General features: G+C 42.4%; 4 protein-coding genes and 2 long non-coding RNA genes across 17 annotated transcripts; 3 read left to right on the top strand and 3 right to left on the bottom strand.

Moving 5' to 3' along the window:
• Window positions 1-5,476: 5,476 nt before the first annotated feature.
• LOC142362307 (uncharacterized) lies at window positions 5,477-148,448 on the bottom strand. Of its 3 annotated transcripts, XR_012764940.1 has the most exons (11): window positions 148,418-148,448; window positions 145,279-145,323; window positions 114,429-114,513; window positions 97,080-97,324; window positions 43,827-43,951; window positions 40,864-40,989; window positions 34,048-34,185; window positions 14,334-14,483; window positions 13,909-14,088; window positions 12,977-13,355; window positions 5,477-8,533 (listed from the first exon to the last, which is right to left on the bottom strand). It is a non-coding gene; the product is annotated as an uncharacterized LOC142362307 (long non-coding RNA). The 3 variants fall into 3 exon arrangements; XR_012764942.1 differs by lacking the exon at window positions 43,827-43,951; XR_012764941.1 differs by lacking the exon at window positions 114,429-114,513 and having other exon boundaries at window positions 148,418-148,444.
• Window positions 148,449-150,679: 2,231 nt separating this feature from the next.
• On the top strand, window positions 150,680-180,717 carry NUDT4 (nudix hydrolase 4). Of its 2 annotated transcripts, none has more exons than XM_075429344.1 (5): window positions 150,680-151,025; window positions 165,137-165,247; window positions 172,990-173,034; window positions 175,417-175,501; window positions 177,063-180,717. In XM_075429344.1, exons 1-5 carry the CDS (start codon window positions 150,927-150,929, stop codon window positions 177,263-177,265), a joined length of 543 nt encoding a protein of 180 aa, XP_075285459.1. In that variant the 5' UTR covers window positions 150,680-150,926; the 3' UTR covers window positions 177,266-180,717. The 2 variants fall into 2 exon arrangements, with proteins under 2 accessions (XP_075285459.1, XP_075285460.1); XM_075429345.1 differs by having other exon boundaries at window positions 150,713-151,025; window positions 175,414-175,501.
• A 4,600-nt stretch (window positions 180,718-185,317) lies between these two features.
• Window positions 185,318-204,481, bottom strand: UBE2N (ubiquitin conjugating enzyme E2 N). Its single transcript, XM_075428739.1, has 4 exons — window positions 204,375-204,481; window positions 186,953-187,199; window positions 186,626-186,766; window positions 185,318-186,002 (listed from the first exon to the last, which is right to left on the bottom strand). Exons 1-4 carry the CDS (start codon window positions 204,402-204,404, stop codon window positions 185,962-185,964), a joined length of 459 nt encoding a protein of 152 aa, XP_075284854.1. The 5' UTR covers window positions 204,405-204,481; the 3' UTR covers window positions 185,318-185,961.
• An 11,048-nt stretch (window positions 204,482-215,529) lies between these two features.
• On the top strand, window positions 215,530-223,635 carry MRPL42 (mitochondrial ribosomal protein L42). Of its 4 annotated transcripts, none has more exons than XM_075428917.1 (6): window positions 215,530-215,575; window positions 217,019-217,181; window positions 219,553-219,616; window positions 220,710-220,794; window positions 222,059-222,222; window positions 223,520-223,635. In XM_075428917.1, exons 2-6 carry the CDS (start codon window positions 217,100-217,102, stop codon window positions 223,563-223,565), a joined length of 441 nt encoding a protein of 146 aa, XP_075285032.1. In that variant the 5' UTR covers window positions 215,530-215,575; window positions 217,019-217,099; the 3' UTR covers window positions 223,566-223,635. The 4 variants fall into 4 exon arrangements, with proteins under 4 accessions (XP_075285032.1, XP_075285034.1, XP_075285033.1 ...); XM_075428919.1 differs by having other exon boundaries at window positions 215,558-215,575; window positions 217,075-217,181; XM_075428918.1 differs by lacking the exon at window positions 215,530-215,575 and adding an exon at window positions 215,805-216,079 and having other exon boundaries at window positions 217,075-217,181.
• Window positions 223,636-227,595: 3,960 nt separating this feature from the next.
• On the bottom strand, window positions 227,596-242,433 carry LOC142362259 (uncharacterized). Of its 6 annotated transcripts, none has more exons than XR_012764877.1 (5): window positions 242,318-242,433; window positions 232,114-232,204; window positions 230,541-230,621; window positions 230,157-230,223; window positions 227,596-228,457 (listed from the first exon to the last, which is right to left on the bottom strand). It is a non-coding gene; the product is annotated as an uncharacterized LOC142362259 (long non-coding RNA). The 6 variants fall into 6 exon arrangements; XR_012764880.1 differs by lacking the exon at window positions 242,318-242,433 and adding an exon at window positions 242,200-242,239; XR_012764881.1 differs by lacking the exon at window positions 242,318-242,433 and adding an exon at window positions 240,648-240,706.
• On the top strand, window positions 241,696-244,204 carry SOCS2 (suppressor of cytokine signaling 2). Its single transcript, XM_075429019.1, has 2 exons — window positions 241,696-241,840; window positions 242,783-244,204. The coding sequence occupies exons 1-2, from the start codon at window positions 241,696-241,698 to the stop codon at window positions 243,229-243,231; spliced, it is 594 nt and encodes a 197-aa protein (XP_075285134.1). The 3' UTR covers window positions 243,232-244,204.
• Window positions 244,205-247,641: the final 3,437 nt, after the last annotated feature.

Here is a 247,641-nt window from a genome sequence, read left to right as displayed (position 1 = left end):
TACATCAACCTCTTGCATACCTACAGAAGCCAGCATGCCGTTATTTCGGTAGACAACTGAAATAGGTCTATTGACTGTACAAGCAGTATACAGGCTAGCCCAGCATGCACCAACATCTCTCAGACCTTCTGACAGATAACTGCTTTTTTTTTTTTAATGGCTATGCATATAGGCAAATAACAGCAATGTTTCCTGAACCATGGCTCACAGGAATCAATACCCATGCAATTTTCTGCGATGACTGAGGGCCACAAAGAAACACCATCACTTGATACAAAATGGTAGGGAAAATGACGTGTGGTATGTCCACAGCACATATGTGCGCTTAGACTTGTGGTCTATAAATCTGCAAAGATTCTGGGCTACTGTCCTACATGTTATCAGTGTTTATAAGGATGATTATTTTCAGTCATATTAAGTTTCTGACCTCAGAAACTCTTGGTCACAAGCTCCTTGGGTTCATGATGTGCTTCAGTGGAAAAGCATCCCATTCTTTCATGGTGTTGCTATTAAGTATGCCATTTATAAAAGGCATCAGCCTCTGGTGTTTTTGGTTTTTCCTAGCTCTTTAACTGTACATTTCTGACCGTCACTATACGCTGCTCATATGCTTTCAGCAAGTAGCTTTCAAACTCACCAACATCTTTTTCTGAGGCTCTCTATGAAACCCAGTTGAATGCAGTTTGTTTGAAGGATTTGTATGTTAAAAACCATAACAACTAGCAGGTAAAAGTAATATCATGTTAAAAATCCACATCACAAACCATGGAACAGACAAAGAGAAATAATAAGATTATAGAGTATTAAAAAGCTGCCAACCATCTGCCTTCAAAGATTAAAACTTTCCATAAACTCCTCTATGTTCTCAGCCAAGTTCCTCCAACAAACCCGGGTTTGAAGTATTGGAGAAAACTGCCTTCTACATGCAATTTAAATATGAACCCACCCCACCCCCCAAATCACAAGACAGGATATAACTTATCATATGGAAATCATTGATCAAAAGAAGTATTTGATCTTAAAATGCTTCATACAAGCACAGCAAATTTGTTAGACCTTTGAAATTGTTTATAATATTCATACAACGACTACTGTGCGTATTTATGAAATGGCAGCCGAGGAGTCAATATAGAGATAAAGATTATGGCCAGCATCTCCTGTTCAGTCCTCAGTGATTTAGAAAACCTGCCACCTGGAGTTTGGATTCTAAAATCATGGTAAAGTACATAACATTTCACAAACAGATTAAGTTAGTAAATTTATGACTAGAAAAAGAAGCAAGCTATTGTAATTGCAAGACTGTAATTTGTAAGTAAGTAAGTAGTACAGCATAAATTACAACATTGCTGTAACCAAGAGAAAATCCGCATCTGGGATTTTCAAATTCCTCTGAGTGGCTTATGAGCATGTATTTCACAGAAAATTGGGGATTTAGGTGTTCCTAAATCAAAGCAGCGTTTCATCAAAATGCCTACTAGGATTTGTCATTTAAGAAGAACATGGCTGGATGAATGAAAAGTTGTGAAGGAAAAACTGCCTTGAAGAAGAACGTGTGATATTGTTGTCCCTCAAAAATATTTGCAAACAAAATATGCAGAGTGCACTTTGAATTCATGTTTTCTTCATTTTGCTGAGAAACTACAACTGAAGCTTGTCATTCTTGCAGGCAGCATGAATCAGCTTGAAGAGGCCAACAGCAGAAAACGCTTGATAAAAGAGAAGTTCGTGGTGAAACTAGTCATATGGAGAAATAAGTGATAGGTGGTTGGGATGAGACATCAGTGAGATTCACAGTGCATCAAGAAAAAATAATTTTAAAAGTGACAGATAAAGATGAAAAGTCAAAAAGGTGGAAAACACAAAACTACAGAAATTCCACATTTTGTTTCAATTTTTGTAGACCTATGGAGACTCAAAGTCATAAAAGCATATGACAAAATTTGGAAGCTTTATGAAGTACAGATTTGGGCAGAAATGCATTTTCAAGGGTAGGCAGGGCTGCTTAGCAGCACAGATGGGCCACTGCCATATAATGGGGGTCCATGGACCTTGCCAGACAGTGCTAAGGCAGGCAGCTGCCAGTCCCTCCCTGCCTGCCACCTGTATATATAGGGCACATCTGCTCCACAATAGCCATAGGAGAACTAAGATATCCAATTAGAAACAGCTAAAAGGCTTCTCGGAGTTCTCAAAATATGAAAATCTGTATTTGTTACTGATATCCCTATTTATGTAGGGACATACTTTAAAGTGGGCAATGGCTAAGTATTAAAATAGCAGCATCTGTCTTGCCTTCAGAAGAGTCTGACAGTTCATACTGAACTCTCAGTATTCCATAATTTACCATTTGGCTCCCCCTCAGCTTTACTAGGGGAAACAATTGCGTTTAGCCTGGAAAAGTATTTAGGGTGGTTTTAAATTGATGTTAGCAAATCAAGATTATCCAGTGGCTTAGGCACTAGTCTGAGACTTGGGAGACTGCGTATAATTCTGTACTCAGCCCAAAACTAGTCCTCTGAGTAACACTCCGAACCTATAAAAAAGAAAATACTGATACCTCTCTATTGTGAAAATAAATGGGAATCTTGTGATGAAAAGCATTACAGAAGCGTCAAATATGCTGGGTTAACCCACAACAGCCATCTACGCCTCTTTCCATTTAGACTTAAACTGCCCCATGAGTTCAATGTAAATTTATTGGTAATCAATTAGGTGGTGATAACCAAATGATTTATGAGCAGTGAAAGAAATGAAGTCTAGTTTCCCATGAAGAACATGTCCCACAGCTTCACCTTTACAGAAACTCTGTCCTCTGTCTCTCAGGGCCACACCACACAGGAGATAGGACATGCCGTGGTCAGTCCAGAGCTGCACAGGAGCTCCTGTACATTGGCTTGGCTCGTTGATCTTTCCAGCAGCATAAATGTGGATCTTTTACCTCCACCCAGTCATCAGGTTTGTCAGAAACCCCAAGAAATGTAATTACCTTTGAGACATTGTCCTGGTTTCAGCTGGGATAGAGTTAGTTTTCCTCTCAGTAGCTGCTGCGTTTTGGATTTAGTACCAGAAGAAAGTTGATAAGACTGATGTTTTCAGTTGTTGCTACGAAATGACGGACTTTTTCCTGTTTCTCGTGTTCAGCTAATGAGCAGGTGTGCAGGTGCTGGGAGAGAGCACAGCCAGACAAGCTGGCAATGGAAATATTCCATATCATAGACGTCATGTTCAGCTTATGAATGGGGGCTTGCCAGGGGGGCAGGAAGATATCTGCTCTTCTTCTGTCTGTGAGTTCGAACCTGCTCTTGTCCAGGAGTTTGTTTTTTTTCCTGGATTTTTGCAAAACTATCAAGAATTTGCAAGTTTGGGGTTCCACAATTGCTGCTTGGGGACTGGCTGTGAATTGGTCATCAGATGGTGAGAAAATATGTATTGTAGATAGTTTTGCATATTCTTTATTATCATCATTATTATAATTAGTATTGCTAGTATTATTGGTAGTATTAGTATTTCCCTTGTTGCCTGATTAAACTGTCTTTATCTCAACCCACAAGTTTCCCCTTTTGTCCATTTCTCCTCCCCATCCCACTGGGGGTGAAGGGGAGGGCCAAGCGAGTGGCTGTCGCGTACTAGTTGCTGGCTGCTGGTTAACCCACAACAGCCATCTACGCCTCTTTCTGTTTAGACTTAAACTGCCCCACGAGTTCAAAAGGTGTGTGATGGGGAGCAGAGGGGAAGGGTGTTGAGCGACACAAGAGGTCACCTCTGCTTCTCTAAGGAGCTAGGCAAACCCCGTCAGGTGGCTTTAGTCTATGTGTGAACTAGTCACCAATCATTCCTGACCCATTCCTTTCTCACTACAAAGAAAGCCAACAGCTCTTCAGTTGTTCACTCGAGGTACTGAAGAGGCTGGCCCGAGCATCCATCAGTACTTCACCCTGCACGCGTTAGGGCAAGTGTGTTTGTTTTAGCTACTTTGGAAGCAGGCTGACTCTGTGCTGACGTCTGTAACAAAGGGCTGACAACTGGAGGCCAGCTCCTGTGCTACAGAAAAGCCTCTTTCAAGTCAGTGCGATTGCTTGCACGAGTAACGAGCATGTGTACTAATAAAGGTTGCGCGGCTAGCATTAATACCAAATCCAAGAGCTTGAAGTCATGACATCTATCTAGCGTTACAGAAGGTGAACGTTGTACGATTTGCACAGCTCCCCCCAGGCAACCCCAATCAAAGACAGAAATAATAGAATTTTCTCTAGTGACAACAAAAAATTGCTCCAGTGACTGATTTTCTTTCCACCCACCCCAAGACTGAATCACTGTGTGGAGTATGCTGTGTAGCTTTGCTGGAGTAGCTGGAGAGACAGGCACTGGAACTAGAGAAAGCCCAGCAGCATGCAAGAGAAGTCATAAATATGTGTGAGTTCATGTAAAAAATAAACCTGATATTAATATAACCAAATTCTGAGATGGAGAAGATCTGCCGCTGAGTCATGCAGAGCACTCTTTGCCAAATGCCTCAGCTAAGAAACTATTCTGCATAAAGTTGAAAGCCTGCCACAAAAAACCCACTTTCAAATTCCACCCTAAAAATCTGTGGTGATACCATGGCCCTTCTGATCCTGTTACTTCAGAGACGTTAGCTCTTGCTGGCAAGTTTCGTAGGCACTTTCCAGTAAATGGCACAAAAAATGGGTAAACAGGAACAAAAAAGGGAATTGGTGGAATTCCACTGCAGAGTACAATTCAAATATTTTTAAGAAAACATTCTTTGAGGTTACTTATCTGCTCACTTTGGTATGTGCTACTATACATATGTAGCTTCTCTTTCTTTGGGTCTTAGACACAAACTTACTCATCTCCATGAGTCTAGGCAAGTCTGATGCTATTTCAAAGATTTTTCAGCAAAATGCTTAAAATGCCAAATGAAATAAGCAAGGGAGCCCTTAGTTATGCAGGTTCTAGGGGACGCCAGTAGCACTGATCATTTAAATCAATCTTATTAGGACTCTCTTAGTTACAGCAGAAACATCAAATGGATTTTCAACATCATGTATGAAGATTTAGTGATAACAGAGTTATGGGCATTGTTTTGATCATCCTTCTGCATAATTGCAAAAAAACTGAAGGTCTGTGGGGTTTTTTTTTCAAACACAAATCTAACCAAACGTAATAACAAGCTGTGGGTTTTTTTATATACGAAGGTACATACAGCTCTGATTCAAACACTGTCCTCTCCTTCTGAAAATTAGTATGTGCTGTTTGTTCATGGCTTTGTATATAAGCAGATGCAATAAATGTTGGCTTTGTTGGGAGTCACAGTGTACATGCGTTGCATCAGCAATTGAGTTAAATACTTTTAAATGGTCAGAACAGAGGCTGCTAAATAAAGAGGACAAATTTTAATTATAAAAGGAGGATGACAGACTTTCTTAAAACAGTAAACAAATACACCTGTAGCTTTACAGTAATCACACTATGCTTAATGGCATTTGCTATTATAAACTTCACCTCTCAAAGTCTTCCAGATTTGTATTTTAATGTTAGAATTTTACTGAATCTAGGAATCAAAATGCTATTTTTAAGCTCTACCATATTACACTGCTAAATCCCCAGCTGGCCAGCCCTTGATTTTCTTGCAGTACTAGACAAACCTGTCTATGTAGCAATTATAGTAATGATTTAGACATGAGGAAGAATCTTGGCTATAAGAAAAGGAAGATTAAAAATCTCTCTCAGTTAAGCATTTTTTTAAAGTTAAAATGTTCACACTAAAAGACTAATGAGTGGGACCTTTCATTCAGCATCTTCCTTTCCTAGTGTAGTACAGGTAAGACAAAAAAAAATGCTAATTTATAAATGGAAAATAAAACGTCTACACTAAAGCCTAGGGCAAACAGGCATTGGGAATCAGTGAAGGAAAAAGTAATAAATGCATTTCCTGTGGGATGATGAAATGTTACATGGTTCTCAAGAATCAGCCCTTCAACAGCTGAGGCTTCCCTTGCATTAATGCCAGCTACATGCATTACTGGGTCAACTGACAATACAATTTCAGTCTGGACCAAATACGCGTACACCATTGTATTTCTGTATCTTCTGAACTAACAAGAGTGTGGGATATAGTGTTAAAGCAGTTTTATACTTTCTGCTGACTGTACGTTGATTGCAGGCAAAAAAAACCCCACCAAATCCATCATACAGCTGGCCAGAAGAAATTGATTGCTTCAAAACAATGTTAACGCGTTTTGCTAGGTAAGATAAGTTTGCATCAGACCTGCAATTTTACTGTTTGTGCTGGTAACTTTTCTAATCCACCATTAAGTACTCTGAAGCCAGATTTACAAAGCCACATAACCACAGCCTGGCCTCCACACCTGTCTTTTCTTAGATGGTCGTTAGCTGTAATGGAAAGAGCAATGCCAGTGATACGTACGCTCAGAAAATAAGTGTTCACTCCTTACTTCGAGCTTGGCATTATAATGATACTGAAATGGCTCCTCCAAAACTGGATATTATGTATTGTACAAGCCTATAGCATGGGCCATCTCTGTCTGAAAAAAATTTTGAACCAAATAATCAAGAAAAATCTTCTAAAGAAAAGATCTTTTTAAGATTAAAGATTACAAAACCAGTTAAAACCATCCAACCTGCAAAATGTCTCAGTGGTTAAGTACTTGGCTAGAATATGTGTTTAGTCCACCAACAACCTCTTGATGAGTTTGCCAGATGATTTGGGTGAGCGAGAAATGGATAATCAGGTGTACTCTTTGAAGTTGGCATATTTTATTCATATTGGACATTTCTAATCAAATATAGAGATTTCTCACAGTGAATAATAAAGCTTTTCTTGGTAGGCAATTGGACAACTCCAATTCGTATAAAAATCCTTTCTTTTTAAGCCTTTGTAGCATAATCACAGACCCTGACTGTAACTGCAAAAATACAAGGTTAAAAATGTCTTTAGGAAGGAGGCAAGGGTCGTCTGCTGCTACATCATTTCTCAGCTGCCCGGCAACACGACGTCCACAGCCAATTTGCACAGGACATTCTATTAACAGCCTGGCCCAAGGCAGAAAAAGAAACGAGCAGGCAGTCAGTGTTTCAGTTCAAGGCATTCAGAGAAATCCCCCAATAGGTGTCAGGTGTTGACGGCTGGACTCCTGGCTCCCTCGCAGACAGTGGAAGTTTTACTGCTCACCTCAGTGAGGCATTGAAATCAATATTCCAGTCTGCACTAAGGGAAGCGAAGAACCATTACACACAGTTCATGACTGGGCAGACCTTTTCTAGTCGTCCTCATTTTTGATTCCCATTAAGGACTGGGGTCCCTGTTATGCAGACGCGCAGATTGGGACTCTGTTGGCATGGAAAGGCGGATAACGTGTACCTGTACCTGTCAGAGAGGTGTGTGAGGCCACGGCGGCAGACCTGGCTGAGGGTGGGAAGCAGAGTGAATCCCCTGGCTGCACAATGCAAGAGTCCCACTCTGAGGTCTCACAGAGGGACCTGTGCCTGCCTACAGACATCGATGGGCTCTAAGAGAAAAAAAATGCATTGAGAGTCACAATCTAATGCTTTAAATATCAGGATACTAGACATGGAGCTGTCTCGGTCTCACTGGGAGTTTGCAAGGAAGGGCCCTGAAACAGAAAGGTGTTTAGTGAAGTGGTGGGCAATTAGTTGTAATAAGTGATTTACTGAAGTGATCTTAGAGTCTTATGTTTATAAAGGACCCAGGGATGTTTCGGTACTATTTTTATGAATGTAACAAACAGCCAATATCGAAAGGTACTCTCAGATCTGAGCAGAAATTGATCATGAATGAGATTACTAGCCTGAAATATATTTTAAGAGTATTAAAGAGATTTTAAACTGAAGTTGCAGTCAGGAATTCAAATCGCAGCTTGTTATTAAAGATGTTGGTTTCCTGATGTCTGCTACCCTACTTACAGAGAACAAGAGCTGGCTACTCTTAACCATCTCTGAATCGCAAAAACATTTAGAGATGATTATAACAGGTCTGTCCATTTTAGTTGCCAAGGGCCAGGCTATTTCCTACTGAGACAAAGCTATGTAAAGGCTAGAACTCTGTGCAGTTACTATTTGGTATTTCTCCCTGTCGCTGTAGTGCAGAGGATGGCTGGGATTTGCAGCTCTGTGAGTTATACTCCTCTGCATCCGTAGGGTCATCACACAAAACCTGAACCCCCCTGACAGCCCGTGGTGGCTGGGGAGGCCTCCGGGGCTTCTCTGCTTTGCTCCAGAGCTGTCCCCCATTAAGGGTCCCTCTTCACCTCTGCTCTCACCAAGTCCTCCCGTGAGCCCATCAAATGCAGATTTTCTAGGATCTTTAGCACACCCTTCTTCCCAAATGTGCTCTTCCCTGTTCTTTCTTTGTGATACCACTGGCAACATCTGCTTCCTCTGCAGCGGTTTATGTCCTTCTCCAAGAGCTGAGCCAACACAGGGGCAGATCCCAGGGGCTGTCCCTCCACAGCAGCATGCCTCCGTCAAGTGACCACGTCCATCAAGTGACCTGCCAGGGGAAGAGACTCTGTCACAAAATAAATCCCATTTCCTTTCCACATACCAAAGGACATTTCCAAGACCTACGGCTGACCCTAATCCTTTTTGCAGCAATGGCAGCCCGAGAAACAGCAATCCAGTGCAGGCAAAGATGCTGAAAGAAAACCATCATCTGATGGAGCAAAGGTGTCCCAGCCATCCCTGCTAAAGCAGAGGATCTCTGGGCCATCCCATACTTCCACCTCTACCAGCACAGCCCAAAGGGCAAATCCCATGATGATTACTAGTGCCTTTTTGAAGCATGTTCTAGTATATCATTTATCTGGAGATTATTTTGTTGTTGTTGTTTATCCCCACTGTCCTTAGCAATTTGCATTTAATGAGTAGACTACATGTATTTTTATGGCTGATGTTTCACAGCAGCAAATAAAAAATACTGAGCTACATCTGTGCAGCACACAAGTGGATCTCCTAATCCTACATTGACTCAGTCCTGGGAGGAGCGTTTTCTGTCCTTTGCCCTCAAGAATGGAGCTCGAGCTGCCAGGAAGGTCTGCTGAGGAAAGTAAAGGTCATTAGCCACTGTGAATGAACTTGGTCTCTTTGAAGAGACCAGTTTGCTGCGGGCTGCAGGAGACTGAGGATGTCATGCCTTCTGTTACAAAAAGCTGTGATGGTGGAACAGCACCCAACAAATCACTGAGATGTCATGTCACCAACCTAAGCTTAGCAGACAGCGTAGGCGAGGACTCGTTACGTTCAGCATTCAGGCACCTCCTGGCAAACAATTTTCCTCTCTCCACCCTGACCGCTCAGCACGTCAGCATTGCTTTACATCATCTTCGCTCCCAGCTACATTCAAACGTGATGAAGTCTTGTAATGCATGTGTTTTCAGCATCGTTACACAATCATTACACCGGCAATCGCTAGTTCTTTGGGTACTTTTTTTCCCCTTCCCCCTGCCTCCTAAGCATCTGCTCGCAGCAGAAGCCAAGTCCATTTTCCAGCAGCTAAGGAAGGCTGTGGTGGGACCGCAGAGGACCTGCTGACCAGCAACATTTCACGTGCTGTCAGAATGGGAGAGGCACGTGGGGAAGTCTCTGCACAGGGTGAACGAGAAGGGCTATTCAGGGGAACTAACAGAAAGCATTGATAACAACAAACATGCTTCAGTCACTCACTAACAGAACTGCCCTTACATGCCCTCCTCCATGGAGGCCTTGTAGCTTCTTTTGCATTTGTGGAGAAATTAACAAGTTGAGAGCCTGATCCAATTAAATAAGTTGGATGTAGTAACAAAATTCAGCCATATTATACTCTTATAATACACATACATACACAGAAGGACTGATTTAAAGGGGTATAGGCTGCCTTAACTTTGGCATTCTCCACCAGTTGAAAACTTGACAATTCAGCATTGGTAACAATCTTTCAGCCTACTATTTTTTATGCAATTAATACACAAGTACATCTATCAGTACATCTGTTTCATTTGAAACAACAACAGTTACATTTTTTTCCCATGTCATGTTGAAAACTTTTTATCTGTCCACTTTGCTCTGCCTTTGGCAATTCCTAGTCAACAACAGAATTTATTTCTCACCTCAGACCCATTCACCCTCTTTCCAGGAAGCTGCCAAAACCCTCCAAATTTACTCTTATTACTTCTTTTTCCTTATTCCACTGTCCTGTTGACACACAGTCCTATGCTCATAAACCAGGGTTAACCACTGTATGTGTGACTTGTCCAACACCGCTACAGAGCTAAAGGCAAAATGGAGGGTGGGCTTCCTCCAGCCCATGAGTTCTTTTGCCCTATCCCCTGCTAGAAGCCAGCTGCCTACCAAAAATGCTTCTCTTCTTTGAACTTTGGTGTAAAGTTCAGGCCAAATCCAACTGCAGAATATTGATTCCTACAAAGGTACAAAACCAAGAAATCTATCATTCTTCCAGATTACAGCCATACCAGGAAGATGCGAGGAATAAGATGCATGGGGCTCCTATAACTAGCTAAAAATCTGCTGAAGTCTTTCTGGGCTTGCCGCAGCACACAGGCTGTGAGTCACAACTCCCAAGGCTTCCAGTTAACAACTAAAAGGGAGAAATGATCAATATCATTTTTCTCAGTGAGTGATTAAGACTGCTTTTAACAATGCAGTCATGCATGCTATGTACTAAAAGGGGTGATTCATTAGTTACTCGGATGAGAAGCATCTTCTTCTCTCAGTTCAGAAGCCAGAGGGATTAGCCAGTGCCCCACGAGCACGGCTGAGCAGCATGTAGAAAGAGAGGAGAGGAAATACTGGCTACTTTTGTCCCTGTCCCCACATCTGCAGTGCTCTTCTCATTAAAGCAAGAAAGAAACGATGGAATTTTGTATTCAGCAGTGACATTGTTTTAGTCATAGTGTGCACAAGCATGACACCAGAGCTGGCTGTTGGCAGCTGCTGGCAGCTCCCTCCTCTGCCCTGCAGTCACAGGCGCCTGCATCCAGCCCGGAGCATGATCGCCATGGCCCTGCCGAGCTCCCTGAATAGCCACACCAGCTGCTCTGCACATCACTTTCTCATGTTGCCCTGGCACATACGTGGGAAATTTGTTCATCCTGATTTTTGTAGTGATTGTCTTTTCTGAAATAAAAATGAACAGTTATAGGTAGAACCAAAAAAGAGGATTATGAAAATAATGTATTTTTTCTTATTTGAATCATATTGTTGCTGAAATGAAATTTATAACAACTCCTCCCAACTTTCCACCTTCTTAAGTTTACTAACGATAATCTTCCTTTCTGTGATGAAGTCATGCATACAGTAAAGAACATGCCACTCCCAAGCCTTTTTATGTTTGGGTAGCTCCACGTTTTAAGGCTTTCTTTGCAACGCCCTGGTGGTGTAATACAGTAGCATGATGGCATAACTATCTGACAGGTAATGCTGGGATTTCTTACACTCTTCATCCTGTGAGGAGAAATGATGTTGCCAAAGCCTGCATGCAAAACATTTCCAACAAGTGGAAATTGATGTTGCTGTCTTTTCATCATGACGCGAGTTTAATTTACAGGCAAGTAGAAAGCAGTTTTTATTCTAAAGAGACTGATCAAAACTGTCACATGCAAGACATACATCTCTTTCCCCTTTTCTTAGAGCCCAAATATCAGACACAAGTATAACTTACGTGCAACTCATTTTTCACGCTTCTAACTGCAGTTTCATTTAATAACCATTCGGACTCGCTGTACTCAGAAAACTGGCAGCAATTCCAAGATTGACGTATGTGACAGACCTCTGGCACCAGCTTAAAGATACTCAGTATCTGCAGTGGTAGTATACACACAAAGCCCTTGCATCCAAACATAACCACCACACTATTCCTAAGCATGGTTGTATCCTGGATTCTACCAAGTTCATAGAAACTCTGCATCACTCATCCCTGGGCTAAGCCTTTCTCTCAGTGTTTCTCCCTCTTCTTTTGCTTAGTCTTTCTTTTGACCTAATCCTGGCTACCCCTTTTTGTCTGTTGCCTCTCTTCTCCTCTGTCACAGGTTGCCTGCTTGGCTGCGACAGCACCAGCTATTCAGGCAAAATGATTCATCTTCTCCCTTGCTCGTGCCTCTTTTTTCTTGAAGAGGTCTGAGTGGGATGAAAGGCGATGCAGCCTCCACATCCCAGGAGAACCCTGACCCACATGAAGCAGCTCTAAAGGGTGGGTAAGCAACCCCTTGTCAGTCCTTCCCTCCCCAAACACATTTGAGCAACATCTTGCCCTGAATGTGGCCTACCCTCAACTCTCCTGTGCTGGCTGGTATTTATCACCAGCCTTTTGTTACCTGAATCGCATCTTATTTCAGCTTGTGGAGTGCAGAGTATGCTTCCCATAATGATGGAGTCAGAAAGAGTCTCTGTAAGTACCTGTCTAGCTGAGTTCCTGATAGAAAGACCACAGAGATTTAGGTTTATATTATTAATTATGCAAAGTTGCTTAAAACCTTGGCTACATAAATTCTATACAATAAAATTCCAAACATATAATTTTTGAAGCCAATATATTACTACTGAAGTAAGAAGTTATTTGAAAAAAAAAATTGAGATTTTTTTTTTTTTTTTTGCAATTCAAAAAGATGATAATTTGGTCTAAAGAAAGGATAATTTTTGTGGTTTTGAAGGTCAAAAACAATGTCTCTTGAAAACCAAACAATTGAATTGAAACATGGCCAGGGTTTCTTCTTATTTAAATAGTGGAATATATTGACCAAAGGAAGGTTCTTCTGTGAAAATCTCATCTTCAGGCAAAAAGTTTAAATCTTCTGAATCTCCTGAATATATGCATGGCACACACTGAACACCAAATGAAATCATCCTCATTATTTCTATGTATATAAGCATTGAAGAGCAATTTATTCCATATAAAAACAGAGCATTAGCAATTCCATATGTGAGGTGTTACGTAACTTACATTATCTTCTCTTTAACCACTGTGCTTCAGCTTTCACCAGAAGCTTCAAAGACAAATCAATCATTCGTCATTTAACTGGTGATATATAGTACTCGTATTTGTCATCTCTGGTAGGGTTTTGCTTAAGATGAAGTTAAAGCAATTCATTTGTATCCTAAGTGACACGAGTACATAAACTTCATTGCAGCAGATCTCTGATGACACTGAACACACAGCAAGGTCAGACCTTGGGAACGAAAAGTGAGCACGGTGCTGAATGACTGCTAAGATGATTTTTTTCTGTATCTCCAGCAAACTTGTACGTTGCTCTTCTGACGCTTCCTTGGAAATGGCTGCATCACTTTGGTTAAAACACTTCCTGCCTTCTCCCCTCAGCTCCCTGCAAGAAACAGTCAGAGACATTTATTTAGCATTTAAAATATCTGAACAATGTATTCACATTTAAGAAAGCAGGAAGAATGGAAAACAGTATAATTTAGTGGAAAGAGCTGGGCTGTCTCTTCCTAGGAGTTAATACCTGTGCTCTGCATAATGGAAAATTTGCCATTTTTCTTTATCAGTAATTCAGTGAGATTGTGACCCTGTTACTTTCTCTGAAAGGTCATCTATAACGGTTAATATATAACTCACTGACGTGTCAGTCCTTCCCTAAAGCGTTATTTCAGGCACTGCAGGGGAATTCCCTCTGACATCTGTGCCAGAGCAAAGGTTCGCTGGCAGCTGCAGTGTCACAGGGGGGAACTTCAGCTGCAAGGCCAGCTTGGGAACATCTGCCTCCCATCCCTGCCTCGCCACCGGCGGCTTCTTCACCCTCACGCTGCTCTGCGACTGCTGTTGGGGCTCTGCTGTAAATCAGGTCACTAAGCTGATCCAAGTTATAAATAATGTTTTTCTATTTACAGGGTTTTCTTAATACAGGTTGCTTTTCTTACCAGAATGACGCGAGAACTCCCAGTGCTGGTACAACTGAGGAGGCAGGACCCTGGGACAGAGTGGAGAAGAAAGCAGTTGGGATAGAGGGCACTGGGGAGGGAGCGTGCTGGGGTTCACGGAGCTGCCGGCTCTGAGGGCGTCTCTTCCACCAGTAAGGGTCGAATGCAGTCAGGAGGGTGCTGTCATAAACCATGGACAAGCAGAGAGTTCACGCACAGGAGGCTCATGCATTGGTTTAAAAAAGACTAAGACTAAACAGTAAAACTTGCTCGATACGTGACTTCTGCAGAAAAAGTAGCTCTAAACATATAGGTGTTAGAGAATGCGCATATATACGCGCGCACATGCATACACACGCATAGACACATTCACACACACACAAAAATTATCACTAAATTTAAAAGAAATGCAGAATATGTCTCACTTGAGAGTCTTTGCCAGCCTCCGCAGCCTGCGTGCGGCTCTGCTTCCCGGGATGGCCGGGTCAGGGAAGCGGCAGCCGGGGAAGCCTATAGAGGGAGCAGGTCGCCTGCTTTTCCCCAATGCCCGGAGTTTTCAACCTGAAGTGGCGACCCTGGAAGAAAGAAGAGACAAAGGTATGAAAGGGGTGAAAATGTCTTAGGGTGCAGTCCCAAGGGCTAGAGGGGCTACCCTCCGAACAGGGGGAGCAGCAGCAGCACCGGCCGCACAGGGTGTGGGCTGCGGATCCACACCGACCGTCTTTCCCTCCTTCCCTCTCCTTCCGGGTCGCGCTTCGAGCCCTACAAGGAGTCAAGAATCTCTCAGCATTTTCCCCTTTCCGCGGTCGCTGGGGCATCCCGGTGCTTCAGCCCCTTCCCTGTGCATTGCAGGACGGAGATTTGCTTGGTGGGAAACTGAGCAGGACTTCGCCCTCCAACACCCACAGCAGAAGTAATACAGCACTGCCTAGAAGCCAGGGGGGAAGAATGCAGCAAGAAAAGCCTGGCATTTCCAGTGAACGAAAAGAATGACTAGAAACTGCATAACTGTATGCCACAGACAGCATAAGAGAAGCAGCGTTAAGCAGAACCAATACTAACCCTGCATTCAGATGATGGAATATACAGAAGTGTCAAAGACTTAGTTATTGTCAGTATTGCCAGCTATGTGCCTGCGTTGAACATGATGTTTATTCTAATTTACATGTGCACACACAAAAATTTCCAAAAATCTTTAACTCACTTATATCTGCGTTGTAGGTCCAGAAAGCCAGTAGTTATCTGTACGGCTGTAAAGGCCAGAGGGCCTGGTCTTGTCAGAATTGCATTTGCTGAGCATGGCACAGATCTGTACCAAGAGCCTTTGCCTCACCATGTTTATTATAGTCCAACAAAAGAGAGGATAAGATTTTTTTCTTTTTCTAATTTTTTTTCTTTTTGAAACAGATAGGGAGCTGTGACCAAAGAAGTTTAACAGTAAGTGGATCTTATCAGACAAAGCCAGATTCAGCCTTTGAGATCAAAAGACTAGCAACTGAAAAATACCTATTTGGGAGCAATGACTTTCCTAAGATGCTTGACTGAGTAGTATATGTGTTCTCAACTCAAAAATAACAATTACAAGTGAAAAAATGGTGCACAATACATGGCAAATACACATGCGCTATTGATCGGGTTGTGTTTGTGAGTTCTCTTTGTAGGCAGACTGGCCACCAGAGTGTGCACCAGCTAACTTACGTTTCTGTAAAAATTTAAGAACTAGCATAAAGTATACAATATTTATACATTAAAATTACACTAAGAGCTCTTCACCCCACGCACTAAGGTCTACTAATACTTTAGCATTTGTCTCCTGGGGAGCGAGAGCAGGTCTTAGGATTGCTACATAAATACTTAAGCACAGGTCATGCAGGAGTAAAAGAGAAAAGCAACACTCTATGCCCTTCAATTCACAGGCACTGCAGCATTAGGGATCAAAAAAAGATAGTATTACTTTTCCTCAGTTAACCCACAAAACATGTTGCATCTTTTGATACAGGTTTGCCTTTTTTTTTCTTGCATCACTAGAGAGAGGCCATTTGAGGAATGTATTCTGCACAGTGGTGTGATTCAGCAACTTTCTGGAAAACAAAAATGCAGCCCTTTTTTTGGTGCACTAATGAAACACAACTGGCAATAATTTTCATTGAATTGAGCCTAACTGAAAGCAGGTGATGTACATATAAGGCGAAGCTCAGTGGTCTTGGGTCACAATGTCATGTTTCATGTTCTTTTATATGACTGAATATGAACTGAACATACCCTGCTGCCGAAACCAGGCCAATGACAACAAATACACTGCTGTACAAGCTGTTGCGTTACCAAGAATGGCTCAGCAAATACATTTTCCTTTTTATCCAAATTCTAGGTAGCTTTTGTCCATGCCAACATACGAGACCGTAGTTTCTGAGTATCTCCCAAGGGCACATCTGCAGAAAGGTTATCCTGCAGTTCCACAAGGGCAAAGCCCCCTGTCATGAGCTTGCCTTGTCACAACCTTCTTTGCACAAGGGCATTGAATGGTACTGAGGACTTTAGATTGGTTATTAGGAAAAATTTCTTTACTGAAAGAGTGGTCAGGCATTGGAACAGGCTGCCCAGGAAAGTGGTGGAGTCACCATCCCTGGAGGTGTTCAAAAAACATGTAGATGTGGCACTTTGGGACATGGTTTAGCAGGCACGGTGGTGTTGGGTTGACAGTTGGACTTGATGATCTTAGAGGTCTTCTCCAACCTTAATGATTCTATGATTCTATTCAATGAGTAATACCACTGTAGAAACACTATATAATTTTGCATATTTGGTATTCCTTACCCAGGAGTGCTCCAAGTCTGGCAAATGAGATCAGGATCAAAAAGTGTTTGCCTTAAGAGGAACAAAATCCCCCACAATGACATGCAGGGTAGCGAGAAGAGCTTCAGAAGCCACAGTGCCCTGGTGCTTCATGGGCATATTTCCCATCAAAAACATCCTAATAAAGAAATCCTTGTCTATTTAGCCTCATAGAGGAGCCCTGTCTCCAGGCAGGCACAACGTGGTAGCCCTGGCAAGCACCCAGTGCCTGCGCTGGGATTTGCTCTGTGCCCTGGCTTCGGGCACACACTGCTGTTGCTCCGAGCAGCATGTGGGAGTGCTGGGCAGCCCGTGTCCCACGTACGGCTGTGACTTGTGCTGCCCAGAGCCGCAGGAGAGCTGCCATCACCGCTCTGCAGCCAGCCGCAACCACAGCCTGTGAGGAGCAGGTCCTGTCCCCGCTGCCAACCAGCCTGAAAATGAAAAGTGCTGCGTCAGCGCCCGCTGTTGTTGTCACTGGCAGGGCTGCCTGGGGAGGTCTGCACACAGCGCCTGTGGGCTTGGCTAGCCACTAACCATCCCGGAGCCTGTACTCATAGAAGCACCAAGCAATATTCCCTGAACATACTCCCATTTGCAATAGGAAGAGCCATTTTGACAACAAAGTCTTCCAGTGGCCAAGTGGCCAGTGTCAGAATTTCTGTCATAAATATTGCTATCAGGCCATTGCATCTCAGCTGTAAAAACTTGCTCCAGGTTGATATTTGGCAAACAAGACCCAGCAAAATAATCCTTTTTCAAACACAGTATCCTATTTGGGTAATTTACAGACATGAAAATCATGAAGTGTGCAAGAGTGGGCCCCACTGACACCTTTGCGGATTCATCTCTGCTGATACTGTGGCCATCAGGGGAAGTGAGTACCCGGCCACCCCAAAGCGCTGGCTCCGGGGCTCTCCTTGGACCTCCAGACACCCTGAAAGGTTCAGATAAAAATGCTGCGAAGGCACAGGGCAGAGCAGACAAGCTGCAGTCAGTGACGAGACCCAGAGAAGAGCCTCCCCAGGAGAAAAGCCCATCTCCTGGAAACGCACACATAGCAAGACACAGGTCTTTTCACACAGGTGAAGAGCAGCTGCTGGAAACCCCCAGAGTCCTACCTAGCCATATATGTGCCTCCTTCTAGATCTGGAGTAGCCAACTTTTCCATGTAAGTGAAAAAAATTGCATCCAGTTCTATCTCAGAGATAGTGTCTGATGTTGCTCCAAAGCTCAGACAGCTTCTTGGTCATAATGCCATAACGCTGCACTGGCTTCACACTCCTCTTCTGTTTTGAAAGGTTTCCTGTGGACTGTACCACATCTGACAAATGCTTTGGTGGAAAACATGTCATCCACTGGCTCCTCTAAATGGAGATTTCCAGGTCTGCACAGAATATTCCCAGGAAAAATAAGAGGTTAAATGCAACAGAGCTGGAAAACTCAGCATTGAATAAATGTTAGCAACTCTTTATGTATCTATGTTAAAGTATTCAGGATTTACAGTCAGAAATACTCTTTTCACTGATTTCATTATTAAAATCCTGTTACAGGTAAGCGTTTTTTTTAAATGCTGACTCTCATTTCTAAATGCCCTGAGGGAACAACAGCTACAACAGCAAAATTAGGAACCCATTACTGAAGATAAAATTAGAATAACTAAGCTTGACACTATACAGGGAAAATGCAGTGTTAAAATGTATGAGGTAAAATGTTTTCTAACTATCTCAATGTTAAACTTCATTTTGTCCTTGGAAGGAGCAAGGGCAGGAATTTCTGACAAGCTACTGCATTATGAAACACAACTGTGTTTTGTGCAAGTTACATGCCAAATCCGTATATTTTCTCAATATAGTTAAGGCCAAAGAGGCTTAATATGATATTTTTAATTAATTTTTAATTAACAAGATGGTTTTTAAAATGCTTTTAACCCTCCCTTCCTTTAGGATTGTGATTCAGGGAAGTACGCAGAAAATAGATTACTTTTAATAATAGTTTACTTTTCAGTCCTGCTTATACAGGACATATGGAGGGATCTCTCATGTGATAGAGATTCTTTGGCAAGCATGAAGAAGCCACTGCTATCATATCTACCATCTCCATGGCAAAAGCAGCAGAAGGTGGCAGGTATCTACCTATCTGGACTACGGCAACCACTCAGATGATAGATACTTCATGGCAAAATTTCTTAGCATAGTATCATGGTTTAACCCCAGCCAGCAGCTCAGCCCCACACAGCCGCTCACTCACCCCCCACCAGTGGGATGGGGGAGAGCATCGGAAGAGTAGAAGTGAGAAAACTCATGGGTTGAGATAAAGACAGTTTAATAGCTAAGGCAAAAGCTGCACGCACAAGCAAAGCAAACCGAGGAATTCATTCACTGCTTCCCATCAGCAGGCAGGTGTTCAGCCATCTCCAGGAAAGCAGGACTCCATCGCACCTAACAATTATCTGGGAAGACAAATGCCATCACTCCGAACATCCCCCTCTTCCTTCTTCTTCCCCCAGCTTTATATGCTGAGAATGACACTGTATGGTACGGGATATCCCTTTGGTCAGCTGGGCTCAGCTGTCCCGGCTGCATCCCCTCCCAGCTTCTTGTGCACTGGTGGGGTGGTGTGAGAAGCAGAAAAGGCCCTGACTCTGTGTGAGCACTGCTCAGCAATAACTAAAACAACCCTGTATTATCAACGCTGTTTTCAGCACAAATCCAAAACACAGGCCCATACCAGCTACTACACAGAAAATCAACTCTATCCCAGCCAGAACCAGCAGACATAGGTAGGACTCATGTTGCAGAGCATATAGGTTTCCCTTCTCATTCCTGAACAAGTATCTTCACAAGACAGACATTCTCACATTGCCTGCGTGCAGTGCACACACAGGTTGTGCAGGCTGGAGAATGCCAGTTCCTCCTCACAATCATGTTGAAAAATGCATTCCCCTTTTATTTTTTTCCAGGAGCAAAAAAAGAAACTGCGTATTTCCAAACCCAGAACTGTGCCGTAATATCCAAAACAGGATAAGAGGGGCAGGGGATTGTTGTGGTCTTCTCTTTCTTCTCACATTAAGTAACTCCACCCTTCCTCCTCCTCCTCCAGCCTCTAACACATGACTGTCATAAACTTACTAAGGGAATATTGTTAAATACATTCAGCAAACATTCTGCCACTGATGAAAAAGAATCACTCAAATGAAAAAAATACAGTAATGAAAATACACTGTTTCGAGCATTGCTTCACATTAGTGAGCAGCTCATTTGCTATTCCTGGGTATCAGAGTCGAGCTCCATGCTTTTGTAATAGATATTTTCAAATAAAGGTTAAAGAACATGTTTGTCTTATGTTACATGCTCAAAATGCATGCAGAAACAAACAAGCAACCTCTTCTTACAGTAGTATCTGTAGGTCTTGAAACAAGCAGACAGACCAAACGCACACGGGTTTCACAAAACTGTTCTCCAGAAAAATCTACACATATGAGCTTACCTTTATCTCCACTTCAATCAAACGAGCTTATTGTTAAAGTTTTACAAAGCAACCCAGCAGCAAGGTGAAAGATGAAGAGATTATTGAATAATAGATAAGAATATTTTTAGTCAGCTCAGACGTATTCATGTATCTGAGAAAGCACCAGGAAAACGCCCTCAGAAAGGCGCTGGCTGAATTCCAGCACAAGCAATCCAACCGTCAGCGCTCCGCGAGGGCCCGGGGCTCCCTGGGGCTGGGGTGCTGGGTGGTCCCTGTGGGAGGTGGCCGGGCAGAGCCCAGAACAGGGCTGCTGGGGGGCACCCAAGGCAGCCCCAGCCCCGGGGGTACAGGGCACCTCCCTGGGGATGGGGACATGGACCCACGGGTGGGCCTGGCTCCGGGGCCCCATGGCCAGGCAGGGCTGTGGGGAGCTGGAGACCGGCCCTGCTGCAGCATCGCTGGGGCAGGGACCAACAGCCCCAGGGGGCTGAAATGGGGTCCTGGGCTGTGGGCAGGTGAGGGGAGTCCCAGAGAGCTGGGCAGGGGCAGTCAGGTCTGGGGGTGCCCTCAAGGCCCTGATGCTGTCTTGCAAAGGTGCAAAATTACTAAGAAAAAAAGTTCCCGGTCTTTCTGCTCCTCGAATTGACTAAGATAATATTTTTGCTTACTTTTCACTCATAGTTTTATAAGCCCAGCAATCTTGTCCTTAAATTTGCAGCAGCTGGAACTATAAACCCATTCCAAAGGTCGTTCCTTCCCATCAGGTTTCCTACGATGTTGTTAAATGCAGGGGCGTTGTAATGCTCTAGAAAGGACCTTCCCCATGCGCAAAAGAAAGAAACTACCGAATTGTCTGATTCCAGCACTGCTCTGCTTCTCGCCCTGCATCCTGTAACCGAGCAAGAATCATTGCTCCGTTATTATGGTCTGAAGAGACAAATTTTTAAAAGATCTTTTCACTGCCTGAGCCAGCCCTCTCCCTGCTGTCTTTCCCTTTTAATGAAGATCACAGAGTGGTTGACATCTTTGATCTCACCACAGATCCTGAGAGTCTCTGAAGGAGTAGAGGTATAATAACATCATTCACTTAAAAGCTAGGGAGATCCTGACTGAAACTGCATCTACTGAAACAAAGTACCAGTGAATAATGAAGAGTCACTTGGATATTCAGGACTTCATTCATTAAAAAACATTTCTGAAAGGAACTGGTTCATGTGTCCCTGCGAATGCTAATACAAGAAGTGCCATGCTAAATCAGACTTGGCATTTAGTCTAGAATCAAAGTACTTGCACATAGTCCATCCACCCGCAACACTGACTACAGAGCAGAAAAGCCCTTATGTTACCTCATGTACAACTATGAGACTATATACAATAGTGGGGTAGAAAATCTTTCAAAAGGCAGGTGTAAGCAGGGGATACTTATCTCCGTAGTATGCGACAAGCACAATCCATCACAATGTAATGGTATGATAGCCCCAGAAATACCGTACCATGTGAAAAGACCCAAACTATGGTCTTTTGGGGCAGGGAAAGCCATAAACCTGAAGCACCATGGAGCTCAGTGCTGCCTAATTTACCTTGATTTTCTGACATGAAATTTTTGGTGAACCCCTTGCCCCCCTAGCTAGAGTGCTGTAGGCAGCTGAGCTAACAAGTTCAAAATTTGGTCAATGTGTCTAAATTAATTATACCTCGGGTCCTGGAGAAAAAGAGCAGATACAAACTGGTGCTTGAGGCTGCAGCAGAGACATAGCCCAGCATTTTTGGACCTCTATCCTGAAAAGCCTTTCAGCACACATGTAGCTGTAAGGCTCTGAACAGACTTGGCAACTGCACTAGCTTAATAATGCTGAAGCATGTTGTGAGCTCGTTCTGGACTGGGAATTCTCTCTGAAGGGTTTTATAAAATGCAGTAGAGCCTCACAAAGCAGAAAACAATGGTTATTCAGTTCCTCTCCTCTCCACCTGGATGCATTAGAAATAGGATGCTTTGGCATAAAACCCAGACATATTAAAACAAATGCCAGAGCCCATCAATGGCCCTGCAAAGTCTACTTTGGGGAGTATGGGCAGGTACAGACAGGGCACTTGTTCCAAGGCCAGGCAAGCCCAAGTGCCAGTTGACAGAAGTCAGGGTGAACACTGGCAGCGTGGGACAGGGAACTGTGAGGATTTGGTCAGGCTATTGTGCCACTGCAGAGTGCAGGGCCCAGAAGGCTGCTGCAAGCAGCATAGCTCAGTAAGAAAACAGTGGTAAATAGATCCATGTGTTATATTCTCCTTCTGGTGACAACTCTTTCCAAAAGAAACCCATGGCAAGCACCTTTAGGAGAAGAAAACCACGTAAGAACCCCTCACAGCATCCTACCCTGTACACACGCAGCCCACAAACACAGAGAGACCAGCGTATTTATCCCAAACAATCTCACATCGGATCTCACTTCAGATCTTGCAGATCATAGAATCATAGAATCATAGAAAGTTTTGGGTCAGAAGGGACCACTAGAGGTCATCTAGTCGAACCCCCCCCGCAGCGAGCAGGGACACCGCTAACTAGATCAGGTTGCTCAGAGCCCTGTCCAAACTGGTCTTGAATGTTTCCAGGGATGGGGCCTCCACTACCTCTCTGGGCAACCCGTTCCAGTGTTTCACAATCCTCATTGTAAAGAATTTCTTCTTTATATCTAGCCTAAACCTACCCTGTTTTAGTTTAAAACCATTACCCCTCGTCCTGTCACTGTTGTCTCTACTAAAAAGATTGTCCCCATCTTTCCTATAGGCTCCCTTTAAGTACTGAAAGGCTGCAATCAGGTCTCCCCGCAGCCTTCTCTTCTCCAGGCTGAACAAGCCCAACTCTCTCAGCCTGTCCTCATAGGAGAGGTGCTCCAGCCCTCGGATCATTTTTGTAGCCCTCCTTTGGACCCGCTCCAACAGTTCCATGTCCTTCTTGTGCTGAGGGCTCCAGAGCTGAACGCATACTCCAGGTGAGGTCTCACCAGAGCAGAGTAGAGGGGCAGAATCACCTCTCTCGACCTGCTGGCCACGCTTCTCCTGATGCAGCCCAGGACACGGTTGGCCCTCTGGGCTGCCAGCGCACATTGCCGGCTCATGTCCAGCCTTTCGTCTATCAGTACCCCCAAGTCCCTCTCAGCAGAGCTGCTCTCGATCCTTTCATCCCACAGCCTGTATTGATAGCGGGGATTACCCCGACCCAGGTGCAGGACCTTGCACTTGGCCTTGTTGAACTTCATGAGGTTCCCACAGGCTCACCTCTCCAGCTTGTCCATGTCCCTCTGGATGGCATCCCGTCCTTCTGGTGTATCAACCGTACCACTCAGCTTGGTGTCATCTGCAAACTTGCTGAGGGTACACTCGATGTCGCTGTCCATGTCATTGATAAATATATTGAACAGCACCGGTCCCAGTATGGACCCCTGAGGGACTCCACTCGTCACTGGTCTCCATCCGGACACTGAGCCGTTGACCACTACTCTTTGGCTGCGACCATCCAACCAATTCCTTATCCACTGAACGGTCCACCCATCAAATCCATGGCTCTCCAATTTGGAGAGAAGGATGTTGTGGGGGACCGTGTCAAAGGCTTTACAAAAATCCAGATAGATGACGTCCATAGGTTTTCCCTTGTCCACCCTTGTTGTTACACCATCATAGAAAGCCACTAGGTTGGTGAGGCAGGACTTGCCCTTGGTGAAGCCATGCTGGCTGTCTCGAATCACCTCCCTGGCCTCCATGTGCCTTAGCATATCTTCTAGGAGGATCTGTTCCATGATCTTCCCAGGCACAGAGGTGAGGCTGGCACGTCGGTAGTTCCCAGGGTCTTCCTTTCTACCCTTTTTGAAAAGGGGCACAATGTTTCCCTTTTTCTAGTCACTGGGGACTTTGCCTGACTGCCATGACTTTTCAAATATCATGGAGAGTGGCTTGGCAACTACATCAGCCAGTTCCCTCAGGACCCTGGGATGCATCTCATCAGGTCCCATGGACTTCTGTATGTTTAGGTTCCTCAGGAGGTCCCGAACCTGGTCTTCACTTACAGCTGGAGGGATTTTACCCTCCTGGTCTCCTTCTTGCCATCCATCGACTCGGGAGGAGTGAGGAGAGAGGTTGTCAGTGAAGACTGAGGCAAAAGAGTTGCTGAGTACCTCAGCTTTCTCCTCATCTGCTGTTACCAGTTTGCCAATCTCGCTCATGAGCGGGGGTACGCTTTCTTTGACCATCTTTTTCCGGCTGACATACCTGTAGAAGCCCTTCTTGTTATTTTTTGCATCCCTTGCCAAGTTCAGCTCCAGCTGTGCCTTGGCCTTCCTGACCCCATCCCTATACAACTGGGCAGCTTCCCTATACTCTTCCCAGGAAGCCAGTCCCTGCTTCCACTGCCTGTGCAGTTCCCTCTTCTTCCTTAGTTTGACCAGCATCTCTTGTCTCAGCCATGCCGGTCTCTTCCCTTCTCTGCCCAGCTTCTTACACTTGGGGATCGAGAGCTCTTGCGCTCTCTGGAATACGTCCTTAAAGACCTGCCAGCTCTGTTCTGTTCCCCTGTTCCTGAGGACCATTTCCCAGTGAGTCCTTCTGACTATCTCCTTGAAGAGCTGGAAATTTGCCCTCCTAAAATTTAGGGTCCTGAGTATGCTCTTCGTTATTCCCATTTCCCTCAGTAGCGTTAGTTCCACCAGCGCGTGGTCACTGCAGCCCAGGCTACCTCCGATCTTGACATCCCCAACGAGCTCACTTGCACTGGTGACCACCAGGTCTAGTATCGCATCCCCTCGGGTGGGGGATCACATGGAGGTGGAGGATCATCCACATGCAGATCTGCTGCTTTTGTCTGGATCCACCATCTGCATCTTCCGCTTCCCAGCTCCCTCAAAGGGAAGTTTCAGAGTGGCTCAAATACTGAAAAATCTCCCTGCCTACAGACTGCATCATTTGGAAATGGCTGTGTTAGCTGATATTCACCCCTGTAACTGCACCATTTGACATCTGAAGCTGTGTTTTCATTTCTGGGGAATAATTCACATGCCTCAACTCCCTTCTCTCAGATGTGTTATCCCACTGCTATTCCTTTCTTCTTTAAGCTACAGCTTGGTATTCTTTTAAGTGAACATGACTGCCAATAAAGCAGTCCCCGCTTTCTCCCACTCCCACATCTTCTCCTAGATCATCTGTTGTATTGTGCCATAATAAATATTTGTGTGGTTACATGGTGAACCAGATCAGGAACTGATCCAGCTGAAAAACAGCCCCTGGGGAAAAAAATATGCAGTTTTTCCAATATAGTTCCCCACAAGGTCATACAAACGCTTGTGCTGAAATTGTAAAGAGGTTTCTGTAAGCACAGGAATAACTGACTGAGAGTCGGAACAGGCAACAGTCTGTTTTTTTAAGCTGCTTTACTGGCCTTAAGTGGTGCTATGGTTTGGCATTTGCTTTCACCAGCATTGGTCCCCAGAAAGCACAAATAAACCCCTGTTTTGGGGAGTAAACAGGCACAGAGATACTGAAGGTTCCTCCTGAATGCCCAGGGAAAAGTTCGTTGCACAGCGATATCTAATTATTGCCTGCATTTGAGGCGAAGACCATAACCACCAAGACAGTGTCCTTACACCTGAAGAAAAGCTTTCTCCTGTCAACAACAAACTCAGGGATCCTTTGCAGTCAACTGCTAGCACTTCAGCATCAAAGTGCCTATTCCTCCCTCTCTCATCTTCTCTGGATCTGAGGACTGATGAGACAGAATACTCCCTAGTTACCTATTCCACAGCCCTATGTTGTAAATGGGAGGAGAAAGTCTGGAAGCATTACTGTTTGACTGCATTTCATCAAAAATCCTTTTGAAAACAGCTCACCTCTCCATTTAACAGTTTCTAATAAACTAAGCTTAAAACTAGACCCAGAAAGTCCTGACACTAATTCCCTCAATTTCACTTCTTTTTGTCTCATTTTCTTTCTTCACAATAAAGCGACAGTTTCGCTGCTGATATTTCTCAGGATAGGTGTGATAGTCACTTTTAGTGAGACACATGAAAATTGCGGCCAAATGCAAGCTTGCTGCCATATAAAGCTGTACAGAATACAAAAATGTCCTTCCCTTGCCTCCTCCACTTCAAAAAAAGAGAGTTAAGAATTACTGTTTTCTCCCCGCTGGTTTGTGGTGTGAGACAGTGAGGGCACAAAACTAGCTGATCCCATGAGTGGGAGGACTGACTACAAAGAGAACTCTTTTCTTCTTTTATTGTTTCCAGCAACTGTACAATTTACTTAAATTGTGGCTATCTTTTCACCAGTGGGCTTAATGTATTCAGACTAAGGATAGTGTCTAAAGGAACATTACAATTTACTGAAGAGATTGCAAATCAGCAGTCTTCCCTAAAATCATACACCATCGCTTACCCTTCACTAAACTAGAAACACAGAGGCAGTAAGTTATCATACGCTAGCGACTTCCTCCACGCGGTGTCTGTGCTGTGGCAAGCCTGGGGATAGAGCTCTGACACATACGTTGACGGACATATTTAGCTTGAGGCTGTTTATCTAGTAAAGATCAGGGGAAATTGTGCACCAAGATGACAGGAAGGGACTGATCCTTGTCATCTCTACTATTTGCGTAGCTCTGCTCATTTTGGAGAAAGACGAGCAGGACTTGGCTATGTACCAAACAGGCAAGCATTTTTAGACTTTAAATGGGTTTGAACTCTAGGGATCCTAGAGAATGTAAAATCTACTACTGGCCAGAGACTGAGGAAGTTGGAGGCTTGTATGTAACATATCCTTGGCAAAGCCAGCAAGAAGTCCTGCCTTTGAATTTTTCCTCCAATTCATTCTGTCTCTACTTCTGGCTGTAATAGTGTGGCTCTTTGAGCTGTGATGGTCTCAGGACATAACCAAGGCAATGTTTGTAAGGACAGGTCCTAGTTTTTGCTAAATTAAGTTGTGTATTTGGGTAGAAAAAACAGACAGATTTTCAGGCACACAAGCCCATCTCCATGTCACTGAAAAGTCGGTGTGCTTAGAAGCGTGTCTGAGCTTTTACTAGCCATATCCGTCTAGTCAGAGATGTGACAACTCCCCTCAACATCCCTCTCCTCGATTTGACGCTCAGCTCTCCCCCTGCCCAGTGAAGGCTCCTCTAGCCCCATCTCCATTCTGACAGCACTCCCAGTCTTGTCTGGACCCACTGAGTTTTCATACCTTCATTTCCACCTTTCTTCCCGTTCTTCTCACCCTGCCCCACCACCTCCTTGAGGTCTCCCTGGGCAGATCCTCTGGATCCCCCACTCTTCTTACCCTGAAGCCCCTTTGACAGACTCCTGCCAGGCAGCAGCAGTGCCACAAAACTTTGCCTTCTGCAAGGCAAAGCCACCAGCGAGATTCCTGTCTGGCCAGAGCCACTTTCTCTGCCAGACACTGCCTGCTAACTGCAGAACTATACTGCTGCAGCCATCAGGAGTGAAAATAACCCTTGGAAATAAAGTTCCTTTCAGCTTTGATCATTTCAGTGATAGGGTTCAATCCGCTGCCTGGCACGCGGTCGCAGAGGCAGAGCTGCGAGGATGAAGCGGGGATGGGAACGAAAGGCTGAGCGTAGGGTGAAGGAGGAAAGTGGTGGGCTGAGGCTGAGAGCCGCTCAGGGTATCTGTGCCCTGCAGGGAACGCCAGCGGGTCAGAAGGGAACTTTCTTGCTAGCAGGGAAGCAGCCAGCATACAACAGGCAGTACTTTTCCCTGCGGTACATAATAACATGGCATTTTGTGAGCTTTGTTCACAGCTGCTGTGTAGAAAATGCAGGAACATTTTGCAATATTTTTAACAGTGTTGTGTCATAGCGTTCTCCAGTTCTGCATGAGTAGTTAAAAGGGACAAGAACAGGTTAGGACCCCATCGAGAGAGGGGAAAAAAAAAAGGCAAGGGAAGGAAAATGCCCAAGTATTTGCCTCAATGGGCTATCAAGAACTGAAGGAGGCAGCACCCTGCAGACACCTACAGGCTGGCAGCATGGCAAGGACCCATCACACACCGTTTCTTCAACTGAAGCGAAGACCAAAGAGAGCCCATTGAAAGAAGGGTGATGAGGGGAGAAGAAAGAATTTCTAGCAATGCTCTGCAGAACAGTGAATCTCCCCATATTCAAGCTTGGCTAAGGGCTGCAGTGCAGAGTAAAAATGCCTTAGATAGATAGGATGAAAGGAGAAAAATAATGCCCCGGCCTTCTGCCTAGTGCAGACTGTATGGACATTTGAGCTGCTGATGAATCAACATGAATCAGCCCTATTATACCACAGACCGTGACCATGATGTACACCGAGGTGATGCAGCAGCTGACTCAGAGGCACCTTGCACGTCCAGGGTGAGGCACAGAGCTGGGGACAGCATGCTGTCAGTCATCCCCAAATAAACTCATAAAGCCTGGGCAACAGGCCCAAGGGATTTTGCCCTCTCTGGTTCAAATATCCAACACGTATCATGCCAACTTGTAATGCGCAAAGGCTCACTGACTTCCTTTGAAAGAGCAAGTCCTCCTTCGGGATTGATTTGTCTCACTGGCAAGGTCACTGACAACAAGCAGAGGTGCTGTGACTACAGCCTGGCTCACCATGCTTGGAGGAGACAGGGGCTGGTCACTACACAGAATTTTCTCTGAGGACTGGCCGAAAGGTAGCCAGGGACATGTGTAAAGACCCGTGTGCCTAGCAAGAGCCGCTTGACAGGACATGAACAGAAATCTAAGAGACTACGCAATAGACTACACTGAGCCTTTAAAAAGCAAGGATTGCTGTGTGAACGTCACCATAGACATCTGGCAGCAGAGCCACATAAAGCAGCAAACCACACTGCAAAATAATGAAGAACACATTATGTTTCAGTGGCAAATATGGTTTCTCTAAAATATCCCTCACATGCTGCAGATAATAATTTGATGTCGGCTTGTAAGGAATGCAACTACGTTCCTCTTCCTGGGTCATATGCAATGCTTGCTGGCATGCAAGAAATGCAGGCCAAGCTGTCACAAGCAGATTTGGGAGCATCCCTCTCCAAGGCTATCCCACTGTGGTGCTTCTTCTGTGTTTCACATTCTTACTGGTTGCCACCAGGGATGTGCAGGCCCTGTGTCTGGGCAGCAACAGCTACTGGCATGCCCTCAGCCCTCACTCATCACCCTGGCTGTATGCTCCCCAAGTTGTGACACCCTCCCTGAAGCCACTGCGTGGCTGATATCCCCCGTGGCCTCGTTCTGGCCACGACTCTGCATGTCGGTATGCTTCTGTCCTTCCTCACCACAAGCCCCTCTCTTCAGTACGGAGCAGATACAGACAGAGCTAAACATGTTCACATTAATAACAGGATGAGGCTCTCAGATTGCCATGTTAAGCCTGGACACAAGTGAGGCCTGTAGTAAACAAGGGATCAATGTAAACATGCAAAACTGAGCTAGTTGTCTAGACAACCTTTTTACTGTAGTGGAGAAGCAATTCTGGAGTACAACTCATCTGAATTAATTTATATTTTTACCTTAGAATAGGGTGACTCACATGTTGCAAAGTATTTATTCCTCACCATTGAATCCATCAGTGAATCCTATTCTAGATATCCAATAAGTGGAGCTGTATTTGCTTGCACCATTTCTTACAAATACCCACTCAGATACACTTATATCAGCTCGGAACAGATTTATTCTAGTTTCATTTGCATAGTTGGAGTTAATTCTCACTTAAACATGGCAAAACTTTAGAATTAGGCCTCACACCTGTACTTTCATGCACACTAAAAAGATTTTTTTTCTTTTTTTAGTTGAAATCATGCAGGCTGCTGAAAAAGTGAGCTACATCACACTGGGCGCTGGACACAGTGCTCCTCTTTGGCCTTTGATCTCTTTGTGCAGTATGCTGTGGTCTTTTTGAATATTATCTCACTTGAAAGTAGCAGGGGCTGACAGAGCTGGAATGCCAGGGGACACACCTCAGGCAGGTGGGAACTGTGGACTTCAAGCACTTTCTTTGATATCTGCATGACTGCAGCTAGAGTGAGGGCTACCTTGTCTTTCACTCCCTCTGCTTTTTGCACATGAGGCCAGGCACCTGGAAAGGAACATCACTTTCAACACCAGCATCACGGCAGGTAAGAAGGAAACAGAGATACGTATTCAACACAGCTATGCAATCTGCTACTACCACGTGGTGGCCCTGATCCTGGGAGATGATAGATGGCTTTCAGGGATGGTGCTGCACCAGAGAAAGCACTGCTTGCTTTGCCACTGGCTATGGAAGAACAGACTCAGTAGCATGGGTATCACAGAGAGTTTGACAGTGGTGCCGGTGCAGAGTTGTCTAGTGTTTCTACCTAAACATCATCCTTTCAGTTTTCACATAATTTACAGTTAAGATGTAACAAATCAAAATACAACAGTCTTTACACAGTACCACGTTTGTAATTCTTATTTAGGACAAAGCAGAAAAGAAGAAAGAGAAGTTTTAATAGCATTGTTAATAAATAAAAATTGGGTGGATGTGATCTGGCTTTTACTATATTCAGCACACCAGGTGGTCAGAGGGCCTCTACCTCTGTTGGACAGTACTGATCTTAGCTTTGTATCCGTGCTCTTGAAGATACGCATGCAACAGTGTGACAGAGTGAAAGGATGCCTGAAACAGGTTTTAAGCTTGAATCATAGAACCACAGAATAACTGAGGTTGGAAGGGACCGCTGGAGCTCACCTAGTCCAATCCCCTGCTCAGAGCAGGTCCATCGCCAACGCTGTATCAGGTCAATTGATCATGTTCGCCCTTGCTCTCAGAGCATTTCGCTGGGACTGAGGCTTTGGCAGCCACGATGCTTTTGCCAGCTGAAGCTATTCCTCCTTCACCTCCAATCCTGGTTCTCTCAGTGCCATCCCAGTACAAACATTTATGTAGTCTCCTAAGGAAGTGATTCAGCTGAAATGTAATCTGTACCTCCAACATAACAATCGGTTTTTTTAAGCTGGAACTGTTCCCCAGTCCAACTTATTCTGCAGTCCTACTCACAACTGTGCCAGCACGGTGGAGGGAGAGCCAGACAAGGACAAGCAGCCAAGAGGAGGAAGGGAAAGGAGGAGGAAAGATCAAGGAAAATGCCTGCCTGGGCCAGAGCTGCAGATTAATGAATTCTGTGCCAAGCCCAACCCTCAGAGAAGCAAGATTTAATTCCTGTTCAAGCCCCTTCACAACTACAGTTTCCTCTTCTGTACAAGGGGGAGGTGGCTGTCTTCAGAGAGTTTGCAGCTGAAAGATGAAAGGCACAATAGGTATTGCTTATTGACTATTTCCATACCCTTTGGGCTTATTGGGAAAACTCTACCAAATGTATGGTGAATCTGTACATCTGTTAGAAAGGAGAAGCAAGCACAAAGTTGGCCTGAACTATAAAAGAAATAACATTTTCCATCTGCAATAGCCAGACTGGCTGAGCTACAGAACCTGGGGTGTCTCCACCCAACATCTTGTGGAAAGGCACTTTCTTCAGAGTTAGATCAAGCCTGAAGAAAGCTGGAATGAACTCGCCTACCTTGGCTCCAGCTTTCCCATTTTCACAGTATTTCCATATTTGTCAAAAGGATTCAAAATGTTATTCAAAATATCTGACACAGAGAGCAACCATGGAGCAAAATACTCTGAGTAAATTCTAGAGTAGTACTAGATTGCTACTGATGTGCTGAAAATTCAGGCAATTGATCCTCGTTAGTGCTACTGCCAACATGCAAAAAAGACCTGATTCATCCCATCTAGCAGCAGGTATTTAATGTAGACATCTGAGTTAGGAGCCAGACCACACTAGTCTCTCTGCGTAGTCCATGAAGAGTAACAAGCACCCCCTGAAGAGAATTCATCCTGACATCTAACTTACCATTTCTATGTAAGCCCATCAGAAGTCAAGACTGCCCTGCAAGCACTACTCAAACGCTCATGCTCATCACTGAGCAGTGAGAGGCTAGACGCACTGCCCTGTCACTTTTGAGTCCAGTCTCAGTCTCTCACTTGTACTGGCCAGAGTTCAAAATGCAATCTGAAAGGCAAATACAAATTGAACTAAAACTTGAGTTGCCAGAGACTATGCTTAATAAAATCAACCCAATACCGAAGCTTGAGCTTATTTTTAAAACTACATGATTGACACGGATCTGCCCAGATTTAAGGATAATACTCCTAACCAGACGATAATATTCCCACACAGATTCAGCAGAAGCTGAGGTCTCCAACTGGTCCTAACTCTCATTGTTACCCTGACTCTAACATCGAATGTATACCTATAAAGGTTTCCAAATGAGGAAGTAGGAATAAGCTTCTAGCTCGTAACTGTCAAAATTCCTAATTCATTTCAGCAGATGTACCATGTAAGTAGTACAGAAAAGTTGCCTTAACAGCTAGGAGTGGCTTTAACCAGAGCCCTGTACCAAACCTTTAGCCTCTGCCTACAGCTATATCGCTGATTACAGGTTCAAACTGAAGGGTGACTAGGAGAGCCACTGCCCACAGAACAGAGATATCTAAGTACATAACAGGCACAATACACGCTGTATACAGACTGACATAAACCAAACTCCATACTGACAGCATTTCTCACAGTTAATATCAAGAGCACAGTTGCATTCCTTTTTAAATAGAATACAGTATTTAAAATTAATACATTCCCTTCCTAAAGTATTAAGAGTAACTTCATTTTCTAGGATTGATTCTATGGACAAGACTTGTACTATTAAGAAAATGGAAAATGTCCTAATTCTATTTCCCTGCTAAATCCAATCCCGCAAATTAGTGCCTTATTCAGAAGCTAAACTCACCCTGCTAATTATAAATGCTTCTCCCCCAATTAGGTAATGGAAATAATAACAAATGACTTAAGTAACTAATCACAGCTAAATAGCACAGCCTGTATTGTGGATACCAAGTATTCCATACTGCAAACATACTCATGGAATACGAACAAGCAAAGCGCAGTCTGTCTGTACAAACCCTACAAGCAGAAGAGGTTACGTTCACTGGGTGAAAAGCAGCCAATAAAAAAATTATTTGGGACTAATATGAAATGCAACTAATATGTCATCATTCAGAAGCTTTCAGGTCCAGTGTGTTACTTTATTTTCAAGATGCTATATGAGCTGTTTTCTGCCTTTGTATCATGCTACTAAAAGATTTTACAAGTGGGTAGTTAAAGAGAACTCAGCAAGACCTGCAAGTAGAATATTTCTGACTTACTCTAAATGCACGCAAAGTGAGAGACCAGACTGAAAGATGATCACACTGCTTTAAACATGTCCCTGAGTGTCATGTACAGTCTGCACAGTGACTTTTAAGCGTCACATGATTATCATGTAGAAACAAGCTAATCTTTGGTGCATGTTAGTTTGAGGCTTTCAAAAGGCATAATATATTTTCATGTTACCAATCCTGACTACAAAGAAAAAATTAATAAAAAATCCAGTTAGAAGCATTCCTGCATATGAATATGCTGAACACGGTTTTGCACTTTGAAATCCAAGCGCTAGCACATTTAGCTTAGAAATTAAAAGATTCTGGCAGCTAACTAGTCACACTACAACAGGGCAGCAACAAATGGAAGGCAACTTCCATTTTACTCCCTAGCTTGCAGATTATTTGCAATGGTTTATGGACAAAAAGACAGATGAAGCATACCAAACCTCTGCCTTTGCAGTGCAATATTAAAATACCCCTGTATGCTCGTAAGCAGAAGTACAGTTACCATACAAAGAATAAAGAGGGAGGAAGAAAGATTCGTTGCACCTTCTGGTAAGGAGCAATGGCCAGCTGTTCAGACACTCACCTCTGGTTTGCGACACCTGAATGCAGTTCCTTGCCATGCCTCAGCTAATCTGCGTAGCACCGGGAGACCCACTGATTGGCTCTGTGCCTTCTCCTGTAAAATGGCCACCGTTGCTCCACGGCCATGGCATAAGGAAGCCTGGAGAGAGAGAGAGGTGCTGAGATGCTGTGCGCAAGGCCAGATGTGGAGCGGTGATTTAACAGCTGGTTGCCTTAGGATGCAATGGTCCTGATCCTCCACTTTCCTTCTTCCTCTTCCTTGTCTGTATCCCCATTCCCAACCACACAGCCTCAACTCCTCTCTTGTGTAACTTCTGATACTCTGTACCACAAAGCCAATTCAACTCACTAAGCAGCAAAATCTATACTTTGTTTTTGTTTGGGGGTTATTTCACAGAATCATATAATCATAGCATGGTTTGAGTTGGATGGGACCTTAAAGATCATCTAGTTCCAGCACCCCTGGCATGGGCAGACACTGCTCAAAGCCGCATCCAAACTGGCCTTGGACAATTCCAGGGAGGGGGCAACTTCTCTGGGCAACCTGTTCTAGTGCCTCACCACCCTCACGGTGAAGAATTTCTTTCTTACATCTAGTCTAAACCTATCTCTTTCAGTCTAAAGCCATTACCCCTTGTCCTATCACTACATGCCCTTGTAAAAAGTCCCTCTCCAGCTCTCTTGTAGGCCCCTTCAGGTACTGCAAGGCCGCAACAAGGTCTCCTTGCTGCCTTCTCTTCTCCAGGCTGAACAACCCCATCCCTCTCAGCCTTTCCTCATAGCAGAGATGGTCCATCCCTCAGATCATTTTTGTGGCCCTCCTCTGGACCCGCTCGAACGGGTCCATGTCTTTCCCGTGCTGAGGGCTCCAGAGCTGGACGCAGGACTCCAGATGGGGTCTCACCAGAGTGGAGCACAGGGACAGAATCACCTCCCTCATGCTGCTGACCACACTTCTGTTGATGCAGCCCAGGATAAGGTTGGCCTTCTGGGCTGTGAGTTCACATTGCTGAATCATGTTGAGCTTCTCGTGAACCAGCACCCCCAAGTCCTTCTCAGCAGGGCTGCTTTCAATCCATTCCCCACCCAGCCTGTATTTGTGCTTGGGACTGCCCCGACCCATATGGACAACTTTGCACTTGGTCTTGTTGAACTTCACAAGGTTCGCACAGGCCCACCTCTCAAGCCTGTCAAGGTCCCTCTGGATGGCATCCCTTCCCTCCAGCGTGTCAATGGAACCACACTGCTTGGTGTCGTCAGCAAACTTGCTGATGTTGCACTCAATCTCACACTCTATGTTGCCAACAAAGATGTTTAACAATGCCAATAACGACCCCTGAGGATCAACACACATCACTGGTCTCCACTTGGACATTGAGCCATTGACCGCAACTTTTTGAGTGCGACCATCCAGCCAATTCCTTATCCACTGGGTCATCCATCCATCAAATCCATGTCTCTCCAATTCAGAGACAAGGATTTCATGAGGGACAGTGTCAAATATTTTGCACAGGTCCAGGTAGATGACATCAGTTGCTCCTCCCTTATCCACCAACGCTGTAACCCCATCATAGAAGGCCACCAAATTTGTCAAGCACAATTTGCCCTTAGTGAAGCCATGCTGTCTATTTTAGTGCTGCCAAGTTGAGTCAGCTCACTGTACCATTAGCTGAGTCCTAGAGACAGCGGAGAGGACAGCCCCAGAACTATACAGTCTGAAGAGAAAGGAACAGAGCAGAGGACAGCAGCAAGATCTCCTCTCTTTAGCGTAACTAACTCACTAGACTGGGAGCTATAGCATTTAACTGCCCCTGACTGATGGGCACCTTAGTAGCAGTGCACAGCTACAGAGAAAAGCAGCGGCTGTTTATCGCAAGGAGTGGAGATCAAAGCCTGATGCCAGATCCAGCACAGACACCAGAGCTCCAAGAGATGCTGAGAGATTGGGAAGAGGTACAAACAGCTTAATGGAGCTGGAGCTCGATATCACTTTTTTAAAAAAGAGACTGAAACTGCAGCAGGCCAAAACTATAAGCATGGAATTTTACTGCCAGATAAGAAGAATGCACTCTTGTCTCTCCCTTAACATAGAAGTTACTAAGTCTTGTTTTCACCTGACTGCTACCCCATCAGATTTGATACTGTTATTCAGTTTGCTTTGAAATAATACTATTTTCCTAACCTATTTTCTTTCATAACATACCTCAAGGACAGCCTGTGCATTTGAGTAACAGGCTACCAGGTTGCCATCTTCAGCAAGACAAAGCTTGGGTCTGTGCAGAAGAACATAATAAAGACATCACTTGTTGACTGGATGCCCTTGCCTCTAGTGGGGCCCAACAGAATATCCAGGGGCACATTAAGAATTGTTGTTAGCTTTGGACTACTATTCCGCCAAATTATTACCTCTGTGTTATAATAAATGTGCAGTGATTGTGTGATTTGGTGTGCTTGTCCCCCTTCCAGAACAGCAGAGGAACAGCACGTATTGCTCTTACCATCGTACTGCTGTGAAAGCTAAGGCTGCCACCATTTGATGCACAGACTTTCTCAATCTGAAGCATACCATGCACCTTGCTGTTGGGGACAGAGAATATATTCCCGATCACCGCTGACTCTGTCCATAAGAGGGCAGTGATATGCATTTAGCACACACCCACCATCCCCCGGAGTTTTGGGATGAGACCTGGGTAAATACAGTTAAAAGCATGCCCACTTCTGCAGAAAACAGCAAGGATGGGCATGAGTCTGTTGGCATCACCCCTGCCCGCCTTCCACTTGCCAGCCTGAGTGACTAAGCCTTCATTTAAAGCAGGTTCCCTTTGGAGCCACTGTCAGCACATATATGGGTCACAGCTCGTGCTCATGGCTCCAACACTGTGGCCAGGTGTCCTAACTGCTCTGCTACCAGGCCCCTACAGGCTGACATAAATTACATTATTAACGGCTGGCTACAGCTGTTGGAAGCTGTGAACCACGTTTATTAAACAGAAAAATGAACCACCTTGAAGAAGAATGCGTATTTTACCTTTCACAATACCCTCCCTGCAGTATTTATCCCCAGCCATGGTAGTGAATTGCATTGCATGAAGAAGGCAATCAGATCCTAAAAACTGTAAATATTCCTACCCAGTGTGAGTAACAGAGGAAGGGAATTGCAACTGCTCATGTCTACTATGCACATTTTTCCAGAAGCTCAGAAAGAATGGTGCTTACATTTTGTTTTCTCATTTTAAAAAGATAAATAAGAATATTGTCTGTCAAGCTTCAAGAGTAGATAAACCAGCCTTTCACTCTCAGGAGAATTCCAAAATATTAGTTTTCAAAGGGCAGAGAGCACACCTAGCAATATGAGCCGCAAAGCTCCCAGTACACTAGAAGTACAATAAATAAATGATCATAACAATAAAGCTGTCTTGCATGTAAATAACAGTTTACCTTGATGTTTAAATTTAGCAAGCACTGTTTCCCATTGTACATCAGTTTTGCTTTGCCTATGATAAGGCCAAATCATGAAGTGTTATTCTGATGATCATAACAAAATGGTGCAAGGAATGGGATGTGAAAACTACGTAAGGACAGTTTAGGAGAATGAAAGAAATAAAAATATACTCCTGGGAAATGAAACCAACAGAAAGTAAGTGTCTCCATGATATTTTGTAGAAGACTTGAGGCAATTTATTACTTGTTTAAAAATGTATATTGAAAGGATAATTGGCATCACCCAAATTTAGGTGCCTCCCAAGCAAGCAGTTCTCCCAATACCCAGGAAAGAGGGAGAGGTTCCTTCGCTGTCTGATCAGGACTCTCTTAACCCAGGTGTTTTCAGTTGCCTCTTGCAGGGGTCTCGCTCTCTGCTAGGTACAGAGGAAGCCTAGGCAGCCTGCCTGGCTGCTGTGGTGCCTGAGGCCGCAGCATTCAACAGCTGGGCTGGCTAAGACATCATGAATGCCTATCTTAAGTATCTAATGCTGGGGAAATGTGCCTTCCTTCCCCTATCCGATACTGCATTAATCTGACAGTCTTTATATTCTTCACCCACTATTTCTCAAATAAAAGGTTTTGAAATTAACTCCGCTGGTTTTCTTCGAGGTTGTTTGGGGTTTTTGTTTTCTGAAGATCAATGTAACTTACAAATACTCAGTGCAGAAAACAGCCTAGTAATAGGAGAGGCAGGATGAAATACATCTTTAAAGGTTGGTTACACTTTTCCCTGACATAGCAGCCTACAGGATCTTAGGCTTTCCCTGCCTCCCATCAGGCCACTTAAGAAACTTCAGACAGTTTCCAGAAAAAGGAAGGCAAAATGTGATGTAATTTTTTTAAGAGCTAAATAATCTCCAGAAATGTGTTTAACTCACTATTTTTCAGAAAGTTTTAGTTTGGTCATAGAACTTCTTACAGCAATTCCATATTCTGACCCCTGCCAAAACTTTGGTTTGGTTGTTTTATCTAGTACATCAAAAAACCCTGGTGGAGATAGGACAAGCTAGTTTTATTCTGTGGAAGTCGGCTGGTCTGGAGTGCCCTAGGCTTCGTGCTCCACTGGGGCTGAACACACAGTTCCAACCCATGTCTCCCAGCCCATGACAAATGTCACTAAAACCCAGAAGTACGTTCCTCTGATCTTTGGAAGTATATGGAACCAACTGCACAGAAAAATGTCCAGTTTTGTAGCTTGAACTACTACATACAGACAGCTAAAGAAACAAAATGTGCTGCCATGAGATAAATGCAGCCAGAGGGGAAAAAGAAGAAAATTGGAGAGGTTCTTGACCCTGAGGGCCAGGGTGGACAGCATGTTGCACAGGGGCAATAACAGCACAGCATCCCTCCTTCCCCTCCTGCTTTACAGCTTACTGTGGGTTAGCTTACTGTTTTAATTTATACAGATTGACTTTCTAGAGTTCTGTACTCGCCCTCGTTGGTGGGAATACTGAAATCCAGCAAAATGAAACAGATGCTCAGGTAATGGCCTAAGCAGGCAACCATGTAGAGGCACTAAGGGTTGCTATGCTCTTCAGAGCAGGGACAGATGGCAACACGGGACTGATCAGAAACACAAGCCTTTATATTCCCTTCTGAGCACTACTCAGTTTGGCTGGTTTGTCGTTCATTCCTGTCCAAACCAGCTACATTTTCTGGATGTCACCTTTTGCCAGTTGTCACCTGAAGCTGGAGAGCATTGCTCCTGTCCCTTTTACTCTTCATGTCCATTCCCTTACCGTTCATGCAGTTTTCAGTGATTATCTGTAACAATGTGGTCTGAAAAAACTTTTTTTTTTTTTTCCAACTCCATGCCTATTCTGCTAATAATTGCTCCAAGGAACAATATTCAACAGAGGATTTTATACAGAATGTAGCCAGCAGAAGCTGCCGTGTAATGTTGTTAAAGAGACAGTGTATGTCCCACTGCAGCTAAGACTGTTATGCCTGATGTCAGGTAACTAAAACAAGGGTTTTCAGCACCGGCTTACCATTCAGCTATTGCTATTGCAAGAAAGACTAATTTCTCCTTTAGGTTTTTCAACCAATACCTGTTTGATAAATACATTATCTTTTATTGCATATAAGCGTATGCAGTGTCAATGTTCTGGGGTTTTAAGCTATTTGCGAGGACATTCTTCTTTCTCTCTCTTCCAGCACATCCTATTTTTTAAGTCTTTTCGGACTGGATAACAAATGGGTTCCAATATTAGGAACGCTTTTTCTTAATTCTGTATTTTCTATATTGTGTCTAGATTTAAAAAAAAGGTCCCACAAGCCTGAAAATCCACATTGGCACCAAACTGAAACTGAAGCAGAAAACTTTTCAAAATGCTTCTCCAATGTTTTTTCAAGCTGGAAGCATAACTACAATGTTTTTCTTGGCATACCTTGTTGCCTTTGAAATACACAGACCACTATTCTTGATATGTTCTTGTTTTCCTTGTCTTTTATTTTAATATGTCCCTTTTCATAGGGTGGCCCTGTCATCTAACTGTGGCATCTCTCCACTGTCAAGTATGCAAGGTATATTTTTGTTTAGTGTTTATTTAAGTGAGGTTCAGAGATTTTCACAGACCTAAGCAGGTGTCACAGACTTTTACACTAGATCTAGTATCTAGTGGTAACTCCAGAAAATATTAAAAATCAAGTGTTTTGTTGCAGGGGTGACAGGAAAGCAAATCTTGGAGCTGTTCAAATAATGTGAAAACTTTCTTGAAGCAGCTTCACTGAATTCAATGCTTAACCTCTCCGTTATGAGTTGTTCAGAAATATTCCAAGACCCAACACTCTGTTCTAACAGAATTCTGCAAAAAGCAGTTTCATAAACTTGGTTGACAAGAGATATAGGAACATGGAGAGAAAGATGGAAGGGGAAAAATTTGTTTATGAAGATGGTTGTATTTGATCAGAAGTCAGTAACAATATCACTCATAAAATACAACTCAAAAATGCTGTCCCCTAAATTTCCCAGTCCCATGGTTTTTAAGTCAGCATCTGGATTCTTTGGAGGGTCAAACTGTTAACCTTACAGTGATTGGGCTGTCTGTACTGAAAAGATCTCATCACTTACAGATGGTGAGTAGTCCGTGCAATCCATTGGTCAGATACAGCTGTAATGATTACTTCAAGGCTTTCTAAAACTTAAATATATTAATGGATACTTGCCAAAAGGAGAAAAAAAATAGCTATGTAGGTTGTTTGAAACAAATAGTTACATTAGTCCTCACAGATTCTTTCAGTTGCTGATACAGCTTAGAGGCTAAAAATTTTCAGATGTCTCAAAAAAAAATCAAAATAAAATCAGTCTGCTCCAGCAGAAAATTAAGACCTTGTCAAGAAAGCTCCAGAGCATTCAGTGGATGTGACAGTCACACCATTCATCCAGCTTGCTGGCAGCTCATGTTCAAATCCACTGTTGAAACTCTTAGATTATTCCACGGTACTTGAGGATCTCCTGAACAAAAAAAAGAAAGGAAAACAATTATTTCAGGAATTATTATGATTTGGAGTTCACCTGTACTTTCTTGTAATTTAAAATAATTCAGTTTCTCTTTCGTTCCCTCTTTGCCTGACCCAAATATAGCACAGACCACTACAATGCAAAACTATATCCTCAGTTTCACTTTGATTCAGACTTCTTGGACATCCACACTATATGTAAATCTTCTGTGTTTTCTTGCATATTAGTCCCAAGTTCATATTATCTTGGAATTTTAAAATATTTATTAGAGAATTGTATCTTCCTATTGCACACCTTCCAAGCTTAGTCTTCATTTCCTTTGTTTTTTTTCCTTCTCCAAATAAACTGAAATTAATCGTTAATGATGCTATTATGAAAAGAACAGATTCCAGAGTTATATGATACATCAGGAAAACAGAAAAATTGTCCTTCTTCTTGCATAAGCCATATATACATTATGTTAAATTTGGTATAAAGAAAGCAAACCTTCCAGGTTCTTGGCAACCTAATTCCACCACTGCTTGCAGATGAAATGAAATGACTGGTGGTGATAGGTGGGCAGAGAAGAAGAGTGGGTTTTACATTACATACACTTGGTAATTCATTGCAGAAATTAAGCCTAATAGGTACAGCTGTTTCATGGACATGGAGACGTTTCACATGGCCAGCATTGCCCTTGACGGCAGGTGGTGTTTTCAATAAACAGCATCAGAAAGCAGCTAGCAAAAGGCAAAAGAAACACAGTTGGAAAAACTGTGTTGAAATTTGATCAAAATGTTTTCCAGACAGCTCAGCTCCTGAGAGACATGCAGATCATTTCAGTTCAAAAGCAATATACAGCTGGGGAAAAATCCCAAAGACAAAAAACCTACACAGCAGTAATACTTGGTCAAAAGGGCTTGCGCTACTCTAATAATCACTATGTGACATATACCAGCCACTGCTTCCGCTTTAACAACCAAATCTGAAGACTCGGTGTTAGACTTTGGCCTGAAAAAGCAGGAGACAATGAAAGAAAGGAGGGGAGGAATGTCCTACAGCAACTCTGCTTCCAATGTAGGGTTCTCCTGGGAGCACTCTGAGCTGGGTCCTGCCGTCTCCCTCATCACTATAAGTCACAGAGAATCAGCACTGCAAATGTGCGAGGACAAGATACAGCTTCTGTGAGAACCACTCCTGAATGGGTGCAGGTCTAAGACCTCTATTTAATCTGTGGTGTTACTTTCAGTGCTACATCCTTATTCCTACAGGATTCAGAAGTTTGGGATCTTGGACGCTTACGTGAAAGGTCGCCCACAGGGAGAGAGATAGGATGAGGAAAAAAAGACAGCAGCTTCATTGTGCAGGTGCAGTGGGATTATCCACCTACAAAGGAAAGCTCTGCAGAAAACAGAGCTTTCTCAGGCCACTCTCAGACTTTTGGATGAGTTCCCACTGGAATTATCCCCAGCACAAAGCTCACTATCTTCTACTCTGAATGCGAGTCACGTAAATACATACAGAACCTTGTACAGATAATGTAGTAACTATTTTAAAAGACACTGAAAATAAAAAGAGCACACAAGTCACCTCTGGAAAGAATAGGAGACAGAAAACCACATGTAGCAGATGACAATCCCACCACTTAATGCACTTCTGGAAGACATTCAACCCTGTGACACGCACCATATAAGAACCAAAACAAAACTTACATAACGTTGCATTACATTGACATAGTTTTCTAGGTAGAGGCACTGGCTGCAATTCATATAAACACATCCATGGAAAAATAATACCTCATCTACATGTACAAGATTTACCAAATAAGAAGAAGTATCACAGCGCTTGACAATTATCATAACATGCCCTTCATAAAGTGTGGCTATGAAAAACAATATCCAGTGTTTCCTACCAGGAAATAGCTAATGTGGGTTGATGTGGGTTTTATTAAATTGTTTTCTGCCTTGCAAGGTAACAATCTTACTCCATGGATACTACACAACACACTTCTGTTGTGCCCTATAAAAGTCTAGGTTTGGTAGCACTCCATATTTTCATTGTGATGGAACACCAGGACACATTTCACATTGTCCTAATTCTTACTTTGTTCCACGTAAAGTTGTAACAGCAGCATTTAAATCTGAACCTCCTCAACAGAAACTCTAATTAACATTTAAGCTATGAAGGCTATTTTAAAAAAAGTTATAGTGAGGCTTTCAGCCTGCTAAGCAAAAATTCAAAACACTGACACTGCATGTTAAACATTACAAAACAGAAAGCGGAGGTCACCAGCAGCCTGATCTGTAAACATATGTAAGCCTTTTTGTTCTTGACAAGTACGAAATCAGCATCCATTAGAAAGCTAACCATGATAACTGTCAGTAAACTTGTATACTTGCACCCCTTGGAAAAACGCATAAACAAGCCCAGCCTTTAGCTGAGAATTTAGAAGCATAGCTTCCACTATATTTCAGGGTCTATATACTTTAACAAAAAAAGAGTTCTGCATCAGATCCTAATGAGTTCAGCCTACACCCAGGGAGCAAGAGCTGAGCACAGCATTCGTCTCTTCATCTTTTTCCTCCTGTGATGCAACAAAAGACATGAAACGCTTCCAGACAGCTTGATCCAAGTGGATAAAAGGAAGGCAGTGGGGGAGTTTCTGCTATTACAATACACTCACGATTAAATAATTTTTGTTTCTCCAGCCCTTGGTTTCTCCTGTTCAGTCCAGATACATACGCTACTTCTGGCCCTCGTGCTAGCTCAGCAATCTGCTCAGAGAATTCTCTCAAGCTCTGCCTATACTGTGGGAACCACCAGTCTTTTGCAAATCTCAGGTGTATGCATACCTGGCATGTCTTGTCTTGACCTGGGGCGTATCAAGACTCAGGGCCACTTGTTGGCATCCAGCTTGCAAGGAAATAGAAGTGTACAGATTGCTCTCTCATCCTTTTTCCTCCATAAACTCTGTTTTCTATAAGAAGAAAATGTAGGCAAGCAGAGGGCATCACAATGCAGTCCAGTAGGTGCTTCCATTTAGACCTTTCAAGAAACCTTAAAAGAAATTCAATAAGATTCATCCTTCATAATGATGCTTATCCACAATTTTGCACATCTTTAAAGGAATAATCACAGAATGTTCGGGGTTGGAAGGGACCTCTGGGGGTCATCTAGTCCAACCCTCCTGCCGAAGCAGGGTCACCTACAGCAGGCTGCATAGGACCTTGTCCAGGCGGGTCTTGAATATCTCCAGAGAAGGAGACTCCACAACCTCCCCGGGCAGCCTGTTCCAGTGCTCCGTCACCCTCAGAGGGAAGAAGTTCTTCCTCATGTTCAGACGGAACTTCCTATGCTTCAGTTTGTGCCCATTGCCCCTTGTCCTGTCGCTGGGCACTACTGAAAAGAGCTTGGCCCCATCCTCCTGACACCCAAACTTAACATATTTATAAGCATTTATAAGGTCCCCTCTCAGCCTTCTCTTCTTCAGGCTGAACAAGCCCAGCTCCATCAGCCTCTCCTCGTAGGAGTTCCAGACCCCTCACCATCCTCGTAGCCCTCCACTGGACACTCTGCAGTAGCTCCTCATCTTTCTTGAACTGGTGAGCCCAGAACTGGACAGACTACTCCAGATGAGGCCTCACTAGGACAGTGTAGAGGGGAAGGAGAACCTCCCTCAACCTGCTGGCCACACTCCTCCTAATGCACCCCAGGATCCCATTGGCCTTCTTGGCAGCCAGGGCACACTGCTGGCTCATGGTCAACCTGTCGTCCACCAGGACACCCAGGTCCCTCTCCGCAGAGCTGCTCTCCAGCAGGTCCGCCCCAAGTCTGTACTGGTGCATGGGGTTGTTCCTCCCCAGGTGCAGGACCCTGCACTTGCCCTTGTTGAACCTCATCAGGTTCCTCTCTGTCCAAGTTTCCAGCCTGTCGAGGTCACGCTGAATGGCAGCACAGCCTTCTGGTGTATCTACCACACCTCCCAGTTTGGTGTCATCAGCAAACTTGCTGAGGGTACATTCTAACTCTACATAATAATCACTTCACAAAGTTACAGGCAACAACATAATCAATTTTTTGTCCACATGCCAACTTTCAGCCCACTCAGCCACAGCCAGGACTCCCTCCTGTTTTGCCTCAGTGCTCCCTGGGAAACTCTCCGTGTTGGCCAGGCTGAGAGCTGAGCTCCCTTAGGATGCAGTCACATGGACGTGCACAGGACAGTGTTTGCTGTGATGACCACATACACACGCCCGGAAACGAACAGCACCAGAAAAACTACAAATGCACATAGAAGGGATCTTCTCTGCCATTTCAAGCAAGCATATGCAGACCCTATCTCAAAGGCTACTGGGTGTCAATCCAGGCCTACGTCAGGCCAAACATTTTGGTCTCAGTCCTATGATTAAATTATGGCATTGTAACAAGTTATAGCCTGTCAGATTAACCATGCCAGCTATCTGCAGGCATGCTCTCAGACTACCCCAAACATGGCTCACTTCTTTCACAGAGGCTTAAGCTAAGTCACATCACCTTACAACTGTGGTGGGCTAAGTTTGCACACCTGGACAAGTACCAACAGTTAGTAAAGCTCTTCTGAGCTTCATTAGCTCAGGGGCATCTTTTGAAGCCCCTGTAACCCAACCATGTGCTGAGACCTTAATAACTGACTGCAGACACAAATAATATTCATACTGAGCCATGCAAGTAACCATTTGTAAAATTGGACTAAGTGTAGGAGGATGTAAAGGGTTGATATACAGGTACAAGGATGTTAATACTGCTACTTTTGGGATAATGTCATTCACCTCAGGGTTAAAACTGCACTTCTCAGTTTTCACCAAGCTGTAGAGCTCATTTTAAAATTTTAGATTACTGATAAAGAAATAATTTTGAGAACATATTCAGATATGTATCTCAAACAGTATTCTGTATTATTACCATCAAAGGTGAAGGGCCCATTCACTTCGATCGTCTTATAGAGTACAGGCACTCTGGGGTCTCTGCCTAGAGCACCAGCGCAGAACAGTACAGTCCATTCTCCATGCAGTGTGAAAGACTCTTCCTCCCAGCAAGCACCTTATGCTATAGGAGAAGGTTGCTGTGTATACCTGCCTCAACACACAGCTCTCCAACGGCCCCTGCACTGCCTTCACTGTGGAGAAAATCCATGAGATCCACACTGCTCTTTTTCCACCAAGTGAAGGTCACCTCCAAAGCCTGAGTGCACTACAAACAGGTTTCTATAAGAAAGCCCCTTCCAAACACAAGGAATGGAGATACCTGCCCAAAACCAAGCCTAGGCTTTTCCCAAAGCCATAGAAAGTTAATCCATGATGAATACTGTTCTTGTAAACCACCTCTTTACTATTTGGGGTGGTGAAGGTGGAGAGAGGTTCTCTTGGAAAGCCCATATTTTCACCTAAATTCACTACTCTGCATTCCATAAAAATCTGAACTATTTTCACTGAAGTCAAGAATCAACTGTACTTACACTGGGATGAAACGCACTGCTGCTTTTATAGAGGAACGTGTTTGGCAAGCTTAACTATCAGCAGCATTATCTCAGCAGCTTCTAATTCTATACCACTAGCTGAAAACATGTTATCAGCTGTTGTATTTGGATGTGCACTAAAAAGCAACCGGATACTTATCACAGTAATATTTCTACCACACAGTTAGCAAACCCACCTCCACAAGTATTCAGCCAGCTGTTCGTACAGTGTATCAAAGTCCCTACCTACAGCGTACAAAAGCTCTGTCATGTGCCTTAAAGGTAAGCTTTAGTTTACATTAGGAGGTAAAAAGTCATACCCACACAACTCTGCTGGTTGAATTCATGGTTTTGCATTGGTGTGGCTGCAATGATTCAAGTTCCAGTGTAGATACATGTGGCCAGACTGATGTCACTCTGATGCAGACATCTGAAAGTTACATGTCTAAATCTCATTTGTGTTAAGCATGCTGTACAGTCAATGGAGAGGGACTGACACCTGCAGGGTGATTTCTCTAATTTGTTTTAGATATTTTACATACGTATACTGAAGGTACTAGTTCTCCCATTCACTACGAGGAAGCCCCAGACACTTGACTAATTAATATTTGCCTAAATTTGTGAAGATGGATCCCATGTAGAGCATCATGGAGCTTTACACAGGTAGAGTTTATTTTTCTTCTCAGACCAGAATAAGGTATGTCAGTATAAGCACTCCTATTTAAGTATAACTGCATCCCACTGGGATTTGGGCTGGTCACAAGTACACTGCTCTGAAAAAAACATTCAGTGCAAAAAATTCTGTGGTATTTTAAAGTGCCTGTAGCCAGCCTCTGCCACTGGAGGAAGAGGCAAATACCATACCCAGGACTTTCCAAATCCCAATCTTGAATAATTTGTTATTTGAAAGAAAGACTTAATGTGACCTACACTAAGTCAGTCAACTGACGTAGCTTGTACATGTTAAATTTTCTCCTGCGTGTAACAAAAAACGAAGAGGAAAAAAAACCCCACAATCTTTCACTGTGAGAACTCCCTAGATCCAGCTCCTTTTCCTCACTTTCTCCACATGACTATATTTTTTCTTGAGATCCTTCAATCTTTTCTGCAAGCACTTTACCTCACCACAGTGTCTTTTACCTTTTTATCGAGGTCTGTAAAGTCAGGGGGTGTAGACAGCTTTCTTTACTAGATCAGAGGAAAGGGTGATGTAGCTAAAAAAGAGTAAGCTAATAGCTAGAGTCCACTGTTTACGTGTTATAGCTAGGCTGGTCATTATATCTGAGCTGGTCCCCTAGGAATTTACTTCTGTCTCCCCTGCAGTGATAGGATGTGTTCAGGGTCATCCCTCCTGCAATTGTGTGAGCCTCATGGCAGAGGCTCCCTAAGGCATCGCTACAGCCCAGCTCATGTTCGTGGAGCACACTCGCCCTCCCAGCCTGCACTGAAGCCCCTACCATCACCACGTTGCAGTGGCTGTACACAAGGCAGCTGGAGTGCAGCTACCCAGGTATGGCTACCTGACTCATCATCACACCTCTGGCCACAGTCTATACATATCCCCTTTTTCAGCACACCCTTCTGTAGTGCTCTCAACAGTTTCAAGTCCTTCTCTTTCCCCATGAAGAGCAATCAACTAGTGTTAACTACCTCTAAGCTGCGGAATTCCTCTGCAGGAAGGTCTAGCTCCTTTCTTCCCTGGCTGTGAAGGGGCTCCTTATTTTGTGGAGAGGTACCCTGTGTTCCTACATGAAGTTTTCTTGTTCTCCTCCTGTTTTTTTTCCACCAGGAGACCTTTGTTCTCCTCCCTTCACAGAGGCTGCTCATTCCCATTCCTGCCCTACGACAAGCATCTCTGAACCCTCTCCTCTTGGGCAGATTCCCTGCTGGCTTTCTCTTTTTTCATTATCCCAACACAGTGAGTGATCGCCACAAAAGCACAAACCAACCAGAGAATCAATAGCGCTTTAGCACTTCCAGTTTTCTCAAGGCCAGTGAGCTTCCAGCTGCCCCTTGATTTTTATTTCACTTGTCAGAAGCCTGGAGGAAAGCGGAACTGATGGTCTTCGGCTGCTAAACAGAAAAGCAGATTGTTTCCAGTGTGATAAAGGAGTCTGGAATGAGCTCTTTTTTCTTCGCTCTGCCAACTCCAGACCACTCCACAAAGGCTGCAATGACCAGCGTGGGAGCTAGGTGTTTGCCTCAGAGACCTACAGGTGTTTCAGTTCTCTAATCCTATGCCATCTGAAGTTAAGCACAGCTCAAAACATAAGCAGAAGTTGCATTTTTAAGGTGTTAAAACCAATTAACAAACAGCTGACAAAAGAAGAAAAATCCTACATTCCCATCAGCAAACAGATTGACTTCTGTTACATAGTTTATCACACTGTACTCTCTGTTCCGCTGCCTGCTTCAGAAACCAAATATCTCATTTTATTCACATTTCTGACATACTTTATCCACCATAACTTAATATTTTCTTAGCACATAACTTTGTGAAATATGATCTCTCTTTCTTTTCATCCCAGTTGAATGATTTTTCATGTTTTGATTAGTCTGAAGAGAATGATGGAGTACTCCAGTTACACAGATACACAGTTGCCATATATGTATTGAATTTAACCAAGACTGGAACTTCCACACAATCTATTTTTCTCACTGAAAAATAACAAATACCAGAAGCACCAAGATATTCACGTCACCACAAAAATACCCAAAAGATATTTGTGACAGGAAGGGTAGAATTCATCTATTCTAATCCAAAAGTTTAAAACTCGGATGCCAAAGTGTAGGGTGGTCATTCCTGACCCTATGTATAGCCAGTGAATATACTGAGTACCTCTTCAAGACAAGTCATCTTGCCCTATCTTTTGACTACTGTCAGATTCACTGCTCCCTAGAGGCAAAACTCTCTCTCTTTTGCCTGGTCTCTCTTTTAGGGTCTGGAGCAGCAACAGGGCTGCGTCAGAAGGAACCATGAGGAATGCAGACCCATTGATTTTGGAAATCACCGAGACTTAGCATAGCAACGTATTATTCAGAACTGCAAGATCCTAAATGAAGTTTTCTTCAGCATTTAGGAAATGCCATTCTAGCTAATTCATAAAATTGGTTAGATTACAGCCAAAGATACTGTCCTGTCCTTATTTCGAGACATGAAAGACGAGTGGTGAGTCTGCCACCAAGCACCTTTGTTCTTTGTTAAATCAGGAGCATGCTCCACAGAAAAGGCGTTAACTTTGCTTTCAGAGAAATGCCTTACGTGATGCATCTTAAGCTGTGAAGGAACCAATGCAAGCTCCTTACATGAGAGTCTGAAGTGGGAAAAAAAGTCAGAACTCCCTAAACATAGTAGACAATCTGTCCAAAACTCTGCAAAAATCAAATATTTCAGGAACAGAAGGCCCATCTCTTCAAAATGGCACTTAATTCATTTCAGTGAATCCACTGAGAGGAAACCTACAACACACTGTGGCAGAAAAATCATCAGTAAAGTTTACAGCGGAGATGCCTGAGATGCCTGAGATGAAAAGTTCCCAAGAAATTCCAGAAAGGACTGGCAAAGCCAGCTTTCCAAATTGGTAATGTAACGCTAGCAGCACTTCTATTGTTACATAATGGATTTTACAGGTATTCAAACATTATTTTTTCAGGAAGGCTCAGAACTATTTACTGTCTTATGATAGTTCCAAATGTGGGAGCATGTTAATTAAACAACAGGTTTCAGCTATATAGTTCCGATTTCTGTCATGACTGACTAATTACACAGCTTTATCTGTTGGAAGCCAACTGTTATCTTACAGAAAGTTGTTGAAGCCAGTTCAAAAATATCTCAATTTTCTGAGCCAATCTAAATATCAGATTTTTTTCCAGAATCATAAAAGTTGATTTAAATTATTTTCCTGGGACTGAAAAACAATGCTGTGAGGAAGCAGGGTATTAAATATGGTTTAACTTCGCAGCAGGAGAGTTACACCCCAACCAGCACAAGGCTTTTGTAACACTGCAGCCAAAACAATCGTGTATTGTTCCTCTCCAAGATTTCTAGTGTTCAGAACTTTTTCAGATTTGCAAGACATTCTTTTTTGACATATTTGAAAAACAGTTTTATAACGCATAGTTCTGCACTGTGATTAAATTTATCCTTTTCTAATGAAGTGAGAGATATAAGTTCTGTTCTAAACCATGTGTTTTCTCCAGTTACAAGCATAACTCCATCATGTTTGAGGCAGCTAAAGACTGTCAAAGGCCACCGGTGCCTGTGACCCTTAGCGGGTTCCCACACAGTCCCGCCTAACTTCTTTTCTGGTTCTGATGTGAATATGCACATTTTTAAAGAAACTTTTATGGTTTTTATATTGAAGAGAGTCGTGGTGATTTTCTGCCATGTGAAACATTATCTACTAAATTCAATGTAGCTTCTGAAGAGAATGTCACTATCATTACAATATATCCCTTTTTCTCCTTTTCACTTCCTCTCCCTTCCCTCTTCCTCTCTCCTCTGCTCTCCTCTTCTCAAACCACTCCAAATCATGCTGTTGCTTTACCTTGCTACTGGGATGAACTATGATAATATATCCCTTTCTTTTCCTTCTTGAGAGTGTTTTGAGACTGTCACACAACACATCCACACAAATTTTTGTCGTGCTATTCACTCCATCCAGATGTAATGCAATTTATTTTCACGGTATCTGGAAGTGGGTTGACATTAAAGTGAACGAACAGCTGTTAATGACAGTTGACAAAAAACTATGCCTGTCTTTATTGTTCATGCTAGTCAGTCTAATAATACTGCTCTCATTACAGGGCTATACTGAAAACAATGAAAACAATGAATTAAATTATTACCTGTTGCCACATCCTAAAACTTGCATAGTTAGGCATTTATGAGCTGCTACACAAAGCATCTTTGAGCTCTGAAGACTCTTCTCACCAAAAACCCTGCAGAACCTCATCACAGATTTCATATGCAGAAAGTAGAGGTAGGCAAGATGGGATGAGTAAAAGCACTGGGCACGATTCATGTACTTCTGGACCAAAAAGAGCTACAAAAATGCAAATTATTTTTCTTCTTCTTATATGAAGAGCATAGATTTCAGTCCAATACTCTGTGGACAGAGTTCCTCCACCTGCTTTTACTCAGAGAAAATACTAATTGTAATTCAAAAGTAGCAGCTGATCTTCTTTGCATAATTTCAGGGACAGATAGCAGCTTCTCTGAACAGGACTGGACCACCACGCATGTTTGTTGGTAGTTTTTATTTGTCTCATATCGTAGTTCTTATTTATTCTGTCTGACCCATTCTTGACATTTTTGCTCCTTCAAAGTTATCTTTTGCTTTCTCCTCCCTTCCTAGTACTCCTTACACTCCCTGATACTGATTTTATCCACACAATGACTCTGCTTCTCACTCACTGTAAATCTTTGGTCCTGCTTTTGTCTGTGCACCTATTGACTGCTGGCTCTGATGCTCTGGCACTCTGTCCTGCTCCACCTTCTCCCCCTGCATTTCCTTCCTCTCCTCCCTCTAATGATTGCTTTCCCTTAATTCCAGTCATTAGAGAGGTCTGGAACAGACAGCGTCACAACCACATGGAAAAGTGTTTCCTCTACTTCCCATTTTAAGATAATCTCTGTTCCAGATGGTTACAAGCATTACCTGGTTGTGAATTGCTAGTGTGCTTTTGCGCTAAAATTAGGCAACAGAGTGTAAGAGCATTAAATTGCAAAACAGAGAGAGAGAGAGACAGCAGAAATTGCTGTGTTGGTTGTTACAGCTGCTCGCCACACCTAGAATTAGCATTGTCTGACAATTCCCATTCCATGGTGGTTTTTTAGTTCTGAATGCTTTGCCAGATCTCCATAGCTTAAATTTTCCAGCTGGACATCTGCTTTGAGAAAGTATCAGTCAAAATGGTGCAAAAATGCGTAAGACTGAATCCAAAGAAAAGCCAGCTTTGCTCACATTTTACTCAAAAATGCAGGTAAACTTTTTCTTTGCAAACCTTTATATCCCCGTATTTGGGGGCAGAAGTTTGAAGCTTAGCAGGGAACAGCGTGGTGTAAGAGAAAACCTTCTTCTCATGCACACGGGAGGAGAGGAGATGGGGAGGAGGGTAGCCTGGGACAGGAATCTTAAGGACTGAATTTCAAAACAGAGAAAAAAAGGTTAGGGTGAGCAGGGAAAAGCTGTCTACACACGGCAGAAGAATCAAAGCCTGCTAGGACATGGTCCCCTTCAGAGAAGGCATCTCACCATTCTCCTGCTGTAACAAACATAACACGGGCAAACTATATACATATATTTTTATATATATAAATATACCAAATTAATCTAAAGGCTTCAAATGGCTTATGCAGGGCAACAATATCTTTGCCATGTTGGTGAAGTTGCTTCTTAGTGTTTAAAAATTTAATAAAGTAGGCTTTATACTGTGAAGCATTTTCTATTTGCCTTTTAAGCCCTGTGAAGTTGTACATCACAAACCTGTCACAGAAAACAAAACCAAAAAAAAACCCAAAAAAACAAACTGAGGCTGCAGAAAAGAATTAGGAAATCACGCAGTTGCTTGCATTACCTTATCTTCATCTCCCCTGCACTACAATATATTTGCTCTACAATACAATCTTTCACTGCAGGAATACACACTGTTGGTTTGCAAAGACCCTCTACCTCATTCAGTGCACAAAAGATCCTACTCAGAGATGTCTTCCAGAGAAGACTATTCACTCTTCAGCCTTGCTTCTTTTGCTGCAGAAGATGTAAAGTGTGTGGTAAAGCAGATTTATATCTTCCAGAAGAGAAATGATCATTCCACAGCTGAATACTTCCAAGAATAAACGGATTCTATATTTGTCTCTTCCACAGACTTCCACAAAAGGTACTTTATGGACCTGCATTGTTTCAGGGATATGTATAGCTCCCTAGTACAGGTAAAGAGCAAAGTGCCCGTGGTTAATAAATCCCTTGGCTGTGCGTGTTTTTCAGCCTGCCTGCCATCTTGTCCCCAAATACCTCAACTGGAAGCCTGAATCCCCACTACCCAGAACACGCACCAGCCAGAAGACTGGGAATCTGAGATGGCTGGACTGCCGTGCCCTGGCTCCCAAAAATGGGGGAAGGAGTCAGAGCCTGCAAATTGTTCAGCCTCAGAGCTAGAAACAGTAGCTACACTGAGATCCAGATACTTCTACTGAATAAAGGGTTTAATGACAGCAGAATAAGGAATGCATTGTTTCCTTTTACCTACCTAACTGCAAAGTCATAAGTAGAGACAAAGTACTCTTTGCATTTCCTGCAGCTGAAACCACCTCTGGTTTACCCCCTTCCAGTACAACAGGACAGCCACTGCACCTGAGTCATCCTGTAGCAGACACCCCTTTTTCTGTCAGAATGTCAGAGTCCCAAGTGACCAGGAGGCTTTACTGGTGTTGATGAACTTCACCTGGAGCGTCTCCCACCGCCTTGCATATGGCCTAGACCCCATTTCAGCTCAGCCCAGAGCCATCAGCCCCTGCACTAGTGATGCTGTAGGAGTGCCAGCCTCTTGCCCTGCCTCCTGCATGGATTTCAGATTCACACTGCAGCCTTGTCTCCAACCCTGTCTCTGGCTGTCTCCTTTTGTTCCCAGACAGACACCCTAGATGGGCCCTGGACCTGGGTCATCACTCGCCAGGCTGGGGCTGTCGATGGAGCCTGTTACCAGCACCCACCTCTGCCCACCATGTTTGGCCCTCATGGGAAAGCACCACATCGGTTAGGGCACAGCCTGCACTGGGATGATTGTCAGCCCCAAGGTCCCTGTCCTGCAGAGAAGAAAGGTTCTATGAAGCACTAGATGACAGCCTACATTTGGGTTCACTTATAACACACTTAGTCTCCAGGAAGAACTGGGTCAAGCTGTGAAAAGAAATCATTCTCCAGAATACCAGGTTAGATAGGGACTGCCCAAATCCTGCCTCCCCTGGACACAGGCTATATGCCCTTTAAATTCCTGTTTTCTTGTTCTTCCATTTCATGAATGCTGTTCACCTTCTACCAGAATAATCTGGTGACTCAAATCCATGAGAGTCAATGTTCCTCATTCATCTCCCACATACCTCCCCTTTTTGAAGAGTATGAAGCACCACTAAAGCAACTTTTACAAAACACTCTGGCAGCGTGTCAGATCCCTCCACCCCCAAACACCTTTTGCTTTCAGAAACTGTATCCGAGTTGGACACTGGCACCTATAAAAAGAATTCTCTTGAGTGCCATCTGTCAATGAGTCTTCAGCAAGGCTATAAAACAAGGGCACTGAAAAACACATGCCAAAACACAATGCACGTCAGTTCGAGCATTTACAAAAAATATTCCAGGTTATATAACCAGAGCACCAGTCCTACATGGTTCCTCAGCCTCTTCTACGTCAGCCTGCTATCAGAGCTGGCATTCGCTGTTGGCTTTGCACCTTTTTCCATCAGTCAGCCTTGACAAGGGGGATATCGTCTGCCCCTTTGCCAGTTTTAACACCAGAGTCAAGATGCTGAGCGGCCACAGCAAACACAAACCCTGTGGTGTGATGTAGTTTGAGGTAAGTAGAGACAACGTTTTCCAAGAAAAATGTACCCAAAGCAGATGTAAGCCTGCTGAACCTAAAGCACAAGTCTACAGATTAGGTAGCAGGAACATGGTCTGAGAATTAGGATGCTGGATGCTCACCCCAGCTCTGCTACTAACATGCTGTATGACCTTGAGCTATTTCTCTCTCTGCTCACCTCCACCCTTTTGTTCATCTTAGCTACTCCAGTTAGAAACTTAATGCTTTCTCCAGATACCTTATTTGACAAATCCTATTATCATTCCCTGCATTTTTTACATGGTATGATCACCTCCAGTGATTTGGCACATTCCTGCATGGCAAATTTACCTAAGACATGTCTGCACCATGCAAAAGTGCATAGCTTGCTGGTGGTGGCTGGCTCCTGGAAAGGGAGTTGTGCTCTTCCTTGGCAGCAGCGGTTCCTGACTCTGCGCTGGCCAGCAGGCAGGTGCAGGAGGAGGTATCTGCGTGTCTGACAGCTGCCAAAATATCTCCTTCCCATCCTCTTCAGGATAAAGACAGCAGGCTGGATTTCGTTGTGCGTACTGCTTCCAGATAGCTGTGGTACAGCTAGCAGCTTCCAGCCAGGGGACACCTGCTACAGCTGACTGAACCAGTACCTGTCTGTAAAACAATCCACTGCTGTGGAGGAAGACCTGCCACGTTTCTAACAGCAGTCGGTCCCTGTACCACCTCACTGGACTTGTAAGCCCAGAGCGAACTCATCTGGCACTGGCCCTGGAGCGCAGGCATCGCCTGGCACTGCACGGTGCGGCTATAGTCCCGAGTTCAGCTGTGAAACCCTGAAAAAGAAAATTCTCAAAGAGATCCAGCAAGTGTGGGGGAAAGAAGGGAAGGCACAGGGGAAGGCTATTGTAATCCCAGCAGCAGAGCAGTGTCAGGAGGGGTGGTACTGAAATGGCAGCTAGTGACATCAGGCAGTCAAGTGACTGTAATAATCGGCAAATTTGACTAATGATCTTGAGTGATGAATCCATTTCCAAAAATCCCACGGGAAGCTCTTAAAAATCTTGCTGAGCACACTGAGGAAGACAGGTGTGCAGTTCCCTGTTTTTTCTGACTGCAGAGAATTAATGGTTTCATTTTTATTCGTATTCTTAATACTGAATGGGCAAGGCAGGAGTCATGAAGCAGAACTGTGAAAACTGCCTCTACAGAAACATTTATTACCCATACCATTTTCTGCACTGGTTTCATAAGCAGCCATCACTGGGAAAAAGACAAGGCACTAGGTTTGCACTTGCAGGTCCCAAGACCTTTCCTCAGTGAAACTAATAATGTCAGTGAGAGGATATAATATGCAACGTCTCTGGCTGTCACTGCATCCAGTAGTTCAGGTCTAGGAGTAGAGAGAAGGGATGAAGACAACTCATAAGACCAAAGAAGACAGAGTTTTAATCTGAAATTTTAGGCCATATGGTACAAAATCAACTATTCCAAACAGAATGGGCAAGTAACTATAGTGCACTCTTCCACTGTATTATTTTGCTTTTATTTCAGAATTTCTCTTTCCTAAAATAGAACTTAAAAAAACCTGATACTTTAGATATTTGAAGATATACATCTTCTCTCATCTCTTGTTTTGTTTACTGCCTTTTCATAAAAGCATCAACAATACAGAGTCGAAAAGAGGAGATGAACTGGGAACTCAACCACTCATCCCAAAATAGAAAAGGAAGCAACAGCAGTCTTGTTCCCTGAGATGAAAGGTCCCAGGAGGGAAGTCAGCAGGCTTAAAAAAGAAAATAAACTCTTCCTCCCAGACTTTCCCCAATTTTTTTCAGACCAAAATATCCTCAACATCAAATCATTCTCCCCAACACTTTTGCATTAAAACAGCATTTTCTAGTGGAAAACTTCTGTCAAAATGTCATGACCAACTCTGCTCAGTAACTTCTGTTGCTGTCGAAATATTCTCAAGGTTACAAACAGAGCATTAGAAATAATATTTTCTCAGCCAAGCTGCTCCTTGCTTACCCAGCAAAGGAGCTGGTCAAATCACTGCTCCCAAGAGCATTCACCTACAAGGAGGGAGGGGCAGGCCAGCCTAAAGTGGAGATTGCAACATTTTCCAGGCAGGTTGAGTCATTTTGTGAGATACTTAACTTACTTACAAACAGTTATGACTTTTTTTTTTTAGTTTTCATTTATCTTCCTTTTCTAGATAAATGTATCTGGGAATCTCTAGGCCCTGAGTAAATGTTTAATAATGTTTTCCTCTAAATGTAATTTGCCGAACTCTCCACTCCTATGTTTGCATTTTAAGCTACACCTTTGTCTTTTTCCCCCTGAAAAATATCAATCCAGCCTTTTTATGGTTTATATGGTCTCTGTCTCTGTCTGTCTTTAGAGAGCAGGGAATGGTAAACAGCAGATAGTTGTTGATACCAGGCAGTGCTGGGTGAGAACCAAGCTCCAAGCGTAGTAATTAAATTCTTTTTGTTATTGCTGCTTCCAGTTTGAACCTTCACAGTCTAGATCATGCCTGTCTAGACTTAGATATTAAGTTTCTCTGACAATGACATGTTCTTGCCTGTGTTTGTACACACAGATGCACACATCTCTTATAAAAATAGCAGTAATGGGCTACCTTGCCCCTGACCTTATCAAACTAATGAAGTAGGGTGTTCCAAGCAGTTTCCCTTAGAGGAGTTACTCTGGGACATACCTGTCCAATAGCAGGGAAGAGCTCTCTTCACTCTGTAACACAAGACAGATCCACCTGCTGCTTTCATTCATTAATAAAAGGGCTTTCCACAGCTGCCTTTTTGAATCCAGAGATCTCTTGCTCTGTCTTTCCTGACAGCATAGCTTTCCTGAAGCTTCTTGATTATCAGCTCCAAAACCAGCTCCTCTTCACCTATCAGAGAAACATCCTCAGTACTCTTTGCCCTAAATGCACCCAGTCCCACTTTTTCTGGTCGACAGATCTTCAGCAGTATGGTAAACTCTCCTCTAAGGCAACAGGAAATGGACCCAGAAGTGCCACGGCCACGGGACATTAGGCGCTCATCCAGTATAAATTCACTCTGCTGGTTCAAATGCAATAAAGCACTTCTGATGGATTAATTTTGCACTGGCAGATTTTATCCCAGATCTTATGCCAGATCAAGCACTGCCCATCTTTGCATGACCACTGCAAAGCCTGAATAAAAATCAATATCCACACCAGAATGCATTCAATAGAAACATGATCCTGTGCCCACCCATCATCCGGCTCAGGTTTGTACGGCTCTGTGACCCAGGAAGGGGTGCATCGGGCAGGAACTGTCATGGTACCAAGGCCTCAGGGAATTCACAGTCCACACAGAAGTGGAGGATTCTCCCTTGGACCATGGGATTATGACTGGGTCTGTGGAAACCGCCGTTTGGTGGGGGAACTTCTGTTTTTCTAACCAGTACCATCTTTGGTTTGCTCTCCTCCCAAGGGTGAAGTGAAGGGCCCACACCCCAGCAATGCAGACTAACTGGTTGTACCTTCAAGGTTTGGCCTCAGCCCTCTGAAGTAGCACAGTTTCATCACCCTAATGAGCGGTGGACTGGACCACTCCTTGGTGACAGTATCTGAACTCTTCAGAGCAGACTATTCACAATGATTAACAGAGTCTGTCATTCCACTTGCAAAGCTATTGATGATAGGTTATCACTCCTCAAACATGTCTTTATGTTGGAGAATTTTTAGCTACCTGTGGTTTTATAGCTTCCCCAACCTTTGGCCACGCTATGCTTAAGCAATTCAATAAAAATTACTGCTTCAGCAACAACTGAAGATAGGAAGTAGGGAATAATCAGTGTGCTTTCAAGACCTATTTCAAGGTCAATAGTGGAATAAAATACTTCAATCTTCTCACAGAGTGAACCTAGAATGCTCTCACAGTGGCCTTACTGAAAAAAAAAAAAAGGTTAAATACTAGTTGTACATGTCTTAGGCCCCTTTTAAGTAAGGCCAAGGAGGCAGCAAGGAGGCAAGAAAAAGGCTTTGCTCTTTCAAGGGAAGATGGGAAATCTGAGACTATAGTTCCACAGTAACAAATTTTGGCAGAAACATCCTGTCCTGGAGCTCCACCCTCACCTCCCATTGACCAAGCAGGTCCTTCACAGCTGCACTGTGAAACACCACCCTGAGACCCTGACGTGAACTCCATGAAGGAGCCAGCCTGAGTTAAAACAGAACAAAGGTTATTTTTTAACACGTATTAGTTCCTTCATCTGGTTCATGACTTCTGTGTTTACTGGTTGAGGGCCTAGTTCCTTGCAGTCCAGGGAAAGGAAAGAGTATGTCGAGGTACTAGGAGCAGAAAGTGGAACTCCTTTATCTGGCACTGTCACCAGATGCCTCATACTTTGGAACCACAATCTGAGGTCCTAACCTCTAAAAGGTCTAACTTCTTGAAAAACAGTCTAACCAAACTCTCAGAAAAAATCAGGCCATCTTGTGGTGACTTGATAGGTTTGAGTGTGGCGCCTTGCTGAACTATTATTCTTTTGTAAAAAAAAAAAATGACCTCTCAGACCTCTCTCTTCTCTGTATTACAAACACTTCTGATGATGTGAGAAATACGAAGGAAATTGTGAGGAGAAATCAACAGATACTTAGGAGGAGCTTGGACACAATGGAAAAGGGGACCATAAAAGTACCTAAGTTCTTTTCAATAAGAAACAATAACAAAAAGTCATAAAGCAACTAGTTATTCTTCCAGAAAGCCAGCATAGTGACCAATATGCTCTCCAACCATAATATGATCTAGGAAAAACAAATAGGTAAACTGCATGTATAGTCCTTTCTTAAGTCACAAAACTACTGGGCAGAAGTTTATCATCATTCAACATAGCTACCTAAAGCTTTAAATTCAGCTGTATGATCATTATAAAAAAGCACTGTGAACTGTAACTGCTGTACTCAGCAGACGATAACCTCTGCTGTGGGATTTTCTAACCCTAATTTAGATCATGTGACTAAGGTCAAGGAAAAGAGCATATTTTTACCAGCCTCTCTCTGCCACATCTTCATTGGAGAAATAAATCTGCCTTTAGTTGTGTACACCTGTACTCAAAAAGGGAGCCAATAAATTCAGGAAATCAACCTTCAGTGTTTCCCAACAAAGAGCTTCTGCTTCTTCAGATATGTCAGGTTTTGTAGGCCATTAAAAAATAATCAGTGAGATGAAAGTGTAAAAGACAGAGCTTGGCCATTAACACATCCTGTGCATTAAACTCTTTTTGAATGTTCCTGCTTGAGCTCCATTCTCAAATAGCCTCATTAGTACGGTTTATGAGTCATTAATTCACCTTGTCAATATTATCAGAAGTTCGCTTCTACAGCTTGCCAACGATTCCCTGTTCAGAGAAAGGAGAAATATGGCACAGTTATAATAAACCAGTTCAGGGACGTGAGTTGGATTCACACCTATGCTGACAATTGCTCTGTGGCTTGCCCTGCAAACTCTTCTATCAGTTGCCCTTAACCTGTTTCTGAGATTTGGAAATTCTTCTGTCCACAGAGATGGACACATCCCTTCAGAGGGAGGACTGAGTCTTGTGAGCAGGGTAGTGTAAAATGCATGAACAGTCCTTGAATCAAGGATGAGAAATAGCCTCCCCAGCAGGGAGTTGTCCCAAGCCATCCACAGCCTATCCATGCTCTAACTTCTATGCACCAGTGGTCGTCTACCCCATTTTTAAAGGGCACGCTTAGGTACCTGAAAAGAGGATATAAGATTCTCATTTAGCCTAGGCACACTCCTATAGACTAGGAAGAGCCCGGAGAAAGAAGTGGGGTTCAAACCTGCTGTGCAATTCAGCATTTCATGTTTGATCTTCTAGGTAGCTGCGGACTGCTTTGCATCTTACTTGGAGACACCTGCCTTTCCACTTACTGCCTCAGAGCCACGGAGTCTAAGAGCAGGCTGTGAATTCCACCCGGGGAGCTGGGACCCTGGAAGGTAAGCACTTTGACGGTGCTTAAGCTCCCCTGTAGATTTAGCCATTGGTGTCTAACCAGTGCCAGAAATTAATAACTATTACTTTCAGCTGGCAGAGCTGCAGTAGTAAATCCACAACTTAATTTTCTGTTAATTGTATCAGGTAGTTTGCTGCTTACAACTACTCCCTGTGCTCCCTCCAGGCCAGATTTGTTATTTGTTCCCTCTTGATACCAAGGCATTTGCAAGTCATATTCTTCAGGGTCATAAACTTCCCTAATGATTAAATTAACGGCATGAAATTCCAACTTGTAGGACTGACAAAACTGGACTTTGGAAAACTATTGTCTCTTTTTTTTGTCCAGGGGGGAAAAAAAGTGCTATAGACATCCTCCCACGTGGAGTTCTTTTCTGTTTCAGTTTCTTGAGATTTTGTCCACCTTTGTGATTATTGCACAAAAACATTCGAAAAGCAAAATCTGCCGCTCAGATCAAACTCTGAAGTATATTGGTTAAGGATATGAATTTTCCTACTGTTTTACCTTCCACACTACTGCTAGACAAAAATAAAAGCCGATCTGTGCAGTCCAAAAATTAAATGACCTTGCAGAAACAAAATATTATGTGATTGTACATTTGACAAATAAAGAAAATATTTTAAGATCTACCTCTAAAGATGCATGAGAAAAATATTTAGTGTGTTTTATCCACGTTCAGTAAGCAAACAATTTCATTCTACACCAGAAGAGCACCCAGCAGTAAGATAAGGAGACCAACCACGCTTACAATACAAGCCTGTGTCAAGCTCTACACCTGCATATGATAAAGACAGCCATATGAAAGGATAAGGGCATCAACTGGCTGATGATAGAGACTTAAGCCTCCTAAATCACACAGCAAAGATAAACTAGAACTATCTGCCACCTACATCAGATGGTGAAGGAGGCAGGAACACAATGCTCTGGATACCAATTAGTGGCATAATGGAGCTCGTATCTCGTGTTCTAACGTGTCAAATTCCAGCAGTGCCAGCGAGATCAGAACAGAAGTCACACCAAGGTCACTGCGATCTGTCAGCAGGACAGCTTCAGCCAAGTACCGCATCTTAATCCCTGTCTGCTGAGAATCTAGTGGAGGAGAAAAGCCTGTAGTTAAAATGCACCTAAAGCAATATCCTCCAAGGGCATCAGGCTGGAAGCAGAATAATGCTACACAAGATAATAAAACGCAGTTGATTTTGACTGTTAAATGAGCACTTTTTGTTTTGATACGGGACTGTGCTGAAGTCTATCCGCAGAAACAGCAAGGACATCAGCAGTGTGGCAGGGACACATTACAATACAAACACCTCGAAACTGCACACCATCTCCCCCACTTCCAGCTCTGAAAAGCTATCTCTGTATGGAAAGGTGATTATAGCCATATTCACTCCTTTGGTAGCTCACCCTGACGGGTTACTCACTTCAAGATATAGTATCTGTAGCAACAAAGTGCTACACAAATGATTTACCCTCCCAGCATCACTCGTCAGGCAGAGGAATAATGTACCTGCTGTGCAACGCACAAGGCACAAAGCAAAAACCCTTGACTTAGCTTTTGCCAGTGCCAGAGGTAATTAATCAGAGCTTATCCACATGTGCTAGCCTGCCGTTCTACAGTATGGTCACACTCGCAACATTAGCATACTTCTGTCATGTTTCATGCCTGCCCTGAAGCTGTACGTAGCCACAGCAAGCAACACAGCTGCCAGGGCAAAGATGGTGAGGGATATCATTTCTCTAACACACTCAGAGTGCCTGGAAAGTAGGACAAAGTCATATGTTTGGGCTGCAGTGTGATGCACTGGGTTGTTGCTTTGTATGTAGATACAATCCTTATGTGCATGTTACAAAAATAAACATTGGGTTTTTTCCACATGCATTGAAAATCCTGGATGCTAAAAAAGTAGCTGCCCTAATCTGGTGAAAGTATGTGTAAATATAATAGAGAGAAGGACCCACTCCTAGGGATTAAAAAACAATCAGTCCCATCTTTGTTCTTTTTGAGGTCCACTGGCTCCTGTTGTTTGCTCATTCTGCCATTAATCTTCTGTCTGTCAAGAATTATTCTTAGAGGGACTTATGCCCAGGGAAGAAATCTGGTGTTAAATTTAACTTCTAACTATTCAAAACAGTTGTTGAAGTAAAGTAGGTGGGTAGGTCAGTTAGTAGAAGATACAATAGCAGTGATGGTTATGATGTGCCCTTTTCAGACTTCTGCAAGCTTCCACTCAGGTAAGGTTTCACATTGCAGCTGGCCAGATCTAAGAGCCAGATCTTGCTGCTACAAGGGGTGGGCTGCCTCCTCCGCCATTCCTTTCCCTGCGTTTCTGCTCCATCCCTTGCATGGCTTGGAAGCTCAGCTGAGCTGAGCTGGCTTACTAAATTCTCAGAAGAACACTCGCTTTCTTGTGTTGAGTTAGTTTTTTGTGGGTTCAGTGAGCTCAACTAGCCCACCAAGGGCAAGATAAGTGCCAGGAAAGGAAAAGGGGAGAGTTGTGCAGCTGGTGATGGGAAGAAGAGTTGCAAGAGGGGAACAGAGCAAGAAATGAGAGAAACAAGCTTGTTCATATGACAGTGACCTTTAGATCTGCTGTGCTATACTGTGACACCTCACCCTTACATACTACAATAGAAGAAAAAAAAAAACAGTTTATTTACAATGCACAAGGTGACACCTTCCATTTGTATCATGGAAATCTTTATCCTGCACTAAAGCAGATCAAGTAATCGTGTAACTGGACAGGAACTGCAAACTACAGAAGCAGACAAGAGATTTTTTATTATGAAAGAATTCTGATTGGAAGTCTAGCAAGTGAAAGATTCTGTTTTATTCCTCTCCACAGAGAAACTAAAATCAGCGAGGCAATAGTCTGGTATGTGACATTCTACAGGCTGTCTAAACAGGCGAGTGGTTTGAACACCTGGCAATTTAGATTTGATCAAGATGTAGACACAATGTTTAAAGTCTGTATATAAATGCCTCTCAGGTGAATTCTCAAATAATTCACCCGCTGAGAAGTGCTAGATTTCCTTTTTTCCTCCACTTGACAGCTATTTTGAAGCGCATGAATGAAAAAGGGATCTCAGAAATTAGTAGAGAAGAGTAACATTTACAACCCTAGCAGAGCCACTCTACCAACTTAGAGCTACAGCTGTGGCTGCATGGTAAAACCTACCCAGCAATAACATACCGCTTACTGTCTCTGCCCCCTCATACCTGAACTGAACGGTCTGCACAGAGGGATCAGGATGAAAGAAGAAGAAAGTGGGAAATCCACTGACAAATGAGCAAATTGGCAAATGGTGCTATCTCCAAACAGAAAGCTGAAGTTGAACTTTCAAGATGAAACACAGCCCTCATGTTTCACACTGTCCTTTGAAATAGGAATAAAGGCAAGGGCCTCCACCTTCCTGTCCTCAGATGCTGAGTCCTAATCTGCGCTGCTCATATTCTGTGTGTGATGTACATCTTGTAGATCAAAGCTGACCTTTTTTCCAGGGCAGGGTAAGGCCACTTACCTCCCCCTTTCTTTCCCCCCTGTCCCTTTGCTGGCTGCCTAGGTGGACTGGCCTTTGCAGATGCCATGTTCAACATGGATACCTTTGCCCTTGTCCCATCCTCCCAGGGGTGCCACCGTGTAGACCATTCCATCTCTGGAATTTTTACCACTGGATTTACAGCCACTACCCCTCAGCCCCTTTATCTCTTCTCTATGCTGACTGATTTTCAGATCCCTCAACCCTCTGGTCAAACAGCAGAAGCTTGATGTTCGGTGTTCCTCCCTCATTACTAAAGCAGCAGGTTTTGCTCCCTTCAGCTAAGGCTGACACCAGGCATCTGATGTGTCCCTGCAGTCAAGCAACTGGTATAAAGACCTTGGGGTTTCTGAGGGCCCACTCTCTGCTGCTTAAAATGTAGAGATGAATGAAAGTGAAGAGATTGTAGGCAGAATAGATGCTAAGAAAAGATTTTATGTCTCCCATTTCAGGCCAATGATGCCAAGAGAGAGTCAGCATCAGTAGTATATGGGAATGAGTGCCCAGCAGGGTTGTGGGTAGGTGTTCAAAGTCTGATTGCTTCTTTGTATGAGTACACGCACTCAGTGAATCCACCTGGCACTAACAGCTGATAAAAAAGACACCAAGGTAGCTTACAAAAGTGCTTTCATGTGTGGCTCTGACAGCTGCTTTAGATTCAACATGTTGAAGGAGAAAACACAGGTTAAATGCAGAATTAGTACATAATGAAGATAGGACCTGATACTAGAATCTTTCCCAGTAGCTGAGTCTTTCCTCATTAGCAAGGCAGAGAAGCAGAGCAGTAATATTCCTGTCACCATGCAAAGACTAATTGAAAAGTGAGGCAATCAATTGTTAATTTCATAGCTTCTCTAGTTGCTATAAAAGTACAACTTTGTTATAATCCATTCATAAGAGACTGTTCATTGCGGCAGCACGGACGAATTCTTATGCCATTGTACCTCCATATGGAATTAAAATCAGCAGCACAGGAAGTCTGAGTAAGTGAGCATGAAAAAACATCAATAACACCATAGCATAACAAACACCACCACGAATAGCTCCCACCAGAGGAAAGATGTAATTTATAACTCTGCTTCAGTCTTAATTATGAAGACTGACAAATGAAGTAAGACTTCCTTCTTTTCTGCTGGAATCTCGTTCTTGATGAAGCTATTGAATTCAAATACTGATCACTTGACAGGCTCTTCTTTAGATCTACTCAGCAATTCATTTACTACTTCAAAGCTAGCTGATACTGACAAAAACAAATAAGATTGGTGAATAATTTAAGACTAACAACCTCTCCTCCAAATTTAGTGACCACTCTGTCCTGTTGTGTATCATGGTGGACATTAATTGGATGGACAAAAATCCTGATATAGTAGAAAAGTATTTCAACATAAATTGCCTACCATAGAGTTATTAATACAAACCTATTTTTGAGAGGCTAGGCAGATGGGACAAACAAAGCCTTCTGAAAATAATAGATGACTTCAGAGTGTGACACCAGCTCTGTGCAGCTCACAACAGTATATGGTTACACCAGATGTCTGTTTTGCACAGATAGGTCTCATGACAGGTAAGAGTGTGTTACATGATGGACCCACATTGAATGGTGTCAATTTTGGCTTCTTCACCATTACAAGAAACTGCTCAGCTGACCAGAATTATGCAGTATGTGTAAATCAATCCCTCACATGGGATGTCAAAAGAAAAATTACTTTGTGGGTAGCAAGTGTATGTGCACTGATTAGGGTCCTAACTTGTATCCCAACAGACTGTAAACATGCCCCATGCTTCCAGCATTCACATTCCGTCATTTTAACCAGCTGCAATGATAGGCAGGCAAGATAACTCCAAGATAGAGCCTAGAAATATGCTTAAAGATGGAAAAGTTTAAATCAAGGGCTAGGGGCCAGGAATTCTCAGCCCTATTTCCTCTTCTACCACTGCAAGGCAGGAAGTTATATGGCAAGTCATTACCATGCCGTTACCATTACCACCATGCCTCATGAAAAGCAAAGACAATTCATCCTCCTGAAGAAGAAAACAGTTGCATTATCTACTACAGAGAAGTACTGCGAATAGTAATTAGTGAACTATTCTTTTATCTGATGTCAATTTCATTCTACTTCTTCCATCATATGATGTTGGGTCCATTACTAGCAAAGAGAATCTCACACATGTAAAAAGCCAAATACTAGAGCATAAACCTCACTTTCTGAAACATAGCCTTTTTCTTGTTCCTTTTCTTTTTTTACCCTGTAAAATTAACAGAATCCAGTCATTCTAGTGCAAGAATGAAACAGAACAGATCATCTGCTCCAGTGAATGAAACAAAGTAGAAAAAAATAGAAGTAGAAAAAAATAGACTCATATATGACTAAGTAGGGAGAGTCAGAAGAAACACAGCAGCTATAGAAGAAAAATAAAAATAGTAAAGACAAGTCCAATGACTGAAAATGTGAGTTATGAAACTCTCAGCACATATGAATGAATGCTTTGGCTTTCACACTGGAAAAAGAGGAATCTTTTCATTTCAAGACACATAATTTTAAGCCAATTGTTAAAAAAAAAAAAACCCAGAGTGTTTTTTATTTAACAACAATAACTGCCCTTCTCCTATGAACAAATACATGTCTCCTTCAGTTTGCTGATCCCTTTCTTTAGTGGCAATGCCAGCTTAAACAACTCCCACCTTCTTCCCACCACCAGCACTTCAATCCTTTTCGCTTCTTCAAAAGGGCAGATGTTTGGAATGTCCCAGGGTGAACAGGTTTCAAACTGATCGTACCCCTAATCCCCACCTAAACCCTGCTTTTTCTCAGCTGAGTCAGATCCCAACTGCACAAACAGCAGACTGGGAGACTTAGGAATCAGAATAAGCTGCCTGAAAAATGGGGCTGGTGCCCCATAGGTGCTTCGGTCAGCTTAAACAGACTTGCCATCACTTGCCTCAATTCATTGTTCAACAAACGTTTTGTTTTAGCATCAGCTGGCTCTGCCTCCGAGAAGAGTAGTCCCTTACCTCATGAGTTCATCCTCTATCTCCCATCCCATGTCTCCATTTCTTTTTGGTAGACACCCGATGTTTTTCGCAGCTTTACAATAAACAGGATTGGGGAACTTATTCAGCTGAAAAATATATTTCACCTTCGTTTTGCTCAAGTCCGTTCTCAAGGGATGTATCTTCCACCTATTTTACCCCACATGTACAAACCTGAGGGTGCAAGCCAGTGCCTGGGGACAGGGAACCACAGGACTCACTCCGCGTGAGACTGGCTTAGCTAGTCTACGTGTCCATAGAATTACAGTCCTGTGTGTCCTAAAGCTGTCCTCCTTAGCTGTAGACATGCAGCCACTTGTTTGTTGTAAGTGTACCCACAGCAAGAATGTAATGGATTGAAGTAGCAACCCACAAATAAATAAATTACTTCGCATGTTCACTCCAGTCACTTCCAGTTAATTTGATGATTTCTTAATGTGATTGCCCAGTCTGACAATAGACACCTGTGGAACCTTATCGCTCAGTCACTTGTAATTAACATGATTCCTGTGAGCAAAGGCAATCAGACAATCCAGTCAAGTCAGCCCTAGAAACATCCATAAGGAGACACAATTTGCGTGAAGCCAGAGATGATGACCCACCACCCTTGCCTTTTTTTAATGCTCTGATCTCTCTCTCTCTAAAAACTGGAAAGACCGAAAGCAAGCAAAAAAAATTCCTAGTATGCTGATAGAGAAGACCATTCAGGAGACCTCTTCGATCAACTTGGCATGTCACAGTACTGAGAATTAGCAAGGGCAAAGAGAATGCATTGCGGAAAAACAACATAATCCTTCAAGGCTTGACAGAGGATCCAATCCAAAAGGAAAGAGAAGAGAGACAGTAAAGCCATTCACCCACCTAGCCTAGGTAACAGGAATTTGAAAATATGAGGGGGACAAGTTCCCATGATCTTATAAAAGAAACGGTTCACAACATGTTGGGCAAAGGGAACAAACAGCACCACCAGCGCAAGGTAGGAACTGGACAAAGCACTTAGTGCTGGCACAGATCCTGCTGCCTGATCTAAGCCTGGTCCTGAGCCTGAAGCTTCACACACAGCTGCTGTGACAAACTGTGCACTGTCCCCTCCACCGGTGCCATTGGCCCTTCGCTCCCTGTCTGCTCCTGCCCCTACATCAGCTGTAGCACTCAGCCAGCCAGGAGCCAACTCAGAACAAATGGATGATCCACATGAAAACTCATCAACGTATTTGCAGGGCAGGACCACTATATTCAACAGCAGCAGTGTCTTAAGCTCACTGTGAAACCACACCTGAATCTATGGCAGATGTCTGAACACCAAAAATAGCCTACAAGATTTACAGTAGAATTGCAACTTACTTTTCTACTGCAAGGAAATTATTTGGGATTTTAAGAAAGGCTGACTGCTTCTTTCTGTAAATATATCTAATATTGGCAGGCTTCCCCTGTGCTAAAGCCTGTTGGTCTGAAACTCTGGCGTACTGCCAGACACCTAGCAAACGACTAATTGGTCAAAAGCCCTACTGGTTAAATACGTGGGCAACCTGATGGTGACTCCAGGTTTCAGAGTGGGTATACTTCGGAAACAGATTCTGGAAGGAAAAACAAAAATTGCTCAAGCTGTCTCAGGACACTCAAAATACCTTTTTCAAAATATTGGGTTTCAAAAATAAATAACTTTAAGTATATTATTGCGGCTATTTGGCAGCTGAACTCTGGGACTACTCAGGGTTAGCAAGGAGAAATGACAGTAGAGAGCCAAGGCGTAAGTCCTACAGGACTCTACAATTGACCTACTGTCTCAGAACTTTTCACCAGAATAAAACTGGCCTTGCTCCTGTGAGTGAGGGCCAGAAGGTTTCAGCAGAGGCTCTCCAGGCCTCTAGCTCCTGGAAACTGAGGAAAAATAAATATTAGAGGGTTCCCTCCAACAGGAAGGTTTACCTCACCTGTGCACAAGAGCAGAGCTTATCAGCCCCACTCTGCTGCATCATTCTTTATTTTAGCAATAAGGAAAAGATTACTACTGATCAGCTGTGCAAAACTTAGGCAGTTTTGCAACCTCTCCAGGCAGAAAGTCATCAAATGAGTTCTAGCACAAGCTGGTAACCATCAACTGCTCCTGAACCTACACCTTATGGGCACAGCCACGGTACTTTCCTACACTATTTTCTCCTCTCATTTTTCACTAGAAGTTAACTAGCTTTTGTGACCGAACAGCCCAAATTCTAGTGGGCAACTGACCATGAAATAAAAATCCTCAACTGTGGTTAACACTAGCTGGTTCCCAAAACACAGTGAGAGAAGAGACGTGAAAGGAAAAGATTAATCAAGTGTGATAGCAGAACCTGCTTTCAGCCGTCGAGCCAATCAGCAGGCTGAGGTTCCTGCACTCACTCGCTTACAAGACAACAGCTTTCAGATGATATTTCAGCTTTAGCCATCAAAAAAATAATTGCTCCACTAGCTCAGGGACTGACAACAGTACAAATAACTTCACAGCAGCGCTGGTAATAATATAAATCTTAGATCTAGTGACTTTGCTGGACTGGGTTCAAAAGCCAAGGTATGATACGAGCAAAGGCTCATCCCCTTCCTCTTTGCAGCGACCTTTCACAAATTTGAAGACTGTTATCATACTTTCCTTCAGTCTTCACTTCTCCAAGCTAAACAGGCCTGCTCCTCTCAGTCTTTCATCACAGATTGTGCTTTTGAGGCTTTTGATCATTTTTACTGCTTTCAACTTGAAAGAAAATGTTGCAGCTGATATATCACTATGCTGCACTAATACAGCAACAGCCTTAAGCTACCTCTAATTTTACTGCCAAACAAGCTTTGTAGAAATCAAAACTGTCCTGTGAAACAGACCTTCCTGACTTTTGTAAAAGCTGCTCCATGATCCTGCAGTGCTGTAGCACCAAACCTAGGCTTTCTGGCAAAGGACTTTCAGTGGAAGAGAAAGAGATACAATGATCTAATGCTTTAAATGTACTGCAAATGAAAATGTTAAAAATGTCTTTTAACCCATAAAAATGTGAAGTCAGGAAGAGCTGTGAGTCTATCACCATAAGAGACTGGAGAGGTGTTAAAAGAGAAAGTAAATTAAATAAGGTGGCAAAATCAATGTATTTGTGCTGAGGTAGGAACTGCTCAGGGACTTTGCTTGTTTACAATGGACAATTTCTCACCATGTTGTTTATTGGTGCCGCTAGATCAACCCTCTCATCCTAGGAGAGAGGCAGCAGACACGTCTCATATCACTGAGTAAAATGCGTTGCTACTGATATTTCACAGCTTAATCTGTGTTGCAGAATGTATTGAGCTCAATTAATAGGAATATACATTTGGGTTTGAAGTTGCATATACACTGAACTCCTCACATAGCTACCTGACAGTCAGACATACTGACTGTCTGCTTCTTCTACAAGCTGAAATGAAAAAAAGAAAAAAAACATGAAACAACAGGAGAAATACAATTCTGGCAGCTGCTGCAAACTGCATCTTTATTCAGAGATCTTCCAGAGAAACCTCAAAGTTCAAAGCATTTAATCACAGGAGAGATCGGTATTTTAAAGCACCACCAGCTCTGAGGGCAGGCTAGATTGTGCGGAAGAATTTTATTTAGCCAACTATTCCACTAGTTCCTAATTTTTAAGGGAATAAAAATATGCCTTTGAAGGATCCCCTATATTTTGTTCATTCTAGCAAAACCTGCCTGTGTCAATACTTCCATTTCCAATAAATAGCCTGCTGAATCAAACAACAAGCACATAGCAGATAGCCCTTTCTTAGGGTGGTTAGAAGGAAAAATACCCTGTGGATGCAGGAGATACCATGGAGATTGCTGTTGCTTCAGTAAGGCTTTTGATACTGTCTTACACAACATTCCCATAATCAAACATGGGAATATTGCCAAGTTACAGATTTTGTATGCTGACTGCATAAAATGTTGGAAAACCATATTCAAAAAGCATTTTTCATTATAAGATTACTATAAGTAATTTCACACTCTAAGAGTACTTTACCTAGAGTTTTATGTCAGCCAGGTGTATTGGTCTTATTCTGTGTTTTCATTACTGTCTTGGCTGATAAGGTAGCAAAGACAACTTTCAAATGATAACAAGCTTCAAAGCATTGCAAGCACCACAGTGGAAACAAACAGACTTCAAAACAGCCTTGAAAAAAATCAAGACAGGTAGGGTGTAAATCAGAAATTGTAAATTCAAAGTACTACATTCAGAGATAATTAATTGCACAAATACATAGTGGGCAGAAGTTCTAAAGAACAAAACCTGGGAGTACAGGAAACCACAAACAGAACATGAAGCAATCCATTGCCATGATATAAAGCACCGCAGAACTGTTGCAAGTTCACCCTCAACAGTGTGGATAATCTTAGGCAGTCACCATTTTTCTTAAAACTGCATGCTGACACAGGCTTCTAGATAGACCTACAATAGTTTGGGTAATTTAAAAGGGAACAGGAAACTGAAGTCCACCTATTCCTTAAAAAAAACAATTATAAACGTAAGATGTCACTTCAGGGTTAACAGCAACAAAATTACGTCTGCTAGCTTGTGCATGAACCACTTTTCTCCCTTTTCAGCTCGTCAGCTTATTTCTGAGAAGCCAACGCGTTGTAGTAAGAACTTCAGAGCACAGGACCCTCATAGTGCAAATACCAAACTCTTCCAAGAATATGAGACTCACATTCATGCAATAACAGTATAAACAGATGTAGCAGATGCAACTGTGAAGTTATCTAGTGTTAAGTGACATGTCCTTGTGAAGTCACTTAAAACCAGCTGTTTAAAAATTATGTACGACTGTCTCATTTAACTGACTACCAATACACAGAGGGCAATGTTACCTGAATAGATATTTTTTCTTAGTCAAATATAAAGGTGTCTAAAAACATTCAAGTGAAAAAAAAAATTCAAGAGGTTTTGTATGTCAAGCACAACATATGAAAAATAATGCTGTTCTGGTACTGACATAGTCTCTTACCCCTGGAAGCAACTGTACTTCAAGGATGACTGTTTTACTTATACCTGAAGCTTAAATTTCCCCAGAGATTAGGATGACAAGGGAGAAGAAGTTCTGCACATGAAATTTGTGCAGCTGGATATATTAGTTTCAGAAGTGTTCACTTAAGACAAAACTGAGAAAATATTATTTAATTCAAATACTTGTACCTTATTTGATGACCAATGAAGGGAATAAAATTTGAGACAATCTTCCATCTTTCCTATTCCATTTACTGTAAGTACTAAAATGCATCTTTTATTCTTTCCTCTTAGCATAACTCAATTTCTGTAGCTTCTAACAGTAATCACATCTTTAAGCTCCTTAATGCAGAACTGAATGATTAAATGTATTTCTGGCATTGGAAGATACCTTCTACCTACCACCTTCTTCAATACCAATCATGATTATGGGTAAGAGTGAAAGCAAGCCTGCAGCTTTAAATATCCTCCAGTCGCAAAAGGCTATTACTGAATTGCCTTCAGTTCTGCCTACTGTGAAAAAAAATAAACCAACCAGGACAAGAGAAACCAAGGAATAACAGAGGATATGGCCATTCAGCATGTTGTCACTTGCCACACAATTCAGAGACTGCATCCAAGCAGATTCACCAGTGTCATTCAGCAGCTCCTCTGCCAGTAACGCTGCTTCATCACTTGTGGTTGGATTCCACTGCTAATGAGTGCAGGAAGCTGGCTTGAATTTCTTGGACATGGCTTCACCTTTCATTTCAGGGGACTGTGAAAAAGTCCTCAAGGTTCTTTGGGGGAGCAGATGTTCTTAAAAACTCAAATCAGGATTTTTCTCCTCAGTCAACATTATCCAAGACTGAATGATCTAGGCAAAAGGACAGCAAGATATGTCTTTGGTCCATCAGATGTACAGAGCATAAAACAAGCAGTTCACAGCAGAGCAGTAAGAGATGGGTCTCGTGTCTGGCAATAGCACTATTTCAGCTGGTTTGAACAGAGGGCCAGCCGTGTCCTGGGCTGCATCAAGAGAAGCGTGGCCAGCAGGTCGAGAGGTGATTCTGCCCCTCTACTCTGCTCTGGTGAGACCTCACCTGGAGTACTGCGTTCAGCTCTGGAGCCCTCAGCACAAGAAGGACATGGAACTGTTGGAGCGGGTCCAAAGGAGGGCTACAAAAATGATCCGAGGGCTGGAGCACCTCTCCTATGAGGACAGGCTGAGAGAGTTGGGCTTGTTCAGCCTGGAGAACAGAAGGCTGCGTGGAGACTTGATTGCAGCCTTTCAGTACTTAAAGGGAGCCTATAGGAAAGATGGGGACAATCTTTTTAGTAGAGACAACAGTGACAGGACGAGGGGTAATGGTTTAAACTAAAACAGGGTAGGTTTAGGCTGGATATAAGGAAGAAATTCTTTACAATGAGGGTTGTGAAACACTGGAACAGGTTGCCCAGAGAGGTGGTGGAGGCCCCATCCCTGGAAACATTCAAGACCAGTTTGGACAGGGCTCTGAGCAACCTGATCTAGTTAGCGGTGTCCCTGCTCGCTGTGGGGGGGGTTGGACTAGATGACCTCTAGGGGTCCCTTCCAACCCAAAACTTTCTATGATTCTAACTTCTCGATCTTGGCTCCCTCTCCGCTCTGGCAGCCAAGCTGTTTGAGCAACTAAGCAATGAACTTGATCAGCGAGCTGATCCATCTGTAAAATGACCCAGAAAAATAAATGGTTATTTTCAGATGGATCCATTCCCAGTCCTATTAAGTGTGCAAGTGCCCAAACAGATCTGACAGCATGATGGAAGAAGCACTGCGCGGACATGAATGGGAAGCTGGGAGCAGTTGATTAAGTTGACAGTGGCACTTAAGAAACACGCAGAATGACACTTAAAATACCACAAGAAACCTGACACAGCCACACAAATACAGATACTGTGGTCTTGATCCCAGTCTTACAACACATCAAATCCAGCAGCAAAGCCGACTTAGGAAGTCCCTGTCCCTCCAGCGGCTACTTGCTGTCCCTCAGGTGTGCTGGTCAGACTGTTTCTATGTTGTACTGAAAATTGGTTTAACAAAAGCAACTGGAGTGAAAACAATGCTTGTAAGAAAAGGAAGCCAAAAAGGTATGCAAGACCTCAAGGAAAATCAGTGTGACAGTACTTCCTACAGAAGCCTATATCAAAATAGCTAAACTAGCTGTCATTCGTATTTTCTACCGCGCAGAGCAATTCTGTGCAATGGGATACGTTTTAGATGAAAATTTCCCAAACATTATGTAACTCAAATTCTCTTTTATCATTTTCCATCCACATAAGAGAAACTAAAGAGCATGGCCAAGCAAAATAAGGTGGCTATGATGTACTGTTTCATCGTGCCCAGGGAAAAAAAACCAAGCACTGGTACATACATCTCCAACACCCAGCCATCAAAACAAGTATTTTTCTTTTTCAATTCTGTTCATTTGGACAGGCTTAGAAGGCTGCCCATTTCATGAAATAGAGACGATAACAAGCAACCAACTTCAGAGCACTTACCCCTGGTTACCTCTGGAATACTGTACATGGTTTGAAGCAGATGACATGCACCGCTCGATTCACAACTCACCACCCTGCAGGGCCAGCCCATCTGAGAACAATAGTTCCGATTAACACCAGAAAGAGATCATACGAGCAAGGGGGAAAGAAAGCAAAACAACACGAACTCCACGCTTAGGTTTGTAAAGAAGCACAAAGGGAAGTTATGTTCACAACTTTTTTTCGGAAAGTCAATGAGATTTCGACATCTGGCTTCCTCCACTCTGTAAAATCACCCTTTTGTATAATCTAAATTACCACATGAATTGACACCCAAGCTGGCATAACTACATTTAAAACATGCTTTCTGACGGACACTAAGGTGGTCCCATAGCTCAGACATCACACTACCATTGTATACTTTGAAAACTTGGGTCTAGTCCCTGTGAGACAGCTTTGAGATCCCATGTATTGTAGACGACAATTACGTAGTTACTTAAAATAATGAGAAAACTGTGAATTTTGAGAAGAAATGAATCCACAAGAAGTTTCTGCTAAATACAGAATATTACTAGCCACTTGAATTCTGTCCTGAAGCACTAGAAAATGCATTACAGGACAAAGTACTGTTGTCAGATATAACTAATTGTTCGTTCTCATCTCTAATTTCAGTGAACGAGAAGACAGCTTCTTTAATACCTACAAGATGCTATTCTCATTGTATTAAGAAAGACAAATTACTTTTCTTAGATGCTGTCTCCTACCAGACACATAGGGTGTATGCATCACACAGGATGCCTGATACAGAAACCCACACACATTCAAAAACAGTGTATATAACACCATATTGACTGTGATGTCTAAAAAGTATTTTAAAGTGTTTACACATATGCCTAGGTACCGTCCTGAAGCCTCACTGCAATCAAGTACAGGACACACATACGAACTTAATAACTCTCACATAATGTAATCTGAGATTGATAGATACTATCAAGATTGTAATCACAATTGCAGGACTTGACCGCGAACAGTAGCACAGGCACTATATGAAAGTTCCACTCCAGAAAAGAAATATTGATTAAAACTGCTGAAATTAAGGACACATGATGCACAAGAAACTTCATCATGATCATTCTTTTTTTCAACATTTCAGCTGACTGAAATATATTTTCTATCTAGGGATCCAGCCTACATACGCATATCTAGTAGGTTTGATTTACATGACAAATACTTTTAAGTAAGATTCTCTAAGTCTTACGACTCCAGCTTCCGATAGAATTATTTTGTATAACTGCTAAGAACACTGATTCCTTCTGATGCTCTTAGATGCAGAAGACCTTTTTATTTAAGAAGTTTACCATATATTGAAAAAAAAGGCTGTATCCTGCAAATGACTAAAAAGCATCCTGTAAAATTCTGTGCACAAGGACACAGGTCCCTATAAGATCAGTAACCATATTAATGTTACAGCAACCTGTGCAGAAGATATGACTAATCCAAGCAACTCAACTTTGATAAATATATCAAGTTGAATTAACCACAGAAAATGCATATACTTCAGCTCTAACCAGCCAAAACACCAGTGTGATGTTATCAACATTGCAAAACAGCAGTATGAGCTAAAAGGCAAGCAGAAAACCTGAAATTAGAAATTCGTGTTTAGTTTTAGTTCTGCCACATGATCCACTGTGTAACCTTTAGCTCTGAGCCTGCCTGTGCCTCAGCTTCCCTACACAGAAAGACAGGGATTTGGACAATTTTCATGGTGTATTACATTTGATCCGGTTCCAAGCTTCTGTTAATAATAGTTCTGTGCAAGACAGAAAGAAGCCAGCTTTACTTTAAGAGCTGAGTGCAAGTAAAGAGCATCTGCCAGCTACCTGAAAAAAATCCAAAACATCTTCAGCAAGGAAAGCATGACTTAGTAGTCTGCTCAAAAACAGTTCTCTGCCTGTCTGTATACAAAGCTGCAACTTTTGGACATCATTTCTGATCAATCCTCACATTTTAGAGGAACATTTAATTTTTACGAGCTCAAAATTTGAAAAGAAAGCAAGAAAACAGCGGCTACACCTGCTGACCTGAGTTTGGTTTTTTTCAACCATTTCCATGTTACCACGCACTTCTAGGATTCTTCAAGGAAGCCATTAATACCCCCTACCCTTAATGCCATCTCCATTTCACCCTGTCTTGCTAGCTCAGCTTTGCAAGTCTTGCCCATCCTTGAAGAGACAACTTGTACTGCAGGTCAGGAGAAAAGAAAGGAGAGAACATTTAGGGAGAAGACAGCAAGCGAGATGCACAGCATCACTGCTGGAGAAGCCAAGGCGGCTGGAGGAGCTCACAGAGCCACCGGCTGTGGGAGAGGGAATGCAGGGCACTGACAGCAGTGGGGGGAAAGGGCAGCCAGCAGCATGGGAGACTGGCAGACGGGATGGGGGTGCATGGAAAACAAGGAGCACACACAATCCCTGGCTTGGAGTTGCATATCCCATCGGCTTTTTCCTCTGCAACTCGCACATGGCAAATACAGCCTGTAAGCAGACAATGCGCAAACTGGCAACCTGCACGGAGTCACGGAGCACCTGGCAGTGCTGGCTGAAATGGAGACACCAGCTGCAACAGCAAAGGGGTGTGAGGAGGGAGGGGACCGAGGGAGTCCCTGTCAGCAAGTAAGATGCTGGGCTCTACACACACTGTCCTGCCCTGCTTACCTGCCTTGCTCCAGGGCATGTTCTCCTTCAGTTTCCCACATACTAATGTTACTCTCCATTTAGCAAAACTTGCCTAATGCTGATCTGTCTCCACTCCTTCGGCTTCTGTCAGCAGTTAATAAGGAACATCTGATGATCTCTATCTGACTACCACCTCACCTGTGACTGCCAGACACATTGTTCCCAGGGCCACCACCGTGCTACACCCACCCCATGCATATTAGTAGTGTAAGTGTATTGCAATTTAGGGCATGCATGCTTTTTTTGCTCAGACTTCAAGATGCTCCAGTGTCACTACACGTCACGTACTTTTCACATGCTTTGTGGCAGATCTGCTCTTCATTTTCTTACTGACAGTCACAGCTGAAAGGTCCTATTTGGAATGATAAAGCTGAGGTTTTTCCTGTTAATTTTTAAACTTCTCTCTATTCCCCCTTGCACTGCCCTCATATCAATAAACATCTGCCTTCCTTCCTGAAGGCCACCCACGCTAGTGTATTCCAGAAAGATCCTGTTACAGGTCACTGCGCACAGCCCAAGCTATGCACTTGCTTTACCTCCACCCAAAGGGATTTAAAGAAATGTAACCTCCAGACAATCTGGAAACTCTAAGTTGATCATTTACTGTTATTAACCCCACAAAAGATTACACTGAGTTGATATGCGCAGGTAGTTACAGCATTTGCAAGCACAGACCTCATCAAATGCATATGCCACCTGAGCAGGACGTTTCCAACAATCTGAAGTCAGCACACACTGCTTAAACTGTTGTTTTGTCCCCTTCCCCCTCATTATTCCTCTCCCCTCACACATATACTGCTCTGCTTTGTCTCTCCCCCAAGAGAAATAAACAACAGGTTTCATTCCTCTCTCACCGCTATCAGTGAGCCTCAGCTCACTGTATTCAGAATGCCCAGACTGCACAAGGACAAATCTGCAGGCACTTTCTGCAACTGATTTGAAAACCAATGAAATTAAAAAAAAAAAAAGGCTAGAAACAGGAATCAAGCCCAATCCAATCATTACTGCACAAGGCCCAGGCCAGTGGCAACGGTCAGCAATATGCTGAGGAGGGCTGCCACACCATAAAAGGATCATCACCATTTAGTAGTAAAAATTTAGTGCAGATGAAGGAAGATCTTGGCTGTTAAGCGCTCTGCTAGATCATCCACGCAAACCCTATCAATATAGAGAAGATACTGAGATGACCTTAAGTTGAAAAGCAGTCGTAATATTAATACCTTATTCCCTGCTGACACTCAGCCAGTGTTACACTGTGGAAGATATGGCCCAGAAAAAAATTTGGACATCAGGACTCACTTTGAGAGTCACTGCCTTGGACAAGCACCCCTCACATTTTTTCTGCTGTTCCTCTTTCTCCTCCAGTTCATCCGTGGTGGGTGGGTACTTCCACCATCAACTTAACTGACACTTACTGCTCCACTCTTCCTAGATTATTTTGGTGCACTAGTCATTGTTGTTTCAGTCAGTCTCCCCACCTGATCTCCCTCTGAGCCCACAGACTTAGCAGCAATGCCCTACATGCTTTGTTACTTGGATTCAAGAACTATGCAAAGGCAGAGGATGAACAAAGGCATGGATGATATGCACGATGGCAAAAAAGGTTTTGTCCCCTAAAAGCAATTGAACTGCCTATTCTGAACAACACATGGAGCATTTCGGATAATGGCATTGCTCTCCTAGGCACCTCCAATAAAGGAAAGAAGCTGTGCAGACTTCTGCACACACAACAGTCAGGCCAAAACAGGTAAGTGAGGTACAGACAGGCAAGTGGCCACATCCTCCTTGCCTGCTTGCCTGTTCCGTGGCACCTTTTTCTTCCTGACTCTACCAAAGCGCAGAGGCTGTTTCCACTGTTAGCAATTCCACTGCAGCTAGCAGTGCCTCCTGTGTCAGATGGCCCTGCTTCTCTTTCCCTTCGAGCTCTCAGACTCACAGCTCTCGTTCCACTTCCTGCTGGACAGCTTTTCTAAGCCTCACCTGCATGTCCTGTCCTGCTGTTAGGTTCTTCCTGCTCCAGTCTTCTGATTTCATTGACAGACGGTAGTGCTTGCACTATAATACAGTAGCTTCATGGTCATTACAAGATCATAGTACTTCAGAGCATAATTAGAGGTAGAAAGGAGCTATTTAACAGAGCTGTTTCTTGCTATTTATAAAGAAAAGAAAACCAGGATGAACGAAGATAAAAGTTGGTGAGAGCAAAGGTGTAACAACAGCCTAGTCTGTTCAGCCAGTACCAACCAGTCTCATCTGGTAACTGGAACAAACTATGCAGTGCATCATCCTGCTTTACTCTCCTGTCAACACAAGCAAACTTAGTCACCTGGCGAGGCAAAGCTGTTGTGTTTTCAAACTATCTGCTCCTACAAACGCTTGACATTCTTGCTAAAGTTGTATCCTATTTCAGTTACTGGAGAGCTGTCATTAATGTCTATAGTATTTGGGAAAGGCTTATGTGCATCAGCTGCACATAGCATTGCATCTTCGCATGTGCAATGAACTTGAAAAATGTTTGATTCCTCTTCCCAAAGCTCTGAAAAAACAGGATTTCCAACTCCTAATGTAACAGTGGTTCCATCTGTTTCTAATCTCATTGTTCTGGGTACTTCTTCCTGGCCCGAAGACACAGAGGGGAAGTCAGTGATTCTTTCCAGAGGGTGGAAATTAATTTGCCAGTGCACAGCCAACTCCATTGCTTTCTGCTAAAACATTCCACAGCTCAGGCTTAGCGCCTCAGCCCTGCTTGGGCTCCCCAGCCCTACTTCCCACTTCCACAGAAAACACTGAAGAAGTATCCGTGCCAGAGAGGGGTTTATTATTGATAAAGTTCAACTTCTTAGATCTTTGCCATACTTGCGCGCTACTTTAAACAGGCAAAAATACAAACAAATCACTTAAATTATTATCGCCCATCTTGAGTTCAGACAGATTATCAGTTTTCTCTGCCACCTGATGTCCAGTGTTAGCCACTGATGACCATCATCCTGCAGAGGTAGGCAGCAGCATCTTTACAAGACACAACCTGCCTGCCAGGGCACACTGCCACAGCCTGCTCTGCTTCCACAGCAGTTCTTGTACCTGTTTCTCAGCAAGGGGAGAGTACTGAGCACCTAGCCTGTTGGGCCAGCCCTCTGTCCCCAGGTTCAGCCGATACACGGATTCCTCCCCTTTTATGACGGCAGTCCCTTGAAGCCATCACATAGCAATACCTGTCAAGCTCTTAAAATGGGCCTTTTAGGAAAGGAGGCCATGATTTTTAATCTCTAATGCTAGTGCTTACCTCTACTGAACAGATATCCAATCTCCTACCTCACTTCTGCAACATTCTAGAAGCCAAGTGATTTTCTGCAGAGCCAGAAATAAGCTATGTATTTATGGCTTTTAAATAAAAGAAGTTTTAAAATCCAAATCCTCCCTCTAATGTTTTCAAAATATATTTCACCTAAAGTCATTTTCTCTGTGAGTCAAACTCAGAGTGTTTAAGGTGAAGTAACTTCCAGCTCCTGGGAATATTACATCACCTTTGTCTGTCTAAAAAAGTTTGGGCTCTGATCAAAGCTAATGCTCTGGCTAAAAGGTTCCTGCCCTCACCTCTCTATTCCCTAGCTAAGGTTCCAATTCCTTCCTGTCTGCTTAGCTGTAGATGCTCTGCACTCAGATCTGTCAAAATAATCCTGTTCAACCCATACCCCCTTCTCCATCCACATATGTGGTATTGTAAGTATTCGTGCTAAGCTGGGTAGTCCTCACACAAGCAAGAGACTGAGGGAAAAGCTGCAGGTGCAGTTAGGCACATGGCGGTTTTCAGGAGAATCAGTAAGAACTACCTTCTTCACATCAACATACAAGGTATTTACACTCACACAGATCATACTTCGAGGTCAATTCCCAAGACAAAGCGACCTGAGTATACCTAACACCTTATGGCAACCTGAGGAGGGGGGTCCCAGCTTTGGGACCGACCATTCTTGGCCATCTGGTCTCCTTTGTGCCTTGTGCTGCTTTTCAATGAACCAGTTCATCTTACTAAAGAGGCAGAAAACTAATCTAAAAATAAAATAGACAACCAGATTTTTTTTCTGCTGCTTCAGTGAGTTGAATCAGCATAGAGGCAGTTAAGCACTAGAGTCCACATAAGGGAAGAAGCACCACCATGCAGCTATGAGTAGGAGGGAGAAAATCAGCAGACCCTTCTGGAAGCAGTATGCCTGCAGATCCCCACCACGAGGCATCCCATTCCAGTAGCGCTGGACAGCCTACAAAACACCTGGCCTTTCAGCCTTTCCTCCCAAGCAGAATTGGAAGTCCAGAGATGTACACTTTGTAATACAATAAAAAAGAGAACTGACTCATTTACAGAGTCTCTTGCTATTTTTATTTCATGCAAACTCCTCCACCAATTCCTAGAGCTAATCACATTTTAGCAGGCAGTTCCACAATTTCAAGCACTTTATTCTTACTTTAGTTACTGTCGCAGTAGACACGGTCCTAGAGCTGAACCAACCTCAGCTACTGAATAGACCCACAGCTTGGGGGAAGGGATAACAGTCTGAAGCTTTTCCAGGACTACGGGTCAGGCACTGTGCTAGTTCCTAGCCAGTGCCTGGCTCCAGGCGATACTCAGTTTCTCAGCTGAACCTGTCTGCTGGTGAGGTTTCATGCTAAAGTGTACCAAATAAGTGTATCTTTCCCAGTTTCTGATACATTATTTTCCAACGTGATTCAGACGAAATCAGGAGAGTCCAGCACCTAGACATCAGCACAAATTCTGTATGCTTTTCAAATTTTGATATACTCGTAGACTTTTTGCATAACAACAAAGTGAAATTTGAGATTTAGAACAGTAAAAAGCAGGCTACTTACATATTGAAGCAGAAGCCTGGGGAAAAGTATACGAGAAAGGCAAACTAGGAAAGTAACACATATATACTTTGGTTTTCCTACTCACAGTCAGTCCCCATTTCACAAAAAGCTGAACATTGTTCCCTTTGCTGGCGTGCTGTCCTTCCTCAGAAGACACAAGGCAAAAAAAGACAGGCATTCCCTTTCCAGTCTCCTGCTTACAAAACAAATGTATTACTCCTTCAAAACATCTGTTTGCACTCCTAACACAAGAGAAAATGTTGAGACTTTATGTGTTTGATAACAAGTTGTGACCTCTGCTTTGGAATTTGGTTAAGCCCAGCTTGTTATGATTACAAAACCTAGTCACTTTTGAAACTTCAATGAATTAAAGTCTAATTATTCTAAAATTAAATGATTCCTATGTTTCTGTTTTAGAGCTATACACTGAGATTATTAAAGAAGGCTCATTAGTTTTGCTTCATTTCTTTTTACTTTTTAATTACACTAATGGATGAAATACTGACTAGTGAATCAGAGTGCTTTTAGTGCAGGAGTGGTGAGCTCATGAGCTGCATACAGCACGCCAAGCAGTTCTTCCAGGCCACAGCCCAGTCTTAACACCATCTTCCAGAGCATCCCTGAAACGTGGACAGGCAGCAAGCCACAAACCAGGTGACTACTTGGGCAGCCTGCACCAACCATTTCTTCTAAGGGCCTCACAGTCCTTCCACTGCTTGCCTTCATCTCGTCTATAGCCTCAAGGCAGGCACCACCACCACAAGAAAGACGCCAGATGGGACTGTGTACGCATGTGTGCCAGGATGGATGTGCAGCCTCTGGCTGTATGACACGCTGTGCAGTGATCACAGGACAGAGTCAACCTGCATTAGTCACTAACAGGACATATACACAGCCTCCAGTGAGACAACTCATTTCACACACACTTGGGCGTGTGGCAGCTCAATGACAGGGCAGGTAGATCTTGAGAACATGACATATACACAGCCACTTATCTGACAAGGGAAGTGCCACACCTTTCCTTATCACATAGCTATCAGAAGCTATGTGGCTGCCCAGGCTGAAAGCACCAGCATCACTGCCTCAGAGCAGTTCTGGTTATGGCAAATAAACTGCTGGTCCTACAAGCACATAATTTTTCTCTTTCTCTGTTTTGCAGATGTTCTCTGTTACAGGGTAGAGTGGTCTGTATCTCCAAGATAACAAGCTAGACCATTTTATAACACATTAATGAGGTTCAGTACAAGGTTGCCTTTTATTTTCAGCCACTTGACTGATAGTGAACATTCTTCACATAGTCAGGCAGAATGCCTGTGGGACATCCTAAAGTCTCTGTTTATTTCTACAAGCTGCTTATAAAATGACAACGGAGTAGAATTGCCAACGAAGAAGAAAATACTAAAATAACAGCTACAAAAAGAAATATCATTGTCCTCCACTGAGTACTTGTTTATTTGTTTACCTGCTGTTCTAAAGCATGGTATTTGTTCACAGTCTTTGTAAAGGGAGAGGTCTTTCTTAAACCATGGAAGACACAGGAACAGCAAGGATCGCACATCAGTGACAGGAAGGGCAATGAAGCAGCAACCAGCTCTATTAAGGGTACAAGCGTTTGTCTTTTGCAAATGTAACGTGGCATCTGGCATAAACACACATTGATATGGTAAATTCCCACCCAAAAGTTCAATGGTTGGAAAACAATTACAGAGGAAGCACCTTCTAGGCAAACGATGAAATCCCTCCCAGTGCAGGAACGCCAGTGGAAGATAACTGACATAATTCTGTATTTGGTACTGATTTATTGAAGCAGCTCTGGCTCCAAGTTTTCTCATTATTATGATGAAAAGCTGTGTCTTAGGAATATATTTTGACCTATATGCTTCATGCATCCCAAAGTTGTATCCAGACACCGGCCTGAAATGCAGTACCTGCAGGTGAGGTAAAAGTGAAGGTCAGTTTCTTTCCTTCGGGACACAACATTGTTTTGATCCCTGGCTTAGGCTTCTCCACCCACAGCAAGGTGCTGCTGCTAACATCAAACACTTACTCTCTTTATGCAAGCCAGTAATTTTCAACAAGAGGACCACAGATCCCAGGAGGTTTACGGACCATTGCTGGAGAGTCTGAGGAAGGTAGCTGTAAAGACAAGCTATTAATAGTCTCAGAAACACCAACCAGGGGTCCACACCTTCAGGAGAGGAAAAAGGCAGACTGTCCATAAACCAGAAAACAGTAAAATCACCGAGTTCCACCCTTATTCCCTCTCCTGAGGTTTTTATACTCCATACTCACTCCTACTCCTCTCTTGGGACTTCTTACTCCTGTGGCTCGGTCCCCGCTCTCTGATCTGCCTCTTAAAAGTAATTCCCTTCTACATTCAGATCTCTCCCCTCTCCTTTAAAAACACAAAATTTTCACCAATTAACTCCTGAAAAAATTCTCTATACCTTCCTGCTCTGAGCAGACACAGTGTTGGCCATTCTAATACAGCAATTTAGCAGATCTTTGGTATGTGTTGCACTTTTACATTTAAAAATAAAGCATGACATTTATCTACATAACTGTAATCTCTTCATGACTTTCCCTCAGGTGTTTCTCTTCTAAAGCACAATTATAGGCACTGAAATAGCTCTATAAAATGGCATGCATACCTGATTACTTGCTTGTCTGCTTCCAGGGTGTTCAGGGGTTATTCTCTAATTGATGTTAGCAAAGTGTTGCTTTTGGTGGAATGGCAGACATGAATCAGCTGGAGGGGAGAAAACTTATTTCTAGTCTTCTTCCTACACTAACAAGCCAACTGTCACACTTCTGACCACAGGACTTACAGTTCCTGACAGTGGCTAGGCTGGACCTAACCTCCACAAGAACAGGCTGAGAGACGTGGCTGACCCTCCCACTGCATCGAGTTCCAGGACAAAGCCAACAGCTGATATTTTGCCACAGGCAGGAGTATATTGCCCGCTGGAGTGAGACTTAGGAATGTGCTGAGGAAAAACATGCTTTCTTCAGGTGTTGAGCAGAAGTACCACTCCTGCTCATGCACCAACCCAGCCACATGTGGCACATCAGGTCAAAAGAGCCACAGATAACAACAGCACATGGACAATCCAGATCCTCAAAGGAACACTGGAGCAAATACACAAGCTAACACTCCTCCTCTACCAGTCCATCCTTATAAAACCCATCTTGGAATGGTCCTATAAGAACACTGCTTAGTTTTGTATGGCCCAGGTTGAATTTGCTGAATTACAAGCAGATACAGAAGTCATTAGGCTGGGTAAATTGAACATATTTGACATCAGAGCAACAGCTATAAATATAGAAAACTCTGATGTCAGGTGCATTAATTTTTATATTTATATTTTAAAAAGCACTTGCAAAATAAAGGCAGAGACTCATGTCATCGTTTTTTGTTCCAACCCTCCACCAGCAGTAGCACACTTTATATGTCATGGCCTGGTTGTCACAAAACTCTGAAGCAAAAACTTTAAGCCTGTTTTTCTAAGTATTTGCCAAGTTCCAAAAGCACCTGAGTTTGTGTCATGATGCTGTGCTTCGGATTCTCTATGTACACTGAGTTAAGGTCTTAAAATATAATATCACATACCACTTTTTTGGGGTCCTTGCATTACTCTGTTTACTACCCAGATTTCCTCTGGGATGAAATCCAGACAATGTAGTGATGGTGGCTACCCTTTCTGGACACTCTTTTTTCCCCTCTATATCATTTGTTGCAAAAATTGGCAAGTGATTAAAGGTGAACTTCAAGAAAACAGAAAGTATCACAACAAAAGCAAATACATGTGGCTTTCTGACATGGAGTTCTTCTGCAGTGCCAGCCAAGCCATTTAAATCAAGCTTTTCACTGTTTGTTAGCACTAACAAATTCCTCATCTTCCCATATGTGGCTTGAGATCGTGGGTTCTAATTTGTAGCAGAGCTGAGTAATCAGCTTGCAGTTGATTTATGTGGATGCTTTACTTTGAATATCTGCAGTACTAAACACTGAGTACTCTGAAATATCAGCTCCTGGGCATGTCAGTCATAAATTAGTGCGGATAACAAGGAGAGGGTACAAAAGCCCCATCATCTTACAGGAGTATTATGGAATAAATTCAGTAGGGATGCACAAGAGAAAAAAGTGCATTCAGAGTGATTTCAGAGCAGACTCTTGTAGCTACTTACCAATTTTGAGGCATTTGATTCTGCATTCTTAAAAGTATCATTTTGTGCATAATTTCTTAGACTCTTCTCAAATCATAATCTGAAGAGAACAGAAATGCCACACTGAATCACTACACCAACTCTTGTGTGCCTGTCACAGGTGCCTACCATGCATCCATAAGCCAAGATGTCTGGACCCAAAGCACATGTCTCTGTCCCTGAGCCAGACAAGCTGCTTTCCAGCCAGTGAACCAGTAGAAGTTGCAAGGCATTTACTTTGTCAGGTAACATTTGCTATCATTATTGTCTGACAGGAAAGGTGGTAGAACTCCCACCCACTCTCCCTGGATTTTATTCACAATGCCCAGCCCTTCCTGTCTGTCCCTATCCATGCATAAGGGTTTCTGTAATAGCAGCTCCTGTTCGGAGGCCCATGCCTTTTGCCTATCCATCTGTGCCTTCCTCTGTCCCCAGCAAGCCTCTCATACCAGCCCCACTGTCCTGGCTAAGTGAAGTCTCAGCGCTCTCTCTTTGCCTTCCCTCCAATGTCACTGCTTGAACATCAGTCTCCCAACAACTCCCAACTCTTCAATGACCCTGCCTCTCCTTCAGTGTTTCTCCCAAGCAGCCTCCATCCTTGACCGTGACATGTGAACTCCCTTCTACATCCCCACGGCTGCCTGTCCTCCTTTTTGCCCACCTAAGTCCCAGCTTATAACCTTCTCAGCCGTTGTTTTTCTCTCCAGTCCCATCTTCCCTCCTCACTCCCTCCCTATTCTTGCACCATCTCCATCCCTCCCTCCTGTTCATCATCCAGCTGCCGTCCATTCCTTTCTCCATTCCCTTCAGCTCCCAGGCCAAACTAAACACTGCAGAGGCAAGTTTTCAAGAATATTTTTAAAGGAATAAAGTAACATATTCTTCCCTTAACATTCCTTTCAGAAATGGCTCAGTCTCTTGGCTGCTACTTGCCAAAACTGTTAAAGCTTCTCACATTTATGAGTAACTGAATGCAAGGGGTCATACTGGGACATGTTGTGTAGCCTTAACAACATACAGTACTATCTGCCTCTGCTGGGTTCTTACTTATATACAGGTGTAGTGATTTCATTTAGATTATTGGCTTGAGTAAATATCCATTAGCTCCATTAGTTTTAACTTTGCTTCAGTGAAAAATACTGGCCCTGGTTAAATAAAAAGGGTGGTCATCTTCAGCTTTTAACACACAGACTTTCCTAAAAATGCGTGCTAAAAATTCCACCTTTATGCATGTCATAGTTATGATCCAACTGCAAACAAGCAGCAGAGCTTGTTTGCCAGTGATGTCGTACAGACACTCTGCTATAAAATCCCTGTAAAATACATGTTAAAAATTACATATTTAAAGACAGACATTTGTCTCTAGTATGTCTAAACGTCATATGGTCTGACATTTCTGATAGGATAATAGTTTGTTTCTTGGGTTTGCATTTTGTCTGTATGCAATTTCTTTGTGTCTTACCAGGAACCTTCAATTAACTGTTGGTAGCTTTAGGAACCCTGAACCATGCAGGAACAGAAAGGCATGCATTCAGAGCTATATGTGAAATTCACAGGCTTTCACTAAACAAAGACCATATATGAAGTGCAAAGATCATTACAGACTGCATAGCCAAAATGTTTTAAGCATTTCCTTCCACTAACTTGGTTGAACAGTAAACAAACACATAAACCTACACACAGTATCCTTAAAAACATGAAAATTGAGTTAATTCTGCTTGTATTCTATTTTATCTTGAAAAAGTACATTACAGAGAATTTAAAAGAGTTTTGTTATATCTCTTTAATTTTGGTAGGTAAAACGTAAAAAAAAAAACATGCTAAGATGTGACATAGACAAAAACAACAACTTGTGAATAATTATTTTGGTTTCTTCCTGAAATAATAAAAAATTAAACTTCATGTGCCTTCACTAAATCAGTTAGGACAGGAAAACCCCTTAGGTTTCACTTAATTTTTACTTCTGCTAGCTCATCATGAAAGTTTAGAAGGTACTGGTGCTGCTTTCTTTCATTTCAGATTTCAACAGACAAGACAGAAACAGTGCAAATAAAATGCCAGGCACAGTGAACTCATTTTATAAATAAAAGCATGAGCGGTACAATACATAAAATACACAAGTTCATATTTGGTCAGATAATGTTCTTACACCTGTTCATTCAGGCTTTGGACCAAAGCACTTGCAGAGCTAGTGAGTGATATTGGAACAGAGCTGGGTAAAAATAGATCATAGATCTGTTCTTGTAACATTATCAAAAGGATCTGACCTGACCTAACAGGTGACAACATCTTATGGGGTAAATCATCTAAATTGGATGTTTCCTCATGTTTTAGGATTGGTTAGTATTACTCAGTATGCATAAAATAGCTGACCTCTGCTACAGGACTTATTGTATTTATAGACCCTTACCTACTTCTTCAGGCCTATGTCAAGTTTATACTACACTCCCAGTTTATATTACACACCAAAACTTTCATTGCAGTTGTTTTATTCGCAAACTAATCCAGAAGTAAAATCAACATAAGTTAAAATTTTACTGCAGATCTTTTGTAGATACCAGTCTTTAAGCTGTCTTCTCTTTTTTTGAAAATCTTATGTCTTATGCATGTGGCTATACAGTTAGTTAAGGATAGTAATCTTTTCTTTATAGTATTTTTTCTTCCTTCGATAAAAGGAAGACTTAATAAAAAATAATTGATACAATAGCCACTGAGTTTTAACTCTACCTGTCTGTTCTGTTACTAAGGTTGCTGTCTGTGAGCCCATTTAGGTTTCCCTGCATGACTTAGGACTCTGCCCCCTCCCCAGAAACACTCACCCGTAAGCGGTTCTGCCCAGAACCCTTGCTGAAGTGGTAATTCAGTGCAACAGAGAAGATTAAACCCACTCTCCACAGCCAGAGTCACCAAGGAAGACAGGTTTGGAAACAATTTAAAACCATCCCACTGGGAATAAAAGCTGTACATGTTTTTATCAAACAGGGAGGCAGGTGAGGAGCCTGTGAGAGTATGCTTATTTCCAATTAGCAGACAGTGAAAGTCTGTCCAGTTGCCCTGCTGAGCCGTTCTTTATTCATTTTTGACCAGTTTTTGTAGACTCTGGTGAAGTTTAGAGTGACATGCATTAATAAGGCAACTGTGGCAACATGCCTTATTTGCTCAAAACCCATAATGTTCCCTCTTGACTCAGAGTTTACATTTTGTTTCAGCTTGCTGCATGCGAGACTCAGCAACCTTGGCTTGAACCTTGGGGTTTGTCTACACAGAGAACACAGCATCAGTTCAGTGTGAACAGTTTGTCAAACCAGTAAAAAATCTGGTGGGCCACAGATGACACCAGAAGGACTTCTTTGTATTTGAATGATTCTAGATTTCAATCAGCATAAGGTTTAGCAAGCCCAGCGCCTTGGTTCTGGGGCATTCACTGAGCCACAGCACACTCCAGAATGAAGGGTTTATAATTAAAAATCAGTGTTTGGGGATTTCTTCTCCAGTTTCATGACACGCTTTCTATGTCATCATTTTTGTAGTCTGTACTGTCAGTGTGTTCCATTTGTTTCTGTAGGAAAGATGGGTTTCTGCTACATTTTTAAATTTTGGCTATTTATAAGTAGGGCAGTGAAACAAAGCATTGTTACAAAGCTAAATGTTAACAGCCCTCCTGCTCCTTTCCCTGCAGTTGGGCCTGAAATAAAGCAGTTAATGATTGTATGAGTAGCTTAGAAACACCCCTACCGAAATACAGCCTCCCTACTGTAGCCCTACCACAACACCCTAATTAACTAGCAAATTAGTTAACATGGTAGCCAACATACCAGCTGACTGTGAGAATGCCAGCACAGTATGGAATTTCTAATACTCAAAGAAGAAGAAAAATATTAATGTCTCTGCAGAGCAAGCATTCAGAAAGGGTTTCCCAGAAAAACCTAAGCAGCAAAACGTTAAACAAGGAAGAAGAAAAAACAAATCAGGCTTGCCAGAGCCATGTAATTAAAACATGACACACCTTCCAACATGGGAGGGATCATTCCTGTCAATTCATTATTAAAAGTATTGATGTCAAAAGAAATTTGACTCTGTTTTGTGTACTGTCAGGCAGGAGTGCTGCAAGAATATACCTAGGAGAATACGCCTGATAGAAGTAACTCAGTGCTGATCCAGCACAGATAGCCTTTGAGGTTGGCAACATCCTTGTCCATTTTCACGTCTGTAAAATGAAGATAGATCTCACTCTTCTTTGCCTTACATGGCTACAGAGATTAAGCCAATAGCCAATTACTTCATCTTCTGCCAGAGTAACACAGCAAACAGGGTCTTTGCTGGGGTTAGAAAAACCGCTATAGGAGGGCCTGAGGCAGAACAAGGTGGAGCACGTACAAAAGCCTTTCACCCTGCCCGTGTCACTGCAGGCTCCTCCAGCCAGGGAAGGAGGGCAGTTACACACTCTCAGTTGCCTCTGCTGCGGAGTTTAACTAAGTGCCATGTGCTGTCCTACCCTTCAAATAAAAGATAGGGGTGAAACCCATTTTCTTTCTTTAAGATTAGTATTTCTCACCAGAGGGATCCCAAAGGTTTGCTTAATATATCTTAAGTATAAATATATATAAAAATAATATATTATTAAAAATAATTAGGATAATAAAGACTCCTATCTGTATGATAAAGAGACAGGAGAGGAGAAATCTCTTGTACTGCTTTTGTATTTGCCAGGTTGGTGATGACAGTCACATTTTAGCTGTTCAGCTCATAGTAAGAAAGCACTCTGTACAGTAGCATATTCACCTTGCAGCTGCCTCACAGTAGTTTGCAACAGAAGGTAAATGCTAAATATAACAGCAACTTTACAAATATGGCAACAGGGGAATGGATAAGTTAAGGAACTCAGTTCTGTTTTTTCTCTAAGTTGCTGGCAGATAAGCACAATACAAAGTTTTCACAAATTCACTTCTAGCCCAAGGTTAAACCAGCAAGCTGCAGGCACCTGCCATGGTATGCATGGGTTCCTCGTGGAAGTTAGAGGACTTGCACATGGCCACTGAGCCACCTAGTAGCACTAGGACTTAAAACAAAACGCACATTTTCAGCTTCATACCCTAACAGACCAGGACTGGTCAACATATCAAGTGTCTACCATTTTGGGTTGGTAATCCATTTCTCTTTTGAAAGGAAATGTCGAGGAAAGGTTTAGCAGAAACAGATAGGTATACGTCTTTTGGGAAGCAAAAACTAAAGAAGAGATTGTCTTTTTGTTCCTTCATATGAAGTGTGGATTAAAGACTTTTTTTTATTCTTCTTGCAGCAACACCAAGTTCCATGCACAAAGTAAAAAGATGAGATTTCTGGATCATAGATACCAGCCAATGCCAACTAATTGAAACAACGATGAGATTCTGTGTGCATATCCATGTCTGGCTGACCATTTAGTAAAGTTTTGCTTACACAAGGGCCACCAACATTCTGACAGACAAGGAGCACTGCTCCCGGCTGGGAAACAGGGAGCAGTTCTACGTAGCAACGGAACCTTTGCTTATCTTTTAGTTCTGTGCACACAGTAGCATGATCCTCTCCACGCACTGACAGCTGCAACCTTTCACATAAAGAGCTTTTCGTAAGTTTGATTTGAACTTTCATGACTCTTTTTATTGGTAGGGCATTTAGGAGAAGAGTGGCTTGCTTTTTAGGAACTCAGGTGATCTTCTGTTTGGAGTTTATAACTTTAGAAGTTGTGCTACTATATTACAGGCAATCCGAATGTGTGTGATACTTACAGTACATGAAAGTGTTAGTCATACAACTGGACGGGCACCCTGCCAGCCAAACTCATCCGTCAGGCTGTCAACACCTTACTCTTTTTCTGCAGTGACCTATGTGGAAAATTTTCCTACAAACAGCTGTTCAGATCGTAGGCAGACAACAGGTTGTCATAAACCCGCTTTCAACTGTGCATAAAGGTTTATGAATTTCTAGTTTCATCTGCAAGATAAACAAGAACAGCACGTTCTTTTGATTTACATTTATGACTTGTTTTACATTTTCTATTTACAGAAATTCTTCTGGACCTCCTAGCTCCATCGCCAAAAAAAGACTTTTAGTTCACTGACCTTTTCCATCTGATGGAAAAAAAAAAAGAGATGTGAATTCTGCAGACAGAATTGAATTGTTTTCCCTTCTTATTCTTTTTTTTTCTGAAGGGTTCATAAGCAGATGTGAAGATGGCCCAGAATCATGTGACAAAAGTTCAGCAATGCGTCCTGTCCATGTGATGAAGACTTAATTTCACAAAACTGAAGTGCTGTTTTAATATGTAAAGCAGCATCTTTTCCAAGAGCACTGAAAACAAACATCCTGAAAGTGCCAGAGTGACTTAGGACCCTAATCCTTTGGACTTTCAAGGAGACTTAGGCCTTAGGCTACAGGCTAGATTATTTAAGTGTTCCCTAACTCTTTCGCACAAAATATCCTTCTGGACAAATCTAGGCTTTGAGAGGTGCCAAAAGAAATCACTGACTGACAGCTGTAGGTAGAACTTAGACCTTCTGAATAAAGCCCTAGATGGTCATGAGTAGAATTCATTATGCTGGATTAGATATCTGAAGAAAAGACCTGAGCTGGCCAGGAAGACACACTTGACCTGTTCTGGTTGTCACCTTTAGGATGAAACAAAACACTCTACAAAGTACCCACTTCTCTTCCCTGAATTCAGAGGTAGCTCATTTCCAGATATCAGTGCTTCATTAAATAAAACCTCCTTGCAATTCAACTTTGGAAATAGGATTTAGGTCCCTAAATATTGTTGAGAATTCATCCTGTGATTTTTTTGTAGTCTAGTATAGACTCTTAACACCATATATAGCTAAGCTGTTATACAGGCAATTTTAATAAAAGCAACATCTAGCTATCATACAGTAGTGTGCCCTTAGTTCTCAAAAAGCTTCACCAGAATTGTCATTCCTGCTTGTTAAAGGTGAAAGCAGAGAGGCAGATATGTTCTTTACGCTATCTGGCAGTAATATTCTGATATCTGGTTGATGAAAAAGAACTCTTCTGGGCGCAATTTAGAGCAGTGTCTTAACTTAGCCATATTTAATCTCATTTTGGAAGAAGGTATTGATTGTGGAATTAACTGTGTATGTAGAGAGCCTTGGGAGACTACTGCGTTCAGCTTAACAGAGCTCTAGCAGCCCTCAGGTTAGATTGCATCACATATGGATGTTTGACTGATGATCTTTATTAACTTTTTCCTTCACATGTAACATTTACTTTTCCTCCAAGAGACATCCTCTTCTTTTATTCATGTACAAATATCATACAACATTGTTAAAAAACAAAAAGTACATTCAGTAAGTCATACTGCTTACTCTTCCTTGCAGTTTCATGTGATTCCCATGACTGTACTTGATAACAGTAATCCAGCGCACAGAACGTTACTTCGCAAAACATGGGGGTTGGTTTTATTTGTTTATCCTTTCCTTTACACATTCCCAGAATGTCAACTCTGACATTCTGTATTTTCACTGCAGTTCTTCTTTGTGGTCTCAGAATTATGGATTGCAAGCTTAGTCAGAGCTATAATTGAGGGTGAAGTTAATCAAATACAAATGTTTATAAACTGGAGTTTTAAATGCTATGAACAAAAACATTTTTCCACTTTTCTTCAGAGCTCATTCTGTTCTGTATAAACACATTTCTATGGCTGATTCTTCAGCCACCTCAAGCTTTTCTAAGTCTTCTTGATGTAAAGGTGTAGGCTAATGCTAGCGGGAAGAAGGTTTAGTTCTGGGTGCCTTCAAGAAGTCACAGTCTGCCTAGGTTTCAGTTTTCCCGAGAACATGATGGTGATGATAATACTCTCCAGAGGGTCCCTTTCATCCTCGTCCATACCAATTCCACAGAAAACCACTATCAAAAGGATTGATCTCAACAGACACAATGGTGTGAAATCAATTAGAAAAGCTACTGTTTCAGCATGAACTGATGTTCCTATCATTAATCAAAACACAGCTCCATGAAGGGGGCGAGAATAGTGCAATCAGAAAGACCAAACCAGCTACTTGTCTTACATGTGGGCCATAGAGACGAAACTAGGGGAATATTAAAGGAAGACAACAAATACACTAGAATAACTGACACTGCTTGAATCAATTAATAGCGGTCCCCAGTTTTGTCACTATCCTATTCAAACAGTCCTACACAGCATAAATATCCCAAAGGTCCAGTCTAAGGAATAAAAACAATACATAATACCCCTATCACAAGAAATCTAGTGTTTAGATCAAAAGTAAAATTGTCATTTGCTGTTCAGACAAAAGACAACCGACTTCTGGCTACTTCTGCAACCGTTATGCCGCTCAAAATTGCTATGAGTGCAAAACATGGCTCTGCGTATGTATACGCTACATGTATTTAAAGGCTACGAAAACTTCAATACATGATATTTCATTATAAAGAATTGTAAATCACATGCACCTATGTGCAGTTTTGTATTTGTATACCTTGTGTTTATAGAATTGGTCAAGTTGTGGATACTACTAAATAAACAAAAAATTACTTTCATGTTCACCAAGAACATTTTAATTTGGCTAAAAAACAGTATTTAATTTCATCTTTAGGTTCACAGCCTTTCTATTAAAATAATTAAAAAGAGGACAATTTCCAAATGAAAAAGCTGTTTCAAAAACCAAATTTTAAATCTATAAAGACAGAAAATGAAATATGTTAACTTTCCATGTTTTTTTCTTTTTTTATGGAAAAATCTTTGCACACAGGACCTAAAAAATATTAGTTTCACTCCTCCTAAAACTGCATTTTTGGGCACTTTTGCTATTCACAAAAAACAGTCATCAGTCTGATGTTCATACTACCACTCAGATCATAGCAATTTTTTCTCAGAAGCATTCAAAACTCTGGAGTGTCATGACACTGCTTACCTAAGCATTCAAACTTGCTTAATATTCATGTTTCTCTAGGCAAACGAATCGGGGTATTGACATTTACAAAGATAACCTGGTTACAAAATTAAAGCACTTGTATTTAAAGACATTAGGTGTGCAACAAAGCTCCCCAATTAATACTGAGAGGTATAGATAAACGAGATGGAGCAGCTGCCTTAAGAAGTTCCCGTGCTTTCTCCCAGCTACCAAATGCTGCTCCTGCACTGCAGCTCACGTCCCATCAGTTGTACCGATACAGCTGTCGTGGGGCTGTTCTGTAAACTGGATCACTCAACTGATACAGGCTAAAAATAATTTTGCAACTATTTTCCTTATTTTCCCTCATCCAAAGCAAGCAAATTAAGGAAGATGTCATCTCTGCTAGGAAGGAAAACTGGTTGGGAGAGGCAAAGTCTTTCATTAGACTAAGTGCTTCTCTCAAGGAAAGCAGAGATGTTTTCAGGAACACAGATCTTTACACATGTCCAAACCAGAAGTTGCAAACTTATGCTAACTACATTTTAATTCCTGACAGTTCTTTTGGATTCTTTTGGAGACAGAATCTCTGAATTTTTCTCAGTTACATTAACCTATTTGATAATACCAGAAAGAAGAGTAATGGAAACAAGCAGATTAGATGGGGAATACAGCTAGAGGAGTAATGATAGGACAGAGTGGGGAGAGATGAAAGACAAGCGATGTTTCTTTTCAAAGAAGGGAGCATTTACTATGGTTGTTGTAGTGTAGAAATGTATTAGTTTTGCATTTGTTGTTCCAGCATAGTTTGGTTCCAGTAGTGATACATGGGGTTTGTGGGGACATTTTTTCGGATTATGAGCTTGGTGAGGCTGGGGTGAGATGGGAGTTATTTGGTGCCTTGCAGTGAGCAGGTTGGGGAGATTTTCCTTCAGATTGTGATCTTGTGATAAGCAATCCAGCATAATTGGCAAGAGAGTAATTAAGGCCCAAACACACCAGTCAACTTAAGAGTTTATCAGCTAAGCCACAAAACCAATACACTCTTAGCCTTTAGTAAAACAACATGATTCACTGCCTGCTAAAATTATTCGATTACCTTGCATTTGTTGACACAAATGGGCACATCTGTGATTACACCCTTGCAGCAGACGTGCAAAAGTTTGCACCTGGTCTCCTGTTTCTGACTCCTTACAATAACCAAACACCTGGCCCGAGACAGGCCCATAGACTAAAAGCAAGCGAGACTTAACGGTGAGGCCACTGTCACTCACCTGGGTGCTTCACTTTGGGATAGTAACTTCAATGCAGATTTTCACAGGGAAAAAAATCAAGTACAGATGCCTTCAGCAAGAGTCCAGGACAGTCCAGGCTCACTGGGTTGACAACACGTGGTTTCCAGTTCAGGCTGCCAAATTCATATCAGCTGATCTTTCAAATACACAGAGTATCTCTTGTATTGGGAAAAATTGTACAGTTCTAGTATGCTAGGCTAATGCAGGTAGGCTTTCGTGGAACGCTGTGGAAATAATTGAATAGTCCTTGTTAAGAACATTGCTTGTGCTTGTTTGCAGTACTAATTGCACAAATGTTTATGCACAACAGACAATATGTTCAGTGTTTTCAAGATCTAAGAACCATGTTAAGAATAAACACTAATGACATATTTTGCAAGATACATAATCTGTTTGTTTATGTGACTCAATACATCTAAAAAGGAGATTTTTATTATTTTAATACAGTCCTGTGGTGGCTATTGTTGACTTTCCAATAGGCAAATGGACAGTCTGACAACTAAACACTTGAAGAGGTTCCATATTTAAATAACTCCAAGAGCTGTAATTTTCCAAATCCATTAGATGCTACATTTGGGTTAAAGCACATAATAATGCAAGCGTTATGATGGTAAAAGAAATATCTTAGTTTGTTAACACGTAGGGGAGCAGCTGGAAAAATAATGATGTATTGTCAACATGAACTTGTACTTGGTCAACGCAAAATAAAACCCTTGCAAATGTTAACACAAACCCCAAGTACTTCTGCAGCTAAACTTCTTTCCTGTGAACCTCCCACCCCTCCACCAATGCGAACAAACAACAAAAGCACATGCAATATATTACTATTTTACAATATACTTTAAAAAAAAAAAATCACTTCTCATCAGAAGATGGAATATTTCAAATTAATGTTCACTTAAAAAACTTGGAGTTCTTACAGGCAGATAAAATTACTGCCCTGCTGTCTTATCTATCCACATCCAGTCTATAAGCCAACATCACATACATAAGATCATCACAGCCTACCTTAGCACCCAGAAAAATGAAAATAGCTACCCAACTTTTCACTCAAACATAATAATATCTGACATAGTAAGAAAAAAAATACCATGTGTGTATTATTTCTTCACATGTATCCCAAAAGAAGTACTTGTAAAGAATGCATATACTATTAGGAAATGTGAAAGCTGATAATGAGTTAGGGATTGTTCAGTGAAATTTAAGCAAAGTTTTACTAACCAGGCTTTACATAGCTTCACTTAAATAAAAATATAACACAACCACACCAATCAATGAAATTATAGCATGAAATACTGCAGGAGTACCCATAACCTTGAAGTTGTTTGTCTTGTTGTTTGGGGAAAAAGTAGTTTATGGGAAAACCCTCCAGCTTTGTTGTCAAAGAGTTTGGATTGCTTTGCAGCATAATATCTATGATGCTGAGTTTTTTGGTGCAGTGGTACCATCCCTTGCAAACATGCAGCCCATGTGCTCAAGCTATGGGAAAGTAATGTCAGTATTATTTAAGACCTGCTCTTGTTCCTTGCTAAAGTTAACCCAGTGTGTTATTATTTAGGAGAAAAGTGTCTTCAGTGCCTAATAAACAACCGTGAGTTTTAAGAAAAATATTATAACTTTCAATTTGAGGCTGCATTTTCACCTTCTTTGTGAGAAAGAATTAATCTAGGTTATTTCCTCAGCTGCACTATGGATTTGTATTAAAATCATTATTCAGAAGAAAAAGATTTGAGTAATTATTAGGCAGAAAATGAGGCGGCGGCACCCATCCATACTCAGCAAACAAATTTCAAATCCTCTCAAAAAATGGGGTGTTTTTTTCCTCTCACACTACAGGAAGTTCAATAACTGGAGTGCTGTAGATACCAGCTGTCATGTTAACTGGGAGTTTTAAAATTAGACTAGATGGAAAAAAAAAACCTGAGATAAAGAAGATACCTTGAAATTGCAAGATGTGGACTCTGTGATCTATCTGATGTTAATGATTGAAAGGACCTATAATTAACAATGAGCGCAATGCAAAGGATTTGAATGTTCTATTGCTGCGAGACATGTCACAGACACCAAGTATTAATCATGACTTTTTTAATTCTTCTGTCCTCAGTGACCCATTCAAGTGTCACTGAGGAGGGCATCTCTGAGGGTGTCCTCACCCTCATCATGTGCTCAGTCTCTCACAGAATGCACTGGCATGATTTCCTTCCTACAGCAAAGTTCAATTTGTTTTTCCAAGCTGTCTCTTCTCAGTTTGCAGTAACTGACAGACCTTGCCCTGGGTAATTTTGTTCATGGGATATGCTCTCTCCAGGACACATTTCACTAGGAATCTTTCCAAGGATGTGTCATCCTGAGTTTGCCTTGTATTCAGATCTTAGGTAGCTATTAAAATCACAACACCACAGCTGCTTCTTCCCATATCTAATTACTGAAAGTTGTGCACTGTATCAGAGTCCTGCAATTCAGAAGGAAAGAGATCCTGATTAACAACAGGGTAATCATCAAGCAGCATTCTCTTCAGGGCTATAAAAGGGTAATTAGGAGCAAGATGGTTAACACTTTTAACTAAGCAAGGGGAAAAGAATATGAACAATCAATATGACTAGAGCACCAGTTTCAAACCCACACAGGCAAACTGGTACAAGTCCATGAATATCAGTGAGTGATTAAAGCCTGTCTCACAGAAGAGGTAAAATGCAGGATTGCCCCTCCCACAAAACTGTACTGTTTTAATAAACTAGGTCAGTTTTAAATTGCACCTTTCATTCAACGGGTAGTTCTGTTCACATTTGCACCCACAACCAAACCAATCAAAGAGTCTTCTGATGTCCTTTACCCTTGGCCAACTGTTTTTCTTCTTCTTTGTGCTGTGCAACTACCTGTGTAGGACTGTTGTTTAATGCAATATCAACTGAACTGTCAGAAATTAAAATTAGGAACAGGAACGGCTTTTCAACATGAATCATTTCACTGATAAAATTACAGTCAGCCTCACAAACTCCAACAGAACCACTGAAAAAAAAAAGCATGAATGGCAGCACAAGAACACATGGTTCATGAGAGCAGAAGGTAGATAAGTTGCTTTTCCAGTTCTCTGGCTGTAGGCTGATGACAAAAGAGCTTCACTGGCACAACTGAGCAAACACAGCTGTTCCCTCCTGCCCCTCTTCTGATGTGCCAGTGAACTGTTTGTGGGGTTACACTCAGCAGCAGATCAAAGAGCTGATCTGCATTAGGAGTAATATCTTCACTCTGGCAGGGTTTTTAGCATCACCAGGAAGGCTGGGCACTCCCACAAAGCTGTGTTTCCATCAACATTCCTGTCTCGTCAAATCATACCCTCATGGTGAATTTCTGTGCATCAATGTACTTATATGCAAACCATGCCTGGTCACATTCCAGCATTTGTCTTTAATGTGCATTGCAAATAATCAGAAATTAATACTACAGTAAACACAGCTACTGAGGAATGTCATCCTCTAGCCACAAAACAAGTTTAATGTCTCCTGTAGACACATCCAGTCTTTAGCTTCTTCATGAAATCACCAGTACAAATACGGATCATAAACGGGCTGTGATAACGTCAGAGGTGGTAGCGAGCTTATCTAGCCTCTGTTCTTGAGAACCAGATCAAAGCTACGTGTTCACTTTGAGCAGCATTGAGCAGACAGAAGCTAGCCATGGCATTTTAGCTATTAAACTAACGTTTTTGTTAACCTGAGTTTAATGCTTTCATCTTACTGACAATCTGCTATATCCTAGAATGATAGAATGCTTTGGGTTGGAAGGGACTTTTAGAGGTCTTCCAGCCAAACCCCCCTGCAGTGACCAGGGATATCTTCAACTAGACCAGGTTGCTCAGAGCGCTATCAAACCTAGCCTGGAATGTTTGCAAGGATGGGGCCTCCACTACCTCTCTGGGCAATCTGTTCCAGTGTTTCACAACCCTCACTGTAAAAAATTCCTTCCTTATATCTAGTCTAAATCTACCCTCCCTTAGTTTAAAGCCATTGCTCCTTGTCCTATCGTAACACACCCTGATGAAAATATTTTCCCCATCCTTCCTGTAGGCCTCCTTCAGGTACTGGAAGGCTGCTATAAGGTCTCCCCACAGCCTTCTCTTCTCCAGGCTGAACAGCCCCAACCCTCTCAGCCTTTCCTCATAGCAGAAGTGCTCCAGCCCTCTGATCATCTTTGCAGCCGTCCTCTGGACCCGCTCCAACACATCCATGTCCTTCTTGTGCTGGCAGCTCCAGAGCTGGACGCAGGACTCCAGGTGGGGTCTCACCAGAGCGGAGTAGAGGGGCAGAATCACCTCCCTCAAGCTGCTGGCCACACTTCTCTTGATGCAGCCCAGGATACGGTTGGCCTTCTGGGCTGCAAACGCACATTGGTGGCTCATGTCAAGCTTTTCATCCACAAGTACCTCCAAGTCCTTCTTGGCAGGGCTGCTCTCAATCCCTTCATCCCCCAGCCTGTCTTGATAGTGGGGGTTGCCCCGACCCAGATGCAGGACCTTACACTTGAGTTTGTTGTACCTCATGAGGTTTACACAGGCCCACTTCTCAAGGTTGTCCAAGTCCCTCTGGATGATATCCTATCCTTCTGGCGTGTCAACTGCACTGCTCAGCTTGGTGTCATCTGCAAACTTGCTGAGGTTGCACTCGATCTCACTAAGTCATTGATGATGTTAAACAGCACCAGTCCCAGTACGGACCCCTGAGGAACACCACTTGTCACCGGAGTCCATTTGGACATCGAGCCATCCATTTGGACACTACCCTCTGGCTGTGACCTTCCAACCAATTCCTTAGCCACCAAACAGCCCACCCATCAAATCCACATTTCTCCAGGACTGAAAAAGCCCCAGTTACATTCGCACACTCCTAATTCAGTTCAGTGTACTTCAAGTAGTTTGCTTCCCCTAATTAAACAGCTATCACTGTAATGGGAAAGAAATTAAGTTTGCTGAAGTACTACAAATTTAAATCACGCAGCTGGTCCATTGCTGATGGTCCCTAAGGGACAAAGACAGATCATCAGAGCTGGACAAGATCTACATACAGAATGTGCATAGCCGAAATCCAGCAAGAGCTGTCTGGCCACCAGTCTGTGATGTTATTTGGAATTTTCTATTGAAATCAGAAATTAATTATTTTCTAGGCAATGATAAGATAGACAATCACTCTATAAGCAAACCTAAATTTTATCTTCCCACTGATTACCTTTGGTTTTAAAGGGGAAAAATCTCCATTTACTTTACAATCTCCATTTGTTATTTCATACTGAGCTCTATGTTTCTTTAAAAGTACTACAGGTAGTTCCAAATACAGCACTTCAAGTTCTAAGCACAAAGTCTTCTCCAAACCCTTTACCTTCTGATTTTTACACTCTGATACAGAAAGACAAGGGTTACCCTTCTGTCTCATGCTGACACCTCAGTTTCATGATATGGAGGCATTTTGGCAACGGATTTCTTCTCTACCCTCTCTGCCAGTCATTTGTTTTGCTCAGCACTGGAGCTCTCTCCTTCCCCACATGCAGTGACACAATTACTTGCACAGAGTTGCCATAGGTGCACGAAGATAAACTATTAGCTCCCTGAAACTACAGGCAGGAGGTCATGCTTCTCCCGTTTATTTCCTACTAGCTCTGGTACTCACTAGACACTCCTTTGAGCTAATTCAATGTGCTAAAATGGTAGAATGAAAAACAGGGTTGGATAGTTTGCTGCTGCTCTATCTAGTGAGCTAAATCAGCTTGCAGAAGGGTCTGACAAATATTCAAGCTGTTGTCCAGGACAGCGAGAGAGCCAGTGCAAAGCACAGCTCAGCTCAGGGAAGAAGGACAAAACCTCCCCCCTTCCTCAAAAGTAAGCTGGTACCTTCTCCTGCCCCCTTTTTGTTTGCATTATTTTTAACCTTATCTGGTTCCCTGATCCAGTCCACAATCCCCAAACAGTTGTGTCAACAACTGAGTGAGTGACAGCCTGAGTGTAGAATTTCTTCAGTTAGTTTCTCTCTAAAGGCCACATGTTGTCTGAGCAGTATTTTGCTTCAGACATGTGTATTACATTCTACTAAATTAGACCATGAGTGAAGCTGTTACCAGGCATGAAAGATGAGAATCTGGTGCATTCAGCTTTTGTCAATGTTCTGTTAGCCCACTGCATTCTCTGCAAGAATGAACAGAACAGGCAAGATAACATTATGTATGATGGGCAGCTGTAGTATATTCCACAAACACCACTGTTCTCATGTCCATATTCTAACTTAACACGTTTAGTCTCTACATAGAGATAAGCTTGCATTCCTTATTATCACCAATAAAGTTTCACAACTACTCTCTACAGATATAAAAGATTTGCACTAAAGCTGCTATGACAATTCAGAGTTCATCTCGCAAATTATTCCAAAATAAGGCAAATCTGAACAGCAAGAAAGGACCCAATTTATCAATAAACTGGCTCCAATACTTGTTTAAGAGCTACTTAGCTCCAGTGATGTACTTCAGAAAAGTGCTTTCAACTATCAGAAAGTTATATAGTGATAGACTGCAATTCATAAGTAGCAAGATAAGTTTAACACTGTAATTTGGTTGATCGTCAAGGCTGCAGAAAAATAACAGGGCTGCATTTACCTGACTAGGATCTTCTTTGGCTATAACAGTTCAGCAGAGGAAGCTTCAGCCAAAATACAGTTGAGTTTGGGTGGCTACTCAACTGACATTCTGGAAAATGCCTCAAAGACCAGCCATTGGGACACCAGGTGTAAATTCTGCAAAACCTTTCTCTCCACTAGATTTATCCACCCTGTGGGGTGGCTAGACAAAGAAGATCATAACTTTACACTGACACGTAGTTAACTACTAGACTCTTGACATTTATTGATTCGTTTCCAAATGCAACAAAGAGTTTCTTTGGCACATTTTACCTCAGCAATAAAGCTTGCCCAATGTTAGGAGAAATTTCAGGTTAGTCTGGGAAACACTGGGCCCTTGCATTTCCCGGGGGTGAAACCAGTCATCCTGAGGATCATGGACCCAGTGGGTTCAGCAGAACCAAATGCCACCACTCAGCACTTCCTAAACTGCCCATCTTCCAACCAACCTGCAACACGCTGATGCAGTGGCAACAAGAATTTTCCTCATCAGCAGCAGGACAGCAGGCAAAAGACCTACAAGGTGGACTTCCCTACAGATCTCATTACACTGGGTTGCTTCATCTCCAATCTGTGAAAGCAGAGCACAACTAGATATACACAGAAGAAGCCATCTTCATTCAAAAATCTCAATACACTAAAAAATCACTAGATCTTTTTACTACAAAGCCAGTAATTTCATGTCTTTGAAATATTACCACTTAAATTTTTGTTGCCACAACTGTAAAGATCTATGTGACATTACTGTGGACAATAGTTTCTGAAAAGAAGAACTAATGTCCTGAGATTGGCAACTAGAGAGGCAAAGTGTCATCTAGGTTCTATTGCTATATTTCTCCCATTTGATTTTCTCTGACCTGTAAAACTTAAGTATGCTTGGATCCACAGCTAGTCTAAATCAGCTGACAAGTCTGGCCCAATACCTATCTAACAGTGACACTGTACATTCAAGTGATCCTTTGCAATGCAAGCTGAGGACTGGTAATATTGAGTGGTTTGGCTACACACGAATTCTCAAGCAAGTCTGATTGCTACAAAAATTTCAGAAAAAGGCTAGCAAAAAGTTTGAGAAATAAACTGAAAAATTTGAGAAGTAGAACTGCACACTGACACTGAGGAAGATCTCCAGTCATTCCCATCTGACTGCCCAGCTCAGAGGGCACAGTGGCAGTTGTCACTCAACACAGTGATCAAAATGCAGATTGACTATCAGACCTTATGTGACACTTACACTTTACCCCTTCAGTGTTTCACTGATTTTAGTGCTCGTGTATATGGGATTTCTGAGAAGCTGAGAAAATGATTGGATATTGATTCAAACTGGGATGTATACGGCTATATGCTTCCAAGACTGCTTTATCTTTCAAGAAGGCAGTGCTGATCCTCCCCACTTCTGTCTTTATCCCATCCCTCCTTTGCCACATTTAAGTAATAAAGCCGGTCCAATAAGCCTCCTTTCTGCTAAGCATTTCTGTGAACTTTTTAATCAGACTTGCAAACTTTGCTAAACATGATCCTTGGCTCTCAGAGGACTTCTCCTCACGAAATTACTGCCATTCAGCCAGCTGACTTGTTCCTCAGCAGAACTGTTATACAGCCACAGTAGCCAGTGACCTTGAGAAAACAGCAGCAAACCATTCCTCCAAGCAGTGCAAAATTCTCAGTCACAGCCACCCTGACAAGGCAGAGCATGACTACAAGGATATACGTAACAACCAGACCAACATCCACATAATAACTGTAAGACATGGTATCTAGAAGAAAGAAAAGAAGCATGCCTTAGGTCAGACATCTGTATGTCTAACAGATCAGGAAGCAAGAAAGCATTTTATACTATATTATTATATATGTTATTATTATATACTACAGACTAGAAAAGAGCATCCCTAAGAGCATGTTTGCTATTTTCCACTCTCATCCTACAAAAACCACCCAGTGGGATTGAAGAAGTTAAATGGGTGTGGCTGTTCTCCTCCTCTAATAACCCCTCTTACAATATTCTAGGGCCAACAAGCACGATGTACAGAGGGAAGAGCAGAGGCTGGATACCAAAAAAATTGAAGAGTTCACAGTTTTCCCCTTCCTGTGGTTTAAAAAGAAACACAGAAGAGTGGGGCTTTTTTTGTTGTTGTCTACCAACAAACCCCATTTACTCATCATATAATGCAATACCTCTGTGGTAACTGCAGAGAAAATACATAGTTGTTCTTCGCGTAAATATGTTTGGTTTCTTTGGTTCATGTAGCCACTGAAACGAACCAGGCATGTACTGGCTCTGTTTATCGAATTGCCATTGAAGGATTAGCAATCATACATGCAAAGATTGCCATACTTTTTTAGCATAGGCTTCAGTTTTGCTTTGTCAGAGATTTGCAAAACTCTTGTCAAAATCATCTTACTCCTGCTTTGACTGGATACAATGATGTTTTCACAAGGGCAAAGTTTAGATAGACAAAGAGATAAAAATACAAGGTCACTTCAGTGGGGCAATCTAAGATGGAATGTACATTTCGAATGAACAAATCTGTAGACTTTGTACAAGGCTTTCCTCTCAGCTCTGCGCAGCCCTTCCAACAGAGAATATCAGCCTGCTGACTGAAGCACAGACCATGGAGTCAGCTTTTATTCTTGGCTTGGACACAGATTTGTTGTGTGACCTTAATAAGTAGTTTAACCTCTGCATTTCCTTATTTGTAAACAAGAATAATCACCATGCCTTACCTCACAAGTTTAATTCATGAATACTCGTAAACATCCTTGAGATTCTTAGCTGAATATTGCTATAGAAACAAGAAGCATAACTACAATACACTCATGTAGCTATTTTCATGACCCCACTCACTGTAGTGCTCAAGTACTTCAGCCTTTCATTTTAATATGCAGTGGTACCGTCATTAAGAGCGAAATAGCAGCCATGTCCTACTTCATCCATTTTTGAAGATGGGGAATTGAATTACAGAACATTACGCCTACGCAATCTTTTGAGCTCAAAACTGTGCTTTGATTTAATTTTTAAACTCAGTCACACATATGAGGTAGATATGGGGAAGACTGAAGAAAAAAAGCCTCAGACCTACATTCCCCTTAACATGGGTCCAAGCGTACACACACACACAGACCACAGGGGCAGGGTGACCACGCTGCATTTAGGTGGCCATCAACATTTATCCCATCTGTCTTCTTGCAAGAAAGCTGCTAAGCGCTTCTTTACAGAGTTCAGACATCATACATTGCAAAAGCAGATGCTGGGATTTTTAGACAGCTTAGGAGACCCACACACACTCAGTAAAAGGGATCTAGTGGGTAAAAACGTCCTCACAGAAATAGGTGTAGGATCATACTAGCATTAGGTTTCTCAGTAGTCCAGCCCACTCAGGCACAGCATAGGCACAAACATGGAGACTTCCCACTCTGTTTAAGTCAGTGCCATAACGCACACTGACACCAGTCTGTGAATGTTCAGTGGCTAAATGACCAATTCAGAATCAAAGAAGGAAACCTGCAGCAGGTCTCCTACAGCTCATATTAGTTCTCTTGCCCAACCAGTCAATCCTTCTCCCGCATCTGTGGAACTGCCAGTGATGTCACTGGAAGTGCTGCACATTCAGAAGAGACTAGTAAAGCTGAGATCATCATGATCCAAGGAGGTGCTTCTGCATAGTACAGGTGCTTGTACAAGCTGTTCATGTACCAAAGTCAGTCTGTGCAGCAACCATGGAACTCATTTTGTTTCAGCAACATGTATGAAATAGTTGGATATGACAGTTAAACAGAGTTATTGCTTGGTGCTGTTCCTCAAAATTTGATACTGTTGGAACTACAAAAAGTTCTAATTAATCCTTCTGAATTAACACATGCATTTAAATGTTACAATTGCTTTTACATGTTGACATTTGTGATAAGATTTCTATTAATAAAGTTCGTTTACTGACAGGCTTTTTCTGCTCCTTCCCTGGACACCAGCATTGCAGGTAGCCAGTTTAATCATAACACTGCTAGTTGTGAAGTGGTGAAGTACCTATGCTCTAAGCTTGCCTTAGAATCCACTAATAGGGTATGGGGTTAAATGGTCATATGGCTTAACTTACCAACACAAAAGCCAGTATAGAATTTATCAGGTGAAAGAGTGTTTAATCATGAAAGAATTGATACAGTGAATTATTTCAATTGATGCAGATTCAGCCACTCGCTCTCTATCAAGATGTACGCAACTGCATCTGCTGCCACAGGAGTTAAGTTTGAAGGGACAGCCTCTGTCATTAGGTTGTACCACAGTGAGTAAAAGTTCCTTATGGCTGAGAAGCAGTTTCTGAATCAAGATCATCATAAAGTACAAGATGCTGAAATTAAACCTCGTCACATGCCTAGATATTCTCCTATCACTGCAAAGAAGTAATTTTTTTTTAATTACGTACTATATTTTCTTACAATATTTCCAGAAAAGTTTTGAAATATTTTAAAACCCATTTTTTTAAAAAAAAGCAACTGTGGATTAAACCTCCTACATAAAGTCTTCATAATTTTTTTTTTTCTACAGCGCTGTAACACAAGCATTTGACATAATGCTCCTTTTTCTTAAATAAAACCTTGGCAGCAGTTTCTGGACACTAATATAAACAGCTGGGTTCCCTGTGGGCCCAAAGATATACTAAAAAAAAAAAAAAAAACAAAAAAAAAGAGTCCATTGTAGACAATTTTCTTCCAGACCCTTATCAAAATGTTCATCCTGAATATCCCACAGATGACAGAGTCCATACACATTTGATGGGCCTTATAAACAGGCCTTTCTGGAGTCCCATCTTAGTTTGCTAAGGCAAGATCTTAGTATTATTTTGTCTGTCTGCCAACACTCAGGTTTGCACAAAATTATGACCTTCAGTACCTTTGCTAAGGAACAGTGCAGATGACATGCTAGCAGCCAACCCCAGCTGATTAGCACAGGACTTCAGCAGGCCTAGCTGGCAAGCTGCTGCTAGCTTGGTTAACACATTTGGGGTATTGTTTAAGATCTCTGTGCTGTGAAGTAGTATTTGTATGAATCAGCAAACACAGGGAAATACTTGTATAGATATTATATGTATAGAAGTCAATACTGGTAATTTTTTATCAGGCAGTATCTTTGGGTTTTTTTGTGGCTTGAGTTAGACTAATCCGCAAGCCTGGCCTAAAAAGAATAATAAAACACTGTTCCTTTAGATTGCTACTGTTGATTGCTTTCCTCCCAACATGGGTGAAGCAGGGCAGAATCAGAAGTTGCATCTTCCTCATTTGATACTACATAACAAAGTAGAAAAAGGATAAGTGAAAAAAGACTATGAACTCTCCCTGCTGGGATTTTGCCAGGTGTTTCTCACACATCACCAGTTAATGGAAAGACCAATGCCCCAAAATTTCGTGGGCTGGCTCCCACTACTTCCACTCATGCCTGAAAAATCTTCCCATTACCACCACACAGGCTGCCTGTAAGTGACTGACCCCACGCTTATAGCATGGGAGAGGACCGCCTCTTTTCTATTGCTTTTCAGGACATTTCTGACAAAAGCTGTGTCCTTGGTCGCTTTGGTTTGCTCTGTGTTTTTAAAGGACATTTTTCATACATTAATAAGGAGGCACCTGCCCTCTGCTAGGAAAGGAGGAGGAGAGTCCTGACCTGTCAGTGTTCAATTTTTGCTAACAAAACTCTGCAGGTCATTGTGATACTGCCAGGTCGGAAATCAACAATATGCCAATAAGAGCTTACTGGACTGAATCAAGGCACAAGGATGAACTCAAGGCATAAGAATATGAATACAGATTTTAAAAGTCAGTGTTTCTTGTACAAGTCTAGGGCGATGAGACTGCTACAAATCTAATGCATCGTTTCTTACACTTTGTTCATTACATAAACCAGCAAAATGTGCATATAGATTGCCGTGGTTCTAGGTAGGAAAAGCTCAGAGGCCGGATCAGACCTTTACAGTTTGTTAACTCAGTTAATAGAACAGTCTTGGAGACATTGCCCTAGTCATTTATGGCAGACTCAGCGTGTGAAGCGCAGAGTAAACATCACGAAAAAGGATGTAAATTATCTGCTGTGCAAAGACATTTAACTGCTAGATGCAGAATCAACCTCTTCCTTCTCTGCCTGGCTCTGCCTTCTTTCTCACTGCAGAAGTGCTAGTATTACAATTAGCTGTGTAAGGAAGCACCAGCCACTTTAAAAAGCACAAAGAGTATGTAAAACTTTGGTCCATGTTTCACATCAGCCTAACCTTAACCGACAAAGAAAACAGAGATGTAATCTAATGAAAGCATCTTATCTTGACCCATATAGAAAAGTTATCGTATAGAACATGGCACTACCTGTTCTACTCAAATGTTTCAACAATGCTACACTGCCAGCCCTGCAGAACCCCTAGTCACTGGAGAAAGAGTTTGACCCCACATCCAGACATTCTTTGGCCTCCGAGACTGCTAATTAGTCCATCAGTCCTGTTTTACAGTATGGCATCTGTAGACTAGTCTAAAAGCAACAAGTAATTATAAAAAGGCCCTATAAAAACAATTAAATGCTAATGGCCTCAGATTATCTCAGCTTTTAGATGTTCCAGAAGGTGGAAGTCTCCATCTCGCCCAGCCTGCCCTGCCCTATTGCCCTTTCTTCCTTCTTTAGGCTTTGTATATCCTAGCCTAAGTTCACATTTTTAAAGATTTTATGAAAGCTGCCATATTAACAAGTACCTCACTGGCAAAGGTGTAAAACCTAGCAAAGCTGTGGTTATTACCCTTCATATACCTAAGGTGGAATAGCAATGCAGGTAGCAAAGCAAGAGAACGTTTTAAAGAAAAATGTCCATTAAAATTTGACTTATAACAAGCCAGGCTTTGTATTACTTTAGGAACAGCTGCTGAGAACTGCAGTGCCTCCACATTTCCCAACATAGTGTGTCCATTGGGTAACTAAGGAAGAAAGAGGAGAGGACAATGGAGACAGGGCAGTGCACAGCAGCCCTCAGGGGGGAGGAAAGCTGAGTGGCACTCTAGTCCTCCCAGTGTGCAAACACCATTTCCCTTTGGGAAATCCAGAGAGAAAATGAGCTATTCCTGCTCCCTGCTCTAGAACTTAGAACTACCTTAGCTGACTGGCACAGCTCTCGTTTAGCTCTGGCAAGAGTCCAGTCATCACATAACCACTGCCGAATGTATTAATTACTGTGTTCACATGGTCACTGTGTCTTATTGCCCAATGATTTGATAATTGACGGCTATGTACTGTGCCAGATCCAAACACACAGCTCTCACTGACTCAAGGGCTCCCTGCACACGCAGGTCTGTTGGGATCTATGATTTTCATAACTTTATTTACCTGATCTGTAAATATTTTTGAGAACATAATGGTGCTTTTGAACATTTGTGTCTTTGCCTTATCTACTTATTAAAGTTGTACTTACACATGTATCTGTTGCAGAATTCATTCATGAGGAAAACCATACAAGTTTACAAGTTAATCATTCTCCTGAATGTCAAAAGCCAGGGCAGATCAGGATGTGCGTTGTGTTGGCAGAGCTGCCAACTAGGCTGCTTTAGTATTAATAGTAAACTTCCTAGTCTAAGTAAGACTTTTAATAGCTTTTGCAGCAGGTTAACAAGTAGCCATGGATATCTGCTATAAGCAATTGCAAAGCACAGGAAAAAAGCATAATTGTTAAGAAAAAAGTGGCTTGAATTTTCAGTTCAATAGAAAAAGAAAGCATCCAATGCCTTGTTTTAGCTTTCAGCTTCCAAGTAAAACAGATAGTCTGCCTTAGTGATAAAGAGCAGGGCTTTCAACAATCCACTGATCACCATGTTTCACATACCAAATGTTCCAAACCAACATCCAGTAAGATTTTGTTACGGCTGCTAGTTGTGTCCCATCACGTGATGAGGAGCACACACCACACTGGGAGGTGCTAATGGCAGGGAAGGGGAGTGGGATTGACAGCTCTTTTAACTCACCCAGTAAAGCCACCACCAGTCAGTTACGGTGGCAAATAAAATACTCTGACAGAAGCATGATTAAAGCTGATAATGGTCCTCCAAACTTCAGCCGAGTTTCAAACAGTGTTCACAGTTTTAGTGAATTAATGGCAAGCAAAACAGTATTTGCTCAAATAGTTCTGTAGTCTGGGAAGGCAAAAATAACAATTTTAATAGTTTGATGTCAAATCACCTGTCAGAATAACTGGCTGTTGCCTCTAGATTCCTGTCACGTGTGTGAAACATGGTACAGTAAATAAGAGTAGGCTTGTACTTTGTTAGACTGTATTATTACATATTACAGCAGTAACCTCAGGCAGTGCTTTAACTCTAGTCACAACAAAGCCCTATTCAGATTTATTGGCTTAAACAAAAGGGTAGCCACTTCCTCCTGTTCCCAAAAAACCCCCACAGTAGGGCAGAAGTGCAGAGAAAAGAAAGTTCAGAGTTGCCATAAACATACCAGAGGTGAAATCTTAATACCACTAAAATCCATGGCAGCTTTGCTACTGCATTTAGTGGGACCAAAACTTAACTTCGTATGCTTAGTTTTGAGTTGCTCAGTGAAACTAATAGAACAGATAGCGGTCATCACTCCTCCCATCCATATGGAAGCGCCTAAGTGGTGGCAGGCCAGTAAAAGGGAATATATTATTCAACTGGGATCAGAAGTGGGTAGAAGTCAAAGTATAAATTTCTCCAATAATCTGGCCCTTTCCCTTCCAAAAAAAGGGAATTGTTTTAACTGACAGAATACAGAGCAGCCTTTGAATTGGATGAAACTTACAGGGAACAGAAAATTGGACCCCTCCCCATCTATATTCCACACATTGCATCTAATGTAAAGGCTTACATTTCCAACTGCATATTTCCTGTAGATACATTCAGAACACCTATATTTGAACAAACTGTAAAATCTTGCCCTAATAAATTAGATCTCTCCCTTTTTTGAGAGAACACTGAAATTCCTACAGTGGCTATAACTTAGGATTCCTTACTGCAAAAAAAAATATTAACTACTAAATATTAACTACTTCAATGAGGTAATTCCTCCAATCCTAAAATAGGCATCTGAGAGCAACGACACCTCTGCAGGGCAATTTAGCTCAAATGCTTTACACTATTTTCTATAAAGGGAGCATTAACTTTTACCCTCTAATTGACCAAAATTATATGAGAAATATCTTATCCTAAACCTTTACCTTTAGGGCACAGATGATCCAGGGTCTTTTCCCTTAAACTTCTTTTAGAAAATATTTTCTAAGCAAATGTTGCTGTAGCTAATCTCATTAACTCTTGGATACAAGTAACTCATGGATCCATGTAAGGCCATGAAAATGAGTGCACTATTATCACATATAAGAAAAATTGTTCTAAGACTGTTAAGCTACACCTAGTTTCCTTTGCAACAGCAAGTTATAAATGTTCTGGCTGATAAACCCATGGCACAGTATAGCTTTTGCATCTTATGCTTTATCATGACACATGGATATTTCTAGTTCGTTGTATCTGCGTGAGTGTTCAGTGTGAAAGCCTCAGCCATGCTTGGGGGTGTTCTCAAAAATTCCTCAGTTATCTCACAGCACTCAGTTCAGAAAACAGGGTTAAGTGGAGAAGTCAGCAACAGGCTTTCCAATTTCATACGGTCATCCTAGCCAGTTAGTTTAGACTATTAGTCGTATGCCTTCAGCAGCTATTAAGCTTTTGGTTGATAATGTTTCAGTACTGCCCATTTAGTGCTTCCTTGCTGAACGCAAGTATTTTCACTGTCCCAAGGCAACAAATATTGTAGCCAGATCTCTTTAGAAAGTACATTGCTAATGGCAGGAAATTCAGTGAGTGCCACAGTCCTACAGTTAATAGCTTATTTATTTTGCAGCAGTCACCAGTTCTATACACGTACCTCAAAACTTCATCCCAACCTGCTGTTTCTAATCACTAATGTTAGTGGTATTGCTTTGCTGATACATTCAAAACTTAATTTCAATGTTCATCCAGTTTTATGCCACAGGAACTTGGACTTCCACAAAGTTCCAGACACAAATAATCACAATATATATCAGCTATACTAAATATTTCAAAGTTATAGTAAAAGACTGTAACCACGAGAGGCATCCATTCTGCCTGGTGCTACATTGTCTAACATGCCATGCCTACATTTTGAGCAAGGCGTGACTGTATCATATGAAGGTATACTTAAACGAGTAGACTGCAAGCAGCATAGCACTGAAGCTACAGAACTTGGCACAGACTGCAAAGCCTGCCTGAAAAGCAAATTCAGAAAGTTAATCTGTGCTGAATTCTTTGCTGCTGAACCTATACTGATAGCAGTATTTGACTGATGTTAATTAACTTAAGGTATTAACTTCTTATTAACTTTTAAGTATTTCTATGTAAGACAGAGTCATAATGTGACTGCTGTGTAAATATCTTTGTAGTAAGATATGGTACTTTCTTGTGGTTGCCAGAATTAAAGAAAGGTAATGTCAGGAAAGAACAGGGACACAGTGAAGCCAGGTGGTTTCCTTAATTTCCTGCTAAAAATGGCATCCACCTACTGATACAAACTGCCTGGCATGAATTACAGTGAATGGGTACCGAAACAGATAATATCTAAACTTCAGTCTCTACATATTTCAGAAGCAGCATCTGTGATTAAGACAGCCCAATATACCTTGCTTTCCTTTATCAGCAGTGTCAACGTCCTGTCAACTTCTTGCTAACTTTGCTTCCCAAACTCATCCTCCTATTTCCTCATCCTGAAAAACAACAATAATAGCAATGCAAAAGTTAGCAGAAGCAAGGGTGGCAACATTATTAATGATGGATATTTACCGTCTTATCAACTCACTTTAATGGCTGTGAAAGAGCATCAGTATGTAGAAGGGTTATTTTTCTAAAAGTTCCACTTACTAATCTTTTGTCTCTGCTGCCAGTTACGGCTCCCCTCACATTTCTGCACTGCTGATTGCATAAGTCACTTGGAAGATGACACAGAATCACAGAATGTTTGGGGTTTTAGGGCTATGAGGATGATGAGCGGACTGGAGCATCTCTCCTATGAGAGGCTGAGCGAGCTGGGCTTGTTCAGCCTGAAGAAGAGAAGGCTGAGAGGGGACCTAATAAATGTTTATAAATATCTCAATATCAGACGTCCCTTCCAACCCCTACCATTCTGTGATTCTGTGGAAGGGACCTCTGTGGGTCACCTAGTCCAACCCCCCCGACGAAGCACGGTCACCTACAATAGGTTGTAGAGGACCTTGTCCAGGCGGGTCTTGAATATCTCCAGAGAAGGAGACTCCACAACCTCCCTGGGCAGCCTGTTCCAGTGCTCCATCACCCTCAGAGGGAAGAAATTCTCCCTCATGTTCAGACGGAAATTCCTGTGCTTCAGTTTGTGCCCATTGCCCCTTGTCCTGTCACTGGGCACCACTGAAAAGAGTCCGGCCCCATCATCCTGACATCCACTCTTCAGATATTTATAAGCATTTATAAGCACATCAGACCTTCAGCATCAGAAAGGGGTGGCATTAAGCAACAGTTGACCACTAGGTTCAAATATAGACAAGAGGTCTCTGTTATACTGCCACTGTTATACAGTCTTCTGAATTTCTTACTACCAAACAGAATCTTCTGATACAGTTAACATCAATATACAGTGGTTACTTATTCAGCTCAATCTGCAGACCAAAAAAGAAAACAAAGATGAAAAACCTGTGAATACATGGTCAATTAAAAAATGCAACTTCTGAGGCTCTTTTGCTTCTTGATTTTTTTTGACAAGTTTTTCAACTGATTCAAAAAGTGACAAACACTGACACTGTCATCAGACTCTACAGCTGAAACACGAACACCCCATACATGAAAAAGGAACCATTGAAAAGTAAAACTGAAAACATTTTTAAAGACTGATTAAAAAGAACTATTTCAACAGGAATTTCATAAACAGAACTCAGAGTGAAAAACACGTTAAAAAGAACAGACAGGAAAAGCTCAGAAAGTCATGTTACGTAACGTTTTGATTTAACAGTAGGTTGGCTAAATCTAGCACATTCAAATCTGAATTTTCCAAGCTTTAATATTTGAAAAAGTCACACTCTTTCCTCGGTACTGTCATGAAATGTCCTTTTGAATTAGCCGCTTCTTCACAGAAATAAGTTGAAAATAGATTTTCATGTGTATATCCAACGCTATTCTGTTGATGGAGGAACTTGGGAAGAGAAAGCAGAAGTATATCAAATTCCTTTATCAGGCAGAATAGAGGAGTTCAAACAAGTATGTAAGTACTTGTACCCTAAGTACTAGTGAGACTTTGCGCTGGTTACTTGGTTCTGAAGGGTATGACAAACTCTTGGGCAAGTTCTATACAGTGAAAATGTGACACTTCATGTCTAAACATACAATTCAAATGTTTAGGTCTAGAAATTAGATGCAAGCTTCCCATAAAAGGGAGCTCAAATCTAGGAGCTCATACTCAGATACTGTTTTCAAAATGCACATAGAAAAGTCCTTGAAAGTCTATTATACAATCTGTTTGTAGAGACTTCCCTGTATTTACAACACAGTAACTCAGTAGAGTATTGGGGAAGAAAAGGCCTTACTTGGTCAATAAGGTTTCAAACTTGCTCCTAGTGCCATAGCGCTAATTCCCACTGACTTCTGCTTGGAAATTGAACAGGTTCAAAGCCCCTAAAAATCAGCTGTATAAGGCTCAGCTATGAATGAAGCAGCTGTATTCAACTCTTTCTCTGAAACTGCTGAAGTAATCGAACACCAGATGACCAAGTTACATAATCTCACAATAAATACTGGGTGCTTTTAAGTTATTTTGTGATTTGAAGTCCTCAGAGGCAGTGGAAAGGAAAGGAAGCAGGACAGAAGACTGTGATACTGTTAAGATTAACATTCCAAAACAATGAACTTACTCCCAAATACCAAGACTGCTAGAGAAGTTGAGAGCTTTTTAAAATATGTTTATGACTTTGTTGCCTTCTGGTTCAATCTTTCAGGTTTGCGTTTTTTGTAACTACAAGCGCTTGAAAGTTTCCATCTTAAATAGGGGAAGTTAGTATCTAACTCCAGGAGCCAAGATTTTAGAAATACACATAATAGTCTGAGATTTGGCATAATGCACATTATTGCAATTGTCATCACTCCATCTTCTTCCTGCAAGGAACTTCTGTGCCTCTACCACCATCCAACAGTGGGTTTCTTCCTGAGTCTACCCAGTCACTGCAACAGAAATGTGTAGGCAGAAGGATGTCTTCCACATACTACATAGCCAACGAAGCCACAAAAATGTATTCCACAGTATATAAATTAACTTTGACAGAGGAATATTTCAGTGTCTATTCTGCGATTTTAACTAGCCTGCTGAGTTAAGACTTTAAGAGTTCAATTACAAAATATCCTGCTGAGCACCACATAGCCTCATACCTTTCCACCAGCAGCTGGAAAACATCCCTTCCTCTCCTAAGCTCTGTGACACCAAGTCTCCACCCGACCCATACATCTTCTGCAGGAATACTTACTGATGCTCTTTGAATCTGCTGGAGAACCAACTAGAGAGGTAACTGAAAAAGTTACCCTACCCTTGGTACTTCATCTAAAGAGCTGAAAGCCGGCTCAGGTGTAGACACAAGCAGACTACACATGCAACAATCTTACAGACATTGTGGGTCCAACTGAAAACACGGATTCACTTTTCTGGGTACTGGACAAACTTTATCAAAGGCTTTATCTTCACGACTGAGGGCCGCAAAACAATTCTGGTTTGGACACAGTATCACAGTTTGTCATTTGTTTTTATACTGCGTGCAGATGGGACCCACTTCACAATAACTAATAGCAGCCTAAAGGCTAAGCAGAATATCCAATGATGTGGAAGAGACAGTGAGCAGATGAAGACAAGAGTCTAAAATCCTAGACAAGTTCCATAGCCACTACTCTATAATTGAAACACCATCCTGTACATGAAAATACTGAATTGGACACCTTCTGATTCAGTGGAAAACAGGTTTTTAAAAGGTAGTATTTGCCAGAGCATTCCTAAAACCATGTCTTCTGTATCCTTGCCTGGAGGTGACTTTGCTTATTACGTAGTAAAATTGATATAGTGGAGACAAGGTATTTTGCAGCAGGACAATTAACAAATAAGCTACTGAAGTGAAAACACACCTTTTCTTGGCAATCAAGACAAGGCTCCATTACTGGGTACGCTTTGGCCCAAACACACAAATTAAACTGTCTTAAGAAGGAGCACAGCATAAATTTGAGACATGAATTTATGCTTGTGATATAGTTCTTTGGTTTGTTTCACTCTGTTGCTGCTTACAAAGCACATTTGGAAGTAGTCTTGATCACTGTTGACTGAGTTTGCTTGCAACCATGTGCACCTTACAATGCCATTCTGCTGTGCACTTGAGAGAACAAGGAACAAATGTTTTTACCCACTGGATCAGAGGGCTTGTTCTGGTTTCTGGTTTGCTCTTCTGTTGTGGTTTAGCCTCAGTTTGCAACAAAGAACTACACAGTTGCTCTCTCACTCCCCCTCCCCAGTGGAGGAGAATCAGAAGGAAAATGCAAAACCTGTGGGTTGTGATAAAAACAGTTTAACAGAACAGCAAAGGCAGAAGAAAATAACAACAATTATACTGATAAAAGGAATATACAGCATGCAATGTTCTCACCGCCTGATGCTCACCTTGCTCCTGAGGAGCAAATCCCCTTCCTTCAGCCGGCTCCCCACTTTAATACTGAGCACGACATCACATGGGATAGAATATCCCATTTGATTGCCTGGTTTGGGTCAGCCCAACCAGCTTCTTGCGAAAATCAACCCTATCCCAGCTGAACCCTGGATGTCTTCTTTCCCCTTCCTTTATACATTGGAACTATGGCTAGAACAGAGCTGATTGGTCTTGTGAAAAGTTAAGACCAGGATGAAAGATTCTCAAGATCAATCCAGAAGATATTGTCAAGTTTCTGCGGAGGAGAACAATCCCATAACATAGGATGTAGTTTACATTTTAAAGTTATCTGGGAATTTTATCTTAAAAACTATTTGCTGTTGCAGGGACTTGGGACACTAACAATGGCCTTGATCTCTCCTACTTATTCAGCAGTATACTGTAGTCGTGGGGTTTCTTCCCTGTTTTCAAAACTACTATCACAGATGGCACTGACATTGCAGCAATATTGTGTTTAACGATCATTGCATTAACTATAATCTCAGTACCAACAGGGTATATCACCAGTCAGCAGTGTATGGCAGTAATGTTCCCTATGTATTTATTGACCAGGCCTCACTCAGGTCCTATTCTCAGCTCTTCCTTGGCCAGTACTTTATGTGACACTCTTCAACTTGGTGCCTCAACTACTGCATTTCACAATTAATGCTCACTTCTTGTAAAATGCTTATATTCACACACAACACAGGGTACTCTGTTGTGGGTGATCACACAGATGCAAAGAAAATAAATTCAGCAGGCACATCTTGTGCGGAAAAATATGGGGGATTTGTTCCTTTCTTTTCTGGTGATGTCCTCCTTCCTAGCTCCCTTTTTTCTCCTCCTGCATCCTGTTATTCCCATTTATCTGGTTTCCCATATCCCCACCCTGTACAACAAGGTAAATAGATCCCAAAAGTCTGATTCTCAGACATCTACTGTCACTCATCCAGCCCACTGTTTCCAAAACCTCAGAAGCTAAGAGCTATCAGCACTTCTCTAAGAAAACAGAAGAGGTGAAATCCAATGCTTCAGAAACTAACCATAGCACAGCGTAGCTGTTCAAACCCTGGAAACAGAGATGACCAGCCAGTAGCATCTTTTCCAAAAATACCCACTGTGCATCCAACAGTGTGATGTTTACGTTCCTAATAAGCTCAAAAAACTCAACCCAGGAAGGCAGGTTGGAACCGTGAAAATTTTAGGCATGGATGAATTCCACATTTTACTCTAGAACGGTCATTAGTCAATAAAGAACTCTTAACCAGGAAAAATAACTTTCAGCTAGCACAAGTCTGTGTGCATTCCTGCTCCACTTCCAGTCCCTCTCAAAATACCAGGGGCAAAAAGCTGGGAAAGTTAAACCAGTTCCCCCGAGCAATGTAAGTTCTCTCTGCTGCCATTACAATAAAGGCCAACCTATTATAACCAGCTTTAGTCGGCTATGGCACACACTTCTAGAGCTGAAAGAGTCACCTCGGGTATCCTTTAAAACCAATGTAGAAAACAGGCATTTAACAAGGGATTCATCTGGTTTATCTTAGACAGTGACACTGCGATGAGATAACTTGTGCTGCAAAATGAAAAAAACAAGCCCTAGAAATGCCTGTTTCTCTCCATACACAATAAATGAAAATTCCTCCAGGCGAGGAATTGTCTGTATTTGGTAAGATGAATTCCAGCCAGTAAGCCTGTGGCATACATTCACTCCTCTCAGAGACCTTTTATTATAGCTGTTACAGTTTCCATCATTTCCAGACTACTGGGCAACCAGGATCCCTCCACAACGAGCTCTAGATGGACAGTGGAATCACAGACATTCAAAGTTATTCCAGGATTTCTAAGCTATCACATCCTCCTGTATGGACTGACATGGATCTGGAGGGCATGCCTTACCATATAGAATACTCTATGTGTAGAATACTCTACATGGTAAATGGGAAAGACATAGATCAGAGAAGCTCTCTTTTCTAAATTGGGAACTTAAACTCCCTCCTGTTGCTGAGTCTTATAACAAAAACTGAAAGACTGAAAACTGCATGAATATATGCTACAATTTTCAAAGAAAAAAGGATACTAAGCTGCATTCTTGATCAGAAAATCAAAATAATAGCAACACAAATCCACAACATAGCGTGAAAAATAACCCCCTTTAGTCAAAGATCTACATCATCTTCCTCGCTCCGTTTTATAGCACTATTGAACACAAATGGAGCAGAATATCTGCTATGAATCTTCCTACACAGAAGCAGGTATAAATGCCAAGGACAGCACTTTACACTGCCCATATTGTAAGCTAAGCTTGATAAAGGTCTATTTTCTGAAAATCCAGCTTCATGCTATTTTGTATTAGATGGAAATTCCCCAAAATTAATTGCTAAAACAATTTCTGCATGTGTGATAACAAAAACAATTGCTGTCTGGTTGGTGCATGCCATCACAATGCTCTCTTTCTCGCTCCCTCAAACAATTGGCACATATGGCAGACAGAATTGGCATATCTCTGACTTCAATAGTTGGAACAAATATTTCATTTCTCCACCTGAACAAGCCCACAACGGACATGAGAGTTGCAGAAGCTATGTAGTATACAACACATGGCATTCACCTTCAGAACCATTTCACCTGTAGGAAACCAGACTTCTCACTAGACACTGCTGTTCTTTGGTGTTCACTCATTCTGGACATCTTGGGTCTGCTTATAGAGCAAAGTTTTTCCCATCCTACAAGAAACAGCATCACTTCACTTCTCAGTACAGCTTCGCTATTTTACAGATGCCTTTGAGTGTCATGTTCAGTTTGGGGCACCCCATCACAAGACACTGATGTACTGAAGTGAGTCCAGCAGAAGGCTACCAAGCTGATTGGGAGACAAAGCACACGATGTACATAGCAAGGATGGAAGAATTGGGTTTGTCCATTTAGAAGAGAAGACAGAGGAGACCTTATTACTGTCTACAACTACCTCATCAGAGGATGCAAGCAAGATGGAGCCAGACTCTTCTCAGAAATGCACAGCAATAGAACAAGAGGCAATAGACACAAGCTGAACAGGGGAAATTCTGAGTAGATATAAGAAAGTAGTCAAAAAAATGGTTGTCCAGAGAGGTTACAGAATCTATGTCCTTGAAAGTGGTCAAGACTCAAGCAGACAGGGCCCTGAGAAACCTGATCCTCTTGAACCTGCTTTGTGCAAGGCATTGGACTAGGTGACCTTCCAGAGGTCCCTTCCAACCTAAATAATTTTATGATTCTATGATGGGAATGGGAAAAGGTGTGAAGAATACTAAATACAGCCTTGAGGAAGCAGTTTCTGTGGTTTTAATGCACAGCTCCCTCAGTTGTTGAAGGATACTTGCTCAATATTCAATATTCAAAAGCAGCCTCACCTAGCTGCATGCCAAATAACAGCAGGTTAATATAGCCAGGTCTACACATAGATACCTCAGACTGCCTACAAACCCATCACACTTCACAGCAAGCGACAACACAGCTGTCCTAAGGACAAGGAACCATCTTCTCTGCACAGACAAATGAATTAGCCAGGCACACAGCCTATCCACATATCAGTAAGGACACTCTTGAACAAACTTTAAAACACCAGCACCACCCAATATCTTTCCTGCTGGAGAACCAGCTGTTTTCATGTGTCCCCAGATTCAGCAATAAGTACACCCTAATAAGTGCAGAGTGAATAGTTAGCACATTTGGCTTCAAGACGAGTACTGCACAGCATTACAGACACAGTTACCAAGATCCTCTTACATGCTACATATATTTAGCCAATACAATCTGAAGCCATGAAGAAATATATTGCCAACAGCAGCAGCCAAATGTGAATGCATTCTGCCAAAAGAACTTACTAGCTGCCCTACGCCAATAGACTGTTTGCCAGCTAAATCTCCTCATGCAGAAAAGGCCACGGATTTCCACTGTCTTTCAGACTCTCTGTCAGATTCCAGTATTAAATGGATGGATTAACATTTTGCAACCAACAAGGTGACACTGGTTATCTCCATAACTGGTTTTAGTCACTAGTCAATACTAGTCGACATGTCATTTTATACCATCATCCGTACAGAACCATGTAAATACAAGGCTGCAAATATCTGGGACTGCCTAATGAGGTTATGTTAAACTCCATAAATGTGGACTTACTTCAGAAGTCTGTGATGTTTCATATGCTGCTGTAGACATTACAGGCTTACTAGTCCAGCATGTACACCCAGCAGACACCGTGCTGAAGTGGCTTTACAGGCCGTGCATTAGTACAAAACAAAAGGACAGATACAACGTGCTACCAAAAATGGCAAGTCATTGTTTATGTTTCACAGTAGGATTTGCCTTTTGCAGTCCTATTAATAAAACTACCTTGCTGGAAAACTAAGCAGTGATTCACAGTATTTGAAAATTCTCCAAAAAGATGTTTTTGTTGATTTTTACTAATCCAATGAATAAGGAACTTTGTGGGAACGTACTGATTCCAATTTAACTTTTTTGGAGGGTTTGAAAGTCTATCCAAAGGAAAAGAAAGAGAATAACCTAAGCACAGTCTGGTGTTGAACCATGTAAAAGACTCAGATGAGGCATCTGATTTGCCATTTTCCAACAACATTTAATATTCAACATTTAATTTAGCAGAAATGTTTTGTGTCTTCAGCTTCTATCTTCAAGAGAAAAGCTAAACACTAGAAAGTACTTCAAATTTTTAGATTTTTAAGAGGTACTTTACTAATAAAAAGGTATGGGAGAGAAGAAGATGTAATTGCTGTCAAACCAAGAAGTTAGCACAAGGAAGCTATAGTTACCCTGGCATGCTCCCTACAGAAACTATAGTACATTGATGAACCTGTAACAATTTTGGCCACACCTTCTTTAACATATTTATAGCAAGATGTCCACAGCAAAACAAACCAAACACTCTAACAGATCATCTTCAGCCCTTCTAAAGAGCATGGGAGAGACCAAGTACATGACAGATGTATAGGCAGATTGCCCAAAGGACTACAGGACAGCACTTAAATACGGTGATGGTACAGATAGACTAAAATGTGAGCTCTAAATGTGAGCTCTGTTGACATAACAGAAGAGCCAATGCCTGCCTTAAGGTAGCAATGGGGTTTGTATGCAAAGACAAATAAGAAACTACTCAGTTATAGATCCCATTTCTTATGCCTATACTAAGATACAAGAAAAAATGCAAAAATTTCCTTGATGTCCACCAGAAATATTGCAACAATGTCATAGAAAATTTGACCTTGCAAGCCACATGAGCAAAGTTAATCATTTGTTCTCTGTGGTGAACACTATACAGTATTTACAATTAGCATTAATACAGAATTATGAGAACTACTGGTATCCTGTAAAATTGATACTGGACAGACATATTCAATTGAGAAATGGTTCCATCCAGCTGAGTTACAGCTAATGATCCCCACTGCAATCAACTCCACTTAGATTTAGATGTTCTCTGTTCAGGATCCTAAAGCCAGCAAAGCTCTTGCCTTCCCAAATCTGTTCTGATTTAGATCCCATTGGTAACTAAATCAAGTTGATCAAGACCATTAGGATTAAAAAGAGACATGAAAACAACTGCTGACTTAGAGAAACTACAGTCTACCACCTCTCAGGCAGCAAGATGTTTCAGGAATCCATTTTCATAATGTGGCAGAACAAAATCTGGTCACTTTAGGAGAAAATCTGAAAGAACATATTTCCAGGGTGCACTAGCTGAGGATAACAATGAGATGGATTTCCTAGGGCAGCAAGTTTGTCAAAAACTAGGGTGAACCTCATGACTGCCTCGAAGCCATTCAATAACCAGTGAGGAAACATGAGATGTCCATCACCGAACTGCCTAGAGAGACCATTTACACATATTAAATTTCTGAAGGTAACAATATACTCTGTAGTCCTGAAAGATTAAGTAATTCCTGGAAAATCTATTCTAATTTTAAAGGGATAATTCAAACTTAATAAGGAAGTTTACCACCATTTGCCTTCTGCAGGTCTTAGTTCTGAGAGGCATTTTGAAGAAAGCTTTCTATTCCTATTATTCAATATACTTTTTCTGGATGTTTGTACATATTATTAGGCAAACACTTGCAAAGGCCTTAGGTAATTGGTAAATACGTTTATGGAAATATTATATGTAAAATGTAAATTGAATCATGTTTATCATTTAAAGCCTTTCAGAAATCCTCTTTAACCACCTCATTTTACAAGTTTTGCTTTTGACTTTAATGGTTACAGGATTGGCTCATCCTGACATGAGTTTAGACATCCATCTTTTAAGAGATCTGTTAGAGATGCACACATACTCAATAATACTTGCACCTTCACTGAAATAATCTTCCCTTAAAAAGCAGTTACCAGACAGTCATGTGGAGCACATAAAAATACCATCAAATTAAGTACAATGAAAGCCAGCCCTCTGACTCTTCAACTCTTTGAGCTTTGGTGTAGTTCTGGTTGAAAAATGTAGCTATTCAAGTTTTGTGCTGTTTAGATCAATAGAGATGGATATTCCTCCCACCTACATATTTTTCCCACTTTAACTCTGTTGTGAGGAGGTATTTCTGATATCCACCTATGCCAGACAGAATCTGGTCTACAGCCCTTTTAAATCTTAGTACTCCAAAAGACATTTTCAGATACTTGTTCTAGACAAATCTTTTTTGCAATACCTGCTGTTCATGGTTTTAGCTATGCCCCACCAACAGCTCAGTTCTGAAAATCACCACTCTAATCAGTATTTCTAGGACATCTTCTCAGATTTTAGAATGAATGCCAAGACCACTTTCCAGTCAGGTCTAGCTATAGGCTTGCTGGGTAACACAGGAGTTCAGCTATTAATTCAATTAATAGCTGAACCTCAATTTTTTTGTTTATTGAGGTTATTGCTTTAAAATAGGTGGTTCAAACTAAAGAACTAATAGAATGACTCAGCAGAGTAGAATTAAATCAGAACCATTAAAAAAATAATATTACTGTGGTACAAAATACATCAAAAAAAATTTATTACTTATTTGTTAGCAATGACTAGTATATTAAACTGAAGGTAAACTATAACTGTTCTTTTGGCTGCAGGAAGTAGTTTTGCCATTATGACCTTATTGAACTCCAAACAGGAAATGTAGAATGGATGGGAGAAGGATATTTTGGAGGCTTCTTAGGGTTAATGTTACTTTAAGGATCCACCTCATCTGAAATACTATTTAGAGCACAAACCAAGCAGGTGCAGGTTAAGATGAGATTGAGACAACTAGTGTGGTATCCCTTCAGTGTGTTTTCTGGCCTGGGGGTGGGAGTATAGTGATGGTTTGGGTCAATCTCGATGGATGTTTCCTTGCTGAATAAACCATGCAGAAACTGTAAGCCCTATTAGGACTGTCTTGAGTAGACAGCTCTTGTTACGTGAGCTTTGATAATCAAAGCTAAGCTTATCCTTTGAGTAATTGTGTCCTTTTTTTTTTTCCCCTAATTAGTGGTATTTCTGGGATGGTGATGGTGTGCTATCCCTTCTCATGCCTCTGGTGACTGAGACAGACTAAGGGCTAACTCCGGCTTAATGAATGTTTTATGTGTTATTCTGAGTGCAGACTGCAAGCTTTCTCAGAGTCTACAGGCCTCCTCTCTTGTTTTAAGCTTTTCAGGGAACTGGCAAGTTATAATGCATATCTGCACTGCTGTCAACTAAAAGCCTGTTCGGGCCTCAAGACATCGAGCTCGGGATGACATAATCTGAGCATCTGAACAGCCTGAACTGGATGTGGAAGCATTTTTTTCCTCTTCTTAGAAGGAGCGTCTGAGACTGGCTTTTCTTCAGCATGAAGTACCTCAGTTGGAAGGACCTATTTTACTGAAGAATAGTCTTTATGTCTGAGAAATACTAACATTATTTTCTAGCTTTAAAAAGAGTACCTAGTTAAACTTCACTAAAACTGTATGTGTTAAAATAACACTTAGAAAGTCATTTGAGGAGCTGCTGTTCTTCAAATATAATGGAGCGAGCTTGAAACATTGTTCAAATTATACAGAAAGCCTGTTCTAAAATGGCATATTGCATACAGCTGTGCTTCCTTAATTTTGCTTTGGAAAGATGAACAGTGTTGTTAACACCTGTTCATGCCTTGTAGTATGGCATTTGAAACTGGCAGCACTAGGTTCTCTAAAAAGCCAAGCTCTATTTTGCTTTTTAATTAATATGCTTTGGTAAAACTTACAAAGTTTGGATCATCTGCTAACTTTGATCCACATAATTTCTGACAGAAAAGGATGTAATATGATTAATGTAGGATAATTACATTCTCTTTAATTAAAATACTGCTTTATTTGGTGTTCTCTTAGAATACCATCATCATTACTTCTTCGTACAGGCATAAATCTATGCTTAAACCTGAAAATCTGACTTCTGTGTCATCAGCAGACCACAGCTAATACAGGAGTACAGGACATTCATACCCTAAGGCTGTTTTTTAACTGCCTGCAGAATCAAATATAACTCTGCATTATCGGTCTACTCCCTTTGACCTCACTACAATCATCCCCTCTTATCATGAGATTTCTCTTACTGGAATTTAAATATCCAGGAATCCTGATTCCAAACGTCAGCTGTACCCACTAGACAGATAGAGCATTCTTTTATGGTGCAAACGGCAGCACTGACAGCATACAAAAATAGGAAGGAGAAATGGGCAGAGAAAAACCTCATGAAGTTCAACAAAGGGAAATGCCAGGTCCTGCACCTGGGTATGAATAATCCCAGGCTCCAGTACAGGCTGGGAGCCGACCGGCTGCAAAGTAGCTCTGCAGAGAAGGACCTTGAGGTCTTTCCAACGAACATGTTGACCATGAGCCAGCAATGTGCCCTTGCAGCACGGAAGGCCAAGAGCCTCCTGGGCTGCATTAGGAACAGCATTGTCAACAGGTCAAGGTAGGTGATCCTTCCCCTCTATTCAGCCCTAGTGATACACACCTGGAGTCCTGTGCCTACTGCTCGGTGCCCCGCGCAAAACAGAGACCTACTGGAGTGAGTCCAGGAAAGCGCAACTTAGATGATTAAGGGGCTGGAGCATCTGACATGAGAGGCGGAGAGCTGCAAGTGCTCAGCCCAGGGAAGAAAAGGCTCAGGGGGATCCTAGCCATGTGTATAAATACCGGGCAGGAGGGAACAAAGAAGAGGGAGCCAGACTCTTCTCAGCAGTGTCCAGTAACGGGGTAAGAGGCAAGAGGCACAAATTAAAACACGTGAAATGCCATCTGAACACAAAACCATTTTTTCACTCTGTGAGGGTGATCAAACTGTGGACCAGGTTGCCAAAAAGGTTGTGGAGTCTCCATCCTTGGACATATTCAAAACATAGCTGGACATGGCCCTAAGCAACCTGCTCTAGCTGACCCTGCTTGAGCAGGGGCTGGACTAGACGATCCTCAGAGGTTCCTTCCAACATCAACCATTCTGTGAATTCTAAACCAGAGATACCGCTAACATTTTTGTTAGTGTTTCTCCTTGTAAAAGCTACATGGGAATAGCATGGGAAAGAATCACCTCAATGTCCAGGTTGCCATCTTCTCAATGTTAAAGTGCTGCTTTCTCAAACTAATCAGTCCTAAATAAAGTTAGGACTCCCATTCTCACACCTACTTGAAGGTTAGGCGGTTTTAAAAACACTACTCTAATTTATTCTAGCCTAGTTCACACCCACATGTTCTTACCCCACATTGTTCTTCAGCCCAAGTATATTTTCCCCTCCCATGTATTTATAGAGATGTGGGCTTATTAGCGCATAAAAACAAAGCTTCCATGGTCTTTTATAATATGCTTTCCATTCCTGTGATCACTCTCATAGCCTTTCCCTGCACCTGTTCCAGTCTTAATTCATCCTTCATGAACACAGAAGAGCAGAATAACATACATTATTCCTCAAAAAATGATATTAATGCTTTCCTCTCTGTTCTGTCGATTGTAAACATTTTCCTCACGCTTTGCAGGTGACAGATCATTTGATTACTCCTGCCAGACTAGAGGGAGCAATTAATGCAGCAGCAGACTCAGGTGTTTACCTGCACTGTGCTTACTGTCCATACTACTGTGGGTAACAGATATGAGGCACCTTTCTGCACCCTCCTCGCAATCCTCATCACAATCACAGGGCCATGGCATGCTGGCTGCAGCCATTTCATTAAGATGAATTTTCGCTTCTGGGCAAAAAGTCAATTGAGGTCTTTTAATTATGTTTGTATTTCCACCCATGCGCATTCTCTGATGCTGCAGACTGCTTTTCTCAGGAAATCTTCAGCTGCCTCTGTAAGATGTCCTAAGAAGTAGAAAGATCTTAGCCATGGAGAGGACCTAAATTAGTACAGCTTACTGGACTATCCAGCAGTGAGTAGGTGAGTTTCGCTTTCTTTAAACAAACAGTAAACCTGCATTTTAAATCATGCCTATGAGAAAATTTTTCAAACATGTTCTCTGCTTGTACCTAAAAAAATGCCTGGGTTAAAATTTTCAAAAGTAGCAGAAGTGACTTAAGCTCATCAGTCACTTACGAAAATGGGACTTGGGGTCTCTGAAATTTCCATTCTAAATAAGTTTCTAAATTAGAGGAGACACTGAAACAGAGCTTCAGCAGCAGAGCAGGCCATTTGATAAGCCAAAAATAGCTATTAGCAAAGTAAATATAGCTCTAAAGAGATGTAATCTATTTAGAAGAACTTTGGAAGGTAGAAGGTGATGGAAGGAGGGAAAAAGCTAATGCAGAGATCACTTATAACTTATTATGTAAATGAAATATGATCCTATGGCATCTTGAACCTTGGGATATATTTGTTCATGAGATACAAGCTCATCATCTTCTATACAGAGTTAGGACAGCCTTGTAATATTACATTTTTCTGCCAACCCTCCCTAAAATATTGAAGGAGAGTGAGCTACGCGAGTAATAAAACAAAGTGGGAGAAATTACTCTCTTCTACTGAGCAATCCACTGTCCATTTTGTGCTCTTTACTCCTATTTGCAGTTATATTGTTTTCAGTAAGTCTTTCAGTCCTGACATTTATCATGTCACTACAGCCATTAATATGTGAAGGTCTATTTTCAAACCCCTATCACTATCATTCCTTCTATCTTCCATTTATTGGAGCAAATATACAATGTGAAGAGTGGTGGGAGGTGATACTTTTTTTTTTGAAAGTAACAAGTCTATAGAAGTAAAATAAGCTGAAAAAATAATTCACATTTTCTGTCTTGTAGCCACAATTCCACCCTCAAATATTTTGCTACTTAGAGTGATTATGTATGTTCATAGGAAGGAAGCAAACGGCAATCCAATTTGATAGACTTATTGTGGCTAAAATTACAGAGCAAATAACAGTTCACTGTTCCCCAATTTATTAGCAAATCTTATCTGCAGTATCTTGATGTATATATACTGCTACACATTCTGCTAGTTATCAGCAAAATGGATTTTCCTCCTTTCTCATGTATGATTTTTCATTGGTACTCCATAGGAATACAGCCACTCTAAAGAAAGGGATGCTTATCCTTTGCTTGAGATTATATTTTTAGAGTGTCAGTTATAAAGATATACTAAAGCAGTAGCTCCCTTTTACTTGATAATAAACATAGCCCAACAGCTGAAAAGATATATTTACAATCTTCCACCAGAATCCTCCCAAGCCCTTACTGCTAAGAAAAACAAGTGGGCCACTGCAGCATGTCCCAGAACTATTTTCGTATCGGGGGAAGTGCAAGTTCCAAAGCAGTGTGGAAAAATGCCCTGCCAGCTGCTATTCTCTCATACAAATGTAGGCTTAAGTGTCTTCCCTGATCATCTAGTAGACAAGAGAACTTTCAGATGAGCTGCTTCTACATCATTAGTGCCACATCCACAGAGATTTTTAGATGTCTGAAGGGTCAAAGGTTCAAATAAATTGATGGAAGCTAATCAAGTATCATACCTTAGCTGACCTACAGTAATCGGCTGTGCAAGTCAACAAAAAAAACGCAACAGAACTCACAGCAGCTCAGCTCCCTTCACTATGGAGTACACTCAATTATTTGTGCCTGCCATGTATCAAGAGCACAGAGCATACAGACCACCTATTGAGGGAGGCTCAGTAACTTGTTACCTCATACCAACTGGCTCTGCTCAGAGTAACATTTGTATTTATAAATATAAATCTGCTTTCAAAGCTCTGGCACCTGAAAAGTCATCAGTACTTTAACTCTTACCAGTGAAGTTAGCAGAGTGCCGGATGTTCTGCTACTCTGCATGGCAAGATCTTGGTTTACATGAGCATTTCCAGGGCCCATCTCACGCCTACTGATCCCAAGCTATCAGGCCCACGCTTTGTCTGCTGATCAACCCAACAGACAGGCTTGTAGTACAAGTACAGATTACAAGACTGGGTATAACACACACTTTCACTTAGAAGCACTACCAAAGCAGAAGGTGGCATCCCCCACGTTTTACATGGCTGTCTAGATGCTGGCATAGCTGGGGAGGAAGTAAGAGACTACTCAGCTGAGCGGATTCAAACCCAGATTCTTGCATTGCTCTTGGAAGCATGAGGGCTTTGGCCTTTCTAAAAGGGATTTATAACGGAGTTCATGATTCTAAAGAAAAGTTTAAAAATGTGAACCTCCAGTGAGTCAAAACCCTGGGAAGCAAACAGAAGTCAGGTGCATCTGGATTTTTTCTAAATCTCATGAGCTCCTGGAACCTGATTCGTATATGTGGCTTTAATGACAATAATATGTGCAATAATGACAATAATAACAGCTGACACAAAGCTTGCTGAAACTAGTTTAGTCTGGAGATGAAAAAGACAAAGAAAATAGTTGGATGATCTATATGAACTGCACATAAACACAGCTTCTTGGTCAAGCTGAGACCAAAAGCCAGACAGACATAGTCTGGCTGCTGATGCTGCAATGTTAGCATTTGCCTGTCAAGAAAGCAGTTGTAAGATCAAGCAAGTAGTCATAAGATGCAACATCACCTCTTTCATCTTGACTGTTTTGTTTCTTCAAATTAATTCTTTTAATTAGTATTAGTATCTTCTTTTTCTTCAGAATGAGTTTCAGGCTACTTGTAAGTTGCAGTTAAAAGCTGACGTACGTCAAAACTCATTAAGCAAAGTAGCACTGCAGAGTCTTCAGTTACCACATAGTACCAGGATACTGCCCAGATTCATACAGTTGAAACCAAACTCAATGCTCTTGTAACTGCAATGCCATGGCCTAGGCTAGCTAGGTCACTATTTGCAAAGCAGTATCTACACCTGTCACTGTTACACCTTTAACTGCAATGTAGATACAGTCACAGGCAGTTGTCACTAGTGCGCTGAACTCACAGACACCAAAATTGGCAATTCGCCTTCTCGACTATTTGAGACACTAAATTTTTGTGAGTAGGCTAGGTTTTATTAGAAACTATGGATCACGATTGACATTAGAGGGGTGTCATGACTAAGCAGAGAAGCAGATCAGCAACTAAATCTACCTCAGTGCAAACTGTGCCAAACTTCCAAGACACACTGAAGACTGCTATTTCGAAATGAAGAGATGCTAGACATTTGCTCTACCACATTTTGATTGCCTAACCTAATGATCTCATGAACTCAAATTATACTGAAATCTGAGGGGAAGAAGTTAAGCCATGAGAAACCTCTATTAGTCTGCCAGGACAAATTTTCCCTTTTGACGCACACAACAGTCTTGACCTTTTTCTGAAAGCAATATATTACATTACAGCAATGTGTAATTTTACTTTGTAGTGCAAGTATGTATTTAAGGTAAACTATAACACATTACACACACATGCAGCCCCACTGAGAAATTGTTTTTAAAAAAAAATAATTTGGTGATCTAAGCATCCAGGAGAGAACAAAGGCTAACAAAATGCTAAAACTTAAAAATGTCTTAGAATTTCTGGGATTTTCATTCTCTACTAGTTTTCAGCTCTGTTGCTTTCACAAGCAACAATCAAGAGGCCATGATGGAGGGGGAAGAGGCTACAAAATATCACCTAAGCCTCAGCACGCATCCCATGCAGAATGGCACTGTTGGAAAAGCTAGTGCCTCTACATCACCTTTCATACATCCACATCTGTTCTAATACAAATTTGTTCTATATATCTAGGCGGTTCCAGTGATTTTGATTTTTTATCTGCCAACAAGCAAATTCTATCTTCAGTTTCAACCTCAGGATAGAAGGCAAAGGCTGCGAGCTTGTGCTACAACTTCCATCTGCAAAGTCTCTTGTGTGGGCAGCATCACAAGAAATTCTTCAAGGCAGATGGCAGCTCAGAAGACATTGATAGCTATGTTTGCACAATGTAGTGACAGTAGATATAAACACTGTTTGAGCATGTTTTAAATTTAATTTCAGAGCATGTGAACTGTGGGCATCCAGAAGATGGGACACACATAGCAGAGTGGAAGACCTGGAATCAGTGCTGTCACCTCACCTTTGCAACAACTGTGGTTCTCAGTAGCCCTGCAATAAAATTGGTAGGAATTTTTACATCACAAAACTCCCAACCATATCACTAGTAGAGCTGACGCATTTCCCCACTCTGCTAACTAAGCTTAAATGATTAGACCAACATCACCCACTTCTAGTACAAAACTGATAAATGTTGTTATAACAACACTCACTTCCCTTTAAAAGTAAGATCACTGTGCCGTGTCTGGAAAAAATCAGTGAATAAAAATGGTCATGCACCTTTGCTACAGTTGGTTGAAAAGAATACAAAAGTATCTCATCACATAGCTACAAAACACGTTACCACAGAAATTCAGGATTAAAACCTTTTCTTTTTCTTTTTTTTTTTTTTTTTTTTTTTTGAACAGGGGAGAGGAGTACATTTACATTTAATTGCACACAAACATAAAACAAACAGCTTTCCAAAGTATGGAATCTTTCCCTTTCTCAAATACCAATGCAAACTGCACGCTACCAGTTGCAGAAAGGACTATCTTTTTAAGTTGAAAAGTGAGAGACAAAATACATCATACACTGAGACATCTGTGGCTGATGCAGGAATCAAAATAAGGAAAGCTGACACACAGAAACTAAGGAGTCTCTGCTGTGGGCTACTGTCAATGGAAAGCTCAACTTGACCGCCACAAAGAACAAGCTGTCGGCAAACTCATCGCTGATGGTGGTCCGAGTGCTGACTAGCGCTGTTTAAACAATGGGTGGGACCAACACAAGAATGGAAGTGGAAACCAAAACGTGCTGGTTGATTCCACCCCATCTGTGGTTCCTCCCAATAACATTGTTATGCAGCCTAGCCAGAAGTCAGACCCGCACTTGCAAGTGCCCTTATGCACCCAATTCCTACAGATTTCAATGGGAATCGGGCTCCTGAACGCATTTGTCAGTCTCAGCTTTACTGCCTTTGCCCTCCAACAGCAGTGAGAAGTTTTTGTACTACACTGTTTCTGACTCAACACCTAATTCAGGAGAAAAGGGGAAAAATACATGCATGTCTTATGCATGATTCATGTTTGTTTTGCAAGGAGATAACCACGCAGCCAGCGGAAAAAGATATATGAAGAGGTATATCATCATGTATGCCTTTTAATAGTAAGTGACAGCACTGCCTGATTACCACCATATTGTCATAACTCTTTCTGAAACTCTGACAGCATAGTCCAATATTAAGGAAATCCCTATTTTCCTTCTCTCTTTCTTTCAGACATCTTTGAAAACTAGCTTTAAGGCTCTGCATTTGTGTCATGTTTAACAGCTATTTTATACGCAAAATGCATTTGGGTATAGTTACCCTGGCTGTCAAGCAGTTTGATTGCATGAGTGTATAATAACACAATGGAATGTACTCAAGGTGACTCTCTTTACAGTTATGTTCTGTTAGTGTTCAACTCCCCTTATGAGAGTAGATGATTGAAGAAAAAAGAAAAATAGCATATGGCAGTTATTACCAGAATAAACACATACCAAATCTTGTTCTGAAACCCTGCATGCTACTCGTTATTTTAGGAGTAAAAAGAGTTAAAAAAAGCCCACATCAATTCCATTTATTGCCTCCTGGGATTTCTTTTGCCTGGTAACAGGACATCCTTGCTGGCATTATGAAGATCCGATATTCGTTAAAAAAAAGAAAAGAAAAAAAGCAACTGTGATAGAAATCATGAATGTCAAAGAAGATTGAGAATCCTAGCACATGCTGAGTCTTGTTCTCCAGCATACTAACAGAAATACATTCCAAAAACAGGTTTTATCGTCAGAAACCCTGATTCAGAGTAAAAATTCTTCTTGTTATGGTAACAGAGAGAAATGTGCAAAATGATAACCAGTACTTATATTACTTCTAATGCTTCAAGTCTTAAACGGTTCATGGACATACCACAATAGATACCACTTATTTTTGCATGCCACAGTGTCATCACAGATCTTCAGCAGTGACAGCTGACTGACAATTTATCTCCTTTTGTATAAATGACACATAGCTACTGGTCAGACTACCCTGCTCCCAAGGGCAAAGAATCAGAAAAAAACGCTTTCTTTCTAGGACAAGGATTTGAAAAAGTAGGACTTAAAATGTCATCTGGTCTGTTACTCTACTCCAAGGCAGGACGACTGTTAGGATTTAAACTATATTTTGGCATTTTTGAGTCTGTATTTAGAATAGCCTATATCTGATGACGAGAAGATACAAGCAAAACCAAGCCTCCCCCATCCCAGCAGAGGTTTCCATCCTGCAAACTAATTGTGGAAAAAAATATGAAGAGTGATACTCTAGGAGTTGCACTTGAATTACATGGTTTGATCTGCGGGAGGTTATTGTAAGCTGTAGCGTTGTGCCTTGGAAGTGATGTTTTTAGTACGAAAGTTCCTGAATACAAGAATGCCTAGGTCCACAGGCCTTGTCATCGGCTTACAACAGTTTGGTATACGGTAAGCACATCAGAACAGTTAACAACAATTGTCTGAAAAAACAATACAGAAAAATACCTGCTTTATTTTCTGCACCTATTAGAAATGTACCAAAGTACAGATATCATTAGATACATAAACTGACATGTCTAGCTTGCAGGTAAGCAACTATTCCCTTCTCAACAAAGAATGGGGGGAATTAATGTTGTTTAATCTACCACATGATAGAAGTGTCATCTAAGTAATCGGATGCTTTGTGTTCCTCCTGAAGACAATGTGATTTTAAGCCTGTGTATGTACAGCTTGTGGAATGAACTTGTTTCCCTTCTGAAGAGATTTATATTTTCTTACTGCAACTCTGCAGATGACTTCTCTATAACAAAACCCCCAGAGCATAATAAAATTAAAGTTAAGCACATTTTCAGAGGCATTCTCCTGTTTAGTCATCACTAGGAACAAAATGTTGGCTTCTTTGTCAAGGAGGAAATATCATGAATTTCATATGCAACAAGGTTCTCAAAATGGTAGCTGGCAGCAGCAGAAAACATGCTTTCACTGATGCAAAGACCAAAACCTTAATTCAGATGGGCAAATGAAATACCATTTTTACCAGCTGCAGCATAAAAGCATTTTTGTTGATTCTTTTTTTTTGCCATTCATACCTGCCTTTCCTTCCTGTTCCACTCTTTCTTGATGCTCACTCTCGTTACTTTAGTTTTCAGAAATTCTTTCTATAGTTCCACGTCACTTTACTTCCAGATCAGCCTAGAACCCACTGCCTATCTGTTCGCAAACAACAATCATTTTGTTCTAGAAAACAGCTGAGGAGCAAAAGAAAAAAGTTAACTTGCAATTATTTCAGTCCTGTTTTGCACAGCAGAGGCCAATTCGAGATGTGTCTACTGCTGGAAGAGCTGGTGGGTGGGTGGGGCACTTTTTAAAGGAAAGTTTAAAATTTTTGTATACTATTTCAAAATCAAGTAAAAATGGTTAGTTTTACTTCACCATTGCAAAGTAATTGTTTAGGGTTTATGCAGGCCAGTCTTGCCTGGCTTACTCTTTGAAAATATTCCTTACCAGTAAAATCAGTATCACGGCTAATATGAGTTTACACGATCTACTTCACTCACTTTGCAGCTCATTTCTGCACAAGATTACCATTAAAGTCATAGAAATAATGCTACTAGGTAAGACAGTGATCCTGCTGTTTCCATGAAACAGTGTAAAAAAAACCTTCAAAGGAGGTTATAAGAAGCGCTGAAGTGACAAGTTCTAGAACTGTCTGCCCATATGGGAATTTTCTTCTAAATTACAGAGAATGTTTTTATTTTTACATTGAATTCTCAGACTTGATTTCAATTATTCCAGGTTTCTTCATCTATATCCACACAGCAAGACATATTATCGAAGACAGATGTCAGAATGTTGAGAATGGAAAACTTAATTTTACTTGAACTTTGATAAGATACCTACATTTACTTCACTAAGAGCTCTTCCAAAATACAGACACAGAAACAACTTGGATAATATAAAATAGTACAAAAATGTTAGAAAACCACCATAGGCCTAATCCCCCAGATTTTCAATGACGAAAATGAAAAATACAGGAATAGGACTGAGTTATTTTGTAGTAGGAGGTGGGGAGGGGAAAAGTGTTACCAAATAAACACTTAGGTGCAGCAAGACACAAGTTATGCTTACACAAAATTTCTATCTACATACATCTAATTTTGTACTTTGAAGTCTTCTATTTCCTTAAAAAAAATGCATACAGACAATTCTACTACGCATATTAGCACAATACTATGAAATAAATATTTTATCCAGCACCAATAAAGGATAAGTGCAGCATAGTCATCAAATTATAAAGGTCATCAATACATATAATAAGAGATGAAGGCAGAAGGTAGATCCTACTTCCAACCTCTGGACTGCACACACAATCAATAATTAGCCTGGCTAAAATTTTTAAGAGGAGGATTCAGGCAACAGACACATACTAAGCTATACAGCACATCAAAATGAGCCACAGAAGAAAGAAAATAACCATCTGACCACTTCTGCCTTTTTCCATCTAGAATTCAACCTTCAGTTTTCCCTCCCAAGCTCTGCAACATCTTTACACCATCCACTAAAAACATCTGTCTTGAAAGATCTCCTAAAGGGGAATGGACAGCATTAACACTGATCACCCATCCTGGGGATAAGCTGTAGTTCTTAGTGTAAGATTGATGTGGCTTTCACAGATGACGCTGTACCATCCTGTGTGCTTTTCTACAGCAGAGTAACTGAGACTTAATATCATATTTCAAGAGAGTTGCTGTATATGTTCGAAGACTTAGAACCTATGTGAAGGGAAAAAAAAATGGCCTATCTTTTCCAACCTGTGCATTTTTACAGGAAGTGTTCAAAGATGCATGTATTTGATGTATACCATAAGAATGAACACTCATTCAGGCCGTTCAGAGAAGCTGTCTGGAACTGGAGGAAGAGCAACGAAGCATTAAAATAAATGAAATTTAAACAAAATGCAAACAAAACACTAAAAATACAAATCAATTAGCAGCTTCCTGGGGCTTTTTTTTGTTACTGTTGTCTGTTGGAGTACAATCAACTATGATAAAAGTTTAAGTAATCTTTGAACAGACCAGCCCTTCCACACAGTGAAACAGAGATAATTATTCTTCTATGAGCAATGGTTATGCCTCATATGACTTCCTTACTGTCAGGATAACCTGATTGCAGTAGAAAGAAGCAGGCATGAAGGCAAGAAAGGAAAAACAGGAAGGAAACTGAGAAATACAGAAATTCTTAAAAGCAAGGTGACTCAATGTATATTCCATATGTTTTCTCCTACTCCCAAACTTTTTACATATTTATGCCCTCTATGAAGTAGCATTTTGTCTTCCTTTTAAGAAATAAAGTTCCAAACTTCAACAGGAATCAGGCCACAACCAATGCCCAGCTCCCCAGGAACGCCTACTTGCTTGCAGACCTTGCTACACGTCTGCTCTGTTCTCCATTACTCTCTTCTGTCCAGTTTTTGTGCCTCATTTTAGATTTTGGTGGGTTAACTGTCCACCTCAGCAACCATTGCCTTCTTTGCACTCTTTGCTTTGATTCTGGTCCTTGGATGAGCCTTTTCTACCATCAGCTGCAGTTGTCTCTCATTCTTAGCACCTCAGTCTGTTAGCAATTTGTGGGGTAATCCGGCCACCTACTACTCTTTCCCAAATTAAGTTTTTAACTTTTTTGTGTGCTCTTACACAGTGACAATTCATTCACACAAATGCTAGTTACTTCTATGCTATAACATTCAACTGTGTCTCTCTCTGCCGTTAACAAACATACATTGTCCCTTCGCCATACCCAGGAAGACTAACTCCTTCCTGACACATCCCTATAACCTACACACCCAGGCTGACTCCACACATTGCCCTACACATGCTGTTTCTGAGGACATTTCCCCCCCCCCCCCAATCATTCAGTCACACGCTTTTCTTCCTCTAGTACTGTTCAACTTCTTTCAAAAGCACAAATATATTACTCTTAAGGCTGGAGTTTCAAAGTTTTGCTAGATGTGAGTGTTACCAAGTGAAAACACCGAAGTTCAATGTGTTAAGAAGCTATCTTGTGGCTGCAGAAAGAAAAGGTAAAGCGGAGTGTGCATTAGTGAGTAGTCTGTGAAGCAGAAGCATCCAATGGTTCACTTGAAAAGACAAGCATGAAAGAACATCCTGTCTGAGTTTGTTACATCTATATTTAGCAGGTGCTCCACAGTGTTGTTATAATAACATTATCCAAGTAGATGGATTCCCATCCAGCTTGCATCTTCAAGTGAAATGAGGTTAGGAGTTTATTTACTAGTTCATGTAAAAGAGAACTTCAAGGTATGTCAGCATTTTTTTTTTTTTTTTAGGACACACTACAAATTTAGTTTGGAGCACACTGTCTGTACCGTAGTGGAAGACTGCTAACCATGATGCTAATTTTTATTCCAGCTTAGTGAGTTGTCTTGATGTATGTCAAAATCTTCTATTGTCAGTTTATGCTGAACTTCAGCTGTTGAGTTGTATCTTTCCATTCACTTTTCTTCTAAATATTTATTTCATAAAGCATTACTCAAAAAGAAAACACATGAAAGGACAACTTCTTCATATCATTTCACATGTGAAATTGCCTTTAGTATTTTAAGTCTAGTCACTCAGAAATAAATGAGGTAACATACTGTACATCAAGTTAAAGCTCATAAGGTGGCAAATGCTCAATAGCAACAGACATGAAAGATCTCTTCAAATATCTGCCAAGAGAGCAATATCACGGTTTCATCTGTAGATGTATACAGTCCCTAATGTAAGCACAAATTTTATAGTACCTTTAGAAATGAGTCTATTGAAGCAGTTTCTCTCCAAGAATCAAAATCATTGTAACCGTGAACTTGGTAACATAACTATTCCTACCTTAAAATAAAATAACATCTCTGTATAATGTATGCTCACTGTATTTAAAAACTCCTTAGGATGGGTAGCGTCAGCATGAATTTAAAGTCTGTAAAGTACTTGTACTACATGTTCATTCTTTGTATTTTAGACTTTATTGTATGAGGCCTGTACATCAAGTTCAGCTGAGGACAAATCAAGTGGCACACATTACTTCATAGTCTAATGGGACTGCTCCACTGCTGTTGAACCAGGAAAGCGTAGGACTCCAGTGCACGTAACACAATTAGTATGGCATTTTGCAGTGTTCCAGAATGAAATGGCCTTATGATCGGTCTCTAATACCAGGGCAATGCTTACAGATCAAACTCACAGCACCCTTACAAAGCATAATCCCAGTTCCACAACTGGATCTATTCAGGTCACTTTCACATACATGAAGTCCCAAAAGACTTAGCAGACCTTTGTGAAAGTCCATCTGGCAGCAGCCTAGATACAAATATGACACAAAACTGATACAAAGGGGATAATGCTTCCCAAGGAAAAAAAGGTAAAAGATAAAAGGAAACATAATTGGGATAATTGGAGAAAATCAGAAAAGGAAGGAGGGCTAAAGGCTAAAAAGCACGTGCTCAGCATTTATATTACGGAATTTTAATTCATGTTTTCAGTGTTCATTTATTTTACTGGATTCTGGTGCCACTTATGATGCATCTCTAGAAATTATCTGCATTTATGTAAACAATTTTGGTCATACTATGGAGGAAAACTAGTATCCAATTGCAAAGTCTAAGAATCCAATTGCAAAATATGGTTCCAGCCATATTCCAAGGCAACTATCTTGACTGTAACAGATGATTTCAAAAGACATGTCACCACTTTGAATAGCGACAAATTTGCAGTTGCAAATATAACCGATCTTTCAGTGTTTCCATAATCAGGATATGAATTGTGAAGCCTATGCCTTTTAACCATCTAAACTTGAGTCATCCTCCTGCAAATTCTTAACCCTATTCCAAATTCAATTCAGGCCACAACATCTTCATTTCTTTTAAAACTCAAAATGACAAGATCTGCAGTAAAGCACTGCCCTTGGTGGGTCATAGTCACAAGTTTCCTGCTAATACTAGCAATTCACAGGATATGCTTAATCCATTGGAACTTTAGTCTCTACCTAAGATGAGTCTTCATTATTCAGGCAGAAGGGAGGTGTGACAAACCATGAACCACGGAAATCAGGTCCATAGTTGCCATTAAAAAAAAAAATAAATAAAGGTTGTTTGAGACACGTTTCATGTTTCCAGTAATGCACTGCTATTGTTAGAATTTTCTTTCCTATAGACATATAAAGATGCTTTATCTAAAGTCTAAAAATAGTAACGGTAAGGCTCAGGAAGTAATATAAAAATCAAAGAAGCCTCATCTTGTTACAGTTTTGGCCCTTTACATCCTATAAGAAATGTTAAAACTGGCAACAAAAATAAAATAAGAAATAATGTGTTCCCTAACTCTTGTCCCAGAGTTGTACTTTAGTATATAATTTACATAAATGTAGCTTAAGGACCAAGATACACTGTCCTTTAAGAGATTTTACAGGTTTTTTCACCTACGCTTTTGCCCACAGTAAAAATATTAAGCACTCTTTCAGAAGAATCAATTTTAACTTCATCAGAAACTACTCATTTATCCCAGTACAAGCAATATTAAAATCTATATTAAATGGAAAATGAAGCTTTTAAAACCAAATTTTTGTGTTGATAATACGCACAATACTGCCGAAACTTTTAAGTTCTTTACACCTTCACTTGATCTCTTGAGAATGAGACACTCAGCACCTTTCCTGAAAATTCGCATGCACACTCACACAAATAAGAAATCCTTGAGATAAAAGCCGAAAACAATATTTTAGGAAATCTTATGATAAATATACAGCTACAATGTCAACTAAGATTACATGAACAGTTGTATCTGATTTGGTCAGTGAGGTAAAGTTATAAAGCTTGCACAAGCATGGTGGAGGTTTGGAATTTGTTGAATTATTTGATTTAATAAGACAAAAAATGAAGTAATATAGCAGAAGTTAAAAAAAATGCAGCCTTCACATGACTGAAGAGACAATTATAATAGAATGCCATAGCCACAAGCTGAAGAGACATAGTTAGTCTATCAGTACTAGCAACAGATAGACCAGAAAAATCCTAAAATGATAACAAGACTTTCCTCTTCTTCCTGAGAAATGCTTAATCACCGCAGTGGAGAACGTTTCTTTTTCTGTGGAGGAGTCCAAAAGAGCTGGACTTGTTCCCAAATTCAGGAAACAGTGAAATTTAATAAAACGATGGACAAAGTAACTCTTACTTTGGTTCAACTTTACAAGCAGTAACAACGCAAAAGGTATTAATTTACAGCATACCTACACTAAACACCATTCCCATCAATATTTTAACAGTTGCCATCAAGAGAATAGTAAAACCAGACCCTCATTACACTGGAAGACATAAAGCTGTTAACATACATCTCAATAAGAAGTTGCATTTCAGAATCAAACACCACCAGGCTTGGATTTGAAATTGCCCACATTGTTGTCTCTCAGGACACAGCTCAATAACCATTTACTCAGCTTCTATCAGGAACCCACAGCGGTTACGATAATGTAGTAACTGACACTCGATTTACTAACTTTGGTAGAACTCCAAGAGGAAAACTTGGTTTTATGCTGTATAACTTCATTTTTCCATTTATCTTCCTAAAATTTGGAAGACATGTTTTAAATTACTGTTAAGAAAAACTATAGCACTAGTGAATGCATTCTCAAGACTACCTGCATACATATACTGGACTCCTCTCATACTAGTTGTATGAGGGGGGAAAAAACTCAAACCTTTACAAAAAGATAAAGAGACAAGTTTCAACAGGTACTTATCAAAACATGCAATTTAAATAATTTAAATCTAAATAAATTTAAATAATTAATGAATACAGATGGAGCCATACAGAAAAACACTCGCTCACAGCACTGGTCAGAGAAACAACTCGAAGTTCCCTTCTTGGCTGTTCCTCATTTGGAGTTTACTGGGTCTCAACACTCCAACCACCTCTCCATTCTGATGATCTTTGCCAAGTACAAATTCTATCCTACAGGACCTAGAAAGTTTTCCAGAGACAGTCTGTCAAAATAAATACAATTCCTCAGTCAAACTTCATTTTCTAGGGAAAAAAGTACTTCAAGGAGTCCCTAGTTAGCCCTAACAACATATTTTTGTCCGACTCCACCTCCCATATCAATGCCATTTTATTGTAACCATACACAGAAAACATACTCCAGCTGCTCAGAAGCTGAGCTACAGAACCCCAAGCATATGGAAATCACTAGGCTAAAATCTAGAGCCGCCATAGTGATTTCCTGCTGCTATCAACATGCAAATTTACATAAAAATCTTCTGATTGCCCACAAACTGTCCCTTGCATGATATTCTATGTACAAAAACAAAACAGGCACATGTGTGTGCCTTTGACCCCAGCAGAGCACTTATGTACAGCTTAAATGCTGTCTTCTGCTCGCCCTCTAAACACTAGGAGGTTCACCTGTTAAACTGCAGACTGCTCTGATGCATATATTTAGTAACAGTAGCTAAACCACAGTCTGAAACAAAATACTGAAATAACAGTGATAATACCAGGCCCCACTCTAACTTGGCTCCAAAGCTGGTAACATATTCAGTCATCATACACCCTCTTTAAAAACAGAGCCATCATCAGCTTGCATGTCTAGGTGTTAAGAAGCATATAATCTATCTCACACTCTTGTAATGGGTCACAAAGATGATAATGACTATGATTAAAAATTTGTGGGGTATCTTTTATGAGTCTACTCCACCCATAATGACCTGTAGATCTGATCTTTTTTAAAGGTTGCTCCATGTAAGAAAGGTTAAGCCTGACTAAACACATCTGGGTCAAAAGCCAACGTTTTGGAATGAAGCCTTCAGATGACAGCAGAGCAGAACATTCCGGGCTTTTTATTGCTTTCTCTGCCACCACACCTTTGCAGTAATCACTTTTTCCAGTAAGTTGGTTGATGCCTGCAACATAACAGCACTCAAAATATTGTTCAGATATTTAAGAAATCACTATGCTTGACTACCAAAATTTACATTTGAAATTCAACCAGACATAGGAGTAAAATTCAATCACTGTTTACTTGTCACACAGAATTACCTTTAGTAATATCTCAAGCATTTCTTGAACTCACAGCTACACAAAATAGCTTCCATTCCTATTTAGCACAGTTCCTCATAAAGTATAGCTTGGCCCAGCCTGCAATGTTTTTCTGCCACAAATTACTATGTTTTTCTACACAGTCAAAAAAGACGTGCATTATCAGACAAGCTCTTCTAGATTCACACACTGCCATATCAGAAATAGATAGGCTCAAATAGTCAGTAACCTGGCTACACAAACATACTAAAATAAACGTAATAAATAAATGACCTGTTCTGCAGGACTTCAGTGCCAAGCCCAACCAAACAGACTTCTGTTAGATTAGGAAAGAAGATTGCTTAAATGGCAGTCCATCCTTCCATTTTTGATGCCTCTTAATAATACAATGCAACTACCACTTGACTATTAACCTGGCATCTAAGAGATAAGCTCTGACAAAGAACTGCATGTTTTTGAGGTAATCCCACTATCAACTTGTTCCCTCATCCCATTGCTGGAAAACACACTTCACAGTAGATTTAGCCTAACAGAATGTGTGCCCATCTCTTGACAACACAGTTCACTGTCCTATTTCCTCTGTACCTTAAACTAGGACTCTGGAGCAGCTGGTATTTCGTATAGGCTGGCTGCTGCTGCTATGAGAGCGATAACATCTTAACCATAGGTAGATTTCCAAAACAATCCAGGTATTTTCTCAGCTTTGTGTCAGTAAAATCTTATTTTCTCAGGAGGCCCAGCTCCTCAAAACCTAGACATATTTGACCCTATTTTATTCAGGAAACTGAAAGAGGACCAACGAAGAGCCTACTCATACCAGTACAATCTTGATACAGCCACACTTAGAATTTAAAATGTTTGCAGGTAAAGCAGGATTTCACTGCAATCATTGGAAGGCAAAACGTTATCACTTAACAAGCCTAGTAACTCATACAGTCTCTCCAAACCACATTCACTTACACCAAATTAGTCTACTACCAGAATTAACTGAAACTTGAATAGCAAGAGTATTATGGCAATGAATCATAACTAAGGAGGAAAAAATACCAAGGACTCAATTGTGAAATGCATTGTTCACAGGAAGAATATTTATGAACATAAAACTAAACAACAGAACATCCCACTAACAAAGCCCTACAGGCTAAGGAGCTTAAACCGAAGTTTAAGATTACATAATCTCGCAGAGAATCTGAACTACGCAACAACAATCTTAATTCGTACTTACTTATTTCATGAAGTCTGGCCAAATCCTTGGGGTTTTGTGTTGTCTCTGTGATAAAGATCAAAGAATTTTGCATCAGTTACAAAAAAATCTTCAGGTACTTTTACTGAACTTGAGTATCATCAGTCTAGCTTTACTGTAGAAGCCCAACAAAATATGCTAAATAGTTCTGTAAAATACTACTTTTTCTATTTTGCTAAAAGCTCAATTTTAAGCAAATCCAAACTGATCATAATTCACTGAGCCCACAAAAGCACACAAAAGCGTACAATACTCAATATATAACAATAAACATAGTCAGATGTCTACATTCAAATAAACAGCCGTATTTAATTGATCTCCCCCTTTTCATTCATTGGTAACTATTGTTTATCCCCAATTGTAAGCATTTAATGCAAAACTATTTTTACTGGGCGGGTCACCCTTACCGGGTATCAAAGCAACACTAACTATATTTTTTCATAAAAGGCAAGATTATAAAGCTGGATTGGCAGACAGTAATAGTGTAATTGCATGTAGTTCAGACAAATTGTTCAACAATAACAAACCAAAGGAAAAGATACTTGTTGGCAGCTGTAGCAGTGCTCCAGATTCACCTGAAAACAAGGGAGCCCTACGGATGGGGAATGCAATGCTTACCACAGTGAGCATACGCATCTTCTGTTTAAAGCGCATTTTACGAATGAGTCCTGGTGGATGACAAGCTGACCATGAGACAGCAGTATGCCCTGGTTGCCAAGCAGGCCAATGGGATCCTGGGGTGCATTAAGAGGAGTGTGGCCAGCAGGTCAAGAGAGGTTCTCCTCCACCTCTACTCTGCCCTAATGAAGTCACAACTGGAGTACTGCGTCCAGTTCTGGGCTCCCTAGTTCAATAAAGATGAGGAGCTACTGGAAAGAGTCCAGAACTTCTTTACTTTGAGGGTAATGGAGCACTGGAACAGGCTGCCCAGGGAGGTTGTGGAGTCTCCTTCTCTGGGGATATTCAAAACCCGCCGGGACAACGTCCCATGCAACCTGCTCTAGGTGACCCTGCTTTGACAGGGGGGTTGGACTACATGATCCTCAGGCATCCCTTCCAACACCTACCATGCTGCAATTCTGTGATGAGATTCAGGTGAAGATCTGGCTCTAAGGGAAAAGACAATGTGGGACTTACTATACAAAAGTTGCTCATGCAGAAGCATGATTTAGAAATAAGTGTTCCATTTTTTAAAGTTCGTTCAGTGTTTACCAGAAGAGAGTACGTGTATAATTTGGCAAGCTTTTTGAATTTTTTTTTGGCACTTAAAAGTATTTTAAGACTAATGCTGGCATTTTCATAACTGCTAAATCATTAGAAATGTGACATTTTAAGTTTGCAGGGAAGTTAGCTTGGCACTGTTCTCATTTGCTTCCTCATAGCTAACCACAGAGTAGTATAAAATCTCAGAACCACCAGTGCTCCCTCCTATTGTATCTTGGGGGAGTAAATCACCTTAAATAAGAACTAACCTGATGAATGCTTACCCTTTCCATATACCAAACCTTCTTGTTGTCAGGTTAAGCATGCCAGCCTCAATGCTGCAGACACTGTAAGTTCTGCTGAAATGATGACTGGGCCTAGAGCTGCTGGCAGCCTTTCACCAGGCTACAACGCAGCTGAACGAGGATTTACTGTTCCAAAAGCCCACACAATGCAGCACTAGACAGATGCATTCTCAATACACTGTTTGCTGCTGAACTTTTGGATTTTTGTGCTGGTTTAACCGCTGAATTCCAAGGAAATGTTATAACCATGACAGAACAAATGATCATCTAGAATGATGATAACTAAAGACCCTGGTTTTCCTAATATAATTTGATGTGCTATTTGCAGAGATGAGAAAAAAACCTAAGTATCTATTTCTCTTCATAGCAAATGTTAAGCTGAGGACTGAAAGTACCTCCAAAGCAAATATTTCATTTTTATTAACCATAATAAACTAAGAGTGGAAAAGAAAGTTACATGAAACTTGCCAGAACATAGTTATTGAACACTGCAGTTTCTAATCTCAGCAATAACTGTAGGTCAAGGGAACTGGAAAATCTAATTACTCTGTAAATTTTTAAACCTGTTTCTTTCTTCTCAAGGAAAAGAAAATTCTTCCCCTGCATTTAAGCAGACTGCACTCAAAGTGTAACTACAGCAAGGTGGAAAGTTATTTTGTCTGAATGTAAAGGTGTTTGAACTTCCTTTAAGTGTCTTTGCACCCTGCATTGTTTACTCAGCTCTGGTTCACACTTGTACTCCAAGTATCATCAGTTACTTCACAATTACTATGGCTGTAGTGCAAAATCACCTTCACGAAAACAAACAAAAACCCCACCTTTGAATAAAATGGGCCTCTGGTACCACACTGTAGTAGTTCCTCTCAGTAACATATCCCATGAAATCAAAAATTGATTTATTTGATTTTACAAAGCAAATACATTGCCTTGTATTTTGTTAATGCAGTATACATTCACTGCATTAACAAAATACAAAGCAATGCATCATTACAGAACTACTACTAATATGAATGCGAACTAGGCAAATATGTGATAGCATTGTAATTGTTATTTATTGATAATCAGACTGTTTCACATACAGTTGTTGCTGACTTCTGTGTCTAGACATACCACATAACTTACAAGAAGATCAAATACTTTAAAAAAAAAGACCACTACAAAAACCTTGACAATTCTAAATACCAAGGGCCATTTAAGAATCACATCTTCAAACAAGCAAACAACAAAAATCGTTTTCGGCATTCAGGATTAAATGCTAGCACAATGACTCTCAACTTTTCTCAAAGAAGAAAAAAAAAACCAGCACCTCCCACAACAGAATCCCTCAAGGTCCAAAAACCAAAACATCCTACCACTTCACTTTTTAGGATTCACCTGTCATTAGCTGTAGATATTTTTCCATATTCACAAAGTCAGGTTTCTTCTAGCATGTAAAATAAAAGCCCAACTACATACAGGCAGAAGTTGGGGCTTTCACAAAAGCAGAGAGAGCCCCAATGAATTTACAGATTGTTGGAGCCAAGATGCGTATGAGGATAGGTGGGCTAGAAAATGTAGCTACAGGCAGCCTACTGACTGGCCCCTCTCACAGAGCTCTCCCTTCCGGCTCTTACCTCTGTGATACGTGACGAAGAAACCATTGCATTTCATAACAGAGATAGGATTTGTGTGTTGCATTCTGATTTGGCAGTCAAATGTTTTGTTTGTTTTTTGGGGGTGGGAGGAGTTGTACAAAAGTGGAAAACCTGGCCCAAGCTCATCTGATCTTTGGACACTGTTCTCGTTAAGTATAAATCCTACTTTTGAACTTCCTCCAATTGCATGAGAGGTGAAGCCTCCCAAACAAACAAAAGATAATTCAAAAAGAGCCATACTGAAGACTTAAAATGTGTTTGTCTTAAATCCTGAAACAGCAGCTCAGGGAACATCCCAAAGCAAAACGAGTTCTATCACAAGGGCCTATTATAAAAAGCAGACCAATGGCAAGATTTTTTTCACTATACGCATTACATGAATGCACATCTATGCTGTTTGTAAAGATGTACCTTTAAAAGTACATGGGAGTACAGCAAAGTTTGCAAGGTCAAACACATAAAATCTAAGAAATGTTGGTGCAATAACTAACTGCAATTTTAATTTGTAGCCCTTGAGTTTCATTACACCATACCACACTGCCTTTTCTGTATCATGGACAAGTTTATGAATACAAGCATCAAAAACATGCTATTATTCCTCAGCATTAACATGTTATTATTCCTCAGCATTCTCAAAGGTTTCAGATCTCAGCCCTTTAAACTTCCAACTAAAAATTTCAGGTACTAGTTGGGTCTTGGTCCTTTCCTTACAAAAAAAAATTTGTTCTGACTAGGGATCCATCAAATACCTACTAAAATTATATGTAGCCTGAGGTAACAGGTAGCAATAAATAAGACCTGTATCTGCACCTAAGGAAGAGGAAAAGAAAAAATCTAACCTGCCAGTCCATTTGTGAATTGGCAGAAGGGGCAGGGGTCTTCTTAAAGAAAAATATGCTTATATGAGTAATGTATGTGTAAAAACAAATTAAATTTGGAATGTCCTAATCTTTGGTTGTTTGACTTTACAGCTTATTATAGCTTTAACAAAATAACATAATTCAATACGATTGTGCTTTCCCTCCTTTAGCTTCCATGGTTTTCAAGTGCGATACCGCACTTAGTAGTTCACGCTCTGAAGAACAGAATGTCCAAATTTCACTACAAACCAGAGTAACCAGTGATGATGAACCCATCTCCTTTCTCTGCACGCCACAAAAAGCATATAAAAAGTCAGACTTGTTACAGATCAACAAAATTGTTAAAAAAAAAAAAACAGGATAAAAAAACAGGTGTTTCAGAACAAGAAACAAGTAGAAGTTTACAGCACACTGGTCTACTCTGAAAGCACAAATGAGCCTACAGAACATCACCAAGATTTGGATGAAGGAAGAAGTTTATGAAACAGTTTGGATGAGGGATTTCTACCAGCACGGAAGCGCACACTACAGTCCGTCTGCCAACGCGACTGAGCAACCTCTCACGCACAAGCAGCACGTGCTTCGATGGCTACCCGTGACTGACAGCAGTGCAGGGGCATTGCAAACAGCAGCATTTCCCTGTTTTCCTTTCGGGCTGGGTTTTGAGGGATTTTTCTTTTATGACACTGAAACCACCAGGGCTTTCAGCCCCCCGGGTGATAAGGTATGCAGATAGCAGACCTTTTCCCGGCCTGTTGGCAGCACTAGGAAGGCCTTCTGTCCATCTTTAGCTTCTAAATAACGTTATTATATAAACATACAAAAAGATAAAGCCAGCATGGGGTGCCTGCTTCCTCGGCCTGCATAAAGCGGCACTTTCTAAAAACAGGTTACTTACATGGGCAGAGCTACGTACACTCTCACTACGGCACCAGAGCCCCGCGCACCTACGCCGGGGTCTCCGGACACGGAGAGCCACGCCGGACGAAGGCCCGGCGCGCCCGGAACCGCCCCCGCCCCACGGGGACACGGGCGTCGCACCAGCCATGCCCCGCCACCGGGCAAGCGGGGCACCGGGGTCGGACCCCGAGCCGGTTCCTCTCAGCCCGCGGCGCCGTGAGAGGGAGACGACGCGCAGCACCCGCCCCGCCTCACAGCAGCGCCTTGCCGCCCCCCCCGCCAGTGCCCCGCCGGTGACTAAGCACACGCGCCGCCGCGCCGTGACCGCCCTTTTACCTCCCCGCCCGCTCCCCGGCCCCGCCCGACGCCGCGCCGCGCCCCGCCTCCTCCCCTCCCACCCGGCGCCTGCGCGGTGCGGCGCGGCGCGCGCGGGCGCAGGAATGTGCGTTACAGTTAAATAGTGGGCGCAGGGGCGGCCGCCGCGGCGCGCGGGGCGGCGGCTCGGGGCGAGCCAGGCGGCCAGGGAGCCTCCATGGCGCGGCGCGGCTCCTGGGGCGGCGGCGGCGCGGCGCTGGTGTGACGGGCGCTTGGCGGCTGGGACCGGCCTTCCTTCTGCCCCGCTTCCGAGCGGGGGGCCCGCGGCGGCGTCCCGGTGGGCGCGGCGGCGCTCGGAGAGCGGAGCCGTGGCGGCGGCGGCGGCCGGGGGCAGCCGGCGTGTCAGCGCCTCTATGATGAAATTCAAGCCGAACCAGACGCGGACGTACGACCGGGAGGGCTACAAGAAGCGAGCGGCGTGCCTCTGCTTCCGCAGCGAGCGGGAGGACGAGGTGAGCCCGCCGAGCCGCCGCGGGCGTGGGGCGCGGGGCGTCCCTTTGTCTGTCCGGGGGCACGCCCTCCCCTCCTCTCCCCGCGTACACGGAGTCGCTGCGGGGCTCTCCCCGCGCCCCGAGCTGGGGGAGCGGGGGGGGGGGGGGAGGGGGGGGAGCGGCGGCTCCGCGTCTCGCCTCTCGCCCACCATCTTGGGGCGCGGGCCCACGTGCGCGGCGCCCGCCTTTGTGCGCAGCGGCGGCGGCTCCCGGGCGGCCCCGGGGCGCGGCGGAGGGAGGCGGCGGGGTCACCCTGGGCGCCCCCGCGGCGCGCGGGGAGCCCGTTAGCGCGTGATGGCGCGCGGGGGTCAGGGCTGGCGCTGCCCTCACAGCCAACCTTGTGCCGTGCTGGGGAGGGGAGGCGGGCACCCCGAACCTTGCCTGGAAAACCGGCGACTTGGCGACAGACGTTTTGTGGAGGGGGGGGGGAGTGTTGCGGTTTTGATTGCGGAGGGGAGCGCTCTGCCGGGTCTTTGCGTTGCGGCAGGACCGGGAGGTGGCCCCCGAGCTGCCCGGTGTTCCCAGCCAAGGTCAGTTGCTCTGGCCGTTATCTGGAAACTTTGCCGATGGCTTTGTTGCACAATGCCTGTTGTAGCCGGTCTTAGGCTGGGGGCGTACCCCTTCCCCGTTTTCCTTTTCATTTTGTTGCTTAATAGCTATAAAATAGCTATAAAGGTTAGGGCTTGCTTGGGGTTTTTTCCCCCTTTATCTGTGTGCTGGAAGAAGCTAGTGCCCTGTCTAAACTGACAACATGACAAATTTCTTGATTATTTTTAAACCTCTAATAAGGAATATAAGGCAGTGGGGAGAGGCCTCATCTCGAAATACCAACTCCGGTTTAAGCAAAGATTTTGCGTGGTGTTCTGGTATATGCTATCCCCTGCCTGGTGTAAATACAGCCTTGGGATTGTACTGGTCAGTTTTTCCTAATATTACAAAGGAGAAAGGTGTCTGGCAGAATTCTCGCTAGGTCTTGCTATTGGTCTAGCTTTTCTTTAACTTCAGCAGCCCCTCTGATACTCCAGCATGCTTCCCCACTTATGTGCCTCCAGTATTTATTTTTACATTTAAAGGTATCAGGATGCTACTCCGCCTTTGGAATTCAAACACCTGAGCCACTGTTACGGCTTTCTTGCACCAATTGTAGTTGGAAATTCATGGTTGGTGTCACCTTCGTCAGTAGTTTCCATTCATTCTTCTTTTCCTGCTGCAACTTCTTACATCCTCTTTGAATCTTCATAGAATCATAGAGTGGTTTGGGTTGGAAGGGACCCTAAAGACCATCTAGTTCCAACCCCCCTGCCATGGGCAGGGACACCTTCCACTAGACCAGATTGCTCAAAGCCCCACCCAACCTGGCCTTGAACACTGCCAGGGAGGGGACATCCACGACTTCACTGAGCAACCTGTTCCAGGGCCTCACCACCCTCATAGTAAAGAATTTCTTCCTCATATCTAGTCCTAAATCTACCCTCTTTCAGTTTAAAGCCATTACCCCTTGTCCTGTCACTATGTGCCCTGGTAAAGTCTCTCTTCAGCTTTCTTGTAGGCCCCTTCAGGTACCGGAGTGCCACAGTAAGGTCTCACTGCAGCCTTCTCTGCTCCAGACTGAACAACCCCAACTCTCTCGGCCTTTCCTCACAGAAGAGGTGCTCCAGCTCTCTGATCATCTTCATGGCCCTCCTCTGGACTTGCTCTGACAGGTCTCATGTCCAAATGAGACCACTGGCTGCTTGAGAAATTGTTTATGCGTAAGAATACCCTCTGAGGCTAAGGGTGGTAGTAGCAGCTTTTCTGGGCTGTGTAAGAAGGTGGATGCTGGCACTTGTTGCACTGGAGTGTGTTAGGGTGTTGGAGATGGAGCCCCTGTACAGCTGGTACAAGGCTAGGCTTTGGCATGGTGCAAATAGACACAACTAAAGGATGAAATGAATAGGATAAGACCAAGTCAGATTTGGGACGTAAATGAAGTGTATGGAAATAGTTCAAACTGCTTTTCTAGAAGTAGCTTACCAGAAAATAATGACAACATCTTTAACTTGGTTAGCGGTTTCCCAAGTGCCAGCTCTATCTGTATCCACACAGAAGTTTAATGCCCGACTACTGTTTGTGACTAACTTGTATCACCAGCCACGTTACCTGGATTGGCTGGATGAGACTTGCTTCTCCTGTTCTTGAACGCAGTTGTCTTAATATGTTTATGTGTAAGTCTGCTTCAGACTCCACCTAAATGTCTGCAGTGTTTCCTTTCCAATTCTCCAGAGACTGTACCGTTGATTTTCAGCTGACCTACATCTCTAGGGATCTTTAAGTGGGGGAGTAACTTCTGCATTGAAGGAGCACAAAGGGGGTACCTTGGTGACTGGAGGGGGAAGAGAGGAACAGCAGACTCCTGTAGACGCTATTGAGGAAAACAAAATTAGTTTTCATAGTTATTTTAACCTGCAGGGTTACTGCCCTGTAAGCAAATAGTTGCTAGACATTGGAGGGGAAACAACAGAACAGACAACTGAAAGCAATCTTTAGCAATACGTTTCTTTTCAGGAGTCTTAAAGCAAGAAATCAAAATCTCAAGTAGTTTCTTTTTTTTTTTTTTTTTACTGGAGATACTGTCTGGAAGATTCGCTCAATAGATCACATTCTACTTTTTAGCTGGTTAGTTACTGCTTGGAGGAATGAGTATCTGCAGCAATCTTCTGATACAAATCTTAGAATTAACCTATCTTTCTACTTCTGACTTTCTTAAAGGCTAGTCGATATGCAGTTGTGCCTGTGCATTAGCTTTTTTCTTCCTGTCTTGCACTTAGCTTTCTGTCATAGGTGTAGACCGTGGTCATTCCTTTCTTAGCAATTTTTTGATGGACTTTTACAGCCTCATCTCCTAAAGCCAGTTTTCTCTTTTTTCTGATCATCATGGTAGCTCTTTCATCTCCTTCAGTTTGACAGCCATGTTTTTTGAATGTAGGCGACAAGTTTGAGTTGCTCTAGGTTGAATTTCTCTATGTTGTGTAAAAGGTTACTAATGCTTCTCAAGCTACACTAGAAAAAAAGGTCACAAGACCCTGCTTTATCACGATTGTAAAGCTGTCATGTAGTTATCTTGTGATTAGTGGTGGTCTCTAACTTGCTCCCACCTCATGAACTCTCAATTTGTACCAGAAATTCTTAGTTTCTTGCGCGTTTGGTTATATTCTTTTTAACCAAATGTAATCCCTCTTCTGCAACTTTAGCATGAGATTCCGTGTTGATACCATGACTTATGGACACTGCCTCTCAATCTGAAGACCTAAAAATTTCAGTAACAGCTTTTTGTGATTGTGACCAGTGAAAATCAGGCTAGTAACTAAAAGATTTAATATGTCTATTGTTAATCATCTTCTAGCAAAATCTGCATGTTATGGCTTCTTGGCCTGTTTCCTATCTGTATTGCACTTTTCATGCTGTCTTTGTAGCATTGTTGAAGCCCTTGTTACAGCTGAGTTTTATGGGCAGTGAAGCAAGATGTCTATTGAAAAAGACTGTGGTAACAAAGGATGTTTTCTGTAAAACCATACTGTATTTCTATTCATTTTCTGTTCACTTCTTTATTTCTTAATTTGAAACATAGGTGGCCTTTAGACTACCACTGAGGCAAAATTCTGTCCAGTGGTCCCTGCAAACAGTTTGAAATACGGCCACTGAACTCCTACTCTCCAGCTACAGCACCCTGTCCAATTAGACTTACCAATAGTCTTTGCCAGACTGAAAATTGTTGAGTCAGTCCTCTTGGGTGTTACGGGCTGGGAACGGGGCTTGCCTACAGTCTCGCAACCTGTCAAAAGCTTCTGCTTTGTCTTGAGAGCTGGTATTGCAGCTGAAAGCAAGTACTTGTGAGATGACTGGTGGTTGTCCAGATGCATCACTGCAAAAATCATCCCTTCCTGTTTCTTTCTTCATCCAGGTGACTTCATATATGCCGATTTACTGCTACATAGCCCAGTTTGGTTTAGGTTTTGTAGACTTCGTGCTCTGATACTGTATGATTGGGAAAAAAAAAAAAATCCTGGAGGAAACCCAAATAGAGAAGTAATATGACCAGTAGCTATGGATTTTTTCAGAGTGTTTTACAAGAAGATCTCTTAGACTACTGTCATTAAAGTGTTGCCTGTTTTGGTCTCTCAGTGCTGTCATTTGGCACTGAAGTGAGAGCAAGATGGCTGGATATGGGCTTAAGTGCTGGCTCCTTTGGCCGTTCTTAATGGGAATGAAGCAGTAATTGCAGGCACTGTCTGCCCTTTGAGCAAAAAAAAAAATTGCTGGAAATGAAGCAGGAGAAATCCCATGAAAAATGAAACAAGGCTATGTGGGCATGAAATGTGTGGGGGCTGCAGACTTTTTGCTTTGAACAAGCAAGAAGCTGTTAGGTGTGTGTAAAAAGCTGCTGACATTCAGCAGGCTGGGATGGGCTGGCAGATTTGTGTATGAGGAAATGCAAACCTCTCTTGAGCAACTGGGAGATGCGGATGGCAGCTTTAGGATAAGCCCACAGGAAAGCCTCTCTGTACTGTGAGGACCAGCCGCTTTCACAGGTTGGAATTGCTTATGCATTCAGTACTCTGCCAACCCTGATTTTACATAAAATGCTGCTGTCTTAGGGTCTGGGCGGAGGGTAGGCGAGAGAATTCTGACCTCCCAAAGCAGAGAATGAGGCAGGCCTTTAAAGCAGCAAGAGCAAATAGCACTAAACATATTTTTTCTAGTCATTTGGATAATGAAAACAATTCTAAAAGGTAGTTTTTCTTCTATCAACTACATATTATACAAATAAATGAACAGTTATTTTTAAATACCTTGAATATAAAACTTGAGTGCGTTGTAATAATTTTGGCATCTGTAACACTGCTTTGTGTAATTGAAAATAGTATTGAAAGCCCTACTTTAGTGCTGAGCCAGCAGTTGCTAGTGGCAGATCTGAAAAATAGTTTCATATGCAAAAAAAATTCAAGCTTTTCAGTTTCTAACTTTGCCATTTTTGTTGTTCAGCCTTGTACAAGAGATGAAAATAGATGGGAAGGGTTTCCTGTTACTGTTGAGACAGTACTGAGGAGAACTGTATTGTCACACACTTACGGGAAGTGTAGGGGGGTTTTTTCCTGTAGTAGGGCATATACTTGCATGTCAATTATTGACACTTGATTATGAGTTAAAAATGATAGGCTCCTAGTGTTGTATCTCATTTGTGATCTGATATAGAGAATTTTATTTCTTGGGCTGTAGAATGTAGAGATCTAAGAAACCCTTGGTTAATCTACCTGGTGGTCACTGTTTGTTTATTATTTAAAGAAATAGTAGTGTTCTTCAGTTTCTTATAGGTGTTGCTTCATATTAGCAATGGTTTTATTAAAGGGTAATAAAAGAAAAAAGTAAAATGTTATTTTTATTTGCATTGGTCTAAATCATCTGAAAACCAGAAGGACCTGTTGTAATGTAACCTGATTGTAAAACTAGGGCCCAGAAGTGTCACCTGGCTACCCTGGCAAAATGGGGTGTTCTAGGAAGTGGTGTAAACAAACTTGCACGGTGATGCAAGATCTTCCATACTTGACTTGGAATTTGTTGTTTGGATTCTTTATCCTTCAGTGTAAGCTCTCAGGTGTGAACATACAGGTAGCGCGTGCTTTAAAATAGAGCTTGGAGTATGACCGTGGCATCATGTTTAAGGCTGGCATGCTCTCCATAGCAACATGTGGACTGATACAGGTTACCTAGCTTGCTCAATTATTGCCAAATAGAATATAGGCATACTTTAAAATACCAGAGAATTCCTGTTTCAATATGCACTTCAGGCATACTGTGACTTTTACTTTTTCTGCCTCATGTCCCTGCCTTGGTGATATACAGGAGGAATAATTGACATAGGATGATGGCTGCCACAGTCTTTCCTCAGCACTTTCTTGATATTTGGACACCATCTGTGTGGTGTGGGAAGGGGTATAGCTCAAAAAATCAAGACCTATAAATAGCTTCCAAAATCTTTGTGATGTGTCTACAGAGACAGCGTCTGCTTATGGTGTATCCCTGCAGGCTCCTATGGGGCTCTGCACTGGCTTAAGCTTGTGTTAATGTTAAATAATAATAATTGAATGTTAGGTTGCTGTTGTAGGATTGATATCAGGTAACCAACTTATAAAACACAGGTGCCTTGTTATCCCTACTTCCGTGGAAAGCAGCTTTCTGCAGGCATTGTTTATGCACCTTGCCTTCATGTTGGGATCTTTTTTGACAAACTGTGACTGTTTTCCAGCAGTGGAAGCCTGCGGGTTTGGCGAAGCTGTAGGAATTCAGCTGTCCACCATGGCAGAAAGCTTCAGTCTTTACTTATGCCTCTTTGGATACTGAAATCGGTCAACTACAAGGCTGGTTTTTATTGTGAAACCTCGATTATTTTTTTTTTTTCTCAATACCTATGGTATTACTTGTCTGTGCTATATGAATGTGTTTCATGGGGTGGACACTTGCTCAAAAGGGGCTGAGGAGAGAAGGAAACACAGCTGTACCTGTCAAATATCAGGCTGAGGTGTCCTGCAACAAAACATGCTTTGTGTTTTGCCCTGTTTAGGAGATGCTGTCTAAGTGTTTAGATTAGCAAATATCCTTTATATCTTACTTGCACCATCCTAAGTTTACTTTGAGGATTTGAACTGGTGGCTGAGTTTGTTTGAATTGCCCTAGTTAACTCAGTGGTGCTCAAACAAAAAGGTTTTTTGTCAAAAGTTAACCGGTTTCTGTGAAATAGTGGCAGACTTCTTCAGAAATACATCTAAATCCTAGCTAGAAATATATATATATATCTAGCTAGGATTTGTAGCAATGTTTTCTTAAACATCTTTTGTAAATACAAAAGTTCGCGGACCACAGGTTGATGTGTACTTTTTTCCAGTCTTGTTTGTAGAACACTTAAAAAGCTTATTTTAATTAGGTGGCTATCATCAGCTATTCCAGCTTGAAGAAAGATATGTTTGTCTTTGGCCAGCCACTGATTTCATTAAACACTACAATCTGACTTAGTGCTTTAAGCACTTCAGTGGAACCAGTCCTATAAACGCAAACATTTTAAAACAAATTTTGTCTTCAGAGATGCATGTTGTTTTCCCCAAGTATCTCAAAGACAAAAAAGGCTAAAAGGTAACGGCTATTTGTCAAAAAGTAACCTTGTTGTATCTTTACCTGCAGCGGAATGGTTCTCAAAGACTTGGAGTCCTTGTTTCTGACAAGTGCTTGGAAGCTGACCCCTTAGTTGGACAGATCATGTTGCTGAGTAACCGGTAAAGCCCAGTTCTCCTGCTCCAGCTTAGGCTGTGGTTTCCAGTTACAAAGAAATGGGCAGCAATGTGAGTTTGAGTTCTTCCCCTAGTACCTTAGGTGTTTTCTGCCTGGGTCTTTATTGGCAAGAATAAGGGAAGAAGGATGTACTGTAAAGCGGAGTGGGGAACTGACCCAGCATGACAAGTAAAACTTCTTTAATAGGCACGTAGGGCTTTTTGCAGCCAGGAATCTGCTTTTGCCCTATGGCTGGGTGCAAAATCTGCACCCTTCATGACACCATGAAACCTGTCACATATGATTCTCCAAAGCATACCAAAGCTTAGGGGGAGATCTAATGTTACAGGTGACTTGAGCACTTGTTGACATGAGGAAATGTGTTCTGACTGACGTACCATAGTAATGTAGTGCTGTCTACTGGGGAGATGAACACTTTAGCTGAAGAATAAAACGAAGTATTTTAAATAGCCAGAGGAAGATACTCAAATTCTGCATCACTGTAACAGCACGTTAGCCAAACATGTGAATTTCATTATCAATTTCAAATTATAGAATAATATAATTTTAATTGCAAGTTAAAGAAAAACTTCTGGAAAAGGCTGATGGTTTTCTCCCTATTGCCAAATAGCCTTAAAATCAGAAGATATCAAAGGAAAAATCATTTGCATAACTGACTTGGAAGTATTATAAAAATATATGCATATATTTCTTAATCATTCATCTTCAGAACGCTGGTAAAGTTGCACTGGTTGATGTCCAGGCATTGTGCTGCTGCTTTGAAAGGAGGGAGCTGGGAGGATATGTCAGACTTTATTTAATATATTGTATAGACAGAACCCAGTTTTCTGGGTTGCTTTCAAGATGCTGTGCTCAAGTTCGTGAGTGTTAGGATTAATGTACTACTGGTTGTTATGCCATTTCTCTGCTGCTCTGCTGGTGCCTGTTCGCTGAGACTAAATCTTCTTTTTAACCTTCCTCATAGCTGGCGACTGCTTTTCTCTCTATTGTCTGTAAAGTACTTTGCCAGAGGCTCTTGAATTGGCTTAGGCTCATCTGAAATTGGGCAGCTGCAATCATGCCTTTTTGCCCGAGTTTGTGCAGTGCTGACCCTTGTATGGCCGTGTACTGATCAGAGCTGAGCGTGTGCAGGCTGGAAACTGAGCTTTAGTGTTAGAAAGTAGTTTTCTGACAGATCAGCTTCCTGAACCAATTGTGCCAGTGGAAGGGAGAAAGTAAAGATGTTGCAGTCTTGGCTTCAATTAGCTTTTTATATACTGTCAAGTCTGATCCTAAGTTTTTTTACTATTCCACAGTAACTTTGCGCACATTATGTATTGAGGTTAAAAAAAGCACTTTTGAAAATGATTGCAGTAAAGAATGAGGACTATAAGCAATCAGTCTACTGAGAATATTTTCAGGAAGGCGAAAGTATGTTCCTGACTAAATCTCTGTGGCATTGCTATGGCAAGTTGTAAAGCTCCATTGTGTTTTTCAACTTTTTGGAGTCCAGAAAGAGACAGTGGCATTCTAGGGCAAGGATACCACAGTAACCTATAGGGGAACTGAAACTGTTTCAGAACTGCTGAAATGAGGCAGTGATTCTTAAAATAGCAAAAAGTGTTAGGTAAAGGAAATCTCTAACTACAGGAGCAGGTTGATTTGTGCTCTCTAATTTGGGATGTGTCCTTTTGCCTAAGAACTCATACAGTGAATCCTGCAAATATGATCCAGAGTTTGTAAGAGATGCTTTTCCATGCTCCTTGATGATGTTCATGTTGTAGCATTCAAAGTAGTTTCCCAGTACTTTTAAGGAAGCTCCTGAGCTGAAAACAATTGGAAGTTGGAAGTGCTAGGGAATAGTGAAATACTTCCTGCCTGTTTTCTTCCCTGAGCACCTGCTTATGGCCATTTTCAAAGAAATCATAGGGCTTGACTGACTCCGGTTGTATTGGGATTAAACCATCTTTATGAGTCTTTCAGGTGCTTGTAACTTTGGCAGACCAGCCATGTAGGCTGAAGTTCTCCATGTTGAGTATGCTAAGTTAGATTATAGAAACTGCCATCAGAGTGGGTTCTGTTTTTCTCTCAGAATAGGGTTGGGGGGTTTTTTTGCCTCTTAATGTTTGACACGTGAGAACATACAGTTCATCTGTTCTCTCTAATAGCATTTTGACGCTTTGCTTAGTGCCTGAGAGGTACCTCTTGCTGCCCTTATGATTTTCCATATACTTTGACTAGTGTAAAGCTTCTGAAATTGTTCCCGTATACTCAGCTTCACAGAGCTTGGGAGCTAAATCCTTTGTCTTCCATGCACTTGCTGCCTTCTTTCCTACTCCATGTAGTGTTTAGGCGTACACCTGAGCAATGCAGTGTTCTTTGTAACTGAGCTGCACGTGCTCAGTGGTGTTTTGTGGGCAAGGAGTTGATATTCCCTTCCTCTTGGAAGTTTTCTTTTAACTGCCAGTTTTACTAGGAGATAGCCAAGTTTGCCTTTTTTTCATTAGGTAATTCAAACAGCAAGTTTGGACACAGCCAGTGGATTAGTGGGGGTGATGAGAGGGGAGAAAATGGGGTGTGCAGTGGGTAAGAGAGGAATGGACATGATTAGGATGGGAGGAAAGAGAGCTTACAAAGATATCTAATGACAAATGAATAATTTCTGTGGAACTTGTTCAACTGTAAGTACATTTTTCCTTGCAAGTAATAAATCTGCTGCAGAAAAATTCCCACCTTGCAGTTGCTTTATAGTGGCTTCTGCTGCTGTTGCTTCATTACTTCACGTTGTGGACAACTGTGTTCTGAAGTCAAAGAATTCAACTCTGGAGGGTTGCTCTTTCTAACAAGTTAAAACCTTAACCTTGCTTAACATAAGCTGAATTTTAATACAGTTATTTTTGTGAACTGTAATGCCTCACAGTTAAGGTATATATGAAGCAATAATATTTTGTGTAATCTTATATCATTTTCTACCTCTTTGAGTGCTTGATATGAAAAAATAGGAGGAAAAGCTTTTGGTTGTAATCTGTATTACTCTGAGCAGTGGCCATTTTAGTCTTCTGGAATATATGGTTGCTAACTGTTTCACAAGCTTCTTTTGACTTGAGAACACTAAACAGGCCAAAACTTTGACATCTGTCTCTAGAAATTTTCAGTTGTTTGTCTGCAGGCTTAGCATTTATAGTGAGCAAATCCCATGATGTCACATGCCCTGTAATTACCTTTTGGTTTTTGGTTAACCATATCTTGGTTAAGCATATTGATAGGTGCTTATTACAAGTAGGCTGGCTAGCGGTTTCTCTTCCTCACTGCACTCAAAGGTCATTGCTATTCCTGGACTTGAAAACAAGGTAAAAACTTGGCTAGTGAGACTTAGTGGAGGAATTTTTCTCCCCTTGGCTGAATTTTGCAGCTTTACTGGTTCACTTCACAGTATTATGGAAAATAGTAGCTTTATCTTAGTCTTTGAGTAAGATACTTAATATCATAACTAGGCAAGCAGATTTGATGCTGTTACTCTGTACTCTGGAAATCTTGTGAAGAAGCAAGTCAGTCATCCATAGTAAGGCTTTTTCAGAGACATCGGGAGGGCAGTGATCACTTGCAAGTAATACAATACAAGAAATCTCAGTCCTTGCTATTCAGAGAGCAGAGATGCAGATTTCGCCACATAGTTCTGTTGTTTTCTTCTGAACTTAATGAGGTTATGATGTAAAATTTAGTGCGTAGGGCAGGAAAAAATGTAGATGTGTGAGATTCTGCAGTCTTGATTTTCAGTAGATGACTATAATCTGCATCAACATGAACCCCCTCAAAAAAGACTGGATGTCCAGGCAACCTAGATCTGTATTCTCCTGGTTTGCTTACCTTCTATTAAGTGAAGATGAGTTGCTGGCTTTTTGCCACTGATTTTGTAGTTCTCTTGGCATGTGTGCATTGTCAACCAACCACAGGTTTTTGATGTCTTCGTTTTTAAGTGATCTGTAGATATACATACAGCCTAGTCATGCAGGTACAGTGGGACGTGTCTTCTGGCCACTTACAGATGGAAACACCTGAAAACTACATCCGCTACATGGATAACACATCAAAACAAAAAACATGCAAGTGAGTGCAAGATTGCTTGCTACCATAGCAGAAAGAGTCTGTGTGGAGTGCTTTTCACCCTTACTCCATGATGTTGTAATTGCTAGCTATCAGCTCTTGGCTTTTGTAGAAATTAATTGCCACTGACTACATTTTTGCTAGCATACACCAGGATGGATTCCTCGTGCCCTAGTGACTTCAAATGTTAATGTTACTGGCAGGAGAAAATTGTGCATCTGAAGGTCTCAGGAATACACCGTAGTGTGATCCCTTGGATTCAGACTGTAAAAGCCGTGGGATCACAGGAGAGTAAAGCATAGAGGGAAAGATGCTTCAGCAAATGCTTCAGTTCCCAGGTTAGTGGAGATTTGAATAGCTGCCAGATTGAGCTCCCAGGCTGTAACACTTGGAAGTTTATTGTATGTGTAGCTGTAAAGCCTACCTATCAGAGTTGGTATATTTTAATGTTGATTACTTGCTGGATATATTTGTTTCTACTTTTTAAAAGGGTAATTTAAAGCTAATACATATACAAACCCAGCTCAGTAGACTACTGATCAGGTTAGTGGTAGCCATTTTATATAAAAGGCATAAAAAATTCCTGGCTTTATGCTACGCTGCCAGAACCAGCAACCTGATTTATCCCTTAGTAATAATTAAGAATTTTATGTTTAGCCTTAACTAAACAATGAACACTGATTAAAACCATTCTACCAAGCTGGGAGTGATTTAATGTGATATAATCATCCTTTTGTTCATCATTGTTCCTAGCTTCCACATGACTGCAGTGAGTGCTAGTTTCATCAGCAGAAAGTAATGTGTAATGCTCATGTCTGGAATCCCACAAGTGAATTCATAACTTGACTTTTACAACTGCTTTTCAAGCATTGCTGATGTGACATGGTGATTCTTTGTAGTGATATAGATGCTCCACCTATGTGTTCAAAAACATTTTCTAAAACTACATTTAGTAGAGCTGTGTACCCTCTGGGAATCTTTTGTTAATATCAAAGGATCCTAGGAAACTAAAACCTGTGGTTGTAAGGATCAAGTTGAGATGCATTTGTCTAACCATGTTGCCTTTACTGGCTATTTGTAGGTTTTTAGATGGCTGAATAAAATATTTGAGTTGACTGAAAATGTGAACATTTAGATCAGATACTAAGAATGATCCTGTACTACAGGAGGTCTCTGCTGTATTCCTTATTTAGTGTAGGAAAAAATTTGGGAAAATAAGTACAGAGAAGAATCTTTCAGAGTAGGACAAATCTTGACTGCAAATAAAATAAACATTGCAACAAGAAAATATGTCAGTTAAGGCTCTTCTAGGTGCACCTCAGTATGCACACACATTGTTGCACTCACAAAGGTATGCAGTCGTCTTAGTTCCACTCCCCGGTTTCTGTGGGTGAACCTGCACTGTATTTCTACGAGTGCCAAGGGGATGCAATACAAGTGATAAGCATTTCCTTGTTGCCCTTATCAAGGAATCGTTTTCCTACTTAATCCAACAGGAGATGAGTTTAAAGACCATAAGGCTAGTTGGTGAGGACTGGACTGTCACTTTAGTCAGCTGGTACCGGTCAATACTTTAACCTTTGGACTGAGGTTCTTGTTGCTAGTCTTTTAATTGCTTTTAAAGATTTGAGCACTGACCCTGTCCCTTTGTTCCCCATGGTTGTCCTTTGACTTGAGGGTAGGGCTTATGTAAGTGTTGCCTAGAACATGAAGCGTGTTACTACGCAGGTGATTGAGTATGTCTTACTGATCGGGATGTGTCTCAAATACAGGTTAAACTGTTTGTTTTCATGTGGTCCTGAATCAAGGTCTTATTTTCATCATCTTCTCCTTCAAATTACTCTAGACATGAGGCATCCTAGTTTGTGGGGAAAAAGGTGTTATTTTAGGTGGCTAAAATCTTCTCAGATGTGAGTATCATGAAGGACAGGTCCTACAGACAGTGTTTTTTAAATTGGTATGTGTCAATGATATGAGCAGGTTAGAGTCAAATTAAGTGAAATTAAAGTGTCTTGGAAAAAAATTGTTATTTAGAAATCATTTGAAATTCATTGTGTTGCAGTTTTTCCTCTTATAGAAATGTCAGAAGAAACCAAATTGCGCAATGGCCAATGAAGTACTCTCCTTACAATTTAGTTATGCAATACTGTAAGCATGCTATGCTTAACAGAACACTCCAGTTACTGAAAAAAAGCTTGTCTAAGACTAAAATTTAAATATTTTCAGAAGTCTATTTTTTTTACCCAGAAGATACCATGTCAGAAGAATTAGTTTAACTTCTGTGTGACGAAAATATCTTAATTTTCACGCTTTGCTGTCTATGTGATCTTACTCAGCATTGGAGAATATTGTTAGTAGATTTTTGTTTCATATCTTCATTCCTGTGCATATTGTATGGTGCGTTTTTCACATTGTGTTTAAGCATCTGATGCAAGTGTATGTGCAAGGAGATTACAATGACATTGTCTTGACTTAGTTGTATTAAAAAGACTGGCTGTTAGTTATTTCACTTTTTTTACTTCTTACAACTCCTGGCTGCCTATTACATTTCATTTCTAAAGTCTATAATCCATCTGGCTAGGTGAATAAGTGCATTGCTGAAAAAGTAGATAGACCCAAGATTCCTGACTTGTGAGCTATATTTAACAGTCATTTGCAATTATTTATAGGTGCTGTTGGTAAGCAGTAGCCGATACCCAGATCAATGGATTGTACCAGGTGGAGGAATGGAACCAGAAGAAGAGCCAGGGGGAGCAGCTGTCAGAGAGGTGTATGAAGAGGTAACAAAACAAAAAAACCCAGCTTCTTTCTGCTGCTGTTGTCTTCTGATGGGAATCAAGAAGAAAGAAGGAACTCTTACCTCCTTTAATCCAGGATTTGACTGAGACTTCTGTGTTTGTGAAGTTTAAAGAACTGCAGTTCTGTGTGTTAGAATTGGGGTATAGTGTGGTGAGGTGAACTAATCAGCTTGCTTCCCAGCATGCTTTCATTTCACAGCTAAGTTTCTGTCTGCTCTTATAAACGCTTACTGGATGTGGAACTGTGACTTATGCCAAATGACATATTATAGTAGTGTAGCATTTCTGTGTGCAGAAAGTGTTTGACTCGCAGCTCTCCTAGAACAGACTGAAGGTGGATGAACCATTAATGTGTAGCTACACAAGAAATAAACAGACCTTTGAGGAGATTCCAAACGAAATGGATTAGAAACTGATGTATCTAAGCAGTTGAGGATTCAACAGTAAAAGGGCCTCATTAAGTACCTTTAGGGCTGGTTACCTCTAAAGAAAGCACCATAGGTAGAGTCTGCCTTTCTGTCTCTCCCCCTGTGCAAAACAGAGTTTTAAGTCTTGATGAATTAATGCAGTTTCCCACTCTAGTATGGTAGTTAAATTTAAAATTCAAAATTCTATTTTTTCAACTTGCTATTTATTTTTCCTGATCAAACTGTTAATCTTAAATGTTACTTGAATATCTAAGAGCCAACACTGTAAGCCAAATAAAATGTCGAGAAAAACTACATACTTGATTTAGCTAGAAATTATGTGGTGTGTAAGTGACTATAGATTTATTCTTAACACTTTGTATCATACCTCTTAAATAGAAGGTATAAGGTTTTGCAGAAAGTGGCTGCATGCTGGCAAGTCAGTGAATTACAGAATTTCTAGTAGCCTTAAACAGTTTTTTCTCGTACCAGTTTGTCTACTACTATTCACAAAACCTGCTGATGTTGCTGCTAATTAGTGTGTATAAGGAGCAAAGATTTAGGATTCTAGGAATGCAAGGCAGTAGTAGCACCTCTGGGGACTGTCCTGGCACTTCCTGCTGTGATGAGTTGATGGGTGGGATTAAAAAGCACAGGATCACTGGCTCAGTGTTCTGAACACTGGTAGTTTTAATTGTTCATCAGACCTAAGGCACAGTCCAAGATGAGGGATAGTAAAATCTCATCTCCATGTCAAACTAGAGCTGACGAACTGTAGTCATATGTTTGTTTTTTCTCTAGTGGTGAAGAATGGACCATCGGGAAGGCTCCTGTCTGCAGCTAGTATGTCATCACAGAAGCATAGAATCACTTCGGTTGGAAAAGACCCTTAAGATTTGAGTCCAACCGTAAAGCTAACACTGCCAAGTCCCACTAAACCATGTCCCTAAGCACCACATCTACATGTCTTTTAAATACCTCCAGGAATGATGACTCAACCACTTCCCTGGGCAGCCTCTTCCAATGCTTGATGACCCTTTCAGTGAATAAATTTTTCCTAATATCCCATCTAAACCTCCCCTGCTGCAACTTGAGGCCCTTTCCTCTTGTCCTATCACTTGCTATTTAGAAAGAGACAGACACCCATAAAGTTGCTGTGGGGTTTGACCAACTATTGAAAGCTGCCCAAGTGGTCTAGCTTCTCAGCTTGCAGGGAGTGCAGAACACCCACTTCTCAGGCTGACTTTTTGTAGCAAAGTAGTATAGGAGTGAGAGTTGTGACCTCGGGGCTGACAACTAGTTTTCACAGAATCACAGAATGTTCGGGGTTGGAAGGGACCTCTGTGGGTCATCTAGTCCAACCCTCCTGCCGAAGCAGGGTCACCTACAGCAAGCTGCACAGGACCTTGTCCAGGCGGGTCTTGAATATCTCCAGAGAAGGAGACTCCACAACCTCCCTGGAAGTTTTCTGCTACACGTGGTCCTGCCCTGAGAATATACTGCAGAACACTTCCAAGTCCTGGCTTTGCTGGAGCTCTGCTTGCAAATTTCTGCAGTGGTGCAGCGTATTGGCCATGAGTGTTGAGGAAGGTTAAGCTGGGATAGCTAAGGAATGGGTATAGAATATTACATGATATTGTATAAACTCAGTACTAATTTATCTGTTGATATAAAAGCCCAGTCAGAGTGCACATACTACCCAGACACTGTAAACTTCTCTGCTCCGTACAGATACCAAAATATTAGTTGCTTCTGAATGATCTTTTTCCCTTTGGGTGTGCTTTCACACCAGCAAGCAAAAAGAAAAAAAGAATAGAGCAAATCACAAAGTGAAAAATAGGAGTACCTGCTGTTATGATGTGAAGCAGTCCTTCTATAGTTCAGTGTTGTTTTGCCCTCACTTCTTTGTCAGGGCAAAGCAAAAGACTTTCCTGTGCATCGTGGTGGTTTTGGTCAAGAATTGCAGTACTCTGCAACCGAGAGTGTTTTGAATCCTGAAAGACAGATGTCGGCCTCCTTCCCTCTTACTCTTTTGACAGTGTTTTGTTCAAGTGCTATCACACTAGGGGCATGTAAATGTGGCTTAATCAAAGCATTTGCCTACTTTTTAGTGTACAGTACACTACGCTGTATTGTAGCTACTTAGAATATATGTGTTGCCATCAAACTTTCAGTAAGAGGTTTTGTGATAGAAAAGCTGCATGTAGTAAATGACTGGAAAAAGTCCAGCGACATCAGTGTTTATACATCACAAGAGAAAATGTTTCTAAAGAAAAGAACCTAGCAAATCTGAAGCTCTTGAGTGGTGGCATCAGGGTCATTTTGCTCAGAAGTTAAACTGGTTTTTACTCACTTTTCCTACAGTGACTACACTTTTTTCTTGGTGTTCTGGAGTAAGACACAAACTGCCAGCTGTGTTCAGCCCTGAGCTGTGCTTGCAAAGACCAAGATTTTTCCAAAGGCTAGGGGCTTTAATAAGCAAAAATCACTTGGTGTCACTGGTTCTACAGCTTCAGAGTTTCCAGGGTTTGATAGCTTATGTAGCTGACAAGTGTTAAAAGTTCATGCCCTGAAGTAAAATATTCGTCAGCTACAGGCTCAATCTTGTGTGCTGAGACTGCAAAGCACCATTTTTAAAGAAAAGCCAGAGTGGTGTTCAGGGTTTTGACTTGAGCCATGGAAATTCATGCTAACCTTTCTAGAGGTTTCTATTTTTATGCTAAGGTCAATGTCACCTGGCAAGCAGGTTACAGTACAGTGAACTGTTAAGAGTTTTTGTGAATGAATAAACGTCAAAGAAGGCACGCTGTGGCACTGGTTTGAACTGTGCTTCTTCAGTATTGGGTCATGCACAAACTAAGAATCGGTTTCCATTAATTTATTAAAATTAAGAACCTGATAGTGGGAGTTGTAATGGTATTTCTTGATGGTAGGAGTGCTAATGGCTTACAATATGATAGCCCACTGGCTTTAAGTATCCCTCACTTTCCCACCAACAGTTGTGTATTTAAAATCTTTGTTTTAAAACCCAAGCAGAGATCTTTGTAGTCAAATCTATATGCGCTGCAGTTGCTCTATAGTCTGCCTGTGTGCATGACTCCAGATTGTTTTTGTTTTTTATCCTTAAGTTCTATTCGTGTTAGTGATTTGGGTTTTTACCTCTACTAAATGTTCGGTATTAATTTAATTTAAGTTTGTCTGCCATTTCACAGGCTACAGTCATTGTGATAACCTGTGAAGTTCCTTAGGTACAATTAGTTTTTACAAACCTGAAAACAGAATACCAAAACGAAGTTACCATATAAAGCAATACCAGACAGGTATTAAACCTCATCTGAATGAAGAGCTACTCTGTTAATGAATTTGGAGCTTACTCTTTAATTGGGTAGTGTGAAAGATGGAAATAAGAGTAGTTTGCATATGTGGTGTTCAAAGAGAAATGCAACACGCAAAACAAGGGTGGCAAGCTGATGATGTCTGGCCTCTTAAATGGAAGGAGCACTGTTTCTTCCTCTGTCTCACCAAAAAATGAGACTCTTGCTTTGTTTGTACGTGGTAGTATATTGCAATGCCTACCAAAAAATATTCACATAAGTCTGGGAGGAATCTTCTCTTCTGAGAAGAGGCTGATCCTGAAGGTTAATCTGCTGCAACAGTGAAAATGGCAGTAGCATTTTCTGTGACCTGTCACAGGAAGCAGAGGAATCTGTTCCAGTGAGCATCTGGTATTTGAAAAATGATTGGGTGGTGCAGACTAGGACTAGGTAGGTACTTTAAAAAAAATAAATAAAACACCCTTCTAGCTGAAGGATTGTGGCAGGTACAGTGAAACCCTTTGGGTTTTATAAGAGTATGCAAGAAAGGGCAGGAATAATCTTGCACCATGCCTTCAGGAGCCTAGCCACTGAAGACTTTTACTAGCCAACAGATCCCACAGTTAAAAGTAACTCTTCAGCTCTTCCAGATTTTATGCAACTTTCTGTTCTGGTAGACTGTTGGTCTAAAAATCGAAGGGCAGCATGACTCTTGCTCCATCTACAGGCAACAAAAGGCAAGTCTGACTGCACATCTGTGGCTGCAGTGTGTCTGGAGCTGCCAGCAGTGAACAGCCTCCAGGCCAGAGAGATTATGGGATGAAGTGGCCAATTTTCCCTCTTGTCCTTGGATTTAGACTCCTAATAAAATATATGCATAAATTCAGGTTTGAGATCTTATTGACATAGTGCCCATAGACTTCCTTAGGGGATCCTTCTGGGGAGGTGTAGCACTTAATTCAATGCTTGTCTGCCAAAAGAAATGCTGGGTTTTTTCAGGCTTTTCTCTCCAAAGTTCAGACTGTCTCACTCGCTTATTGTAGCCTCTAGGATTCTGTTTACTTAGAACTGTATTTTAACAGCCATGGGCACATCATGGCCAAAGGAAGAAAGATAACTTTATTAGAGACAAAATGGTTCAAAGTCTTAAGAACTTAACCAATGTATTGGATTAGAAGCTTATGATTAAGGAAGTGGGAATTTTAGTTTACTTCCTAGGGAAAAAGCTGAAGCATTTCTTGGTCCTGTAGCACTTAATTTTGACACGTTTTGGAGGAAATACATTAAGGTAAGAACGTGGAAAAAATACTTTTGTTAGAAAAGGGGCTTTTTAAAAAAAATCAGTCTGTTTAATGGTACTTTTTAAACTATGAAGAAGATTCAGTTGAATATATTGCTTTCAGAGAAAAATCATGAGACTCTAGTTACCACCTTTTTATACTTTTGGGTATAGAGGTTTCAAAAGATGCTACTATCTGCAGGAATTATGCTACATTTTGAAAGCTCATATCTGTGCCTACAGAGTAACTAGGCATCAGTGACAGTAATCACATTTACACAGCAACACCTGGTTGCACAAAAGCTTCATTATAACCTTTGGGGAATTTTTACACTTAATGTAATAGGGTGCTTACAGTTGTTTTATTCAGCATTACTCAGTTAAGAGTGTTTGTTTAAACCACTGATTTGTTTGGAGGGAGAATGCAGCAGCTGTTAAGTAAATTCCACTTAGAGTAACATTGCTGATAAAAGCCACATTGTGACTATGGGGTACTAATAAGTTGAAAAAAACTTCTCTATGGAAGTTATTCTGTATGTGTAAGCTTGCCTGGTCATGGTGTTTGTGCCATGAGTTGGATATCAGTTAATTGTCAGACTCCCTCTTAGCAGTTCAGAGAAACCCTCCTGCATCTCTTGATGGTGAGTTTCTTTGTGCTTCAACAGTCCTGTTGCCATAGGCCTGCCTTCAAGAAATCTTTGTAATATAAATAAGGCTTTGGCTAGGACTTCTTAAAGAGTTCTAAAATCTTGCGGGGTGCGGAGTCGTTTTTTTCCCCTCCCTCTGGTAGAGCATAGTCCCCTTTAGAGCAGTTCTTGGCACTTGGAAAAGCATTTCTTAACATTTGAGAAACCTGCAGAGTTTATACACAGCTCTCTGACACGCTGTTAAGCCATATCTTGCCATATCTTTAAGGATATTAAACAGTCTTGTTCTTTGCTGCAACTTTAGGAAAGAAATGAAGAAATTACAAAACTTGCACAGCCAAAACTGCACACTTGGACTTGATGGAATAGGATGATGGAAAATTGCTTTTTTTAGTTGTTCAATTTGCCACAAATTAGAGATTTTAAATGATATAGTGATTCCTAGATACTGCTGTGTAAGAAGGGCAAAAATTGGGGACCGAAGCATAAGTTTCTAGCCTTTTAGGTTCTGCTTTGCTTTTTTAAAAGATACTGTAATGTTGAAGAAATTAGGACTGATCAGTAAAACTTAAACATTTCTTCAGCGTGTGTTCCTTTAGCCTAATAAATGCTTTTTCATTACCCAGTGTAAAGCCCAAGCAGTCTTTAGTGCTTGTTGTGGCATCGCTGACCCTTTCAGACGGAAATAAGGGGCTGTCACTTTCATAATTAATGTGCTGCCTCATCTCTCACCCAGCAGGTCGTTACATATTTCAGCTTCATAGGCTCTAACAGGTACCTCTCTCATCACAGCAGACAACCAGAAGAATATGAAATGTAGTTTTGCATTAACTTTAGGCTAGCTCTTGCTCTAGATAAGCCAAATACTTGTTGAGTTGCAGGGGCTGCAATCAGACTTCCTGCATCAAAAGCACTTAAATAACACCAGCCATCTGCTTTCTTTAAAAGGAAATATGCAGAAAACATTCACTTGTAAGATCTTGATCAGACTTACTGCTAAAGCCTGCCCAGTTGTCTGAGTTACTCATTAAAATGCAATTAAGATCCATATGGTCCTTTATATAAAGACATGTGACACCAGTAACTTTCTTTGGTTAAAGCTGGAAACAAAGACTGAAGGCTGGAAAAGTCATCTTAGTGCTAAGAAGCTCTATTTTAAATATCAGTTATACAATAAGACAAAAAAAAATGTAAATATGACTTTGTCTACGAGTAGACTACATATGTTTTTATGCCTCAGGCGTATGGACTCAGATTTGTTTCGAATAAATGGATTATCATAAACAACTTCTGTTGGAAGAGGTATTATATATTACTTCAGGGAAAAACAAACCCTAGCGTCTTAGAACATAATGACCACCTTAACTGTATTGATAAAAATTACTAAGCGCAGGCTGATACGCATAGGGGTTGTTATTAAAAGCTGGAGTAAAACTCTAAATTAAAAGCATTTTCTAATGTTATTAACTATGAAAAGAATTCAAAACTGTTTGTGGAGTATTGGGGATATAAATTTGGCTTTAGGCTTACATGCCAAAAACTATACTTTCATATGAAATCTAGCGTACATGAAGTCATTACGCTGCAAGATCCACCTAGTAACCTACAGTTCCATTTGTTATTGTATTTTGAAGACTTAGACTTAAGTTTCTGTGTAAAATAGCAATGGTGTTTTAATGATTCCTTCTCTAGATTTATTACTATACTATAAATTCTGTCTACTTCCCTGGATTATTTCAGTATTGAATATCATTCATCTCTAATAAAATACAGTACACAAAGAACATGGTAAGTAAAACAGTATTTTGTTCTGGATGGAAAACTTCAAAGATTTATGCATTCTTTGATCCACTCACTAGGACAAAGTTTTGTGTTCTTATGCTCTAAGTACTTTAAAACTAGAAACTCCAGAAGTAATACAGCACTGTCTAATTAAAACTTGTGGTAAAACACTTGCTTAAATAACCATAATAAGGAGGAGTAATTCACTTATGCTTATGTGGAGGCTGGTACTGATATTTTAGGGATTTTTTTAAATTAAAAAGCACGTTAACAGTTCTTACTGTTTGTTTTGTAGGCTGGAGTAAAGGGAAAGCTAGGCAGACTGCTTGGGATATTTGAGGTGAGCTATTTTTTTACCTTTTAAAAGCAATGTGGTTTTTCTGTGAGAGTTGATAAACTACAGAAATTTAACATCTACACAACAGAATCCAACTTAATTTTGCAATGCTACTGGAAATGGTGTTTTAGACAGTTGTTTTCCTTTAGTTGTTACATGATGTGCGAAGGTTTGAATAGGAAGATTTCAAAATACTTAGAACTTTCCTGGAAAGATTAAATTGGTACTCAGGCAACATCTAGAAGGTTTTTTTTTCAATAAAAGTGACACGAACATTGATAGCTGCAGGGTTTCTGAAATGTCACACATGCCTGTTTTGGGGCAATATTTTGACTTTTTCTTTCTGATTAGATTTTGCTGAAGTAACTTGTCAATTTTCATACACCTAAATTGATAGGTCTGTATATGAAGTATCTCATTATGGTTGTGATTCACTAAAAAAGCTAATGCTTTGAGTTACAGATAAATCTAACCTTTAGCAATACTATGTAGTTCAAAACTTGTATTTTGTAGCGTAAATATCAGACTCTGAACTACTGATAGCACAGGGATGCATAGTAGGTATAACTTTCTTCTAGTGTTGGCATTGCCCACTTCTGCTCAGGTTCTAGGCAGGAGTAGGCTGTAGAAATGTAGGTGCGAGTCTTCAGATCATAATACATCCAACATTTCTGTTGTGGTGTATGCTATGTGAGAGTGGAAGTCCACTCATTCTAGTAGTTGGGTATGAATCTTCACAGTGTAATTATGCAAGCAACTTTTGGAGTATTCCTTGTGGAGATTTCCTATGTGAAATATTACTTGGTTGTGTATGGCTGCTTGATACAGTGCTGAAGATGTTCCCATTGTGAAGTATGGAAACCATGACAAAATTAGAAAAGTTCCTGTTTGTAATTAGTAGCATTCACTATATCTGTACCCTTTTTCTGATTTGTTTTGGGTTTATGAATACACGTGGATGGTCCTACGCAGTAAAAATTAGCCTGTTTTTAACTCTGTTGGTTAGGCTATAGAAGTATTCTATACTTTCCAGCTCGGACCAAAGACAGGATAGCTGTCACCTTGTTGCCTTAAAACAGGAGCTGCAGGGGATGATGGTTCTTTAGTAATTGAGCTGTCTGTTCTTCTGAAGCCATATACCACCATCTAGGCCAGAGGAGATAAAATATGTGGTAAGATCAGCACTTTTCTAGGTTACTGCTAACTTAAATCAAGGCTCTAATTCATTTTCATAACATGGCCCCACAAACAGTTGTTAGTACCATTGGGGGGGCTACACATTGTGACCTGGAGACAGAAGTAAACAGAAAATGGAAATGATACTGCTGCTGAGTCCTTGTGTTCTGGAACTACAGCCAGAAAAGAGTTTTTTAATAGGTGTATTTACTCCCTTTAATAGTCATATTGACAAACAACTGTCTTGGAGTATTTTTATTTCCTAGTAAAGCACAACAGTTTATACTAAGCTTGTAGTGAAACAGAATTAAGTGGGAATGGTTATTGGCAAAAGGATAAAACCATCTGTAAGGAGAGCTAGGGCATAACATCTCTTGGTTCTTAATATAGTTGTAATCGTAGATGGTGCTGGGTTTTCTAGGAGGTCAGTTCTTTTCCAAGGGCCAGTATGGTTTGGTTAGCAGGGTGGCGCCTCTGGGAGCGTGCTGCTGGCCTGCTCTGGAGCTAGCAGGGAGTACCGTCGTCTGCCCAGACCGCACGTGGACCGGCTGCGGCACAGCAACCCTGCCCTGAGCAGACGGGCGCTCTCAGTCTCTGTTCGACTCGCCCTGTTCAAAACACGTGCGCTTCCCAAACAGGCAGCTCGCGCTGCTAGCGTGGCAGACCTGTCAAGTGAACAGATGGTAATGATTTTTGCATTTGTCATGATTGCAAACATAGCCGATTTAATTTGTCTCACTTACTGAGTGAAACTTTATAGCCAGCATTGCATAGATGATCTGGCCACGTGATGCAGTGGATCCAGCCTGCAAAGGTTTTTTGAATAACCTTTTGTCTAGGAACATGAGTTGCAGAAACAGTTTTAGCAAATGCACTCTTACCACGGTAACTTACATGTGTAACAGATAAGTGATGGGTAGTGCTAATCAGCAGCTGCTAATATTAAATTGGATGATCAAGAACATGGTTTGATCCCAACTTCAGGATCTTCAAATTTGCTTGCGGTGGTTTGGGGTTTTTTTTAACCTAGTAAAATAGACAGGCTGTTGTTTCAATTAAAACTTCAGTTTTCTGATCTTTTGGGGCCTACTCAGTACAGATGCTTGGTGAAAATAAAAGCCAGGTTTGGCTGGCAAGTATCCTTCAGAGGTAAGTCTACAAGTTATTTTTTGCTGTGCATTAAAATGTCTGTTTCTAATATTCAAGCAGAACCAGGATCGGAAGCATAGGACATATGTTTATGTTCTTACCGTGACAGAAATACTGGAAGACTGGGAGGATTCAGTTAATATAGGTAAATCCATTCTATTCTTCATGTGCTACGCTCAGAATGTGTTGGCAAACTCAGTTCATTTTCTGAAACAATTCATATAATTCTAGGGGAAATACTAACTCTGTTCTATAAACTGAAATTACTGGAAATTGTGATGCTGTTCTTCGACGCTTTTGTACATGTATAACGAGGGTTGCTCCCGACATACTGTTACTCTTGTGTTATATTAATTAGGGCATTCTCAGTATTAGGATGAAATAAACTTCGTTATTAGATGCTGATGCAGCAATTAATTTTGGTTTTAAGCCAAATACTATACTGATTATTTTTTTTCCTTAAAAATAAAATGTGTTGCTGTCTGATACTCAAGGGTGTTTTTGAAAGTGTCTTTGGGAAAAAAAAAAAAAAAAAGAGTTGGAAAGTTTCCCCTGATTCTCCTGGGAAGGGGGGGGAAATCACTAGCGTTTACTTTCACTTTAGCCTTATTTTTCAGCAGGGACAATGCCGACTTAAGAGGTATCTATTCCTATATATACATCTATGTCATGCAGCTTAGACTACTGTACTTCATGATGTTAGATGGATCTTGCACTTTGAATTTAATTAAGTAAACATATTAACTGGGTTTTGTCCTTAATTAAAAAAAAAAAAAAGAAAAACACCAAAACCCAAAACTTAGTACATTCAGTGTATTTGTCCAGCTGAAATTTGAGTTTACTAAGAATTGGTCTAAAAAATGACATCCTACTTTGGTTATGCTTTGCCCTTTTCAGGAGTGTTAATCATTCACAAACTTAGCACTGTTAATCTCTCAGCAAATGGCATGTGACTGTACTGTAAGGGTGGCTTCAAAACTGTGCTCAATTTTTCAGGGGGAGAGAGAATGTTTTGTTTCTTATGCTGTCAAGTTGTGAGGAGTGCACCCTCTTAATTGCGCTCGTTTTTAACAATACTATCACTGACCTTGTCTATAAGTATTTTCAGAGGCCTCTAATTTTAAAGGACTTGCTTGTATAAGAAAGATGGTCTTAGGACTGTCTTACTAAGATAAGTCTTAGCACTTTAAAGTATCTCTGGTATATTTCTTTTTGAAAACTTAGGGCTAACCTGAGTAACGGTACATGGATATGTTTTGAGTATGAAGCGCTGCTTTCTAAACCAGACCAAGCCATTCTTCACGAAGCTGTAACTTCACGTGTGCGTGCATGTTCGTTCTTCAGATCGGTTTTGTGCTAGGCATGACAATGTAGGAAGGCAGTATTAAGTCATTTAAATAACCATATCCTTTTCTGTAAGGACTAGGTGTGGCTCTTGGAGCACATAAGTAGTCATATGATCTTCTGCCCAGTACCTGCTTCAAGAGAGTTATCTGAAAGGCTTTATTATGCATTTCACTTCCGTAAGCTTGAGTGAATCTCTTGGGTTCGTCCGCTCTTTAAACGTCTTTTCACTCTGTATCTTTTTGCCTGACAACTTCAACTTGTAAAGTAAGAGAAATGAGAAAAAGTCAATGATCGGATAGCAACAAATGGTGCTGTTACAAATTTGTAACTCTCTCTCTTTGTGGATTATACTCATTCAGGAAGGAAAAGAGAATGGTTTAAAGTAGAAGATGCAATCAAGGTCCTTCAGTGCCACAAGCCCGTTCATGCGGAGTACTTGGAAAAACTGAAACTGAGCTGTTCACCCACTAATGGAAACTCTGTGGTTCCCCCTCTTCCAGATAATAACTCCTTATATGTCACTTCTGCACAGACTTCTGGGTTGCCCTCTACTGTGAGATAAACATTTGGATTACCTTTTTATTCATGTCATCACAAGGGGAGACATCTGTGATCACATGTAGGCATCTGTATAACTGTCAATTGTAAGTGAAATATGTGAATGTGTCATAATGTCAAATTTATTTGAACATGTTTTTCCTTTTTAACAATGTAAAAATAGTATTTCAGCAAGCCAAAGCCATATATGGATTTTTTTAAGATGCCTTAATAGGCCATTTTTAAAAAAAAAAGAAACTTGAGTATATAAATATCCATATCTGCTAAAACAAAATATGCATCTCGGTGGTGTTCAGCTTATTTAAGACTTGTCAGCTCCAGTCAGTAGTTCCGCAAGAGTACTTGCTTAGAAAAAAGCTTAGTCTAATGCTAAACTGGTACTTGGTATCCACAGATGCAGCACTAGGATCTTAAGGTGGCACTGTGGGGGGAATGGGCGCGCTGAAGGCAGAGGTGCATCAGTGCCGCCGCAGTAAAGCGCTGAACCATGTTCAGCCTGTCAGGAGCAAAGGATGCCGGCACTAAGCACTGCTTGCCGCAGTTACCCAAAAGGTTGCCTGTCCTATGCAATCTTCATGTAACGTTTAACCAGAGCAAGAACAATAACTTTGTCTTGCAGCTACCAAAACTATCCAGGATGCTTCTGTTTCATTGCTTGGTCAGCTGATGAGCTGTCAGAAGACTTACATGAAAAGCATTGTAGATCCCTCTCCCCCCCCATTTTTTCCTTTTAGCATTTTGCTATGTGTTTTGTTCACGGTGTCATTACACTGCGGGTTCCAAAACCTTCTAATCTTCAAGAAGCATCTTACGTAGTGTTCCTCCAGTCTGTGGTCATTTAAAAGCGTGTAGAGGAAATTAATGCTTACCCAAGGGGCACCCTTACCTTACGGACGTGTCTGTTAGCAAGCCTGTGTTGAGGTGTCTCGCCCAGCAGAAGCCAGCAGTGGTACCACCTGGGCTTGGAGGGCAGGTGGGTCGATGCTTTCTTAGACTAATGGAGAAATAATATTCCTTTGTCTTATGCAGAAGGTATGCTGAAAGCCCCAATTTTAATTTGATTCTTAAATACTTCAGTTTTCCTGTTTTGACATTAATTGCTTTAGCTTCTTGAATTAAAAGCTGTCCTGTGGGTAAAACTTAGCTGGAATAAATGAGGTACAGCTGACAACTCCCCTGTTCTTAATTATTTTCTCCTCTTTTTCAGCCAAAAAGATGAAAACTAAATCTACTGTTGGTCTTAATGTTTTTACCATAGGATTACTCTCTTCTATGTATGTGTGTGTATGGTGTCTTCTACAAGAACACAATCTTAATTCTTACAAACATCTTAATTCTGAATTTTTTCTAGGATCTAAACCCAACTGTATCTCCTGTATAGCCAGCCAAAACAGAGGCTGAGGTAGACTGTTACCTCGCATGTGAAGTTTATTCTGGGTGAAGCTCATTCTCTTTGTAAATAGTCCAACCAGTAAATAGTGAGTGTAAAATGGAAAATAAATGTAATTTAAACCTTTTGTTACTCAGTACACAAATTGTTAACTTCTACTTTTTTAACACAAATTGTGTAAAATGCTGCTATAAATTAAACTTTTTTGTGCTGTTACACTTTTTTAGGAAAAAATGTTGTTGCCACAAGTTACTCCTTAGAAAACCAATCTTGTGCCATATGTAAATGCAGTGAAATGAGGGGGTCAGATGATCTGATCTCTTAATGCTGCTCTCTTTGAAGAGGCATAAATACTACTGACAAGAGGCGTGAGCCACAGAGCTGAAGACTTCTGAAGCGTTGGGTAGGATGCTGCTTTTCCACCAGGGCATCTCCTGTTCCAGGTCCCTTCCAGAACTGGAAAGAACACAGACCTCTGTTCAGGTGCACCCGAAGGCAGAGGCATTGCCAGCGGCTCGTCCTTCCTCTCAGTCGTGGGGCAGGGGCTGGGCCAGGGGTCTTGCCATTCTGGTGGTGCACACACTGCTACTCACTGAACTTCATCCGCATCAGGACAGCTCAGCTCCCTGCTTTAAACTGAGTGGTCTAGCAAAAAAGCACTGTTTTGCCAGGCGAAAAGGGAGAAGGTGGAGTTGAGCGCGTTGAAGAATGCCCGATCGTTGTGAAAATCATACCCACAGTGTGTAAGGGTACCTCTGGCTCTAAAGCTGCCTTCAAGAGAGTGAATAATTTAGCTCCTTTTTTTGATCCCTTTGATGCTCACTTTTTTGTTCAGTAGTCATTTTAACACTTTAAATTGAGCAAACTTGTACAGGCTTTCTTGTAACAAGATTATATAGAATCTGTGAAGGCTAAAACAAGAACCCAGAGTTTGAGTTCTTATTCATAAAAATGCTTCTGTCTCCATTTCAGATTCTTGGAATGAAACCAGTTCAAACTTGTATGAGATTTAGTGGTAATGCATGATCTTATTTTGTAACTCTTGAATTATGTATTTGATAATAATGTAAAAATGTACAGTATTGCTGTTGCTAACAAACTCAGAGCTGATTGCCTATAAATATTTTTGTTATTTTTTGGTCATACACATTTGAGCTGTTCAGTAGTGCCAGACAGATTTTTTCCTTTTTTAAACAGCATTTGTTGTATAAATCTCTTCAGTCTCTATGCAACCTTCAGAATGGAGCTCTATTGCTTAGTTTGACTTCTACTCCCTTTCAAAGATAAATGTTCTGTGAATTGTAAAGGTAAATTGAAAACACTTCAGTTATGCTACAGGCAACAGCTGCAGTAAACAGGCAGTGGTATGGCTTCAGTCCTGATGTAATCTGACACTAAGCTTCAACAGAAGAAGTCTGTAAAAATCAGAATAGGAAGGTTAAAGTTTCTTCTACTACCTATATCAGTTCAAATGTGGAAGCATTTTGGGTTTACATGCATCTCTGTTCAGATAGAGCGCAGATTTGGGATTTTTCTCATGCTGTAAATTCTGCAGTGTATCCAGATTGGGTTCTCTAGAGAAGAAAGGGAAGAGAGAAGTTATTATCTGCAGTTTTCAGAAAATCATAGTTTGTACTGCTGCTTTTCCTGGCTGTTCGGTTTTGAGATCATAGATTATGGTGGTATCAAATAGAAATAGCCTTAAAGTTTAAAATCATATGGAGCCAGAATTAAGTGACATGGATGTGCTTTTAAACACTGCAAGAAATACTGAGGTATTGCAGAGAGGCTGTTAAAGTGAAAAATCTTATTTTGGTGCTTACTGCACCTGTGACTTAGCCTAGCATTGGTTTGTTAACAATGTGCTGTGAAAAAAAAAGTGAGGCAAACACTTGGTTTGCTTACCAACATGGTGTGTGAAGTGAAGACTGAAGGGAAGGGGGGGGGGGCAAATTAAGTTGTAAACATTTTGACCTGCTTGCATGGATTTTCTTTAAAGATTGATGTAAGAATTTTGACTTTTTATATTTGAGAAATACCAAAATAAAATCTAAATTAGTTCTGTGGATTATTTAGTCATTCCATTGCACATACTGCAAAAGAAGTGTTTGTGCAAGAGTCTTCACCCATCTAAAATATTTGTGTTTTATCTAATGTTTCCTACTTCTTGCCTCATCTGGCTTCCCCTGGCCCTGTGGAACAGCCCTTCCCAGAGCTTATTCCAGCACGATGGTCCCAGCTTGCTGTACAGCTCCCCCATCTAAATCCAGCAATGACATTTCAAACACACTGCTTCCTTTTGCTCTCCTGCTACCCCCCAGCTGCAGCACAGATGTGTGTTTAATACCTGCACAGTAACAGTGAGAACAGCTGCATCAGATCAGACCCAAGGTCTGTCTAGCCCAGTGCCTCATGTTCAGCAGTGCCTGGAGGAACTGGTAACAGCAGAACAGTGAGTTTCTGCCTCCAGCATCCCTGTGCCTGCTGCTGTCTGTGGCTCAGGATCCTCCCCAGCCAGACACGGCTTCTTTGTGCTGTTACAAGGAAGGGATTTCTCTTCCTTGGACTTGACACCCCACCCTCCGAGCACCTCTGTCTCTAACACCCACCCCAGCTTGGAGAACAGGGCCAGAGCTGAGCCTGCTGCCGCAGTTCCACCTCCTCTTGCCTTTTTTGAACCTGCTTCCTTCATTGCTCTTTTGGGAGGGAGGAGGTACTCTGTTCCTCTCTGTATGACTTTGACAAGCAGTCAGTTACCATTAATCCCTCTCCAGATTTAAGAGAGTTTTGCTGTGGTTGTGTCTGCCTCCTCTCTGAGTAACTCCCATACATCATGTGAAGCTGAAGCACACAAGTGGGGTAGCGTGTGTGTCAAAACATAGCACACAGAGGGAAAGGCAAAATGACACTTCCAAGGCTCAGAAAAAGATAAGAAGCTTCAGACTTTAAGTTGAATGCGTTTGGGTTTTTTTTTAAGCTTAACCTCTTACTTTGAACACCGTTGCGGCCTCAGTACTGCTGTGGCATTAAGCTACGCACTGCATGCTCAGCCCAAGTGAAGAAGCCCGTACTGTGTCCCCACGTCAGGACAGTGCTCCACCCAAGGAAGGGTATCACCTCTTGACCGGCAAACGCAGCAGCACAGGCATGGCCCTGTGCGTGGCAGCGAGCGCCACGGGCTGTGCACCGCCTGGGACAATGCTCTTGGCAGCTTTCTGTCCCTGAACAGGCAGGCGATGCTGCTCAGAGCTGCTTTCGGGGGGCTGGAGACCCCCGAACGAGCCTGCTGGTAACCAGCCCACGCTGAACTTCAGCAGTGCTCGGTGGCAGCACTGGTTCCAGTAGCTGTCCCACAGTATCTGCTGCCGCCAGCTCCGAGGAACAGGCAGTGCAAGGAGGCGCACACAGCAATTGTCCAAGCTCTGCACATCAGTGTACTAGAACAGGCAGATTTAAACACAGGCAAGCAAAAAAAACCCAAAACCAAAACAAAACCTACCCAAAAAAATAACCCAGAAAAGCATCCTCAGAGTTTGTGTACCAGAGCAGGCCCCGCTGAGGGCATCAGGACAGGTGTTGCTCTTCTCTCCTCATAGAAGAGGGGGGGAAGCCGCAGCACTTGGAAAGTGAGTTATGAGACAAGTTATCGATGTTTATCTTCCTTATTTTAACAGATGTAATAACTGTTCGGAAACTACCGCACACTGATGGCAGGCCACTACAGTTAAATGAAGCTCAGTGTCTATGTAACAAATAATCACTCTTCCTTTAATTTCAGTGTCATATTACATTACAGTCAAGACATGTTATTGACAAAACCTACCAGACATTTTAGAGTAACCCTCAAAAAAAAACCCAAAACAAAACCCCAAGGAAGAAGGTACCTAAATCGAGATGCCACAATCTTTGCTGTTACTGGTCCATTAAGATGAGCCACAATAATCTCAATGTGTTGGAAATGCTCGATGTGTTCTTGAAAGCTACAGAAGCAATGTTTCACTTGGTTTAGACTGAAGTCAGCTAAGGGACAAAAAACCTGTTCCATCAGTTCCCAGCGATAATACACTGCAGACCCACGACAGAACATGGTGACAGACCACCACTGAACGGTTACGCAAAACCAAAAGCCTTCCACATCCTCCTCTCGATCTGAAGGAAACTACCGCAGAGGTATTCTGCAGCGTGGTTTGGGAGCCTACGGGGTAATCCAGGCGCAACAGCTGCACCGTCACTCTCCAGGCGCTGTCAGACACAATGCCCCGTCACCACTCCTGCTCAGGAGTTCAGGACGTTTGACACGCAGCGCCAGTAATGCTAGAGGAAACCCGTTTCTTTTGAGTTTACTGTAAATTTATACAGTGGACATCCACTAAAAATGGAGGTAAAAGTAACGCTCCCTAAAAGACAGCTGCATTTGCTAACCAGTTGTAGTGGTAGATGAAACAGAAGTAACTTTGAGTTTCAGGTAACGGCTGTGAGCATACACCTGCTTCACTGGGGAAAAAGTTGTATCTACCTGGCTTCAAAAAATTCAGCCTAAAGGTTTCACACATTCCTCAGCATAAGATAGAATGGAATTCCCAGCTTGGCTTTATATAGGGCTTTTAAATTAGGTTTAAAGGTTAAATACATATTATTTAGTATGTGTTATCAACTTTAAAAGTATTGAAGTATGCCTGAATAGACCCCACAAAAAACAAATCTTAGGTTTTAGGAAGCCCATTTAAAATTTCCTTCACTACAACTATCATTCGAAAATACTTTCAAGAGTTTTAAAACACAGTGTTTACCTATCCTTCTATACCATTAATTTCAGATATACCATCACTATGGACTCACACATTCAAACTCAGACTTCTTTAATAACATCTTGGATTTGCTGAGACAGTTAAACAAAGAACCCAGACACATACTGGCTACTGTGTACTCAAACGGTTCTACAATCCACTTCATTCAGCCACTAGCAAGTGGAAGCAGAGGATTTTTTCCTGTTAATATATTAACACCATTCCATTAAGAACTTAGCTTTAATCACGCCCTCCGACGAGCTGCCGCCTCTAGCCGAGCATCATGCCCTGAGCGCAGCAGCACCCAGCTCCCCGTTCGATGAGCGCGGGCCTGGATTCACCCCACCCGGTCTGAAGTCAAACCGCGCAAGTGCCAACCCGGGCCCCGTTTTTCCTAGCGAAGGGAGGGGAGGCCACTTCAGAGTGGGTGCTTCAGCGCGTCTGGCCGTGCTGGCTGCTGGCTGCCACTCGTCCTCGGGCTTGGGACAGAGCTGAGGAGAGCCGGACACACAGCACAAGGCAAAGCTTCAAGAGGCAGGTGATGGAATCCAGGGCCTGCCACGCGGCTCACGCGTCCGCAGCTGCCCGTGCTGGCAGCACGCCGGGATGCACACCGGCTACACCCGCGCTCGCTGGTCATGAGAAGGCCGGGTTAGTGGCCGCTTACCCGCTCTGAAGAACAAACAATCCGTTACAAGCTCCGAATGCAACTTTGGCTTACATCCAACACAGAAATTACTTACAAAACAGGGGTTTTTATAGCTCAGTCTGGTGAAGAAGCTGAATTCTGAACCAAGCTTCAACCACGTAACAAGAAGTACTGCGAGGACAACACCAGTTACTAACCACCGAAAGCACTGTCTGTTGGAAAGACGTAGTTTTAATAGATATTCTTCATCGTACATAAGAGCACAATAAATACACCACATTCTATTGAAATTTCAGATGACACTAGAGCAAGAAGAGGTGAAAGAGGGAGAATACCAACAGACTACATAACCATACCCCTGAACTGCAAAACAAAACACTCCCTACTGCAACCACTACAAGCTGCCGTTTATACACTTCAGGTTGGCCGCGCCAAAAGCTTTTACACTTTTTTTGTTGTTGTTTCTGGTTAGGGCGAGGGCTTGGGGAAAGGAAGAGAGCAGGGATACAAGAAATTAAGGGAACCAGTAAGATGGGTTCCCAGAAAAGATGCTGGACTCCCCGACAAGATGCATACACAAAAAACTAGGATAAGAAGGAAGTTTTTCATCACATTCCTTCCCTCCAGTAAAGCAGCTCTGCCGCTGTCCAGGCAGACCGGTTGCTCAAGCAAGCAGCTCAGTAAGGCTTGTGGAGAAAACCAGCAGCAGGAGGCGCGCGCCGTAAGCGGTTAAGCAAACATTAGTCAACACACAAGCTGGCTGTAAGAGCGGCTCTACGCACTGTTATTTCACGTTAATAGAGGGCAGGAATTAAAGAAGTTAGAGAACTGCATAGCCTAACATCTGATGACAATCAGCAAAGAGAAGTTATGCAGATACTCATCATTAGTGCTGTCATTTGCTCTCAACCTCCTGCTTGATTATGGTCATTTCCGTGAAAATGCGTATCAACGCATTACTAAAGTTAGGGTTACATCAGAGACTTCTTTCTAGAAGTCACTCCAAATGCCATTTCGTATTAAATTGGCCAGGTGAGGTCACCCACATAACACAAGCTAATAAAAAAAGTCAGCAGACAGAAGCAAAACATCTTGTGAATTCCACCTCTTTACTGTTTTATCTGTCAGACTGGTGAAGACAAATTGTCCGTTCTGGTTTCATTTTTTTTAAATACGATTGTCACATTAGAGAAATGAAAAGACAGCAAAATAAACTGTACAAAGGCAAAGTAGAATAACAAAAAATATTTTACTAAAACATAAGATTTACAGGAGATTTTCCAGACAAGCCATACAAAATGGTCACAAGCTTTTTCTTGGAGGGATTTTTCTACACTCGACAGCAGATTCACAATATTATTAGTGAAGGTGATGGATGTTTAATGTTCCCAGTTTTTTGTTCAAACAATGAAGCTTGTCCATCTACAGCGTCTAAGTTAGACTGGGCTAGAGGGTATATTCTAAAGTATAACTGGTTAGCTGCTTTGACCAATGCAATTAGCATCACCATAAAAAGGGAGGAGGAGCCCACAAAATTAAAACGAAAAGCCCCGCAGCTAACCCTGCCTACCTTCATTCACAGTGCTTATACTGAAACCATGATGGGAAAAATGATTAAAAGCAGAGATGTGCTGCTGCTTTCAAACAATTTCACAACAATCCAGATGATACTTCTAGCCTCTGCTCATGCGGTACCACAGTGAATTAGGACAAGACACAGATTTGCTAATGTGCATTTAATCACCAAAGGACTGAAGATGTCTGGGCTTTTATTCTGTAACATTTCTAAGACTGTGTCCATTAAATGCAAACAAAAAAGGAAGAGGTCTTGGCAGAACAGGAGAAGTGATGCACACTCGATGTTCAAAGCGCATTTAAATATTATTCATGGCATATAGCCTAGTCCATGCTCTGGCTGCAAAGAAAAAGAAGCACATTTAAGAAAATATGTATTTTTCAGGCTTTATTAAAGCAATTTTAAAAGATTTTTAGAGATCACTTCTATACCAACACTGCAAGTATACAAAACGTATCAGTTCTGAGATTTTAAATGCAATTTTGAACTCCAGCAGCTGTCAACTTTTGTATGTTATAGAAGTGGCCTGACTGCAGTGGATCCAGAAGTGAAGAGGCATAACACGGTAATTCTTTCAATCCATTACAGCCTGCAACAGAAGCAGGTATGAAGAGATGTGCTTTCTGAAACCAGATAATCTGTGCCTTAAGCTTTAGAGGAAAAGCAGTGGTGTGTACTTTTATTCTACCATGACTCCAAATTAGAAGTACTTGCAATCTAGGAATATGAAAACTCAAGATAAAACAGATCAAGAGAGCTTGTCTTCTGGCAAGCCTCACAGATTTGAAAACTGACCACCGCAGGCACGTTCAGGGTACTTGGACTAGGACTGTACGCAATAACTGCTTCTGCAAGTTGCAGACATAAAAACAAGAGGTCGGGATTTATATCCCCCAACCAGCTAGTGATCAGCTACTTCCTACAGTCAGAAGAAAAAAAATCGAAAGCGTAAGATACATCACCTGTTTCTATGGCTTGGGCTTCATTGGTCTTCCATTGCTCAGCTACATCATTTGCTAGTGGATCATCTGGGTTGGGAGCGCTTAACAAAGCCTGGATTGATAGCAGAACTGTACGAATCTGCAAAGCTGGGGACCACTTATCTGAAGAGACATTTACAGCAGTATGAAACACCATATTCAGCATAGTCTACAGAAATAGCAAGTTTTCCTCTCCCAGATTAAAAATAAGCAGGGTATTCTTTAAACAAATGAAATCTCTTTTTAGGGTCAATTTACAAGTCTCTGCACTTAATAAGATCAAACCAAAGACAACAAGGTAGCACTTACCTTTCAAAATATCTAAACATATTCTTCCCAGCTTGTCTACATTAGGATGATAAATTTTGGTCATGAAACGTACTTTAGGAGCTGCCATTGGATATTCTTCTGGAAGGAATAGTTCAAGTTTAAATGTCCCACCCTCAAAGGGGGAATCCTGTGGACCTGCAATGACCACGTGAAAATAACGTGCGTTGCTTTCATCTGGCTCTGCTTTTATCCCAGGGACTGGCTCTGCCAGCAAGCGCTGGGTTTCCTACAAGAAGAAGAAGAGGCGGCAATGTAATGAATACAACCCATTTAAAATAAACATGACCTGCACAAACTATCTTAAAAACAAGAAGTATTCATTATGAGCTATTTGCCTACATCCACAGAAACAATGTTAGACAAATGCCTTAAAGTCAAAGAAGATCTACAGAAAGAAGATGAGGATGTGGTAAACTGGTACGCGTCGGCTGTACAACAGGCTGCCCAGGGAAGTGGTGGCGTCGCCATCCCTGGAGGTGTTCAAAAAAAGTGTAGATGTGGCACTTCGGGACATGGTTTAGCAGGCACAGTGGTGTCGGGTTGATGGTTGGGCTTGATGATCTTGGAGGTGTTTTCCAACCTTCACAATTCTATGATTCCACACATCTCCTTTCGTATCCCTCAACTGCTGTGACAGCGTATGCTTCTACAGCGCAAGGTAATAGATAACAATTAAGCTGTCCTCAAGAAATTTCTTAAATTTTGATTAAACTACTGCCAAGCTGTTATTTTCTTCAATATACTTAAATGCACTCAAAAGAATACTACAATGAAAATTTCCCATCCTACCTTAAACAGAAAATTCTGTAAGTGAAAAGCCAAAAGAGTTTGATAATCACTCACAGGGAGTGTTCAAGGTTTACTCTAACAAGAGCCGACTGGTTTATTAAGACAAACATTGGTACTGGAATCAGATCCAACTTCCAAGATATAAGTACTCTGCTACAACACTAAAGGTGTTTTTAAGGATGTTTTATGTATTTACACAGATATATGCATCAATAGCTTCGGTGTGATCACTTCCAGCCTACATACAGCCATGCTTAAAGTCACCCTAAGAAACAGCAAGGGACAGGCAAGTTGTTCGGTAAGCAGCACAATTTGGGAAGCCCGGATTCCTACAGAGATTTGTGTTCTTTGCCGCTCAATGCTTCTGCGTACAGCACCAACCCTACCTCAGGCACCGCACTGCACCGACAGCTGCCCACATTCTGACCCCCCATCCTGCTAACGCACTGGGCAGACAGACTGACCAGCTCCTGCCCATCTTCCCCTCTCCTCTGCTGCCAGCCTTTGCAATCTTACAGGCACCATTCTGCCCCTCCTCCTGAAAAAGGACCCAAGGCTAGAACAGGCAACAGGCCATCAGGCAGGGACAAGAAGCCCTGCCGAAGCCTCATTTCCTCCGGTAATTTTAGCCCCATTTCCTGCTTTTCCTCTAGCTTGTTTTGCTATGTACAGTTAATTTTGTCACCACCTTTCTGTGTTGCCTTTCACAAAGAAAAATCATCCCGTTTCTACTAAAGAACAATGGTAACTTGGAGGTGTAATATTAATTTACTATTCTAGTCTTACAGGATATTTATTCCGCGTGTCTACAATAGCACCAATACAAGCACAAAATAGATTATTGCTACTTGGCTTAATACATTCTTCACACATAACTGCACTGTTACAATACTGTAACAATACATTCTGTAGAAATATATTCACACAGCATTTGAGTGGTAATGGCTGTCTTGACGCAGTTAAGTAATATCTCACTTTATACTATGTATTTGATTATTTTTTCCTAAGGAAGTGAAGTCACAGTAATTAATGCCAAAATCCAGTTATTCATCCCAAAATTGTCAAGGTCCTACAAATCACAGTATTGAAGTTCTTACTAAATACACACAGAAACACGAAAATAAATTTATCTGGTCTAATTCCTTGTTGTGACTACATATTACCTACTTATCTGTCTAGGCATTAACTGCCAATGCCACTTACATGCCTTACTGGAAGGCCATCCAAGCTTCTTAGAGCTACCTACATTCACTTCTGCAAGTATATTTTATTTTAAATGATACACATGAATTTATAACATACTTGGGTTTTGTATTGTGCTGGCTTTTTACTTGTACTGTAATTCTGTAGAACAGCAGTGATAACAAATGCTTAAAGCTTTAGTTCAGTGGTATGAAAGTCAGTGAGTAAGAAACTACAGATTACCCCTGTAAATGCATAAAACATTCTCCACTTCCTTCAGCAAGTTTTCAGCATAAGCGCTGACACAGGTAAATGGGACAATTTGCATTTCCACTGGTGAAGGACCATATACTTACTATAGTCTGACAGTTTTGGCAGAGGGAACAGTGTCGTATGCCAAATACAAACTAATACAGCGAGCCAACTTGGAATTAACTTAACAAAAAGACCCAATTTTTAAACTTGTTCACAGCTGCTACCACCTGGACTTTGCCAGATACACGCTAGTAGACGAATCGTGGTTTTGGTTCTTATGGGCATGCTCAAGTTTAGAACTATTTTTGTAATATTAAGGGTAACACATTTTAATAGCTGGGCTGATCTCAGCAGTCCCTAGCCCAGCTCAGTCACTCTGGTCCCCAGACTTCCTCCCTAGTTATGCCAGTATGCTGACTGTAACCACAGCAGGCAGCCAATCCTGGCTTAAAATAACCCAGAATCAGCAGTTCTCCGGCAGCAGCATCAGCGCTTCTACCTGCCAGCCTAACTGAGGGAGCAGTGCCCAGCTGCGAGCTCCACATTCTGCCACTAAAAACCGTTTGTCAATAAACAATGAGAGAGCCCATGTATGAGAAAAATGATTCTTTTAATTGAGGTACCACATGACACTGAGGGCACTACACCACCGCTGCCTGCCATCACGTTCGGAGCGCCCTTTATGCCTCTCCATTGTGTGGCCACAGGCATCTTGCTATCAAACGCCACAGAAGAGCATTTATGCTGCATACAGCTACGCTACTGCTGAGGCTCCTCAGAACCTATACCGGTCCCCTGTGGAACGTGAATATTAGATGAAAAACGCTTTAAGCAAGCACGCCCCACCTCCTGCACTGTGCATGGAGCTCCACCACTATCGGAAAAACTGCAGCTGTTTTCAAACAGAGATGAGGAGGAACACTTGCAAGAAATTTGTGAGGGAACTGACTGACGGTCATCTTTCGTAACCACCAGGCTCTGATGCAGCAGCCATCAAGCCGAGGGGGCAAGCACCAGGCTAAACCTCTGCGACACGCACAAAATGATCAGTCGTGACTCCTGTGCCCATGTATCGCCACCATTTTACACAAAAGCTGAGAAGCAGCATTGGTTCATAAAAGGCATCTTTTTAAAACAGTGTAACATGGACAAGCTTGTTAGACTATGAAAAACACAAGAAAGATGCCATTTATTAAAAGAACATGAAATGTTTGTACTTAAATACATCAACACCACCTGCTAAATTCTGACAGTAAATAAGGATTTTGCCCTTCAATTACAAAGAATTTTATAAAAATATATAAAAAGGACCAGAAAGGGATTAATTAGTCAAAAAGTTACGTTTTAAGGTCTAAGCATATAAAATGCTGAAACATACAACTAGGTCCAATTCTAAGGTGGTATCAGGGACTTGACTTCCACATTTTACAGTAAAATGGCCAATTAAAGACATGCTGATAATAAAATCAATTTGATTTGCCATAAGACTTGGAGAAATAAGTCATATTTGAGATAAACAGTTGTCAGTATACAGGGCAACACTATGTACCAGGTCAGGAAACTGAACTGCATAAAGATTTTTTTTTTTTTGGAAGTGTACATTACCAAAAAAAAAAATCCAAATAACAAAACAAACAAACAAAAAAAACCCCACAAACAACAAACCTGTAAATGACCCACATGACAGAGTCACAAGATGCAGACTCAATCTACAAACAAGGAAATGTTTAACTACATGTTGATCTTATTTTGTAATTTTATGTCACTTTCCCCACAGGATGGTTACCCAATGAAGAACAGTCTGTCAAACATGTTAAAATAAATAAACAGACAGCTTCTAATGAAACCTTTAACTTCCCACCTTTTTAACTAATCAGGAAGATCAAGCATATGCAATACTTCACTTTCCAATATATTTTTAGGCAAAATCCTTCTAACACTTTTTTAGCTGAGGAAGTGTGTTTTGTACCATCTGTTACTTCCTCCTCTGCCCCCCAAATCGCCTTTGAACCCTGTGTCCAATCTCCACTTCTCTGTATGCTCTGTGAGCTGTCAGTGGCCAAGACAGAAACCCAAGCTCAGTGCTACCAAAGAGAAAGACATGAAGAACTCTGCCATTACATGCTGTTTGGCCAGTTTATTCCAACCAAGTATGTACTATTCTTGCCTGGTAAAAAACCCTGTCAATAACAATAAAAAGAGCTGGGACATCCAAACATTAACATGCTAAGAGGAAAAAGGGCAAATTCACATAAAACCAGGTTTTGCAGTTCTGCTGCTCACAATCAATTTTTTTTACAATATAGCAGTTAATTTTGTCTTCACAGGAATACAAATTTCCATCTAAGTAAGTGCTCCAGAACAGCACATTATAGTGTTTCTTATTAGCTCTCCTCTAGCATACTGAAATAAGTTTCACAGAAGAGATTTCAGGACATATTTTGAGCTCTAAAGCATTTAATGCAGTAGGCCATGCTGCCATAAGCAGTTATTTCTATTTTTCATACTCTGCAATGTTTTCAGATGGATATCTCTTCTTGCTCCTGCTTTTACTCCACTTTTTCCAATTCCAAGTTAATGACATGATTTCCATTGACTAAAGAAAATTAATAAACACAAAATGAAGATACACGCCAGTTAGTACTTAAAAAAAAACAAAAACACAACACTGTCTGTCATTCACAACTGGTTATGCCCCCCCACAATTTTATCTGTCTTATTTTTAATTAATCAGTTAAAAAAAACACAGAGGCATTGAAGGTGTTTTGACAAGCAAAAGCAAAGCTCTTCTTATTAACACAGGTGGCCTGAAGTAGAGTGACAGATGATACGGATGGGACAGATGGTGTAGCTGACATTCTGCATAGCTTTTCTTCTATGAAGACATCAAATTGAAAACTAACTGTACCTGGGGGGGTGGGGAGAAACCCTCAACCTGAGTTACAGTAACCGGTAAGGACAAGAAACCTCAGCAAGAGAGCGCGCTGCGATTTTCAGAAGAGACCAAAGAGCAGGAGGTGGGGGTGAGTGATTTTCCGAGTTGCCAGGACTGACAGAAGCCACGAAAACAGAGATCAATTTGCAGGGGGGTATATTTCATTCTTTGAGCTTTTGCTTGGTTATCCTGCTTTCAGTGGAAGAAGAAAAAAAAAAAAGTTACCCAAAAGCAGACATAACCACCAGGATTCTCCTGGTTCACACACCCAGCACAAGACAGAGGCCTTCTTTAAGGATGTGAACTGAATAACCCAGAAGATGCTTCCATACAGACATGCATGAAAATCAATTGCTAGATCACATGGAGATATGAACAAGCCTACAAAGAAGGAATCCATTAGAAATATACTACTGTTTTATTAACTTCCAGTCTTGAAGAAGCGTTTATTAAAACCTCAAGCTGCCAAGGCCTCTGTCAAAACAACCAAAACAAGATTTCTGTATGCAACATTATTAGAAAACAAAAGGCTACTTCTGAAGTCTTACTTGCTATCAACAGTCTAAGGGGGGATCAAACAGTGGCATATTAGCAAATAACTACAATCAGAAAACTCATGTATGCAAGTATTTGCAAAAAAAAAAAAAACAAAAAAAAAAACCACAAACATTATTTCTTACATGGCAGAGCCACTGCAGCTGAACTGAAAGCTCTAAAGCTTCACCCGTCTGACAGAGACCACTCTAGTAGCAAAGGAAGAAATTGTTCCATGCGATTAGACAATTTTTAAAGCTTCTTTGTCGCTAGAAAGGAGTACTATATTCTTTGCCTGAAAAAATGATTGCAATTCCGTTCCCTGTACTACGGCAATAGTTAATCACCACAAATTTCACACTGCCTACCAAGGGACATGGCCAAAAAAGTTAAGAACAAATCAATATCTAGCACCTGCAAAATACAGGAACTTTAAGACTACTGTATGAAGGCCATTAGAATTTAAGAAAGCAGATTGCTTGCAAAGTCAGCACCAACTAGCTCAAAGAAAAAATCCAAGCTCCATGTCTTCAGCCAAATTTGCTTTGCTTAGTAATTCAGCTGTCTGCATGCTCAATTTCCTGACACCCCAGTTTTCTTATTTCATATTCAATACTAATTCTATACAGTTACCTCCAATAAATAAAAAATTCTGCATATTAATCCACAAGTTAAATACCATAGTCTTTAGTGAGATGCTACTGTTGAAGGAATATACTTTTTCACAGAATCTAGCATCGTCTTCTGCGCTCCGCGGTCCTTTAATTAATCAGCTGTGAAATCAACTGATGAAATTCATAAAATACATTAGAACAAAGGGAGCTTAGAGAAATCCCAACACCTTACAAAGCCTGAACATCTTAAGCTGATAAATGAGCGGCCACTGGTGAAAGGAAGGAAAAGAGCTACGCTGTGTTTTCACTTCAGCCTACTGTGCACCCTCACTTTTGCCTGTATAACTGTCTCTCGACCTCATGGTGAAACACAGCATGTAGCCAATCTGGGAGAAAAAAAAAAAAAAAAAGAAAAAAAAATGGTGCAAGAGAGAAGAGTCCCTGATGCAGTTCACCACATGTCCACACAAACAGCTGTGCCAACCAAGGGGAGGGTGCAAACATGTGCTGTCAGCAGGATGGGAGAACAGACTGCTCCTTTTGGTGAAAGCGCTGGTTTAAAGCATTAAGACTGCAGCATTAATCACAGCCAGAATTAGCGTAACAGATCGCTATTCTGTAACCAACCTAAAAAGGAAATGCAGAGACTACCTCCTCATTAAAAAGAAGAAGCTTAACTACCAGCCAGCCTAATTTCAGTAACTGATGGTAAACTGCTAAACTGAAGTCTTCAGCCATCTATAAAAGTCTTAAACACCAAAGACTCCATGTATCTTTTTACTTGTTATACACAGTTATCTAACAACCTTTTATAGTGTTGAGACTACAGAAAAGCATCCTCATGACTAGCAGCTTTATGCTAGTACCTCAAAAAGAGAGAGATAACATAATTAAGACGTTCAGAGGTCAAAACAGGTGTGACAAAATTATTCTGAAACTTCAAAACAGAAAACATTAATAAGGCCTCTTACACAAAGCCAAAATATTGCAGGTCTTAGAGCTGTTAAATATTTAAAATGGCACAATATCAATTCTCAATGCAAAGTCTCAGGGGAACGATTCTTTCCTTGTATTTTCAGCAGCACATTTACTAGCTGAATTCTCTACACAGCAGTCAAGTAATTTACCTTCAACTTCACCTACTGAGATACGGGGTTACACCCCTTCAACTTTGTCAGGCCAAGGTACAAGCCCTCTCTGATCTACTTCAGACAGTAAAAAAACTTAGGTAATATCCACCTTAACCTGTAGGTTCAACTAACCCCACGTGGCTTTATTATGAACAAATATTGGAAGACAGATGATGGATAAGTATCTTTGTCTTCATCTGCAACAGGAATTACAGCTCGTAGCTCAACTCCCAGTGTTCATTGCTGCCCCCTTGCCAGAAATCACCATCCCACAAATCAACTAGGACAGTAAACCCTCTCAGCACTCCCAATGTAATTCAAGAAAAGTGACCTAGCCTTTCTTAGCTAGATCTCTAACCCAAAAAATGTTGACTGACAGCACACACACTCTGCTGCCATCTCACAGAGGACAGTAACTTCCAACAGAAACTGATGAACAATTGGCAACATGGGTAAAAGCACCTTCCACCAGTACGAACAGATGAAATCTGCACATCTCGATACATTTCTTCCACAGGTGCTATAAGCAAAGGTCTCCAAACAGCTTCAAAACAAACTTCTTCGGTAGCCTTGGCCATTTGTAAGAGGAACAATTGGATGTAACGCTGCATGGATAGTCCCAAGATGGTCTAAAATAAACTGGTAAAAATGAAGAGGCACCCAAATTGAAAGAAATACACGTCAGCTTGCCTCACTTCTCTGCGACATAAAACTTCCATTTGGTACAACCTAATTTAACTGCATAACCACCTGGGCATATGTATGGGGCATAGGTGTCAAGGTGTTGGCAGCAGGGGGGCTCCAGAGGTGACCCCTGTGGGAAGAGGCCAGGGGCTCCCCATGCCAGCCGCAGCCAGCTCCAACAGACCTGTCGCAGGGCACAGCTGAGCCCACCAGCCAAGCTGGGAAAACATATTTCAGCAAGGACAGAAAACACCACACAGAGAGACTATTCGTGGGTTGGGAAAGTGTGAGCAAAACTAGTGAAGACACCGAGGTCAGAGAAGGAGCGGGAGGGAGAGGAGGTGCTCCAGGCACCAGAGCAGAAATTCCCTGCAGCCCATGGTGGACCAGAGCGGAGCAGACATCCATGGTGCAGCCCATGGAGAGGACCATGCTGGGGCAGGGAAAAAGTGTGAGGAGGAGGGAACAGCAGAGAGGAGCCCCCATTTCCCACCCCCCTACACCCATCAGGGACAGGGGAGGTAAAGGGGGGCAAAGGTGTGATTTAATTTTGTCTTTGTGTCTCAGCATCCAGCTCTATTTTACTTGGGCAAAACAGACTCGACTTGGGGAAAATTAATTCATTTATTGCCATGATGGTAATCAGTAAGTGATCTCCCTTTGTCTCAACACATGAGCTTTTCCACCTTGTTTTCTACCCCCTGCCCAGCCAAGGTAGGGGGGGTACAAGAGCAGCTGGGTGGGCAGCTGGCCAAGATCAGCCCACTACAGCATAAATCACAAGGTAACTTTTAATCTGAAATGTGTTTGAACTGTTGTATCCAGAAGCACTTTTAGAGAGGATGTGGGAGACAGTTTCAGACTCCACAGATGATCTTACAATTTAGAGTTTTTCAAAAAGAAATGACAGACTTAAAGTGAAAGGCGCTAGCTCTATTTTCTGCTAGTTAAAATGATAACACTTATCACTTGGAAGGTACTACACATACCAATTTATGTGGGAGAAGATGTGATGAGGAAAAAGCAATATCTTTCAGTTTAACCAACTGCTCATCAGTCTCTTCAATATTTGCTTCCTAGAGGAGATCAGACATTTGCTGCTAAATCCTCCAGCAAGATTTCGAAAGCAGATGAAGAGTCACTACCAATAGCAAAAAGTGATTTTTTTTTTAAATGTTACACCCAAGTTTCACTCTGAATGACTAAAAATTAGTGCAAGTCCTTATTTCATTCATCATAAGCTTCAGCTGTTGAGTTTACAATTGAGTCAAATTGCTTTTCTCTCCACCATTTCAGCCTGGTTCTCAGTCCTCCTTGATCAACTTCACTCACATCTGTAACTACCTCCACCTTTTCCTTTCCTCACAAAATGCAAGCGTTTGCCTGAATGGGAAACCCTAACTTCTCCGCAGCAGCGCTAATTTATACAGTCACCATTCCACGCCCCCCTTTCATCAGCCCAACTGTTTGCAAAGTCAAGCAACGAATGAGATCACAGAACTGACTTGGCTTAAGAAATAACCTTTACTGCAGAGTTCTGAGCCAGGTAAGTCCCTCAGTCCAAGTTTACCACAGTGGCACAAAAATTCTTCTGCCAGCACAGCCCAGGCTATATCTATTTATACGGTAAGGCTGCTCAACACTGATCCGCAGGCTAATCACCTTGAGAACTTCTGGTTAATCTAACTTAACTAGGTGGGAACTTTTCCGCCCTGTGCTGGCTCTCTGCAAAAACCACAGAAGTACAGCACCAACTTCAGCATTTCAGTTCAGACCACATGCAGCATACATTTCTTTCATATTTTTACTCTGATTGCAGGAAACCCTTGCCAGGTACCAGTGTCTTTATCTCCCAAACACATCTAATAGTTTGGACTAATTCTGAGGTATGAAATAAAAACTAAAGGTTTTAGCTGCGTAGGGTGAGACTTCAAGCAGCACATCGGCACACAGACAAGTTATAATTACTTGCCAAATGACAATTCTTTCCTGTTTTGTCAGAGTGGGATAAGGGGGAAGATCACACTGATCTCCTTCACCACGAACCGGTAAGTTGCACACAAGAAGGTAAACCGCATGCACGGTTTTGCTTTGATTTTTGAGGGGGAGGCAGCAGGAGAAAGTGAAACCTATCAGTCACAACTGTTGTCTACACATAGGGATAAAGCTGCCTCAGAAAACCACAATGACTTGATTCAAAAACTTTTTGTCCCAGCACATCACTTTTTGGCACAAATTCTTCCAGGGTCTGTCAATTCATTAGCTACAATCATGTAACTGGCTATAACCAGCTTTACTGAAAATAAATTGGTTACCTAAGCAGATGTCATATTGTCAGAGAGATTTCAGAATGCTTAGATTAAAATCCTATCACTGTAAAACAACCACATTGGAGAAAGTCTTCTGAAAAAAACATCTGCCTTTTAGGAAAAAAAAAAATTAGCAGCAAAGCCCATTAAACTGTAAAGCAAAGGTCAAACGTCATAAATAGAAGGCTGCACTTGTGGTTTCCAGTAGCTGGCCTCCGCATGAATTCTTCTCTTCCTTGCCATATAATCCCCGAGTGTCAGCATCCCACGTTCCTCCGCTTCCTGGACTCATTACTGGGCTAACGTCTCTGTACAGTACTGCTCCCACCGCCCTGCGCAGTTCCAGACCCCATCACCAGCCCCGACACTACCTACTTCCCCCCCCAAAAAAAAGGCAGGAGAATGTTCTGAGGGTCAATGGCATCAGCTGTAAAAAAGAAAGAAGAGAACAGCAGTATAGAGGTTTAGAAACCATTAATGAGGTTGGTACTCAATCTGTAGACAGTTGTCCAGCAACTTGAAACTACAGCTCTGCTAAGCAAACACTGTGATTTCCGGATCGTTCACAATCTTCTGTCACGCACTTCTGGTTCTCCAGTTCCCATGACCACACAAACGGTTTCAACCACTGCAAAGTCACTTACAGCGAGATGAAGACAAATGTACTCCAGGTAACAGCGCCTTTCCAGGAAAAAAAAAACCCACCAACAACCAACCCAAAACACACAAACACAAAACACAGAATCTGACCACTCTTGGAAGACGACCTTGTTGCCAAACAACAGCAACATGAAGAGGGGCATTTTTAAGGTCAGCATCACTCTCCCCCGAGAATGACCTCTTTCTCAAATTTTCTACAGCAGATTACAGGATTTTGGAACTGTGAAGCTAAGATCCTTCAATACAAATTCCTAGAGGATTATCTCTGTACTAACACAGATGAAGATTTTCATGGTGCATCTCCAGCTACAGTAAAGTGAGGCATAACTAAGATCACTAAGCTACTAGTGTAAACCATTCCTGTGGTTATACTGATGGAGCACATCTGCATCAGAGCCTTGTATTAATACACAGTGCAGAGTCAACTATTCAAGTGTGGTCAAAGCAAACAATAATTTATACACAGCTTCTGTCCAAATGCCATCTGTACTGGGTTTGCACAGCAAGATTTTGGTAGCGGGGGGTGTACAGGGGTGGCTTCTGTGAGAAAGTGCTAGAAGCTTCCCCCGCGTCCGATGGATCCAATGCCAGCCGGCTCCAAGACGGACCCACCACTGGCCAAGGCCAAGCCCACCAGTGACAGTGGTAGCACCTCTGTGATAATGTATTTAAGGGGAAGAAACTGCAGGGCAACAGCAGCGGGGAGAGCGGGGTGAGAATCTGTGAGAGAAACAACTCTGCAGGACCAAGGTCACTGCAGAAGGAGGGGGAGAAGGTGCTCCAGGTGCCAGAGCAGAGATTTCCCTGGAGCCCGTGGAGAAGACCATGGTGAGGCAGGCTGTGCCCCTGCAGGCCATGGAGGTCCACGCCGGAGCAGATGGATGCACCCAAAGGAGGCTGTGGCGCCGTGGGAAGCCCACGCTGGAGCAGGCCCCTGCCAGAACCTGTGGACCCATGGAGAGAAAGAGGAGCACACGCTGGAGCAGGTTTGCTGACAGGGCTTGTGACCCCCCCACGCTACAGCAGCCTGTTCCTGAAGGGCTGCAGCCCATGGGAGGGACCCACGCTGGGGCAGTTTGTGGAGAACTGTCTCCCATGGGAGGAACCTCAGGCTGGAGCAGGGGAAGAGTGTGAGGAGTCCTCACCCTGAGGAGGAAGGAGCGGCAGAGACAACGTGTGATGAACAGACCGCAGCCCCCATTCCCCGTCCCCCTGCTCCACTCACACAAAACTGGGAGCAAAGTTGAGCCCAGAAAGAAGGGAGGGGTGGGGGGGAAGCTGTTTTAAGATTCAGTTTTTATTTTCTCATTATCCTACTCTGATTTTGATCGGTAATAAATTAAACTAATTACCCCGAGTCAAGCCTGTTGCCCATGACGGTAACTGCTGAGTGATCTCCCTGGCCTTATCTCAACCCAGGAGCCTTTTGTCATATTTTCGCTCCCCCGTCCAGCTGAGGAGGGGAGTGACAGAGCAGCTTTGGTGGGCACCTGGCCTCCAGCCAGGGTCAACTTACCACACCGTGTACAGCAAAATTTGTCACTTGATTCTCACTATTAACCCATCAGTCACATGTAACTGTGAAAATGTGGGTTTGTTTTGTACTATTACATAAAAATTTTGATGCTACACTGAAAGACGTGTAGAAATAACAGACAAGTACAGTATAAAACAACTGCATGCAAAGCGATAAACAGCCATTAGCATCAGTACTTAGAAAGCTTGGAGTCCTACAGACTTGCACCTCAAAGTTGCTAAAGTGTTAACACAAGCAGGTGGTGGAAACAAGATTTTTGCCTCTAGTTGGACTATTTGCTGGTTTTTCCTCAGTTTTTATTCTCCAGTGTCCACTGAAAGCTTTTTTAAGGAAAAGGCTGTGCAAAGTTATCAGTGTTCTCTTTAAGACCTTTCATTAAGACTCCATGTTTTCCTTTTAAAACTGGTACCTTGGTCTAACCTGAAAGTTTTCTCATCCTCTGCGCCTGAGCCTCTTTCTCAGCCTCCCTCCCACATGTTCACAGAAGATCCGTCCTGCCAAACTTCAGGCTTCCAACGCCTGTGTATACAACCCTCCCACTACCACAGCCAGCCTATGCTACACTGGTCGCCTGGCAAGCAGACGCAGAGAGAGTCACCAAGTAGCGTATGCATTCTCGTCCTACCTTCGCACATCTTTCGGGGGGTGGGGCAAGGTGGTTTTAAGAAGAACAGTTCAAAAAACCCCTCTGAAAATTCCCGAAGTTTTCACCCCTCTGTCGAATTTGAAGTTATGCACTAGATTCAAACAGTATATAAGGGGCAAAGAGACATCACAAAGACCAAATCTACAGCTTCTGTGACAAATGCCAAGGAACAGCACTGTCCAGCAGTAATGTTTTATATGCCTAACCACCATCCACACAAATGCAAAATACCATAAAAAAGGTATTAAGTTTACCTCCAGTCTTTTTTATTTAAATTTTTTACCCAGGAAATTTAAAAACGGCCGAAAATGTCAGAGAAATCAAAAAGTCATGGCAACTTAAATTTGCACGTGGAGACAGACGTCCGTGCCCCAGAAGCCCACAGCTTCCAACACAAAGCGAGAAACTTCAACTTGGCTGCCAGCAATACTGTTCAAGAGCTTCTAGAAAGTTTCAGAAGTTGCAGACTAATACCTGATTTATATTTTTAAAAATATATAAAGCTGATTATGCTGACCTCTAATACAGAATGCTGTAGGTGCCTATCACCACATACACCATGAGCATCTCTAAAATCTTCCAGAAATTTTACAAGCTGAGGTAGCGTTTTATAACTCAGCAGTCCAAACGTTACCCAGATTCTCAAAAAATACTGCTAGCGGGAGCTCACTGGCAGCAACGTGGAAATAGCTTCTCACAGTAAACAACAAGGAAGGAATCTCTCAGACAACAACACGCTACCATGCAGGAGAAGAAATCAAAGCCTCAGTCATTTAACACTGATAAGCTTCTCAATTAAAAAAAAAATTTTTTGAAAGAGTCTCAGATACTGCTTCAGATGGTTTATTTCATGGTAGGAGCAGCTGCAGTGATTGTAACAGAAGCGCTAGTAACAACTGGTTACACAGTTAACACGTAGACTGGGACGTCAAATTGTGAATGATCAGATCACTGCAGCAGTGAAAACGGCAGAAAAAAACATCTGAAAAGATGACACAAAGCAGCACTGCCCATCCCATTCAGATATACCAACTGCATTTGACACAGCAATGAGGTGGTTTGAATGTCAGCCAGAAAAAAAAAAAAAAATCAGATGCAATTCAACTCCTTACTCAACTGGAGGTACGTGACTTTGCAACACTGGAGAGAATTGGTATAAGTGCTTGAAAGTAAAAATCACTGGGCTTATTTACTGTGTATATTGCAAAGCCTCACTTTTTAATACCGTGCAATAGGAAAAAAGTTTACAGCATCAAAACCACACATCTATGTAAATGCGCCATACAGCATTTTCGTTTCATCTGACATTAATAGTTGTTCTTGTCAAGGTGATTCTTAGAGGTCCCTTGATTTTGGACTGTTGAAGAAAACAAAAATAATCTTCTCTACTCAAAAGGTAGAAAGTATTCCAACTCCAATTCTATTTTTAAAAATTCAAAACTACATAATCACTTTCTGCTCACCGTTTGTGATGTGTTAACACCAATTCATAACTCTAAAGCAAGTCATCTCTTGAACTTGCAGATCGTTCTGCCCTACTTGTTCAAAGTCTGTGTTTCTAAGTAACCTGAGGACAGCAAACCAGGAGCAATTCTGTATCTTCTGTAAGAACTGCTTTGCAGCATCTATACTGTCATGTTTAATTGAACTTGGGGAAAGTATTGGAAATATATACACAGCTCTCTGCTGAGACAAGGAAAGCTACTGCTCTCCTGGGCTAGACGACAGCCTGCACATCGCCGAGAAGCAGGCTGAGGAGTACAGGGCTGCTAGTCAACCTGAGAGCCAGGCCATCTGCCAGCAGTCGATCAAGACACGGAATGCCAACCGCATTTCGAGCGGTTAGCTAGGTTTAGCACTTCACTGCGGTCCGAATCTACACTCCCATCCCCAGCAAGCCATCGCTGGTCTCCCTCGGGTGCATGTGGATCAAAGGAAGAAAGTCTTTTCCTAACAGCAACCTAAGCCATGTATTTATCATCACATTTAGTACTGTGCATAAAGAAAATTAGATCTTTTTGTTACTGGAGTGTTTTTACAATTCTATCGCCCTTTCCTTTCCTACCTCCCCCTCTCTCTTCCATTTCTTTTCCTGATCTTTCAAATTCTCACTAGCAGCAGAAATCCCTCCCCCCCCTCCCTCTAAGGCAACCAGCAGTAGGAAATTTAACTCTAACATCAAGATTGGCAGGATAGAAAAGGTCAAAACAATTCTCACTCGAGACTCCTGAAAAGTCAAGCAGGCATATTTCTAGGTCTGCACTTCTACAGCTGCGATATTTCAAAACATGACTTTGCACGTTTTTGAGGCTGTATGAACTAGTCAGATTGAAGTCCTGGACTGTTTGTACATCTGGCTACCCAGCGCGTGCACAGCATAGGAGCTAAAGAATTGGTCATCCACCATAACCAATCCAAGATTCAAAAGCTCTGGACTGGCTGCAGACAACTTATAATGCATAAATGGAAATACATAACCTGCTGTACACACTGCCCCATAACAGACAATAATCCCCAGAACTCTATGGGGAGTCCTCCGGAGGAAATCTGGAACCTTCTAGGTCTCTCTTCGGCTGCCCTCCACCTCCCCTCTCCAGGAGGAGAAGAAGCATTCCCATGCCATCACACATCTCTGAAGCGAGTCACATGAATTGTTGCAGGTATTTTCTAGAAAAGCATGAAAAAAATCAAAAGCAACAAGACGAAAATGTGTGCACCGGCTTACAAGCAGATGCACTCCTTGGCTGTACTCAGGGGAATTGTCAAAAGCTGTTAACAAAATCTGACACGGACACCAGCCTCACGACGGAGCTCTTACCACAACTCCGTGATGAATATCAGCTCCGCTGTATCATGAATCAGTGTTCCCTCTCACACCTGAAATGTGTTCAGCTTTGCATGCTGTGCACTAAGGCAGCTGGACGAGCGTCAAACTCATTCTGTAAGATTTCTCTTCGTTATTTTTACTGCTTGCTATTCTGAGCAGTAACCGCAGTTCAGTCTGTTTCACACCAGATAAACGCTACTCCTGCCTTATTTTTACCTTATCTCCTCTATTACCTATTAGACAGCTTGACTTTTCAGAGAAAATCCAGTTTTATTTTTTTATCCACTATTTAACATGTTCTACACTCAGGTGTTTTACAGTGGTTGGCAACACTGCGTGCTCAACAAAGAGAGCTTCACACCATTACAAATTGTTTCTGACATTCGTTCACCTCAACAAGGAGGAAGGGTGCTGCTATTTCCTGTGAAGGCTAACGAGCCTTACTGGAATCACCCAGTAACCTTCGTAAAGACCGTGATCCCCAGCGTGAGGGCTGCGGTTCACATCGCTGCAGACTGCGTGGGAGACAGCAGCCCAGCACCAACACCCGCTGCCCAAAAGACTCCCAGGCATGGCCAAACAGCTGCCCGCGTCTCCGCCGAGGGACGCCAAACCACCCAGCGCCTCAGCTGCGGCGGCACCCGGGACGCCCCCCGCGCCGGCAGCCCCTGCACAGCCCAGTAAACGGGAACCGAAGGGAGGCACCGAGCCGCCCGCACGGTGCGGGTTGAGCGCTCGGAGCGCCCACGGCAGCGGCCGGGCTGGCCCAGCGTGTGCCGGTACGGACGCCCCGCCGCACCGCCCCAGCCCCGGTTTCGCCCCTCGGTGCGTTTCGCCCCGCCGCGCAGCGGAGGAGGGAGCCGAGCCCCGCGCCCGCTGCCGCGGTCCCCCGGCTCAGGCACGGCGAGGCCCGGCCGTGCGGAGGCCTCTCAGGCTCCGGAAGAGGCGCGCAGACACCCGAGGGACGGCGGCACCGGGGGCCGTGAGGCGCCGCCGCCCGCGCGGTTACCGTGACTGGCCCGCTCCCGCCCCGACCCCCGGCCGCCAGCAGGGCGCGTCCCGCCGCGCACGGGAAGCCGGGGCAGGCCCGGCGCGGCCCCTCGCCCCTGCTCGCTCCCGCGGCGGCCGGGCCCAGCGGCCCCCGCCCAGCCGGGGAAGGAGGAGGCCTGGGAGCGGCCCTACCCCCACGCGGCCCTGCTCCCGGCCACCGGAAGCGGCGCCCGGCCCGGCGCGGCCCTGCCCGCCGCGCGGGACATGGCCGGGCCGCCCCTGGGGCCCCCGCTGGCGGTGAGGGGGTACCTTGATGATCCTGCGGGGCAGCCCGGCCATCTTGTCTCGTCAAGGTGCAGGCTCGCGGGCTCGCCTCCGCTCGGGGCTCGCGCACAGCCGGAAGTAGTCCGCGCCGCGCTTCCGGTGGCACCGCCCTCGGCGCGGGACGCCGGGCAATGTAGGCCGCGCCTCGGAGGCCCCAGCGTGCCTGCTGTGGGCGTTCGCTTTCCCGGGCCCGCGGGAGCCGAGCGGGCAGCGGCCTCCTCCGGCACCCCAGCGGGAGTTGGTGGGGCCCAGCTGCCGGAGCCGGTTGCGGTGCCTCGGACCGAGCCCCCCGCGGTGCCCCTCGGTCCCCTGCGGAGGTGGGAGCAGCCCGCCCGCGGGGCCGGCTCTCGGCGCTGGCGGGGCTGAGGCTGACTCTGGGCGGTGTGAGTGTGGTCAGACCTGGCACGACGGTACCTCGGAGCATCTCTGGCTTAGCGACCCCCGGGCGGCGAGCTGCCCCCTTTTTTAGCAGAAAGAGGAGTATTGTGGAAGTGAAGAGCATCGCAGGAGCACCCGAGGGCACCGCTGCAGCTGCATGGCGACGGTGGCATCTAGCACCGTGCATCGACATGGGTGGGGAATAAAAGCGCGGAGAGGTGCGGCGGTTTGCCGTGGGTTAAGCAGGACAGCGGCGCGGCCAGCAGCGGGACCCTGCGTACATATGATTCCCCATCAAGGTTTTCTCCTAGTTCAAAAACAGAACTTATAGGTGATCGACGTGATTTCTGTACACTCTGGTAGAGTGGAAAGTTCTCTGACACTGGCAAGTCTGCACTGTGTAGTTGTTGAAACACTCCTATCACAGATAATCTACACATGTTCTACAGCCTAAAATGTAAGCATTTGCATTATTACACAATGGTTACGATAACATGAAGCACGTCTCAGAGGAGTGGTGTGTGCCTCCTTCCTTCACCCTCCCTACAATACTTCCCAAAAGCTTCTTCTCTGCCCTCACTAAGCTATGGGCACTATAGAAGGCATCTAACAAGTACAGAGTTGTTCTGCACTATTTGACACCCCCAGCTGTTGAACACACCACTAATTCCAAAATTCATGTCAATTAATGAAAACCCATACTCTCTGTGAACTCTCGTGAGCATCCTCAGCCCTTTAAAGCACTCAATTTCTCTCCTAACTTTCTGCATGTAACTGTCTCTGAAGTCAGTCAAATCAACAGTGAAGTGACGCGTACCAAGTGAAGTGCATGAAAACACATTTGCGGAATTGGGGCTTAAAGGATTCGCCATGAATACCTGCTCATTCTGCAGTGGAGACGGGTGAGTTCACTTGCATATCTTAGCATGTGAAATGTCCCTGTTTAGATGTGCTCCTTCAGCAAAACCTGGTCTTGCTAGTTACACACAGAACTATTCTTTAATCGTGGATTTTTCTTTTTACTTTATGGTTACAACCTGTTGCTACTACTGAACAAGACTGAGTAGACACTTTTGTATACTCAGCACCTTCACGGTACTTACCATCTCACCTAAAAAGGTGAAATGCTGATCTCTAGAAAAAAAGTTCTAAGGTGGAGAAAAACCCTTCTAAGATTCTGCGTTTATCAGCTGCATGTTAGCCTGCCTTTTTCCTAGCTTCACAGATAGTGAAGTATCTGCAGCACATCTGGTGCCTCAGAATAAACAATTCTAATCTGGGCTGCTAGAGCTCTGCTTAGGGTGCACAGTGTCTTACTGTTTGATTCTGGTGGCAGCAGCCTCAGTGATTTACTAGCTGATTGCTTTTGGGGTTTTGTTTTAGATAGGTGAGATCACACACAGAGATGTGAAGCCTCTTCCAAATGACTATAGCACAGCTTTCCACCCCTCTGCAGAAAAAAAAAAAAAAAAGATTAGAAGTACAGTGTTCAAGATGTTCTTTGTATGGGCAAATGTAAACCTCAGGCCTGGGCTCATACAGGGGCTGTAGAACCCGTGTGGTACTAAAATTGTTCTTGAGCAATCCTTGTTCGATTGGAAGAATTTTGAGGCTGTATTTAGTGCCTGTTTCTAGAACTCAGATCTTCACAAATGAAGGCTTACTTTGCAGTAAATTTTACAAGGCATAAATACAGTAATGCCTTCTCAAATTGTGTGGCACTTGGGAGAGCAGTGAGGTTGGTGTAAATGAATTAACAACATCTCGTGACGACCACAGTGCAGTGCTGACCTGCATACAAATAACTGCTTACCACTGAGCAGCATGCGGATGGGGTAGAGAGTCTAATTGCTTTTGAGGAATGGGATTACAGTGAACTTTGCTTAGGGAGTCAAGGTAAAAAAAAATCGGGACAGAAGATTATACGAATGCCGATTTCCTCTTTTCACTAATCTTGAAACTTTGTGAATAACAGAACATATTTGTAATCACGTTGCTATGACACCCAGTAATAACTAGAAACCTTCATTTTGAGTTAGCAGGTATACTGACCTAGGTAGAAGGAATGCAAATATTTAAGTTATTTTAAAAATCATTCTCTCCATGTTGTGTAAATTTCACATAATACAATAGGCAGTTCAGGGGCCAAGACCAGAAATAGTCCCTAAACCAAATGATCCCTTTTCACCCCTCTGTCCTATGCTAGTAACCCTTGTATGCACTTGCCAGCATCAAACAAATATGAAGATACAGCTGGAGAGGTCAAGCAATTCCTTGTGAATTTTATGAAAGCAGGAAGACAAAAGGAAAAAAAAAGAGTGTTGCTCATCATCCCACTAGGAGAAAGACTCCGTGAATCCAACACTTTATTAGACATCACAGAATCTTCACTGGGGCATATCCTCAAGACCAAAGTAATTGGAAACCAATGTATTTTGTTACACTGCTTGCAAAATTACTTCTTTTTCTTTGTTTCTGCCTTCTCCTACTCTTTTTTTTTTTTCTTTTACCCTTCTCCTGGAATACTGACCATTAAAGGACTGTCAGAAGTGGAAGAGAACATGGGTCAAAAGATGTTTTTAGGCTCAATGCCACTCAGTTTCTTGAAAGTGCTGGAACTTCTGCTCTGTGAACTTTTTCCTATGTCTGCAAGATGCAACAACAGAGTGGAACATAGTTGGCTCTAACAAATGCTCATGAATGTTGCACTCGGTGTCCCCTTACAAGTGTTAGAGACCAGGAATCTTGCTTCCATCTGAAGTTGCAGCAAGTCAATCTGGAAAGCTATTATGTTTTGATAGTTTTCATTGCTCAGCAAGTTGCCTGCCACATCCTGGGAAAGTTGCAGTTTTCATGACACCTCTCTTTCTGGCTCCTCTTAGCAAGAGGCTTTCAAAGTCCCCTTGCTCAGGAGCTGGCAGTAAATAAAGAACATTGTTTTCTGTTGTCATATCTACAAAGATTTAGGTTGTTCCCCTAAGGCATTCTAGCTCCTACAAATGCTGCTGCAGAGATCCCTGAGTACCCATACAGGTGCTGGAAAAGCCATCCAAACTGCCTGCTCCAGGATACTGTCTTTAGACTTTGCTTCTTTGTGCTCCCACTGTACCAAGAGATATCTTCCAGGAGAAGCTATAGTAAAAATTGTCCTTCCTTTACAGCATTCTCAAATTCCCAAAGGAGGCAACTTCATCCTCTGAATCAGAGCTGGAAGAAGACACATAAGTGGCAAGGGAGTTTTGTCTCCTCAAGCTAGCCACACCCTATGGAGGTTCTTGCGTCTTCCAGGTGCTTTCCCAACCCCGTGACCTTCCGGTGTCCACCCCTGTCCTTCAGGATTTTCCACTCAGCCATTATTGCTGCCGTAACTGGGTTCTGGACTGGAGCCTGCACCGCTCTGTGTGCATATCCTCCATTTGGCATGTGTATTGGAAGACATCCTTGGAGAAGCACCACGGGTGATCCAGCCCAGCATGCTTCTGCTTTCCACTTCCCTGGGTAGAGTAGTACTTCAGCACTCCTACTTTGGAGTTCAAGGTTGTTGCTAAAATGTATTTATTCTTCTTTGCCAGATTATTTATTTCGAGCAGCATGGCACAGGGATTCTTTATCCACAGTTTTTCAAAGACACATATACCACTAAACATATGACAATACCATTAAACATATGACAATGCCATTAAAACCACCTAAAAAGAGAAGAGAAGAGAAAAGAAGAAAAAGTAGATCCAAAAACCTAGCTTTCCACAGTGCTACATGTGTAGTTTGTCAAAACTTGAAGAGTGTTTCAGTAATGCTTTTTTTTTTTTTTTTGGTAAAATAAGGTACGATGGAAAAAAGAATTCTGCTTTCATCACAAGTATTGTAATTAATGAAGTCATGCATCCGCATTTAGACAGCTGCCCTCCTTGACTCAACCACGTATTTTTCTTTTGCTAGGCTGAAAGATTTAGATGTGATATGTTTGGAAGTCATTAAGACTGATATTTTTGTTTAAATTAAACTGAAATTTTTTATTAGACTCATCGCCTGGAGTTCTGTCTGATGCTCTCTTAGCATTGGCAATTGCTAACTGTTTGCTCCCTTAATGTCCTGAAATAAACTCTGCACCTCAGGCAGAATGTGAGGAAATCTGGGAATATTATATGCCTGTGTTTTTCAGATGTATGTTCATAAACATCTCAAGGATATCAGCCAGGACTCTGCATTGTTGTACTGCCCTTAGACCAGTAAAGGCTTTGTTAGATGCTATTCTGACTCCACAGCTTTGTGTCAGGGTGGCAAGTGCACAAATTGCTGTGATGGCCTCGACGGGAGCCTCCAGCATCACCCTCTGAGGAGCCTGGGTGGTCAGCCCTTCCTGAGCCGCACCGCAGCTCTACCTGTCTGAGCGCCGGGGGCTCCTGGGCCAGCCTTGGACCTGGCCTGTCACCGTGTCCCACCTGACGATCCCCGGACCATCAGCAGGCCCCACTGCCGTAGCCACCCCGCTCTGCTCACCTGCCTCCGGCGTGGTGGGGTTGCTGGTGGGGCCACCGCTCGTCTCGCCCTGGGGTGCCCACAGCCCCCAGCTCACCCGCCTGGAGCGTGCAGTGCCACCCGTGCTGCTCCTGATGCTTTGCTTCCGAGCTCAGAGCGCCTGAAAATGCAGGTTCGCTCTAGAAAAGCGATCTTGTCACGCTGCAGTTGCTGGTAGTTTGCTTTAATAAAGCAACATTTATATTTGCATTTCAGAGGAAATTTAGGTACTGTGTTCAGTATGACTGGTGTCACCTGTGGTCCCCACTTAAATCGGAGTTCATTCCCACAGCCCAGCTCCACCAAGGCCTGCCTCCACAGTGGTTGTTTAGGGTGTAGTTTTGTGTCAGGCTTACGCCGCTTTGTATTTGCATTGCTGCTAAAGAGGGCTCCCGCCCTCCTCCTCCGCCACACACTGCTGCTCCCTCAGCTCACATCATGATCTCACGGAAGATGAGCTGATCAAAAGCGTGACTAGTTCCCGGGTGAGCAGTGAGCTGATGCGAACCCCAGGCAGTCACGCAGCTGTGCAGGTCTGGCAGGAGAAAGGGGACAGTAAGCCATAGCTGAGGTGTGAGAAGGGGGCTGCCTGTAGTTCACTGCTTCAAGGATAGTGTCAAACCACACATTTGAGGTCAAGTTATACCAGACAGCTGAGTCAATCTGTCAAAAAGAGGACTTCTTACTTCCCCTTCCCATCTCACTCCTTCTACCCTCCTTCCTCACGCACCGCATTTCCCCCATCGTTCACTCTTGGGGCCTGTCACATTCTGCTGAGCTGACTCAATGCACTACCCTGGCAGAAACCCAGCCATTTCCTCTGGTCTTCTGCTGGGCTGGTGAATTGATTTGTCGTACAGTGGGGTCTAGCAAGCACCAGAGACAACAAAAGGCAAGTAACACAAGTGGGAGTGGGATTGCCTCTTGTAGTATCTGTGACCCAACTCTGGATGCCTGTTATCCTTTTGGAGAACCTACAGGCAACACTGAGCTCCTGCTCCCTTTCCCTGCGCTCTGCCCGGTATTCCTGACCCCCTCCGTCCATTGGTACGTACCTGTTGGGGTATGGGTGTTTTTTTGGCTGAGCTACCTTTCTGACCAGCTCACTGAGGCATCAGAGCTGGCACAAGAGAAGTGGTGGGAAACAGATGGAGATGTGGCAGATGTGGGATTACCCCTTCCCGCAGCAGTGACCTGTCCTGTTGGCTAAGCCGATCTTGTCCCACCACACCGATGTGAAGGGCAGGATGGAGAGCACGATTCTCCTCCCACAAATCCTGACCACCGCATCATCACTGGGATTACAGCGGTTCTGAGAAAATGTTAGGCAACCACCTTACCAACAAAGTGCTGTATAATGTCACTGCCGGCAGAAAAGAAAAATTGCAATTATGCGATTAATACTCCCAGAACAATTCAACACAGCTGCTGACCATCTTCGTGTGACAGCTTTTGCTGTCATCGAGTTACTCACTGAGTGGGCGCATCCAGGCCAGCTGAGCCCGTGGCTGAGTAATCTTACTTCCTCCAGCTGCCCCCATTTGCAATCTTGTAAAAGTCTTACTGCAATTGTGACTCTATTTCAAACCCCAGATTCTTTATTTGCATAAAAGCATTTTGATATTTTTGTCAAGTATTGCAGAAAGTCTGTTCAACAGCAAAAACCAGATGGATGTATGTACACATTCAGAATTAATTCTCACATTAATATCTAGATTTTACATTAAAAATGTTCTTCAGTAAATCCCAGAGTATTTTACAAGAGTTGTTATGATGGCTATGTACAAATGGGGAAACTGAGGCACAGAAGTGCAGCATTTTGCACTTAGAACTAATTATGACAGTCACTGGATCATTTCTGAATTATCCTAACTGGCGGTACTGGGTGAAACTGTACTGAGAGAAGAAAAAAACCCACCGGTTATATGTTTTACCAGCTTGTAGGACATCAGAACAGGGTGCTGTGAGTAGGAGCCTTCACTGTAGCAAACAACTTTTGATTTTTTTTTTCATTAAGTGGCTGCTTGCATAGAGGCATAATATTGCTTACTTGAACTACAGCAATCAACAGGAACACAAATTATTTAGGCTGCATACGACCACTGCAGGCACTTTAGTTTTGTCATCTGTTATTTACAGTTGCAGCTTGACTCCTTACCAGTAACTGGATGGACCAGTGACGAGGTGGCGTGAGGTCTGCTGCAGAATGACGACAGCCTACTGACATAAGCATTGGCGTTTACTCTAGGTGTTTGCAGATTGACTTAAAACATAGAAAATCTGTCTGGCTACAGCATAACTTGAGAAAATTTGAGAATAAAGATCATAGCTAAACTACAATGTCTCATTAGAAATTTGTATCCTGAATTTATGGAATAACCTCACAAAGATTAAGATATGTTATTCCAAGAGTGAAGGCTTTCCATTGTTAAGACATTACCTTTGCAATAAACCAAACCCATCCATTCACAAATTCATTTGCACTTGTAGGTGTGATTGTGCGGTACCTTTCCTACTCCAGATTTAAAGGAAACAAAGGAAACCAAATGCTTGCTCCTGAAAGAGCTTGAGACATTGGTTTCTATGAAAAAAATAAATATGTATTATATTCAGTTTGCTAATAAGCAGCCCGAATGACTTTACTAAGAAACAATTTCCTACATGTGCTGCTGCAGCAAAAGAGCTGGAACAGCCAAGTCCCCATTTTCCATTTCCCACAAGGGGGAGGTGTGTGCGTGCAACTGCTTACACAAAACCCACGCCAATCCAGATGCCAGCCCTGATTTATAAATTTGTTCCTCTAAAACAGAGCCAACCACCATAGTCCTGCCCTCATTCCTACACAGCATTTGCTGCCTAGCTATAGGGCAACTGTTTTATAAGTTAGAATATTTCCTGGAGAAGTTTGTAACTGACTGTTTGAGTAAGAACAGATGATGTTTTTTCTTCAGCAAGAGAGCAGCCTAGAAACAAAACCTTCCAGGTTTTCAGAGACGTAAAGTCGCAGAGGTCTGCACCTCATCACCATCAGTGCCTCCACAGCATCTCCGCCACCAACGGGGAGAACAACCTTTCTGTTGGGCCAACACAGAGCGAGCAGCTCTCCTCTTTGCTGCCTACCACCTGCTGAAGCAAGCGAGGCCGTTGGCGGTTATTAATAACCCCCTCTCCAGACATGCTGGAGAAGTGTGTAGTCACGCTTCTGAGCTGTCCTTAAGCAATTCCCGTCTCCCTACCAGAAAGTTGTAATCCGTCAGATCGTGGTTCTAAGAATAGACTCGCAGAACATTATGTGTCGGGGAGGGGGCAGACCTCATCTACTGTCTCCTAAAAAATCTTTTTATAGAAACTGTCTAAAAAAAGCCTGGAAGCTTAACAGGGAATATGGTTTAGTTTTTAAAAAATAAAAATAAACTTCTGCAGTACCTTCGATTGCAACCTTTTAGAACCAGGATTTAAGTTACAAGACTTGCCATTACAGTGATATTTTAAAGCACACATTTCCAGAATAAAATCATTACAGAAATACTCACAGGTTACCTCTAATTTAAAACTAATTATGCAATGAGGGTATAAAATCAGGGAATCTGAAAAATCTAGTGAAGGCTGTTCTGTGAATCAAGATTCCAGAGGGCTGTCAAGTGTTCCCAGTGAGGTCACAGAAGGGACAGAAGCTAGCATGCTAACAATTTCTGATGAACCTTGCAAGTGATCTTCCATTGCAGTGATGTGAAAGAGAAGACTAAAGATGGGGTAGCACTAGGCAACAGATACCAGTAATCCTCCCGGTGGCCACCCTCCAGTCTGGAATATTTCCCCCAGAAAACCATGTAACATTCGCTATGTGGAAAAAAAAAATACAATACTTGAAAACAAACAGAACAGACTGGCATGTGGTGCAACATTTATTAAAAAAAAAAAAAAAAGGAAACTTCAAGGTCTTTGGCTGTTCTTTACAATTTCATCAACGAATTAGCTCCTTAGCTGTTAACAACTGACTACCACCAGCCTACAAAATCCCACCACTAGAAGACTTGTCGGTCACATTCATCAGCAACATCAGAAACTCCACTTTTTCAAACTTGTGTCCGAGGAGAGAGAGCATACATACCTGTGAGAGTGTGTCTGTATGCAGTCCTCAGAAAATACACAGGGCACTGAAAAGTAAAAAAAATTATCTCGATAAAAGCAAATAAATTGATATAGGAAACGGCAATGTAGGAGCACCACAGAAGGTTTATATTGCAATGATGACTAATACACTTGAGCGTATCAAGATCTAGTATTTTTTATGGGGAGAGCAATTTTCTAAGGGGCTAGCATGAGGTTTTTAAAAATTAATTTTTCTAACAGATGCTGCTCAATAGAGAGAAGATGAGTTAAAAAAAAAAAAAGTGTCTTACATTGGAGAAAGAAGCAGGTGCAATTTGCAGTGGTCTCCAGCTGTGAAGGGAGTTAACTTCAAGGTTTCTACTGGACAGCAAAGGATTTTTGTCTCCTGCATGGATGAACAATATACTTTTGAGAAGGCATCTCAGAGCCAGAGGTGTCAACCACAGTCATCATCATCACTGAGTTTAGGCAACCTTTTAAAGAAGCTGCGACAACTAAGTCGTGAGCACCTTCAAGATAATTCAGAGAAGCCTTAATTTTAGTTGGTATTTCCTAGGAAACTAGAACAAGGCCTAATGTGCTTGTATCACAGCTTTGCACACACATGTGGCACACATGAGAGCGTTCAGTGCTACGAGACCGTAGCAGGGCACATTTGCACACAGGTCCGTCACACTGTGGCAGTCCAGAACGGCAGGAATCCTGAGCAGCAGTTCCCCCGTTGTCACAATCTTCTCCTGGACATAAACTCGGCAAGAGTCTGTTTGAAGTAACTCTGTTTAGCCCCACTATGTGCTATGGATAAGATATTCCTGAAGCTCACTCCTTAAATGCAGTTTCACTCCTTTCCATTAATTTCCAGACCGCACTTGTTTCAGATAGTTTATAACCATTTATTTATTCTTGTCAGCACTGTCCTTCAGCTTAAAATCGTCAACGTTTTCTTTGTCTATCAGTATAACCACCATCTTGCTTTGTGTTCAGCTTCAAAAGGCTGTTCTTCATCCAAGGACTACCCTCAACCTGATACAAGGGTTTCCTTGTGGGAACAGTGACCAGAAGACATGCAGAACTGTGTTGTTTCTGTCTGGTGCTTGAGCCCAGATCAGTGGTGCCCAACGACAGGACAAGGGGCAACGGGCACAAACTGAAGCATACGAAGTTCCATCTGAACATGAGGAAGAACTTCTTCCCTCTGAGGGTGACAGAGCACTGGAACAGGCTGCCCAGGGAGGTGGTGGAGTCTCCTTCTCTGGAGATATTCAAGACCCGCCTGGACAAGGCCCTGTGCAGCCTGCTGTAGGTGACCCTGCTTTGGCAGGGGGGTTGGACTAGATGACCCACAGAGGTCCCTTCCAACCCCGAACATTCTGTGATTCTGTGAGATCACACCCCTCTGCAGCTGCATGCAGAAACTTGATGGGAATGATGGAGAGAGCTGCTCTCCACAAGCGTGGAGGAGTCTTGTAGCGGAGATGTGACCTCCCACCTTGGTTGCATCTCTCCAAGGAGTACGTAGAAGGCTTTGGCCTGCGTGTGCCCCCTCTCTCTATGGCTGAGTCTGACATTGCAGGAAGGCCTGGAATGGAAGTCTTCCATCTTTCAGGAAAAACATTCCCAAAGAAACCTTTGCCACTGCCAGTGGGAATGATCAGCCCTTGACTAGCGATTGTTGGCGACACTGCTGCTTCACTTCTGGCAGATTCTGGTGTAACTACAACTCTGCAGCTACAGAACAAAGTTAGACCCTGCTGAAAGTGTGAGGCTTCTGACCACGACCGCACACAACCGCTGTCCCACAGCCAAGGGCCAGGAAAGGCGCAGCGGCCGGAAGCCAGCGGGGAGAGGCTGCGGCCTCCGCAAGAGGCACTGATCAAGGTTCTCCCGGGCAGCACTCGGTGGAAGGAACGGAGGCGCACTCGGCCGAGGCCACCTACAGGCGCTTCAGGGGCCCGTGTAAGCTGCCGGCGCCGGCGCCGTTCAGGTGCGGGAGCAGCAGGTCCTCCCCAGTGGCCCCGCCGCCCCCCGAACCCCCCAGCCCACCCAAAGGGGGCCCGCTGCCGCCACAGGCCCAACCGCGCCGGGGCCGGGGCCGGGGCCGCCCTCCCGTCGTGCCGCGGGGCCAGCCGCCGCCGGAAGCGGAAGGGCGCTGGGGGCCAGCGGGCCGCGGCGGTCAGGTACGGGCAGGTGTCTGTAGCCAGTGCGCCTTTGCTTGCAGTGACGGAGTAACCAGCGCTTTTTGTTAAAGCTGAATATTTTCTTTAATAATAGAAACGTCCGGCCTCGTGCGCCTTGCTGACGGATCTGAAGGCGTTTCCTTGTGGAACGGAAGGGGGGGGGGGGGGGGGGCGGAGTGTCCCGCTTTGCGCTGCCGCGGTCCCCGAGGCGAGGCCGGGAGCGGCCCGGCCTGGGCCCCCGGCCCTGTGCGGCGTTTGGGCCCGGCCCGGGCCCCCGGCCCTGTGCCCGCCGTGCCGGGCCTGCCGCGCTCCGCACGCCCCGTTGGCTCCCGGGCTGGCAGAGGCCACGGTGTGAGCAGCTCCGGGGGTGCGGCGTGAGCGGGCTCGGACTTCAGCAGCGCTTGTTCCAGGCAGGGAGGGGGATGAAGAATTCTCTCTCAAAATCGGAGAATGCACGGTCCCGGTGATGCTGTGAGGCACTAAATACAAAGCAGTTTTAAAGAGGTCTTGTTTCTTTGTCTTTTATTTCTTTGTGAATATGTCTCTGAACCATTTCTAGTTATGGTTTTTAAGCATCATTATGAGTTTCTCCTCGAAGCAAATTTGGTTTTTTTTCTATAGACAACGAAAACTTGAGATGTTTATATGTGTCTTTCTGCTTCTGTGAAATGTGGGTTAATATTTAAGGTATTCTAAATGGCGTTTCATAGCTTTTAGGTGTATTGCTTTTGAGGTGGATGAAACCAAATGCATCTAGACAGTTTGTTAACTACAGCAAGTGTTATTTAGAAGTACTTCTGGTTTTATACTGGGCAGTGATATTTACCTCGTGAACAAGAAAAGCATGTTTCAGGAATGGTTCTGTGCGGTGCACAGAAGGAAGGATGTAAAACTTTAGCAACTACAGCAAGTGTTATTTAGAAGTACTTCTGGTTTTATACTGGGCAGTGATATTTACCTCGTGAACAAGAAAAGCATGTTTCAGGAATGGTTCTGTGCGGTGCACAGAAGGAAGGATGTAAAACTTTAGCAACTACAGCAAGTGTTATTTAGAAGTACTTCTGGTTTTATACTGGGCAGTGATATTTACCTCGTGAACAAGAAAAGCATGTTTCAGGAATGGTTCTGTGCGGTGCACAGAAGGAAGGATGTAAAACTTTAGCAGGTGAGTACCAGTAGAAAAACTGTGAGAAGACCCAAGCTTGGAAACTTTGTTTAAAGCTGATGATGTACCTTCAAAGAGTACCTCTCAGTAAATAAAGTCTTGTACCACATTTGATTATTAAGGAGGCAGGTGCCGGTATCTTAAATAATAAGGATTTCTAAACAGCTGACAAATAATGGGGAATATGCTGCACAAATTTTATTTATCCTGAAGATATTCAAGAAACTGAATTGTTGGTCTTTTGTACCCTGAACAGTTATGAAACTGATTTCTTTCAGAGGGTGTTCTGCAGAAATAAAGGATACGATATCTGTCTGAATTCCATTTTGCCCAGGACTGGTTTTCTTTTTGCTGCCAGCATGGCGACATCACTTAGAAGTGCGTGGTCCAGCTTCTTTTGGATGCGTTCAGCAGCAACCTGTAAGCAGGCCCCGCTGTGGAGTAAGTAGTGATGAAAATGTAGAAGTTCTATATGAAAATTTGTTCTTATAGAGCCTCTTTCCTGTACTGTTTAAAGTAGTGGAAGCGTGGAAGTGAATTTTATTTGAACAGAATCAAGTCTGATATTCCATGTTCTCTGCTAATACTTAAAGGATATTTTGATTTGGTTTTGGTTTTTGTTTGTTTTTTTTTTTTAAAGCTTCCACAGTCCACGTATGACACTCCTGTAATTTATTAATTAGCTTGTAAATGTCATCCCACTTACCACTGATTATATTTGAAGATTTGAATTTATTTTTTTCAGACTTACAAACGTTGGTGAGAAAAGGTCACAGTAAAATCTTGTTACTTAACATAAACAGAGAACAAGTGAAAACAGGCAATATTATTTGTGATATTTTTGTCCATGTTTTAGATGTCAATAGAAAGGTGTAGGGGAGATAGTAAAGGTGGTAGAAAAGACAGGAACTGAGAAAATATAATGTGTGTGTTACATTTTAGAGGTTAGTGCACGCAGAGGGGAAAGAAATATTAGGAAGAAATACGAACTACTTCCAGTAATATTTTACCAGAACGCAGCTTCTTAATAATTAATAGTGGTTTAATTGGAAGAGCAAAAGCATGGAAGTGCTAACAGAAGTTCTAAATTTAAGAATTTTATATCTCAAATATATATTTAAATATATTAGCTATATCTAAATTCAAATTTAAGAGTTTTAGATCTAAAATATTTCTGAGAGGAAATTAGCTGCACAAAAGTTTCTTCTTGGTTCTTTTGGCTTTCCCAGTGTTGACACAGTGAATGCTCTCCCTCTCCGTTATGAACAGCCAAGAAGAATCCTGTCTGTGTTAAAACTAAAGAAGGTCTACATAAAACAGCGTGTGAGAAAGAAGTTGAGACCTTTTTATGACTTGTTTGAAAACAGAAAGCTCAGAACATGCTAAGACTTAGTTCTTGTGATCGTAGTTCAGTTCTTAAAAGTGTAGTGGGAGAAGAAGCTTCGCTGGACTCAGAAACGTACGCGTGACACCATGTTTGTGTCAGGTTCCGGCAGAGAAGGAGGGGGTTTGCCAGCGCAGGTCAGCTACAGGCACCTCCCCAGCCCATCTTAGGCGTGCACACCTACGTGGTTGTGGGAGACAAGATGCCTGTGGTATGGGGTTTAACACCTTATGTTAAGCTTATGGTCAGACTTAAAGATTGTAAAGGTCTTTTCCAACCTAAATGATTGTATGATTCTGTGAAAAAATGGGAATGGAAACATGGGAAAACTCAGTCGGAAGGGACTTCAGATGGTCTGTGGTCCAGCCTGCTGCTCAAAGCCTGGTCAGCTCTGCAGTCACACCAGGTTGCTCAGGGCTTTGTCCAGCTGGGTCTTTGAAATCTCCAAGGACAGAGACTGCACAGACCTGCCTGGGCCCCACTCCCGCTGGTTGGCTGTCCCCATGAGGAAAACATTTCTTTGCGTATGCAGTCAGAGCCTCTTGTTTCAACTTACGGGTGGTGTTCCCTGTCCTCCACCATGCACCGCTGTGAACGGACTGGCTCCCTCTCCTCAGTAACCCCAACCCTCATACGTAGTCGCTGGGGCTGCTGTTAGGTCTCTGCTCCAGGCTGAGCCAGCTCCGCTCCCCCAGCCTCTCCCCACCGGGCTGGTGCTGCAGCCCCTGACCATCCTGGCGGGCCTTCGCTGAACTCATGCGAGTTTATCTTTATTAAAGGGCCCCAAACCAGCCATAGTATCTAGAGGCAGTCTGACAGCTTCCAAGTAGAGGGAGATAATCCCTTCCCTCAGTCCCCTTAGTACAGTCCTGGATGCTGTTGTCCTTTACTACTCGTAATTCTTGTGATTGCTGTCCTTGGAGCAACAGGAACCCGGGGAAAGGGGTAAAGTTCTCTAGTGTTACAGCAGCCAAGACGCTTTAGTTCTGTGTTTTGCATAGCATATATAGCAGTCGCCAGCAAAGTACAAATTTGATTTTTATAACAAATATTGCTATGAATGAAATTATGATCTTCCCTGTAATTCACAAGGTAATATTCTTTGCATATATAAAGAATATACTTTGATAGTGAAATCTATAGGTATTTTCTTCATACTGTGATTTTTCTTAGGAAAACAATACAAATGGAAAGGTTAATGTAGGCCATAGCTACCTAAATACTGTATTTTTTGGTTGTACTAGATATCTGTGTAGCAAAGTGGACATCTATTTAGACGATATTTGGGTTTTGTTAATCTAAAACTGAATGTGGTTATAATCCTCAGTTAAGACTTAGAACAGAATGATAATGTAAACATTCTTGAATTTGGCACAGCTCTGCTTGCTTTTAAATTAGTGTTCTTGTGTTGGTTTTTTTTTTTTGTAGATGGAGCTGTGTATCATGCTTGCCGTGAATCTACGTACTCTGTTCTCCCTGAAGACTACAATTGGTACTTAAATGTGCTTTGATGTGTGGCTTTTCATGTGACGTTTATTCCAGGGCTGCTTTCTCTGTCGTGAAGTTGTCATATAATGGTATCAAATACATCTTCTGCCAGTTTTGGATATATGTAATAGTTTTAACTAAAGTACTGTTTCCAATCATAATAATGATTATGTTAATATTTCAAAAAATAAGCGTAATGAAAAATCATGCAGGAGTCATTCTAAACATGGTGGTGACCCCAGTACACCTGCAGTTTTGTTTGTGGAAGAGCAGAAGTAGCTGAGAGCAGTCATTTTCGTTGATGCTTGTTGTTAAGACAAAGTCCAGGTGTTTTTGTGCTGCTGCATGGGAAAATTGTATAGAAACTAGGAAAGACAATACGAATTAAGGCCAGGTTGGATGGGGCTTTGAGCGACCTGGTCTATTGGAAGGTGTCCCTGCCCATGGCAGGGGGTTGGAACTAGATGGTCTTTAAGGTCCCTTCCAACCCAAACCATTCTGTGGTTCTGTACAGCATCTGTGCCATGCGTGGTTTTAGGAAGCTAATGTGTCATGGGAAGAGGAAGGAAGAAGAAGCTGAGAAGGTGAGGAAGTCATATTCCCTCAAGGAACCTCTCAATAGGACTTTTTGTTCATCATGTTCATCATCAGTTACCAAATATAAAAGTTGGAACCTCAAACAGAGCTTTGTTTCCTATTCTTTCTTTTGTAGGTGCCATCATTCTTACAGAGGCATGTTGTCCTAGAGATCGTGATCCACATCTGTTGCTATAGTTTTATAGGCAATTATTCAAGGTGTTAAAGATTTTTTTCCAACCCATATTTCCGGCTACCTGTAATACTTTATTTTAGCCCTTTTTTTCCCTCTCCATCCAAAAAGAAAACATGAAGATGGCTGGGGAAAAAAAAAAAGAGGACGTTCAGATGAAGTATTTGTGAGCCTTATTTTTATAAGGATGTGTTTTGTAGAAGATTCTTAAGAATTCATAAATGTGGAGTCAGATCTGGTTTTCTTTGGGACTTGGGTTGTTCAGTTGCTCAGCATTTCTGAAAATTGTAAGGGATATATTTATGAATGTAAGTTTTTACTTTTATAGCAAAGTGGAACTTGCAATGACATCAGATTTGAAGACGATTGTCTGCTACCACCCTTCGCTTGAGATTCCATATGAGCATACAAAAGTAAGTCCAAATGTATACGTTCATATATCTTACTCATGTAAAGGCATAAATAGTTCAGAATTTTGAGTCTTCAGGGCATCTTTTTTCAATTTGAAATACTGAGGTACTTTTTAGTACGTGATCAGCACGTCTGTGAAGTAAGTGAATGATGAACGTAGCTGCTGCCGTGAGGAGGCCCATGTTGTTAGTTAAGGGAAAGTCGCAGAGTAAGAAATGCTCAGATACCACAGTGTATAGTGACTCAAACAGAGTTAAATGAGGCGCTCAGCTGCTTGTGCGCTACAGAGAAACCTAGTGCCGGTCTATGAGCGTACTCCCCAAAGAGGGTGTTTGAAGTGCAGGCTGTAGTTGTGTACAGGTGCTGCAGTCTGGGCAAGGAGATACAAAGAAGTGCTGCCGCTGCTCTTTTCAGCTCAAGCTTTAAATACCGTTCAGCCCTCTGGGTTCATAAACTCCACAAAAAACTTTAAATATTGAATTTTTATCTATCAGTAGTACTTTCAGTATGTTCTTTACACTGATGAAAGTATGTCTAGATAAACTTTTGCTAGTGTACACACTTTTCTAGTTCTCATGCGCTAGTAAAATCCTGTAAATGGTAGCTACGTTGCTGAACTACCCAATGTGAAAATTCTCCATTAGAAACTTAACATATTTTAGCACTCTTTGCCTGCAAGTTACATATTAGTATTTTTAAATTTGTGTGTCTTTCGGGGAAAAAGAGGCGTAAAAGACTAAACAAGAAAAATATTTATAACTGTGCTAGTAGTTGGGTTTCAGGTCGAGAACAAACGTCTTGGTCTTAGCAGATGCACAAACAATTAGGAAGTGACATTCTTCTCCAAGGTAGAAATCATCTAAAAGCTTTTTTAGCGATGATGATGATGATCATCAATATGAATATATTTGTAAATTGGAATAATTTGAGTACTTTTGTAGTGGTAGAACTGAAGCGTATGATTCATCTAGTGGATTGTATGGATGAGATCAGCAATAATGATGAGCGCAGTGCTGATTTTAGGGGTAGGGTAATCAGCTGTAGCACGGGGGGTAATTAGATGTTTCTAAGACATCTGCTCCAGTCATGTGGCTTTGTTCGGAGCAGGCAGGGAGTGCTAAACAGCCTTTACAATTACAGGCATTCTTCTGCATTCCCTCGGTTTCAGCTGTTAAGAGTAAATTGTAACACTATCTATATACCTTGGCTTTTTGATTTTTTCAAAAAAAGGAGAAGAAGGAAATATATGCACTACTGTTTTTATAGCCCGTACCACGGCCAGATCCAGTGAATAATACAGAAGAAACCCTTGATCAAGTTTTGAAATCCAGATTGAATGAAAAAGAGCTAAAGAACAAGAGGGGTCCGACAATTGAAGAGCTCAGCAAGATGTTTTACACAACAAAACATCGCTGGTATCCTGTGGGACAGTAAGTGTTTTCTTTTCAATGTTTTCTCCTTTTGGAGGTCAAGGGAAATACAGGAATAATTTAATGAACAGATTCAACCTAGGATAAGTCATGTCAGACACGGTGCTGTTAGCACATGAGCTACTACGTAAAAGCATAAATGCAGTGTTGTGTAAATGGAAGACTGTTTTGTAAGGGGTTTTTTTTTAACACTGCCCCTTTGGTAGCCTTTGCAACTTTTTTTTTTTGTAAAATATGTCGAGTAGAAATTTCTCATACCATCTAGTTAGCTACTGGTTCAGGTGATTAATTAAAGTTGCGTAAGATGTAAAATACCCTCAATGGACATAACCCAATACATCTTGGAAACATGCATTGTCTGTTCCTTAACAGCTTTTCAGAAAAAAAAAACTTCATGGGATGATCCTCAGACTTAGGAATAGTAGAGGTTTTTCATTTGAAATGGTAAAAAGTTCACCTTGGTGTGCCTTGTACTCAGAGAGCTAGGAGGAAGAGAGGTGCAAATACGCGTGACTGAGCTTAAAGAGGAGCTATATACATTCAGATATGCTAATGGAAACAAATGGCATTCTAGCTTGTGTTATTCCTTTCCAGTCCATGTTACTATGCCTGTTAGTAGCTGCTAATTTTATAGTTCCAGAGACTTGATACAGGCAGAATTTTTTGTTGTTGTTTTTTTGTCTTTTTTTTTTTTTTTTTCTCTGTCCAGAGAAAACTTCCTAATTATTGTGTTTTGGGAGTAGATAAAAGGAATGAAATGGTAGAACTTTCTCTGACCAAAGGGTAGCTGTCACTTTAATAAGCATCAAACAGGATCTTCCTTGTTTTAGGGTGGGTAATTAAGAGGAAAGTAGGGATCACTTTTGTTGTGAAGAATTTGGTTTTTAGTTTGTCTGCAAAATATTACACTATGTAACGTACCATCTGACATAATTCATTTAAATATCGAGTCTCTTTGTTCTGTAGCAATCATTTTAGCCCAAGGAACAGCTGACCATGTAATAAAATTAACTTCACACAAAGGCTGAAGAATAAACAGCACCCTTTCTACCTATTCAGCTGTAGAACTGATTGGATTGTTGCGCGCTTGTAGCAGATGTAGCAGTAGAAATGAGTAGCGTTAAGTAACTCCATGAACAACGGAGATGACATCTAACGAGTGGCGATGGGTTGTGCTCGTGTGTCTTGTGTTTTGCTTACTTGTGTAACCTCCAGACCGCTCACCGGGCGGGGGAAATATCAGGAGAATCAAAGACTCTCCAAAGCCTGCATTCACCACAGCCTTTTTTCCTTCTAGGTATCATAGAAGACGCAAGAATCCTAATCCTCCTAAGGACAGATAATGAAGATAACTTCTTGTTCATCGGCGCTTTGCTGTTAATCTTCATTGGAAATAAATGTTACGGAAAATGAGATGTTTGGCAATTCTGTGTGAGTGCTGTAACTAAAACATAAACTTGTTGTTTTCTGTTTCAACCAGTTGACAGTAGAAAAACAACAAAACCGCACTACTGAAACAAGGATCCGGTGAAGGCATGGTCAGTGAACGTGTCAGTGTTAGAACTGGGGGTGGCAGGTGATGGAGAGCTCCCATTAAACCAGGTCAGAGGCTTATCATGGGTCAAGTAAGTGCACAGAAGCGTTATGTCAAAATGAGAAGTCTAGAACTGGATGCGTTAGGGTTTGTAGTCATTTTGGGGGTATATATATTTTTTTTAAGAAAGCTAGTAACTGAAATTCAGACGAGTTTGAATACTGAGGTATTTATGATATAGTATTTGTTTAAAAAAAACAACCAGTTTTGCTTCTTCTATTATGCTTGTAAGAGATCAGGTTCCGTGTTTAATCGTACATCAACCAAGTGGCTGTATTTAAAGCTAAGATCACGTACTGAAAACTGGCCAGCTTGGTTAAATTTTAGCTTCCAAGGCATATTAACTCAACCTCTAAATCACCCAGCGTTTCCAAATACCTGAGGTAACTCCTGCGTGCCTTCATGGTTTGTGGGGCTTTGGGTTGGTTTTTTTGGTTGTGGGTTTGTTTTGGTTTTAACCCCACCCCAGCTACCATTCAGTGAGGATGCTGCCTTCGTATCTGCATCGGAATAGCTGTAGCTCAGGGGAGGAAGAGTTCTTCGGCTCAGCAAGGTAATCGGTGAAGACTCCCAGCTCCTTCTAGCTTACCTAGCGGGAAGGATTGGCCCTTTACTATATAAAATGCTTTAAATTAAAGAAATTTGGTCTGATTGTACTTCATAGCTTTAGCATTTTGTAGTGCTTAAATGTTTCTGCTATTAAAATATGCTGTATCATCTAACATTTTTTTGCGGGAAAAGGAGATTTCTTTCCTCCAGTCTGCAGTTTTGGGCATCAGCCTTCCAATGGAAAGGGCTAGCTTGGGACACTGTGCCTTTGTAGAGATCCCAGTGATTTCGTGAAGTCTTCTTAGCAGATCCTAATAAATAATCAGAAAATAATTATCCCATATATGTCATACATCTTGATTGTATTTCCTTTCCAAAGCAACTAGGATAAGATAGGAAGGTTCTTGTTGCTTGTGTTAGTCTAGCGTCATTTTGCCAGCTTGTGTCACCTACAGATCTTGCTAGAAGCTGAGCACCATATAAAGTCTCTAACCCCAGTCATTGTTAGTATAAAGAACACTTACATTTCTAAAGCTATTACTAAAGAACTTTTTTTTTCCTTGAATTTCCTTTAATTGTGAAAAAAGCAACGTTGGCTGTGTGTAAAACCGACTGCCTTTAACTACTTCTGGAAAATTTCCCATAAAGCTAGTCTTAAGTACTTATCTTGGTATTATTTTTAAAAACACATTTTTAAATCCACATGCCAGTTAGCTGATAATGGTTTATCGTGGCAGAGCATGAAACCCTTTTGCTTATGCTGTTATGCTTGTAAGAAATCCGAGTCTAGGCTTAAGCCTACACCAGCCAAGTGATCTTGGCTCCGTGTTACATGATGCGCTGCTCGCCTGATAACAAACGTGCTATCGCGAAGGAATGTCTGTTGTGTCTGCAAAAGGGATGGCTGCTTACTCTGCGAGCTCAATCACACGGAAAGAATTATTTTTTTCCTGCCTAGGATATAACTTTTTAAATAGTTACTAGTAATTTGTAGTACAGCACATGTTAGTATTTTCATCAGTTCATGGTACCCGGAACCGACACTGGTCCATAAGCGAGCAGCGAGCAGCTGGTGTTTAGTGTTTTGTTATGTTCCGCTGCAGCAAACTGAGCCCCCCTAATTTTGGAAAGGTGTCACCATTCGACTTTACTCCAGTGTAAGAAAAGATATCCTTGGATTAATTCAAACTTTCAATTGTTTTTCCCCCTTCTGCACGATGCTTTTGCTTACTGCTGCCAAATACAGAAAGACCTTTTGCTTCACAGAAACCTTCTGTTACCACATTTGTTTGTTCTTGTCTGTCAGACCCTGTTCATGATTGAACATCCACAAGCACTGTGGAAATGTTGGATTTCTCAATGTTTCCCAAACGTTTTTGGATGCTTTTCAGGCATTTTGAGGGCTAAAAATCTACAATGTACTGCACTGCTAACTTTAAAGTACGTCCTCTTCTGACTAGTTACTGGAAACTGAGTCTAAAACACATTCACTTCCTGTACCCACCACCATTTTGTTATTAATTTCTAAAATTGGTATTTTTAAAATCTTTCCCTGCATTACACTGCCACTCTCAATCTTTCTATGTTCTCTTATATTAAATCTTTCTCCTGGGTCATCTGAAGCATAACCTAATCAAAATCCTACTCACAGTAATCCCAGGCTGTTCTCCTGATTTCTTGGGCCTTGAACAACTGCATGAAGCTGGCTTTACCTCTTGCTTTTCTCTTGAAAACTTGGAATTAGAAATCCATCCATTTGATTCTTGTCCCACTGCTATGCAAAATAATAACCCACTTGAAAGTTAGTTGGGCATTTCTGTTTGCTGTTGCTCTTGTTCTCTGTGATTGACAACTCAATTGCGTAGAACTCGCTGGACGTCACGTCTGCTCTGGTGTCTTTGTACCCAGTTTCAGGCACGTCGCCACTCGCTTTGTGTCCCACGATTATGACGTGTTTCAGACCTTACGCGGTTCATCGCTGTGTGTAGTGAACGCTTGGGTACATCTTACTGATTTTCTGTGTTTGAACGTCTCACTAAGCGTCTCCACGGGCTCTGTTTGCTGGCGTGCCATTAGAGAACTGTTTCAGTAAGGCATCCAGCTGTTTGTCCTTCACTCAGACCAGTTAAATCCAGTCCAGTTTGTCTTGATGTCCTGGTGAAAAGAACGTTCTTTCACTTCCTCTAGTTGGGCCTGAATTCAAAAAGGAAGCATGCTTTTACAGCAGGTTTTGGACTTTGTGCAAATGATGCTGTTCTGCAGACCCTTGGTGCTACCACCAGGAGGCAATGTTGCTCAACAACAACTGGATTTGTCCAAGACCATAGCGGATTTAGCTCTGTCATCAAATTTAACACTACGAGAGACATGCGTTAGCTGTTCTTTAAATCTGTAAGTACTTAAGGAAAAGGAACTCCCTAGCAGGTCTCGGAGTGGTTGGATTCAGAGGGTCAAAGGTTCTTCTGGGGGACTTGCCTGTTTGCTTTGCCTGATGTGGCTCTTGTGTCGCAGAGGTGTCACCCTCGTGTTTTCAAAACACAAGCCAGCAGTGGAGCAGTAACGGGACCTAACTGCCAAAGACACCTGTGTGACGAGTCTGGTGTCTTTGTGCTTCAGTTCCTCACGACTGCAACAGAGGGGGCAGTTATCCCTCCATCCCTCCATCCTTCCATCCATCCTTCCCTCCCTCCCTTCCCGCCCTCCAGTGACTCAGCCCTGTAGGGAAGCTCCCTTCTTGTCTGCCTGCTGTTGCAGTAGGTCTGAATTTCAGCTGCCATGTCCACATTCTGCTGTCCCAGAATAAACCAGTGCTGCAGCTCCGCTGTAAGTCACAGCGAGGAGTGCTATTCCAGGCTGGCACTGCCCTTCTCAGTCATCCCAATCTTTATGAATCGTAGCATCTGCTCTGCTAGGATTTCTCACATGCTGCTTCCTTCCTCAAAACCAGTACAAAGTTACATAGTGAACAGGTCACGCAGATGCAGATTGCATTCCTCTTCTGTAATAGAGGATGTATATTTTGTTTTAATGCTACAATATAACAAAATTGACTTAAAGCCCACTGTTCACTAGAATAAACGTCAGTCAGATTGTGTACCTACGATACGTAAAAGTTGGGTTCATCTCGAAGACTGAGACTGCTACGAATTCGATATCTCAGCCTGAGTTAATCTTTGTAGGCGCCCCTTAGAGCCACCTGACACACAAAAAAAGATACCTACACAAGGCAGTTGATTATTATAACATTTTATTATTTTAACATTTTATTGTCTAAAATAAGTCACACATTGTTCTCTGGAGGTGCTTTTTCCTTCTCATCTTTGAAGGGAGGATGAAGCTTAGCTGAGATTCAGATCCCTGTGTCAGAGCAAATGAAAGCAGTCCTACCTTTTTTTTTTTTTAATTTAAGAATGCACATATGTAAAAGAAACATACTCCGCTTAAGATGAAAACATTTTAGCTGTTTCTGCTAGCATTCAATAGCATGTAGTCCACATATAGGAACTCTTTGTTTTCTGTATAGAGTAACTCACAAATTTAATTTGTAATTTTGAAGAAATGGCATGTAGGATTTTAATCTCACCTCCTTATATTCAATTCACCCTCCAATGCTAAAAGATAGTACTAAAGATGTCATTTTTTTGTTTCATTAGGTGTGTAGTCACAGGAGAAGTAATCTTTATAGCTCCTCTTCTAACAAGGTCACGATCCCAACTGTTACCTCTAGGTACTTCTAAGAAAATGAACACAAAAATAGTATCTCACTGGGTAAGAATTCTCTGAAATTTTAAATACAATTTACACAGAATGTTAGTGCCACTGTATATAACTACAGCTGTTAGGACACTGCACATCAGGAGGTGGGAGCTATGGGGAAGCTGCATGAACCAAACGGCACGTTTCGTCAGCAGTTTTGCATCGCATGGCTCCTAGAGAAGGAAAAGTTCATGACCTGGAGTACCACTTTGTGAAGCGTCACAATGTAGGTGAGAAGTAATAATCGATGTGTCACAAAATTCTTTGTCACCAAGAGGCACCACAGGAGGCTGGAATGGCCAAGAGAGCTGAGGAACTTGGTGCCAAGTAGTATTTCTGAAAGATCAAGTAAGTAATAAATACAGAAACCAGTTTTGCTTATATTCAGCTTTTGTGTTTGTCAAGATGAAAAACAGTCTTGGGTCAGAGGCAGTTTACCATTTTAAATAAGGCCAGTTTTGACTGCTACCAGAGTTTACAATTCCTCAGCAAAAGAATCTCCCTACCAGCAAAATACGAGATATCATAGAAAAAGAATTCTGGAAGAGCTGTTTTTTAGCGTCTCTTCTTCCAAAACTAATAAAAGTTTGACCATTTAAGTATCACAGAAAATTCAAATGAGCAGTGAGAAGTGACTGTTAAATTGGGTTACTGCATTAAGCCATTATCCTGTAGAATAAAAATTAACCAAAAGATCAAACTATTAAAGCTTGACCCTACTGTACAAATATATATTACCTACTCACTAATGCTAACAAAACAGAGCTTTCTAGTTTCATGTAAACATCAGTGTTTCTTAAATACTGCTAGTCTTTCTCATTATTCAAATTTATGTAATACTTGTTTAAACAAATAAAGTAGTAGCGTTTTTCTGAAGTCAAACCTGTAGGAGTTACGCTGCATCAGAGCGGTGCAGCAGCAGTGATCGTCATCTTCTGCTTTTGTTAATACACAATGAGGATTTCAACTGAATAATAAACTAACACTGGGAAAAAGATTTCCTTGACCCCAAATTAGTTAACAATTGGTCAGTATACAGTAGCATAAGGCTTCACATCCCTTTTTATTTTTTATTTTGTAGTTTTTAATTCTGACTGGTTTAAGCATGGGTTTGCTTGTTATTTTCCAAGAATACCTCATATCTTTACAGAACTCCCTTTCCCCACGCCATTTTTCATACTGTTAAAATCCTGGCATTAGTGATGGGGAAACCGAGGGTGGCAGCGAGTTCCACAAATTGTGGACCCGGATTAAGAAAAAGGATTTCCTATCACAAGTAAATGCACAATGCAAACAAAATTCAGGTAAGTTCACCATAAGCAGAGATGATAAAAACGGCAGAAAAAATCCCTTTCTGGAGCACATATTTATATGTTCAAATCTACTAAAATAAACATGCTGTATGCTGGCTGCACGGGCTACGATTCATTGACTTTACATGGCCACATTTGCTGAAGAAGAAGATTTGACAAGAGCCCAAAGAGGTCACTGGTGAGAGAAGAGCAGTGGCAGGCCTGATGGAGAGCTGCCGTGGTTGGTACCTACACACTGCTTAGCCACTCCCTGTCCAGACTGGAGGCAAAACCTTCAGCTGTTGGAATCGGGTGAGTGTTTTGCTTCAATACGGCCCAGACATTGACTTGTGACTTTGTGGAAATGATACACGAGAAGCCCTGTGTTTCTTCAATAGTGAAGTGTTTATCCTGCAATCAAAATACCTGCGTCTACTCTTTGCCTCAGCCAGAGGTGGTCCCCAGCAGCAGACTGGTGGTTGCGGTCCCTCTGAGCGTGTCCTCACTACTGTAGGCGGGGAGCAAGCTCAAGCTCCGGCTGCTGATCCCCACACCTCTTCGATGCTTCTCCCTCTTCCACCTTGCCCTCTAAAGCAATGGCTGCGCACCTCTGCAGGGAGAGTTCGCACCAAGCACGGCTCCAAGATCCCATCGTGTCTGACTTGACCCTACGTGCCCGTCTAAACTGCTCAAGCTGACTGGGCCCTCAAACATTGCCACACCCCAAAGCATGTAATACATACCCTTGCTTTCATGCTAGGAAGGCACCATTCTCGCAGTACAGTTTCACGTAATTTCAGATACTTCAAACTGAAAGGTACACAAAAAATGAGAATTACATGTTGGGTCTGTAAGGGGCACCAGAAAGAGTCCAAGGAATACTGTGGGATGAGAATATAGGAGTCTGCTCTCAAGGGAACTAGCTCCAGCTAGTGTGAACATAAGCCAAGCTTCTTGGCATCGGGGACTGTTTTTATTTAGTAACACAAGCATGCCCTCTGAAGTGAGGTAGCTGGGATGCACATCGTTTTCACAGACAACCTGAGCTCAGATTATCTTTGTCTGGACTGCTAAGTCTGAGTGAGTCTGGTACAGGCTTACTGAGACACACAAAAACAGGGACTCACATGCATCATTGCTGTTCTCTCTAAACAACCTGAGTCATCAAGATTGTCCGGTCCAGTTCAGAGATGCCCCAGTTCAGAGTCCTGTAAAAATAAAAGGAATTTTTTTTTCTGGATAAACAAATACACAGAGAAGAAAGTGCATTTCTATAACTTCAAACAAAATCTGGATTTAGGAGCAAGCATCTTCAACAGTCCGCATCGAAGTAAATGAACTGTACCAAAGGTCACCAAGTGTCAACGTTCTGTAATTCTCAGCATTCAGAGGATCAAAGAAATCTAAAGAAATAGTTCAAGCTGAGGCATCTGGCAAAATAATGAGGTGAAAGGCTTTCAGAGTTTTCTGGAGAAAAGAACAATAATTGGATATCACTCTTACAATCTTCACTTAGGCATTACTAAATAAAAATGCTGCGTTTCCATTTCAGGGCTAGTGAAATGTCAACAAAAGAAAATAGTGGTATAAAAAACAAATTAAAGAGCTGTTTTTCAGTTATTCTCAGGACATAAGGGGTTTATTTATTTAAAAATCCGTTGACATTGGCAAATAAGCTGTTCACTTTAAATAGCTTGCCAGGTGGTGTTTTGGGGTTTTTTCCTGTTTGGCTGCACTCACATGATAAATCAATTTTGCTAGAAATACACTACCAGTTCCGCACAGGTTTTTTTAACAGTTCGTCTCCTTACCTGGCATACTCTTGCCCCCTTAGAAGAGCCCAAGGAACTGATCCTGAAAATGCCCAAGGAGCTTAAAAGATACGTTTCAATTGATTGTTGAAGCATAACTGATCAGTCTTGTTTGGGGAATTTTGTTGTTGTTGCTGCATCTTTTCCATCAGCCAGTCCAAAAGGATTTCATTAACATTCTCACTAGTACCTCTGACTAAGTAGGAATTTTGACGAGATTGTGAAAGCTTCTAGAAGTAATCTATTTCGAAGTGTTAAGTATATAAATGCAAATTGAGTAGAAACAGCTGCTATTACATTCTCTGGACGCAGGATTCCACTCTCTGATGGATAGAGAAAAAACAAGCCATTGAAAAAACATGAAGAAATTGGAAAAATATGGATCCAGTGAAAATATATGCAATGGACGGCATTGTTGGGTGGTATAATTTGGTATAGCTTCACAGGTTTGCCCCATAACAATACACAGCCCACCTCCCAGGAGGACTGGAAGAGCTTCACGTCTTTCTTGGAGAAAAGGGGGGGTCTGAGGGAATGAACACGCTGAAGGCAAAAGCTTATGCACAAATTCATGTTTCAGCCTTTTATGCGATGGCTAACAGCGCCAGGCGTTGTCAGAAACAGTCTCACAGAACAAAGCCCCCATTCACAACAAGATTGTGCTATGGACTTTGGTTAGTTTGAGATTGTTCTGGAAAAATTACAAAAGCTTCTGAAAAATGTCAGTAGCATATTCTAGAGCAGTGTGCCTGAAAGCAGAGGACTGTGCTGGAGGGAAAAGAAAGCACCATGAGAAAATTCACCCTTTGGTGAACCCAAGCTTTATCTTTCATCAGCCTGGCAAAGGCCCTCCTGCATGTCCTCTGTTCATGTACCCCCCTCCACTCACCTGGAGCAGATCGCCGCTATCACGCGTTCCCCTGGAACTCACGCTCCCTCCTGCCATGCCCGCTTCTGTCTGCAACATTCCTGGCAACCACCTGGAGCAAAACGGATAGACTGTCCTTGGAAAATGTCAGGCATGTTCAAAAATGTACACAAAACGTGGCTGCTGATTTCATTTGGACTAAACCCACTTGGTCAAATCAGCGTTAGGGATCTGGGCTGGGGAACCAAAGGTGGGATTGTTTTGCTGGGTTTTGCTTATAGATGGAAAAAGGAGTTGATACAACCCACGCAGCTAAAGCTCAGGCATCACAGAAACACTTGATTCTTAGAGCCTGCAGAGTGATTCCCTCCAGGATTAGCTCTGTTTGACTTGGGGTTGCTTTGTGCCTGCCAGCACACAAAAACTGTCATAACACAGGCAAACGCGGGACAGAAATTTCATTCTTGTTCCATTTTAGGTATAGGCTCTTGCCTGCAGTTCTGTCTTATGCAAATGATACATCCAATGGCTAAATGCATCCTTTAGTTCCTTCCCAGAACAGAGACTGCGCCACAGCAGCAGGTTTTGCAGCTTCCTTCCGTCTAGTATGATGTGGCCTGAAATGCTGTGGAAAAATTCCGCTGTGCCTCAGGCATCTTCCTGGATCAAGTTTATTCCCAGAGGGATAATTTATCAGAGAATTGAGCTCTGAAGAGAATGCTAAAAATAGTGTTAAAATTTTGAAATACAGGGCTTTGGCACTGGAAGTCAGAAAAGATGTCTAGCCCAAACTCGCACTTTATAAAAAGCTTTGCATATTTTGTAATAAATACGGATATTATTTTCCCCTCCCCCATTCATTTACAGGGACAGAGAGATAATAACAAACTTCAGCAAATCTGAAGCAGAGCCATCTGTTAATTCTGATATACGGCAGTAGAGGGCATCTAAGGACTTCAAGTCACATGTGGTAGGGGATTAAAATCAGATGGCTGAAGGAGTTACTACTCTCGTCCCCAACCACTCACCCCACCCCGTGACAGAATTCGCCACCTCACGACCAAAGAGCTCATGAAGCTGCTCCTGAACGACCGCAGCTTCGAGCCTCGCTGAAAATGGAGTTGATCTTAACCACCAGACCGAAAGCTGAAGTTGTTTAGGAGGAGACGCGGGAGTTAATTTCTCATCCCTTCTGCAGGCAGCACTGTCAGAGCCACGGGAAGGGTGGCTCAGGTACAGTATAAGGGGAGGCAGTAACCGCCTCAAGCAGTCTATCCAATTTTATCTACTGTTTGAGCTTGTATTTCCACATACCTGGCAAAACTGCTCACAGGAGGGGCAAGCAGTCCTGGGAATGGACCGGCAGTGCCAAGAAAAGGCAAGCTGTGGACTAGCACTCTTTCCTTAACCGGGAAGAGTAGCCCTGCGTCCATTTCCTCTGTTGAGCCCAGAAAACGCCAGTCTGTCTGTCTGGCCTGTATTTCGGTTTACGTCCTCCCAACATGCCAATGAGTTACAGGATGATGCCTTGAGCCTTCCTGACAAAACCCAAGTGTTAATCACAACAAACAAAGAGAGAGGAGGTAATTGGCAGCTAGCATGGTTTTCTTGTCATCTGCTCAGGTTTGCACGACAGCCCTCGTTCAGCTCCTCTGCATACTGAAGCGGGGAAAGCAGCCATGCCTACCGTGAGCCGAAAGAAGCCAACATGTCAGGGGCAGGTTAGTTCATTACCTGACAGTAACACTTACTGCACTGATCTGAAAAATGTATTTGATCCCAGCAGCATATACTCATACCATGGGCAGCATGTTTTCAGTTAACTGTAAGAAGTTTAAAATTCTATAAACACATTAGTACATGTTGATTATTCTGTTATTCAAACTCCTAAATACAGCAACACGTCAGGCCTTATGCTGAAGTCTATTATAGCCTTAGTCTGAAATTTAAAAGTGGCTCATGCCCAGGAAAAGGTTGTACAACTCATCTAATGATTCACAGTACTCCTGAAACGATATTAATCTGTCTGCTTTCCATGGCAGCACTCTCAATCATAAACATTTAATTGTAGGAATTCATCCTCTAGGCCAAATAGCTCTGGGCGAATTAAACCTTCTTTAATGTGAAAACTAGAACAGTGGCTTAACATTAACCTTTTTCTAATGGGAGACCATTTATTCAGAGACATAAACCCAGTTTCTTCTTCATCTTCGTTTCACTTTGCACTCAAACCTCTTCCCTTTGGAGACTGCATCACCTGTTCTAATTTTTCTTACCAGTTTCAGAACTGACTTCACTAACAAAAGAACTTTAATTACTGACGGATTGGCAGAGCACAGGAGAGCTGCCTGCATGCCGTCTGTCAGGAAAACTTTCTTCACAGACGTTACTTGCTCTCTTTTACTCTGAGAAGCAGGAATCGCAACTGGCAAGAAAACATCTCAAGCCTCCTCAAGCATAAAAGGGTTGTTTTTTCTGGCAGCATCTACGACAAGAATGCAAGATTTCAGAGTCCTTTCAGCTGTGCTATCTCTAGGATTTTTCTAAAACAAAGACAAGAGTGTACATTTCTCCAAAAATCCAGAACTTCAAAAAGCGCAGTTGTGAACATGTGTATGTATAGGTGTATGCGTACATATACACCTATACGCCCTTTCTCAGGCATATACACACTTTCTGAGCCAAAAACCAAGGTAAATAAATATTACAGTCACAGCATCTTATACTACAATCCAAATATTCAAATCCATAGCAAATATTCTCCTAGTAGCTGTTTAAAATGACTGCTATCAAAACAGTTCTTGCCAGTAGTCTTGTTTTCTATTGTGTTCATAAAAAGGAAGCGTGGTAGGGAAGACAATGCTGACAAAGCAAGTATATTTACAAATTATCCTCAGGTACCTTTCAGCAATATTTAGCTAGTTCTAGTCAGAGAGGAACTTCACAGTTCACAAGATAACAAAGTGACAGAACAGTATTGTGCTCAGTATTTATAAGGAAGCCTAACATAGCATCAGCTGAAAACTGCTGTATCAATTATCTCTTTTTTACATGTAGTACCCTGTATCACCACCTTCCACTTTTCCTTAACGAGTCCAGCAAAATTATTTTTATGTTACTTTTTTTTTCCTTGAAATTGTAAATAGTAAATTAGAGAAACTATAAAAGCACTACATTTTATGTTTTTACTTAAAGATCCTAAAGTGTGTCTAGATAACCTCTTACTCAATGTAGCTGAGGCCTTTAGATGCTACCATAAGTTTTAAATACTATAAAGCACATTATGAGAGGATTTAAATACCACCTTTATACGGTCAAGATTTTCATGCTTGCCACTGATTATGCATCTACCTATCCATTGAACTAAAGGAAATCATCCTTCTTTTTCTCGACCATCCCTGAAAGAAAATAATCTGGATGTTATTTCAAAGTACTGCTCTCTTACTGCTGTCTCTTGATGGTTTGCTTTTAAATTACAAGTGCTGGTTTTCTTTTAGAATACCACTGATTCACAGAAATTATTCACTGATTTTTTGATTATTCTCCTTTACCAAATGTATTTTCTCAAGAAAGATAAAGTATTCACATCTGAATAGATAAAAATGACAGGAAATAAGGTGGCAGCTGGTTAAGAGTAAAATTGTTTTCTATACATCATAATTTATTTCATCAAAACATTCTGTTCCTTGGGCAGCTGGAAAGAGCATAGTGATCCCATTTATGAAAATACTTGTCTTCTCCCTGCTGTTTTTATTATGTTTTAGGAACTCTTTTTGAAATAAGCAAACCTTCCTCCTGACTGCTGAGTGAGAAACTCTCTAAGGGCTTGCATTGAGGACCTTGTTTGTGGTGCAGAGGTACAATTAACTTGTTTTAAATTGCTTGAGATTAAGGCTCAATATTCTTATTTCTTTGCTTGAGAACCAGAAGTGCTACCTGACTACTGTAATTACAGGACAGGGAGGAACCGTGGTACTTCTACGCTGTTATTTAGATCAGTTCAGGTAAACAGTTGTCAAAATACGGTCAAAATAGACATACGTGATAAGCAATAGCTGGCCTTTTAACTAAAGCGGATTTTACCTGACAAAATGGTATGTCATGGACAATGGATATTCTGTGCTGCATCTTCGGGAAGTAAGGATGCAGAAAGCAAGGAAAGGTCCCTTGTATTCTTCCAGGCAGCGAGATAAATCTAGCTAAATCAGTAAACCTTTTCAGCAAATCAAAGCACACTGAGCAAAATCAGCTGGTCCAAAAATGCATTACCCCCTCCTCCACTCACGTCATGTTATATAAATAAATCAGCACACTAGCTCTCCAGTAAATTTGGCATACTTTTCAGGAACAAAGTGAAAATCATTTCTAGCAACAGGCAGTTCACACTACTGTAAAAACGATGTTGCCTCCTTCCTTGGTAATAAAAGGGATTTTGCCTAAAGGAAAAATAAAAAAATTAAACCACTCATCCCTCCCCTTCTCTTTTTGCTCACACACGTTTCAAAACAAGTCAGACACATAATGTATTCTGCTTGTTACTTTCAAGAACCATTAATGTTCATGTTTTCACTACTAATGTAACTCTCAATTAAAAATATCTACTACACAGATGACATACTGCCCAAATCAAAACATTCATGCAGAGTAGAAACTATCTGGAAAAGAAATCAGAGATTCCTTAAATTTGTGCCTTTCATCTCCAGTCAGATGACACACCTCTACAACTGGTTCAGAAGCATTCACAACTGTACACATACAGGCAATATTTGTCCTAGAATTGCCACCCCAAAACACACAGACTAAAAATAAATAAAGCACTTTGTTTGAATTGTACTTACAAATTTTAAATCCCCATTTGTATAAACTAGTTTTCTCTTCATATTAGCGACTCTGTTTAGAAATTTTTTGTTACATGGCAAATTAAAAAATCTTATTTTGTTTACCTGATAGAAAGCTAAGTTTTCAGAGTCTGCTGCTTCTTTTCTCTTTCTCCATTTCACATCTCTCTCATACTCCATTCTAATTTTTTTTTTTTTATGTAGTAAAACACTTAAGGCAGACCAGGTATGTATTAAACATCCTAATGCCAAAGAAGCTAAAAAGTAGCTAAAAGTAGCTTCATGCACCACGTGGCCCATTATCCAGAAAGTAATTTAATTTAATCACCTTTTCTTACCCTTAGAAATTATTTTTTTTCCTCCCCTGTGACTGTGTGAAAGACTCAGACAGAGGAGAAAACCACCTAACTAACATTATTGAAAGAAACAGCAAAATACTAACTTATTCCACTGAGCCTGTAGTACTCACGGAAGTCCCACACCAGAGAACAAAGGTAACTGTGAACCGAAGTACTCTTATGAGGTGCCAAAAGTGTCATTTAAAGATTGATTTGCAGTTTTTAACTTTGAATTTCATTACTCTTGTAAATTTATCAGATCTCTACTACTATTTTTAAAAGACACTGACTTCTCATGAAAAAAAAAGCTAACAGAACTCTGTTTAGGAAACATCCTGCTGATATACTGCCTATTTAATTTTTTATGCTACCTTTTTCATAACAATATCTGAAGTTTTAAGTTACAAATATTTATTACATTCTTCTGTTCTTGTTTCTCATTCACCACATAAATCACGGTCTTCCTCTCTCTGCCTTTATAGCAGCCAGCTGTGGTTTTAGAAACAAGTTATTATGACTTCAAGTGATGAACAAACAGCAGAAGCAAAGGAAGTCTTGAGATACTACCCATATAAAAATGCCATTAATAAATGACATCGGGAAAGAAAACTACAGCAAAGCTGTAAAAAAGCAGCTTTGCATCTAGGCAAGATGCATTCCATTTCTCTAAGACGAATTAGTGAACTTTAAAGGAATAGCCCTAATTCGAACATTACTGTATCAAAAGAACATATTTTTGAGCAAAAGCTCTGTGCCTGCATATACATATACGGAATTATTTTGGTAATAAAAATAGATCTGTATTCCTTTTTTGTTGCTATCGTTCTTCCAAATACAGTGAAGTCATTGCAAATTTTATGCAAGATCTCACATCACCAGTAGCAGAACTGTCAACTAAATATCAAAAATTTCATACCCTCTTCCCTCTTCGCATCTACCCAACAAAAAGTTAGTGGGGATTCCCCAAGAGTCCCTGGAGGCTGGATCTGAGGCTATCTGAACTGCACGGACGAAAACAGGAACAAGAATGACCTTTAAAACCTAAACTGTTTTAAACCATTTATGAGGACGCTTAAGAAAGCCTGTGTCTGCTCCTCAGACCTCATTTTAAATCTGCGGTGCTGTCAGTGATTAAAACCACCTTTTTTCATAAACTGAATAAATCAAATTCAAAAGCGCCCAGGCATGACAAACAGATGAAACCATACTGACCAAATCACTTAACAAAGTAACAAATTCTTTTTCTCCTCAGACGAATCTGCTTAATTACTGAACACAGAACTTATTTTTTAAGAGCACTATTAACTCTAATGCTCTTCAATCATCCCCTGATGTTGAAAAATTAGAAGTAATAATCTGTTACGAAAGCCTTCAGGAACTGTCCTTCAGGGTCCCTTTTTTTTTTTTTTTTTTTTTCTTTTTTTGTAAAGAAGCGCTGAACTGCAGGAGTTACCGGGGAAGAAGACCTCAAGCGGGAGCGTGGCTGCGGGAGCTCTCTCCGAGCAGGGGAGCCGGCGTGCCGGCGCTGCCCCGCTCCCTCAGCCAGAGCGTCCAGCCTGATACATATGCATTTACCTCTGTAACAACAAAGCCTCCCACCCCCCGCCCCTGATTTTTAAAGAGATTATTTAGTATTATTTTGTATTCTTATTTCCTGAGGACTTTAAAAAGACACCCCTTGATCCTCCTCCCGCCAAACCCGAAAAGCTCTCCCTCCCAAACGCCGCCGTGCCATTCGCAGGGAGCGCCGACCCGCAGCCGGGGGCGGGGGGGAGACTAACGCGGCTACTTTTGCTTTGTTTTGCTCTTTTTTTAAATTTTTCTTTCTGTTTTTTTTTCTGTCTTTCGAAAGCCGGCTCGGGGCCGCCCGGGCAGCGGCGGAAGGTGGCCGGGTACCGAGCAGCACCCGCTGCGCAATCAATCATCCGTGCGCCGCAAAAAAAAAACCCCAAACAGCTTCGGATTTATTTTAAAAGACAAAAAAAAAAAAAAGAAAGAAAAGATCGCGGGGGGGGGGGGGGGGGGGGAAGGAGCGGCGCGCGCATCGGCGGGTAATGGCTGTTTGTAGCAACGAGGTATTTAGCGCCGGAGGGTGAAGGGGGGTGGAGATCAGGGTGGGGTGTCCCAGGAGCTTCGGCCGCCGCAAGTCCCTGGCACGGAGCTCCTGGCACCGGCCCCCCCGACGCGCTCCCGGCCCTGAGGGCGGGCCCCCACCGCCGCCGCTCTCAGGTGTTCGGGGCTGCCGGGCAGGCCGGGCGTCCCTCACCCCGGAGCGGCAATGGCGGGGGGGAGGAGGGGGGCACGGCACTCCCGCGCTCGCTCGGTTACCTCAGGAGGTGCCGCGCGGCCCGCGCGCGGGCGGCCGTTGGAGCCCGGCGGCGGGGCCGTGCCTCGCGGGGCGGCGCGCGCCGCCCCGCGAGGCACGGCCCCGCCGCCGGGCTCCAACGGCCGCCCGCGCGCCGGCACCTCAGCGGTCGCGGCCACTGACCTGCTCGGAGGGCGGAGGGGGAAGGATTGGGCGGCCGCTGCCCCGGCGTGACAGGGGCGGCGGCTCGGGTGCGTCGGCCCCGGCTGGCCGCGATCGCGGTGGAGGCGCCGGAGCGGGTCCTGTCACATGATGCGGTTCCTGGAAAGTTCCTGGAAAGCAGCCTTTGTATTTAGCCATCCCGGGAGCGGGAGGGGTTGGGGGGGGGGGGAAGGATGCCCTCGCCTCGCAATCAAAGCCGAGCAGACCGCCCGCGCCGGGGAGGGGGAACGGAGCGGAGGGTGTTGCTTCCCCAGGAGCACCGTCCTCCTCCGGCAGCAGCCTGCGCGCCCCGAGCGCAGCCCCGCGTCCCCCTCCGGCCCCCCAACGCCGCCGGCAGCGAGAACAACCTGACCGCCCCACCTCCAGGCGGCGGCAGCTCCCCGTCCCGCCGAGCCCGGGTGAGTCCCGTCGTCGTTACACCCCACCCCCCTCCGCCCGGCTCCCCGCCGACCGGCGGGATGAGGGCTCCCCCGAAGCCGGAGGCGAACGGCTCCGGCGCTCCCTCGTCCCTGCCGGGGGACGCCTCCTTGCAGGCAGCGGCCGCCGCCTCGCAAACTCCCCCCCCCCCCCCCCCGAGCCCGGTCGAGCTCCCGCGGCTGGGGAAAACCTCGCCGAACCCTCCGGTCCCGGCGCTTCCCCTTCGCAAGGGGTCGCGCTCGGGCGCTCCCGGCGAGGCTGCTCCCACCTGCGCTGGGGCTCGGCGGCCCCGCAGCCGCTCCGCTGACGGGCGCACCTGCGCCCGGCCCCCGAGCCGGCGGCGGGAGGAGAAGGGGACAGGGACGGGCTTTTGCCGGCGGGCTGGCGCGTGTGTGCCTGCGTAGGCTGCGGTAGGAACCCGGCAGAGAGACCTACCGGCTGCCGCGAAAGTTCAATTTCGGGAAAGTTTCTGAGCTCCGCCGCGGAACTTGTGGCGGGAGGAGACACCTCGGCGTAATCCCTCACCCGGCGGCGGGGACCCTGCCCGCTTCACGAGCACCGGCGGGGGGCCCGGCCTTCCCCGTGAGCCCCCGGCCAGGCTCCCCCTCGCCGGCGCTGCCCGGCGGGAGGGCGAGAGGCTCTTTTCGTCCCTCCCGTTCGCTTCGGCCGAGCGGAAAAATAAGGGTTTTTTTTTAATATCAGTATTTAATGGAACGGGAAAAGCACGTTTCCTGCCCCGCGCTAAACATATCGCGCTGCCCCTCCCGTACCCGGGCGGGCGGCGAGCTCCGCAGCCCCCCGCACACTGCCCCGCAGCCCCCCGGGCAGAGGCGCGCTCCCGTTCCTAGAGGTAGAGCTCGGCGTGTGACCTTACTGCGGGCCGGGCCGTGCCGGCGCACCGCGGCGCACAACCCGAGCAGCGCCGGGCCTGCGACCTGCCCCGCTCCGCCGCTACCCCTCCCCGCTCGCACCTTGACGTGCTCGGCTCTGCCCCGCGGCCTCCTCCCGCCCCAAGCGCCCCTCCCCAGCGCTGCGGCCCGCGCTCGCCTGCCCCGGCCGGGGAGCGGCGCAGCGGCGGGCTTGTCCTTGCCGTAGAGAGAGACCACCTCGGCGGGCCGCCGCCCCCGCCCCGTCCCCGTCCCCGGCGGAGGGGAGCCGGGGGCCGGCCGGGCGGCGGGGGGAGGAGATGTCCCTCCCCCGCTCCGCCGGGAGGTGATCCCTCGCCTCGGGTCCCTCCTCTGGATGCTGGGAAGTTCCGAAGCGGGAGCGCCAGAAACGCCGGGGCTGCGCCGGGCGCGCCTCTCGCGGGGTTCGCCGCTAACCACGCTCTCTCTCCGCTCGCAGGCGGCGCCCGGGCCGGGGGCCGGGGCCATGCACCCGGCGCGGCGCTGAGCACCGCGGCGGCGGCGGAGCGGAGCCCTCTCCCCGCGGGCAGCCCCCGACCTGCGTGCGAGCGGGGCCGCGCCCGCCGCCGCCGCCCCCCATGACCCTGCGCTCCGCCGGGCCCCTGGAGAGCGCTGAGGGCGCCCGGGCGCGCTGGGGGCACCCCGGGGCGGCGGCGCCTGTCACCGAGGAGTCCCGTGAGGCGGCGCAGCTGGCCGCGGCCATGGAGGAGCTGCGGCGGGCAGGTAAGCCCAGGCGGCCGGCCGGGAAGGGGGGAGCGCCCGGGGCGGCGGCGCTCGCCGGGGTGCCCGGCTGGTGCCGCGGTGCCGGGGGAGGCGGAGCGGGGCGGCGGGGGGAAGCGGGCGGCGGGGCGACGCTCGCTGTCGCCGCCCGGCGCTGCGGGGTCCGGCCCCGCGCCGGCGAGGGGCGGCGGCGGCTCCGACCTTCCGCGGGATGCGGCGGCCGAAGCGAAAGCACCGGCAGCGCCGTGCCCCGGCGGCGGCCCGTGATCGTGGCCGGGCGAGGGCCGGGTGCTGCGCCGGCCGGGGCGGCCCGCGGCGTGGGGAGCGGGCGGCGGCGCCGCATCCCCTCGGGCCCCGCGTACCTGCGCTCCGCTCGCCGGCGCGGCGGCGGCTCGCCCGGCCCCGCAGGACTGACGGAAGGGCTTTTGTCTTCGTCGCCTCCCCGCTAGGACCGCAGCTGCACTGCCGAAGTTTTCTTACCCGTCTCCGCTCCCGGTTGCCAGACGAAGCTCGTCTCGACAGCAGCCTGCCGCGAGTAACCGAGAGCGGGCTTTCTGCGGGCTGCCAGCGGGCGCCGTGCGGGCGCCGCGCTCCCCCGGCGTGTGCGCAGCGCGGAGCCGCGGGGCGCGTCCCCGCTACCTCAGGGGCGGCCCGTGGGGTCCGGCGGCTTCGGCGTCAGCCTCGCAGGACGCTGCGGGAAAGTTTGTGCGGGTGTATGCGTAGATATGAAAGTAAACGGTGACCTGGAAGGCTCTGCCCAAACGAGACGCATTGTAAAGCAAATGAATTTAAATGGGAAATAAAAATTTACAATGCCTGCAGGACTTCAGCTTTCAAACAACAGAGGAAATGGGTTATTACAAGTGTATCAGCCAAAGAGCAGCTCGTTAAACAAACAAACAAACGGGAATAAACAAAACCCTTCTTTCTCTCCTCTTCTAACAGGGTGGTACTGGGGCAACATGACTGTTGCTGAAGCCAAAGAGAGATTACAGGATGCCCCCGAAGGTACCTTCTTGGTTAGGGACAGTTCACATTCAGAGTATCTACTGACTATTTCGGTGAAAACGTCAGCAGGACCGACCAATCTACGTATAGAATATCAAGATGGCAAGTTTAGACTGGACTCTATCACTTGTGTCAGATCTAGGCTTAAACAGTTCAACAGCGTTGTGCATTTGATTGAGTACTATGTTCTTATGTGCAAGGACAGAACTGAAACACCTTCAAATGGAACAGTTCATCTTTACTTGAACAAACCTCTCTATACATCTGCTCCGTCTCTGCAACACCGCTGCAGAATAACTATAAACAAATGTACAAATCAGATCTGGGAGCTGCCGTTACCAACAAGACTAAAAGAGTACTTGAAAGAGTACCAATACCAGGTATAAATATGTTTTCTAAACGCCTCTAATGTAGAGTAACTTCTAAATGCGATTCTTAAAATCAGCCAAAGAACTGAGTAACCAGTTGTACAACTCTGTGTGGAATTCACTATCAAAACAGTGGCAGTTCTGGGGGAAAGGTTTTTATTTCAGATGCCACAAAGGGAGACTTTATGTAGAGTAATCCCAGCTTGCATCCTCGGGGGTTCGACAAGGTGGCATGCTATTCTTGTGAGGAGAGAGAAGCCAGGAATCTGTCCAGATTGTGTTGCTTTGTCAATGGCATAAAATACTGCACTAACTCAAATGCTGACTGAAGCAGTGGGACCGGGAGAGGCTGCAGAAGTGGTCAGAGATGTACGAGAGTGCACAGGCATCTCAGTTGTCTGATTGCAAGATTAATTTGGTGCTGGTGTTCGTGTAATCCTGAAAGCTTAACTGGATCACACTGTGATAATCTTGCCAAAGTTATGCAACTAATCAAATCTAGTCAGAAAAGTGATCATGTATTCAGTTTTTATTGAACTATAATTCTTGTGCTTTTCTGCAAGCAAAGGAGTACTGTAAGTAGTCAGTTTGAAACATTGTTTTTCAAAGTTCTCTGCAAGCTGACCTTAAGGAGAAATGACACATCTTTCATAGGAACCCAGTATGTTGCTGATTATACCAGATTGGTATCCCAGAATCTTTGTTAACATGTTAACATCTTCCCAGTGGTGATATATCCATGTTGTTACTATTAAGCCTCTTTTGGTTGAGGCTTTAGGACTGTAGGCTGCGGATTTGCAGTTGCTCAGTTCCAATGTCAAAACATGGATATCAGCAGTTACAGCTGTCTTCTACAGTGTAGAATGTTTTCTTCAGCTTGTTTCCCAAAATGTGGGGAAATATGATTTGGGGTTTTTTTTGGAGGGGTTTGGGGTTTTTTTCTTCTTCTTCTTTTTTTTTTTCCCCCCCTTGTAATTCACCGTTGTAGCTATCGGACTATTACTCAATAAAGTAAATCAAACTGTACAACAGTCTCCAAATCTTTGTATGTATGGATTTGCTTCTGTTCAGGAAACAGTGATCTTACGAACCTATATGATTTCCCAGCTAATACTTCAACAAATGGACACGTAGCAGTGAGATGAATACCCCTGCTTCGCCTGGGTGCTGCTGCTCAAAGGTATAGCTGGATTACGTTCAGATTAGTGGTTTAGAGGCTGCCTGCTGAATTCCCGTAGCTAGGTATTAGCCTAGGACATGGTTTTTCTGGTACAGCAGTCCTTCAAATGTGAATAAGGGACTAAGACCTTCAGTACCCGTTCCTAAGTCTCAATGTAAAGTATTTAATAGAAGAAATAGCCAGGATGAGAGAAAATAAGAGAGCAGTAAACAAGGACAGAGATTCATCCTCAGTTAACAATTTCATAGTTTTAACTCTTTCCCTAGCTTACTTTTTAATTACAGCAAATAGACCTGTATTTGAACAAGGAGGGTTGTTAAGACTTGCCGTAGTCTAGCCCTGCCCAGGCTGAAATAGAAACAAAATAATCTTGTTTTCCTTGTGACTTAACTGCTCTGTGGTACTGTCGAGGTGCTGTGTCCCTGCTCATGAACTCTGGAGCACTGACCAGTTTTGTTGCATCTGAACTCCCAGTGCTAGGGCCCTCAGCCTGGTCATTGACGTGCTGGCAGAAATGAGTGGCACGGCTGAGGCAAGGAAGATGCCAAGAACCCGAGGCAGAAGGGATGGTCCCTTGGTATGGCAAATACTTGACAGGTGGTTGTTCTCTCTGTGGAAAAGGTGGCTTTTCTCTCTCCTCTTCCACAGCTTCAATTCTCTCTCCCCGGTTTTAATGCCAGCTTTAGTATAGAAATGGGGGGAGTTTTATCCTAAAAAAACAGAAGCTTTTGTTAGGTAAAGTTTTTCCCCATGCCCTGCCAAAATGTAGCATATTGTTGGGAGTTTTTCACGTAACACGGCGACCACACTCTGGTTCCCACCCCAGAAGAGGCTCTTGCATTGCAGGTGTGTGTCATAATCACACTGTTCTTCTGCGCCTGTCACCTGTCTTGCTAGGATCTGCCACCCTGAAGCTGAGGAGCCTTTCCTGGGAGCAGTGCCCGTGAAAAAGCCGTATTCCTGGGAACACTTCTCATTCAGATGGATCTGTTTCCTTACAGTTCTTGTCTAGTTCTGCCTCGCGATGAGATCAATAGCTGCTGTACAGAGTAACTTCTGCTGCAGTAAGCAACACTCTGATCTGCTGCTGCGTTAGCCTGCTACTACCGGGCATTATTACCCAAGGTGATAGTTAGCTGTGATACGCTTGGGGTCTCAGCGGCGAACGTATTATAATACGGCCCTTTAAGTTCCCTCCAGGCTAGCCCCTGGCCTGGGGATTTAAAATCATGTGCTGGAACAAGCAGACTGAGAAGCGAAGAGCTTTGGAGTTCAATGAGACAGTCGTGTTGTACATGTAAGAAATGATTTACGGCTTGTTGCTGGCAGCCTGCTGTAAGCACTGGCAGGCCAGGTATAACCCCACGGCCGAGCCAAGCTCGGAGGAGCGAGGTGAGGCAGATGCAGGGCAGCTCGCTGGGCTTTGTATTAGCGGTCCTCCAAAGCACCAGGCTGAACAGAGGCTACAAGGAGTGCGAGTAAAGTGAAAGGTGGTGATTCTTGTAAATAGTCAAGAGTAGTTACTGTGAGGTGGAATCAAGTCACCAAACGCTGAGCATACTGACTTACACGTTGTGTCATTCATATTAGTTGCTGTGAGGAATTGTAGGGTCTGTAGCTATGGTGTGCTCGAAGCAGTGAACAATATTTTGAACAGACTGGAGGGGGAACTAGTCCTCTTTGTATGAAAGCATAGTTCTTGTCCTCGTTAGGACGCCAGGCCTAGGGTTGATGCATTGCGCTAGTAAAACTAAACCACACTATAGCTGGCTGAAAGATCGGCTTCATTCTAACGCAGCACAGAGGAATGACTTGTTCTGGTACAAAAAATCTCAAGGATAGCACATGATTGGATTACAGTGGTGCAAAAATCTTGCATGTAGACCTCATGAATTTTCAGGCATGATCATGTTGTCCAAACGTTTTTTAAAAAGTTCCAGTGCTTTCACCCCCCTGCTTTATGGATGTTGTTGTGGCTTGTTTGCAGCACTAGCTTTTACATCGCTGGCCCTTCAGATTCCAAAAATTACTTCTAATTGATATGTGCTATCTTGAATTGCTGGTACAGAGCGTTCAGTGAAGCCAGTCTCACAGGTTCAATGCCCGTGAGTCAACCATAAATCATGATAAGGACTTTAATCCTAAGCCTTTTTTTTTCACCCCATGTGTTGGTTTGGTTTTTCATTTTTGAGTCTCGAGGTTTCAGATTTTCCAGCTTACCTGGAATGTCAGTTGCTGAAAACCTCTCCACGTTCATTAAAGGAAAGCTGAGAATCCCACAATCCTAAAAGTTCATGCTTGAAGAAAATAAGAAAAAATAATTGCAAGACAAATGATGAAAATGGAATTGGTGACTGTATTTGGTTTAGCACTAAATCTAGCAGAAGTGTGAACTATGGCTCCATTTTAGTTGCATAGGTATTTCCCTGCTGCTAGTTTTAGGGCCAAGAGATGGAAAATCACATACAAGATGGGTGGGTAGAGCGGGAATGTAACCAGGCAGCTGCACCCATTGCATTAGAAGTAATTTTATTTTAATCTGATCTCGCCAGTATTGTCCTAATTATATTTTATGTAACCACATTCTAGATAAACAATATATAATTATTAGCAAGAAGGAAAAATTGTTCACTAGAATATGGGGGCAGAGGGGTTTATTTTTGTCTTTTAAAACAATCTGGAACTTACTCCTCACTAAAACTGTGGAGCTGTTGAATCTGAGACCCTTACTAAAAGTCTCATCACCTTAGGAAAACGGAATCTACATACGATGGGAAGGACAGGGTTCTGGAGTTGCATGAAATCCTGTATCTTAGCAAAGTGTCCCTGTAGGTAAATTACCTTGTTAAAGATCATAGAAAAACTTTACTTACATGTTCTGTTCAAGGCCTTTTTTTTGTATTCCTGATAAAAATCCTATGGACTTTTTCCTTTGGCTGTAAGCTTAGGATCTAGCAGAAAGTAAGCCGAGTGGTGTCAGGGTGTTGTTCTTCTTAAGCCAAAGCACATGATGGAAGTGGAAAAAGATACCTTTAGACGTGGGTGTCATGTCTAACAGTCGTTTAAAACGAAGCAAAATAAAACTTCTGCTGACTTTGCTGTCATTAAAATAAATCTAAGTATCATGTTGATTGCTAGAGGAAATAATGGCTTGAGGGATTCTAAAAATTGTATTACTGATCCTCAATAATTGTAAGAAACTTTTCTGACAAAAGGAGAAATTTTATTTAAAAAAAAAACTACAGAAA

The sequence above is a fragment of the Opisthocomus hoazin genome, chromosome 8, assembly GCF_030867145.1.
Source record: "Opisthocomus hoazin isolate bOpiHoa1 chromosome 8, bOpiHoa1.hap1, whole genome shotgun sequence".
NCBI classification, from domain to species: Eukaryota; Metazoa; Chordata; class Aves; order Opisthocomiformes; family Opisthocomidae; genus Opisthocomus; species Opisthocomus hoazin.
The sequence above is the reverse complement of the archived record's forward strand: the minus strand, read 5'-3'. Positions and strand labels throughout refer to the sequence as shown.

Coding starts and splice junctions, on each gene's coding strand:
- NUDT4 (XM_075429345.1), top strand. CDS start 150,927: ATGATGAAATTCAAGCCGAACCAGACGCGGACGTACGACCGGGAGGGC. Junction 151,026..165,136: donor GCAGCGAGCGGGAGGACGAG/GTGAGCCCGCCG, acceptor AATTATTTATAG/GTGCTGTTGGTAAGCAGTAG. Junction 165,248..172,989: donor TCAGAGAGGTGTATGAAGAG/GTAACAAAACAA, acceptor TTTGTTTTGTAG/GCTGGAGTAAAGGGAAAGCT.
- UBE2N (XM_075428739.1), bottom strand. CDS start 204,404: ATGGCCGGGCTGCCCCGCAGGATCATCAAG. Junction 187,200..204,374: donor TGCCCCGCAGGATCATCAAG/GTACCCCCTCAC, acceptor TTCTTCTTGTAG/GAAACCCAGCGCTTGCTGGC. Junction 186,003..186,625: donor AGCCCAAGCCATAGAAACAG/GTGATGTATCTT, acceptor TTTTCTTTGCAG/CCAGAGCATGGACTAGGCTA.
- MRPL42 (XM_075428917.1), top strand. CDS start 217,100: ATGGCGACATCACTTAGAAGTGCGTGGTCCAGCTTCTTTTGGATGCGT. Junction 220,795..222,058: donor TTCCATATGAGCATACAAAA/GTAAGTCCAAAT, acceptor CTGTTTTTATAG/CCCGTACCACGGCCAGATCC. Junction 222,223..223,519: donor CGCTGGTATCCTGTGGGACA/GTAAGTGTTTTC, acceptor TTTTCCTTCTAG/GTATCATAGAAGACGCAAGA.
- SOCS2 (XM_075429019.1), top strand. CDS start 241,696: ATGACCCTGCGCTCCGCCGGGCCCCTGGAGAGCGCTGAGGGCGCCCGG. Junction 241,841..242,782: donor GGAGGAGCTGCGGCGGGCAG/GTAAGCCCAGGC, acceptor CTCTTCTAACAG/GGTGGTACTGGGGCAACATG.